The sequence below is a fragment of the Schistocerca serialis genome, chromosome 2 (genome assembly GCF_023864345.2).
Source record: "Schistocerca serialis cubense isolate TAMUIC-IGC-003099 chromosome 2, iqSchSeri2.2, whole genome shotgun sequence".
Taxonomy (NCBI): domain Eukaryota; kingdom Metazoa; phylum Arthropoda; class Insecta; order Orthoptera; family Acrididae; genus Schistocerca; species Schistocerca serialis.
Window position 1 is genome coordinate 551,846,877 of NC_064639.1, and position 288,358 is coordinate 552,135,234.

Here is a 288,358-nt window from a genome sequence, read left to right on the forward strand (position 1 = left end):
AATGTGTTTTTCATTACAAGATATACATTTTTTTGGATAGTAACTGTCATACAAACATTTCAAACATAAATTGTAGCTGCGCTTTGGCCAACACAAATGAAAATTTAATTGGAAAAAGACATTAGATTAGATTAGATTAATACTTGTTCCATAGATCGTGAATACCACACTTCATAATGATGTGGAATGTGTCAGGTTAATAAAAGATGTCTGCACAAGATATTACATTACGCAAAATATTGCATGACACTTATGTTTAAGTTGATTTTTTCCCCCTCCCTTAATTTATATCTAAAAATTCAGCCAATGAGTAGGAGTAGTTGTCATGTAGAAATTCTTTTAATTTATTTTTAAATGTTGGTTGGCTATCTGTCAGGCTTTTGATGCTGTTTGGTAGGTGACCAAAGACTTTTGTGGCAGCACAATTTACCCCTTTCTGTGCCAAAGTCGGATTTAACCCTGCATAGTGAAAATCATCCTTTCTCCTGGTGTTATAGCTATGCACACTGCTATTACTTTTGAACTGGGTTGGATTATTAACAACAAATTTCACATGTGAATATATATACAGTGAGGTTACTGTGAGGATCCCTAGATCCTTAAATAGATGTCTGCAGGATGACCGTGGGTGGGCACCAGCAATTATTCTGATTACATGTTTTTGAGCAATGAATACTTTTCTACTCAATGATGAATTACCCCAGAATATGATGCCATACGAAAGCAGTGAATGAAAGTAGGCATAGTAAGCTAATTTACTGAGATTCTTATCACTAAAATTTGCAATAACCCTAATAGCATACGTAGCTGAACTCAAGACGTTTCAGCAGACCGTCAATGTGTTGCTTCCAGTTTAACCTCTCATCAATGGACACACCTAAAAATTTTGAAAATTCTACCTTAGCTACAGACTTCTGTTCAAAGTCTATATTTATTGCTGGAGTTGTGCAATTTACTGTACGGAACTGTATATACTGTGTTTTATCAAAATTTAAAGAGAGTCCGTTTGCTGAGAACCACTTAATAATTTTGTGAAAAACATCATTTACAATTACATCACTTAGTTCTTGGTTTTTGGATGTTATTACTATACTTGTATCATCAGCAAAAAGAACTAACTTTGCATCTTCATCAATGTGGAATGGTAAGTCATTAATGTATATAAAGAACAGTAAAGGATTGTAAATAAACTAAATTCAAGCGAAATGAGGAATATAAATAATGAATGCAAAAATATGGCCAAATACATAAAATAATAAATTGAAAGAAATTGAATGTAAGTTAATACAGAAAAAGATACTTCAAATCACATAGACAAAGAATACAAATGAAAAAAAAAGAATGACAGGAAGAAAAACTGAGGACAAATAAAATTAATACAATGATTAAAATGACATGACAATGAATTATAAATAAAGAAACTTATATTTAAATGAATTAACTGAATGAGAATAGTGACCAAAGTCATAATATAAAATTTCAATGTACCTGAGAGGATTCAAACCCACAACATTCTCTGCACATCAGGAACATATTGTAACCACTACACTACACTACACTACAAAGCTGCAAAATACTTATTTTTAAGGCACTCCATAATGACACAAAATTCTTTTTTGTATATTACTGACAAACAAGGGCCCATTTTGATGAATTGCTTCAGAGTGTAATATCTGGGACGCTAACCTACACACCATATAAATGGTTTCGAAGGTCAATCCTACTACTGGGGCCCTCTTCTTGTCAATTAGAAAGACTGTCATTGCTAAAAGATGCAACAGTTTTTTCAAACAGCATCTGTCAAGGAAAATCTAATGCTTATGTATTTGCTGTATTATTGGCAGGTGCAGTGTTTGCTGCCACCTAGAAGAAGTAATCATAGAGTGTAGAAGGGACATGTTTTTAAACACTTCTTGGTCAACACTACTTGGTCTGTGATCTTCTCAGTATTTTTCACATAGTTACGTTTCCTATATTGCTCATTTGAGGGAATCCATTTCTGTTTCATGCATATCATTATACTTACACACATTTTTTATTTACATGATAGTGCAATTTCTCATGGCTGGATACAGATGACTGTGTAAGGAATGGATTATCTAGAGTGACTGTGTTTGAAGACGTCCATTAGTTTTGTTCTGTCCCATCAACTGACATTTAGAGCATTTTGTAACTGTACTAGGAAACTTTAACTAATTTTCTATACAATGATTCACAGTGTAGTCAATATAAAAGACTGTCTTTGTTATTTTATGAATGAGGAATCAACGTGACATTCATGAACATACATCAGGGCTTAATAGTACTTATATTCAGTGGTAGGTAATATAAGCAGCTATACGAGGCTAGATTGTTACTCACCAAAAAGAAGAGTCATTATGGAGCAAACAGGCAAATAGGAAATGGCAATTACCAGCAAAGCTATTGGACCAATCCCATTTTCAGTGAGGTAACTCCCCCTCCCCAGTACCATGCCCCACATTTTTGTAAGTTCTATGCTCTGGAGAAGGACTGTATCCAGAAACTACCTCTTTGTCAGCTTTAGTTCAGAGACACAGGGCACAATACAGAACACATTTACCTCTTTATCCACAATGTGATCTCACTGCTATACACAGATGAGAGTAGGGGTGTTTACTGAAGTATTCTGTGGAAATGAATCTTCCACAGGGTGTGAGAAGGTAGAGCAATAAGACACAAGATGTGATATTGTTTTGATAACTTTATTTAATCTCTTGTTACAGAAGTAAAATACATCTCTTGCCAAATGGTTAGGTTTTGCTCTTAATGGAAGCACTGAGTATCTCTTGGGATCCTTTTACTTCACACACGCATAATTATTTCTTTACAACTTGTATAACATCTTCATCATGCATAACATGATGCAAACCAACACGCTGTGGAGAATATTTTGTACTTGTCCCCTGCACAAAAAGAAATTACAGATTTTTCAGATGACCTAAGTTTTATGGCTCAGTCTCCAATAGATAACTTTTATTTTATGGTGAAGGATATACACATGAAATCTCCATACTTCAATGAAGTAAAATCTTCTTACAGATATCATCCTCTATACTTCCCAAAACTCTATGCTACATATCATAACATGGCACCAGAACATTCTTGGTGGAATATAGATAAGGCATTGAGTTGTTGATAGGCACACAAACAAGACTACAAATGTCACTGAGCTTTCAGATAAATCCTTGTACAGGGCTGAAGGAGGGTTCATCCAAAAGCTCAGCACCCTTCTCAGTCCTGTTTACATGCCTGTCGATAATTCAATGCCCCAACTATATGGTGAGCACATACTTTTATTCCTTCCATTATCATACTATTACACCTACAGCCCTTTGCCTGACAGTCTCTGTATGGGTGATTTTACTAAATGAGAATACACTGCAACTACGTCTGAGAGGATAAGGAGCAAAAAAGGCCATAAGTATATATAACCAGAAATGTGTTTCATTGAGGTGCACTTACTTGAAGCCACAGATAAAAGATTTTTGATAGTGTATGTTTACATTATTGAAAGCACATGTGGGAACATGCCAACGAGTGGGAATGTTCTGTCTTATCTCCACACTCAACAAGGCTGGGAGCTCAAACACCACCATGTAGTAAGCCATAATAGTAATGCCTGGCCAAACAAGTGGGCGTTATGAAGGTTGGCGATACAACTCCTCGCAAAGGTAACCTTATCTGTGAATAGGATGGATAACAAACTCCAGTAATGAGGTGCCTCTGCAACGAACCAGTGACAAAATCATCACCGCAGAGGCAAGTCTGTAGGTAATAACGCCTGCACGTGGTGTTAGTGATACGGATAATGGTTGTTGTCACGGGGAATGTTCCACATGGTTGTCTGACTTACCCCTTGCATGTGAGGTGTCTGCCTGGTGCTGATACCTGGATCACTGTCAAAAGTTATTTTATCTCCATCTTCAAGTGTGAGTACCTCCTCTGTAACATATTTCCAGCCGTATGTCCACATGACCGTTTTTGCTCCTTATCCTCTCAGGGTTTGTTTCCTGCTGTCTGTCTCCATTTAGAAAAATCAACCTATATACCGATGTACACTTAATATATGTTAATAACTGCAGTAAAATATTACCAGGTTTCAATCTCAATGTTTTGCAAACTTGCACAATATATGCAACTGTTTGTGACTGAAATTTTTTACTTAAAAGACAACAACTGTCTGACACTTTTCCTTTGAATTAAATTACAACACCCACTATATCAATATAAATCTACGAAAATTACTGAGGGAAAACATGGGCACCTAGTATGAACAACAGAATCTGAAAGTATAACACTCTTTGTGACAGTTAATTAGGCCTTCCATGTCAAACTACACAAAAAAAAAAAAAAAAAAAAAAAAAAAAAAAAAAAAAAAAAATCCAAATGATAATCAAGCTAAACTTTCTCTTTGTTGTTAATGATTACCAGGACGTAAAAAGCACAAATTATTTGTACAGCTACTTCCAGCTTTATACTATATTTGTGAAATAACAGTTACAGTTATCTAAAATATTCACATGACACTTATTTAATGCCATCATGGGCGGTTTTAACTATAAATTTTATAATGGATGGTATAGCGGTTATACACAAATTTAACTGGGCATCAACTGTGTGCATTATTGCCCCATTATTTCAAATAATTTTTTGTTGGAAAAATCAAATAATGGGAACTTCAAGTAGGAGTATCAAGAATGTAGGAAAAGACAGAGTGCTATTTACCACAAAGAACACATGTGAAGTTTCAGATAGGCACTATTAAGAGATACTTACATAAAGCTTTCGGCCACAGCCTCCATCAGCAAAAGAGAAACACACACCATTAATGCAGACACGCAAACACATCTCATGCACACATGACCACCGACTCCAGCACCTGTGGCCAAATTGCTGGAGATGCTAGACTTGGCTAGCCAAAATGCTTGAGATGCTGGACTATGCTCTCATGTATGCAAGAGGTAGTTTTGTTTTGCTTTGCTTTAGGGTGCAAACAACAACTGGGGTCATACATGCCCAAGTCAAAACTATAGAACACAACAGAGAGGAGTTAAAAATGACTATAAGTCAGTCCCAAGTGACATTAAGAGAAGACAGCTAAAAATAGGGGCGTGGAAAAGAGCTAATAAAGACACCATGCAGAAACGGAGCTCCGAAACTAAAAATTAAATGGCCTTTGCCATACTGCTTTAGCAGATAAAAAGTAAAATGCCGTCAACAGCCCTCACATCTTTTGCCAGAATGACCGATAACTAAGATGGCTAACCCAAGCGGGAATGTAAACGGTTAAAAAATGTACATTCCATCAGGAAGTGGTGAGCAGTTAAATCTTGGACGCAATGTGTACAGAGTGGTGGGGTAGCGCCACTTATCAAATGACGATGCCTAAAAAGGCAGTGCCCAATACGCAGCCTAGTTAAATTGACATCATCCTGGTGGGAGGGCCGAGAGGAGGTCATCCAAGCTGCTGGGAGAGGCTTAATAAACCGGATCTTATTCCTGTGAAGGGAGGACCATTGACAATGCCAAAGGGACACCACTTCTTGACAGACAGCAACACAGAGATCATCAGAGGGAATGTAGGAACTAGTGGGCTGAGGTACGAGGACTGCAGCCTTGGCAGCAGTGTCAGCAGCCTCGTTTCCTGGCAGACCGACATGACCAGGAACCCACATAAACATCACAGTGGCTCTACCAAGACTGAGCAAGTGACAGTTTTCCTGAACCCGCTGCACTAAGGGATGGGTGGTATTCAGCGCACATTGACTTTGAAAGGTGTTGGTGAGTCTGAGCAGAGGACACTCTGTGGCCTGATACAGGGCGAAGAGCTTGGCTCTAAATACTGAGCAGGGTGCCAGAAGCCGATACCGAAAAACACAGGTGCCAATGACTAAGGCACACCCGACCCCATGGTCAGTCAGAGAGCCATCAGTGTACACAAAAGTACTAATGCAAAGTTCCATGCGAAGGTTGTGAAACTGAAGGCGATAGAGCGAGGCTCGAGTAGTGACCTTAGGAAGCAAATGAAGGCAAAGGTTAACATGAGTCACTTCATGAACCCACCAGGAAAGTTGCAGGTAGCTTGAAGTTAAGCTGCCGTAGCAAGTGCTGAATGCGGACTCCAGGTGGTAACAGAGAAAAGGGATGTGCCCCATACTGGCAATTGAGGGAATCATCGATGGACGCATAGGATGAGTGGCCATGCATGGCAGACGAACGGCATGCATACCTGCTGTGGAGAAAGTCACAGCGGTAGGACAGTGGTAGTTCAGTAGCTTCAGCATACAGGCTCTCAACCAGGCTAGTGTAAAAGGCACCAGCTGCCAAAAGGATGCCACGATGGTGGATAGTGTTGAGACAGCGTAAGAGGGATGGACGTGCAGATGTACAAACAAAGCACCCATAGGCGAGTTTCGAACGGACAAGGGACCAGCACAAACGGAGTAGCTGGTTCGATCGGCACCCCAGGAAGTACCATTGAGGACATGTAGGACAACCATTGAGGACATGTAGGACACCGAGGAGCCGCATACAGCAAGATGCCAGGTAAGACACATGGCAGGACCAAGAGGGTTTCCTATCGAGCATGAGCCCCAGGAATTTCGTAGTTTCAACAAATGGAAGGGCAACAGGCCCAAGATGTAAAGATGATGGGAGAAACCTGCCAGACATTCATACAGATGGTTTTGTCAGTGGAAAAACAAAAGCCAATGTTGATACTCCACGAGTAACGACAATCAAGACATTGCTGAAGATGCCGCTCAGTGAGACAGGTCAGTGAAGAACTGCAATAGATGGCAAAATCGTCAACAAAAAGGGAGTTGGAAATGTCCAGCGGCAGACAGGCCATTATAGGGTTAAAGGCGATAGCAAAGAGGACGACACTCAGGACGGAACCCTGAGGCACATCATTTTCCTCAATAAAGGTGTCTGACAAGGCAGAACCCACATGCACCTTGAAAACTTGGTCTTTTAAAAATTCCTGAAGGAAACGGCAGATGGCCACGAAAGCCCCTCGTGTAAGACTACAGAGGAAATCAGTTCTCCAGCAGGTGTCGTAGGCCTTCTCCAAATCGAAAAACACAGCCACAATCTGGGATTTCCACAGAAAACCATTCAAGACATGGGTGGACAAAGTAACAAGACAGAAATCCACATTGTGCATTCATTAGTAAATTGTGCAACTCGAGCCACAATACCAGCCAGGCATGAATAATACATTCCATCACCTTGAAAATGCAGCTGGTGAGAGAGATGGGGCAGTAGTGTGGTAGTTAGAAGGAAGGTTTGTGTCCTTACCGGGCTTAGGTATGAGTATGACGGTGGCTTCACACCAAAGTCCAGGAAATGTGCTCTTTGCCCAGATGCGGTTGTACGTGTTAAGCAGAAAGTGCATGCATGCAAGAGAAAGGTGCTGCAACATCCGAATGGAGGAAGGTAGGGTGATAGTGGGAAGAGCTTGAAACTTCCTTAAAATGGTGGCCCCTGATGTTGGAGACAGCAATAGGGTCCACAATAACATTGTCTGCTACTGTCAGGCCAGAAATTGGCGAATGGATCCTGGTCCCAGAGAGCCATTGGAAGTTGGCCCACACGACAGAGGAACGGATGGGACTGTTAAAAGAACTAGTGAATGAAATCCAGCTAGCTTTTTTGCTTTCCCAAAGAAAGCAATGACACTTTCCATGCATCTGTTTATACGGAATGCAGATTGCCATCGTAGGTTGACGGTTTAAAACATGGAGAGCAGGCATGAATTGTGTCACAGCACACCTCAGTCCAAAAAGAGACTGGGACACGGTGTGGTAAACAGAAAGTGCAAGGAATGGAACATTCTGCAGCAGTAAGTATAACATTTGTGAGATATTCCACGTGGTCATCAGAACTGGGGAAATCTTGTGGTTTGAAGGTCACCAGGGAGGAGTAAAGCTGCCAGTCTGCCTTAGTAAGAAGCTGCCAGTCAGCCTTAGTAAGTTGCCATTTGGATGTGCATGCAGGTGGGGTAGGAGTCAGGAAACAGATAGCACAAGGGAAATGGTCGCTCGAGTAGTCACCAGAAAGAACAGACTACTCAAGACGATGGGCAAGGTGGGCAGTGCAGAAGAAGAGGTCCAAATGATAATAGGTGTGCAAGGAGTAGGAAAGGAAAATGGGTGCTCCAGTGTTAAGATGGGGAGGTAGCTGCCCAATAAGCTCAAGGAAGTCTGTCCTGGTAACATTGAATGACGGAGGGACATAAATGGTACAGACAGAAAAAATCAGGTGGGGAAGGAAAAGGCGAACTGCAATAGCTTGAAGATGGGTATTCAGGGAGATGGGTTGACTATGAATGTCATCGCATATGAGCAGCATGATGCCCCCGTGAGATAGGGTGCCGACCTCAGAGGGAAGGTCAAAACAAACTGGGAAGAAATGTGAAAGCTCAAAGCAGTCGTGAGGGTTCAATTTCATTTTCTGAAGGCAGAGTACAATGGGACACCGCAACGCTAAAAGCAGCCGTAAATCCTCTTTGTGGGACTGAAGGCCACAAACATTCCATTGGCGGAGAGGCATGATGAGGAAGAGGTGTAAGGGTGTCACCTCGGCGGCTGCCGCCAAGTGACAGCCTGTGAAGAGTTGCTATTACAGGGCACAGAAGCAGGAGGATCCTGCTCCATGGGTTCCACAGAAGCATCGGATTGCTTGTGCAGTTGGTCTGTGGAGTTCAATGCTGAAAAATGTTGGTGGTGAGCACCGGTGACACGGAGGCTGGCTGGGCTAAGGTATCACATTGCGACACCGTTGAAGAGGATCTTCGAGTTGTCAAAGGAGAAGACAGTTTGCCTATGGTGGACTTCTTCGAGTGTTTCCGGTTAGAGGTAGACTCAGGTGTTGGTTGTCTAGAGGGATATAGGAAGTCTTTATGGAAGTACTCTTTCTGTCCTTTCTGGCCTACTGGTTGTGTAGCTGGTGGCTCGCCCCTTGAGGCGAAAGTTTAATGGCTTGTTGCACAGCTGAATGAGGGGATGGCGATGCTACCTCGACACTGGGCGATTTCAGAACCTCACAGCTGAATTGGAGATCACATGTCTGTGTGGTCATGTCCTTTATGGAGTGAGGGGTAGCAAGAACAGAAATATAGGTGCCAGGGTTTGTGACTAGCCAATAACTTGCGAGTGACTGAGTACAGCACTTTTTCCTTTACCCAGATCTGTTGGACAGCCTGGTCATCAAGATACACGGGACAACCCTGAGAGGAGGTGGCACGGCCGCCATTGCAGTTGATACAGAGGGGAGAAGGAGGCAGACAAACGCCCTCATGCGCGTCCATACCACTGGTTACACATTTGGCTGGGTGTCGACAAGACATTCTAGTGTAGTGGAAACAATGACACTGGTAGCAGCACATTGGGTTCAGAATGTACGGCTGCACTGTGATAATTTCATAGCCTGCTTTGATCTTGAACAGAAGCACCACAGTATCAAAGGTGAGAAAAAGAGTGTGGGTGGGCACTAAGGAGTAATGTGCCTTTTTCATTACCCGGTGGATCGCAATGACACCCTGATCAGAGAGGTAAGATTGGATTTTGGCCTCAGCTAAACCGTTGAGCAGCCTAGTGTAAATAACACCACAGGAAGAATTCAAAATTCTATGGGCTCTGACATGAACAGGGTAGCAATGGAGAAGCGAGGTGGCAAGCAGTTGTTGTGCTTGAGAATCAGAAGTAGTCTCCACCAGCAAAGTGCCATTCCGTACTTGAGATTAGGTTTTCACATGATCAGCAATTGCATTAACACCTTCCTCAATAATAAATGGATTTACCTTGGCAAAGAACTGATCGTCTTCAGCATGTGAGACCACAAGGAACCATGGTGGAGCGGGAACAATCTTTGAATCGTTAGCCTCATTATGTTTATGTTTCGTAGATGTTGATTGTGAAGATGATTGACTCATTGCGAGAAAATCCCCCATGATTGCCAGCATCTCCGATGGCATGCTCCTTCCAACTGGGGGCCCCCCTTCAAAAGGGGGCACACCCACCTTAAGTGATTGTTCACATCTCATGTCATACCTCCCAAACACTTGACAGAGGGAGCAATCGACAATTTGGGAAGGTTTCAGCTCAGGCACTCACCCCTCCTTGGGCCTGGCCCGTACCAGGGGGTACGTACGAACCCTACCTGTCAACCCGGGGCTGGGAATTACGCATTACCCAGTCACCTGTTACACGTCAGACACATGGGCCGGCCTTCAGGAGCAGACAGGAAAGAAGAAGAAAAAGAGGAACCTCAAACGTTGAAGCGGAGGAATGAGAGGAGAAGGGGAACAAAGAAAGGAAAAGGGAACGAAAAACAATGAGACTCTGGTACCGCATGCCGTGGAATTTGAATCCGAGCCAGACGTCATGGACGTCGAAGACCCATAGAGGTCGCTGCACCATAAGTTGTGGCGGCGTGCACCTCCTGGCCCGCTTTTAGTGTGGGGCGCCACCAGTGGAACACGTGGTCCCAGCGGCCAATAGCGGGGTCCCCGAGAGCGTACTTAAGCGCCAGCCACTCGCACATCAAGTCAGTCTTATCTCGCTTACGTCGGTTTGCACCTCGCCTGTGCTAGACTGCTTTCTTCCTGGTTCGCGTACGAGTTTGTTTCCTTGTGACTATGTTGTTCGGTCTTGTCGTATTCGTTCTGTCCTATGTTCGTCGTGTCCATCCTTTTTCTTGCGTTGTTGTTCGTGGGCCTCTCCGCGGGTCCCGCCGCGCCTTTCGTCAGTGCTACCCCGCGACCGTCCTGGTCGCAGTTACAACACAGACTGTTCTTACATCATCGACAGACAATGCATAAAATCTCCAATAACATCCCAGACATGTTTGCCAAGGGAGGGGAAAAAGAATAGCAAGACGATACACATGCAGCACGGAAAGGAAAAAAATATTGCAAAGGCTGGGGCTCCGTGGCAGACAGGCATGAACCCACCAAAGAGTGACAAGCCCCCTGAGGGGCTTGGGGTGGGGTGCATGAGGTTTGCTTGCTGAGTTGTGTGCATTTCTGTTTTGGCGCTGTGGCCAAAAGTTTTATGTAAGGGTCTTTTAAATGTGCCTGTCTGCAACTTAACGTGACTTCCTTACAGTAAGTAGTAATCTGACTTTTCCTACATTGTCAATTACTGTTTGCCATTTCCATCGTACTTATGCATTCTTTGCAGTAATTGGTGGTTTGAGGGACCATGGTGGATTCTGAAAACTCACTGGAGAATTTTGACCAAGTTGTGACACCACTTAAGCTCTATAGTTTTTATGTTTATCCTCTTCAATATCTGATATTCTTAATCGCTGACAATTTGTTTATACCCTCAATTCGTCTGCAGTGACAGCATTTTGCCACAAGTGCTGTGCATAATACTCAAGAATGATAAAACCAGCATAAAACTGATTGCAACAATAGCATATATTATTTTTTAAGTGTTCTCAACAAACTCTCAGAACTCTCTGATAAACTAAATTCTAGTATACTCAATGCTTTGGCCTGAAAGTCACAAGAAGTTTATGTATTTTTCCTCCATCCCTTCCCTAGGTTCTGGTGCGGGACAGTGGCACTATGAATAAAGACATCCAGGTTTCACACTCGAGTAGGTCCTAGGATTTTTCAGTCACTTATAATTTCCTTTGCCTCAGGCAATGATTCATTAACATGAAAAAGTCAATTCGCAAAACAGTTCAGAACCCATATTGAACTGTAGGCAGCCATGTAAAAGGCTAAGCCAGTTCCAAGGTTGGAGAAAGGCAATAACGTACAATCTCCAATATGAACATGTCTAGTAAAGCACTGAGGTGTTTAAACCAATCTTTGGGTTGAGAAGAGATTTTATTTACTTAAATTTCTTTTACAGAAATCTACATATATTAACATCACATGAGCCAATTGCAGTTCCTCTTCATTTCAAATCTCCTACATTTATTTAGCATATTTTAGGTGGTGATGGTCTAGTAAATTACATCCCTAATAGTAACATTTTCTAGTTCTTGATTATAGTGTAGCAAATGTTCTTAATGGTTTGGGGCATTCAGTACTGACTGTTCCTCATCAATGAGGTCATAGACTTTTCTAGAAACTGAGGATAAGTAAAAGTATTAAAGAATCAGTTCAGTCATTAAGAGTTATATGCCCTTTTCAAAAGCAGGAATAAGTCTGTAACACAATTTAACTACTTGCTTTTGAAGTTATAAAGAAATATCGTGTTCTGTTTTATAGTAGCTTGTTTCGGATGATCTGAAGTACTTGTCATGTTGTCAAAAATGTTTTACACTAATAGTCTACTTTGAAGATCATGTAAAAAGCTGAGTTGTGTTTCAGTCCTTGCTCATTTAAGTGTAAAGTGGATTCATGTGAGAGTTTATATACTTACCCAAACAAGTGCATATTTGAATGCAGCAGCCAATGTACGATGAATAGCGTGGCAAACATGCTCAACAGTAACACCTTTTCTTAAAATAAGGCCATCATCAAAGTCTGGAGGTTCACCAGGCTTCTTAGTGTACACACGAATCAAAGACAGATACTCCCACAGTTTCTCCAATAGGTAATCCAGATTTAGCTTCATATTGCAACTGAAAAAATAATGTGTGATTTTTTTTTTTTCTGTCACAGTGCACAGTTTCAGACACTTTGTAATATACTACTGGCCATTAAAATTTCTACACCACGAAGATAACGTGCTACAGACATGAAATTTAACCGATAGGAAGAAGATGCTATGATATGCAAATGATTAGCTTTTCAGAGCACCTGGCACCAGTGGCGACACCTACAACGTGCTGACATGAGGAAAGTTTCCAACCGATTTCTCATACACAAACAGCAATTGACCGGCGTTGCCCGGTGAAACATCGTTGTGATGCACCGTGTAAGGAGGAGAAATGCATAACCGTCACATTGCCGACATTGATAAAGATTGGATTGTAGCCTATCGCGATTGCGGTTTATCGTATCGTGACATTGCTGCTCGCGTTGGTCGAGATCCAATGACTCTTAGCAGAATACGGAATCAGTGGGTTCAGGAGGGTAATACGGGATGCCGTGCTGGATCCCAACGGCCTCGTATCACTAGAAGTCAAGATGACAGACATCTCATCCGCATGGCTGTAATGGATCGTGCAGCCACGTCTCGATCCCTGAGTCAACAGATGGGGATGTTTGCAAGACAACAACCATCTGCACGAACAGTTCGACGACATTTGCAGCAACATGGACTATCAGCTTGGAAACCACGGCTGCATTTACCCTTGACGCTGCATCACAGACAGGAGCGCATGCGATGGTGTGCTCAACGACGAACCTGGGCGCATGAATGGAAAAATGTCATTTTTTCAGATGAATCCAGGTTCTGTTTACAGCATAATGATGCTCGCATGCATGTTTGGCGACATAGGGGAGAACGCACATTGGAAGCATATATTCGACATCGCCATACTGGTGTATCACCCGGCACGATGGTATGGGGTGCCATTGGTTACATGTCTCGGTCACCTCTTGTTCTCATTGACAGCCCTTTGAACAGTGGCCGTTACATTTCAAATGTGTTACGAACTGTGGCTCTACCCTTCATTCGATCCCCTCGAAATCCTACATTTCAGCAGGATAATGCACGACCGCATGTTGCAGGTCCTGTACAGGCCTTTCTGGATACAGAAAATGTTTGACTGCTGCCCTGGCTAGCACATTCTCCAGATCTCTCACCAATTGAAAACGTCTGGTCAATGGTGGCCGAGCAACTGGCTCGTCACAATACGCCAGTCACTACTCTTGATGAACTGTGGTATCGTGTTGAAGCTGCATGGGCAGCTGCACATGTACATGCCATCCAAGCTCTGTTTGACTCAATGTCCAGACAAGGCTGTTATTACGGCCAGAGGTGGTAGTTCTGGGTACTGATTTCTCAGGATCTATGCACCCAAATTGCGCGAAAATGTAATCACATGTCAGTTCTAGTATAATATATTTGTCCAATGAATACCCGTTTATCATCTGCATTTCTTCTTGTTATAGCAATTTTAATGGCCAGTAGTGTATTATTATCACTGTTACCTATAATGCTCTTATCTAACTTCTCTGGCAGGTTTTTACTTAATGTGACTTCTGTATAATCCTGCTCTCTGATGTAACAGCCATGTAAATGTTTTACTGATTACTTATGATAATTTATATCACTGTAATTAATCTATGGATGTAATGTCTAAACTATGTGCTGTAAAAGAATGAAGATGTTAAATTTCACTGGTTCACGCACAGGGAAAGTAGGTGTGTAATCGTGTAAAACTTGGTGGGGGTGGGGGGTGGGGAAAGACCTACCACCCGCTGCTACAGAACTAGATAGGTGGGGATTGAAAAGGTGGATCTGGCAAACAAACTGCAAGGCTCCTTTATGGCATGAGTTAGTTTGCGGCTAGCAAGCAAAGAGCACACATCTTTTGAACTGAAAGAGGTGAGAAAAACTGCAAGACTATATAACGTAGCCTCAGATGCGGTAGTAACATGGCATATTATTCATTGCGTACTTTGGTTAGCTCTGTACTAAGAAAATCTGAAACTAAGAAGAGAATTTTCAGAACTTGTTACACTGGAGGAGTCATGTATACTTTTGCCACCTTTTTTGAATAGCACAGGAGATCAACATTGACACCACCTTCATCTCATTATCAGATGTGTACTGTATAATGGCATGAACCAGTTATATGATTTCGTTTCCAATAATGAGTTTGAGTCTGGTAAATTTTATGCTGAGTCACTGTTTTTTATGCTTAGTCATTCAACTAGACAGTATCCTATCCCAAGTGCTGCGATGAATCAGTGTATCCTATTTTACTAAACTGAAAAACAATTGTCTTCCTTAACAAAAGTTACAAAACTCTGAAGTTGTAAGATAAATAATTATTCAGTGAGCATAAGTTTTGAAATATTCCACACTGTTTTCATAAAGTGACAGTTAAAGTATTCGGTTCAAATATTTTGCTTATTCAAATAATGGTAAGCCTATTTATAACTTCATGTGTTACGTAGTTAACAGCGTTTCCCAAATTGTGGTGTGACTAAAGTGTTCAGTCACAATTTGAATCTATGGATAGATTAGTTTCTGCATCCCCATGATGACAGTTGAACCAGATTTAAATGTCGTATAACAATAACAGCAATCAAGAATACGCAACTCCCATTTATCTTGTTACTGCTTCCTTTGAATTGAAATTTTTAAGGAGAAAAAAATTAGTAAAATATCTTTCCATTTGGCAAATTCACAGTCAAAGAAGTATCCTTTTACAGGAATTACATTATCAGCATATTACTAATTTGATAGTAGCTGTAGTCTCAAAGTAATGTGAATATGATTTCAATCAATGTAGTGGTTGAGTTACTGTGATCCCATGGTACAGTCTACAACAACTCTCATGGCACATTTCTGCATGTATCCCTAGGTTCATATACGTAAATGCTGAAAAGGACCAGGCACTTCCTTTAAGTATTGAAGAGGCAAGAAATTCAGTCACAAGTCTTTAGTGAACTTCAAGTTGTGAACCAGTTGTGACTAATAGTATCAAATTTGAATTTAATTTACTTTATTGGCTGCCTCTTTGCTGTATACATGTTTGCTCTCATGTAACAACAAAAAAGATGCAAGTTGCTCTCCGCTTTAATCACATACAAATAATTGTCCTGGTAGTGAAACAAGAAGAAATACAGTTGAGTAACTTGTAAGGAATGGATCCATTGTGAGTGATGGTGAAATAATTAACATTGTTACTTCAGAACTCGAGTGTCACCCATCCCATGAGAATGGACTTCTGGAACTGCAGCCTTCTACTGGAAAAAAAGGAGCATGATGACAACCTATTGAAAGATAGGTACATGACGACATAAAGTGTGCAAGAACAACATGGATGTGATAATTGAAACTGTAAAGCATGAACAAGTCTGAAAGGGGGGGGGGGGGGGGGGGTGTTCATTCAGCAGTGGATCTTCAAGGTCAATGTGTCTTTGATGGATAAATATGACAATAAAAATATGGCAGGAGGCTTTGCCAGTACTTTGCTTCTAAAGACACAGAAATATGCATTGTTATGTCTTCAGTTCCACACTAGTCACTTTCTCTTTTCTTCATATGAAAAAGACACATTTCCTCACTTTTCTCCTCTGTATATTTCTCTATAGAAGCTAGCCATTCTCTGCCTCTCCAGCAACATTTTTCATTGGTTGGCTTTCTCTTCCTTCCATTCTCACAATTTTTTTTATTCTCTTACTTTTTCCCTTAGTTTCTCTACTCTCTGATTAGTGCTGGTTTCTTCATCCAATACTTTTTTGCTGAGTTACTATACTCTAAGTCAGTGGTTGTTTATTTCAGCTGCCAAGAAAGCACCTGTTCCACTTTGTCTAGAAAGCTGACTGAAAGAAGAATTAGCTACCCAGTAAGTTTGAGAGGGAAGAGACAATAAATGAAATGACTACACTCTTTGCGGGCTTACCAATACAAGGAATCAATATGTCATATCACCAAAGGATAAGGATTACTGCTAAAATAAACAGCAGTTGTGTTGATGAAAGGTAAGCTTGCAGCTATCATGATAAGTATAATTACTTTCAGATATTTAATGATTTACAAAATTTGTGTTCTTTCACATGAATATTTGGAAATCATGCAGTTGTGTAATGAAGGACAATTAAACTGAGGAGACTATGGACAATGCGAAACTGAACTTTGTAGCTCTTATCAGACACTGGCTTGCCCAATATCACAAACATACAGTTAACTGGCAGTCAAGGAATTTATGAACACCAAGACCAATAATGCAATAAAGTAGAACAACTAAAAGCCCTTACCTCACGACAACACTATTCGGTTGTCTAGCAATTCGGTCTACTTCTTCTATTGATATCTGATCTATTTTATTATAAACATAAAGGCATGGCATGTAGACTCTGTTAGCACTTATAACATCAATCAGTTCATCTGGTGTACAGTCTTCCCTAAACAGAACCTGAAAAAAAAATTATACAAGAGAGGTATTACGTTACACTACTAATTCCATTTATTTCGACATTTAAATAAGGAACTAATAAATTTTAATTCAGTGGAGGGAATGGGCTACCATATTTAAATCAAATTTGATAATGTGAAACCTTTTAAAAAAGCTAAAATGCATTCTTGATAATTTTATTCCTTCTGCATGGCAAGATCTTTGAAATTCTTAAATTAGAGGCTGTGTGGTTAAAATGCACAAGTAAATAATACATTTATCATTAATGAATAGTTACAAAAAGTGTCACTTAATACTTAAGTGCTACCAATAGGATTTCACAATTAACTTCAAGAAAGATGGGCAATGCCAAAGTAACCAATTCAGAAATTGCTTAAAAAGGTAAGAGACAACATTCAAAGAGATCGCAAAACTTATGAAGAAGAAAAATATTTTAAATAAGTGGACAATTATAGAATCTAAATCACTATTAACTCACTCCTGTGAGGCTAATATCCCTTAGTCCATTTACTAAAAGAACTGCAAAATTATGCTTGCACTGAATGTTAGCTCTTCAAGGAATGTTTACGATGGATTGCCAAATTTGGTTGCATTGAAAGTTTGAATATTTTGTAAGTAATCATCTTAGAAAATGTACAGTTCCCATAAAAAAGCGCAGTTTAACTATTGTAATCAGCCTCTTCTTGTAAATATTCACTGATTTTGTCAACAAGCCATACTTCGAATGCCAATAAACGAAAAAAAAAATTATGTTCTCAAGACAGAATTACCTTCAAAAAACCTTTCATCCTCTACATTTACTGATCTATGGAGGCCTAGAACATATTAATGAACAAGGAGTAAAATGGTAATTAATACATTACAAATGTTGATGCAAACAACTGACACATACTCCACACAAAGTGATGTATGTGGAATTAATATATCACTAGAGACACCTCTACAGAAACTATGGTTGAGCTTCATCCTGCATAATCAAAGATCAACAAGAAAATAAGTTAAATCTATGATAAAACAGTTCTTTGGATTAATACACAAATGACAAATTAAAATTGGACAAGTCTTCATAATAGCTATGTTCAGGAAGCATAAAGCAAAATTATACTAAAGCAGTCCAGTTAATGTCTAGAATACAGCTAAAACAACAAAGCAAGAGAAATATGACAAAACATGTAAAGCTTGCCTATCTCGCATCAGCATAACTGTTATGCAGCTAATTATGATTTATAAAGCTACTGTCTACTTATCAAGTGATGGGAACAACACTAACAAGTTATGTATTACAAATTAGTCACATAGCATGCAAAACGACAGAAAACTGTATACTCTGCTTTAATTTATCATTAGTTACTGAATAACTGAAGATAAAGAATATCTGACTGGAATGTCTAAAATCATGTTTCACGTGTTTATTAATAACAGACAAAACTAAGATTAAAAAAAAGAGTGCAATTTTTAAATAGAAAATACACTAAATGTTTTGAATAAGTAAAAGTATCCAAAATAAGAAAAAGTTTCATATTGATAAGGATAACGTAATTACCAAATACTGAATATTAGCACAATGGTCCAATAAACAAAAATAGGAAATAGAATTTGTTCTCAAAATATTCATCTAAAGAATACAGCAGTGAAGCCAGCTTCATCCTGACCCACAACTTCTTCACTTTTCAAGACCAGACATACCAACAATTAAAGGGAACAGCCATGGGTACCAGGATGGCCTCTTCGTACGCCAACCTATTCATGGGTCGCTTAGAGGAAGCCTTCTTGGTTACCCGGGCCTGCTAACCCAAAGTTTGGTACAGATTTATTGATGACATCTTCATGATCTGGACTCGCAGTGAAGAATAACTCCAGAATTTCCTCTCCAACCACAACTCCTTTGGTTCCATCAGGTTCACCTGGTCCTACTCCAAATCCCATGCCACTTTCCTTGATGTTGACCTCCACCTGTCCAATGGCCAGCTTCACACGTCCGTCCACATCAAACCCACCAACAAGCAACAGTACCTCCATTATGACAGCTGCCACCCATTCCACATCAAACGGTCCCTTCCCTACACCCTAGGTCTTCGTGGCAAACGAATCTGCTCCAGTCCAGAATCCCTGAACCATTACACCAACAACCTGAAAACAGCTTTCGCATCCCGCAACTACCCTCCCGACCTGGTACAGAAGCAAATAACCAGAGCCACTTCCTCATCCTCTCAAACCCAGAACCTCCCACAGAAGAACCACAAAAGTGCCCCACTTGTGACAGGATACTTTCTGGGACTGGATCAGACTCTGAATGTGGCTCTCCAGCAGGGATACGACTTCCTCAAATCCTGCCCTGAAATGAGATCCATCCTTCATGAAATCCTCCCCACTCCACCAAGAGTGTCTTTCCGCCGTCCACCTAACCTTCGGAACCTCTTAGTTCATCCCTACGAAATCTCCAAACCACCTTCCCTACCGTCTGGCTCCTACCCTTGTAACCGCCCCTGGTGTAAAACCTGTCCCATGCACCCTCCCACCACCACCTACTCCAGTCCTGTAACCCGGAAGGTGTACACGATCAAAGGCAGAGCCACGTGTGAAAGCACCCACGTGATCTATCAACTGACCTGCCTACACTGTGACGCATTCTATGTGGGAATGACCAGCAACAAACTGTCCATTCGCATGAATGGACACAGGCAGACAGTGTTTGTTGGTAATGAGGATCCCCCTGTGGCTAAACATGCCTTGGTGCACGGCCAGCACATCTTGGCACAGTGTTACACCGTCCGGGTTATCTGGATACTTCCCACTAACACCAACCTATCCGAACTCCGGAGATGGGAACTTGCTCTTCAATATATCCTCTCTTCCCGTTATCCACCAGGCCTCGATCTCCGCTAATTTCAAGTTGCCGCCACTCATACCTCAACTGTCATTCAACGACATCTTTGCCTCTGCACTTCCGCCTCGACCGACATCTCTGCCCAAACTCTTTGCCTCTGTATATGTCTGCTTGTGTCTGTATATGTGTGGATGGATATACGTGTGTGTGTGCGAGTGTATACCCGCCCTTTTTTCCCCCTAAGGTAAGTCTTTCCGCTCCCGGGATTGGAATGACTCCTTACCCTCTCCCTTAAAACCCAAATCCTTTCGTCTTTCCCTCTCCTTCCCTCTTTCCTATATATATATATATATATATATATATATATATATATATATATATATATATATATATATATATATATATATATATATATATATATATATATATATATATATATATATATATATATATATATATATATATATATATATATATATATATATATATATATATATATATATATATATATATATATATATATATATATATATATATATATATATATATATATATATATATATATATATATACCCTAAGGTAAGTCTTCCCGCTCCCGGGATTGGAAAATATATATATATATATATATATATAATTTTTTCAAAAAACAAAGATGATGTGACTTACCAAACGAAAGCGCTGGCAGGTCGAAAGACACACAAACAAACACAAACATACACACAAAATTCAAGCTTTCACAACAAACTGTTGCCTGATCATGAAAGAGGGAAGGAGAGGGAAAGACGAAAGGATGTGAGTTTTAAGGGAGAGGGTAAGGAGTCATTCCAATCCCGGGAACGGAAAGACTTACCTTAGGGGGAAAAAGGACGGGTATACGCTTGCACACACACACACATATACAGACACAAGCAGACATATTTAAAGACAAAGAGTGTGGATGGATATGTGTGTGTGTATGAGCGTATACCCGTCCTTTTTCCCCCTAAGGTAAGTCTTCCCGCTCCCGGGATTGGAATGACTCCTTGCCCTCTCCCTTAAAACCCACATCCTTTCGTCTTTCCCTCTCCTTCCCTCTTTCCTGATGTGGCAACAGTTTGTTGCGAAAGCTTGAATTTTGTGTGTATGTGTGTGTGTCTATCGACCTGCCAGCGCTTTCGTTTGGTAAGTCACACACACACACACACACACACACACACACATATATATATATATATATGAATATAATAGAGGGAAACATTCCACGTGGGAAAAATATATCTAAAAAGAAAGATGATGAAACTTACCAAACAAAAGCGCTGGCAGGTCGATAGACACACAAACAAACACAAACATACACACAAAATTCTAGCTTTCGCAACCAATGGTTGCCTCGTCAGGAAAGAGGGAAGGAGAAGGAAAGACAAAAGGATATGGGTTTTAAGGGAGAGGGTAAGGAGTCATTCCAATCCCGGGAGCGGAAAGACTTACCTTAGGGGGAAAAAAGGACAGGTATACACTCGCACACACACACATATCCATCCACACATACACAGACACAAGCAGACACAAAAAAATGTCTGCTTGTGTCTGTGTATGTGTGGATGGATATGTGTGTGTGTGCGAGTGTATACCTGTCCTTTTTTCCCCCTAAGGTAAGTCTTTCCGCTCCCGGGATTGGAATGACTCCTTACCCTCTCCCTTAAAACCCATATCCTTTTGTCTTTCCTTCTCCTTCCCTCTTTCCTGACGAGGCAACCATTGGTTGCGAAAGCTAGAATTTTGTGTGTATGTTTGTGTTTGTTTGTGTGTCTATCGACCTGCCAGCGCTTTTGTTTGGTAAGTTTCATCATCTTTCTTTTTATATATATATATATATATATATATATATATATATATATATATATATATATATATACACACACACTCTAAAGGTACTGGAGACCTACCAGATGTTTTGTGTTATAGTTCCCTCTTAGTGGTTGAAATTTAGACTACAGCCACACATTTATTTTTGGCTTCATTTAATTTACAAATTTAATAAGAAAATACAAAATTTTTCACTCAAAAAAGATTTTTTTTTTATAATTTGGGAAGTCACAGAATGCTGTCTTTCCTGTCATATTTCCAGATACTACTGATGTAATTATAAACAGTATCTTCTCTGCTCCAGCTATCTGTATTATGTAAATATTTATTACTAAAAAGTAAAAAAATTGCATTTTTATGAGTTTTTATGAATTATTTACTCCAAAACCCCCATCCAAAAACCTTTGAGAATTACACAAGATATTGTTTGGTTAAGATGTTAGCAGTCAGTGCAAACACAGAAGGCAATATTTTTCTGTGTAAAATATTAAAAATTTTTCAAGATCCTGCATATTTTGCATCACTGAATTTCTTGTGTAAAATATTCATGTTGGCAGTTCTGTATCCAGCACTCTTCTGTTTATAACAAATAAGTGAGAACTTGCACATAAACCATTCTGTGTTTAGTTTTCTGTTTGGTTTGAACTTTTTGTTAGATACAATGTCAGTGAGGAAATACAGAGTGAAAGAGTGAGTTGTTTGGACTACGGAAAAAGATACAAGAAGGTGGTGTTTAAGAAATTGAAAAACACATCCCAAATGTTGGAAATATGTTAAAGGTATTGCAGAAATATCTTGGTCATAAAGTAATGGTATTACCATCACACCCACTGTGTAGGAATTGATACACCCACTACAAGAAGAAATTTAGCCACAACCCACCTGAACGATCACCATAGCCCAAATATGAAACTGAAGAAGACAATGCAGGTGTTTATATTCCTGGGTATGAAGCTGTTGATGCATTGAATGTATCATTTCTGCCGTAGTTCCTGCTATATATCCCTGTAAATGTCCACGAAAGGTAAGAAGCACAAGAAGAAAACTATGTAAAAAAAAAAAAGTGGAAGAAACTGAAACAAGTTTTACACAAGCTGCGGCCGAACCGCCCCACGAGGGGTCTCCCGGCCAACAATGCCATACGCTCATTATTATTATTAACATCTTCAAAACTTTGTGGAATGTACAATGTAGATGCACTTGGTGCAGAACTTAATATGGCCGTATGTGCACAAACTGTGATGTGTGGTTTCAAAACCTAAATATTACTATCTCCGCAGCCACTTATACTGAGAAGGTACAGTTACTGTCACCGGTACCAGGCAGCTGCTCTCAGCAGCAGATATAGAAATAGATACCCACTTCCTCACATTATTTGATTTCAAAAGCTTGTAAAATAAAGAATGAGTAAGGTATTTGGGCAAGCCCAGATTCTTATTGTAGGCATCCGTTGCAAGATGATATGCTTACTGTTGCTTTGCAATATTACCTAAATGATGACAAAGTTTGCAGCAGGCAAAGTCCTAACCAGGCTCATGTCATATCTGTTAGTGAAAACGGTGAAAAAGTTAAAAAGGTGAAAAAATATATGACAAAATTAATAAGAGAAGTATACCTCCTAATGAAAAATGAGAAATCGAATTTAAAAATTGGTCTCTTAATATTCTACTCTTTACAAAGAAAATGGGTAAAATGCCAGTAAGTGAAGGAAGTATGCACATGTATTTACTGCACGAATTTGAAACTTGTTCGTCTCCCCACAAGCAGTGCCACAGGAGAGAAGTGCACAGAGATGGACCTGATGTTTTTGAGTATGTGTCAAGAGCCGCAAGATAAATGTTGGTTGCTGAAGTGTGCAACGCGTCCTGGTGCTGAAGTGATTACTGTTTCAGCACTACACCTTCAGGACACTGGCAATGACATAACTTATGTGTTGTGGGAGGGAGGAGAGATGGTGAAGAAGACAGTAGAGACTAAGAAGTTTGTTACAGAGGTTAGGCATTGGATCGTGAAAGAAATAGATCACCATCATATCCAGAGGATTCAGAAACAGGCCATAGCAGAAGTAAAACCAGCCACATCCCAGAATGCTGACACATTAGTTCTTCATTTCTACTTTGCTGAAAACTGGTCTGTTGCTTTGCAAAACAAAATTCAAAGTTAACACTGGCACACATCACTGGTATCAATATTCATATGCACTGCTCACTTCATTGAAGCATCACACTGTTTTGCTATTGTCAGTGATGATCTCATTCTTGACAGTACACATGCATGCTATGCTGTCAGCATGATAATTGATGACATAGCATTTAGAGACCATGCATTTCCTAAACATATGTATGTGACTGATGGCACAGAATTTCACTTTAAAAACTGCTTTCAGCTTTATGTGCTTGGTCAATACTGTAGTACATGAAATAAGACAAGAAAATGGATATTTTCAGCAACAGGTCATGGAAAAAGTGCATGTGATGGGGTAGGAAGTCTCTGTAAACATATTGTAACAAGATTTAATTTCCAGCATGAAGCTGTTGATGTTATAAGAGATGCTACTGGATTTGTACATACCAGATCAACTTTAATAACAAACATGAAACTCTTAATCCTAAATGAAAGTATATTAAGGGAATTCTGTTTAAAAAGAGAGGTCATGGGAATTCAATCAAGTCACAACTGGGCTGCATCCTGGTGTGGCACATACATTGCAAGAACTATTCTCCACAAAATGCAGCCTGTTGCTACGTGTGAAAATGCACACATTAGAAGACTTGTAGTGAGCCACTTCATTTCAGTTGTGGGTGGGACAGTTAATACGTGCCTCTCATGAGCTGCAAGATTTAACAGTCGCCTTTATGACACCTCATGGTCCTAATGCTTTCAAATGGCCAGCATGGCCAGTGTCAAAAAATTAGTGTGCAGTTCCCATTTCCCAAGTGCTGCTCTTGTTGGAACATCCTTGTCCATGTGCAAATTCAGTTGGCTGTACAAGTTCAATGAGAAGCAGATGAAAAAACAAATAAACTCTTTTCAATAGTGCAGTGTTGATTGTTACATTATAGGCAATTTTAATTCATGGACAGTCATGAAGAAGTAAAATCATGACACAAAACAATTATAATTTGTGAATAATTCATAAAAAGAAAAATGGGTATAAATATTCTGTCTCATTTTTGTTATGAAATGCTTTCAAACAAAATTATAAACTGCTTTCCCACTCACTTATCTGTTGTAAAGTAATTATTTTGATTTGAAAATACCAGTTTTGCATGACATTTGCTTAAAATCAGTGATCAATTTAAATATTTAAGTGTCCATGATTTTTTTGACCTTGAGAGTAGAGCTAGGTCCACCTAAAAAATTTCTCACATTTTGTACAGACAAGTATTGCCCACTCTGACTGTACATTCCCTAACTGCAATGACTGACTAACATACCATGAAATTTTCAGAACATTTAGGATGGGAGTTTTGGAAAAAATTTCTAAATAACCAAAAACTATTAGATTCTTTCATCATTATGTACAATTTTTGACAGATTAAGAATTTCATGCCTTAATGTCATAGCTGACAGTTAGCAGTCTGTCATAGCTGACAGCAGTCCATCCACTTTATCATTTCCCAAGACAGTTAACATCCAGTGACTCCATATTTTCAAAAAATAATTTTGAAATTCACAAAAAGTTACAAATTTTCATAGTTTATTTTAAAAAACCGAAAGAAAGAAACTGCTCAGACATGTGTATGTATTCATCATGTCTCATAGTATTGGGAACAAAATACCTATTGAAAATAAATTCAGTTGTCTATCACTTTCTTTATTATAATTTTTCAATGTTCCCTTTCATTATGACATTTTCATTTTCACAAATACTCTCATTTAGAGAGGTCTGTAACATTTTAACAAATCATCAGAAAATCAAAATATTGTAGTTTTGGAGAGGCATCATGAGGAACTTCAATATGTATTATTTTCAGCAAACTTTGGAATAGTGATGTGACACATTCACTCTTGACCTGTGTGATTTGAGAAGAAATTGCCCTCGATACAGTCAAAAACTACAGCTTTCGTAGTTCCTTCTGTAACAAATACAGATCTCAAGGAGGTGTATATAACTGCCCTACACTGCATAAAACAATCGCCTCTGGTCTGTGTCTACCCCAGAGTGCAACTACAGACAAGTTGTTCTCACAAGAAAGAAAGTATTCTGTCATGCCAATGATGCAATTTAATATCAAGTGTGATTCATGTGATCAGGAATCTCATTCCCATTGTTTCAAAATGTTCTTGTCCCCTCTGAAATCCCAGTGAACAGTTCTTTTTTTTACGTTCAAAATGGATCCACACATCATCTTTTTGGTGATTTATTTGCAGCAATGTGAAATGAATGGTGGGCTCCAATACCCTTGCTTCTTACATGCTCTCGAATCAGAGCTGGGCATCTGGAACCTTGTCATATGTTTGTGGTTTTACCACCATTCTCTCACCTCTCACTAATGAATTAATAGTTACAACCTGACACAAATTTAATGAAGCTGCAGTTTCCATAAGACTCTTTTGTAGACTTTTGTTAGTGCCACCTGCAGCTTTTTCCATTTTTGTACACCCAGTTGACCAGATGATGTCTTGGCAATCCTGGTATCTGCAAAGCATCTTTTGTATCACATCATATGACCTCTACATTCGAGTACATGATTTTTTCATAGTAATGGGGGTAGTCATAATGCTCTGATAGCCTAGTGACAAGCCAATCAAACAAAAATATTTTCTTTTGTGTTTACTTGTTTCTTTCTTTACTCACTTCAGCATTGAATATCTTATACTCGTGTAAAATCATCTGCACAAGTTTCTCATCCACTCGTGTAAGAGGACAAGTAGAGTTAAACGACAGGCCACCACCTTTCTTCACCTGAAAAAAAGAATATATATATATATATATATATATAATAAATTAAATACATAGTGACATGTTGAGAACAGACATCATTACAATAAGCTTAAGGAGAGGTAGTGATAGAAAGATCTGCAAACTTTTGTTCCACGGGTGATTAAATGTACTTCCAGCTCTACATCTTTGATTACACTGCAATTTACATGTACATGTTTGGCAGATGGTTTATAGAACCACTTTCATACTCTACTCCAGCTTTTTCAATCCCTATGAGTATGTGGCAAAAATGAACCCCTATACATTTCTGTGCAAGTTAAGGCTTCTGTTTTACCACACTGTAGGTGGGAGTCAACAAAACATGTTGGCTTTCGAAGGTGAAAGATGGTGATTTTAATTTCATGAAAAAAAGTTCACCACAACAAAAGTCTATTTTAATGATTGCCACCCCAATTGCTCTCTATTATTTTGTGAAAATACAAAATGAACTGCCATTCTCTGAACTTTTTCAGTGTCATCCATCAATCCTTCCAGCTTAAGTTGTTTGTAATTGTAAATCCTAGGTATTTAGTTGAATTGACAACTTTTAAGCTTGTGTGTTTTTCCATGGAATGGAATTTATTTAGTACTAATGTATAGGACTTCATACTTTTTATTGCTTAGGGTCAACTGGCACTTTTCATACCATGCAGGTAAAGTGTTTAAATCACTTTCGTAATTTGTTAGGATCATCTGCTGACTTTAATAGATGATAAGTGAAAGCATCTACAGAGGTGGCCAAATTATTATGGTAAAGCTGTAGCATCAACATTTACTTTGAAATTTTGTATTTAATGTGCATTTTACACAATCAGGTCAGATAAAATTTGGCGTGAATGTGGAGTGTTTAGACGTAAGTTTGGGCATTTGTAGAGAATTTTGAATTGCATAGGTTGGCTACAATGACTGCAAGACACTGACAGTTGACAATCAGGTGTGTGTATGCAGTCCTGCATTCATTATGTAATGAGAATTTTATGAGTGTTGTGTTGATTGTTGATAATATTAGTGATTATCAGTTGTTTAAACAGTGTATAATGATCTAAGTAAACTACTTGGAATTAATTTCAAGTACAAGATCAGAGGCCAAGTGAGTGTTTATTTCAGTTCTTTTGGAGTCACGCAATTTCAGGTTATGGGTAGGACAGTTGCCGTTGTTAGGATACTTTTGGCAGAAGGGCACTACACACAGCATCAAATTGCTTCCAGACTTAGGATCTCTCAACAGGATTATCACTAAAAAATTTAAAACTCAAAAAATTTGTTGATCGACAACAAAGCAGAGGCAGATGCGGAAGGGAAGCAAAATTGAGCCCTAGAATTCTGCGAAAATTGAAAAATACTGTCACTTCCAATTGCAAAGCTACCAGTATGCAACTCTCTGTGCAGTTGCGAGGATTATGGAGTGACAAGTGTCAGCTACAAATGGAAGGAGAGTTCTGTGTAACACAGGTCTGCCAGCACTTTGACCCCATCCTAAGACCAAGATCACCCCAGGAATTGCCTTCAAATGGTTGAACTGAAGAAAATCACTGCAACAATGGACTGTTAATGACTGGAAAAAGGTATTTACAAATAAATAAATAAAAAATGAAAAAATAAAATAAAAAATAAATGTGTGATTGGTACATATTTCACTAGATGAAATCATTCCTAAATGTTGCTCTTGAAAAATTTGTGGATATGGCCGACTTGGGTAGCAAAATTTGCCTATGAATATCACTAAATTTTTTTAGTAATGCAATGTATGATACCAATGAAAGGCTTAATATTTACTTCTAGGTGTGTTTCAGTGATGAATCAATGTTGTGTTCACAGAAGAAAGTAGCCAGTATGTGAGGAGGAAGGAAATAGGGTTTCATCAAGACTGTGTATGCCATACTGTGAAGCATCCCACCTCAATTATGTTCTGGAGTGCTGGCTCCAAGAGAAGACAGACAAGCATATTGTATGCAGTTTCTTTAGTAGATCTGTTGCATCTTCTAAGTGTTCTGCCAATACAGTGCAGACTTTGATTTGCCTTCCCTGTAACATTTTCTACGCATTCTTTCCAGTTTAAGTTTTTTCATAATTGTAATTCCTAGATATTTAGCTAAATTTACAGCCTTTAGATTTGATTTATCATCTGCAAACAACTGCAGAGGGCTGTTCAAACTGTCTCTCAAATCATTTATATAGATTAAGAACAGCAGAGAGCGTATAATAATTCATTAGGAAACCCCAACGTAACATCCTGTCACTTACTAAGAGCTGTAATCTTTCTGATAGGAAAAAAAGTCGTTTGGAAATCTAGAAATATGGAATTACCCTGAAATCCCCTGTTAACAGAACTCATTACTTCATGTTTATAAAGAACAAGATGTGTTTCACAAGAAAGATACTTTCTGGATCCGTGTTGCTTATCCAAGTCAAATTCCCTGATTTCCATACAAGTATTAGCACTTTTCGCTGACAAATTTTGAGATCTCAAGTGTAAGTAAGTATGTAAGTTGACCAAAAAATGTAAGGAGTTCTGTATTTCTACACATGTTACTAACCCTCTAGTTTAGAATAAACAGCAAGTTGCCTCCTTTACAGGATTTGTGATCTGAGGGGTAAGTAAATAGGTAAGGAGAAGAACTTGAAGCCATTTTGACTATTTTTCGACCGTAACTGTCTCACAAATATGTAGTTTTTTATTTTTTTTTTACAAAAAAATTTTACAAAAGAGTAAGTTCATGTAAATAAAGGCAATTTTTGGATGAAGAATTTCTGTTTTTATTAATGAGTTAACTCTAACTTTGAATTAATATCAATCCTATAATTGCTGACACTGAAACAGGAAAATCTGAGACAAAAACATTTTATTCAAGAACTTAGCTTCTGCTTCTGTTAGCTTACTTTTTTGGTTGGTTTATTTAGTTTTTAAATAAACAGAAGCTGAACATTAAATTGTAAGACACCCAGGTAAAAATGCTGCAAACATATTAGTCCTCTTCAAATGCAGAACAAGTACTGACATAAATCTGTATCCCTAAAAACACAAATTCATCAAAGCAAAATATTGAAGTGTGTACAGAAAATTTTACTTGGCTAAAATTGTTTTTCATCTAATAATTGTGGCAGTGACATATTATGAAATCATAATTTAAAAGAATCTTTTATGACAGAACCTAACATTTAATTATAATTTATCACTCCAAAATCTCATACATCACATTGAATACTTTGATTTTAAGGTGTTTATATTAAGATCATATTATAGCTTTCATCAATGCTTTTAAAGATAAAACATATTTTCCATGGATGCAAACCTTTTTAACATATGTGATGGCATCAAATCATCATACAAATTATTTGAATCACAGTGCAAGAATTCAATATGAACAGAAAACTGTTCACCAGATTAAAATCAGTAACAAATTTGAAGTATGTCACAACAACTTTTATATCTAAAACACTCACAATCTTACTATTACATGAAAACTAAGCAGTTTTGCCTTTTAATGAGATGTTGCAATATGTGAAAATTCAGTAATTTTCAGGAAATTAGGTGACACCTTCAGTCCTTTTGTGTAAAACTCAAATTTTAAGCTGTGAGAAAACACACTACATGTATAAAATGGGCAGTCAATGGATTCAGACATTATATTCAGTCTTGAGTGATAGATGTGTATTTTTACATAGCTGCAGTCCCGATATTATCAGCAGTCCCAATAATTACCATCTGGGGCTGGAGGACTGAGCAACTGGAACAACTATATACAAGTGCTAAAATAATATAACAATAAAATAAAAATAATAACAGTACATTTCTTCATCATTTGTATACATGGGTTATCATATATTTTATTATGTGCAGGGATAGGAAATTTAAAATTTGTACTTGAAGTTAACTTTCATCAAATACAGAATGTTTACCTGCCCAACATCTTACACAATGTACCTGAAAAGTTGTTAAGAAAGAAACTAAGAATTTTTAACAATTCACATCATAACTGTAGTACACATCCTTGCAACACAATACTAGAAATGGAAGTTCACATGTACAATAACAATGTTGATTTACTACTATCTCGTTTTCAAGTTTTGTCTCAAACCCTATAAGAAATTTCTCAAATAATGAGCTGAGGACAAATATCGCAGCACAGATGACATCAAAAAATTATTCCTTAGGATACATCTTTCTTTACACAGATGATTATCAGTTGTCACACACCCTCCTGACTGATCAGCAGTGTCTGTTGTTTTATGACACAAACCTACACTCTTGCACAGAACAACTAAATTTGGAAAGTTGAGATAGGTACTGAAAGATGTGGGTAATGATGTGTGCCTTAAAAGGCTGTGAAGTAAGATGTTCATCCGCAGAATGGTTGTGAGGTTCCTTCACAACTGATGGAAACGAAGTAACAAATGTTTTACAATACATGGCTTGAAATACTTTTTGGCAACAGTTTGTGTCACACATTTTGTAACTAATTACTTTATGAATTTTCTTTTCTTTGTGTGCAGTTTACATCTGGCACATAAGCTCCCTGGCCATTATTTCCCTAAATTAGCATGGATTGTTATGGGCTCTCCCCTACGCTCAAAATTCTGGCATTAAATATTACAAGGGATTATGGAAAAAAAGGACACAAACTGACTGTATAAAACATGTATTCATTTTCTGAGGAGCCTGGTAAACTGAACATCAAAATGTAGGTCTTTTCAGTCATCTTTTTCATTAGGTTTCATACTTTGGTAACACCCTTGTCCTACAATATAGGATTTATGAACTATCCAAGCAAGATAATGCATCACACCAGACAAATGCAAAAGAAATATATTGTATAATACAACATTAAAGTTTAAAAAATAAGAACAACACTGGGGTATGTTCTGTGACTTTTCCCTGCCAAATAATAATATTCTGTATTTTGTCAAACAAACAATTCAAATCAATGAAAACTAGTCAAAACTCGTTTGTGAGAGAAGCGATCTCTCCATCAATTCCATTCAGTACAGTGGCTCTTTGAGCCAGTATCCATGACACTTTGGCCAGCAATTATTTAACATGCTGGACAATGGACCCTTTCTGTCTAGCTCTCTCAGCTTCTTCTTCTTCTTCTTCTTCTTCTTCTTCTTCGTGTTGCTTCTGCTTTAAAGCCTCACCATACCAATCTCAAGCACCAAAATAGTTCACAATCATTCTCTTGTTAATGTCAATATTGAAGATACCACCAGCTGATTTAAGGTCATTGTATACTTTATGTATGGCTTCCAATGACTTGGTTTCTTGGTTGACTATATACAGTCTTTATTAATGGAAAGACCTTGCTCTACAAAGGCTTGACCATGGCTCAAAATGAGAATCTTTTAAAGAAAGTTATACAAACACTGACAGGTGGTATCACCATCCAGTAAGTCTCTTCAAAAGTGATCGATTCTCGTCTCAGTACTCCAGTTGTTTGCACGGAGATCCAAAAATATCTCCTTAGCAACAAGCCGTATGAACTCTTTCTCAACTTTATCACAGTCCTCAGTACTATCTAATTCTATGAAGAGAATTTCTGCAAGGCATTAAAGACTCTAGCCTTGCTAGTTCTTGCACTGCTATTTATCACAACTGGATTACAAAAGCTTATGTATCTACAAATGCTGTACTTCAAAGGTGATGTAAGGAGGTAGTTTGAGCACATTTTAATTAGAAAGTCCCTGCACTCAGTCCTGAAAGTGCATCAGTGCCCCTTTGGCATGCACTTTTATTTTCTGAGCTCAGACCATACAACATGACATACGTTCATGTCTATTGCAGGAATAAGACCAGCTTTATTATCAAGTATTATATCATATACAGGTTTTGTGGCAGATAATACTGCAGCCTTAATAACTAAGGACATCACATCAGCAAGTAGAGACAACAAAGCATTGTACAGGAAAGGTGGCATGGGGGCACTTTAATATAACTTGCTGATACACCATCAATCTTGGCCCAAACATTAATTCTTTCATTAGCATTAACACGTCTTCTGTTTCTTGTATATAATGAAAATGGTTTATCAGTATGTACAACAGCTGTACCATAATTTCTATCACCTTGTACACCAATAGAAAAGGTACGATAGGAAATAATGTCTCTGTCATAGTACGATTCCAGTCCTTGTAACGCTTTATCACTACCTCGTACTATAGCGAGTGTTAACCATGCATTACCAGGAACAACTTCTGTAGTAGTACATGAAAAGTTAATCTTGCAACCAACAAAAGTAATAGATCCAGTCAGCAGTTCTTCTTGAGAAACATTATTGGGTACAAAAGTGAAAGTGTCCACAATAAAAAAAAAGATATTTTAGCTGGCAGTAGAGGCTCTTCAAGGTACTTCAACACTGTTCGCCAGCTGTAAGTATCTATTCTAATCTTGTGCTCCTTTACTTTGTCTGCATAAGTCTTTAGATACAGGATGATTTTTAAACCCCAGTGGCTGCATCCTCATTTTCCAGCCACTACAAGGAACAAAATTTTTTGGTGGATTTTCAGGTTTATTAAATATTTTATAATCACATTTTCTTGAAGGTACATTCTTCAACACATTATAAATCATCTCAGAAAGGTAAAATGCCCCAGTTAGTCTTTAAGGCTGCATTCTTGAAGCTCTGATGAATTGTATTAAGATTCCATATCAATAAAAACTGATGCACTGTTCCCACGAATACTCTTCAGATCAAGATGCAAATTGTTCAAGACTGCCCAACTGATGTTAAGCCCATCCGTTGATACTTGCAGCAGGGTGATAACGTTCAGATCAGAAGTTTCTGTCTTAATACCATACAGCATACTGGCTGAAATGGCTTAAAAATGCAGATGAAAAATAGTGCATTTCAACTTGTTTGTCCAAATCTGAGAGCAATATCTACTTGCAGCAACTCTTTCACCTGATCAAGGCTCTCACCAGATAAGATTACAACAGGAATATCCCCTTCAAGATCTTCAAAAATGTTTTTCCTAAAGTGTGGAGTTAAGCAGTGAACAATCTGTATTATGTCTTGGTCCGCCCAGGCTGCATCTTACTAGCTACATTAGCATTGGGGAACAGGACCGGAAACAAAGCAGTCTGCTTTCCTGTAGCAGAAAAGAGCACGTGATTTTCGACAGCATGCAAAGTTCATAATATATCTGCTCTTGTGTCGTCATTCTGAATCAGGTACTTTGATATGACTGTTAGCCGATGCAGTGTTAGGAGCAATGGTGGAGGTGACAATACAACTGTTAGCACAGCGTTAGTGGCAGTGGTGGATGTGATGCCAGGGTGCAATACCTGGGAGGTCAACAAACCAACTGTCAACTGCAAGCTTCCCGATTCACCAGTCACCGCGATCTTACCAGGAGTCAAGGGAGCGTATTCATGATGCACAGTTACCTTGCCAGATAACAGGGAGTGTGATCTGGAAGTACCAGCACCCCAAAAACAATCAAAATATCCAGATAAGACAATGACATGACCCTTGTGATACTACATACCTGCAACCTTTAAAATCTAAAAATTGGGAGATGTTGTTTTAAGAAATTAGAAGATACGACTCATCAAAAATCAAGACTCTTTTGAGTAAAGTCCCAAGACAACTGATGTGAGTCTTTTCCTGTGACGTCAAAAACCAATATAATGGCTATAAAATTACAAATACAAACACTGGAACTAACCATTATCTGCAGCATTGTTCAACTGTTGGGATGTTTTCTTGACCATTTCTCCCATGATTGTGACCATTTTTGTTCTTGCAGAACTGTATTTTTTCGCTATACTGCTATCCGGTAACATTTTCCTGAACAGGTCACTAGCGTGGTCAGTGAAATTAATTGGCAAATTGTAAATGATGTAAATAATTCTAAGACCAAATTCCATTTTTTTTTTTTTTAATTAGTCGCAAACTTAACATTTTCTCGGTGGTTTGAAACATCGCTTTTTCCACCATGTGGTATACAAATGTCAATATCTGTATGGTGTGCAAAATGGCAATTGACCGTAAATGAAGAAAATTGTGGTCATCCATATGGGTACTAAAAGAAATCCATCAAATTTCTGCTAGAAGATAAATCGTACGAATCTCAAGGTGTCAGTTTAGCTAAACTAGTATTGCCTGTGGTCGAAATTTGACCAATTCAGTAAGTGGACCTGATCTGTGATTAAAAAAAGTCATATGTCTTAAAGTGATACACTCAATGTGACCCACAGCAAACGCTCCATTGTAGCTATGAGTATTCTTGAAGTCACTCTTTGATTTCTCTTTTACTGTTCGATCCTTTTAAAAGAGTCCTTGATACAGAGTGTTGGAAAATAAGTTTTGTGTTAGATTAACTCATGACAACACAATGTGAATGCTGTTATATTGTGTAAAGAAACCTGAGATATGTATTGGTTTGGATTACAAAATGTTGACTGTAAACCACAAATATAACTGAATTAATTGGAATTGCGCTCAGTGCACATTTAAATGTATCTTTCAAAGCTACACTATGATTATTGTTATCAACGTCCACATTATTCCTGTTACTTTGCCTACGTAAAAATACTCTCTCTCTAGCTCTTCGTCTTTCTGTCCAACCCAATAGCGTTGTTCTTTGCGGCATAGCCTAAAATAAATATAGTTCCTATACAATAAGGGAAGCTTTTGCTATTCAAAATGAAAAAATTAAAAATTAGAAACATTTCAGATTTTGCACCGACAGCGGAAACTGAATATGAAGTTAGTTCTGTAAGGGAAAAAATGATGCTAATAAACTTTTTTGCCTCTAAGGACTTCATTACTAAATTTCATTTTCCACTGCTGACATCAATGATGTAGCAGTTGCGGCACTGTAGCTGCCCGCTATGCGTGACGTGAACCACCTGCAACATTAAAACATGAACAGCCCTAGACAACATTAAAACATGAACCTCCCTAGAAAGCGATTTCATGAAATGTTGAAATGTTACTGTCATGTGTCATTGGTACCCGAGCAACTCATCAGTACGTATGTTGGAAGATGGTGTCAACGTGAGAGACAGCAAAACTGTTATCGACTTTCATTATATGCCTATCACCCCATTTACAAGGTGCTCTCAAAACCGGATTTCGCAAACCAATTTCCCAATACCATTTCTGGATGATCATGTAAAACTTCAAAATAAATTCTGGAAATCCGCTTCTAATTGCGGGTTTTCGAATTCCTCAATCGATTTTCACTCCCACATAAATGCAACCAGTTTTGAAACGCACTTGGGCTGTCAGATCTCGTCTTGTTTCTAGAAATTTTTGGCTAATATGGCGGGGTGGCTTTTTGTACAGTAAAGTATAAGTAGAAATATTAGACTGAAGCTGTTTACGGCTCATCTAACTGAAGAGAAATAGTGATCGTGCTAACTAAATCAGAAAATGTTACAGCGGTTTTCCAGGTGCCATATTTAACTGGGCTAGCAAATGCGTTTCAGACCATAATACAACAGCGAAAAACCATTTTCAAAATTCGGTTTTTGTCTTTTGGAAAATGGTTGCATGTAAACGTAGTGGGTGTCTACTTCCTTTTACCTCCCATATACCTATGTACGCAGACGATTTTTTTGGGCAAATCTGTGGGAAAGTACCTTTCGAATTATGTAAGTTTCATTGGCCTCCTTGTATAATTAATATTAATCTGTACTTCTATTTTCATGTTCAGGTATTACGATACCTAGGAATTACAATTACGAACAACTTTAATTGGAAAGACTATATGTGGAAAAGGCGAACCAAAGACTGCACTTTGTGGGCAGAATGCTTAGAAGATGCAGCAAATCATTCAAGAGATGGCCTACTCTACACTTGTCTGCCCTCTGCTACAGTACTGCTGCATGGTATGGGATCATTACCAGGTAAGGCTCAAACAGAACATAAAAAAAATTCAAAGACAGGCAGCTCGTTTTGTACTATCCCGATATAGGGAAGAGAGTGTTATGGAAACGATACAGGAGTTGGGGTGCAAACATTAAAAACAAAGGCATTTCTTGTTGCGATGAAAGCTACTTACAAAATTTCAATCACCAATTTTCTCCTCCAAATATGAAAATATTTTGTTAACCTCCAACTACATAGGGAGAAGGTATCACCGTTATAAAATAAATCAGAGCATGAACACAAAAGAGTTCGGTGGTTGTTTCTCCTGCGCACTGTTCCAAGCAAAAAAGTAAAGGAATAACCTGAAACTAGTACAATGAACCATTTTCCATGCTTTATGTATGAACTGCAGGCTAGCCGTGTACATAAAAGTCATAAAATACAAAAAATGGATCTTTCCTTGACAAATAATGCACGGAAATTGTTGCAATATTTCTCCAAGAAAACAAAATGCTAATGTTTGAGGTCGGCTGATTTTTAAAATGTTGAAATGATTGCTCTGGTTGCAGCACTGTAACATATTATTGTTGTTCCTAAAAATTTGGTGACGCTAATGTCCGCTGATTCATTGATTACAATGTTATACGTACTGTCACTGATATCTTGCCGCAGATTTTCCACAAAATAGGACCTTAGCACTCATTTTATAACTGCACTATGTTTTGTTCTATGCACCTGAAGTTTTCTGGCAAATTCATTATCTAAATTTACTCATGTACAATTCACTTTAGTGACCATATGCTATGATTGCACAATGGCAAAAAATGCAAGGGAACACTCAGCTTGGTTCACTTCTAAAGATTTTTTAATGGTTCTCAGAGGTACTTTTGTCAGGGTGCTGCAGCTGTCTTGTGTTTTTTTGTGCCACAATGGCTTATATGTCGGCATAAGATTCTAACTAAATACTACGACAAAAAATTTACAAGATGCACTTGTGTCATTGCCAAAAATTCTTTCTAACCAGTCCACAAATTTACTATCATGTAGCCACCCAGCAAGACATTTATAGGCATTCTATGTCTTCAGTTTACCCATGTTTACTCCTAAAATAATATCCAATGATGTAAAAAACACCACTTTAACATCAGCGCTATATGTACGCACAATGCATGCAGCTGCAGATTTATTAATACTAGAACGCATAACAACACAGGAACAAAGACAAAATACCCTGTACTATAAATATTTAGGAGCTATAAATTCAAGAGCTAATAAATGTTAATAGATCAAATAGTGCTACTTTCTGCACATTGAATGGATCAAGTGAGTTTTAAAAGCAATTTTACTGTAAAAACACCCTAATATTTTTAAAATCTACCATAGTTCCCACTAGCCACTACACTGATACTCAAAACCCCAGATTTAGTGAGAAAATCATTAGCTTGGCAGTACTGGCACAGTGACAAGCCACAAACTTAGGTCCAAACAGAGCACAAAACTGTACAATATGAGTATACAGTCTACAAAATGCGCAGGAAAGAGGAAAAACTACAATCTATAACAAGTTGCGTGCAAGTTCCTGATTTCTATAAACTCCAACAAGTACATCGATTAAAAAGATTAATAAGCAAAGGACTTTCCATAGTTGGCCAAAAACCTAAATGATGGCTTTTCTAAACAACCATCTTACGTTTAACGATCATTAGCTAAAAATCGGAAGAAGTAATGGAATAATTGGGAGGCAGAAGAAAAAACAAACTCGGGGTCTCCTGCCTTAATCAGGATAGTTGGCAGGAATGTACTATCAAGGGAAGAACAATAGATGTCAATAGATGGGTACGTCTGGTTTCAGAAAGGATGCGCGATGAAGAAGGGGTTGATGAAATCAACCCCCTAGTCTAAAGAAGCAAGAAGATCAGAAACTTCGGAAAGGAGGGCGATGAGGCATACTTTGCCAATCCTCCCTCTTCAATGAAAAAGAAGTGGCAAATTTCCATAATGAATGCCAACACTTGACATTAGAAAGGATGGGTTACATCAAGCTGCACAAGGGTATGACAATAATGCCAAAGTCTGTCGGTCACTTTTGAGTGCCACTCTGCTCTGTTAGCAAGGTTTCCCAGCTTGCTCAATGTTCCTGTTCTCCTCACTTATATTTTAAAGCATTATTGGAATATCCTTTTAATTGCCTAACACATCACCAAAATGGCAGGGTCAAAATGCAATGCAGTCGTTGACCCATTAAGGTCAGCGAGATGTTGTGCAGCCTTTAAGAGGCTATGCATCACTTAAGAGTCATAGCACTTCACTTACTGAGGACTGATGTAAAAGACAAATGTCCGCTGTCTTCTTAACTGCCGCAAATGCGTTTCAAGTGTTAGCTCCTTCCACGTAGGTGATTATGGCCATCTCCCTCACGTTGCTGAGAGCGAAAGACTTGCTGCATACTGTGCAATATGCCTGGAATTCTGATGTCTTGTGGGCCTTGATGCCCTCAGCCCTAGAGTCATACAGCATTCGGTTTCACCTGGCTTCGTTTCACCATAATACTCTACTAGAACACTGCAAAAGTGGCCACAAGACTGAGGAAGGAAAGCTGTTTGTTGACAACACTCCTGCAACAATCAAGTGGTGATATGCCTTTGAAGGTGAGATGCCACAAAAAAAAATTCCAGTGGGTTCTTTGATACCTGCAGCCCCTGTGTGTGTGTGTGTGTGTGTGTGTGTGTGTGTGTGTGTGTGTGTGTGTGGGCCCGACCTTGAGAGTGTACCAGTAAAATGTGAGATTAAAATATTCCCAGCATCCCTCAAGCGAGTTATCGAAACGAGATTTTGACAAATGATAGCACTGAAATATTTGAGCATTTTTTCTACATGATAAGCATGCGGAATTTTCTTACCTACCGCATTATATTAGTAACTGTATACTTATTCTGTCACACCTGCAAGTGCATTAGGAAGCTATCTAGGTGACACTGTGCAAACTCTATTTTGTTTTGCCAAAGGAATTAAATCTTAACAAGGAAACAAGAGAAATGTAGCTGTTACTCAAAATGCACCACTTCTGAGTGAGTAGGTTTCAAGAAACAGCAAGTTTTTGTTGTTACAAATATAATGAAGGGGCTGTCCCAATGACTTGTGTGTGAAAATTGACAGATGAACATTACACAAACAACAATGTAAAATATAGGGTGTACCAAGAGATGGTTGAAAAATTTCTAGACAGTGTTCCAACTGTGAACTACAGTGTTGTTATAAAAACAATAGCTACAAACTTTGGAATGAAGTTTCAGAAAAAAATTCTTTGTTTGTGTGACCATATTGTCCACAGCTGCTTTATAATAACTGAAGGTGCTTTAAATCTTTGCAAGTACAAAAAAAAAAGAAGATATTGCCAGACAAGGAACTACACTACTGGCCATTAAAATTGCTACACCAAGCAGAAATGCAGATGATAAACAGGTATTCATTGGACAAATATATTATACAAGAACTGACATGTGATTACATTTTCATGCAATTTGGGTGCATAGATCCTGAGAATACCCATTGCGGTCAGAGGAAGGCAATGGCAAACCACCATCACTAGGACCTTGCCTAGTAAGGCGGCGCAGGTCTCCCGCGTCGCTCCCCTACGCTCTGTAAAGAAGTATGGGACTCATCATCATCATCATCATCATCATCAGATACTGGGAAATCAGTACCCAGAACTACCACCTCTGGCCGTAATAACAGCCTTGTCTGGACATTGAGTCAAACAGAGCTTTGATGGTGTGTACATGTACAGCTGCCCATGCAGCTTCAACATGATACCACAGTTCATCAAGAGTAGTGACTGGCGTATTGTGACGAGCCAGTTGCTCGGCCACCATTGACCAGATGTTTTCAATTGGCGAGAGATCTGGAGAATGTGCTAGCCAGGGCAGCAGTCGAACATTTTCTGTATCCAGAAAGACCCGTGCAGGACCAGCAACATGCGGTCGTGCATTATCCTGCTGAAATGTACAGTTTCGCAGGGATCTGAAATGTAACGTCCACTGATCAAAGTGCCGTCAATGTGAACAAGAGGTGACAGAGACGTGTAACCAATGGCACCCCATACGATCACGCCGGGTGATACGCCAGTATGGCGATGACGAATACACACTTCCAATGTGCGTTCACCGTGATGACGCCAAACACGGATGCGACCATCATGATGCTGTAAACAGAACCTGGATTCATCCAAAAAAATGACGTTTTGCCATTCGTGCACCCAGGTTCGTCGTTGAGTACACCATCGCAGGCACTCCTGTCTGTGATGCAGCGTCAAGGGTAAACGCAGCCATGGTCTCCAAGCTGATAGTCCATGCTGCTGCAAACGTCGTCGAACTGTTCGTGCAGATGGTTGTTGTCTTGCAAACATCCCCATCTGTTGACTCAGGGATCGAAACGTGGCTGCACGATCCATTACAGCCATGCAGATAAGATGTCTGTCATCTCGACTGCTAGTGATAACGAGGCCGTTGGGATCCAGCACAGCATTCCGTATCACCCTCCTGAACCCACCGATTCCATATTCTGCTAACAGTCATTGGATCTCGACCAACACGAGCAGCAATACCGCGATACGATAAACCGCAATCACGATAGGCTACGATCCGACCTTTATCAATGTCGGAAATGTGATGGTTATGCATTTCGCATCCTTACACGAGGCATCACAACAACGTTTCACCAGGCAACGCCGGTGAACTGCTGTTTGTGTGTGAGAAATCGGCTGGAAGCTTTCCTCATGTCAGCACATTGTAGGTGTCGCCACCAGCGCCAGCCTTGTGTGAATGCTCTGAAAAGCTAATCATTTGCATATCACAGCATCTTCTTCCTGTCGATTAAATTTCGCATCTGTAGCACGTCATCTATGTGGTGTAGCAATTTTAATGGCCAGTAGTATATAAACAAAAAAACTCTCAAGCAGATAGCGTTTCCTGATGTGAGCAAAAATCTTAAGTACTGACATCAACATATTTTGTAACAAACTGTTTCTAGATAGAGAAAGCAGGCCAAATGCTATGTGTGTTTCATAAAGACCACTAATGTGTTTCTTTTCTTATTGCAATAAAATGAAACATTTGGTGACAAAAATATGCATTTCCTTAAAGTCGCTAGACAGATTTAAAATACCTTCACTGATTTCTGAAATAACCTTGGAAAAAAGTAGGGCTCTTGAAAGAAGTGTAAAAGGCGGGGAAGAGTTATGTAAACTAACACTATAGGTGATCACCAAAAAATGTTGGTTCTACTATGTTCATTATGGTCGGTTATTACCCACTGCATTATGCCTATTGTTTTACCAGTAGTGTGCAATTTTTCTTTCACAAAATATACAAGTACATAGCATACAAACTGCAGTGACTACCACAATTTTCTTATCGGCCATACTTTCTAATACATTGAACTACTTTCTAAGTGCCATAATGTACTAGAATACATAAAATGTCTATAAAACATCACACCATACAAGGTACTTGTGATGAGACAGTCGCAATGCCTGGAATATATTGCCCATGGTCTCTGATCTATCGAGGAGTAGCACAGTCCTGGGTCCATGGATATATCGTGAAAATCTGCCACACTGCACCACACATGTACACACCCAGCCTGCGGGTGAATTGGTGAGACTAGGTCCGATGGACGGGGCCTGCACATTAGTGGAAAATGACAGGCTTCAGATCGGCAGGCCCAATCTGTTAGAGATACAGAAATGGCCTGCAGTTTTCGCCCATCGTGGTAATCCACTTGTGTGACCAGCTATTCACAAGTCACAGATGAAAAGAGACTGTGTGATCATTCCATGCAACGGATAACTTGTGTGAATACTCTGAAAATCAATAATATTGAGGATAGGTGCACTCACCCTAAAGATGATCGCTGAGCCACAGCTAGGCACACAGAAAAGATAGTCACACTATCACAACTAAATATTCACCCATAGCCTTTGTCAGAAAACAAAAGCACGCACACACACATTCACAGACACACAACTCATGCACACATGACTGCCATTTCTGTCCACTGCTTCTACAGTTGCTGAGAATCAGATCCAAACAAACCACTGCTCACACCTCCCTGCCCCTCATCAGCAGCTGCTAGGCTAGCAGCAAGAAGTGGTGGCAGCACTGTGTGCAAAAGCTGAGGGGAGTGGTAGGAAAGGGAGAAGTAGCAGGCACGAGGGAGTAGGGAAGCAGCACACGTACCAGCTGCACCTAGCCAGTGACGATGCATGATGTCTCGGTAAACAAACCATTTCATCTACAGAGGCAAAAATGAGATTTTTCCCTTTTTTTCTTTTTTTTTTTATGAATTTCCCTGGAATGTTTGAAATTCCCTGACATCCAGAACTTATGGCAAGCCTGTTTGAAATATTACATGATGATGGAACAAAAATTCTACTACAAATCAATGTTATTTATTTGAGCTTATAGGTCAGAGAATTCCTTTCTTGTGTATTGGTGTGATGTGCACAACTTTCCAGTCAGTACAGATCCTTCATCGAATGTGCAATTGCATGTGAGTGCTAGAAATGAAGCTATTTTGTTATCCCGAAAAGAACCTACTTGGGATAAGATCTGAACTCGAAGCCTTGTGTATACCAGTAACTGAAGTTGTTTCACTACACTAACGACATCTATTTCATAAATTATTCAGGTTGGCGCTGATCTTGATTCGAATTTTGGAGTATTTATTGCTCTTCTTTGGTGAAGGAATTTCAGAAAACCATATTTAGTAATCTGCTTTATTAGCACTGTCATTGGTACCATTCCCATAGTTATCATGCAGTGATGGTACTGATTGTATTTTGTTGCTTCTACAGAATCTCTCTGGATATTCTGCCAGATTAAAAAACAGAGTTTCAGCTTGCACTGAAATTCACACTTAAGTTTCAAGCTTTAGTAAACCATCACCAATGTTAAAGATTTTGTGTTCTTTTAAATCTGATGCGCTTTTTCTTTGTTTCTGCATCAGTGTCTTAACCTGTTTTGTGTGCCAGGGGGAATCTGTTCCATCTTTCAGTAATTTACTTGGAATAAAACTCGCAACTGATGAAACACAGTTGTTCAATGCTTACATAGTTGGAATGGAAGGAACAGCGATTGTCTGTTAGTGAGGTGTCAAGTGAATTTTTATCTGCTGCTTAAATAAATATATTCCATGTTTATTTGTGGAAAGTTACGGCAGTCCATTTCACTAGAATGACCTTGTGGTCACTAATTTCTGTATCCATCACAACACACAATTTCCTCAGGATTGTTTGTCACCACAACCATTTACATTTCCCTTGAGCTCCTGAAATAACTACTCAAAACAAATTTCTGAAAAAGCATTTAATACAATTTTGGATGATGCTTTATACCTACCGCTGACTTTAAAAATGTATTTTTGCCAACATATTGAGCGTAGAGTGAAGTCACCAGCAAGTGTAATTGCACAAACTGGATACTTGTTTGAAATTAGACTTAAATTTGCCTTTAATCAGGGAGTAGGTAAGAGGAATCTACCTATACTAACACACAGCAACTGTCTCTCTAATTTTCAGTACAAGACGACCTACTTTCAACAGCAACAAACACACTGCCACTGACAGAATTCAGTCCATCCCTTGTGTATACAATTGGGTCCTTGGTAAAATCTTCAGTTTAACTTTCTGTGGCTTAAGTCAGCTTTCAGTACCTGTAACTGTATCTGATTCAGTACTTCTGCAGGCATCAGCTGCTTTGTTTCTTTCCCAATACAGCTATGATAATTTACAACTATAATAACAATGTTTTCTAGGTCTATTCTCATCCTTTGCCTGAACTGTTCCCTTTGAGTTGGTGGAAAGAGTCATCCTGGGTGCCAGCAAGAGCACAGGGTACAGCCAACTGCTGTGGTGGCTCATTTTGGTACTAATTATGTGTGTCACTTCGGTTTGGAAAAGATTCCCTCTGGTTTTGGGCAGCTATCCGAAGTGGTAAAGACTGCACAGCTTGCTTGTGAGATGAAGGCAGGGCTTGCCATGTGTAGCATTATCAAGAGGGACTGGGGACCTTTTGGCAAAGAGCTGAGTGGAAGGACTGAATCAGAGGCCCATACAGTCCTGCAACTGGGTTGGCTGCAGATTTTACAACTTGCACCATATGGTGGAGAGGTTTCATGTTCTGCTTAATAGGTCAGCAGTCCATTATACACAGTGTGTGTCTACATGGGTAGCAGGTGCAGCATGGACTGGACTTAGCAGTTTCTTTAGATTAGAGTGTCTTGGAAAGGCACAAAAGGGTTTCAGTCTGAAAGGAAGCAGAGCAAACATAGGACAAGAGTAGAGCTAGAAACAATTGGTATTACATTTGTAAACTGCCATAGCTAAGTTGGGGAAGAAGCTGAGCACCAAGTGCTAACAAAAAGCACTGGAGCTCAAATCACTATAGGGACTTAAAGTTGGCTAAAACTGGAGTTAAGTCCAACAATAGTTTTTTACAAAATGCCTGATGGTGTTTTAAGTATGTGATAGCATTGTTTCTGTTAGAAGTAGTTCATCTTATCGTGAAATCGAAGTAGATTGTTCCTGTGAGTTAGTATGGGTGCAAGTTATACTTGACAACTGAAATACATTAATAACTGGTTCCTTTTAATGAATTCCAATTCACATGATACAGTTACGAAACATTCAAAGAAAACTGGAGTCTTCTCAAATAGGTACCCACTCATACAGTTACAGCTGGTTGTAACTTCAATTTATCCTTGATTTGTTTGAAAAAATACATGTTTAAAGTCATCTGAAATCATCCTAAATCCTTTCTCCAAAAATTTTTAGTAATTAGCTCAGGCGCCCACTCGAAGTGTAAATGGTTGCAAAAACATATTGACCTCTTCACAACAAATAGTCCTGAGAAAGGGAGCATTGTGACTACAAGATCATTGCAATTAGATTGAATACCGCAACAATCACATCCAACAAAAATAAATGCAAAATATTTCTATTAAAGAGCAGATAAGAATGCATTTTTAAGAGAAAGGCTCCATTCCTTCCAAAATAACCATGAAAGCATAGAGCAGACATGGCTTAAATTTAAAGAAATAGTATCAAAGGGAATTGAGAGATTTATACCAATATTAAGAGATGCAACTGATCTTTCATGGAACACAAACAAGTCAGAACACTATTGCAGAAGCGACAAAAAGCATGCCAAATTTAAGAGAAAGCAAAATTCTCAAGATTGGCAACCTTTTACAGAAGTTCAAAATTTGACACAAACTTCAATTGAATGCTTTTAATAGTTTCGACAATGAAAATCTGTCTCAAAATCTGGCAGAAAATCCAATAAGATTCTTGTCATATGCAAAGTACACCTGCAGAAAGACACAGTCAATACCTTCAATCCATATTATGATGACATGCCTCTAAAATGATGTTATTAAACAGAAATGCCTTCACCAAAGAAAACCTAGTAAATATTCTATAACTTGAATCGCAAACACCTGCCGACATGAGTGAACTTAGAAGTAGATCTCCTCAGTGAAGTGAAACAGCTTGACTTACCTAATAATGGCAAGTATTCCACTCCAGACTTTACACCAATTAGGTTCATTTCAGCGTATGCTGATATAATAGCTCCATATTTAGTAAGCATATATAACTGCTCACTCAATAGAAGATCCGTACATAAAGACTGGAAAGTAGCACAGGTCACACCAAAAGTCAAGAAAGGAAATAGGATTCGCCCAATGCACTACAGGCTCACATCACTCATGTCAATTTGCAGTACATTTTCAGAACATAGACTGTGCTCAAACATTATGAATTACATCAAGCACGGATTCAGAAAATACCATTCCTGTTAGACACAACTAGCTCTCTATTCACTCGACGTAATGAATGCTATCAATAGGATCTCAAAATAATTCAGGTTTTTAGATTTCCAGAAGGCTTTCCAAAGCAACTTCTAATCAAACTGCATGCCTATGGTGTACCAGATCAGTAGTACAATTGGATTAATGATTCCTGTCATAAAGGCTACAGTTCATAGTAACCAATGCAAAATCATTGAATTAAACAGAAGTGATATCTGGCATTCTCCAAGGGAGGCTTCTGCTATTCCTAAGCTACATAAACAACTTAGGAGGTAATCTGAACAGTCCTCTTAGATTGTTTGCAGATAATGCAGTTGTTTACCAGCTAGTAAATTCACCAGGAGTTCAAAACCAATTGCAAAATAATGTAGACAAAATATCTATACAGTGCAAGAAATATGACTGACTTTAAATAATAAGAACTGTGAGGTAATCTGCTCAACTACTAAAAGAAACGTGTTAAATTTAGGTTACATGCTAATTCACACAAATATAAAGGCTGTCAGTTCAACTAAAAACCTAGTGATTACAATTACAAACAATTTAAATTGTTATGGGGAAGGCAAATCAGAGTACATTTTATTGGCAGAACATTGCAACAAATCTATTAAAGAGACTGCATGCACGATGCTTGTCTGCCCTCTTCTGCAGTTTTACTGCACATTATGAGATCCTTATCAGCCAGGAATGCTGGAGGACATTGAAAATGTTCAAAGAAGGGCAGCTCCTTTATATTGTCACAAAATACAGGAGTCCGGGTACAATACATGAGTTGTGGTGACAATCATTAAAAAGGAGGCATTTTTTATTGGAGTGTAATCTTTTCGCAAGATTTCAATCACTAACTTTCTCCTCCAAACACAAAAATATTTTGTTGGCGGTCACCCACAAAGGGAGAACTGACCCGCATAATAATGTAAAGAGAAACTCTACTTCTTCATGTGATTAAAGTTTATTAAAATTGTGTGGACACAATAAGCTACATGAATTATACACAACACAATTACTTGCATACTGCGATCTTATCTTAAAATTAACATTGCAAAGCAATTCTCACATCATCTGCAAATTCCTATCCACTAACAATATATTCAGGCTATGTACCTTCTAGTCATCATCATCAGGAAAACTAAGCTCAGGAAAGTTTATATTTCAGACTGTTTGACTAAAGACGTCAGGTGAAAACTGACAATCCTTGGAACCGCTTATGTGGGGTCCATCCTTCAGAGATTACAACCAAATAACTCAGTACATGTGTAATGCATATAATGACTCCTTAACAATACAATGAAAATGATAGTTGCTTCTCACCATATAGCAGAGATGCTGAGTTGCGGATAGGCACAACAAAAAGACTGTCACAAAATAAGCTTTTGGCCAACAAGGCCTTTGTCGAAAATACGAAAATAGACCCCCCCCCCCCCCCCACACACACACACACACGTGTGCTACTTGCACACACAACCACAGTCTCTGGCAGCTGGTGGTGGTGGTGGTGGTGGTGGTGGTGGGGTGTGTGTGTGTGTGTGTGTGTGTGTGTGTGTGTGTGTCCGAAAGCTTATTTTGCAACAGTCTTTTCGTTGTGCCTATCTGCGACTCAACACCACCACTATAAGGTGAGTAGGAACTATCCTTTTCATAATATTGTTACATTCTATCCTTGATGTTCCATTGATTGATTTTAATGATTTCCTAAGTTATTTTCAATCTAAGCCAGATATAAATACAGATGGGGCACTAATGACAGCTGAAGTTTCAGAAACAAATTGTGAGGATGGAATAATAAGAACATTACGAAAAGGATAGATTGCTACGCATCATATAGTGGAGATACTGACACACACAATGCTAAACAAGTAAGCTTTGACCAAAAGGCCGTCTTTTGAATTAGAAAATACACACACAAATTCACTCAAATGCAACTCACACAAATGACCATTGTCTCTGCCAGTGCCAGAGGCACTGGTTGTGTGTGTACATTTGCGTGGATGTATGTTTATGTTTTCTAGTTTGGAAGGAGGCCTTTTGGCCCAAACCTTACTTGTTTAGCGTTCTTTTTGTTGTGCCTGTCTGCGACTCAGCATTTCCACTATATGGCAAGTAGCACTCTATCCTTTTCATAATATTGTCAACAAAATATATTAATATAATACCAGGTACCTAATGGTACTCTTAAGCGAAAATACAAATGAAACTACAACATTACCATAAAATTGTGTATGTGGAGCTGCATTGTGAACTGCAAGAGGAAGCTGTACTGGTTTGATGTGAAATGAATATAAAGAGACGAGGAAAGGTTAACACTTGAAGCTGTGAGTGAAAAGCAATGAGGTGCTTTAATGAATGAAACAGAAAGCAACATCAAAAAAAAGGGCAACGAAAAAGAATGGAACACAGAGTGACAAAGAAAAAGATTGGAATACAGAATGAGACTGTGTAAATTATGGGGAAAAAAGGAAAAATTTATATAAGATGGTGGAATAATAACTAAAACTTTCACCTGGAATGTTTTGTGTTTGTGACATTCATTAATACTAAAGCAAAGATAAGATTAAGGCCAAATTAATCTTCATATGAGACATTAATTTTCTCTGTCATTATTTAATTTTTCAATTACTTTTCTAAAAATATCACACATCAAGTGTCTCACCTTTACTAAAACACCTACTTTTGTCATTACGGATTCCAATACATCCACCATTGAAGAAACAGTCACCCACAAATAAACTCTGAAACTATCATACATCTAATACCCACCAGGTGAATTCTGAAGTACAGAAATTAAAAATGCTAATTACTTACCCCATGGATGCTACCTGCTAAATGAGGCTTCTAACCGTACAGTGCTCGACACTTGCTTTGCAGATTACAGCATTTCTTCAAAATGTACTCAACTAGTCACACATTTTCTTCTTAATTAAGCTCTTCTACCCCCCCCCCCCCCCCCCAAAAAAAAAGAAAAAAATGCTCATTGTAACAAAAACTGTCCTCCATTTTCAGAAGTATTTCATTGCTTTGGATATCTTCAGCTTTATTGTGAATCTTCAGCTTTACTGTGAAGTACGTGCCCTTCTGACACCATAAGCTATAAATGCTCATCCCTTGTAACAATTGCTACCAATGCCCACATTGAGTCAGTGGAATAATTCACATTTTATTTCTATTATTCTCTTCATTTCTTGTCAATTCTTATCAGTTGCAACCAATAGTACATCTCTATTACTTCATTAGCCACTTTTCTTGTCTTTATTGCTTCCAAACTGTATACAGGAAAACTACATTTACACAAATGCCTAAAACTTTATCTTATTTTTCTGTACTTTAAGTGTAAGGTTTCTTCAGCTAAATTCTTCATTTGTGTGGCCATAGTGCCCATAGCTGCTTTATAATTCTTGATGGTATTTTTGGTCTGTTGTTGAAACTACAAAAATTCGGGATTTTGTCACCAGACATTTTCCACTTTATTAGGTTCAAATAGCTCTGAGCACTATGGGACTTAACATCTGAGGTCATCAATCCCCTAGAACTTAGAACTACTTAAACCTAACTAACCTAAGGACATCACACACATCCATGCTCGAGGCAGGATCCGAACCTGCGACCATAGTGGTCGCGAGATTCCAGACTGAAGCGCCTAGAACCGCTCGGTCACACCAGCCGTCCTTTATTGAGGTAAAGCATCATCAGTGGTCTGCAATTAAGTCATTTACATTTTGATTTGCTTTTTAGATAGAAAAACAGTTTGTTAAGAGTGATTTGTACTTACGATGATTTTTCAGCCGATTTCTTGCTTACATCGGGAAATGCGGTCCGCTACCACATTGATGTTTTTCTGTTTTTGACATTGATAATTTTCGTCTAATTCCTTAGCTGCTCTGTAGCACTATGCATTTCGCACACGACACTTTTATGCACACCACTGTATTTTGTCTCTTTTTGTACTTCAAGTATGTGGTGTTGTTTGTGTTTTGTGGTGTTGCCAACGTGACCTTTCCACTACTCTGTCTTTGACCAACAACATTATTTTATTTACATTGTTGTACGTGTGTAATTCCATTTAATGATGTTTCTGTGTATTTATGTACTGTGTAAGAGTAGAGAAGCAATAGCGATGTAGAGGTGTTTTTTTTTTTTTTTTTTAGGGAGGGGGAACTATGATGAGTGGACATAAGCATATAACATTGTTGTGGGAGGGGGTGAAGAATGGAAAAGGCTCTTCTCTTTTTCATGTAATTTCATCAATTGTTCTATATTGAGTCTGGTTTCCCATATTTGTTTGGTCATTGAGCAAAGGTTTATTTTGTCTTAATGTTTTTTCTACGTGGAAATTTTCTTGGAAAGTGAAGAGGTGTCTGTCTTTACTGATTTTTATGATATTCATATCGTTTTCAATATTGCTTGGTCTATGGGGTTCTTTTTTAGATGAGCCACAAATGTTGAATGATTTGTGCCATATTTGAATGCTCTGATATGTTCTTTATATCTTGTGTCAAATGTCCTGCCAGTCATTCATCTTCTCAAAATCTCTGCAACTGACCTGATAGATGGCACATTGCTGGTATCTGTCTGGTTTTGATTTTAGTTTTGGGATGTGCTTTTGTATGGAATTGTTTGTTTTGTAAGCAATGTTTATGCCTTGTTTTTTGAATATGTTTCCTATTTTATAAGTGAATTTGTTGTGGTAGGTCATTGTATGCCATTTTCTTATTGTAGGGCAAGTTGTACGAGTTACTGTGGTTTGATTAGTTTTTTCGTTATTTGTCTTTTTATTTTGTATTTGGTTCTGTGGGTGGTTTGAAGTTGCATTTAAGATAATGTCACTTCTTGTGGGTTTTCTGTACATGTCAAATGTGTGTTAATTATTGTCTTTTCTTATGGTTATGTCTGAAAAGTTGAGTGTATTTTCTTGTTCTTCTTCAATTGTGAACTTCATGTTTTGTGTACAGTATTTGTGTCTCTGTGTAGTTGATGTGTTCTGCTTTAGGTTCATCTACCATGCATATTATGTCATCCATGTATCTGTACCAGTAGATGACACTGTAGCTTTTCTTTGTGATTATGTCTTCAAATATTAATTTTTCTATGTGATTCATGAAAATGTTGACTAATGTTCCTGAGATAGGTGAACCCATGGGTAAACCTTTTTCTTGTGTCTCGTATTCTTGATTGAATTCAAAATAATTTTGTTTTGTTATTAACTGTAATAATTTTATCATTTCATCTGTGTGTTCATGAAGTAGCTATTTGTGGGTTTTCAGATTTTCTTCAATTATTTTTATGGTTTCATTAACAGGGATGCAACTGTACATTACTAAAATCGAAACCAGACAGATACCAACAATGTGGTATCTACCAGCACAGTTGCAGAAGTTGAGAAGATATACTGGCAGGACACTTGACACAAGACATAAACAACATATCAGAGCATTCAAATACGGTACAAATCATTCAGCATTTGCGGATCATCTAAAAGAAGAACACCATAGACCAAGCAATATTGAAAACAATATGAATATCATAAAAATCTTACAGGCAGACACTTCCTCCCTTTCCAAGAAAATTTCCACGTACAAAAAGCATTAACACAAAATAAACGGTTGCTCAATGACCAGATAAATATGGGAAACCAGGCACTATATAGAATAATTAATGAAATAACATGAAAAAGAAAAGAGCCTTTTCCATCCTTCACCCCTTCTCACAACCCCCCCCCTCCCCCACCGCCCTCCCCCCCACAGTTTCAATTCACACTTCTCGCTCCTCACCTTCTCCTCTAACTCACACTCCATCACACTGCTATATGCTTATGTCCACTCATCATAGTTTCCCCCTCCACTTGAAAAAAACTCTGCATCGTTATTGCTTCTATACTCTTACACAGTACATAAATATACAGAATCATCATTAAATAGAATTACACTCGTACAACAATCAAAATTTAAAATAAAAAAAAAAATGTAGATCAAAGACAGTAGTGGAAAGGTCATGTTGGCAACACTACAAAACACAAACAACAACACATACTTGAAGTACAAAAAGAAACAAAATACAGTGGTGTGCATAAAAGTGTGGTGTGCGAAATGCATAGCGCTGCAGAACGTCTAAAAAATTAGACGAAAATTATCAGTGTCAAAAACAGAAAAACATCAATGTGGTAGCAGATCGCATTTCCCGATTTAAGCAAGAAATCAGCTGAAAAATAGTCATAAGTACAAATCAACCTATTCTTAACAAACTTTTTTTCAATCTAAAAAGCAAATCAAAATGTAAGTGACTTAACTGCAGACCACTGATGATGCTTTACCTCAATAAAGGCCGGCTGGTGTGGCCGAGCAGTTCTAGGTGCTTCAGTCTGAAACTGCGCGACTGCTATGGTCACAGGTTCGGATCCTGCCTCGGCCATGGATGTGTGTGATGTCCTTAGGTTAGTTAGGTTTAAGTAGTTCTAAGTTCTAGGAGACTGATGACCTCAGAAGTTAAGTCCCATAGTGCTCAGAGCCATTTGAACCTCGAAAAAGAATACAGTGGTGCGCCTAAGAGTGTGGTGTGCGAAATGCATAGTGCTGCAGAACATCTAAAAAATTAGACGAAGATTATCAGTGTCAAATCAGAAAAACATTGATGTACTAGCAGACCACATTTCCCAAAGTACAAATCAATCTATTCTTAATGAATTATTTTTCAGTCTAAAAAGCAAATCAAAAGGTAAATAACTTAATTACAGACCACTGATGATGCTTTACCTCAATATAGTGAAACGCATCTGGTGAAAAAACCATAGCTGCAACAAAAGACCAAAAATACCCTCAAGAATTTCTACAACTGCTTATTTATTTTATTTTACTTTTTCTTGATGAATATTCACTTAGTGTTACTTAGTGGCTGATTGCAGTGGGTTCATAGCTTTCAATATGGTATTTGTTGCTAACGTTCTCAATATCAACATTTTATACACTTCTAAAGGGCTTTCTACTCATCTTTGTTTCCCCTTTATCAGACACCACGCCAAGTTGGGATATTTATGGTACTTTAACTGTTTTGTTTCAATCCAGATTCATTCTTCTTAAACTGGTCTTTAATCAGTTAATTCATGTTGCTTTATGTGTCCTCCTTGCCCTAAAACTTGGCCTCCATCATTTGTTTTGGTGTTGTTCCACTTACCATCCTCTTTACATGTCCAAACCATTTTAATCTGTTCTTCACAATTCTCTCATTAGGTTCCCTGTCATCCACTGTCAAAAAAGTTCCATTTCCATACACTGGCATATCGTAGGTAAACAAATCAATCAGTTATTTCTTTATTATGTCTGCTAAGTCTATTATTTTATTCATGACTTCACTTACTGGACAAACTCCTGTATAATGAAATTCTTTATCCAATTTTCATACAGCAACTCATAGTCATTCATTTAGTTGAGTTTACTTATGAAAAAAGGTGACTAAGAATTTAAGCAAATTATCATGAACTTTTCATTGTCAAACTGTAATTAATATATCCATCAAACAGTACACAATGGGTGTGGTTTCTTCATACATTTTTGTGATCAGCATACGTATTTCAACAGCATCAGATTTTAATGCAGAGGTTAAACAAGTCCAAGTTCAGAAACCAATCAAATTTAATGCTTATATGTACTACCCATAAGATTTTGCCCAAACATTCTTGGACAATGTAATTATTATGTCTCACCAAGCAATAGTCCACCATTTCAAATATTTGGGAACAGAAAAAATATCACATGGGGCCATGTCTGGCGCACATGCAGGCAGGGACATTATTACAGTCTGTATTCGGCCAAATATCACGAACAAGCAACAAAGTGTGAGTAGCTGCATTGTCACACTACAAGTAAGGGTTTTTTTGTTTTTATTTTTATTTTTTTTAACTGCCTCATACAATGGCACTGAGCTTTTAAGCAGTACTTCTTACTGATTGTTCAACATCATCGTAATGAGCACAAATTCACATTTGACAGAGCTTTATTTAGTCTCGGTGATTCAGAATGCTTGCACCACTGCTTGCACCACAGTCTAACGTAACAGTCACAACACTCACTGCAGTAAAAGTAGTTACTGTTTAACAGCTGGGTCGACTCTAGCGCTCCAAGCGGCGAGAAAGGAAAATGCCAGATGCGTCATAAGCATAATGTTTGTTTTGCATTCCTTTCCTAAGTGATTTATGAAATATTTGAATTACTGTTTTGCCTCCAAGATTTGTGTAGTATCAGAAGACATAGATGTTTCTAAAAATGATTATAAAATAAGCACAAGTAGGGATAAAATCATGAATCCAAAGGCAAGCTACAACACATTCGTGAAGAAACACTTGTGACATTGGATAGAACTGCTGCTTACCACGTTGATATCAAAGGAATACAAACACACAGTTTCACACGTAAGAAGCACAGACATGCAAATGGGATCAATGCCTCATTTGTCGTTCCTAGATTAGATTAGTTTTTCATTACATAGATCCATGCTGAGGAAATCCTCATGGGTGTGGAACATGTCCTTTTTTTTTTCTTTTTTTTTTTTTAGCTGAAATAACAGTACTAATAGTATGAGTATATACAATACATCTTTCTTTTTTTTTTAGCTGAAATAACAATACTAATAATATGAGTATATACAATACATCATTTGCTTCTATTAAAAAATTCGTCAATGGAGTAGAAGGAGTTGGCCACTAATAAGTCTTTCAGGCTCCTTTTAAACTGATCTTTATTTGTAACTAAATTTTTTATGTTGCTGGTAAATTATTGGAGATGAGTGTTCCTGAGTAGTGGACCCCTTCTTGGACTAAAGTAAGTGCTTTTAAGTCCTTGTGCACATCATTTTTGTTCCTGGTATTGTATGTATGAACTGAGTTGTTTGTTGGAAAAAGAGATATATTATTTAGGACAAATTTCATTAAGGAGTAAATATACTGAGAGGCAGTAGTTAGTATATCCAGTTCCTTGAAGAGGTTTCTACAGGACGTCCGTGAATTTACTCCACAGATAATACGTATTACACGCTTTTGGACTCTGAAAACTTTTGTTTGACTTGAAGAGTTACCCCAAAATATTTTTCCATATGACATTATGGAATGAAAGTAGGCAAAGTATGCAAGCTTTTTCATTTTTATGTCGCCTATGTCTGCTAACATGTGAATTGCAAATACAGATTTGTAAAGGTGTTTCTGCAGTTCTGTGGTGTGCTCCACCCAACTGAATTTCTTATCTGCTCTTCTTCATACTTTATGCATATGCTGGGTGGAAACCTCTTACAGGTTCTGGATTGCACGTAGTGAGTCTCTTCAAAGTTTAATGTCAGTGAGTTGGCTTTAAACCATTTATTAATATCCATGAAAATATCATTAGCAGATCTTTCTAGAACTATACTCGACATACCATTTATTGCAATACTTGTGTCATCTGCAAACAAAATGAACTCTGCTTCTGGCAGTGTAGCTGATGAGAGATCATTAATGTACACAAGAAAACGCAATGGCCTTAAGATGGATCCTTGTGGGACACCACATGTAATTTCTTCCCATTCTGATGATGACTGATGACTTAATTCACTAGTCCCTTGCACTGACACCCTTTGTTTCCTGTTAGCGAGGTATGACTTGAACCATTTTGCAGCACTGCCCGTGACACTATAGAATTCTAATTTATTTAAAAGGATGTTGTGGTTCACACAAACAAATGCCTTTGACAAATCACAGAAAATACCTGCTGCTCGTTATTTAATGAAGTAAGTACATTTTCACTGTAGATGTAAATAGCCTTCTCGATATCAGAACCCTTCAGAAATCCAAATTGTGTTCTTCATAATATGTTATTTGTGGTCAGATAGTTGAGAAGCTGCCTGTACATTACTTTTTCTAAAATTTTTTAGAATGCTGGCAAAAGTGAAATCGGTCTGTCGTTTGATGGTATCTCTTTATCCCCTTTCTTGAATAGAGACTTAACATCTGCATATTTTAGCCAGTCAGGAAATGTCCCAGTTATAATTGACTAGTTACACAAGTAACTTAGAATTGTACTAAACTCACAAGAACATGCCTTAATTAACTTTGTTGATATTTCATCATAACCACTAGAATGCTTTGTTTTTAAAGATTTTATTATGGAAGTTATTTCTTTTGGTGAAGTGAGTGACATATTCATGTATCTGAAGCTATTTGTAAAGGCTAGCTTCAGATATTCAAGGGCATTATTTACTGATCCTGACAATCCCATTCTATCAGTAACAGATATAAAGTTCTTGTTAAATAGATTTGCCACACTATGCCCATCAGTTACTAATATGTCATCTACCCTTAATGCTATTTGCTCCTGTTCCTTTCTGGTTCTACCAGTCTCCTCTTTCACTATACCCCATATTGTTTTTATTTTGTTCCCTGACATTGCTATCTTCTTCTCGTAATGCATTTGTTTAGATGTCTGAATTACTTTTTTTAATATTTTACAGTATTCCTTGTATTTAGCTAAATCATCAGCATTGGGGCTATTCTTGGTCGACAGATACATTTTCCTTTTTGTCTTACATTAAATCTTTATTCCTTATGTAATCCATGGTTTTGTTATAGACTTCTGTTTAATTTGAGTAACTTTTAGAGGAAAACAGTTTTCAAACATGGTACTGACATTGTTCATGAATGGGTTATATTTTTCATTCATGTCATGAGCACTATAAACATCTTTCCAATTCATATCTTTGAGTAGTTTTCTAAAACACTCAATTTTAGGTTGATTGACTACTCTCCTGAACTCAGATTTAGCAGTCTTGATAATCTGCTTAGAATTTACATCTAAAACAAGGAGCTGCATGTCATGATCTGATAGTCCATTTATTACAGGTTTTATGATATGATTTTGTTCCTTTGATTTGTCTATAAAAATGTTATCAATGGCTGTCCTTGAGGATTTAGTGATCCTAGCTGGAAAGTTTACAGTGTGAGTTAGATTGAAAGACAACATTACTAACAGCAGTAAATGTTTACTGGAAGATTGCATTAGAAAATCTGTATTAAAGTCACCAGCAATCGAAATTTCTAGAGCTTCTAGATGATTTATGAATAGATTATAATTTCCTGAAGGTGCTCGGTAAATAGTTACTATTATATAGGTTCTGTTATGGAACTCTACTTCTGTTGCACATGCTTCTAGATGCTGCTCTAAACAGAATTTATTAATGTCAATGTTCTTGAATCCCTCCATACCTACTCTGCAGAAGTAGGAAGTTAGCTTAAATCCTGAAATGTCTAACATATCTATATCAGTGGTCACTTGATGTTCAGAGAGGCAGATTATGTCAATTTGGTTAGATGAATTCGTTTCATCAATATAAATGAGTAGTTCATCAACTTTATTTCTGAGTCCCAGAATGTTCTGGTGTAATAAAGATAACTGATGCTGCATACTAATGGGATTATAACTGCTTTGGCGAAGATGAACTGGCAGTTTCTGATTACTTTCTGTTGAATATTGCTTAAATGTAGGTTGTATGCTAAAATCTGACTCCTGTTCATTTGTTTTCTCAAACTGAGTGTGTCTACCAATCTCTCTTAAAACTTGCTTTCTTTCCCCCTTCCCTATCCTAAAAAAGGCATCCCTCTGACACCTGTGACCACTGGTATTTTACCAGTTGTGACAGTGTCCCCCCTTACGTTTTCTGCAATCAATCCACACAGTTTTCCCTTCCCTTTCCTATTGAGGTGAAGGCCATGCCTAGTGTAGTCCCACCTATCTATAGCATCCATAGGAATCAAACCAATATGGGACCCTATATCCATCCTAAGCAGCCACTCCAACTCCAAGTTCACCCTCCCGAAGGAAGAGTTCAAATGAGGCCGATCATGGCGTCTCAACACAGACACAAATCCCACACTCGTATGTTTCGTTGCTGATGCTATCTTCACCAGGCCACTCTCTATGGAATATTCAGTCTCTGTCAATGCTCTTTCCCGGACCGCCCACTATAACCACGGCATCCTCCTTTGTGAAATCCTTGCACAAAGAACCTACATCCTCTGTTACCTGACCCAGATCTGCACTAGGCTTGAAAAAGTTTGTGACCTGGTACTCTGGACCTAGATTTTCCTGCAGTAGTTGGCCAACAACTCTACCATGGGAACTACCTAACAACAGAACTTTCTTTCTCTTTACAAATCTTTACAAATTTCCCTACCTTTTTCAAGTCCTTGAAAGCTTGGTGTGCCCTTTCTACAGCTTCAGCTACACGAGGCTCATCCGATTAGGTCTACTATGTTTTAGTCATTGCCGCCCATTTCCACAAGTACGACCTTCATCTTTATACTATTCTAAGTGGGACAATCAACTGCCAGATAGTAGGAGAAATATGCTGTGCATGTTCTCAAAGCCAATAAGAATGTCAGAAAGGCTGTTGTATGTTCAATGTGCCTTTAGAGTGTTTTTCATCCAATGACATATTCTCTAGTTCATCAGTATCAGAGAAATACTGTACCTTCTGCTTTAAAAGGTGAAATACGTTGTCCCTTATCACACGTTTCATTTGTATGCCTTCCACGTACCTCTGTAATGTATGCACTGATGGAAACACAAAACATTTTGATAAAACCTGTATGCCTGAGTGCTGTAATATAATAAATTAGGAGCAAACAGCTTATTTTCATCTTTCCATCTTGCAGCATGTTTCTCCTTCAATGGCATTCTAATCTGGCTTAAGAACAAGTCAAGGGCATTTTCTTTTTTAAATATTGGGATCCTATAGTCTTCAAAAATTTTTTGTCGTTCTTCACTTGATCCTTCTGATAAAGTTTTTGTTGCTGTCTGTACTTAAAATGATATGCACTTTCCTTGTCCCATAATAGTTTTGCACAAAGTCTAGCAATCTGCACTTGCTGACACTCCACACACTTTTGCAAGACACAAATGACTACACTTAATCTAACTACTTCATCATCAAAGCAGGTCTCTGTTGACGATTCAGATAAACCTGGCACTCATATATGGAGAGTTGAACTGGCTCCTTCTGTACCACAAGAGTGTTTTACACCTTAAGATGGATTGCTGAACCTTTGTGTCAGTTTCCTCTTCATCGTCAGTTGAGGTGGCTTATTAGGGATGTCAAACACTGTGGGTACTGCATTCCACACGAGTCTATTACTGTCTGCATTCATGAACTTTTTTTGTTCAAAGTGTAGCAAACAAAAATTAACATTATTATAAAGGTAAACAGAGTCCTTTTTTAGAAGATGATCTTGTCTGGTATTCACTAGTTATTTTCCGCTCCGAAAACGAAACATTAATCATTAATACAAATGTAGTTTGCAAGCAAATCTCAACGATACACTTTGGTAACATGATGGTGTATACCTTTCATGGTCGTTAGATAACAGATGTGATATCTTCTTGTTGTTGCTGGTGCAATTTATTACATTATAGACACTCCTGTTTGTAAAGAATCATCGTACAAACCAAAATAAATAACTACTATTCACTTTTGCTTTCACGATCGTGCCGAACCCAACAGATTTACTTACTGAGCGCTTGGGGCACTGCTGGTGCAGTAGGCAACAAAATCAAGGTGAAGTGTCGCGACTTATGTTAGACTGTGGCTTCCACTGAGACAACTGAGTCTTAGTTTCAATGTTATATCTGTTAACCTGTATTTCATCAACTATGACGTGTTTCAGTAGTTCTGCATCATTGCAGACATCAAGCAATTCTTGAGCAACTTATGTTTGCCACTACCCCCCCCCCCCCTCCCCTCCCCTCCCCTCCCCAACATAAAATTCAATGATTTTGGAATAAACTTTGCTGTCACATATTTCACACCAAAAAATTCATAGAATGTTCCAATTCATACACCAACATCATCAGTAACTTTTCTGATTGTGATTCGGCGATTGTTAATGATTTCCTGGGGCATCCAGGTAATTCATAATCTTGAATGCCTTCACAGCTTTCTTCGAAATGAATACATTATTGTGAGTTAACATGTACAGCGGTGAGCTATGAGCTGGAACATAATCATTGAAATCTTAAGCATTGTCACAGTTGGGGTTGAGCTGGGCTGGTCACGGTAGCCAGCAGCCACATAGCCACCGGCAGGAGAACGGTAGCAGGTAAGGTGGCAAGTAAGGATGGTTTTCCCAGACCCTTGGGCATGGGAGAGTTGGTTAGCAGTTTGGACAATAAGGGTGAAAATGGCTGAGGCTCTACCCATGTTGGCTTCCACAAATTGACTAAAGAATGCTTTGAAATTATGTACACAGTCAGAGCACTGTGGTGCTTGCATTCATTCTATAACAGAAGTTACATTGTAAAAACTGCAGAAGTTAAGATAGCACTTTAAATGTGTAATATTATACAATCCTTAAAAAATTAATGCTTGAATGTTTCAAACAATCTTCTTAATCAAGGTGCTGGATAACAACTGAGGACACAAGCTATCATCATTGAAAGTCGTGCTCCTGTACCTATTTTATTTATTGAATAATAACTGTGGACACTAGCTATCGTCACTGAAAGTCATGCTCCTGTATCTATTTTATTTATTGAATAATACCATATTGTCTTGATTTTTAATTATACAAATGTGACAGAATATTGTATTCTCCACACTTTCACAGAAAGTACACGGATCAAGAAATTTTCTTGAACCTTTACCTACCTGTGAGCCATATTTATAAAGTGACTCTTAATTAATTACTTAAATGTTAATTTAACCTATAATGAAACTGCAAAACATTCAAAGTAAAACTTTTAAATGAAATATCTGATACCTCCATTAAATGGAGTGCAAAGAGAAGCCTCTATTGAGTAGCCCATCTTTACTGGCATTTCCTTTGTGAATAACCCTTTAACACTCACAATACTCAATGTTATTTTGTGGTTAACAGATGGTGGGTAAACATTTAGACATTTCCGCTATGTTCGAATATCTGCAAGCAACCATTAAATTTGAACCTTATAGTCTACAATAGTGTAGCCAAACATTCTGTGGTAGAATATGTATCCATTTTTATTGATGACAGTCATTTCTACTTACTGCTGCCACCTATTTGAAATGTGGCTAACTACCTGTCCACTGTTCATTCCTGCAAGTTGGGATGCTGCTTATCATCGACGTTACATAGAAAACACTCAAAAATGGAGAGCAGACAGTTCATTTACTCATTATTTGCTGTTGCGTATATACAGATGTTGTTCTCACGTAAGTTATGACATTTCCGGTTTCACATTGATAAAACAGTAAAAACTGATTTATGTTCTGTCAAGGGTTTACCTTTATGAAAATATCTGTGTACTTCTCAGATCAATTTGCAGTAACAATTCAAGTGTCTGAACTAAACTTTCGGCTACTTATAGTATAGATCATGACCATTCATTACTGTGTTACGTGTTTCTTACATTCTGCATTAACGAGTTATGGAAAAAAATAAATCACTCAATGCATTAAGGCATTATGGCTTTAAACCTACTTTTTTATGCTGTGACTTCCAACATATTTTGTATCAAATTATGTGTTGTTATGTACATATTTTGTATTGTGGGTAATGCAATTATATTATTCAAAGGCTAAGTTTTCATTTATTTTTTCACAGATTGTCCAGAAATTATTATATGGCAGCTGAACTGGAGAAGCTCAATAACGAAGTGAGAAATTGCTTTTTTGAAGGTAGCAGTAATGACGACGCTTTCAGCTCTGCTTTGGGGGTGACAGTGATGTGATTGATGTCAACAATATGACTGTCGGCAGTGTCAGCCCAACACTGAGCACTATGGGACTTAACATCTGTGGTCATCAGTCCAGCCCAACACTGTCAGCAGGCAATGACGATCACTATGAGCCAACTCTCCCCACTGTACTGCGTAAACATGAGAGTAGGGGATTCAAATTGTGATTGTGAAGATGAAATAGCACCAACCTTCCTCAAGACAGGGCAATTAGAAGTTAGGATGAAGTATCTGATACTATTAATGATGTTTCTGGTGATGAAAACAATATTACTCCTAGTTTTTCAAAAACTGCAGCAGTGCCTCAAACATTTTTCTCATTTCATTTCACTCAGCCAAATGCGACAAATATCTCAGTTGATTTATCATCACAACTACAGATTTGTCTAGCTTGTATGGAACTCATGATGGAAACAATTGTAAAAAAGGCAAATTTGTATGCTCAACAGAGAGGTGCTGATTTATGTATTTCTGCTAGTGAACTGCAGGTCTTTCTCAGGGTACTACTAACGATATGGTAGCCTGTTTCACCACATTTTAGGCTATAATGGTCAGCTGATAATAATTTTAGAGAGCCAAGGATTTCTAAGGTAATGTCACTGACCAGATTTCTTAAAATTATGAGTAACCTAATCTCAATGACAATGAAAAAATGCCATAAAGAAGTAACAAAGACTGACAAGCTGTACAAAGTTAGGCTGGCAGTAGAACATCTTAAGAAGGTTCACAGAAATGTTTTCAATCCCAGTAGGTAGATGAGTGCATGGTAGATTTCAAACGTGGGTCACCTCTGAGGTCTGTCGTGTGGTTTCAAGGTATGGGCACTGTCTTGCGCAGTTACAGGATTTTGATTAGCATCTGGCATATATGAAGGGAAAAGTGCAGAATTTAATAAATTTACCTTAGGTGAAGGAGTAGTGCTAAGGTTGACATACAAGATCCAGTCAAATGGTTACTGTGTAGTCTTCGACAGATTTCTTTCAGCTATACCACTGTTTCAAAATCTACCCTCTCAGGGCCTGTTTGTATGCACAGACACTGACAAAAAAATTGGGGAGAGGGATTTTGCAGTAGCAGGAGAGCAGCAGTCTGTAAATGGAAGGACAGAGGCAAAAAATGTGTTGTAATCGGATCAAATATGCACAATGCAAGTGCACAGACAGCTGACAGGAGAAGGAAAAAGTCAGTGGAGAAAGAGAACATTCCATGTCCTTTGTGTATATGTGATTACAACTGTCAACAAGCAGGGAAAAACCAATGATTCATTTAAGTTTCCGTAACTTGCTCGCAGATGAGCTGATAGGAAGTTATTGCAGTTTCCTGGCACAGTAATTGATGATATTCATATCAGGTCTCCTGCCGAAACATAACGTCATCTTGACACAATATTTCAGCAGTCTACCTGACCACCATCTTCAGCAGAGTAAGCCATCACACTAACTCACCAGAACAGAAATCAAATCGCGGCAGCAGCAGCTCCTTTATACACCACCTGTAAGTCAACTGCAAGTGCAAACATTTCTGCCCTCTAGTGCGAAGCACGATAGTGTACCATTGGTGAAAACTCGCGGAAACGGTAAATCAATATCAAGCACTGTTGACACATTCTGATAACTGAAACAAAGACCATCGTTTTCTAGTGTCCGACAAAACAAGGTTCCAATTCTTACTTAAAGGATACCCCTTATCTCTGTTTATAATATTGTCAGTCAGCCAGATTTCAATAGCTTCTTTCAGTACATGGTTCCGATACCGCATCACAAGAGCAACTACTTATGTCTCATCTTACAAAATTTTATCTCCTTCAGTAAGATAATGTTCCACAACCACAGATTTTTCTGGCTCAAATAAATGCATGTGGCAATGGTGCTCCACACATCAATCTTGGACTGTACAAATTGTTTGTCCAATATAGGCGTTCCCACAATGGCAGGGAATTTTGTAGGCACTAGGCTTCCTCGAACCCAAATCATCCTTCACTGCGCCAAGCAGCAGTCTAGTCTTAGTTGCCAAGCAGCAGTCTAGTATTAGTTGGTGGATAGAATACACTTTTAATACCAAATCTCTTTAAAATTCTTCCTATTTTTGAAGATAGGGGCAAGACTTAGTATCATGGGGTGGGTATAAAATGATAAGTGGATCCTTTTATCGCCCACCAGACTCATTTCTTGATGTAACCGAAAACTTCAGAGGCAACCTCAGGTTCATGTGTACACAAGTTCCCCAAATGTACTGTAATCATCAGTGGAAACTTTAATCATCCAACAATTAATTGGGAAAATTACAGTTTTGTTAGTGGTGCGCACGATAAAACATCCTGTGACACTTCACAAAATACCTTCTCCAAAAACTACCTAGAACAGATAGCTAGAAACCCGTCTCAAGATGGAAATATACTGGATCTAATGGCAACAAATAGACCTAAAATCTTTGATGATGTCCACACCGAAACTGGTATCAGTGAGCATGACACGGTTGTGGCAACAATGATTACCAAAGCACAAAGGACAACTAAAACAAGCAGAAAGATATATATGATCAGCAAATTAGATAAAACACCAGTAGTGGCATATCTCATTGAGGAACTTGAAACTTTCAGCACAGGGCAGAAGACCACACAAATTTCCTACTTGAGTTGGTGTACAAAATTTCAGGCAAATCCGCTGAACGAGTATCATTGTCTTAAGAAGGAAATCAATATTATATATGATCAGCAAACTAGATAGAACATCAGTAGTGACATATCTCAATGAGGAACTTGAAACTTTCAGCACAGGGCAGAAGCATGTACAGAAACTCTGGATCAAGTTTCAATGAATAACTGATGATGCACTGTATAGATATGTACCCAGCAGAACAGTTCATAATGGGAGGGAACCTCCATGGTATACAGAAACTTCTAAAGAAACCAAAATTACTGCATAATAAATGTAAAACAAAGCATAGGACTATAGATGAAACATGGTTGGCTATCAAGAGAGCAATGCGTGATGCCTTCTATGACTACTGCAGCAGAATATTGTCAAATAACATTTCATAAAATCCAAAGAAATCCTGGTCATATGTAAAGGCTATTAGTGGCACCAAACTTAAAAAGAGTCCAGTCCATAGCGAATGAGACAGGAACTGAAAATGAGGGTAGCGAAGCAAAAACTGAAATGTTTAACTCCATTTTCAAATATTCCTTTCAAAGGAAAACCCAGGAGAAATGCTCCAATTTAACCCTCATACCACTGAATGGATGAATGTAATAAGTATTAGTACCAGTGTTGTTGAGAAACAGTTGAAATCATTAAGATTGAATCCCTGTCAGATTCTATACTGAATTTGTGGCTGAGTTAGCCCCTCTAACTATAATCTATCATAGATCTCTCAAACAAAGAACCATGCCCAGTTCTTGGAAAAAGGCACGGGTCACCCCCATGTACAGGAAGGGTAGTAGAAGTGATTCACAAAACTACTGTCCCATATCCGTGACATCGATTTGTTGCAGAATTTTACAACATACTCTGAGCTCAAACATAGATTGGTTGGTTGGTCGATTTGAGGGACGGGACCAAACAGCAACGTCATCGGTCCCACCAGATTAGGTACAGATGGAGTAGGAAATTGTCCATGCCTTTTCAAAGGAACCATCCCAGTGTCTTCCAGAAGCGATTTAGGGAAATCATGGAAAACCTAAACCAGGATGGCCAGACATCGGTTTGAAACATCGTCATCCTGGATACAAGTCCAGTGTGCTAACCAATGCACCATCTCACTTGGTAGCTCAAACATAACGACATACACTCCTGGAAATGGAAAAAAGAACACATTGACACCGGTGTGTCAGACCCATCATACTTGCTCCGGACACTGCGAGAGGGCTGTACAAGCAATGATCACACGCACGGCACAGCGGACACACCAGGAACCGCGGTGTTGGCCGTCGAATGGCGCTAGCTGCGCAGCATTTGTGCACCGCCGCCGTCAGTGTCAGCCAGTTTGCCGTGGCATACGGAGCTCCATCGCAGTCTTAAACACTGGTAGCATGTCGCGACAGCGTGGACGTGAACCGTATGTGCAGTTGACGGACTTTGAGCGAGGGCGTATAGTGGGCATGCGGGAGGCCGGGTGGACGTACCGCCGAATTGCTCAACACGTGGGGCGTGAGGTCTCCACAGTACATCGATGTTGTCGCCAGTGGTCGGCGGAAGGTGCACGTGCCCGTCGACCTGGGACCGGACCGCAGCGACGCACGGATGCACGCCAAGACTGTAGGATCCTACGCAGTGCCGTAGGGGACCGCACCGCCACTTCCCAGCAAATTAGGGACACTGTTGCTCCTGGGGAATCGGCGAGGACCATTCGCAACCGTCTCCATGAAGCTGGGCTACGGTCCCGCACACCGTTAGGCCGTCTTCCGCTCACGCCCCAACATCGTGCAGCCCGCCTCCAGTGGTGTCGCGACAGGCGTGAATGGAGGGACGAATGGAGACGTGTCGTCTTCAGCGATGAGAGTCGCTTCTGCCTTGGTGCCAATGATGGTCGTATGCGTGTTTGGCGCCGTGCAGGTGAGCGCCACAATCAGGACTGCATACGACCGAGGCACACAGGGCCAACACCCGGCGTCATGGTGTGGGGAGCGATCTCCTACACTGGCCGTACACCACTGGTGATCGTCGAGGGGACACTGAATAGTGCACGGTACATCCAAACCGTCATCGAACCCATCGTTCTACCATTCCTAGACCGGCAAGGGAACTTGCTGTTCCAACAGGACAATGCACGTCCGCATGTATCCCGTGCCACCCAACGTGCTCTAGAAGGTGTAAGTCAACTACCCTGGCCAGCAAGATCTCCGGATCTGTCCCCCACTGAGCATGTTTGGGACTGGATGAAGCGTCGTCTCACGCGGTCTGCACGTCCAGCACGAACGCTGGTCCAACTGAGGCGACAGGTGGAAATGGCATGGCAAGCCGTTCCACAGGACTACATCCAGCATCTCTATGATCGTCTCCATGGGAGAATAGCAGCCTGCATTGCTGCGAAAGGTGGATATACACTGTACTAGTGCCGACATTGTGCATGCTCTGTTGCCTGTGTCTATGTGCCTGTGGTTCTGTCAGTGTGATCATGTGATGTATCTGACCCCAGGAATGTGTCAATAAAGTTTCCCCTTCCTGGGACAATGAATTCACGGTGTTCTTATTTCAATTTCCAGGAGTGTATCTTGAACAAAATGACTTCCCCAATGCCGACTAGTATGTATTATAAAATCATCGATCACGTTAAACCCAAGTCGCACTTTTCTCACACGACTTACTGAAAGCTTTGGATCAAAGGAACCAGGTGAATGCAGTGTTTCTTGATTTCCAAAAAGCATTTAACTCAGTACCGCACTTACACTTATCATCAAGAGAGTATGATCATATGGGGTACCAAATGAAATTTGTGACTGGATTGAGGACTTTTTGGTAGGGAGGACATAGCATGTTATCTTGGATGGAGTCATCGTCAGATGTAGAAGTAACTTCGTGTTCATCAGACGTAGGAAGTAACTTTGGGTATTCCCCAGGGAAACGTGTTGGGACCTTCCTGTTTATGTTGTATATTAAATACCTTGCAGACAATATTAATAGTAAAATCAGGCTTTTTTGTAGATGATGTAGTTATCTATAATGAAATACTAGCTGAGAGAAGCTGCACAAATATTCAGTCAGATCTTGATAAGATTTCAACGTGGTGCTGAGATTGGCAACTTGCTCTAAAAGTTCAGAAATGTAAAATTTTGCACTTCACAAAACAAAAAAATATACTATCCTATGAGTATAATATCAATGAGTCACCATTGGAATCAGCCAACTCATACAAATACTTGGGTGTAGCACTTCATAGGGTATGAAATGGAATGATCACATAGGTTCAGTCATGGGTAAAGCAGGTAGTGGTCTTTGGTTTATTGGTAGAATACTGGGGAAGTGCAATCAGTCTAAAATAGAAACTGCTTACAAATCACTTGTGCAACCAGTTCTAGAATTTTGCTCAAGTGTGTGGGACCTGTACCAGATAGGCATAACAGAGGATATTGAATGTATACAGAGGAGGGCAGCATGAATGGTCACAGGTTTGTTTAATCCATGGGAGAGTGTCACAGAGATACTGAAAGAACTGAACTGGCAGACTCTTGAAGACAGCTGTCAACTATCCCGAGAAAATATATTAATGAAGTTTGAAGAACCGCCTTTAAACGATTACTCTAGGGATGTAATATAACCCCCTATTTATCATTCATATAGGGATCATGAGCATAAGATCGGAAAATTACTGCACACACAGAGGCATTCAAACAATCATTCTTCCCACACTCCATACATTGATGGAACAGGAAGAAACCCCTTAGTAACTGGTGCAATGGGATGTACCCGCTGCCATGCATCTCACAGTGGTCCCACTAAAGGTAGGAATGCCACCAATTTGCTTGTGTCTTCTGTTGGTTCCCATGAAGTTCCAATCTGTAGAGCAAGACAGATCTGACCGTTGCTATAACCATTCTGCTTGAACACTAATTTTAGATGCTCCATTTCTTGTTTCACCCTATCTGCATCTGAGATAATGTAGATAGGATCCCTTTGTGTTGGTACAATGGATGACAACTTGATGCATGAAGGTATTGGTCCATATGTGTGGGCTTTTGATAAACACTGTCCCCTAATGTCCCATCATCCCTCCTGTTGACCAAGACTTCCAAAAATAAAAGTTTTCCATCCTTTTCAATTTCCATCATGAACTTAATATTGGGATGCCCACAGTTAAAATTATCTAGGAAATGATTCAGAGCACCCCTCCAATGTTGCCATACCATAAATGTATCGCCAACATATTTCAAAAAGCAAGCCAGTTTTAAGAACACCATCTTCAGTGCTGTGTCCTCAAAATCTTCCATAAACAAACTGGCAACTATGGGGGATAGTGGACTCCCCATAGCTGCCTTCATAAGTTTGTTCAAAGTACTTGCCATTAAATAAAACATATGACAACGTCAACACATGTCGACAAAGCACAATTGTTTCCTCGTCCAATTTTCCACCAGTTAACTGCAAAGAATCTTCAAGCAGAACTCTCATAAAAAGTGACACAACATCAAAATTAATGAGCAAACCAATGGAATTGAAGCACAAAGACTTCAAATGCAGAATAAAAACTAGAGAATTGCAAATAAGATGTTCGCATTTTCCAACATGGGGTATGGGAATGGAGTCTAAATACTTTGCAAAGTTGTAAGTACGAGTACCCAAACTGTTAACAATAGGCTGAAGAGGAACCTCTTGCTTGTGTAGCTTATGCAAATTGTATAATCTTGGAGGGACTATAGCAGCAGGTTGAAGTTTTTTAAGAACAAAGTCGTATGATGAACTCTCCTTCAAAAATGAGTGTCTCGAGTTTTACAGGTTCAGTTGGATTGTTCTAATGTTTCGTATGTCGAGTCTGCAAGTAACAGATACATTGTACCAAAATAATCGTTCCACAAAAGAAGAATCTATACACTGCCCTTGTCTGCTTGTAGAATTACTAAATACTAGTTTTCTATGATGGACTGGATTGCGCTGCTCTTTCAAGAGAGATGTTACTTTGCGGGGGTGGCACCCTACGCAACGTGTGCGTGACCTTTTGCCTAACTTCATCAGCTAGATACTCAGGAAAATTGGACACTGCTCCTTCAACTGCGCAAATGAATTCAGTAATGGGAACATTCCTGGATGTATGGGCAAAGTTTAATCCCATTTCCAATACAGCCAGCATAGCGTTATCCAGTTGTTTGGTTGTGAGATTAATCACAACATATTGACAGATAGTTTATATAATGGTAAAACAGAGATTTAGGAACCAGGTTTTAAATTGTAAGACATTTCCAGGGGCAGATGTGGACTCTGACCACAATCTATTGGTTATGAACTGTAGATTAAAACTGAAAAAACTGCAAAAAGGTGGGAATTTAAGGAGATGGAACCTGGATAAACCACAGGTTGTACAGAGTTTCAGGGAGAGCATAAGGGAACAGTTGACAAGAATGGGGGAAAGAAATACGGTAGAAGAAGAATGGGTAGCTTTGTGGGATGAAGTAGTGAAGGCAACAGAGGATCAAGTAGGTGAAAAGATGAGGGCTAGTAGAAATCCTTGGGTGACAGAAGAAATATTGAATTTAATTGACGAAAGGAGAAAATATAAAAATGCAATAAATGAAGCCGGCAAAAAGGAATACAAACGTCTCAAAAATGAGATCAAAAGGAAGTGCAAAATGGCTAAGCAGGGATGGCTAGAGGACAAATTTAAGGATGTAGAGGCTTATCTCACTAGGGGTAAGATAGATATTGCCTACAGGAAAATTAAAGAGACCTTTGGAGAAAAGAGAACCACTTGTATGAATATCAAGAGCTCAGATGGAAACCCAGGCCTAAGCAAAGAAGGGAAAGCAGAAAGGTGGAAGGAGTATATAGAGAGTCTATACAAGGGCGATGTACTTAAGGGCAATATTATGGAAATGGAAGAGGATGTAGATGAAATGGGAGATATGATACTGCGTGAAGAGTTTGACAGAGCACTGAAAGACCTGAGTTGAAACAAGGCCCCGGGAGTAGACAACATTCCATTAGAACTACTGATAGCCTTGGGAGAGCCAATCCTGACAAAACTCTACTATCTGGTGAGCAAGATGTGTGAGACAGGCGAAATACCCTCAGACTTCAAGAATAATATAATAATTCCAATACCAAAGAAAGTGGGTGTTGACACATGTGAAAATTACCAAACTATCAGTTTAATAAGTCACAGCTGCAAAATAGTAACGCAAATTCTTTACAGACGAATGGAAAAACTGGTAGAAGCCGACCTCGGGGAAGATCAGTTTGGGTTCCGTAAAAATATTGGAACATGTGAGGCAATACTGACCCTACGACTTACCTTAGAAGAAAGATTAAGGAAAGGCAAACCTACATTTCTACCATTTGTAGACTTAGAGTAAGCTTTTGACAATGTTGACTGGAATACTCTCTTTCAAATTCTGAAGGTGGCAGAGGTAAAATACAGGGAGCGAAAGGCTATTTACAATTTGTACAGAAACCAGATGGCAGTTATAAGAGTTGCGGGACATGAAAGGGAAGCAGCGGCTGGGAAGGGAGTGAGACAGGTTTGTAGCCTCTCCCTGATGTTATTCAATCTTTATATTGAGCAAGCAGTAAAGGAAACAAAAGAAAAATTTGGAGTAGGTATTAAAATCCATGGGGAAGAAATAATAACTTTGAGGTTCACCGATGACATTGTAATTCTGTCAGAGACAGCAAAGGACCTGAAACAGCAGTTGGACGGAATGGACAGTGTCCTGAAAGGAGTATATAAGATGAACATCAAAAAAAGCAAAATGAGTATAATGGGATGTGGTCGAACTAAATCAGGTGATGCTGAGGGAATTACTCATAGATTATAAAATGAGACACTTAATGTAAATGATTTTTACTATTTGGGGAGCAAAATAACTGATGATGGTCGAAGTAGAGAGGATATAAAATGTAGACTGGCAATGGGAAGTTAGGCATTTCTGAAGAAGAGAAATTTGTTAACATCAAGTACAGATTTAGGTGTCAGGAAGTCATTTCTGAAAGTATTTGTATGGAGTGTAGCCATGTATCGAAGTGAAACATGGACGATAAATAGTTTGGACAAGAAGGGAATAGAAGCTTTTGAAATGTGGTGCTACAGAAGAATGCTGAAGATTAAATGGGTAGATCACATAACTAATGAGGAGGTATTGAATAGGATTGGGGAGAAGAGGAGTTTGTGGCACAACTTGACTAGAAGAAGGGATCTGTTGGTAGGACGTGTTCTGAGGCATCAAGGGATCACCAATTTAGTATTGGAGAGCAGCGTGGAGGGTAAAAATTGTAAAGTGAGACCAAGAGATGAATACACTAAGCAGATTCAGAAGGATGTAGGTTGCAGTAGGTACTGGAAGATGAAGAAGCTTGCACAGGATAGAGTAGCATGGAGAGCTGCATCAAACCAGTGTCAGGACTGAAGACAACAACAACATTGACAGGTACCATCTATTATTGTAGACTGAGAAGAAAGCAGTTGATACTTTGAAGATTGCTTACTGATGGTGTATTATAAACAGAGATAACGCATATCATTTAAGTAAGAGTTGGAGCACTGTTCTGTTTTACATTTAAAGTCATGAAAAAGTATCAACAGTGTTTGATATCGATTTATTGTTTCTGCGAGTTTTCATCATCTGTGTGCTCTCGTGCTTTGTGCTAGAGGGCAAATATGCTCACACATGTGGTGGACCTACAGGTGGTGTATAAACGAGCTGCCCCTGCGCTTTGATGTCAGTTCCATTGAGTTAGGCGGCCAGGTGGACTGGCGAAATATTGTGACAAGATGACGTTATGTTCTAGCTGGAGAACCAATATGAATATTATTAGGAATAATATTCATTAGAAAATTACAGCTTATTGTAGCCTGAGTGACTTAGAATTAAGTTTCCCAAAAATGATCCCTCTGAATAACAAGAAAATAATTTGCCCATTCAGAGATAAATGTGGTGGCTAATAATTTAGCCTGTGAGATTTAAAGGGTTAATGTTGAACATGTATGCAGAAATTTTATATTTAAATTAATTCTGAGTAAGGTAGTAGACTTAGGACACCGTGTTTGGTCTAATGGGGTGCAGGCAGGGAGAGAGACTTCTTTGAACATGTATGTAGTATTTATGAACAATAGATACAGTATTTTAAATGGGGGTCCACTTTGTATGTTTTGTGATCACTGTATAATTTGGTGAGCTTAATGAGAGCATATAACAGCACACAAGCGGTCACTGCTGGTCACTCCGTTCCAGGCAGTCACTGAATTAATTTAGCTGGATAGCTGTTTGGCTTTGGGACTTGTAAAGTGACAGGTTTTTGGCAGCAAGTGGCCTCACAAATACACACATCAAAAAAAGTTTTGCATCACCCCATCTCCCAGAACTCCTGAAGATAGATGTTGACTGTGGATATTGTAACACAGACACAGTCCCTTTGACTGTTCAGAGATGTCACTAAACCTGCCCAAAGATGTAAACAACCATGCATGAGCAGCACCTATTAGACAGAGGGGGTCTGACAGCCGATTAGTTCCAGTCGACTCAAACTGTGCGCAATAGGCTGCATGATGAGCAACTTCACTCCCGACGTACACGGTGAGGTCCATCTTTGTAACCACAACACCATGCAGCACGGCACAGAGGGGCCCAACAACATGCCAAATGGACCGCTCAGGATTGGCATCATGTTCTCTTCAGCGATGAGTGTCGCATATGATTTGAACCAGACAATCATTGGTCACATGTTTGGAGGCAACCCGGTCAGGCTGAATGCCTTAGACACACTGTCCAGCAAGTGCAGCAAGGTGGAGGTCCCTGCTGTTGTGGGGTGGCATTATGTGGGGCCGACATACGCCGCTGGTGGTCATGGAAGATGCCGCAATGGCTGTATGGTATGTGAATGCCATCCTCTGACCAATAGTGCAACCATATCGGCAGCATACTGGCGACGCATTCGTCTTCATGGACGGCAATTCGGCCCCCATCGTCACATCTTGTGAATGACTTCCTTCAGGATAATGACATCACTTGACTAGAGTGGTCAGCATGTTCTTCAGACATGAACCATATCAAACACACCTGGGATTGATTGAAAAGGGCTGTTTATGGATGACGTGACCCACCAACCACTCTGAGGGATCTATGCCGAGTCGTCATTGAGGAGTGGGACAATCTGGAAAAACAGTGGCTCAATGAACGTGCAGATAGTATGCCACAATGAATACAGGCATGCATCAATGCAAGAAGACGTGCTACTGGGTATTAGGGAACTGGTGTGTACAACAATCTGGACCACCACCTCTGAAGGTGTGGTTTTCATGAGCAATAAAAAAGGCAGAAATGATGTTTATGTTGACCTCTATTCCAATTTTCTGTACAGGTTCCGGAACTCTCAGAACCAAGGTAATGCAAAACTTTCTTTGATGTGTGTACTTTAACTTTTGTTAAAACACAGGAGAATTCCCGACTAAGTTGAACTTAGAATCTACGAGGGAGCTGGAGCTTTAACATTTCACAAATGTCTGGTGATGTGTACCTTTGGACGCTGAGTTATTTTGGCTACATTTAAGGATAGTTACTGGCTAGACTGTTTAAATACAGATTATTATATGCTTTCAAGTATTTTGATCACTATACTGAAATTTAATTATTTGTAAACTGTTGATTATTTTCTGAACTGTTTAGCAGAATGGGACCTAATATTTCATGAATCAGAGATCTTTACTTAATTTTTCTGGGAATCTGCTACCACTTGGATATGTTTATATGCAGTTTTTCCTGAAATTATTGTGTTATTATTATCACTATTTTTATTTCACGCGTTTGGAATGTCATGTACAAATGGTTTTTTTGTATGTTGTATTCCACTCCATACATGACCTGTCAGCCTGCTGATGTGTGTGCCAATTTTTACCTTACAGGTATTTTGCAGTTGCCAGTTTTGAATTTATTTACTGTAGTGGGTCTACTATGCAGTGCCGCTAAACTGTGATGTGTGATTTCACCTTTTGCAGAGGGCAGTTGCTGAAAGAGAGCTCACATGTACCAACTATTAAAATGACGTAATCAGTTTGTGATACCCCTGCTGTATTATAATTGCAATGTTTCCTCTGCACAGTTTTGTTTACAACTGCGGGTGATACAGATCAAAACTCACAACAGGTCATAGCATGTACTGCTGCTCTCATTTGACATTAGAGAATGACAGTTCTTCCACATTCTTCAATTGTTCTGGCACTGACATTATCACCCACAGCCTTAGCTCCATGGCTTCCACAACACTTCCAATCCGCAACACCATAGCTTAAGTGGCCCCTCCATAGCAGGTGGATATGCTCACGCACTTCATGCCTTGATGTTCTGAGCTTAGGCCTTTTACACCAAATCTGCGCATACAGCAAACGAGAGCATGCACAATGGGGTGTTCCACACTTTACCATCTGATGACCCTCCCTTAGCCACTTGAAAAATTATTTAGTATTCCTGATAAAAGCAAAAAGAACAAATAGACAGGCAGCCTCGAAACCTTCCACTGCAAAATTGATCGTAACTACTGTTCCCTACTCTTACCAGGTCCTCTAGTATTAAATGATTTAAATAAATCTGTCCTTTGGTGTTACTTTTGAATATGAAAATTGAAACTGACTTTTTCATCAAAAATAAAATATTTAGTGCTGTGGACCTTAATTACTGTCTTCTTGGATGAAAAGTGTAAATTATTAATTTTGCAGTAATGCACGGCATCTCCAGAGTGCAATCGAGCACACCCAAGGTTAAAGTTTTTCTTAGCAGCCAGTGTAAGAAACAGCTTTTCAAGATCTGCGTCACAGTGTAGTTCTGAAAAATTCTTGACACTGTTATTGAAGCAAGTCAGACAGATACGATTCTGAACAGCTATGATAGTCTGTGTCAGTAGGGAAAGTTCCACAAATTTTCACTTTTCACAAAAGAGAACCTGTTCATTACAAAAGACCTTGTTATTAAACACGGATCCCACAGTACTAACTAGCATTCAAAATCCTTGCTTGCACTTTGTATTGTAATTACTAGGAAAGGAAAGATGAGCATAATATTCACTTCAGAAATGAGAAAAATTTTTGCTTTTAAGCTAACAATTATTATTTCATAAAAATGTTCTTCTCAGTGCTCAACTATACCCGGGCCACTGGAACATGTCACTCCCGAAGCGCCATAGAGTTGGTAGTATAACTAACAATCAAGTGAGGAATGGGAGACGCCACATCTTCTAAACCAATAATAGCACCGAACAAAAGCCGGTTCTGGTGTCGACGCTACCACGTTGCTGGCTTCCATGTAAACATTGTATGTTAGTGCGCGAATGCCTGCTGTTGTGTTGTGTTACCACCTCGACTAAAGTTTTTGTCTGTTAAACAATGTCACCAAAACAATGTCGTTCACCAAGCGACAATCCACTGCACCTTGGAGTGCCAAAAATAGTCAGGCTTTGGAATTGCTACGGAGGACGAGTGAGTTTTACGAGCAAGACAAAAATTTGTTTCTGTTCACGGGCATGAGTCGATTCCTGCCGATAAAGTCTTAGAGCATACCTCGAAAATTCTAGTACTCAGTGAAAGAACAGAAAAGTTATAAGGAAAGGGGTGCTACTTCAAGACTTACAAGACAGTGAAGTAAACAGTGTGGAAGCCTACACGCTATGATTAGTGTGGAAGGAAGTCCCTGTGGAAGAAACAGTGTGTTTTTAAGTACTCCAGGCAATGTGATACAATTCGTCGGCACACATACAGATACTATAAAAGGAAAGAATACTCCACAATAGCAAAGTTTCTAATTTATTTAAAAGAAAGTGAACTTTTCCCAGGGGGGTTGGTCGGTTGGTTGGTTGGTTGGTTTGTGGGATTGAAGAGACCAGACTGCTACGGTCATTGGTCCCTTATTCCAAAACCTTCAAACACTCACAAAGAATAAAAAACGAACAATGGACATGACAACAGACGACATAGGACAAGAAAGACGCAGACTGAGACCACACAAAAGGACTTAAAATCACACAGAGTGTGACGGTGGTTAGCCGACCATAGAGACAAAAAAGGAAAAGCCAACCACCGAGAAACACACTAAAAACTCAGACTAAAATTGTAGGCCAAATGCCAGAATCAATACAAAAAGGACAAACACTTAAATTAAGTGATAATAAAAGCCCCCTGCCCGAATAAAACACAAAACTAAGCCTGCCATAGTAGTGTCATCTTTTAAAAGGGCAGGGAGCGTATCAGGCAGCGCAAATGTCTGCCTGAGCACAGTTAAAAGGGGACAGTCAACAAAATGTGGACCACTGTCAAAGCCGACCCACAGCGACATAGCGGCGGGTCCTCATGGCGCAGTAAATGGCTGTGTGTCAAGTGGGTGTGGCCAATGCGGAGCCGACAAAGGACTACTGAGTCCCTGCGAGTGGCTCGCATGGATGACTGCCACACATCCGTTGTCTCCTTGATAGGACGGAGTATGTTTGGTGTGGTCAGGTTGCACCATTCAGTGTCCCGAAGTTCGAAAAAGATCGCTCGCAAATCAGTCTCCGGGAGACCAATGTCCAGAGACGGTTTACTGGTGGCCTGTTTGGCCAGGCGGTCAACATGTTCATTGCCCGGTATCCAAACATGGCCTGGGATACACACAAAGACCACAGAGCAGCCGCAACGGGCAAGAGTATGGAGAGATTCCTGGACAGCCATCACCAGTCAAGAGTGAGGGAAACACTGGTCGATAGCTCGTAAACTGCTCAGCGAGTCGCTACAGATAACGAAGGACTCAACTGAGCAGGAGCGGATATACTCTAGGGCACGAAAAATGGCGACCAGCTCAGCAGTGAAAACGCTGCAGCCAGCCGGCAATGAATGTTGTTTGTAATAGTCCCCTAGAGTGAGAGCATAACCGACACTACCAGCGATCATTGAACCGTCAGTGTAAACAACGCCAGAGCCGTGATACATGGCTAGGATGGAAAGAAAGCGGCGGCAGAAGGCCTCCGGAGGGAGTGAGTCCTTCGGGCCCTGTGCCAATTCAATCCGAAGGCAAGGGCGGGGCACACACCACAGGGGTGTACGCAGGGGGGGCCCGGAAAGGAGGTGGAAGAGGGAAAACCCCAAGCCCGGAGAGAAGCGCTCCGACGCGGACCACGATTGTACAACCCGACCGGGTCCAACGTTCTGGGAGATGGACGACCGACTGAGGGAACAGGAGACGATAATTTGGGTGCCCAGGCATGCTACAAACATGTGTAGCATAAGCAGCCAGCAATCATTGGCACCGTAACCGCACTGGAGGGACACCTGCCTCCACAAGTAGGCTGTTCACAGCACTGGTCCAGAAAGCACCAGTGGCAAGTCAGATTCCGCTGTGAAGGATTGGGTCCAGCATCCGCAATGCAGAATGGGACGCTGAACCATAAGCCAGGCTCCCATAATCCAGAAGGGACTGGATTAACGCCTGGTAGAGCCATAAGAGGTTAGACCAGTTGGCACCCCAGCTGGTGTGGCTCAAGCATGGTAGAGCATTAAGATGCCGCCAGCACATCTGTTTAAGCTGCCGAATATAAGGGAATCAAGTCAACCAGGCATCAAAAACCACACCCAGAAACCGATATGTCTCCACCACAGCAAGAGGTTCGCCGTCAACATAAAGCCACGGCTCAGGGTGAACAGGGCATCGCCGGCAGAAATGCATAACGCACGTCTTGGCAGCCGACAACTGGAAGCCATGCGCTACAGCCCAAAACTGTGCCTTGCAGCTGATGTTCAGCAGCAGCAATGCCAATGGAGCTATAGTAGAGGCAGAAGTCATCAGCATACAAGGAAGCCGAGACAGACGTTCCCATCACCACAGCGAGCCCATTAATTGCAATTAAAAACAGGCAGACACTTAAGACGGACCCCTGCAGTACCCCATTCTTCTGAACTCGGGGGGAACTATGGGAGGCCGCGACTTGCACATAGAAGGTACGATGCGACAGAAAATTTTGTAGGAAAATCGGCAGCGGACCCCAAAGACCTCAACCATGAAGCGTAGAGAGGATGTGATGGCGCCATGTCGTATCGTACACCTTCCGCATGTCAAAAAAGGCAGCGACGAGGTGCTGACGGCGGGCAAAGGCCGTACAAATGGCTGACTCCAGGCTCACCAGATTGTCGGTGGCAGAGCGGCCTTTACGGAATCTACCCTGAGATGGAGCTAGGAGGCCCCAAGACTCGAGAACCCAACTCAACCTCCGGCTCACCATGTGTTCGAGCAACTTGCAATGAATGTTGGTGAGGCTAATGGGGCGGTAGCTGTCTACCCCCAATACTTTCTTCCCAGGTTTCAAAATGGGCATAACAATGCTTTCCTGCCAATGCGACGGAAACTCACCCTCGACCCAGATATGGTTGTAAAGGTCGAGGAGGCGTCGTTGGCAGTCCACGGAGAGGTGTTTCAGCATCTGACAGTGGATGCGATCTGGCCCGGGAGCTGTATCAGGGCAAGCGGCTAGGGCACTGTGGAATTCCCACTCACTGAATGGAACATTGTAGGATTCAGCATGGCAGGTGTGAAATGAAAGGCTCCGATGTTCCAACCACTCTTTAATGGAGCAGAAAGCCAGTGAGTAATTCACAGAAGCGGAACTGAGAGCAAAATGGTCTGCTAAGTGGTTTGCAATTATGTCAGAGTCAGTATAAACTGCTCCTTTCAGTGAGAGGGCAGGGACACTGACAGGGGTCCTATAGCCATAGGGGCGCCTAATATTGGCCCAAACCTGCGATGGAGAGATATGGAGGCCAATGGTGGAGACATACCGTTCCCACTATTCCTGCTTGTGATGGCGAATGATGCAGCGGGTCCGTGCACGGAGCCGTTTAAAGGCAATGAGGTTTTCTAATGAGGGATGCCGCTTGTGACGCTGGAGCGCTCGCCTGCGATCTTTAATAGCCTCGGCGATCGTAGGCGACCACCAAGGCACAGTCCTACACCGAGGGGACCCAGAAGAACGGGGAATGGCAGATTCTGTGGTAGTAACGATGCCGGTGGTGACCGAGTGAACCACAGCATCAATGGCTTCATTAGAAAGAGGCACAATGGCGGCAGTGGAGGAGACCAAGTCCCAGTCAGCCTTATTCAGAGCCCATCTGCAAGGGTGCCCAGAAGAGTGACGCTGTGGCAGTGACAGAAAGATCGCAAAGTGGTCACTACCACACAGGTCGTCATGCATACTCCATTGGACAGATGGTAAGAGGCTAGGGCTGCAGATCGAAACGTCGATGGCAGAGTACGTGCCATGCGCCACACTGAAATGCGTGAAGGCACCATCATTTAAAATGGAAAGGTCGAGCTGTGTCAATACATTCTCAACGGTGGCGCCTTGACCTGTTGCCACTGACCCACCCCACAGAGGGTTATGGGCGTTGAAGTCGCGCCCAGTAACAGGAAAGGTGACGGCAATTGGGCTATCAGCGCAGCCAGAACATGCTGCGGGACATCACCATCCAGTGGAAGATACAGACTGCAGACAGTAACAGCCTGTGGTGTCCACACCCGAACAGCGACAGCCTCTAAAGGTGTTTATAGAGGGACAGACTCGCTGTGAAGAGAGTGAAGAACATAAATGCAGACACCACCAGATACCCTTTCATAAGTTGCCCAGTTCCTATAATAACCCCGATAGCCACAGAGGGCTGGGGTTTGCATTGCCGGAAACCAAGTTTCAAGTTTCTTGAAGAGCAATGCAGAGGAAAGGGTGAAGGCTGAGAAGTCGGAGCTCAGCAAGATGGTGGAAGAAACTGCCGCAGTTCCACTGGAGGATGACATTGTCCATGGCTGAGAAAGGTGTGAAGGGACTGGGGAGGCAGATTACGCCTCCTGGGCACCTGCTGCCACCAATTGACTACCTGTGCGACGGCTATTCATTGCATCTGAGGGACCGGCGAGATCCAGGTCCTCAGCGGACACCAGAATCTCCACCTCATCTTCAGACGCAGAGCTGGAAGGTGGCGGTGGGACGGGTGCCACCGCAATGTCGGGATTCTTTGAAGCCTTTTTCTTTGTCTGCTTCGAGCTGTGCCTTTGGTGGTTCTCGCTGGGAGGGCCTCACTGGGTCAGCCTCAGGGATAGACGAGGACCGTGAGGCACTACGACCAGCGACCGGTGGTTGTTTCAGCCACTTGCAGGTGTCTGCTTTGGCACTGGGCAAAGCCTGGGATGGGAGGGCCCCAAGGGACCCCTTCCTGGTGAGAGTAGCTGAAGAAGTCTTACACTTCTCTGGCTGAGAAGGGGGAACTAATGTCCCCGATGGTTGGGGTGTTGTTGTTCCTGAAGTAGATGGAGCAGGAGCAACAGGGAGTGAAGTGCCCCCCACAATCAAGGGAGCCGGTGGATTCTGACATAGCAGAGAGCCAACTGTATGTGACGACACGGGAGATGATAGAACCGTTGTTGCAGCAGTGGCATAGGTTGATAGCATTGGCACAGGATGTAGCCACTCATATTTCCGCCTAGCCTCGGAGTAGGTCAGGAGGTCCAGGGTCTTATATTCCATTATCTTCCGTTCTTTCAGAAGTATCCTACAGTCCAGCGAGCAGGGGGAACGGTGTTCTCCACAGTTAACACAGACGGGAGGTGGGGCACATGGAGTATTGGGATGCGAAGGACGTCCACGTGATGCCAGAAGTACATCGGGATGACAAATGCCCAAACTTCCAGCATTTCAAATACCGCATCGGAGGAGGGATACATGGTTTCACATCACAGCGGTAAACCATAACCTTGACCTTTTTGGGTAAGACGTCACCCTTGAAGGCCAAGACGAAGGCACTGATGGCTACCTGATTATCCCTCGGACCCCGATGGACGCGCCGGCTGAAGTGAACACCTCATCGTTTTAGGTTGGCGCGTAGTTCATCGTCCGACTGCAGAAGAAGATCCCTGTGGAATATAATACCCTGGACCATGTTTAAGTTCTTATGGGGCGTGATGGTAACTGAAACATCCCCCAACTTATCGCAAGCGAGCAACCTCCGTGACTGGGCAGAGGATGCTGTTTTGATTAGAACTGACCCAGAGCGCATTTTGGACAAGCCCTCCACCTCACCAAACTTGTCCTCTAAATGCTCCACAAAAAACTGAGGCTTGGTTGACATAAATGATTCATCATCAACTTGCATACAGACGAGGTACTGGGGTGAATAATCTCCACTGCTTTCTTTAGCCATACGTTCCTCCCATGGAGTGGCCAGGGAGGGAAATGGTCTCCAATCGTATTTCTCGCCATTGAGGGTAGATCTCGATCGCTTAGAGATTGCTGGTGGGGGCCCACCAGCGAGAGATGATGTACCATGCTTCATTGCGGGTTATCTGCCCTGATGCCTCCCACTCCGACCAGGGGCTCTCCCCACGGGTGCCACCCAGCCACAGCAAAGGCCACCTGGCAGGATGGCCTTTGCCGGGAGCCCTGATGCCCCAGGGAGATAGGCATCGACTCCTTGGCATACGTGGGGAGGTAGCAGCTCAGGCATCAGCAGTGCGATCCCTGTGTAGTCAGGGGGGTACCACCAAGAGGGTACATGACGACCCCACCACAACAGACTGGCTACCGTGCGGGATGTCGGGTGTCGAATATCCATGTATATCACGAGGGCAAAGATGGAAGTGCACAATGGAGGGAATGTATGCTACCCGGAACACACTGCAGCTGATGTGGCCGGAAGCTCGATGTAAGTCCAACTCCATGACAATATCGGATGTGCCAGATCTTAGGGCAAGATGGATTTAAGGTGCACCACATAAGGCGTCCTTCCCCAAATGGTACGCATTAATGGAAAATTTGGAAAGGTAGTGGTCAAACCCCTTAGGGGACCATCACATTAAATGCCGAAACAGTTGAGACTCCTTTTAGTCGCCTCTTACGACAGGCAGGAATACCGTGGGTCTATTCTAACCCCCGAACCCGCAAGGGGTTCTCGGGGAGGGAGGGAGGGGGGGCCTCACTTAAGATGATAGATGATATTAAAAAGTATGGGCTTCCATTTTAAAAAGTTAGATGGACGAAAACTGTAACTAGAAAGAGCTCATGTCGTTGCAGCTCGTACCAGTTTCTTTCACGAAATTGTAGGAAAGGACATACACTCAGTCATATGGTTGGACAAAACCTGGGTCAATGGTGGAGAATCACTTGAGAAATGCTGGACAGATGATACTCCGAATAACAGGGGTCATCAGCCAACAGGAAGAGGATCCCGAATAATTGTGGCCCATGTGCAGGATCTTCAAACGGCTTTGTGCCTGAAGGACTTCTAGTTTTTCGATAAAAAAAACTGGTGACTATCATGAGGATATGGACCACCCAAGGTTTCTACAGTGGTTTCAAAATTTGTTGCTCCAGTTTAGTGTTCCGATAGTTTTTGTGATGGACAATGCACCATACCATTCCGTGATTTTAGATAAAACTCCGACCACTAGTGGCCGTAAAGAAACTATGGTGCAGTGGTTGCAGGTGAGTGACATTGCTGTGGACATGAGCATGAAAAAGCTGTTGTTATACTCGCTCATGAAACAAAATAAGCCTGTGACACCTAAATATGTTGTAGGTGAAATTGCAAGTGAACTTGGTAATTAGGCTACCGCCTTATCACTGCCATTTTAATCCAATTGAATTGGTTTGGAGTGAAGTCAGGGCGTACATTAAAAGTAACAACAAGACTTTTTCTATAACAGAAGTGGAAAGACTGCTACATAAAGGTCTTGCTACTGTAGACACTACCTCATGGAGGAAAAAAGTAGACCATGTTGCTAAACTGATAAGAGAAGCACAGACTATAGATGGCATTATAAATGAAAACGAACAATTAATGATTTCTCTTAATGACGATGACGAAGACAATGGTTTTGGTGCCAATTCTGATGATAGTGAAGGAGAACTGGATGGAATTGCGCCATTGACATCGTAAATTGGTAAGTGTAAATGTATACAGAATTAATTCTTTTTCTCTCTGCAATCCGGTAGGCTATGCATGTTTTGCTTTATTTCTTTCTATGAATGTGGAGAGTGTGTTATTTGGTATGCTTAGATTTACATTATTATATAACGTTTTACAAGCAGCTATTACTGTAACAATTTGGAACAACTTTTCATAGATATTGTCATTAACTTCGGGTGTTTTTATTTCCCGGTTTCATATACTATCACACACTTAGTATCCGTCGTCGTCCTCTCCATTGTTAGAAAAATGTACTTTGTTGCACTTACTTATAAATGTTGATTGTAGCTTACATTTACAAATCGTACTTCAGAGTTGTGGGCATGTGCGGTGGCAGCTAATGCAACCTCGCAATCGCAGTGTAGCCAACCACACACGAGCTGTCAAGTGACATGTTTCACCGGCCCAGGTATATTGCAGTATATATTCAGCTTCTTATAAGAGCATATATTGACAAAAATTAATATTTTCTGATATCAAGCAGCAATGGCGGCTGTCATTTCTTTTTTTAACAATAGGAGTAAACCTCCTTTTAAAATATGTCCTTCCATAGTCAAGTTTACTATTAGAAAAAGAAATCATTAGTTAAGTCTTGGAATACACAATTTTGTTAAAATTCATGGAACAATAACAAGCCAACAATGTTATTTACAATGCTGCACCCTTGCAGGCAAAAACGAGAATTCAGGCAGTATTTACATTTATGTCATAGTCTGCATTACCCGTTATGAAGTGATACTATAACCATCACTTGGACAATATTTCCAGTTTCCGTGAACATCTTTCGTTGGCTTAAGTGTTGTTCTGTAAAATTCACATGTTACACCACAGATTGTATGTGGATTACTAGGATCACCATTTCAACTATCTGTGTGTTTTAACTGGATGAATAAATAATTGGTTTTTGTCAAATCTAAACCCATAGATGTTGCTAACAATCAATTATCCAGAAGGATACAACATTTTATTAATTATATTAATATTCTACTTATTTAGCTTGTACTTCAATTAAATTTGTAAATATTACACAATTTACACTCCAGGGCAATGAGTTACATCCATGTGCAGCAAGTTTGGCTTTGTGGACATAAAGTAAATTGTGCACAGCTCAACTGTAAGATGGTAACAAGCAAATATTTCAAGTAGACATGCATTTGCCCAATGGCATATGATATCAATCCTTACAGTCACATCACTCTTAAGTCCTTGTTTTTTCACAGCACACTCACAAAAAGCATTATTTTACATTCCTAAATCTTTGCTGCACTTTATTCCATACTCACAGCAAAATTTAATACAAATTCTTTGATCTATTTCCATCCAAAATAAATGATCGTCAGTACTACCAAAATACATATAATCTTTTTGACAGCTGAAAACAGACTAAATACTGAATGTGGCTAACATTGTACAGATACTTTTCAGACATGTTTACCAACACAAAAATGCAAAAATGTCATGTGAATTGAGTTAATGCAAATTACACAATTATCATTAGTTTTGAAACATTCCTGATATCTTCACTGGATTCAAAACTGAACTTAATGTTCTATAATGGCACATTTATCAATGATTACTTTTTCCACAATCTATCACTTCTCTTAATAATAAAAGTTAAAACTGCTGTTAATCACATTACTTCGAACACCTACTGCTTTATTACACGTGACCTCTGAGCTGACTTTTACAGCCATTTATATGGGGGCCTACAGTTTAAATCAAAACCACAGCAAAATTTAAAGTTTTTCGGATGTAAATAATTGCTAAAAGTGAAAGAAACGGCATTTGATAAAAAAAAATCCCTGGTGTGACTGAAGATTGAGCCACGCACCTATGTATTTATAAATCAGTAATTAATTCTAAGATTCTTTTTTAAGCAATGACTAGAATTTTTCAGAAATACAATTTTTCATTTATGTGTAGTATAACTCTTTCAAAAATTGCATTTATAACAATTTCTGAAGACTAACCTTGAAATATATATTTGGTTTCTTCTTGTTCAATCGGATGCCAACACTTTCCAGTTCCTTTTCCAGCAGGACCCTTTGAACATCCTGCTTGGTTGCATCAAGCATCATCATGACTAAATCTGCAGTTCGAGCTACAGCAATCACCTACAAGTGAAACAACAGTCATTAGTTTCAGTAACAAGGAAAAAAGCACAGAATTTAATACTACACCATTCTTAGAATTATTTATTTGCAAATAGTATACAATTCATTTAGAAATGTGTTCTGAAGTTCTTGTGTAGCACAATATCAATAAACAGAAAATGTACTGCTGTGTCTATGCCAAATGGAATCAGAAGCTTTGAAAGTTATTTTATTTAATCTTTCAGCCTACAACAAATATTCTGTTTTTTCCTCAAAATATTGTACAAAGCTTAAGTTAATTCTTCACCCGGAAATTGTATACAATAACAAAATCTTTCGTAATGAAGCATTTACCTTCGACCAGAAACAAGTTTTCAATCAAATGTTAAAATTTTTCGCTTACATTCACAGTTACATGTGATATCAATAAATAATACCGCAAATTAAAAAATTAAGATTAAGGTTTGGCATCTCACTGATGACAAAGTCCTTAGACGGAGCACTAGCCTTTCAAAAGTACTATACCAGTATCTAACTTATGCAGTTTAGGGAGACCACGGAAAGTAGCCGAATGGGGATTTGAACAGCTGTCCTCCCAAAATGCAAATCCAGTGCCTCAATCACTACATCACCTCCCTCAATAACCCTAACTACAATCAATGGACTAATTTAGGCTAATATACAGTCAATAAGACCTAAATTCAGGAAATAAAATAACAGCAATGGTGCTTATCATTATCTTTGATAATCATTCTGGTAACTCGAAATACATATCACTGTGAGTAAAGTAACTTAGTCTGAAAGCATGTCAGTGAGGGCTGTACCTCCTTTCCGAACTTGCAGAAAGGTATTCTAGGTGACTTACTAATTTCAATTCACGTGATTGTTAATTTTCCATTTTATAGTGGCCTCAAAATCATACAACTATTATAGGATATACACATTACCTGATACATAACTAATGTTATGTGCCCTGGATGATTATGGATGATTAAAGTATTTGCCCTTCCACCATTCTCCTTGCTTGTTCTTATCATCATCCCCTAAACAGCAACCATAAGTTGCAATAATATGCTGGCCATTAAAATTGCAACTGCATGAATCTGACAAACATCAAATTGCCATGATGATGGAAAGATCTGTGTTCCCTTCTGTACTCCTACGGGGCATACATGACTAAGCGGTGTGCCAGTTAAGACAAATGACAATAAATGATGGGGCATGCTGGAAAAGCCGTGCAGGCTATTTCTAACATATTATACCTAAAAAGCTAATAAGTACAGTAAAATTCCATGAGCTAATACCTCTTAATCAAGGAGGGCCCTTGCTCAGGGTGAAGACTCTGCACTAGGCAGACTATGAACGGCTTACAGCCTTTGTTTGGCATCATCTGGTGGCCCGGGAAGACCCACTTCAAAAAAGATATGCTTAACACCAAAAGGGCACCAAAACAGCTGGGGACAGAATAACAATAACCTGTCTGTTACTCCCAGCATGCACTGTACTACACTGCACTATTTGCACTACACTGCACACAGTATTCCAATTGCTGATACCAGGAGGACGAACCAGGCTTTGTACACCCGCAGTCAATAGAAGCACCTCGAGGATATGCACCTCAGGAAGGTGGTGCAGAAAAATGCGGTAACATTCCTCTTGCCAAACGAAGTGTGACAGAACACTGACACCAAATGTGGGATAAGAATTCTACGGTTCGCACATACCCTGGCAAAATGTGGCAGACAACGACACTAGTCACGTGGTGTTGCACGGACGAGCTGCCGAGAGCACAGCCAGGGTTGGTGCCTCATCGGAGTGAAACAAGAGACTGCTCAAGCGACCATTTGGCATGCCTTACATGCGGTAAGGGTGGCTGTCTACATTCTCCCACCAGTGCAAGTGACCAGCGAGTGTGTTGGGGGGCTGGTTTCCAATCTGTGTAGCCCGTCACCTGCTGCTACAGATAGAGGCACTGGAAGGATTCACTACAATGTGTACCACATGCTATGATATGGAAATAATTAGCATTTCAGTGCAACTGCACAAATCAAATTGGACTACAAGCTATCCACATTCTGTATGCAAAGAAAGATTATGAAATGCGTTTCTCATTCAGAAATCACATCTGAATGTCGTTTGTTGTGAGGGGATCATGTTGTACTTCAAGTAAGGGAAACATCTACCAGTACATGCCAGAATTCTAAAGCAGCAGGATCATGTCCTACAGAGAACATAGTTCATCATTCTGCAATATTACTGCTGTCATGCAAATGCGGAAACTCTGAGTTCATGAGTACCACAGTCAATACCATGCACAATCTCGGTGGCTATGAGCCACTTGTGCCCGAGGGGACAGACATATACAGGACAGCGCAGGAAAATGGGAAATTTTGAAGTAATGTAATTTGCATGAATAAACACAGGAAAAACATTTTTACTGACAAAAATGCATGTATACAGTATGCCATTTAAGTTTTCATTACAAACTGTATCTTTCTGTCTTAAAGATGACATCAGAAAGAGGTGAGATGTGGTCCCTTTTGATATTCACATTCTAACAGCCTGTTATGGGAACTCCTGAATGCTGGGTGTAGCATATCTTGGGGAAAAGCAGTGATTTTATCTCCAATCTTCTGCTTCAGTTCATGGATAGATCCCTCCCACAACATCACCTTACAAATTTAATCATGTATTCTTCCCACTGTGTTATATACACTCTATTCAGAGAATTTCATTATTTGCTCTCTTTCATGTGTTGCAATTTTAATGCCCAACAGTGTATGTTTTTTCAATAGATAACAGAACTGTGTGTCAGAAACAGACAGGAAAAATTTTTAGAAAATTATAAAAAGCATCACATAACAACTGCAAATTAACAAAACATGAAAATCATGGGAAGTTGTGAAACAATAACAGTGATAGTATAGGCTGCTACTATGTGAACAGAACAATGCTAGGTTACAGTATTTACCCCCTCTAGAAAACATTTTCCCCAAATTCATCACCTGAAAAATACAGGGTCATCTTAAATTCACAGATTAAACTTCTGTTGTTGAGGTAAGTATTGTCGTGTTGTGAGATAGCTACAAACAGGAAAATTTGGTGGAAACAGTAATGTAAAAATATCGAGCAAAATTATGGTTTTAGCAAAATAATGCAAAACTGGCGGTCTTATTAAGAAACTGCATGATTTTGTTGTATAAAATAGTTATAAATCTGAGAATGGCAGTTTATTAATATTCATAACATAGGGACTTAAACTGAGTTCATTTTCCGTGTAATTTACTTTGAAATGATGATGAAAATAGCGCCAAAATTAGGAAAAAATAACAATGATTTGGCAAAAATAAATAAATAAATAAAATTAAAAAAATTGATTTAGGAGTTATGTGATTGTAAATGTGACTCTCTGCTATTATAGTTGTAGCATACCAATTATTTATTTATTTATTTATTTATTTTTTTCATTTTGTGAAGTGCATAATTTTACATTTCTGATTATTTAAAGCAACTTGCCAATCTTTGCACCATTTTGGAATCTTGTCAACATCTGCCTGAATATTTGTGCAGCTTCTTTCTAACAGTATTTCATTACAGATAATTGCATCAGCTGCAAAAATTCTGAAGTTACTATTAATATTATCCGCAAGGTCATTAATATACAACATGAACAGCAAATGTTCTAACAGACTTCCGTGAAGCACATCCAAACTTACTTCTACGTCTGACAATGACTCTCCATCCAAAATAACATGCTGTGTCGTCCCTACAAAAAATCCTCCACTTAAATATTACACTGGATACCCCTTATGATCATACTTTTGATGACAGGAAACTGCCCCATATGTGGCTATATGCGGGAAAAAAGTACCCAAAGAGAAAACTGCCTGCAGAACTATCTTCCTATGTCAAGAAAAGTGGCTGAAGGTTGCTTGGAACAGAATACTAGACTATTTTCCTAACAGAAAGAGAATATTGAAGCTAAGTTCTTTCATCCAAAACATTACAAAGAACGCCACAGGTTCAATAATAATTCCTGTTGGTATGATCACAGAAATTCCAACTAATGGATGTTGTTGTCAATAAAGCTTTTAAAACTCACCTCCAACAGCTTTGCGATGAGTGCCTTCTTAAAGAAGACTGTACCTTAAAGAAACCCTCAATATCAATGCTGGGGTGGTGGATCCTTACTGCCTAGAGCGGAATCTCAATTGACTATAATGAAAAGTTTCAAACGGTTCTGCGTATAAAATTACATGAATGGCTTATGAAACAACATAATACCAGAACACATGACACAAAGTAAGAAATTGCTGTAGGCTTTCAAATGAAAACAACAAACAAACAAATTCTTCTTTGGTGCAGTCAATGTCATAATTTGACACTCTACTTTAAAAATAAGTTTTAATGTACAGTCAGTTTAATCTTTAGAACAGTAAGCCAACTTTAAATTCAGTCTTTACTACTGTCTGACAACTTCAAACTTCATATTCCAATGTTTCTCTTGTTCATTTGAAGAACGAATCTGGTAAATAAAAAATACATACATTAAAAAAAAGTTTTGCATCACCACGGTTCTGAGGGTTCCAGAACCTGTACAGAAGAATGGAATAGAGATCAACAAAACATCATTTCCACCCTTTTTATTGCTCATTAAAACCACACATTGGATGTTGTACCACCATACAGCGAGACCTTCAGAGGTGGTGGTCCAGATTGCTGTACACACTGGTACCTCTACTACCCAGTAGCACGTCCTCTTGCATTGATGCATGCCTGTATTCGTCGTGGCATACTATCCAAAAGTTCATCATAGCACTGTTTGTCCAGATTGTCCCACTCCTCAATGGCGATTTGGCGTAGATCCCTCAGAGGGGTTGGTGGATCATGTCGACCATAAACGGCCCTTTTCAATCAATCCCAGGCATGTTTGATAGGGTTCATGTCTGAAGAACATGCTGGCCACTCTAGTCGAGTGATGTTGTTATCCTGAAGGAAGTCGCTCGCAAGAAGTGCACGATGGGGGCACGAACTGTCGTTCATGAAGACGAATGATCGTCAATATGCTGCCAATACGATTGCACTATCAGTCGGAAGACGGCATTCATGTATCGTACAGCCATTACGGTGCCTTCCGTGACCACCGGCACCGCACGTCGGCCCCATATAATGCCACCCCAAAACAGCAGGGAACCTCCACCTTGCCGCACTCATTGGACAGTGTGTCTAAGGCATTCAGCCTGAACAGGTTGCCTCCAAACACATCGGTGAAGAGAACGTGATACCAATCCTGAGCAGTCTATTCGGCATGTTGTTGGGCCCATCGGTACTGCACTGCATGGTGTTGTGGTTGCAAAGATGGACCTTGCCATGGACGTCTGAAGTGAAGTTGCGTATCATGCAGCCTATTGTGCACAGTTTGAGTCTTAACACAACATCCTGTGACTATATGAAAAGCATTATTTAACATGGTGGCGTTGCTGTCAGGGTTCCTCCGAGCCATAATCCGTAGGTAGGGGTCATCCATTGCAGTAGTAGCCCTTGGGCGGCCTGAGCGAGGCGTGACACTGGCAGTTCCTGTCTCTCTGTATCTCCTCCATGTCCGAACAACATCACTTTGGTTCACTCTGAGACGCCTGGACACTTCCCTTGTTGAGAGCCCTTCCTGGCACAAAGTAACAATGTGGACACGATCAAACCGCGTTATTGACCGTCTAGGCTTGGTTGAACTACAGACAACATGAGCCATAGGGACTCTGTCTGTGATACAATACCCACAGTCAACGTATATCTTCAGAAGTTCTGGGAACCTTGGTGATGCAAAACTTTTTTTGGCGTGTGTGCAAAGTGTGACTTGTAGCTGTTTTCAGACGCTTAAAATATATTGTGATATCACAGACTCCTGGTTCACATAGTATGTGAAAAACTGTCTGTGGTGACAACAATGTATGTGAACCACATCATTTGTTAATTTCATTTCTTTTTTTCACCAAGTTGTGGACAATTAAACAGGGTGTCAGATAAATGGGAACATTTCCACAATTCAATAAAACTAGAAGTGATGAAGGAAAGAAATTATATTCATAGTAATTGAAACTTGTAATATTAGTAATTTTCGCCTCACAAACATTAATATACCCTCAATAGTAAACGCCTGATGGCCTAAAATTATCGAACAATTGTAAAGTAAAAGAAATGAACCATCGCATAGCAGCGACAGAATCTATTATTCTTTATCTTTGCCGTTCTTGCGTGGTGCCTCTAAATCTCTATGTACATGTATCGATTAATGGTATAAAAAAGAATTCTGTTGTTTCAAGACAAATGAGGCTTTTGGCGCCTCACCTTTTACTGTTGGTATTCTATGAAAGGCGGACGTGGACTTGCTGTGTTCCGCAACTGTATTTTATATTTTATGTGAAAATATTGAGTGAATATGCTAACTGTTATTTTTTTTCAATCAGAAAGCATGTAGTTTCTTGTAACTGACTACGAACAGACAGCATCAAGAGGACATTTTGACTGTTATGTATAAAGCATTTAACCACAATGGTCATCTATTGTAATTTAATATGAAAAGGTACGTAGCATTAAAAAAAAACGTGTGTTAAAGATAAGTGTGCTTATTTTAGTAAATTAACCTTGATGATTCCATCTCGTTATTTACCTGAATGATAATTATTTTGTGTTATTTCATCACCAGAAATTATGATCACGCTGATGGGCTGAACGCAGCATGAGGCAGAAGGAACATTATCATTTTCCTATTATTTCTGAACCAACTTTGATGATGAGACTTCCCAAACAAAAGCGCTGGCAGGTCGATAGACACACAAACAAACACAAACATACACACAAAATTATAGCTTTCGCAACCAACGGTTGCTTCATCAGGAAAGAGGGAAGGAGAGGGAAAGACGAAAGGATGTGTGTTTTAAGGGAGAGGGTAAGGAGTCATTCCAATCCCGGGAGCGGAAAGACTTACCTTAGGTGGAAAAAAGGACGGGTATACACTCGCACACACACACATATCCATCCGCACATACACAGACACAAGCAGACATTTGTAAAGGCAAAGAGTTTGGGCAGAGATGTCAGTCGAGGCGGAAGTAAAGAGGCAAAGATGTTGTTGAAAGACAGGTGAGGTATGAGCGGCGGCAACTTGAAATTAGCGGAGGTTGAGGCCTGGCGGGTAACGAGAAGAGAGGATATACTGAAGGGCAAGTTCCCATCTCCGGAGTTCTGACAGGTTGGTGTTTGTGGGAAGTATCCAGATAACCCGGACGATGTAACACTGTGCCAAGATGTGCTGGCCGTGCACCAAGGCATGTTTAGCCACAGGGTGATCCTCATTACCAACAAACACTGTCTGCCTGTGTCCATTCATGCGAATGGACAGTTTGTTGCTGGTCATTCCCACATAGAAAGCTTCACATTGTAGGCAGGTTAGTTGGTAAATCACATGTGTGCTTTCACACGTGGCTCTGCCTTTGATCGTGTACACCTTCCGGGTTACAGGACTGGAGTAGGTGGTGGTGGGAGGGTGCATGGGACAGGTTTTACACCGGGGGCGGTTACAAGGGTAGGAGCCAGAGGGTAAGGAAGGTGGTTTGGGGATTTCATAGGGATGAACTAAGAGGTTCCGAAGGTTAGGTGGACGGCGGAAAGACACTCTTGGTGGAGTGGGGAGGATTTCATGAAGGATGGATCTCATTTCAGGGCAGGATTTGAGGAAGTCGTATCCCTGCTGGAGAGCCACATTCAGAGTCTGATCCAGTCCCGGAAAGTATCCTATCACAAGTGGGGCACTTTTGTGGTACTTCTGTGGGAGGTTCTGGGTTTGAGGGGATGAGAACCTCCCACAGAAAGTATCCTGTCACAAGTGCGGCACTTTTGTGGTACTTTTGTGGGAGGTTCTGGGTTTGAGGGGATGAGAAAGTCCCACAGAAGTACCACAAAAGTGCCCCACTTGTGACAGGATACTTTCCGGACTGGATCAGACTCTGAATGTGGCTCTCCAGCAGGGATACGACTTCCTCAAATCCTGCCCTGAAATGAGATCCATCCTTCATGAAATCCTCCCCACTCCACCTAGAGTGTCTTTCCGCCGTCCACCTAACCTTCGGAACCTCTTAGTTCATCCCTATGAAATCCCCAAACCACCTTCCCTACCCTCTGGCTCCTACCCTTGTAACCGCCCCCGGTGTAAAACCTGTCCCATGCACCCTCCCACCACCACCTACTCCAGTCCTGTAACCCATGTGTGTGTGTGTGTGTGTGTGTGTGTGTGTGTGTGTGTGTGTGTGTTGCTCTTATTCAGGTATTTAATACTCAACGTATGTTCTTATAATAATGTAATCAATCCCTGATTCTGTTGCCAAGTGGCTCACCAAAATATTCACTTTTTTTCGTCCCCCAAGAGCAACGCTACAAACTTTACAACTTTGCCATTTACGAAATATTGATGGAATTTATCTTTTTTTTTAAGATGGCGTCCTCCTGTACAAATCTGCTGTTGAGATTCCTCATTGACCGCTCTACATCTCAGCTGGGATAGTGTGAATTGCATCCAGAATTCTCTGTTTTAACTCATCCAGGGTTCTTGGTCGAGTTGTGTAGACTTTGCTCTTGAGGTAACCCCACAAGAAAAAATCACAAACGGATAAATCTGGTGATCTAGGGGATCAGGGAATGTTACCAAATTGTGAGATAACATGGTTGCCAAACAATTCTTACACATATGCCATTGCTTGCCATGCAGTGTCTGATGTCACTCTGTCCTGTTGAAACCAGACTTCTTGAACGTTTAGAAAGTTGTTCAATGCAGGTGTAACGAAATTTCGTAACATCTCCACGTAGTGATTGGCATTGACAGTTATTGTGCTTCCCTGTTCATTTGTGAAAATATATGGTCCGATAATCCCATGTGATGAAACACCACATCTACTGACACTTTGCTAGCATGTAAAGGGTGCTCATGAACGTCATTAGGATTTGTGCTTGCCCAGTAACAGCAGTTCTGTTTATTGACTTAACTGGTGAGATGAAAATATGCCTCATCTGACATCCACAACTTGTTTAGAAATTCATCGTCATTGTTTATTTTTGTTATCAATTGTTGGCAGAATCCTAATCGTAACTGGTAGTCATCATCCTTCAATTGTTGCACCATCTGTAGTTTGTACAGATGAAATTTTAAATCAAGATGATGAATTCTGTGAACACTCTCCCAGGACATTCCAACCACTGCTGCTTGGTTATGACTGGATTGCTGTGGCCTCCGTAAGACAGACTTGCACACAACATCGATGTTCGCTGGAGAATGCACACTTCTTGGTTGTCCTGTTGGTTTCTTCTTGAGAGCAGATCCAGTCTCTTCAAAGTTATAAATCCAACATTTTATTGCGTGTCCTAAATTATAGAAATGTCGAAACTCCCTCCGTGCCACCACCAAACTACCATTGCTTTTATAAAACATTTTTATGGCTAACACATGCTGTTGTCCATTGCACTAATCCATGATTAATGAAATGGCGAACTGTTTACTCGCTGTCACGAACCTGCAGCGCTACCACCTGCCCATGGCTGCCACTACTAGTGAGAATGTATTAATTAATAATTAAAAGAAGCCTCTCCAAAGTAGGTAGTTCTCTAATACTCAGCATCATCTTGTAGCCAAGTAAATATGGTGTTTTTCATATCTCTCACTAGTATGAATTAGGGCAATAACTGCACAGATTAAATTTTGTTTGGAGTAGCCTACACTTAAGGGTAATCCGAGATTCTTTTAGATACAATATCCTTATACGGCGATATGGCAGGCAATGAATTTTTAAGTACAGAAGAGAGTGCGGGGGGGGGGGGGGGGGGCAAGGGAGGGGGGAGGGAGGAAAGAGAAAGGAAGAAACAGAGGGAGGGAGGGATGGAGGGAAGAGAGAATGGTGGCTTCAGCTGTATGAGTACTCGAGATTAAGAGGTCAATACCGAACCTCTGTATCTATGCATACATGTACGTAATGTGCTGCTCGTCACTCACCCAAAGGCATCAGTAACAACAATCACCACCATATAACTTAATCATATAATTACTAACTGAGGCTACGGAATATAATGACGATGCACACAGATCATGCATGTCCATACCTGTACCTTGCTGAGATCTGTAACCAAAATCAAAGTCATGTGAGAGGTGGAATAAGGCCAAGTCACTATGCGCTATTTCACGTGGAGCAGACTGTTCCTACTTTTATAATTTAAAGCTGAAATAACGTATGAATTTTAACATTTGTGTTGTCTATGGTACTAGTGTTATGTATGTAGCATTACAATTAACAAACTCTCTGCGAAATAGCCTATATTAGGTGGTTTCTCCTCCTACAAAATCCTGCAGTTATCTGTCTGTCATGTTTCTTTGGATGGTACCATCTGCCAAGACAACTTCAAACTGCAACAACGTGCCAGACTTTGTTTACCATCAATCACCAATTGTCTCCGACAAACTGAGCTTGGCCAAGCTTCTTAACATACCCCAGTCTTCACCACTGCCTCCCAGAGCAACACATAACTCATGACCAGAAAAACCAGTCACAACAGTACAATCTTCTCATCTTAGGCACTCTCCCCTCCAGAATTATCCATATTATTAAGGGTCTCACTTTCAGCCATAAACCTGCAGTTGATCATGCTGCTTTAGTGAAGGACTTACTTTCCTTCACACATAATTTCAACTGAAAATATCACTTCGCAACCCAATCTCAAAACCTTTCCAACAGGAAACCTGACATTGAACCCCGTCTTGAACAGTTCTGACCATAATACCAACTTGATCCACAACCATTACCTCAGAGTCATCCTTTACAAGCCTTCCAAAAATTCCTCGCATCCACCATTGCTTCACAATCCTTCTTCAGGTCCCTGCAACATGACCCTAACATGTCCTCTGCAGAACTCCAAGCTCTTCGTTTCCCAAAAACTGGTGACTTCATCATTATCCTCCCAGGTAACAAAGGACCTGTCTCCGTTGTACTTGACTGATGGAAGTACATAAGCGAATGTCTATGCCAGCTGTCTGACATCTCTAGGTACAGCATCTGCCATCAAGATCCCATCCCTGTGATACAAACTAACATGCATTCTCTCCTTAAGACCTCAGGCCCCTCACAAGGACTGCCACATCAATCCATTTAACTTCTTGCCCCACCTAAACCAAGCACCTCCCCCACCCCCTTGTTTACCTTATGCCTAAGATCCACTAATCCAATTACCCCAGTTGTTCCACAGTTGCTGTCTCCAAAGCACCCACCAAACATGTATGTCCTAATTGATCAACACCTGAAACCTATAGTACTTCCCTCCTGCATTAAAGACACCGAGCATTTCCTGGATCACTGAAATCTGTGCCCGTGCCACCCCACACCTTGCTTGTCACTACTGATGCTATCTACCTCTACACCAACAGCTATACAGGGTGTTACAAAAAGGTACGGCCAAACTTTCAGGAAACATTCCTTACACACAAAGAAATAAAATATGTTATGTGGACATGTGTCCGGAAACGCTTACTTTCCATGTTAGAGCTCATTTTATTACTTCTCTTCAAATCACATTAATCATGGAATGGAAACACACAGCAACAGAACGTACCAGCGTGACTTCAAACACTTTGTTACAGGAAATGTTCAAAATGTCCTCCGTTAGCGAGGATACATGCATCCACCCTCCATCGAATGGAATCCCTGATGCACTGATGCAGCCCTGGAGAATGGCGTATTGTATCACAGCCGTCCACAATACGAGCACGAAGAGTCTCTACATTTGGTACCGGGGTTGCATTGACAAGAGCTTTCAAATACCCCCATAAATGAAAGTCAAGAGGGTTGAGGTCAGGAGAGAGTGGAGGCCATGGAATTGGTCCGCCTCTACCAATCCATCGGTCACCGAATCTGTTGTTGAGAAGCGTATGAACACTTCGACTGAAACGTGCAGGAGCTCCATCGTGCATGAACCACATGTTGTGTCGTACTTGTAAAGGCACATGTTCTAGCAGCACAGGTAGAGTATCCCGTATGAAATCATGATAATGTGCTTCCATAGGTGGAAGAACATGGGGCCCAATCAAGACATCACCAACAATGCCTGCCCAAACATTCACAGAAAATCTGTGTTGATGACATGATTGCACAATTGCGTGCGGATTCTCGTCAGCCCACACATGTTGATTGTGAAAATTTACAATTTGATCACGTTGGAATGAAGCCTCATCCGTAAAGAGAACATTTGCACTGAAATGAGGATTGATACATTGTTGGATGAACCATTCACAGAAGTGTACCTGTGGAGGCTAATCAGCTGCTGATAGTGCCTGCACACGCTGTACATGGTACGGAAACAACTGGTTCTCCCGTAGCACTCTCCATACAGTGACGTGGTCAACGTTACCTTGTACAGCAGCAACTTCTCTGACGCTGACATTAGGGTTATCGTCAACTACACGAAGAATTGCCTCGTCCATTGCAGGTGTCCTCATCGTTCTAGGTCTTTCCCAGTCGCAAGTCATAGGCTGGAATGTTCCGGGCTCCCAAAGACGCCAATCAATTGCTTCAAATGTCTTCCTGTCAGGACACCTTCATTCTGGAAACCTGTCTCGATACAAACGTACCACGTCACGGCTATTGCCCCATGCTAATCCATACATCAAATGGGCATTTGCCAACTCCGCATTTGTAAACATTGCACTGACTGCAAAACCACGTTCGTGATGAACACTAACCTGTTGATGCTACGTACTGGTGTGCTCGATGCTAGTATTGTAGAGCAACGAGTCGCATGTCAACATAAGCACCAAAGTCAACATTACCTTCCTTCAATTGGGCCAACTGGCGGTGAATCGAGGAAGTACAGTACATACTGATGAAACTAAAATGAGCTCTAACATGGAAATTAAGCGTTTCCGGACACATGTCCACATAACATCTTTTCTTTATTTGTGTGTGAGGAATGTTTCCTGTAAGTTTGGCTGTACCTTTTTGTAACACCCTGTATACATGGTCTGTCTACTGTTCAACATTTCCTCAGTCAGCACCCACCTGATTCCAAGCCTATGACATCCTTCCTGTTCGCCTTAATCAACTTTATACTTACAAAAATTATTTTACCTTTGAGGAGCAGACATACAAACAGATCAGGGGCATAGTCATGAGAACCAAGTTGGCTCCTTCCAATGCTAACTTTTTGTGTGTCATCTGGAGGGGGTTTCCCTGGGATCCATAAGCATTCAGCCCCTAGTTTGGTTTTTGACACTGACTTCTCCTGAGTGAAGGTCAACACACCCTTCTGCTCACATTAAACCTACAAACAAACAACAATACTTGCATTTCGACAGCTGTCATACTTTCCACATCAAATGTTCCCTCCCATACAGTCTAGGAATTCACAGCACACTTATCTGTTAAGATGCAGATTCTTTACAGCAATACACCACCATTCTCATCTCAGTCTGCATAGGGTGTAATTACCCCACCAGCCTAGTTCAAAAATAGATTTCCTGGACCATCACATACAATCCTGGTACTGCTGATCCCTCCAAAAAACAACTTTGGAGTACACCTCTTATCACTCAGTATTATCCTGGTCTTGAATAATTAATCAGCTACGTCGACAACTTCCTAAAATCATCTCCCGAAATAAGGACCATTCTGTCAACCATTTTTGCCCACCACACCCAGAATAGCTTTTCGTCACCCTCCCAATCTCTGCAGTGTCCTTGTCAGACCCTACTTTCCTTCTGCACCCATTTCCCTACACTATGGCTGCTACCCTGTGACCGTCCCTGCTGTAAGACTTGCCCTATGCACCATCCTACCACCACCTATACCAGTGACGTAAATGGTAAAACTTACACTATCATAGGGAGAGCCACATGTGAAACAACACATGCCGATGCTAGCTATTATGTAGACATTGTTCGGCCTTTTACATCGATATGACTACCACAAAGTTATCAATTAGGATGAATCAGCGTAAGCAAAGGATAAATACTGGCAACCACAACATCCCATTATAACAGTCGTGGCCTCGGCAACACAGACCATCTGGATTATTTCCCCAGACATCAGTTTCTCAGAACTCCACAGGTGGCAACTGGCATTACAACATGTCCTTGGTTCTTGTCATCCACCTTGTCTCCATTTATGTTAATTTGTTCGGCCTCTGCATTTCTTCGCAACAACAATTTCTTTCTGTACTAGTTTTTAGTTTTTTATATCTTTTATTTTCTAACCTGTCTATTTGTCTCCCCCCTCTCTCCCCCTCTACCACATGCAATGCACTTAGCCCTCTACTCTCATTAACTCGTGCATGATGTTTTGGCAGTAATCTCTATCTTGCATACCTTCTCCCTTAAGGCTCTCAGGATTTTAAATCTCGTCAAGTGCAGTCCCAATCAGCCCTTCCTTCTCATCCCGTCTGGTAAGTCTCCCCTGACATGAGGCTGTGGGTTGCTTTTCCGAATACTCCCCATTTCCTAAACCTCAGCAGTGCTGTTCCTTCACACCTCTTCCTTCCCTTTCAACCATTCTAGCAGAAGAAGCAACCACTGGTTCCGAAGGCTTGCAACTTTAAATACCTGTATATGAGTGTTCTGCAGCCACCACTTGGTGAGTTAATTTTTTATGTATATGAATACCCTTTTTCCCTATATTGTCCATCAGCTGGCTAATCTTTCACATCAGTTCAAGAGGATGCATGATGTTTTCAGATGAATTCTCAAAATGTGTCTAAAATGTTAAATAAATGAAACAAAACTAGCATCAGGTTATATCCATGATATCTGGTTTTCGCCATACAATGTTAGTTAACATTTCATATTTGCTAAATTCAGGAAAGATAATGAAACAACGTTAAGGCAGAATAAATTGGAAAACTGATTGTTAAGAAAATTGCTGTAGTGTTTGAATATATTAACATTTTTCATCTTAAAATCACTGTCAATTTTCTTTGCTGCTGTATCAATGAAAGTACAAATAAAATGAGTCTTACATTTCACTGTCCAATGCAGTTCACTTCTCGCATATTTCTCTGTAATACCCATTTTCTCTCTTACGGTGTTTAGGTGTCGAATGCTATGGAAAATTAAACACTGATGGCAATGTATTTGACTTTTCTTCTGATACCTAAGGCCTTCAGTTGAAAGAGTAAGGTGAATAGTTCTTATAAGTACTGCTTAGTGAGGTTACTTGCCTTAAAATTCTTTCCTTTCATGGCAAGAGTTCAAATATTCCTTTGCACTGCATCAGTATGAAACCTGGTCATCAATACTGAGATTAAGTAAAAAGAAGTTCTGAAGTTTACAACAACATGAACAGAAAAAAGTAACACCTTGAAATTAATATTCCTCAAATTTCGGCGTGAATGTTTACGAGAAATATATCATTGCTTTCGTAATATTTGTACACAAGCAACTCCTCACAAACAGGAGCAGAATGCATCTGTTCAGTAACGACATCAAAGACTGAGACTATATTTCATTGAATCAATCTCAAAAATTGTGTTTGCAGCAATTTTGCACCTTTAAATCAACCCCATTTGTGTGATGAAATGTTACTTTCTTCCAGGCAGTTTTTGGTGCAGCTGAACATTGCACAAAACTTCTCCACCATCATAAAATATTGAAAATACAACAATAAAGAGAAAAATAATGCTTCAATGTGCTGCCTGCACTCAAAGTTCATCTGTAGCTGTTCAAAATGTTGGTTTCAGTATAATGACATCATGTACAGCATATGTAATTCCCCTAAGTATGTCCTGATGCTTCCCTGCTTTATTATTACCTTTTTGAAGCATTACATAAATTATCTCTTTGTATAAGCAGAATACATGTGGTCAACAGTAAATCAGCACCTTCTATCAATTAATGTGAATTTTTATATAGGTCCACTTATACTATTTCTTTTAGAATACAATGACCCAATGCTGGCTGAAAACAATTACTGCCTTTATTTACTTTCTTGTATAAAATTACTTTATAAAAATTTAATATAATGCACACAAAAGATTTTAGCGTGCTATAATGATGGAATACTTTCGGTAGTAATTACAGTAGTCTAGGAGTAAACTCTGACATCATTCACTAATAATGGACTAGGTAATACAGATTTTATCTTGCTCACTTCTTTTTCTTATACATTCATCCTGCATCAGCACAGGGTCGGCACTGTTATGATTTGATTTGGCCTGGTGAATTTAAGGGTGGCCAAATACCCTTTCTGTCACCGCCACATTAAATCACCCTCTCACATGAAATACATGTATCCCAACAGTCTGCATGTAGTGTTATGCATGTGAAACTGAGTGAAAGTCTTCTAAATGTTTGCATATTGTGTAACTGAGGTGACACTTGGGTATCAGCCCAGTATTCACTAGTGGGATGTGGGGAAACTGCCTAAAAACCACATTCAGGCTGGCCGGCACACCAAACCTTGTCACTAATCTGCTGGATGGATTTGATCCAGGGCCAGTGCACCTTCTCATCTTGGAGATGACACTTTAACGTGCATTGCTAAACTCGGGAGGGGGGGGGGGGGGGGGGTTGTCATGCAGCTATGCAGCTTTTATCTTACTATTCCTCAGTAACTAAAATTTTCTTTCAGTCTCACTATGCTAACATTATGCAAGCTAATACTTCTGTAATAAATGTTATTTTTATCTTTGTCGACAACATAGCAACAATCCTAAAATACAGTAACACTCTAGTCAGGTATCATCTTATTTCAAGATTCTTTTAATCTTGTTACTATTTTTGATCAATTATATTTCCTAAATCCCTATACCGACCAATTTTTTTCATATCCAACTGGATTTGCTACTTTTTTCTCTCAGTATCAAAATTAGATAAAAGCCAGTAATTTACCTTGCATAAAAAGTTCTCGGTTTACTTGCCGCGTCAAATTTGGATAAAATCCCGAGCTTTCGATGACTACCTCCGTCATTTTTGTCAGGGGTAAAACTGATGGGACGAAGATGATGGGAGGTAGTCATCGAAAGCTCGGGATTTTATCCAAATTTGATGTGGCAAGTAAAACCGTGAACTTTTTATGCAAGGACTCCGTCACGAAAGACTTCGTAGTCCTAGTAATTTACCTGACCTGGATAAGGAAAGTCTTTTTTTCTCCTTTTGTTTAGGTCTTTGATTGTGTGTGCTCTTTTTGAGAAGTAGTGGCTTTCCCCTATTTCAGTTTGTTAGCTCCAGGCTATAAAATCTGATAACACTGACAAAAAAAGGGAAGTCATTTCTTTTTTTGAAAGAGCAAATATATATTTACAAAGAGGCTATCAAGAAAATTACTTTCTGGATGAAAATGCACTCTGAACATGGCTTGACAATATCATTAACTACAAATCAGTAGGTTTCTACAAGTGTGGACTCTGTAAACTGCATGAGCTTTGTAGACTGTTTATAATAATGTGAGACAAGTGTTGTTTTTATGATTATTTCTCCCTGATGTTTACTGCTGTGATCAGTAAACTAATGGAGAAGGCTATAAAAAGTCTAATTTAATAAAACAAAGTATTTGTAACACCAGGACACCAAAATCATTATAAATTAATAAGACATTATGTACTTTAGATTTCAAAACAGTCGTGTTTATACACTGCAATGTCAAGCTCCACTAGTTTGGAAATATGGCAATTGGAGTGTATACATAAAGAAACTGAGTTAAAAAACATTGCGTTTAAAAGAAGTACCATAATATTTGTAACTTCGAACTATGAGGTACTGTAAGTAACAAGAAGACTTATGATGAGGAAGTTCTATTACATTTTCCCATAACAATTTTTGATCTGGTTGCCTGTAGCTCTGTCACAAAAGAGGTAATATGCTGTTCTCCCTCTAGATTGGAACTGAGACCTAATGCAGTCTTTGCATTACATCATGGACACATTATCTCACAACCAGCAAATAACTGCAGCATTTACCTCTCTCTCATTGCTAATACAGATAATTCACAATGTTAAAAAAAAAAATTAATTGCAGTTTCTACATGGAACCACCTTTCCGGAATCAAAACCTTAAATTTATAACTTGATGTCACTCCTTAACTGAAAATCATTCAGATTATTTTCTATGGAAATAACAGAAAATATTAAGTGAATTTAGCACGGTAATCCTGTGGCATCAAGCAAGTAAACTGACAATCACAGAGTTGCCAGACATATTCTGCATTGAAACTTCCTGGCAGATTAAAACTGTGTGCCAGACCGAAACTCGAACTCAGGACCTTTGCCTTTCACGGGCAAGTGCTCTACCACCTGGTCCCGAGTTCAAGTCTCGACCTGGCACACAGTTTTAATCTGCCAGGAAGTTTCATATCAGCACACACTCTGCTGCAGACTGAAAATCTCATTCTGGATATATTCTGCATTGTTTCCAAGTCTAGGTCATACCAGCAGCTAGAACAACACATTTTCACAGCCAAAGTGTATATTACGTGGGACCAGAAATGAGAAGTGCAACTTACATCTAAATAATGCTACAGCCGAAGGCCAAAATACCAAATGCAAAAAAACAAGGCATTGGGGTGGAGCATAGTTACAAATAATAGTCATATGAGGTGTGATTGGAAAGTTTTAAGAATGGATCCACTATAGCTTACTGGCTGGGCGGGCAGGTACACAGAGGGTGGGGAGTGAGTCATTGCCTTGTCCTTGAACGCCTTCTGACAGGAGACTGTGTTTCCTTTATTGAGTTTCTGTGGCAGCTAGTTGAATGTGGGTCTGTTAGGGCTTGTTGCCGGATTCTGTCTGCATGAAAATGGACGAAACGGAGCAACGAGTTTGTGTGAAATTTTGTTTTAAAACCAGGAAATCAGCTTTTGAGACTTACGGACTATTAAAAACAATTTTTGGAGATAACTGTATGAGCCAGTCAAATGTTTTTGTCTGGTTCAACAGATTTAAAAAGGGCCGCAAATCATTTGAAGATGAACCACGGTCCGGCCGAATGAAAATGCTGTGAAAGTTCGCGACTTAGTGCGCTCTGATCGTAGACTTACAATTAGGGAGATGGCTTATGAACTTAATTTAAGTTTCTATGGAGTTCAATCGATTTTAACTGAAGATCTGAACATGCGTCAAGTGTCCGCAAAATTCATCCCAAAAGTGTTGTCAAGTGACCAGAGACAACACCGACTTGAAGTATGCCAAGAACTGATTAATCGGACTAAAAATACCCCAGATTTGTTAAATAGGGTAATTACTGGTGACGAATCTTGGGTATATGGATATGATCCTGAAACCAAAGTGCAGTCTTCGCAATGGAAGACTCCAGTTTCACCATGAGTGTAAAAAGCATGGCAAAATCAATCGAAGGTGAAGTTAATGTTGGTGATTTTTTTTCGATTCTACTGGTATTGTGATTCATGAATTTACCTCTGGAGGACAGACAATTAACCAGGAATACTACAAATGTATTCTTGAGAGTTTGCGTGAAAAGGTGCGGAAGAAAAGGCCTGCATTGTGGAATGACAGGAGTTGCGTGCTACACCATGGCAATGCTCCGGCTCATTGTGCTTTCTCCATCATTGAATTTTTGACCAAATTCAAAATTCCTGTGCTTCCACAACTGCCATATTCCCCGGATTTGGCCCCTGCAGACTTCTACCTGCTTCCTAAACTGAAATTTTCACTGAAAGGGAAGCGATTTGACTCGATTGAAAGCATCCAGGCAAATGCGGAGAGCATCCTTAACAAACTTCAGGAAAAAATTTTGCAGGAATGTTTCCGAAAGTGGAAACACCGTTGGAGTCTGTGTGTTCAGTCAGAAAGGGACTATTTTGAAGGAGATGCATCACAGTAGCATGTAAGTACAACCATTGTACAATTACAAGCCCATTCTTAAAACTTTCCAATCACACCTCGTATATACAGACTACAAACTAAAAATCATAAATTGATAACTGTCACAATTATTTTTATTTTTCTGTCTTAAGCATACTCTAGACTGGAAAGATTGTTCACCAAATGCAATTCATTGTTCTGGAACATCTTACGTGGTCATACTGTGAACATTATGAGTAAGTGACATATCATTTGATCATTGTACACTTGACAGAGACTTGACCTGGTGTGCAAGATATGAGATAGATAAAATATCCTTCAGATTTAAGAAGAATGTAATAACTCCAGTTCAAAAGAAGGTAGTGTCCTTACGTATGAATATTACCGAACATCAGCTTAATGATTCATGCTTGATAAATTCTGACAAATTATTTTTTGGGAGAATGGAAAAACTGGTAGAAGTCGACCTCAGGGAAGATAAGTTTGCATTTTTGAAAAAAGAGAAATCTGTTAACATCAATATAAATTTAAGTGTTAGGAAATCTTTCCTGTGAGTATTTGTCCAGAATGTAGCCTTGTGCAGAAATGCAACATGGCCAACATGCAGTTCAGACAAGAAAAGAATAAGAACTATTGAAATATGGTGCTACCTTAGAATGCCAAAGATTGGATGGGAAGATCGAGTAACTAATGAAGAGTTACTGAATCGAATTGGGAGGGAGGGAGGGAGGGGGGGGGGATGTAATTTCTGGCACAAACTGACAAGAGGAAAGGATCACTTGATAGGACACATCCTTAGGCATGAAGGAACCATCAATTTGGTACTGGACAGAAGTGCCAAGGGAGAAGGGGGAAGAATTTTAGAGAGAGACCAAGGGGTGAATACAGTAACAAGGTTTAAATGGTTGTAGGTTGCAGCTCACAGATGAAGAGGCTTGCACAGGGTATGGTAGTGTGAAGACCTGCATCAAACCAGATCCAGCCTAAAGAAGAGGGCAACAATGTAAAGAGGTTTTCTTAAAGATGCTATCATTGGCACTAAGCCAAAACAGAAGAATACAAACAAAAAGCCAAAAACACAGCATTGATTCAGAAATGTGAACATCTCTGTATAAATTCCATAAGCTGCAAATAAAAATATTAAGTTTCTAATGAGGAAAGTGAAATGTGCAAAGAAACAATGTACAATGACTGAAAAAATGTCCTGAAAAGACTTTAAGAAATGATGTCAGAGAATGTAAACAGCAACACAATATACTGACAGTGAAGTCTTTATTATGTCTTTCTTAAGCAAAATTGTTGTTCAGTCCATAATAATCACTCACCAGCGACACTTAATTTCTTCCTGTAATGATTACGAAACAGTTGCTGCTGATACTTTCAATTTCCAGCACACTTACAACCAACAGAAACCAAGTAGCAATAAGAGGTGCGCCTAGCTGTGCATACATTGCATTTTCAATTCAATGCCTCTCAGCCGGCACAATTTACTCCTAGTTTATAGCATGATGGTTTCTTGGCTCTAGGCTATCACAACATTTACATGAGAATTATTGAGTAATTGTTAGAATAGACCTCAGGTGCCAGTTAGAAAATAATATAGCACTAACTGTACTGAAAGGCTCAACAAAATCAAGTCAATGTGGCTTGGAGTGGAATTTACACACAGTGCCCCCTCAGTAATATCAGGGGATACAAACAGGATGGTGCAGATGGTCAGTTTGTGCTGAAATGCCTGAAGACTATTCAAATGTTAGTGATCCATTATGCCAGGTGACTAGAATTTTTAATAGTTGTGCTCTAGCAACAATATTGCATAGAAATACTCCATGAGTGAAATGCTGACATTCAAGCAAAAATTCTCTTGCTTCGAATAGGAGTACGCAGTCTCCTGAATCTTGCTTCTTTAATACAAATGTCACATAAGGGTTAAATGATCGCACTTTATTGAATTTGGCAATTATATGGGCCATAACTGATAAAAGTGTCTAACTGGTCTACATTAAAATCCTGATGATTCCTGAATGTGGAAAGTCACTCACGTGAGAATGATCCTTCTTGAAACAAAAAAATCACTTTCTGATGTGATTTCTTCAGTGGGACTTGCTGTTCACATGGAACAAATGTTTTGAATTTCCTCTGTTGCTTTCATCTATCTATTAAATCCCTGGTAAACAATGTCACTAATGTTAGTCCTATACCACTTGAGACTCATTAAATAAGATGATTATATTCTTAAGCGTGTGAGCTGCTCTCTCTCTTGTGTGTGTGTGTGTGTGTGTGTGTGTGTGTGTGTGTGTGTGTGTGTGTGTGTGTGTGTGTGTGTGTGTGTGACCGTCTATTGTTGACGAGGCCTTAATGGCCGAAAGCTTTATTTATTTGACAGTCTTCTTGGTGTACCTATCTGTGACTCAGCATCTCTGCTATATGGTGGGTGGCAACTTTCCTTCTTATAATACTGTTATATTCTTAAGATTCAGACATGCAAAATCTAGTAGGTAAATACTTTTAAGAAAAATACTACAACTTCAAATGAACCTGACATAGCAACAAACATGCCAAAATAACAAACAAACGTTATGAAGTTTTACACCAACCAATTTTCCTATGTCAGTTTTCATTATGATGATATTACTACAAGGCGCTCATTCACTTGGTTACCCTTTTATTGTTATTTTGGTTTCTTTCTGTCACAAATGTATTGCCAATCGAAATGTTCATTAGACCCTTTACTATTTTACTGATGAAGTAGCAGCAGCGACAATATTTAAATCATTTGAATGTTTTATACTTTTCGTTCTTTTGCTTTTAATAAAATAAATGGAAATTTTCCTTAAGGATGGCACATTTAGCCATTACTCTCAGTGTCCCCCCCTCCCCCCTCCCCCATTCTCCTTTCATGTTAACAGCAGCTAGAATCTGACATGCATTGCACACATTCATTGTTTTCATTTCCACACTGATTTTTGAAACCACTTTTCTGGTCACTGCAAATGCCTTGCATACTACCCTTTCTTAATTTCAAAACTATATGTTATTAGTACCTGACAAAATTGCTCTGAGGATGATCACACTTGGTGATCACATTTTGGGGGTACTGTCTGTGGCAACTTTCTTAACTAACCTTTTTTAGGTCTACAATGATAAAAAGACTGTTACCTCCTCATAATGTTTAAAGTGCAATCACTAAAGATGTTCCAAAATAATGAATCATGTCCTGTGAATGAACTTTTCAGCTTACAAAAGTAACTGTGGCACTTACAGATTAATGATGTTTAGTTTGCAGTCGGTCCATTTAAATACTATTGATAACTACGTTCTACCCCTAAGCCTTGTTACAGTAATGGGAATAAAACTCACTGGCTTATACACTTGGTATTCAGGCCCACGGCGGCCGTGTCTTTGAGAAGCAAGTTGTACTCCTCACTTTTGAGCTTGCTCATGAAACACATCAGTTGTGGAAACATGTTCTTCTTGTCGCTACTATAACCCAAATATAGAAACAACACAGAATATGTTTGGCAATTCTGTGATCATCAAGTTATTTCCTGGATGGAACAAGATTAACCTGCTATATTCACATGATATTTTCTTGTCATTTCCACTGAATAATCTGAGTGATTTTTACTTAAGGTGTGGTGTCCAGTTATCAGGTTATGGTTTAAACCCCAGGAAAGTAGTTCCACACAGAAACTACAACTAAGTTTGCCTTTTATGTTGTGAATTGTCTGACAATGAGAGACAGGTAAATGCCACAGTTGTTTGCTAGCTGTGAGGTTACATGTCTGCACTGCAAAGCAAAGGGTGATTTGTTCTTGGTTACAATCCTGACACAAGCAAGCTTTTTACCTATTCTGTGACAGAGCTATACGTAGCCACATCAAAAATCTGTACAAAAAAACCTTAATAAAACCCAAACCTTCTCCTTGTATGGACCTGGAGCTATCTTACTGAACAAAAATTCTGAGAGCAAATGCCAATCACTGAACAAAAATTCTGAGAGCACATGCCAATCAATTACTTTTGCCCTGAAGACATTACAGGTGGGCGAACTTAATTACTTAAAAATTTGGGTGGCAATAGTAATAAGTTATAAGCACAAGAAATTAGTTTAGCAACACTTGCAGAACAAAAATTTGAGAAATGAAACTAGTAAAATATAGGAAATTTACATTTCACAAGACTGTTGCTCTACCAACATTATCATATAATACTCAGCAAGGCAAACTGGTAACCCAAGCATAGGGGGAACTAACTTGGTCACGAGACAATGTACAATCCTGATCCAACTGAAAGTAGGCCATTTTGCTACTCACAGTGGCAGCGCAAAAATATCTTCTTGGAAAATATCTTCGTGGGACACCAAGGCAATCTGCTCTTAATTTCAGTAATTCTACTGATAATGAGAAGCAGACAGGTGGGACAGTGATAGTAAAGAAAGTGACGGAAGATGCAAGCAAATGTTTAGACGCAAAAATTAAGTCATTCATGCTGAGTGGAGCAGGATTTAAGCATCTGCCTCAATGCAGAACAGCTAAAATGTACAGAATAAATGTATAATTGATGATATAAATAAATGTGTCATTAGTCAGCAATTTCTGAGATATTATGAACAATACAAGGAAATACCATATCTGCTAAAACTTCATAGTTTTTGTCACAGAAAACTAGACTTCCAAGCTAGTAAAGGAACCCAGAAAAACATTTCCATCCATGGGATTTGATTTTAGAAGGAGCCAGAATGGTCAAATTGTCATATGCTGACAAAGGAACAAAAAAAGGGATAATATATTAGATTTTTTTAATGAAAAATAAAGCATCATAATTAAAGTAGCCAGTAGTTTATTTAGATGAACCATGGACTCGCACACACTACACTATGGATACATGTTGCAAAGTAACAATCTGTGATGAACACTGCAAACAACAATGCCTGCAACATTTCATCGTTGTGAGCATAGTTTTGCTTCATGTTCACTTCTGCTCTATAACACGAAAACATTGTGCAACCATGTAAACATCAACATACAAAAATCAGAAGTATGCAGGATATGGAAAGCTGAAGTTTGGCATTAATTTGGGTGCACCAACTTACCCCTCTTCATTCTACTGACAAAACTTCGCAATTAAATGGTTCTCTTCTCATTACCATCATACTATCTAGGCCTAAATCCTAGAGAACTGGTCTGATGATGCAGCTTCATGCAAGTCTTTTGACATTTTGCTACTACAGCATCTTGCAAGACTTTTATACCCAAGCATCTTTTATGTTGATAGCCCAAGGTTGAGTGTCCCTCCTTCCAGACCTTTCGAACAGAGAAAAATTGAGGCAGCCTCTGGGAATCGAACCTGGGAGCTCAGCACTACTAGCCAAGAATGTTCATCACTAAACCACATAGCCAGTTTGCTTTTGGTGCTGTGACATAAGCTTTTACTGCTGTGACATTTGAAAACTTCAAAGCCATGTATCATGACAAACAAGTTTGTGAAGACTACCAGGGGAAGACATAGAAACTGAAAGTATAATTTGAACATGGAATCAGCATTACATCCGCAATTGAAACAGTAAATTACAAATCAACAGACAAGAAAATTGTAACAGGCACTGAACAGCCTAAAATGAGCAATGAAGAGGAAAAAGAAGAGGCCCAAAGTAAGAACCAACACATTAGTGCAAACAGACTTTGCAAATGCAGCTGGTGTTCCAGATGGCTATAGCTACTGTGTTGCCAGCTCTAGCCAAAATTTTTGCAGTGATAATAGCCTCTAATTCGTTTCCTCATATTTCGAGAATTTCTATAAATTCGATGATAAGCAACACCTGACCATTGCATTGTTCCAAACAGTGCTGACAAGTTTCCTCATAACATATAAATCCATCCTCTTAGTGATTGCAGCCATGCAGAGTTACTGCTTGGATGCAGGCATCTCATTACCCAGCAAGGGGAACTGGTTAGCTGGAAACGGGTGGCAGCACCGTCATGTTTACCCCAGAGAAGCAGGGAGGAGAGGTAGCAACACTACACTGCTCTTAGAAGTTGAATTTTGTCACATGCTATGCATCTGTACATGCCACACAGTGAACTGCCTATTAATAACAAGGACAGAAAAAGGGTGTAAACCATATTTCACCTTGTCTACTCATAAAGCTACACTGGCAGTATCCTACCTTCCCTTGTGAAGTTACGACTGTCCGCAGCTGTGTCTGTTGTTTGTCATCTGTTCTATTAGTCACAACTGATAACGTTGACAATTTTTATTATATTTTCATTTTCCTTATGTGCTAAAGTATCTCTCTCCTCCAGAATCATCAAACAAATTTTTGGTTTGATACATGGTCTTTCTATTCTTCTAATGCTGGGGTGCTCAACCTCTATAGGCTCAAGATCTAGTACATGCAATTTAGTCCATTTAGAGATCTACCAATTTTAAAAAAAAAAATCATAAAACATTTAAGCCTAAAAAACATAGCCAAAATTAACCATTTTAAATACACAAACTACATAAAAGGTAATTTTCTATCGATCAAAAGTTGCAGGTCTAATAAGATATTACAGTTACGAAAAAAATTAAAATATACACCATCATAAATGTTGAAAAAGTTTAGTGAGCTGCTTGGTTTTGCATATTACTGGCAAGATTATTATAATCTGGTGAGCAATTTGTCAGAGCCAATCTTACACAGTCTAAAACATGAGGATCAGTCAATTTATTTCTACATTTATAATTCACTGTGTGCATCACTGAATACATTGCCTCACACAGACAAGTTGATTCCACTTTTACAATGTTAAGGAAGATTTTTACACTAATTAATTTCCAAAAGTTATCTTCACTGTATTCTCATTGTAAGAAAGTGTCATTTTGAAATCAAATTATTTCCTCTTGATGTTCAGTCTCACTATAAGAAGAGTACTCACTTTATATGAAATATCTCCCAGTTTTTGGAAAGGTTTAGCTATGACTGGTTGTACAGATTCTGTAGTATTGAGATATGAAAATTGGTTTTCAAACTCTGTTTCACTGCTGTCACATTGGCTGTATACTTCTTTGCAGCTACTTAAACCAATAATGTTTGTTGATGCGACAGTTCTGACAGTATTTGAGGAAAGTGTTCCACATTTAATTACAGTTTGTGAGCAACAGTTGTCTCACCATGCAGGAGGAAAGACTGTTGGATGGCACAAACATTATAAGCAATGAAATACAGATGGAGACAAAAGTGGAGACAGTGTTGTCAGGTTTAGCTTCTACAAATACTGTGCAAAACACTCATTGTCAAAAACTTGTCTTTTATAAAGAAAGCTCATTTAAAAAGATTTCAGACAAAGGTTTTGAAAGATCAACTTATAGCACCACAGCAGTCAACTGGTTGATTGCAATTTATGGTTTGAGTAACCCTGTTCTAATGTCACAGCAGCAAATGCAAACTAACAGCACAATTCGTTAGCGTTTTCGGCTACTAATGCTAAGATCCTGAGTAGAGTCCAGGTGACCATCTCAAAATTTTCTTTAGCGAAATGGAGGAGGACTCTTCAGCCATGTGATGCCACTTGAAAAACTGCTTGAATGTAAAAGAAGTGTAATTGACATGCAAGTTGCCAAAGCAACAGTATGTAGAAAGGCTTGCACCAGGCTAGATGACAAGATGTGCATGTTGTTCAGGTTGGGGCATAGCACTGCTGTGGTGGTGGAATTGGCAATTCCTAAATCAAGAGAAGGTGCTGCTTACTCACCTGGATGTGGGTTGTACAGGTTATGGGGACTGGAACTCCTCGGCGAGCCATTAATGAAGCATCCCTACTCACATAGTCCTTCCTTCACTTTAATGTAGAGAGAGGATTGCAGGAGACAGGAAGCTATTACCCCTTTATGATGGCAGTGGTAGCTGGTGAGCTAGGAGCTGAGATGAGATGAGGACTATCGGCTCTGAAAACGGCTCATTTTAGCAGGGGTGGTATTGACATCAGTGAAACTCCTACAGTGTATGCCAGGCGCAGCTCCTGGTGGCCTGACTAAATGGTGGTCGCTGCATATCTCAGTGGGATAGACAGTGATAATCAGTAACATCCAGCATTGCTAAAGTCAAAGGCACATGCCTACACTGAGTGGTGACCAGCAGTAGTAAAGGCCCTCAGGAACCAGTGAACAGCAACAGCGGGACCAGGCAGCCCATAGCCAACACTCAAACATGCAACCCACCAGGGATATATTCGCCAACAGGACATAGTCACCTGGCAGGTGACCTAGCATTGTGAATGCACTAAGTAATCTGCACACAGACCCTTATACTTGAAAGATTTCAAATAAGTTCAACGGGATTTAGGTCTAGACAGTTTGGTCACAGTAGCAAGGGAACCTTTCCTTGCAAGGTTGATGTTCCTTAAAGTCAAAAGTTTGGCTACCCATGCCCCCTGTATTTTTAATTTGCTCTGCATGAAAATCCAAAGCTTTCCTGTTATAGACAAAGAAGAGATGAGAACACAAAATGAAACTCTGCATTCACAACAATTATGCATAAGCCAACATTGTGGATGAATGAGTCTGCAGCATCATTAGGAGAAAGCCTGGTTGTGGCCAATACTGTCGCCTCACACTAGTTAATGGGGTGGCGGGGGGAAGGGGAGGATTTGATATCCTCCAATGGGCAAAGTCTCTAGTCCACATAGCAAAATGTAGTGGATGGCACAGCAGGCCACTATCAGTTCACTGTTTGTAAAGCTTACACATCATATACATCTTATTAAATCAATCCTGCAATGTTTCTTGATTTCCCTTTGTTTACAAATAGTCTACATTATTGGGAAAAGATAGATTGCTACTCACTGTACAGATGAACCGCTGAGTTGCAGAGAGGCGCAACAAGAAGACTGTTATATATTGTACCTTTCGGCCAAAGCCTTCTTCAGCAAAGAAAACACATACACATTCACACAAGCAAGCACACACGACCACTACCACCGGCAGCTATGGTCTGAGCTACTGGTGCTAACAGTGATGTGTGCGTGAGATGTGCTTGCTTGTGTGAATGCTCTCTCATTCTAAAGCTCACTATCAACATAGCTTCAATTTTTAGTTGTATGTTCGTAACATTTGTTCGATCTTAACTGAACTGATTAAGAGATCGACAAGTGCACAGCTTTTATCCTAAGCCACTTGTGTTGTATCCTGCGGGTTACTAAGTTGCCAACCATAAATTTTCAAGTATAATTTGCAGCATCAGAATATTTTTCTACAATTTTGTGGTCCACGATGATGCTGAGTACTTCAGTGTGGTTAGAAACATACACCTGTAGCCTAGACTCATAATTTGTGTGCAAAATTTTAATTTCTACAAGAAGCTATCGTTTTAATTTCTTGCTTTAAAGTTTTCACTTTTGTAATGTACAGCCATTTCGTAAATCTAATTGAAATACATTGTAATGAAGGGTACACTTATTACACTTTATCAAAATTTATCATCAAAACATGGCTTGTTTTACACTGAACACAGAAATGTGTGTATAAATGAAACCAGGACTTTGAAAATTAAAAAAAAAAAAAAATGAAAATAAAAATTTATATAGTTTTATGAAACTGAAATAAACTATCACAGGTGCATCAGCATCCACCAAAAACTGGTAAAAATTATAGCTGCATCAAAATCAATCAATCTGTTTAATATTAAAAGAAAAGAAGTAAAAATATGTAAGATACAGAGAAGAAAAGAAAATTTTTATTCTCACCTGCCGTCCTCTTCCTTTGCCTTGTGAAGCTCCTTCTATGATACCTGGCAAATCCAGGAGTTGGATGTTTGCACCTTTGTATTCAATAACTCCAGGTATACAAGTAAGAGTTGTGAATTCATACGAAGCAGTTTCACTCTGTGTAGTTGTTAGTGTGCTGAGAAGAGTAGACTGAAAGTTTACAAACAAGGCGAGAATGCAATGGATGGCAAAAGACAAATTTAGGAATATTATTGTTAAGTATTAATATGCTCAACCTTACATGCTAATGTCACATAAACAGCTATTTCTTCTGAGTAATAAAAATGTAGCACCCATACATCTTTTTAAAACTGATTTCTTTGAACTGAGGTAAATGGCTTTTACAAATGATTATCATATTTACATGCTGATATAATTTAAAAATGAGGAAGTGATACGCTATGTAGAAATAACATATGAAGGTCATGAGATTAACCACTGAAAATGAAGGTTATCGGTATTCATTTGTAGAATTTGATTTAAACTTTCTTCGTAATACTTGTGAAAACTAAAAAACTGGATGCTGTGTTTCAAGCCAGTTTACAGAGCATTCAACATAGTAACTGATTTTTATATATGAGTATATGCTATTTCTATACGAGTATAGACGTAAAAAAAAAATTACTTAAATGTCAAATCTGAATTTGAAAAACATTCTATGAGGCTAATATGAAATTGTTCTTGAAACTAAGACTGAATTAAATGTGACATCTGTTTTAGGATATTTAATCACCAGTTTGCTGAAACATCAGTATTTATATGTAAAGAATTCCTACCTTTACAGCAATACTGTGTTTTTGAAAACTACATATGGCTGTAGCCAAGAAAATGCGCATTGTATTATTTACTTGGAAGTAAAAATTTACTTACCTTTCCAACTGAAGGGAATCCTATCAAGGCAACACGAGCATCGCCCGATTTTAATACATCGAAACCTTCACCTTTCTCTGATTTTTTTGGTGGTTCAAGAAGTTGTGACCTGTATTTAGCTAGTTTCGCTTTCAGCAAACCAAGATGATATTCAGTTGCTGTGTGGAATGAATGTGTTGATTGATCAAATTCTTTGCAATAAGAATATTAATCTAAAGAAAGCTAACTCAAGACAGTTATAACTCCAAAAAGAATACACGCAGGTTTATTTATTTTAGTGAATGTGTGTACTATAATCTATACAGTGATAAACTTGCTTTAGGTATGGAATATGTCAAGATTACTGTTGCAAATATCTAGTTGTTCATCACATATAAAACACTTAAGTTATCAATGAAGATACTAATGTACTAGAAACACAAAAATAAGTGATTGCCACATTTGCATTGAATAAGGGATGATATGTCCAGTTTTGTCACATTAAGGTAACAAGTATCATTTATACATAGACCCCATATGACAATAACATTATAGACATAACATGTAAATTGAAAATTGAGAAACTGATATCTGTTGAAGAAAAGTACATACATAGTCCCGTAGTCTGTTAAATATGTGACTATAGCCACCACATATACACACATCAATTCCAATCTCTACGACCAACTACAAATGAAATATCCCATGTCAACGTTCATTGTCAATAACTTAAGTTAACGGCCTCCAAGTTTTTTGTGGCTAAATCTATGCATAAAACTTTCTCAGAGCTCAAATTGCGCCATCAACCCCAACAATTAGTAAAAAAAGGAATGATAAAGGCATGAGTACCTTCAAAAGCTAGCAATTCAACTCAAACAATATGTGGTGTAAACATTGAGAAAATTGTATGCATAAAACTGAGCTTTATTTCTGCCACTTCAAATGTGGACAGTGTCTCACAAGCAAATTTTTATTTGAAGAATGTAAACAGTGATCTCTTTCCAACATTTTAATGTAGTAAACTCAATGAAGGTCGATAAGTATGAGAGTTTATATGGAGTTGATAAACATTCCACCAACAGCACAGCTACAGTTAGAGTTTCCAAAAGTGACAAGGCCTGGAGGAAGAACAAGATGAAGTATTCAAAATTGTCTAGCCTATCATGTACTTTTTCTTTTACTAGCTGAGAGACTCCATGACAATTCAACACTGCACCCAACCCAACTTGCACCGATTTCTTTCAGATTTGATGTACCCAATAAACCACACAAGAGATGGAAAACTAGAACAATGCAGAGATATACAAAATTTGTGAAGAAAGTTACTCTGCGAAGTTTGGAAATTGTGTGAACTTTACTTGCACATGTCTCAACGTAAATGACTACAATTCTGCTGGTAATCCAGATACAGCAATGAAATTTGTATAAATGAAATGCTAAAGAGTGGAGCTTTACACTGATTTGCAACACGGAGGGATCCTATGAGTTTTCACATTCGAGGACACTGACCTCAATCTTCAACCTTGAATATCTCAAAAAACCCCAAGGCATTATGACCAAAAATTTATTTTGTCTATATCACTATACTAACAAGTTGTGGTAAGCAGCTATGTATCTGGAGTTTCTCCAGGACAATAGACAATAGTAGTTACCATTATTCTGACACATTGGCGAAAATTTCCTGCTGTGGACAGCCAATCAGAAAGCCTTTTATTTCAACCAATCATCAGTAGCTTGTTTCATGGATGCGGCTTGTTTACTCAGACTGCAGTGGAAATGTGCTATGAAGTAATACTCAGTAACAGTTTGTGACAAATAGCTTTCAAGTCAAAATTGTACTGTTGCAATCTTGGTCTTGGAATAGCACCAAAGAATTTGAAGTATGTTTAGGAGTGTATGGTAAAAGTGTCCTAACATACTGCTAGATAGAAAAATTTGCAGCAAATGTGAAAAGCAAATATCATGAAGCCCGCCAATTCCTGTCAGGTGTTGCCTCAGCTCTGCTAGGTACTTCCAGTGAAGATGTTAAGTGAAGAAGAAACGACATCAGATCTGGCAGTGGATTCTTTAAGTACCAGCCTTCAGTTTTTAGGTGAATCTCCTGTAAAACAAATAATAAAAAATAAAAATAAAATAAAAAAAGGCTTCAGTGCAAGAAAAAATACCCAAAGCAGAAATTTGAAATGGTTGCTTCAGTGTTGGAGTATACTAATGTGGCATAACTAGAAAAAGAAGTGTGTGGAAAAAATGGAGGAGGAGAACTCAGCTAAGCTGAAAGATAAGTTTCACTATACAAAATGTATGTGTGACAAAATATAAATTTTGACAGTACTTCCAAAGAGGTGGAGTAGAAGGAAAACCATGAAAGAATTTTCCACTTCAGGTCACATACTACAAGGAGCAAAGCAGTTAGCATACCATGGTATATTAGTGACACCAAATCCAAAACCAGGCAAGACGTTGTGAAAAAAAAACAGTTCAACGTGTGTTATCCATGTGATGCCAGGGAGAAAAGACTGTGTGTCGGTGAAATAAAATGTAATTAGTGTGCATATGCAGAAGCATCTAGGGTTGTGCAGTCTTAAGGAATTGTATGCATATTTCAAAGACACATACCAAGATGAGCGACTGGATTCTCAAAATTTTGTGAGTTGCTGCCAAAGCACTGTGTTCTTGCGTATGTCAGTGGGATCTATGCTGTTTTTGTGCGTCACACATAACTGTAACTTAATGGTTGAAGGGTGTAAATTTAAAGAACTAACACAATGTGAAGAACACATGTTACCATTGCAAAAGCACTGTGTAGCATTTGTTATAAGTATGTTCCTTAGGTGCACGTCCCTACTGTATAAGTCTGACCCAAGACTAATTGATTACCTGTTGAACTGTTCAGTATGAACTGCACTGATGAAATTATGAGTACATACGAGTGTTGATTAACCACAGGCAGGGTACTTCTAGAGACTATAACAAAATCTACAGAGGAGTTCAGTGATTTTACAATAGCTCCTACAACACTCATATATCACCCAGCAGCAGTCATAGATCTTTAGAGTCACTAATGACGAACTCAAAGTAAATGAGTATCGCATTGCTCATGATTTTGTAGATGATTTTGTAGACAACTGCCCTTTCATCAGTCAGGATGAAGTACTGGAATTTCCCTCGAATAATATACAGGTTACAATTCACCAGTTTGTAGCTTATTATAGACACATGAATGCTACTGAAATACACCAGGTGTCTTGTGAAAATAACTGTCTTCAGCATGATACAGTATGTGTGTATTCTTTCCAGCACAATTTCAGCAACTTCTTAAAAAGTCACTTTCAATTCCAAAGCACATTTACCACTTTATGGATGGATGTGCTGCCCAATAAAAAAACAGAAAGAATTTCATGAATCTGCCCTACTATCAGGAAGATTTTCAAGTGCATTATTTTGCTACAGCACACTGCAAAGGACCTAATACTGTGGTTGCAGAGACTGTAAAGAAATTAGCCACACTTGCCACTTTCAAGCGACCACAAGAAAACCAATCACAACAGGTGTTTCAGTGGTGCAAAAAAAAATTCCTTCATCTGTCTTCAACTATACATTGGTTTCCCATTATGATTAAGATATGCCCAAGATAAAGTAACATTTCAGGAGTACAAGTAAAATTCTAGGTACCCACAGGCTTGCATAATACCAACTAACCAGAGGCTGTAAAAACAAGGAGGTATGCAGCTTCTTTAGTGAGCAGTGATGAGTCAGTGACTGCTATGTGGAAGGAAATGCTGTTCATAGACATATGTAGATATGTGCCTGTGGGTATGACAGTCATTGGTGGGTTGCATATGTCTTACAAACTTATGAAGAGACTGAGTAGAGGTCAGCTTCTTGCACCTACATGAACCATCACCATTGTTTGTGTTTCCTGCCTTTCCATACACTTGTGTAATCAGAAGATGGAACATTTTCACAAGATTGGATCCAGTGACACCTACTGGAAGCACATACGCTCTCCCTGCATCAGATCTGGCGAACATTAACGATTTAATCAGAGACTTGTGAAACAAGATGTAACCACTTTTTATTGACTACACTGTAAATGGTCCAAACACCCCTACAATAATATAAACCATATTCTCTCGAATAATATGCAGGTTTCAATTCACCAGTTTTTAGCTTATTATAGAGACATTACTTACGAATTTTATTTTTTAATAATTTGTGTTTCATATTAATATGCTACCTTTTACTTTTTGATAATGTACTAATGATGACAAAATTAATTTTTGGGTTAGTGGCATACTAGAGCAACACAAAAAAAAATTTATATGTATATTACTAGGCCCTTTGCTGCCTATAAAAATGAATGTGCTGTGTTTTGATATATTCAAGGTCAATGACCTTGAATATGAAAATTCTTGAAAATCTGCTATGTTGCATATTGATGTATAGCTCTACTCATTAGTGTTCAATGGTACAAGGTTCATTACTGCTTCATTACTGCATCTCGATTTGAACCAGAATTACAGCCATTTATGTTGAAGTAGATGCACGTAAATTTAACACAATTTCTAAACTTTGCAGGCCTGTAACTTCCTTCATAATTGTCATATACTTGTGAAAATTGGTAGTTTTCAATCTCTTATCTCAATCATTGCATGCACCAAGTTTGAAAGAAATCTAAGACAGTCAGGTTCAAAATATTACTTTTCCGCATTGAACTGACGTGGAAAGAACCAGCAATAGTTACATGAATTTCTTGTCAAGCCACAAAGCGAGCAAGGACTCTTGACACTTCCCATCACTAATGTTAGCTACAGGGAGCGTAGCAAATCTGGTATTTCCATCACTGTCAGTGCCCATGAAGTTGCAGAGTGGCAAGCTAACACCAAAACATTTCCATAATACAGACCAAGACACAAAGTATTATGATTTTTGAGATCAAATATTTGCTGAGATTATGTACTAGTTATTGCCTCACCACACTCTTCATGTTTCAGAGAATCTCGGAGTATCCATGGTGGTGTGTGTTGGATGCGAAGTCAGTAACTCAAACTGGGAAAATGTATTTTGAAACTAATGAGCTAAGGAAAAATGAACATTATGTTTGAAACATACTAAGCTAAGCTACTTAGTATCTTGCAAAATTAAGTCCAGTTACACAATGTAGGACATTAAGATACAGCTGCTTCAACTCTAGCCCATAGAAAATCCACAATTTACAGTGTGCAGATCCTGGGGTCTAGTGACCTGTCCCTTCTATCCCTCTCTGTTCCCTGATGAAGGAACAAATAGTTTTGATAGCTATGAATAAACCTTTCCTACTTTTTACAGCATAAATAAATATATAACGACAAGGAAAGACAGAAGTTGAGGGAGTCGCGGTACTGCTGTCTGTTGGTGATGCACACATTGTCTGCCATAGTAAATCCATTCATCTACATTTGGTTGTTTATTAGTGACTGCAATGTTTGCAGTCAAAGTAAGGGAGTAATAAATGAATCTATAGTTTGAACTTTATTCTTGGAGAGAGGGTTTTTTTTATCACAATAACAAGCCATAGAATTTTACAATACAGTTGCTGTGTCCCCTGGCTACTGCCTGCACAATACAGCCCCCCTACATACAGTTGCATACTGCAAGTTGCTGAAGCTACAGTCCAGTAACGACATTTCCTCTGGAGATCAAACGAAAACAAGCTCACAAGTACACAAACATCCTGGACAATTTACAACTGAAGCTCCTGCAGCTGTGTGGTTCCAGCCTCACTGCCAGAGTGTAAGCATCACTGGAAACAGCACTGCCATTGTGGCAATAACTCACTTCTGCATCCCACCTGCCCCTGGAGTGCCAAGCCAGTATTCTTCTACCAGGCGGGTAGTTAGGTCACCAACTGACCATTCAGTAACAAGTGCACACTCCGAGATTCCACTGGCCACAACTGGAGGCCTGTGCTTAGCAGCCCATCAAATGAAGCCTACACCCAAGCTCTCACCTCACTGAACCTCGCCTCAATATTCCTCGAGCTAATCTCTCTGCATGCTAGCTTCAATTCGTTCTCGAGCAGCCACTGCCCACCACCAACCACAGCCTGGCCTTGTTTATAGAAGAACATTCCTTGCAACCCAAGTCACTGACTTTCAGCCAGAACAAAGTTGTGTGGACTGATTTCCCAAGGAAACCAGGTAATTATTTTCCATTTACTAGACTTTAAAAACTACAATTATTCCTGGATACCTTGGCAACTAAATCCTAGTGTGTTATTTCCCCTCAGTCATAAACACTGCAATGGTCAGTAATGGAGTTGACCCTGAACATAAATAATCCATGGCTGCCACAAGTTTCCCCAAGTGAAATTCCCTGATATTTCCCCGATTTCCAGACAATTTTTAGCATTTTTCCCTAGCAAATTTTGAAATCTCAAGGGTAAGTAAAGACACAAGTTGACAAAAAAAATGTAAGGACTTCTGTATTCCTCAACATGTGAGCAAAAATCTTAAGTACCAACATCAACATCTTTTGTAATGAATTGCTTTTAGATGAAGAAATCAAACCAAATAGTATATATGTTTCATTAAGACCACTGATGTTATTTTATTTCAATAAAGTGAAACACATTTGCTGACAAGAATAAACATTTTGTTGGAGTCGCAAGACAGATTTAAAATACCTTCACTCCTTTCAGAAATAACCTCAGAAAAACGTAGGCCTCTTGAAAAAAATTGATAAGCTGGGGAGGAGTTATGTAAATCAACACTATAGATGACTGCCAATGAAATGTTGGTTCTACAATGTTCGCTATTGTTGTTTATTACCCACTGTGTTATGTCTATTATTCTATAGGTATTGTGTAATTTTTCTTTCAAGAAATACATGAATGCACAGCATACAAACTGCCAGTGACTGCCACAATTTTCTTCTTCTTATCGTCCATATTTTCTACTATATAAACTACTTTTGAAGTGCCAAAATGTATTAGAATAAATAAAATGTCTATAAAACACTGCACTGTACAATGTACTTGCGGCAAAACAGTTGCAATTCCTGAAATCTATTACCCATGGCCTCTGGCCTGCCAAGGAGCAGCACAGTACTGGGTCCATGGATACAACATGAAAATCTGCCGCATTGCGCCACACACAGACAGACTCAGTCTGTGGGCAGATTGGTGAGACTAGATCCAAAAGGCAGGAGCCACACATTAGTGGGAAACTATGGCTTCAGATCGGAAGTCCCAATATGTTAGAGATACCCACGGAATGACCTGCAGTTTTGGCCCGTCATGGAGGTTCACAGGTGTGGCCAGCTATTCACATGTCACAGACACCATGTTAATGAAATGAGACTGCGGTGATCACCCACACAACAGATAACTTGCACAAACATTCTGAGAATCAATACTAATGAGGATAGGTAGCAACTCACCGTAAAGACGATCGCTGAGCCACAGTGGGGCACACAAAGAAGACAATCACACTCTAACAACTAAATTTTTGGCCATAACCTTTGTCAGAAAATGAGAGCACACACACATTCACACAATAGCTCAGACACAACACAGGCACACATGACCGTTGTCTCTGGCTGCTGCATTGACAAGCTCTGAGAATAAGATCCAACCAAACAAGTCCTCACACCTCCCTGCCTCTCATTGGCATCTGCTAGGCTAGCAGCAAGGAGGGGTGGCAGCACTGACTGCAAGCTGAGGGGAGGGGTGGGAAGACAAGATGCATTAAGAATAAGAGAGTAAGGAGGCGACGTACAAACTCAGCTGCGCCCAGCCAGCAACGAAGCACGACATCTCAGTAAACAATTAATTTCATGCTACTGAGACAGAAACGAGATTTTTCCAGTGCTTTTCAAATTTCCCCAATATTTCCACGACTTCCAGAGCTTGTGGCACCCTGATAAATGTAATATATTGTGCAGAAAGAGGAAAAGAACTGGAAAACAGATTCCAGGCTCAATGGAAAAATCTTAAATAGAAATTCATCTCCAAAACAAGTAGCTTACACACAATTGTTTGACAGGTTCTTGTGGATAGCTCATCAGCCAGAGATTGTTACCAACGAGAGAGGGAGAGGGGGTGAGGGGGAGAGGGAGAGAAAGATGTGGAGAAGATCCTGTGAAGAATGGTGCATAGGCACTGGGTATCACAGAGAAGCTTGCTATTGAAATTTAGAGTACATTCTTGGAAGAATCAAGCAACATAGTACTCCAACAAAGATGTCGAGAAAAGATGACAAGAAAAATCAGAGAAATTAGAGCTAATATGGGAATACATCAACAATCTCCCCAGATGCCACTGATGAACGGAACAGGGATGGGAAGAAAAAGAAAGTGGACCCAGAGTCATCCGCCACACACTGGAATGTGGTTTGCAGAGTATAGATGAAGATGTTTAAACTCTTGATTATAGCCAGTCCACTGAACTACACTACTGTCCATTAAAATTGCTACACCACGAAAATGACGTGCTACAGACATGAAATTTAACCAACAGGAAGGAGATGCTGTGATATGCAAATGATTCGCTTTTCACAGCATTCACACAAGGGTGGCGCCAGCGGCAACACCTACAACGTGCTGACATGAGGAAAGTTTCCAACCAATTTCTCATACACAAACAGCAGTTGACCGGCGTTGGCTGGTGAAATGTTGTTATGATGACTCATGTAATGCAGGAGAAATGTGTACCATCACATTTCGTGCTTTGATAAAAGTCAGATTGTAGGCTATCACGATTATGGTTTATCATATCGCGACATTGCTGCTCGCGTTGGTCGAGATCCAATGGCTGTTGGTAGGTTCGCGTTGGTCGAGATCCAATGACTGTTGGTAGGTTCAGGAGGGTAATACGGAACGCCATGCTGGATCCCAACGGCCTCGTATCACTAGCAGTCAAGATGATAGGCATCTTATCTGCATGGCTGTAACTGATCGTGCAGCAACGTCTCGATCCCTGAGTCAACAGATGGGGACGTTTGCAAGACAACAACCATCTGCACGAACAGTTCGACAACGTTTGCAGCAGCATGGACTATCAGCAGCATGGACTATCAGCTCGGAGACTATGGCTGCATTTACCCTTGACACTGCATCACAGACAGGAGTGCCTGCGATGGTGTACTCAACGACGAACCTGGGTGCACGAATGGCAAAACGTCATTTTATCGGATGAATTCAGGTTCTGTTTACAGCATCATGATGGTCAATCTGTCTTTGGTGACATCATGGTGAACACACATTAGAAACGTGTATTCGTCAACGCTATACTGGCATATCACCTGGTGTGATGGTATGGGGTGCCACTGGTTACACGTCTCGGTACCTCTTGTTCCCATTGACGGCACTTTGAACAGTGGACGTTACATTTCAGATGTGTTACAACCCATGGCTGTACCCTTCATTCGATCCCTGCAATTACATTTCAGCATGATAATGCACGACTGCATGTTGCAGGCCCTGTACAGGCCTTTCTGGTTACAGAAAATGTTCGACTGCTGCCCTGGCCAGAACATTCTCCAGATCTCTCATCAATTGAAAACGACTGGTCAATGGTGGCCGAGCAACTGGCTCGTCACAATATGCCAGTAACTACTCTTGATGAACTGTGGTATTGTGTTGAAGCTGCATGGACAGCTGTACCTGTACATGCCATCCAAGTTCTGTTTGACTCAATGTCCAGGCACATCAAGGTGGTTGTTCTGGGTACTGATTTCTCACGATCTATGCACCCAAACTGCGTGAAAATGTAATCACATGTCAGTTCTAGTATAATATATTTGTCCAATGAATACCCGTTTATCTTCTGCATTTCTTCTTGGTGTAGCAATTTTAATGGTCAGTAGTGTAGATATCACCCTCTCTTCCTAGAATGAAGTATTTCAATACCCAGAGGGATTCATTTCCAGTCTTTGCCTTTGTTTAATTCTACCTACTTTTTTTTTATGAGAAACAAGGACTCAAAGTACAACAGGTATATGTTTAAGAAAGAGTTTACTATTGCATCTACACTGCCCCATATGTCTCTTCCCTGCAGTCTTCCTATAATTCCTCTCTAGACACTGATCAGGATAAAAGCTACGATTCTGTGAGATAATAACTTTAATTATCTGAAACTAACTAGCCATCAATCTTAGTTAACATTTGATCATTGATTCTGCATCTGCATCACAGAGGGTAATTTGGCCCAGAAACAAACTGTCAATGGTTCTTGCACTGTCCTCTTAATTCCAAGTCACACATCACCAGGTCAAGGAGCACTCCATCAGTACTATCCGACAGAAAGTCAACTTCAAAGTCACCACAAACAATGATACTCTGTCTGCACAACATTAATCAAATTGTCTGTAGCTACTTTAAGCAGCATAATGCGTTTCCTGCTGGTGGCCTATGAACTGTCAGTACCAGCACCGGTAATCTGTGTATTTCTTGATTCACTATTGTAGCATTGGATTTATTTGGAGGCGGAGACCAGACAGTGAGGTCATTAGTCCCACTGGATCAGGGAAGGAAGTCGGTTGTGCCCTTTCAAAGGAACCATCCACACATTTGCCTGAAGGAAACCACGGAAAACCTAAATCAGGATGGCCGGATGTGGGATTGAACAGTCATCCTCTCAAACGCGATTCCAGTGTGCTAACCCCTCTGGTGCATTTCCCGGTTTCACTATTGTGCCACAGCATTTAAAGTCTGAAAGACTTTTTTACCCACTAAGGGGTGAAAAAGTAGCACGTAAATTAAGTCACAAACATCATTCACTGTCCAGGTGTATACAGTAACACGAAGTTCAGCGTACGATACGTGATGATAAGATCATACAATATCATATGTTCTAATAGACACCTACGGATGAAAAGTAATTAACAGTACTGAAAATGTAAGCAATCAAACCTTTATTCTGAACAAACGTGGCTTTTAATTTGGTAACACTAGAAAGTAACATAAGAATGATATAAATTTATTTCAGCACAATTTTTCGAATATGACAATTCGGTACCGGTAATGTAAGGTCTTAGTGATCTTCTTCTACCTGTAGAAGCAAAATATAAAATTGAAAACTGACTTCCACCGCGAAATATTTGTAGCTGACGTTGATCGCATTGGAGGAAATCTATTTAATATCCAAATGACAATAACCAAACCATACCATAACCAAAAAATTACCTTTGTTTTTTTGGGTTCTGGCGATCTCTTTCTCAATTTCCGATATCTTTTCCAAAATACCCATGTTGTATACCCGTGTCACTAACCACACTAGTTTATTTACCACCACACCATCTACATCGCAATGTGTACCTTCCAAAGATATGACTTCTGAAGTTTGTTTTTATTCTTCAAATATACATAGATTTTATTTCGCAGGTACGAGGTGTTTCGGCGGATCTGTTTTTTTTTTTTTTTAGTTTCGGCGGATTTGTTTTTTTTAATTAATTTATTTATTTATTTATTTATGGATGATTACCGGCGAGGGGTGGGGGGGGGGGGGGGGATTCTAGTCAAGTGTTTACATTAGTACACAGCTAAGTCGAGGTCTGAAATCCAGTCAGAAGCTTTTGCAGAGACACCGCACAGATCTTCTATTGTCCCTTAGAAAGTTCTGACGTAATATTCAAATGTTACAGTAGTTTGTTGCTCTTCGTCGCAGTTACGCTGAGGAAAGGGCTTCCATTCTCTCAGTCTGCACCAGCGTTGTTGACACAGATGAAAACCTACCGGTAACTTCTAGGGAGTTTAAATTAGTTGGTAAAATGGAAATTTTTTTGTAACGTATATAAACTTTTATTTAAAGATTTTAACAATTACAGATTTTTACTTGAAATGATATGCTTTATTATTAATCGGTGATGGACATTTTCTCGTTTTTCTTTTGTTAGTGTTATTTGAATAGTCCTTTGGTAAGTAACAACACTTTTATTCGTTGAGAGTCCTTCAGATAATTTTTTTACACATTTGCGTTATTTTGATTTCTTGTATTTAAACTACACACATTGTAACATGTTCGCTATATGTTTGACAAAGGCGAAAGGAAGAAACAAGAAAAATATATATGAATAAATAAATGAAGGTTACTAATGTACTGACTTTAGGTGGACGTATCAATTTGCACACATATATTGAGGCAAAGGATGTATAAAGTGAAAAATATTATAAATCACAAAGAAGCAGGCTAAATTTAGGCACATGATGAGCAGAAGTAGAAACAAAAAAAGAAGAAAACCGTAACTTGAATGGAGAGAGAGAGAGAGAGAATGTGGGTGAGCGCATTGGTATATGAAAGACACTATTTTAAATTTCGTTCTTACATTGCTACACTTGTTTGCAACCCTTTGCTTTATGTTTATGGCTGATCATTTCCTTTTTGCTTGTTTTATTTGGATATGAGGAACTGGATACTGTATCGATATAATTCGCGTACGTCACTCTCACTTTGGTATTGCGACACGTACACACTTTCACGTTGTACACATTTTAGCAAACGCTTTCCGCATTACACCGCTCTTGACGTCAGGGCTTTCGAGGGATGGGCGGGTGACGTCCTCAGCGACTGGGGAGTGGGTGTCGTGGGAGGGCAGCGGTCACGGCGTGTTGAAGGCGTCTCGGAAGGCGGCGTCCAGTGGGAACTGCAGGAAGTTTTGGAAGATCTCGTGGTACTTGGAGCGTTGTTTGGCCCTCTTGTGTTCCTCCCACAGGTCCGTGAGGAACTGCGCCTAACGGTCTGCCATTTGCTGACGATGGCGTGTGCTGTCTTGGCGATGATCCGCATCGTGGCTAGACGTTTTGGGTTGGGGAAAGGCTTCGCTTCTGGGACAGTGACAGCTGTGACGTGTATCGCCCTTTCGTCAGTTCTGTTGATGTGGGTGATCATTCTTCTCGCTGTCGCCCATATATCCCTGCTCTCTCTGCAACCAAAGCGATGCTCGATGGTGTTGCTCCAGTTGCAGAGTTCGCAGTTCGGCGATTCCCACATGTTTATATGTGTCAGTTTTTCGTTGGTTGGCACTGTCTGGAGAATGATTTTGTACCAGGTGTCCCTGGTGTGCTTGGGAAGTATCCGTTCAAAGATGTTCTTCCAGACCTGTGACCAGTCGTGGTCTGGAAGTCTCATCTCTATTTTGATCTTGCTTGCCTTCCCCCTCAGAAAGCTGTATATCTTCCTCGCCGTTCTCTGTTGTGGGTTGGCAACAACCGCGATGATGTAGCTCTTGTCGATCTTCATTTGTTTAATGTGCCGCAACTTGAACGGAATGTGGGCGGTGTCTACAGGTGCCTCTTCAGATTCCGGTTTGTAGTCGTTGATCAGGCTGGACGTTTTGCTGTAGTCGTTCTGGTTCTCCATTTTCATCGCTCGCTGCAGGAGCAGTGCCGTGCACTTGGTCTTTACGTCCGTCAGCCCGAGTCCGCCTTCATCCCTGGACAGGAAGCATGTCGCCTGGAAGACTTTGAAAATTTCCCGCCTGCACAGCAGGTAGTACGCCGCACCTGTTATCGCTCGCGCAATTTCTGCCCGTGCACATAGTATTTGGGCCATGGACCACGCTTTTGACAGGATCGTTTCATTTATCAACTGCACTCTTTGGCTCAGCTTCAGGTTCCTGTTCGCGTGTGTCCTCACGAGCCCTCTTGTTGTGTTCAAGACGCTGCGCTAGTTTTGTGCTGCCATTTTCAGTGGGCACTGTTATAGTTCTACTCCGAGTGTCACTCGGTACCACTGTCTCACTGTTCGCGATCTGCCGCTGCCTATCGGCAGTAGGGCTGTCTTCCTCGGATTCGTTTTGGCGCCTGAAGCTCTTTCGAAGGATTCCATAATAGGCTGAATTGTTTCTCATTCTTCTTCGTTTTGAATGAAAATGCCCATGTCATCGGCATAGGCCATACATGCGATGTTTGTCGTACCTAGCCGCTGATGTCGGCTGTTAGTTTTCGTAATAGAGGGTCCAGGGCTATTGCGAATGGTGCCATCAATAAAGGGCACCCTTGCCCGACGGATCTTCCTAATCGTGTAGACTTGGAAATCCATCCGTTTACTATTATTTTAGAAGTGTCATTTGTGAAGATGTTCTTGATGGTTCTTGTGAATTTTCCTCAGAATCCGAGGCATGAGACAGTTTTCACTAGGTACCGGTGACTGATCCTGTCGAAACCTTTGTGGAAATCGACAGAGAATATGGCTGCGGGTCTCCTAGTTGTTGTAGCGTGGTCTATAATGTTCCTATATGTGCAGCCGGCCGAAGTGGCCGTGTGGTTAAAGGCGCTGCAGTCTGGAACCGCAAGACCGCTATGGTCGCAGGTTCGAATCCTGCCTCGGGCATGGATGTTTGTGATGTCCTTAGGTTAGTTAGGTTTAACTAGTTCTAAGTTCTAGGAGACTCATGACCTCAGCAGTTGAGTCCCATAGTGCGCAGAGCCATTTGAGCCTATATGTGCAGACGCGCCGAATATGTTCCTGCCAAGCACTCCACAGGTTTGACATGGGCTAATGGCTTTCTTGAGTGCAACTTTGATGTTCGCAAGCCAGACACTTTGCTGCTATTTTATAATCAGAATTTAGGAGCGTTATGGGCCGAAAATCTTCGATTCCGTTGGCTCCCTCCTTTTTGGGGAGCAGAATCACCGTCCCTTGCAGAAATTTTGATGGCAATTCTGCCCCCTTTAAGACTTCATTTACTATTTCAGTAAGTATGCCGCCGACTGTGCCCCAGAGCGCAGTGTAGAATTCCGTTGGGATTCCGTTTGCGCCTGGTGCACTTACGGATCTGGTGTCTTTAATGGCGGCTCTCACGTCGTCATCTGTCGCATTTTCATTTAATAGTGCCCGGTCTGCGTTGATAAGGATCAGGTGGGTTCCTTGCACGATCCTCGCCATTTCTGCGTCGTCGTTTTCTTCTCCTCGGAACAGGTTGTTGCAATGGTCTTCGACGTGGCTCATGATTTCTTTCTTCGTCGATAGTTTGTTGCCGTCCTTGTCAACGAGTTCCCTTATTTATTTACTGTTAGCCCTCTGTCTCTCCCTGTGCAGGTGGTGCAGCGTGGCAGGTTCATCTTTGATTTCGCCGTTTGTCTGGCTGCGGGGGATGACACTTCTCATTTTGTCCCTTTTTTCGTGCTCAGTATACGTGCCTTGAGCTTGAGTCTTTTGATCCGCGGCAGAAGCAGTTCATCGTCCGCAGGGGCGTCCATTGCGTCTCGTAGGCATCTTGTGTAGAAATTTGCCGTGTTTCGTTTCCAGAAAGCCTTCTCAGCGCTGTACCTTATCAGTTCCCTTCTTATTTGCGTTTTGGCGTGTTCTACCTACCACTCAGCAATAGAATTATACTCGCCTCGCCTCTGTCTGCATGCATGAATCGTGTCAACAATTTCCTGCCTTAACTTTTCGTCCGTGAGGTGGCTTGTATTCAGCTTCCACGTCCCTCTTCCTGCTGGCAGCTTTCTTCTTAGTAGATGGAGTTTGCACTGATAGGCACAGTGGTCTGAGAAGATCACAGGGCAGACTTCTACGTACTTGCGTCACAGAGGTGGCCATCTCTCTGTTTACACACACACTGTCGATTCTGATTCTGCTGCAGATATACAGGTACATGAACTCGGGAACGATTGACAAGAATGGGGGAAAGAAATACAGTAGAAGAAGAATGGGTAGCTTTGAGAGATGAAATAGTGAAGACGGCAGAGGATCACGTAGGTAAAAAGACGAGGACTAATAGAAATCCTTGGGTAACAGAAGAGATATTGAATTTAATTGATGAAAGGAGAAAATACAAAAATGCAGTAAATGAAGCAGGTAAAAAGGAACGCAAACGGTTCAAAAACGAGATCGACACGAAGTGCAAAATGTAAGGATGTAGAGGCGCATGTCACTAGGGGTAAAATAGATACTGCCTACAGGAAAATTAAAGACACCTTTGGAGAAGAGCGAACCACTTGCATGAATATCAAGAGCTCAGATGGAAACCCAGTTCTAAGCAAAGAAGGGAAAACAGAAAGGTGGAAAAAATATATAGAGGGTCTATATAAGGGCGATGCTCTTGAGGACAATATTATGGAAATGAAAGAGAATGTAGATGAAGATGAAATAGGAGATGTGATACTGTGTGAAGAGTTTGACACAGCACTGGAAGACCTAAGCCGAAACAAGGCCCTGGGACAACATTCCATTAGAACTACTGACAGCCTTGGGAGAGCCAGGCCTAACAAAACTCTACCACCTAATGAGCAAGATGTATGAGACAGGCGAAATACCCTCAGACTTCTAGAAGAATATAATAATTCCAATCCCAAAGAAAGCAGGTGTTGACAGATGTGAAAATTACCAAACTATCAGTTTAATAAGCCACGACTGCAAAATACTAACACAAATTCTTCACAGACAAATGGAAAAACTGGTAGAAGCCGATCTTGGGCAAGATCAGTTTGGATTCCGTAGAAATGTTGGAACACATGAGGCAATACTGACCCTACGACTTATCTTAGAAAATAGATTAAGGAAAGGCAAACCTACATTTCTAGCATTTGTAGACTTAAAGAAAGCTTTTGACAATGTTGACTGGAATGCTCTCTTTCAAATTCTGAAGGTGGCAGGGGTAAAATACAGGGAGCGAAAGGCTTTTTACAGTTTGTACAGAAACCAGATGGCAAAAGCAGTGGTTGGGAAGGGAGTGAGACAGGGTTGTAGCCTATACCCGATGTTATTCAATCTGTATGTTGAGCAATCAGTAAAGGAAACAAAAGAAAAATTCGGAGTAGGAATTAAAATTCATGGAGAAGAAATAAAAACTTTGAGGTTCGCCGACGACATTGTAATTCCGTCAGAGACAGCAAAGGACCTGAAAGAGCAGCTGAACGGAATGGACAGTTGATTGGCGACTCCATGGAGTGCTGTGTGCACAACGACCATATATGTGAAATTAGACAGGAGGTCAGCATTGGCCGTAATATTGATGGTTTATTGATAGCAAAATCGATTTTCAATCAATAGTGATCATCTTCAGTGCTGTGGTGTACAAATTAAACTCATAGGCACTGGTTTCTTAGCTTTTGTTACTGATAATAACTTGATACCAGTGCCTATCAGTTTAATTTGTACACCACAGCACTGAAGATGATCACTGTGTGATTGAAAATCGATTTTGGAATGAACAATGTCATGAAAGGAAAACAAGGATAATGGATTAAATCGGGTGATGCTGCGCGAATTAGATTAGGAAACAAGACGCTTAAAGTAGTAAATAAGTTTTCCTATTTGGGGAGCAAAATAACCGATGATGATCGAAGTAGAGAGGATATAAAATGTAGACTGGCAATAGTAAGGAAAGCATTTCTGAAGAAGAGAAATTTGTTAACATCGAGTATAGATTTAAGTGTCAGAAAGTCGTTTCTGAAAGTATTTGTATGGAGTGTAGCCATTTATGGAAGTGATATATGGACGATAAATAGTTTGGACAAGAAGAGAATTGAAGCTTTCGAAATGTGGTGCTTCAGAAGAATGCTGAAGATTAGGTGGGCAGATCACATAACTGGTAAGGAAGTATTGAACATAATTGAAGAGAACACAAATTTGTGGCACAACTTGACTAGAAGAAGGGATCCATTGGTAGGGCATATTCTGAGGCATCAAGGGATCACCAATTTGTTATTGGAGAGCCGTGTGGAGGGTTAAAATCGTAGAGGGAGACCAAGAGATGAATACACTAAACAGATTCAGAAGGATGCAGGTTGCAGTAGGTACTGGGAGATGAAGAAGCTTGCACAGGTTAGAGTAGCATGGAGAGCTGCATCAGACCAGTCTCTGGACTGAAGACCACAACAACAACAAGTGAACAACGGATTCGTAGTACAACACAGATGGCAGCATTACCCCATACTAACCTATGGTAACGGTAATTGTAGTCACAACGGCAATGGAGAAAACAATAAATTCAAGGCTGGATATAAAAGAAAAGGGCAGAAATTTAACAAAAACAACTTCAATGGGCAAGTAGCGTATGGCCAGTCTGTACAATATGAACAGACACCAGCTACAGACAATAATCAGCCGATCGTTTGGCAAACACAAAACAGTACCAGACAGCCATATAATCCTAGACAGTGGGATTCGCCAGCAAAGTAACGCACATATGCCGAATAACACGCGAAGGCAAAGAGAGTTTCAGTCCAGAGCCTCACAGGATACTAATTGACATAATCAGACACCAGCAGTCTGTATAGTAGAAGTTACACCTAACCCAGAGACCAATGCCACCTCAACGCCAGAAAACTTGAACAGGTCACGGTAGGCCCCCATTCTGTGACCCTGGAGGAGAGTGGGGGTATGAGCTTGATCGACAATTGCTTTATCAGATACGATCAAGGTAATGATGTGAAAGATGATCAGTGTCAAAGAAATGAGGGTACACAGAAAAACTTGACACAGAGCAAGGTAAAAGCTACTATCAAAGCCAAAATATTTGTCCTCGATGTATACATTATGCTTGACACAGGTGGTACAACTAATTTGATATCACAGGGATTCTTTGAAGAACTGAAGAAACATGGGCACAAAATTGCAAGGTACAAACTGCCACTGTTCAGAAATCTAAAGGAGTCAAAATAAAGCCTTAAATCCTGTACAATTAGGACAGTTTTCTGTATGATGCAATGTTTTGATAGTAGAGAAATTAGTAGTTGATTGTTAATCAGTATGGATTCATTTAGGACATACGAAGTACTAGTGGTATAGGAAAGGGCTAATGTCAATTCACAGTAAATAACGAATTATTTGTAATAGACCTAATCAGAGGAAGTACTAATACGTTTAAAACTGAAGTTACTCACGATTTTGAAATTCAGTTGGTAAATCCCATAATTATGTTTGCCAACACATACTATAACAAACAGTTGGCAGCAGAAGAAGTAAACATCAACACTATAAGCACAAAGGTAAGTGAATCAACGTGCTTGTCTCAAGAACAGCAAGCGGAACTTAGGGAAGTGATATTTGCTTAAATACATGTATTTGAAAAAAGACCAGATATCACTAAGAATTTTGTGTACAGAATGGAAATATACTGTCATGAAACCTTTTGTTCTACATCATACCCTATACCATGGATAAAGAGGGAAGCACTAATGAAAGAGATAAACATGATGTTTGGATGGCGCATAATAAACCATCACTTTCCCCGTATTGTAGGTCCTATTTTGGCCATGAGTAAGCTAGATGGCAAGATGTGCTTGGTCCTCGATGCATGTAACAATAATAATAATATTATTGTACCAGTCCAAACACGTCCAGACAATTAGAGGAGCAGCTTATAAAATTCCATGATGCTAAATTTCTTACTATGATCGATCTCTTGTATTCATATTGGCAAATAAAGCTACATGAAGAACGTCGGGAGAGTACCGCCTTTGTATGTGGGGGCAGGAGTTTCAAATTCCAAATATTACCCTTCGGACTGAATGTAAGTGCAGGTGTATTTATCTCTGCACTGGGCAAAGTACTATGGCCCTAACTTTTGTGTAAAGTAACAGTATACATGGATGACCTTTTAGTCGCTACAACCACTTGGGTGGAACACTTAAGATCAACTGAAAAAGTATTGAGCCTCTTTTCTGAAAATGGAGTATTAGCAAATCTCAAGAAATCTAATATCGGACAAGAGAAGGTAAAATTTTTAGGACATATAATCTCTTTGGAAGGCATACCGCCAGATCCTAAAAAAACTTGATGTCATTAGGAACAGTCCTGGTCTTCAAAACAAGAGGCAATTGAAGGTATGCTTAGGCCTACTCTCATTTTTCAGGAAATTCATCCCCAACCAACCTATGAGCATTGATGCTTTACTCAATCTTCTCCAGAAAAACAGATCTTGGTTCTGGGACGAGCGATGTCAAACCAATTTCGAGAACATCAAGCAAGCCTTATTAAATGTTAATATTTTATCTCAACCACACATGAAGAAGTATTTTTGTTTATACGCCGACACATCTTCTCAAGGTCTGGGTGCATGCCTTTTCCAGATGGTAAAAGTAGGGGGAAATCTCATCCTTAACGCAATTAGCTTCACCAGCCACATCTTATCTGAAGCAGAATGGCCATATTCAGTTACAGAGTTGGAGGGTTTGGCTGTAATTTGGTCCTTTAAAAGGTTTCAATTTTTCCTTTGGGGTAAACACACAAAAGTGTGCTATGACTATCAGTCCCCATCGTTTTTGTTAACTTGTAAATTGCTACACCGACAGATAGCCAGGTGGTGCATGTATCTTCAAGAATTAGATTTTGAAATGCTGTACATAAAAGGAAACCAAAAAATAATAGCTGATGCTCTTTCTCGATTACCACAAGGCTTAGAGGAATTCAACGATCTTTTAGAGTAGAAAGGTGAAATAAGAGCCATGTTGTTGGAAGACAAAACACTCCAACCATACTATTTCCACATGTGTAAACACATGGAGCAGTTACAGCAGAAAGACAAACGCTGGAGTAAGGTAAAACCGAAACTTATGCAAAATGGTGATGAAAAGTTAAAAAGGTTTTTCACTATTCACAAAGGTGTTTTATTCCATAGGAACCATCTCTAACAAGAACAATGGTGCATCTCTTTGCCAGAGGAATATGTGGATGATTTTATCTTATACACTCACAATACTTGGGGCCATTATGGCATTGATAAATGCACTGACAGAATAGGTAAATATTGTTATTTGCCCACCCTTAGACGAAGAGTACTACAGTTGGCAAGAAAATACATTGTTTGCTAGAAAGCTGAACATTCTAATATCTCCAAACAAATAGAACTACATTTAATTATGGCTAAAAAAAACCTCTAGAAAAGGTATCATTAGATGTGGCTGGACTCTATCCAACAAATAAGGGGGGAGTGAAATATATAGTAGTTCTGTATGATATTTTCATCAAATACATAAAACTGTATGTGATACAGAACGTTACAGTCAGTTCAATTACAAGATGAACGAAAGAGGATTATTTTGCAAGAGTAGGAAAACCAGAAATCATGTTAACAGAAAATGACCCATATTTTGTTGGATGTAAATGGAAAGAGTTTGTAGATTTCAACTAAATCAAACACAGTATAGTATCCATATTTCATCCCAAAGCGTTCCCCATAGAAAGGGTGTTAAAGGAATTCAACAGGTTTGTGAGGACCTGTATACCTCGTAAACATACCAAGTGGATTGAATATGTCACTCCCTTCTTACAAGCTGTTAACAACCTTCCCCATGCATCAACTGGATTTACACCAAATGAGCTGATGTTCAACTGCAAACAAATAGATGAGTGGGAAAAACCTTTGCCCAAGATACTGATACAGGCATTATCACTGGAGAATAAAATACGACAAGCAGTAATCAACCTTGAATCTGCGCTAAATATAGGAAAGGAATTCATAACAGAAAGCTGAAATGTACAATACAAATTTATATAGGGTAAAAGCTGTTACTTAGAACACATCCTAAACCCACAAATATTGAAAAACTGAACTGTAAGTGGCAATTACTATACACTGGATCACATATAATTACTAAAATCCCCTACCTGGGGCCATACAGATTGGCACACATGAACACCGGTAAGGACAAGGATCTTTTCCTACACAAAGACTTGAAAACGTTTATATATTGAAGAAGGGCAGTATACCCTCTAAGTTTTATGTACGTATGTATAATAATGTTAGCTTTAGGACTCTGGAACATCACATTCCAGAATTTATATTGTTATTTGATACGGAAAATTTTTGTTTTTATTTTTTGTTATATATCAGTTGTGTAAACGATGAGTGGTTGTAACTAGGAAGAAATTTACTTTTATGTGTCTAGAGACCCTAAATACAACGCTTCGCCTTACGCTTAGCCTAGTTGTAAAGAAATAAGTGAATTCGTGAAAAGCACAGTAGCGCGCAATGCAGTACACAACTCGACGCATAGTAAGTGATACCAGAGCGACATAGTGCATGCGCATTGGGGAGCATGCTACTCAACAAATTGCAAGCACGTGCAAGCCAAACAGGCACAAGTGGGAGTGTTGGAGCGCCCAAAACGAACAAACGTGATGAGCTACAGCCTATACTAGCATTTGTAAAGCCTATTGCATAAACAGGGACGTAGAAAATTAAGGGAGAGTCTATGCTACAACTGTGACTATCTACACAATACGCACATACAAAGATAAGTTCAGGGATTATATACACAGGAAAGGACCGCTAAACTACGAGATATTTACTTAAGCTATGCTACTATATACATTATGTCTATATATACAATATTTGCAAATTTAAGTATTGAAAGTGCACGCACTAATTATGCTTGCTGCAGGTAAATAAGCGAGTACAATATAAGTGGAAAACTGAATAAGAGGTCGCAACACGCCCCTAATACACTTTATCTTTCATATTCATAAGGTAAGTAGAGATGCACACATATTCAAGCAGCAATTATTAATCACTTTCCATTATTTATCTGCCCACCTATATATGCCAGTGTTCACATTCCCATTTCTTTCACACTCATATAGCGGCAATCCAAACAATAGGACGCAACATATGTAAATGTTTGCATCAAGTAACCTTGCAGTTTCTTACTTTGTACTGTAGGGACCACTGCATTCGCGTAACGTGACCCTACTATGTAGCTTGTTCAACTTACTTTGAGGCGATGCCCTCTAGTACCGTTCACAATACGTCGATAGAACGCGTAAATTTTCGTGACGCTTGCCAATCTATACGAGCTGACAATAAATGGCACTACACTAGCCTTTGCACATGAACTGCTTGACCTTGAGTTGTGGCATTTATTTCATTCCATATTCGTAACTAACAATAAGTACCATATGTGAACATGACCATAGCTGTAACGCGCTTTCACGAAACTTGTTACTTTCTTGTGTCATTTCGATCACATTAAGTGGTCAGATCGTGACTTGAGCAGCAAATGCTGTCAGAAACTGATTGAGATTTCCCCTACATCACTCCTTTGAAAAAGCTATCTGTAATTGACTTGCAGCAATTAAACAGGTCCGTCATACGAGGTTTATATGGATTCGTCATATTCAACAGTTTCATTCACCATGTTATCAATTTCTACTGTTTTCTCGATGAATATAATTTGAAAGTACTCTCAAACCTGTGTGTTTTAAGGCATGATTTGTAATTTTGGCAAGGATCAACAGCCCTTTGAAACTATTACAGAATTAAATGTGATTCGAACCCAAAATTATGTCTTTAGTATTTTATCCATCTTCAGCAGCTGTAGTTGTATTTATCGGAACAACCAGTAACCAGTTGCATGAAAGAAATTTTATTTCGCTAACCGGTTTCAAGACACACAGTGCCGTTCTTCAAAAGGTTAGAAATATCGCATTATTTGTGTCAACCATAAGATGCAAATAGCTTATTGCTGCGCTCATTTAGGTGTACCAAACGATGAGATGGCTTCTTTGTAGCCTCCCCCTTCCCCCACACAACTGATCCCTTGGCCATGGTAATTACATTTCTGTAATTAAGCAAGTAATGAGCATTTTTCTTTTGTTTACGAATATTATTCTATACGTTATAGCACATAAAAAGTCAGATTTTCCCTCTTATCCCCAAGGGGTCCGTCTTCTGGAGCATTCTCTCATTCTTAGTGCATTTAAAAGGCCACTAGTCGGTTTCACAAACGATGACAGTTCGCGCATGTCAAGAAATGGACGGGGATTACACTGTTGCGACAGCTGCGATACACGCATACGCGCGTATCCTGGAAATGACGTCTCGCACTTGCTTGTGTAGAATATGTCGCTCACTGCCACCATCAGCCACGGTAACTAGCAAAAAATAGAGCAAATATTCACTGAATAATTCCCTACGATCAAATTTAATGCTCTCACTGGGTACGACATTCACAGCAGAGCGCTCAGAACACTACTGATGACTCATTGGCTGTCGGTGAAAACGTGACGTAAGTGCGCAGAACGAGCCTAAACTTTACCGCCATCTTTTGTGACTTCAGTTTTAGAAAGAGACTATTTCTGGTTTATACAAGTGGTAACACATAAGTTACATTTATTGTTATGTAACGTTAACATGACTAAATTAACACAATTATTTAACGACACTTCACTCTTCTGAAATATAAATAAAAAAAAACTTACCGTGAAATATCATCTCAGGTGAACCAGATAAAGAAAACAATTTCAGTCACGCTAAATACTGCAACTCCCTTCTTGCTATCAGAGTAACGAAACGTTTTACAAGTTTCGCAGACTCTATTCGTTGTTTTACCCTCAAGTAAACAAACACAAGCTCTGTGATTGGTCAGTGACCCTAAGACACAGCCACGGAGTGTTGCTGCACAATTGGGAATACGTCTATCGTATGTATCAGAAGTACTCACTGGCATTCACAGAATTTTTTTCAGGATTGGGAGAGGAAAAACCATCAGAATTCCGATTTTCTACGTAAATGAGTTGGAAAGTTTCGAGAAATGCTCTAAGAATTAAATTGAGCGTATAACGTAAAAAACACATATCACAAGATTATTCACTCAATGTGTGAATAAAAACTCGGTATTCTACATTACAGAGGCCACGTGCACCCTATTGCCACGCCTTGCCGACGCCTATGGGTATACTGTTGTTACATCACTACAAATTAAACTCTTGAGACACTAAAGCAGGGGTGGGCACTTACCTTACCTTGCCTTATTTTTGCAAGGCGCAAACTTATGGAGCTGTTTAGAAGTGAGCCGCATTTTTAGGGACGAATAATTAACATCAATGAAGAAATACTATTTTAAAAATAACATTATTGAACCATTTTATCACACAACAAGAAACTGAAAGTTATATTTGTGATGTTCTTTCCCAAGTGTTTACCTTTGCTGTGAGCTGTTTGGGTGCTAATTAATGAGCACAATTAGCACAAGTTCACTTCAGTGATCATGAGATACAAGAGATCGATGTTTATTTTTGAAAAAACTTGAGTGCTGTGTATAGTGATTCACATAATATGTGGTCCCAAAAATACAAATCAATCTCTTACACCCTTTCTTATTAATGGAATTTTTTCTTCTGGGACATTCCTCCAAAATTCAACAGTTGAACAACTTCTACGCTTCAGACTCTTTAGTCCTACACCCTCTTAGAGTTCCAGTAGTTTCAACCGTACAGTTGCTGAATCCTTAATAATTGGCGATGAAATGGGAAAGCCGTCTTCTACAACATTCACAAGGAAAGGAATTTCCAAGAATTAATATTGGTTTTTTAAGCACCCTCAGATCAGTAAACCTGACAATCATTTCTTCAGCAAGGGCAAACATTCTACTATAATCTTGTACACTGAAGCGCCAAAGAAACTGGTATAGGCATGCGTATTCGAACACAGAGATACGTAAACAGGCAGAATACGGCGCTGCAGTCGGCAATGCCTATGTAAGACAACAAGTGGATGGTGGAGTTGTTAGATCGGTCACTGCTGTTACAATGGCAGGTTATCAAGATTTAAGTGAGTTTGAACGTGGTGTTCTAGTCGCCGCACGAACGATGAGACACAGCATCTCCGAGGTAGCGATGAAATGGGGATTTTCCCATATGACCATTTCACGAGTGTAACATGAATGTCAGTAAAACATCAAATCTTCGACATCGCTGCGGACGGAAAAAGAACCTGCAAGAACGAGACCAACGACGACTGAAGAGAATCGTTCAGCGTGACAGAAGTGCAACCCTTCCGCAATAGCTGGGTCATCAACAAGTGTCAGCGTACGAACCATTCAACGAAACATCATTGATACGGGCTTTCAGAGCTGAAGGCCGACTCGTATACCCTTGATGACTAAACAACACGAAGTTTTACGTCTCGCCTGGGACCATCAACACCGATATTGGACTGTCGATAACTGGAAACATGTTGCCTGGTCGGACGAGTCTTGTTTTAGATTGTACTGACCGGACGGACGTTTACGGGTATGGAGACAACCTCATGAATCCATGGAGCTGCGTGTTAGCAGGGGACTGTTCAAGCTGGTGGTGGCTCTGCAATGATGTGGGGAACGTGCGGTTGCAGTGATATGGAACGCCTGATACGTCTAGACACGACTATAACAGGTGACACGTATGTAGGCATCCTGTCTGATCTCCTGCGTCCATTCATGTCCACTGTGCATTCCAACGGACTTGGGCAATTCCAGCAGGACAAAGCGACAACTCACACGTCCAGAATTGCTACAGAGTGGGTCCTACAACACTCTTCTGAGTTTAGACACTTCCGCTGGTCATTAAACTCCCCAGAAATGAAAATTATTGAGCATATCTTGAATACCTTGCGACCTGCTGTTCCGAAGAGATCTCCATCTCCCGTATTCATGGATTTACGGACAGCCCTGCAGGATTCATGGTGTCAATTCCCTCCAGCACTACTTCAGACATTAGTCGGATCCACGCTACGTCGTGTTGCGGCACTTCCGCGTGTTCGGGGGCCCTACCCGATATTAGCCAGGTGTACCAGTTTCTTTCGCTCTTCAGTGCATATGTACTTGAACTAAAGGGAGGGTGTCAGTGCTTTTCTTCAAGCATATGTTTCAGTCTCAAAGTCTTTCCGAAAGATCTTAATGTATTATGAAAGCTGAATACAAACTGCACTAAGTCAGAAATAAGTTCACCTCTTCCTTATAATGATGCGGTCAGTGTTTGTAAATGCTAAACATCATCAGCAAACAAGGCCATAATTTTCGGATGATGTGTTCAGTGTTTCTAAATACTGAACAACGTCAGCAAAAAAAGCCATATCTAACAGCCACTGTGGCTCATCAAGCTGAGGGAAAAACTTTTCTTTTTCTTGCAGAAATTGCTTGTCTGTATTTCGTAATAGGATAAATCTGCCTGAACTTTACCTACTGATAGCCATTTCCGTAAACAATACACCAAACAAAACAGCATCAGGAAGGTCGCCAGAGTTGATTTCTTCTACGAGTGATTTAAACTGTCAGTGTGTTTTTGCATCTGAGCGAATGCAGTCACAATTTTTAGCACCGCCTTTATAACATGTGGGTATTGAAAATTGCTAAATTTTCTCTATGGATAGTACAGTGTACAGATAGGAATTTGGGGTATGAACTTTTAGCATTAAAAAGTCCCAGAAAGCCTTGATTTTTACCTCTCACATACGGTGCACCATTGGCAGCCCTCTCAGTAGGCACTTAATATTTCACTGAATCACAATCCAGGGCTCCTTTAACGTCACCACCTCGAGGGGTACCCTTCAATGTAATAAAATCTAACAGCTTTTCCACTACCCAGAAGTCATTTGATACACATCTTACAAATATGTCAAGCTGCGGTTTATCTTCGATATCTGAAGACTCGTCCAGAGCCAGTCTCACCGCTGAGCAGTCACTTACAATATCATCTCAAATAGTAGGAACTTACATCCCCACTGACTGTCTAGAAGCACGCATTTGGTCAACCAGACTTTATAGTTTCATATTTTCTGGGTACAAAAAAGAAAAAACTTGTACAAGCCCCCTCCGTGTATAGTTTCTTTGATTTTGCATTCTTTAGCCAACTCGAAGCCAGCTTCGGTTGTTAAAGGTGAATTCACACTTGTCGGAACGTAACCGTTACGTTTTTGAGTGTTGACGGTACATCATGCTACTTCTCTATGCTGCCAAACTTTGCAATCTAACACTCATTGCAAGTGTTTAACAGGCAAATTTAATATCGTATTCATTACAAAATGTAATTGTCATAGTTTGACATGAGCGACTTAAGAAAGAAAAAAAAAACTGCTTCTCGCAGGGGGGTTTGCCAACCCCCCCACCCAAGTCTATGCTCCCGGATGTTAAGTTCATAGTCTGCTCCTAAATACTATATTAATTTTGTGGCTATAGTTTAGAGTTCTCTGAGAAGACCGGAGAGGCAAAATTAATATAGTACCCCACAAGGTTCTTTTTTGACGTCATTCGTTTTTAATTTGTTCACATGCTACCTTTCAGAAACGAAATCCAGAAAATTTATTTACGGTACTGATATTACTTTGATCACTCAGGAGAAAAGCTTTTGGGAAGTTGAAGCAGCACCTACATCAGATCTAAAAAAGTTGAATGTTTACTTCACACATAACTCTCTCCCACCGATACCTCGAAAGGCCATTTTATAAGTGGAATCAAGGAGCAGACTATGAACTTAACGTCCGGGGGCATAGGCTTGGGTAGCGATGGGGGGGGGGGGGGGGGGGGCAAACCCTCTGCGAGAAGCAGTTTTTTTTTCTTTTTTATGTCGCTCATGTCAAACTATGACAATTACTTTTTGCAATGAATACGATGTTAAATTTTCCTGTTGAACACTTACAATGAGTGTTAGATTGCAAAGTTTGGCAGCATAGAGAAGTAGTATGACGTCTATAAGTTGTTATGCTGAGTTTTATCGGTACAGGTCGGGCACTTCACGCTGACTGTCCTATGTCTACGACTGCTGCTACCTCTAGTGATCTAATAGGTGTAACATTACAGTTGTGCAGCGAACGCATGTTGTGTGTGTCAACTGAAAAATAAATAGCGTAGCGAGTGTATTTGGACATGATAGGCTTTCACATAACCTTGTCACTTCTGTTTGTAATTTATACCATGCCTCATGACTACCTGCGCACACGCATGCCTAAAATGACATCATTTTATAACAGGTAGATAACATTCCCCATCTTATGTCTCTCCTCAACATGGGGACAAATTCTCCTTCCTGCTCTCTCCGCACCTCACTCTCCATTGCGGTCGAAGCCTCAACTTAGCACCGGCAACTTAAATCGACTTCTGTCGATATATGGAGCGGAACTGTGGTGGCTGAGAACACTAAAACTTGAAATAAAAGAAATGTGTAATGATTACCAGAAACTTGAGACCAGCGACGCTCGAATGGTGGATGTGGCTCTTTCTGTAGTGTAGTGCTGCTTTTGAGATGAAGTATATAAATAATTGTATAAAAATAATAAAATTTTAAAAAGCAAAAAAAAAAAAAAAAAAAAATACAGTCGGACCAGAGTGTTTGTAGGAATGCAGCAATGTTCCAGTTCGCGCGTGGAAATGGAACATGGGAAAAGCCGTTCAAACAATGCCGCACACGAACAAACTATTTCCTTTGATGTACCGACACTGCACGGAACTTATTCGTTGTTGTGCATCCGCACTTGATGCTCCGTGCAACTCTTGCTCAAACAAACAATTGTGCAACTTTCTTGTCAATTTGACAATGCTACACCACACTGGCCATGTAGAAGAAAGGATTGAGATGCGACAGTCAGTAGCCAGTCACATTCGCAGGTAATAACATGGTTACTTTTCTATGCGGAGTGACATTATTTAAGTATTGCTGGTATCCTAACAGTTTCAAAGTGCCGTAATCTCAGAAGTGGAAATGCGAAGCAGAGAACAGAGTGTTTAATAAAGAGTGGGAGCACAAATTCCTACTTGTAGAGAGGAACAGTAGGCCAATGTGTTTTTTGTATCAAATGATACAGTCCAGCACAAGAACAGCAATCCCAAACGCTATATGACACTAACCATAGTGGTGTCAGGAAAGACTTTCCTCTTTGTTGTCAGTTAAAGGTACATTGTCGTCATTAAGGGAAACATATCAAGAGCAGAGTAGGGTTATTACCATGTTTACAAGGCAAGCAGACTTAAGGTGAATTCACACTTGATGGAACGTCACCGTCACCGTGACCGTCCTCTGTGGCTCTAATGGCGGCATTCACACACGTCGTCAACGGAACGTCATCGACCCGCCACGTCACGTCAGTGTCACGCAAAGGTTTCTCGGGAAGAATGTCTCGACGAGCCATTGACAGAGTCACATGATATTTCCCTCTTGGTGCCTGCAAGTGCCACTTTAATATTTGTTTTGTTTAGTTCAGTAAAACGGCCCATATAGAAATACCTTAGACAAACCATGACGTGGTGATATTGACTGCCTAAATCTTGAATTTCTCTTCTTAATTTTTATTTCTGTCATGCTCAACAGATAAAAACTAATACTGTTTTTTAGACATTCTGAAATATTTATAGAACTATGATTCCTCCTCTTCCAGCTCCTTATAAAGAGTGTGGAACTCTCCTTTGCAGTCTCGTTTTTTTAAACATATTTTTTCTGTCACAGACTCTTTTTGCTCGCTGTTGCTCTTCCTCGTCAAGTGCAACAGCAATCCTTACAAGCTGCCTTAGACTAAAGTTCTGCATTTTATGACGATCTACCATCAACTACGAAATAGCGTATCTCGTGGGTATTCTATGAACCACTTGTAACGCCACGACGTTCTTTCGGCGTTGACATGCCGCATAGGGCCACTCCACCTGTGCCCGTCTCTCCTCTCCCCTTCCCAACCTGGAAATTGGCGAGAAAAGCTCAGTCTCTACTGAGCCACCAGTGTGGAAGGACATAGGGTAGAGTTTTCTTTATTTTGGAAATTACAGGTGTCAACCTGTTGGATGAATCTATAGTTACATGTACATCTATGTAGATATTCCGCAAGCCACTGTACGATGTGTGGCGTAAGGTACCCTGTACCACTGCTAGTCATTTCCTTTGCTGTTCCACTCGCAAAGAGAGTGAGGGAAAAACGACTGTCTGTTTGCCTCCTAATGAGCCCTATTTCTCGAATCTTATCTTCATGGTCCTTATGCCCAATGTATGTTGACAGCAGTAGAATCATTCGGCAGTCAGCTGCAAATGCGGATTCTCTAAATTTTCTGAAAAGTTATTCTTAAAAATAACGTCATCTCCCCTCCAGGGATTTCCGTTTGTGTTCCCAAAACGTCTCCACAATACTTACATGTTGTTATAGTTTGGACAACAAGACAGTGCTCTACATGTTTCTAAGACCCTGAGCATAGTACCTAATTTACGATCCATCTCTCTGCCTATGGGAGTCACAGAGCATTCTCAACTCTAAATTATTGTTCTAGAGCCTAGGAACTGAACGTGGAAGGTATTGGTAAGAGAGAGAGATCATAAACACACGCACTCCTAAGACTACAACGTTCTGCACTTAAAAATGGGCTAAAATGTTAGATCGATTACCTTTCCGGCCTATCAGACATACATCCTTCTTCACAGTTTCTCTATGCTGTACTATCTTATCGAATCATAAAACGAAAAAACTACTTCCATAAAACATTTCGGATAGGAATTTCTCAGAAATAAAGTATGAATGAAATGCCGCCACTTGCGGGACGCGGGCGGGGGCATGTGCGTGGTATGGCAGTTGATGGCTGCATCGACCGTACGTTCGATCGCTTCATCATCGGTGTCTAGCACATAGGAATTTCTCATGTGTCACATATGAATGGGGGTGCCACCACCTCATGCTTGAGGAAGCCGAGCAGGGTCTGTGCGCAGTTTGACATCTGACGGATGCATCGCTTACCGCTACCTCCTGTGTACTCTACTGGACTGTGCCTGTGCGTGTTGCTTGCATTATTTCGCAAGTGGCTGTGTAGGCCCTGCTGTGCGCTATTTGGACAGTTTACGAGTACTGAGCGTGTCTACACATCAGTGTGAAGAATTATTTAGGAGCAGTTTGCTATTGTGTACTGAAATTACGAGTTGGTTACGTGTCTGTGGGCTGTACAAGATGACCCCAGAATGGATGTTTTGTATCGGTGTGATAGATATACTCTATCATTAAATAAGTTGTTTGAAAATAAATAGAGTGGACTCCATCCTTACTCTCCCCAGCAGCCCAGAGCAGGCTGAGTCGTTTTCCCACCATTTTCCCTCACCATCTTGGCTTACATCACGAAAAGGATGGCAGAATCCTTTGCTGGTGGTACTGAGTATTAGACATCGTGGAGAACACACTGTTTGCCACCATCATGGATAACTGTACTCGCATCATCAGCTGGTGTCACGGAGGCGCCTTCTGGCGGCGATGAAATGTACTAAGACAGTTGGGGTCTGGAACTCGTGGTGAACTCAATAGGTAGCGCCATCTTAGATTACGGTACTTGTGTCATCACCTGACGTCAATACAGCGTCCTCTGGGGACATCGATATGAACTAAGTCAGTTGGGCACTGGGCTCAGTGGTAAATACACTGGGTGGTGGTGCTGCCTCTAATTCTTTAAATAAAGGCTGGTGTATGATTTCTACAGTTGATGATTGGCAAGCCGAGTCTTTTAGATGGATTATTATTTTGACAATTTACGAGTTGTTTGGCTATCTAGACGTAAATGCACTTCATTATTTACGAGTGGTTCGCATGTCTGTAGGCTGTGCAATGCGTTATTTTTGACGGTTTACAATTAGCAAGCATGTGTGTAGAGCCTTATACATGAGTTATGTAGGAGTAGTTTGCAGGTCTGTATGCTGGGGGGCATGTCAGAGTGTGTGTTCTGTGATACATATACTCCACTGCTAAATACGTTGCCCCCAAATAAATAAAGTAGACTCCTTCCTTCCTCCATCAGGCTAGTGCTGGCTGAGTCCTTTCAGCAGCAACCCCTAGGAAGAGGTTGCGCCCTGGAGGCTTAGGTTAGTGGTGATGAGCTTCGTTTGCAACAATTTTCTTAGTTTGGTAGCGACAGCTGAAGTGACCTTTCTTTACTGCCAGAAGTCCAACATGGCGCCGGTTCCTAGGAAGATATGGCGGTCTGGATCTTGACAAGTAGTTGAAACTAGGTAGTTGAAAGTATAGTGAACCCCATTTCTTACCTGCTTCAAATTGGTTAAATAATAAGGACAAGTACTTTTTTCCCGCCATTTTCCTTGTTTAGTAGAGATAACAGGGGTGTGATGCATTATCCTGTTGGAATTTAAACTTGGTGCCATTTTTTTGGGGAGGAGTTAGGTTAGTGAAGGTAAGGTAAGTGTCCTGTCTTCCCGCCAAAATCCACCATCTTGATTGACTTCACGGCTGCTATCTGGGGTGACCTACTTTGGGGAGACATCATCTTGGGGGGGTGGGGGGATGTGTCTGAGACGTCACGGCCGCCATATTGGATGATGTCATGCGCTGTTGCTACGTCTACACGACGACATCTTCGATGACGTCATCGCCGCCATCTTGGATACATCTGGCAACAATGCAGAGTGGGGTGATGTCACCCTTGTCCCCCTGCTTAAGGCATCTTGTATCTTCCTAAAGTCACTCAAATTCGGCACCTACCATACACCAAAACATCATCAGCAAACAACTGCAGATTGCTGTCCATCCTGTCCACCAAATCATTTATGTATTTAGGGAACAATAGCGGTCCTATTACACTTCCTCGGGGCACTCCTGATGATGCCCTTTCCTCTGATGATCATTTGCTGCCGGGGAAAACGCACTGTGTTCTATTACTTAAGTCTTTGAGCCACTCACATATCTGTGACCTTTTTCCATATGCTAGTACCTTCGTTAACAGTCTGCAATAAGGTTCCATGACAAATGCTTTCCAGAAATCTAGAAATATGGAATCTGTCTGTTGCCCTCTAGCCATAGTTCGCAGCATATCATATGTGAAAAGGGTAAGCTGAGTTTTTACGAGCGATACTTTCTAATATTATGCTGATTCGTGGACATAAGCTACTCAGTCTCAAGAAAGTTTATGATATTCGAACTGAGAAAATGTTCAAGGATTCTGCAGCAAACTAAAGTTAGGGATATTGGTTTGTAATTTTGCGGGTAAATTCTTTAACCGTTTTTATATACTGGAGTCAGCTGTACTTTGTTTCACTGGCTTGGGACTTGGTGCTGGGCGAGAGATTGATGAAAATGCCTGCTAGATAAGAGGCCAATGCCATAGAGTAGCCTACTCTTTGTAAAGCCGAACTGGGATTCAGACCGTTTGATTAATTTACTTTCAGATCTTTCGGTTGTTTCTCTACACCATATCGTCCACACAGGAGTCTGCCCGATGGTCAAATGATAGTATGTTTGTACGATTATCCTGTTTGAAAGATTTCTAGAAAGTGAAATTTAAAACTTCGGCTTTCGTTTTTCTGTCTTCAACTGCCACACCAGACTGGTCAACACAGGACTGAATGGAAGCCTTGGAACCGCTTAGCGATCATACATAGGGCCAGAATTTTCTCAGTTTCTCTGCCAGATCTTTCGCTAAGGTGCGATGGTGGCAGCTGTTGCTTGCTTAGCGCATAGATCTTTCACAGACGCATTAATCTTTACTGTCGTTTGCTTGTCGTCATTTGTACGCTCTCTTTCGAATGGAGAGTGTAACAGTCTCTGCTTCCTCAGCATCTTCCGAATTTCGTTATTAAACCATGGTGGGTCTTTTCCATCGTTTATCCACGTACTAGGCACATAACTCTCCAGATCATGATTTACAGTTTGCTTAAACTTTGCCCATAATTCCTCCATGTCCATCTTATTGGAACTAAGTGGTGTCAGTTAACTGTCAAAGTGGGATACTAGCAACTGCTTACCTGCTCTATCTAGTAGAAACGAAACACTCTCCTAGCTCCTTGGCTGTTTTATCAACTTTCGTAACCATAGTTGCTGTAATGACATTATGATCGCTAATCCCCTTTTCTACACTGACACTGTCAGTAGGGTCCGACCTATTTGCAGCTACAAGATCTAAGATATTTCCATTGGGTGTGGGCTGCTGCTCAAAACAGTTATCCGAAAACTAGTTCAAAAGTACTTTGCAGGCCTGTCTGTCTGCACCTCCAGCAATGAATCTACAGACATCGCAATCTATACTCCATAGATTAAAGTCCCCTCCAATTAATATTGCATGATATGGGTATTTCCACACTACTACCATAGACTTCCTTTGAATGACTCTAGAACTGTGGCCGATAAAAAGATCAAACAATTAACTTGGTTTCCCTATAGTTGTTATATGTGACCAGATAAATTTACTGTGATTCATCTTTGACTCTGATAGAGATAATATTTTTTTCAACTATAATGAACATTCCACCTAGAATGGCCTCTAATCTGTCTTTCTGATAAACGTTCCATGTCTTGCCAAATATCTCAGAGCTTTCCACTTCAGGTTTCAGCCAGCTCTCGGTCCCAAGGAAATACTCTGAGCGCGAGAAATTTCCTGGAGGGCAGTAAATTCGGGAACTTCATTATGAATACTTCAACAGTTTACTGATAAAATTTTGACAGTCGAATTGTGTTTATTCTGAACACTGTCTGACTTCCCCTGCTATCTATCAACTGGCAAGTGTTCATTAGAGCACCTCAAACTACTGTGTAGCCTCAAAAACCCTCCACATGTATTCTGCTACCCAAGTAGCTTCTTGCTTTGTGTAGTACACCGTTGACCTATCAAGGGGAGTCCTATACATCTCCATATGATAACGCAGGTCTAGAAATCTGCACCCAAGATCTCACAGAGTCGATGTAGCCTTTTACTGAGATCCTCCACTCAGCTCCAAACCATAGGATTCCATTCAACTCTAGGAACAATGGTGCAAATTGCGAGCTCTGCTTGCACCCCATGGACGAGGCCAGCAGTCAACACCACATCTGCCAGCCGCATGTATGAATTGAGGACGGCCTCAGGGCCCATGCGACAGGCGTAATTTGTGCTGACGTGTGCCAAAACTTGCAGACGCCTGCACCCTGTGCAATCGATAACCGCAGGCCACCATCACACCTTGGACGAGGCAGACATACCGAGAGCACAATGGCTTTCTTTCCAGCCCTGAATGTTATCTGACTAAGGGGCTCCAATACCACCAGAAATTGGCGAGAAAAGTTCAGCCTTAGTGGTGTCCTCAATGTGTTCATTCAGTTATTATGCTACCTGTAATCATGAAGCAAGGACTGCGTGCACAATTTCCTACATGAGGATTGGAAAGAAATGATAATGGAGGAGCGTAAAAAGAATACTTCTTGGCAAATAATGGTGATGCGTTAGAATTGCTTGAAGACTCGTACAGAAGGTGGCTTGTATTGCAACTACCTACCCTTCAAAAAGTCCAACCAGTGTGTATAAGAGACGAATGTGTCCTCTTCTGCAACCTAAGACCAACTGACATAGTTAATGATATCATCAGTAGAGGGCACTCGAAACTGTGATGTAGTGGGTTTTCACCCCTGAAAATTGGTGGGAACCAATGGCAACGTCACGTGATCATGACTTGGAGATATAAGACCAGTGAAGTAGCTCGCAGGTCTCAGTTGCAGTCAGTCAGTGGAAGGAACACCATAAAGCATCAACAGCAGCAGCTGAGTTCATCCAGTGAACTCAGCAGCATAGGAAGAAACGGAAGAGTAACCAGTCTCTGCTTAATAATAATACATGCCTGTCTGTAGTTGCTATTATTATATTCAGCAGCGGTGGCGACCTCCAGATTTTCAATACCTGCAGTGGTAGTGCTCTCCAGCTTGTCGAGACATGCAGCAGCACAACACCCCAGTTCGTCAGGAACTGCAGCAGTGGCAGTGATCTCTGGGATGTGAGATCCTGTAGTGGAACTGGTCAGTATGTTGGAGCAGTACAAGGATCTATTGTTGGTGCCACTCATCGATTTGCATGATGAAGGCACCCAACAGCAGAGCACATACCTGTCAATGACATGCAGAAGTGCACTGGGGGTCTGAAACAGCATGGCGTAGGTCAGTACTGGACTCCAACATATGCACCGTACATCGAATTGCAGGACATTCCAGTGACACTCCATGGACAGAGTGTGGATATAGTGGATGAAAAGATACCAATTGATCCCAGTGCACTACTACTACTGCTCACTTCTACATATAATTTAACTGCTAGCAGGTCAAAGCGTCTGAATGTAGGCATACAAACAGACGGAGACTGGTATGTGGTGATGGTGGTTGAGAATGTGATGGAGAGTGTTACAATGTGGTTTACTCAGCTGGAATGGGATGAGGAATGGCGCGCAATGCCACACATCAACACTTATTTGACTACAGGGTGTAACCATCACGCCGGCCAGAGTGGCCGAGCGGTTCTAGGTGCTGCAGTTTGGAACCACACAACTGCTACGGTCGCAGGTTCGAATCCTGCCTCGGGCATGGATGTGTGTCATGTCCTTAGGTTGTTAGGTTTAAGTAGTTCTAAATTCTAGGGGACTTATTACCTCAGCAGTTGAGTCCAATAGTGCTCAGAGCCATTTGTGTAACCATCATTTTCTCCTCCAAACATTCACTCTGGTGGTCTGATACTATCTATCACATCAGCGTATGATAACTCAGCGCTCAGGGGGAAATCTGGGGGGTCTATCCAATGATTTACAACACTCTACTGTTACGAACTAATTTGGACTAAGGATGGTGCTACCTCTTGTGTCAGAGAGACTGCAGTGCTGGCTATGTGTATCCAACTTGTGTACAATGATGTTGTGACCTATCTTTGTGTGTATAGAATGTATGTAAATGATTTAGAACAGAGCTTCAGTTCATGTTCAATGCAATGCCAAAGTCAACTACTATTGCTACAACAGGCATGGAGTCTATCGACACTAAATTTATGGATTGAATACCTATGTTTGTGATGCTCATATCAGTGAGTGGAATTTAGTGCATACAAGAAACAGTTATTCAGAAAATGCCGTGCTAAGGTGAAAAATGAACCAGTGGATTTTGATGATGTACTGCAACCTATGTACCATTGCTGATGCAAAAATAAAGAAATAATATATTATCGTAAATCTTTTGTTGTTCTCACTTGATAATCCTTTCATTATACTGTACAGATGAGTTAGCCATCGGAGTTCGGTCAGTAAGGGGTTAATTACTGATTTCGCAAAGTGGACACAAATATTTCTATTAATACAAGTGTTTTTTTCTATAAGAGCCCATTCGATATCAATACCTGACGTAGTTGGTATCATGGTAGGGTGAGTCCTGTGATGAAGTAGGGCACCAGCAGCAGGAGAAGAAGAAGAAGAAGAATGGGATATTTCTTCCCGATAATGTATGAGCAATAATAATGGTTCCTTCCAACTATGGCAAGACAAATGTTCTCATGTCGCTGCTAACACACCCAGATGGAGTCCACATTGAACATGAAGTGTATTTTCAGAAGCGCTGTTTCAGCCCAAATACTAAATGTTACAGCAGATATTGCAATCTGTCTATGGTGTGAGATACATGGCATTTAGTGAAACCAGTCGTATCTCTCCACCAGAAAAAGTAAAGCCAAACACCATGTTCATATTTGACAATGTTTTTGTAGGAAACTATGATCAAATTCGAAGATATTTCTTTTTTGGTCGCTGTATGGTGTTTACGTATTTTATTTACATCAGACAGATTCCAGAATCACAAGACAGTTGGTGAGGGATAAAGTAAACATCATTATAGCCTTCAAACAAGACAATTTGAATTTAAAGTGCAAATACCAAACATATGTATGAACTGATACATCATTCAATGAATTTGTAAAGATACGCAGAGATAACTGGAATCACACACAGTACAGGTTTCTCGTTATTAATAAAACAAGAAAACTGAATGGTGGTAGGTATAGACAAAATTTCCAATTGTTTCTATATATATAACTATGAAAAGAGATGAATACATCAGTGTACATCACAACATGGACAAATTCGCACACATGTCAGGCACTCAGTGTGATGGGATGTGTGTAAATAATAGAACATTTGCTTGTACATGGATGCAAAAAAGTAGACTCTCAAACTGAAGTTTGGGGATGTACACAGAGAACTAAAGACATAATATCCGATTCTTCTGAGATCGATCAACATGTTAAATGATATGGTTGATGTATCTGCAAAGAAAGTAAACGACTTAACCTTAAAGACTGATATAATTGAAAAGAATGTGGACAAGAATGTATATATACTGTACCTTGCATAGAATTCTGATTAGTCTATAACAAAATGTCAGCTAACCATAAGGTCATCGAGGCATGGAAGGCTATTTGAGAGAAATTATGACTGCTAAGGTCAGGGCATTTGAAGCGAGAGCAAACACTAAGAGAAACCTTTAAGCCAGTCACTGAATCTCTCAGAAAAATTATGCAATGGCGACGATGCTATTGCCGATTTCATTAACCATCACAATGATGTTAGGATAGACAGCATATATGACATCAGCATGGTAAAACCAAAGGTGCTGGGCATTTAGCCTATAAGTTTAACAGATAACATAATGCAGATTATGATAGGAAATTTCAAAGAACACAAAGTCTAGTTAACCTTATTTTCCTCGGACCATCAAAATCTCTGCAAGATTTGTTGTTGATAAAACAATATGGTCAAGTTTAAATTTGGGTTGGGAGTACATTTCAAACAAGCTATGAACGTCACTCGTCATTCACTAATGAATAAGACAACCCAAAGATGAGGCATGCCATCAGTAGTGGCAACACGAAATAGTTTCCTGAAGCAGAAAGGAGCAAGAAGAAGCAGAAGAAGACTGACAAAAACTCCCAGGGTCTACCAATATCAAAAACCTCAGACAGGATTATTCCATTTCTAATCCCTGGACTGGCAGGTGGATTCTCAATTGGTTCTTTAGCAGAAGATGCAGTAGGCATTGCTTTCACAGTGAAAAATGCTAGAAGTGCCTAGGTGCAGCTTGATGACGTGAAAAGACATAATGGCATGATGGAGTCTGCAATGAACAGAAATGGAGTATATCTAAAACTATACAGGAAAGGGCTTGGGCTCTTCATTTAAAAGGTTTCTAGCTATACTACCCAATGGAAATTTAGAAATGCAGCTCTGCTTAAATTTGTCAAAAAATCAATATACCGAGATTTCGAGAGGTGTTTATGTGGAATACATTACCCAAGGCTACGTGGAAATCCAAAGAATGTGGGATTGTGAATTTAGATGTGGCAGCTGACACTCACTGGGTGGCTTATGAAAAAAAAATCGAGGAATAACATGTTCTGTTTAGATTTGTTTGGTGACATGCGCCCAGCAGACGAATTACGTTGAATCTACGAATTACGGTGATTCTTTACCTGCCAATGTGTCTTCTACCATCTCCAGCATTACCAAAACTTCAGTACGTAGTTGTGGAGTCATCTGTGTCTCATATTTCTCCTAACTTTTAAGATTATGAAAAGATCAGCATTACACATTCTTTCATCAGTTGAGATTTAGATGTGATGTCATAAAATCTGATTTTAAAAGAGCCATTACATCTGAATTACTTTTCATTGATTGATTTAAGCAGAGGGTATTGGAGTACTGCACTGAGTGGATTGGAGACATGCAACAGCATTCCCAGTAACACTGATGCAAACAATAAACTACTTCTAGGAGGTGGTGAAACTGTGGAACAGTACATCGCACATATGTAATTGATGATTTAAAAGAGGTTTTTAGATGGCTAAGAAAAGGCAGTGACTTATGTGCAGATGTGAATACTCTTAAATCAGAAATAAGGACAACTGGAAAAACAACTGACTTTAACCGTGCCGATTCCATAGGACCAGTGCTAGGTTTCGCAAGGAATCAAGTTTGGCATAATTCCGATAAATTTTATGTATCAGACAAGACAGTTGATATACTACTTACAGCACAATCTATGCCAAGTGTAGTATCACAATGAACTCTTATCTCAATGATAGGTTGATTCACACAATCTAGTTTCTTTGCTGCAGTTGGACCAGGATATTAATATTAGACTGTTGAAGCTATTTATCTTCCAGTGGCTGTACAGACATTGGATGATGCAGAGCAGCGGTTATCAATCTGTGGCCTATGGGCCACATGTAGTCCAAATGCAGCCTGCAGTTCTCAGCTGTATTACATAATACCCATTGAGCAACTAGCAGTTAAATACAAAAGTGTCAACTAGCATTAGGAGATTCTCAAGGGTGTAGTTTTCCTGCTCAATAACGAACGAAAATACTTAAAGACACTAATAGTTTAAGATGAACTTAATTTCAATTGATGTTAGTAAATTAGCCTTGAGCTAAGTCAAGATTTATACATATACAAGAAAACAATTTTTCTGTGTTAAATGACAATATACTTTCCTTCAGAGCTGTAAAACTCACCAATCCTTTAAATGGTATAAGTTTTATACTCCAGTGTAGAGATTCCTGGCTCTTTCAAAAACGAAACAGCAAAAAACAATGCGTTTTGGAAGGACCTTTGATGTGTAGCAACATGTACACTGCATATTTTCCTCTACGAAAGTATACATCTACATCTACATCTATACTCCGCGAGCCACCTTACGGTGTGTGGCGGAGGGTACTTATTGTACCACTATCTGATCCCCCCTTCCCTGTTCCATTCACGAATTGTGCGTGGAAAGAACGACTGCTTGTAAGTCTCCGTATTTGCTCTAATTTCTCGGATCTTTTCGTTGTGATCATTACGAGAGATATATGTGGGCGGTAGTAATATGTTGCCCATCTCTTCCCGGAATGTGCTCTCTCGTAATTTCGATAATAAACCTCTCTGTATTGCGGAACGCCTTTCTTGAAGTGTCCGCCACTGGAGCTTGTTCAGCATCTCCGTAACGCTCTCGCGCTGACTAAATGTCCCCATGACGAATCGCGCTGCTTTTCGCTGGATCATGTCTATCTCTTCTATTAATCCAACCTGGTAAGGGTCCCATACTGCTGAGCAATACTCAAGAATCGGACGAACAAGCGTTTTGTAAGCTACTTCTTTCGTCGATGAGTCACATTTTCTTAGAATTCTTCCTATGAATCTCAACCTGGCGCCTGCTTTTCCCACTATTTGTTTTTTGTGATCATTCCACTTCAGATCGCTCCGGATAGTAACTCCTAAGTATTTTACGGTCGTTACCGCTTCCAATGATTTACCACCTATGGCATAATCGTACTGGAATGGATTTCTGCCCCTATGTATGCGCATTATATTACATTTATCTACGTTTAGGGAAAGCTGCCAGCTGTCGCACCATGCATTAATCCTCTGCAGGTCCTCCTGGAGTACGTACGAGTCTTCTGATGTTGCTACTTTCTTGTAGACAACCGTGTCATCTGCAAATAGCCTCACGGAGCTACCGATGTTGTCAACTAAGTCATTTATGTATATTGTAAACAATAAAGGTCCTATCACGCTTCCCTGCGGTACTCCCGAAATTACCTCTACATCTGCAGATTTTGAACCGTTAAGAATGACATGTTGTGTTCTTTCTTCTAGGAAATCCTGAATCCAATCACAAACCTGGTCCGATATTCCGTAAGCTCGTATTTTTTTCACTAAACGTAAGTGCGGAACCGTATCAAATGCCTTCCTGAAGTCCAGGAATACGGCATCAATCTGCTCGCCAGTGTCTACGGCACTGTGAATTTCTTGGGCAAATAGGGCGAGCTGAGTTTCACATGATCTCTGTTTGCGGAATCCATGTTGGTTATGATGAAGGAGATTTGTATTATCTAAGAACGTCATAATACGAGAACACAAAACATGTTCCATTATTCTACAACAGATTGACGTAAGCGAAATAGGCCTATAATTATTCGCATCTGATTTATGACCCTTCTTGAAAATGGGAACGACCTGCGCTTTCTTCCAGTCGCTAGGTACTTTACGTTCTTCCAGCGATCTACGATAAATTGCTGATAGAAAGGGGGCAAGTTCTTTAGCATAATCACTGTAGAATCTTAAGGGTATCTCGTCTGGTCCGGATGCTTTTCCGCTACTAAGTGATAGCAGTTGTTTTTCAATTCCGATATCGTTTATTTCAATATTTTCCATTTTGGCGTCCGTGCGACGGCTGAAGTCAGGGACCGTGTTACAATTTTCCGCAGTGAAACAGTTTCGGAACACTGAATTCAGTATTTCTGCCTTTCTTCGGTCGTCCTCTGTTTCGGTTCCATCGTGGTCAACGAATTCCGTCAAATACGGCACGGTTGCTTTCAAAGCACTGAAATCGAGATTGCAAAGCGCTTTTGTCAGCCAGTCACAGCTCATGTCACGTGATCTAGCCAGCCAAAACAGTACATATTCAGAGCATAAGACACATGATGTCGTCTGACAATAGCAACATCACTGTTAAGTAGAACAAACTCACAAATATGAAAAGTTAATGGTTTAAATTAACATATTTATGGCATAACTGCAAGAAAAGCTAAGCATTAATATTTAATATTGGTCTTTTTTTAGCTTGTGTTACGATTTAATATATATGAAACACAAACGTGCCAATAAAATTTTAAATTTGGTATAAATGGCTAGTTGTTTTGGTCTGAAATAAATTTTTCTATGTGGCAGCCCCATGAAGTGTGAAGTTTTGAATGAGAATCAAACAATTCATGAATTAAGAAATTCATAGCACGTTCTCACATGTGACATAATTCATCATGCGTAACGGAAAATTTTCTTTGAATATAACACTTCTCAAACCATCATTTGCAATATTTTCCCATGACCTGTTAAGGGCCCCCACACAAGTGACAGATTGCAATAAATCATTGAATATGATATTGCCTGTAATCGTTCGTTCGTTTTCACAACTTGCACATGAGCAATTTCAATCAGTGTTATGAACAGCACTGAGTCAAGAAGTTCCAGTATAGAAAATGAACTGCTATATTTAGGAGCAGCTGCAGCTAGTTCTGTATCCTCAGGAATACTTGCAAAACATAATTTTAGAATAAATGAGAATGTTTCTTAAGACTTTCCTTCGAACTGTAAGTTTCTTTACAGAATATATTGCATTTTTCACTGATGTCAATTGAGTTGTGTACATTTTTCCTGTGTGCCAATACAATTCCTTTTACATTTATTAGTCCTTAAGTCGTTTTTATTCATTAGCCTTATAATTTAACTACAAGTATTTACACAATTTACACAAAGTGTGTACAGGGATGTTGTCAACAATAGTACTACTGATTACCATAATTCTTGTTATAAGTTGTACAAAGGTGAGTGACATTATATGAAATGACAGGATTTGAATCCTGAACATTTAAATCCAACTGTCCTGTAAACATTACAGTAGTTATGCATGTCATCCTGTTTAGAAATTAAAAACTTTAATAATCTGTATAATGACTCCACAAAGTAACTCAAAATCATGACTACGACTACGAACTTCCCTCGAGTTCTACTTCTATAGCACAAGCTTCAAAATGCTAATCACTGCAAAATCGGACGGCGCATTTTGCATTATTTTGTAATATAAATGCAACTCCCACTCCCACTTCAATTCTCTGAATAGATCAAGGTACTCGGATAACTTGAAATTCTAACATAAATTTCTTACTCACCATGTGCAATGCAAAGCAAAACAAAACTGTACAACCATGCTTAATAAATAGAGAAATTAGTTACTAGCATATTGCCACACATCACTGCTAACAGCCAGCCAGCCAGCCAGCCAGCATGAACTGCACAGGATCCTTCAGACTGGCTGAGATTTCCACATGTTCAACAATCAATGATTGATCACTTCAATCTGATACCAGAAATGCGATTTGTTAAGTGATCGGTTTCCCATGTGACATCACTGCAGCCCATCACTCGTGTGTGGGTCATTTTCGCAATGTAAATAGTTGACATCATGCTCATTGAATGAAGTTTATTGTTGTAAAATACTGCATTGTCTTTGCCATAAAGCCTTTGTCATATTTTGTTGTCGGTCAGTGTTGCCAACCACACGATCTGGATCATACATGAATGGTAATTTAAGATGATACATGAACATATTATCCACCCTTCAGATCGCACATCTATTGTATGATCTTTTTGAAACTCTTACTATTGTTAAGATTTTATCTTTTTTATTATTTTGGTTCTTTATGGTTTATTTAATTTTTGACAATTTATTTCACAAATACGATTTTGAGCAGCCTGTCCAGTCGCTAGATTCCCCGATTTCAGTACGCTGCATCTGCTTAAGTTAGATTAGAGATTAAATTAGTTTTTCTGTTCCATAGATCCGTGCTGAGGAAATCCTTGTGGATCAGCTATTCAGTTATTCCGCAAGATGAATCCCCTGGGTAATTCATCATATTGACTGTTCTGCATCTTGTGTGGTGCTCATAAATTAGTGAAAACGATTACAGTTAACTTGCTGGCTCAAGTGGCGCCAGTAAGCAATTTATAAAATGTTAAGTAGGGCAAAACTGTGTCAATGGAAACAGAAGACAGTGCTAGTGGTCCTAGTACTCCCAAGAAATCTACGGCAGGCATGTTTAAATGTAAGATGTGAAAACAAAGATATAGAAAAGTCTGAGAAACTAATTCTGATTTTAAAAGTTGGTTGTACACTGATGAGTTGAACTCTGAAAAAGGTAGATGTAGAATTTGTAACGTAGCTTTTGTGTCTGAATTGGGATGGATTAAAAAAAAAAAAGAGTCTAAAAGTGAAAATCATATAAAAAAGTGGTGGTGGTGTCATCTAAAAGCCAGAAAATTTTGAACACATTTGTGAAATCAGCTACAACTAATGTGTGTATAAATAATGAGGATCACAGTACTGAATTTAAATCTGCGGGAATCGTGGCAGAACATAATCTTCCTTTCAGTGTAGTAGATCACCTGGACGGCATAGTTAAGAGTTGCTTTCCTGATTCTAAAATAGCCGAGGCCATACATTTGCGTCGCATTAAATGTTCTCAGATCGTAAAGCATGTGATAGGAGAGAGCCATAAGAAGAAACTTGCAGAAAAACTGAGACACATAAAACTCAGTGTTCTTATTGATGAGTCAGCAGACGTAGGATCTGTTAGAACGTCGTGAATCGTGGTTAGATATTTTCATAAATATACAAACAAAACTGAAAATTAATTTTGGAATTTTTGTGGAATTTTTAAGACGGGTGAATATGATAAGGCAAAAGAAGTGCCACAAGGAAAAACCTTATTCTTATCCAATGCTTTCATTTTCAGACCACAATGGTTCTGAAAACAGAATTATGGGATTTGATTCTGATTACTGTAATCCTATGATGGGGTCAAAAAACTCTGTTGCAACTCTATTAACTGAAAAATGTCCTGGCTAATTATCCTAGAATGTATACATCACTCACTTCACATATGTGCCAGTGAAGCTTGTAAATGTCTTCCCAGGCGTTGTGAAAACATAGCTATGAACATGCACAAGCATTTTAAGGCTATAGGTAAGGGACAGGCACAATTGCACGAATTTCAAAAGTTTTAAGATATCAAAATTCATGAACTGTTGCACCCATTACAGACAAGATGGCTATCTTTGTGAGCTATTGTAGTGAGAATTTTAGAACAGTGGAATGCTTTGCATCTCTTTTTTAATTCTAAATACCTAGAGAGAGCTTAGTTGCACCAGAAGAAATTCACAGATCACTCGATGACAATTTTTTTAAATTATTGATTTTTGGCCTATATTTTACAGAAATTCACAGATTTAAATAAGTATTTCCAGGGCAGTAAAGTTGTTGTTATTGACTTACGTGAAAATATGGTACAACGGTACAAGCAAATATTGCTTTACGACATGGACTGCCAGTATGTCGTAACCAATAAACTGATTGACATTGACCACAACAACAGATCACCCATTCCTCCTGACAGCCAAATGTGTTTGGGAGTTGAAATTCCGAAGGCAGTTCAGAAATCAGAAATATATAATGACCAGGATCCGTCTGAATACTTTTAATGCAGATTTAGAGATTTCATGAAGACAGAATGTTCAGAACTGAAAAACAGATATAACATTGACGATTATTTATTGCCATTGCTTGCAGTTTTGGCGCCTAAAAGGGCTCATTCAAAGTAAAAAAAGATAAAAAACTTTGTCTCTTATACCTCTTATGTCAAAATTACCAAGAATATTCTCTCTAGTTCAGTGGTCATCAAACTTTGTTGCTCAAGGGCCAAAACTAGCAATATGATGTGGCACCTTGGGCCACAGATTTCCAGGTCTTTTTATTAACTGGCAAACCACGTAAATGGTGTGTTAAGAACCTCCAATAGACTATCTATAGTAAAGAAGCGAGAGGTTTACCACTGGCTTTCTAGCACTTATCGTTAAAGTCAATACCATTCGGACCACTGCGTGTAGAATGTTCTCTGTTTCAGATTGTTGTCACCCTCAATGACCCGAAAATTGTAACACTGTAATTGCCCAACGAAATGTTGCTGCATTGATTTGTGAACAGATGGTTAATAACAGCAAATGGATTTATACTTCAATGTATTATGTAACACGACACACGATTATGAGTGTTTTGAAAGTCATTTTTCTTCAACTCACTTGGTTGAACTACAACAGCCTTTATTTTATTTTATACTAGATGAGATACCTGGCATTGGCTAGATATGTATTTATTCCAATCTTATTATGTTCCACTACTCAAGAGGACATCATTATCAGGAGAAAGAAAACTGGCGTTCTATGGATCGGAGCATGGAATGTCAGATCCCTTAATCGAGCAGGTCGGTTAGAAAATTTAAAAAGGGAAATGGATAGGTTAAACTTAGATATAGTGGCAATTAGTGAAGTTCGGTGGCAGGAGGAATTAGACTTTTGGTCAGGTGAATACAAGGTTATAAATACAAAATCAAATAGGGGTAATGCAGGAGTAGGTTTAATAATGAATAAAAAATAGGAGTATGGGTAAGATACTACAAACAGCATAGTGAGCGCATTATTGTGGCCAAGATAGACATGAAGCCCAAGCCTACTACAGTAGTACACATTTATATGCCAACTAGCCCTGCAGATGACGAAGAAATTGATGAAATGTATGATGAGATAAAAGAAATTATTCAGTTAGTGAAGGGGGACGAAAATTTAATAGTCATGGGTGACTGGAATTCGAGAGTAGGAAAAGGGAGAGAAGGAAACATAGTTGGTGAATATGGATTGGGGGTAAGAAATGAAAGAGGAAGCCATCTGGTAGAATTTTGCATAGAGCATAACTTAATCATACCTAACACTTGGTTCAAGAATAATAAATGAAGGTTGTATTCATTGAAGAATCCCAGAGATACTAAAAGGTATCAGATAGATTATTTCCAGGGGCAGATGTGGACTCTGACCACAATCTATTGGTTATGAACTGTACATTAAAACTGAAGAAACTGCAAAAAGGTGGGAAGTTAAGGAGATGGGACCTGGATAAACTGACTAAACCAGAGGTTGTACAGAGTTTCAGGGAGAGCATTAGGGAACAATTGACAGCAATGGGGGAAAGAAGTACAGTAGAAGAAGAGTGGGTAGCTTTGAGGGATGAAGTAGTGAAGGCAACAGAGGATCAAGTAAGTAAAAAGACGAGGGCTAGTAGAACTCCTTGAGTAACAGAAGAAATATTGAATTTAATTGGTGAAAGGAGAAAATATAAAAATGCAATAAATGAAGCAGGAAAAAAGGAATACAAACGTCTCAAAAATGAGATTGACAGGAAGTGCAAAATGGCAAAGCAGGGATGGCTAGAGGACAAATGTAAGGATGTGGAGGTGTATATCACTAGGGGTCAGATAGATACTGCCTACAGGAAAATTAAAGACACCTTTGGAGAAAAGAGAACCACTTGTATGAATATCAAGAGCTCAGATGGAAACCCAATTCTAAGCAAAGAAGGGAAAGCAGAAAGGTGGAAGAGTATATAGAGGGACTATACAAGGGTGATGTTCTCAAGGACAATATTAAAGAAATGGAAGAGAATGTAGATGAAGATGAAATAGGAGATGATACTGCGTAAAGAGTTTGATAGAGCACTGAAAGACCTGAGTCGAAACAAGGCCCCGGGAGCAGACAACATTCCATTAGAACTACTGACGGCCTTGGGAGAGCCAGTACTGACAAAACTCTACTATCTGGTGAGCAAGATGTATGAGACAGGCGAAATACCCTCAGACGTCAAGAAGAATATAATAATTCCAATCCCAAAGAAAGCAGGTGTTGACAGTTGTGAAAATTACCGAACTATCAGTTTAATAAGTCACAGCTGCAAAATACTAACACGAATTCTTTACAGACGAACTGAAAAACTGGTAAAAGCCGACCTCGGGGAAGATCAGTTTGGATTCTATAGAAATATTGGAACACATGAGGCAATACTGACCTTCGATTTATCTTAGAAGAAAGATTAAGGAAAGGTAAACCTACGTTTCTAGCATTTGTAGACTTAGAAAAAGCTTTTGACAACGTTGACTGGCATACTCTCTTTCAAATTCTAAAGGTGGCAAGGGTAAAATACAGGGAGGCTATTTACAGTTGGTACAGAAACCAGATGGCAGTTATTAGAGTCGAGGGACATGAAAGGGAAGCAGTGGTTGGGAAGGGAGTGAGACAGGGTTGTAGCCTATCCCCGATGTTATTCAATCTGTATATTGTGCAAGCAGTAAATGAAACAAAAGAAAAATTCGGAGTAGGTATTAAGATCCATGGAGAAGAAATAAAAACTTTGAGGTTCGCCGATGACATTGTAATTCTGTCAGAGACAGCAAAGGACTTGGAAGAGCAGTTGAATGGAATGGACAGTGTCTTGAAGGGAGGATATAAGATGAACATCAACAAAAGCAAAACGAGGATAATGAAATGTAGTCGAATTAAGTTGGGTGATGCTGAGGGAATTAGATTAGGAAATGAGACACTTAAAGTAGTAAAGGACTTTTGCTATTTTGGGTGCAAAATAACTGATGATGGTCGAAGTAGAGAAGATATAAAATGTAGACTGGCAATGGCTAGGAAAGCTTTTCTGAAGAAGAGAAATTTGTTAACATCGAGTATATATTTAAGTGTCAGGAAGTCGTTTCTGAAAGTATTTGAATGGAGTGTAGCCATGTATTGAAGTGAAACATGGACGATAAATAGTTTGGACAGGAAGAGAATAGAAGCTTTCGAAATGTGATGCTACAGAAGAATGCTGAAGATTAGATGGGTAGATCACATAACTAATGAGGAGGTATTGAATAGAATTGGGGAGGAGTTTGTGGCACAACTTGACGAGAAGAAGGGACCGTTCGGTAGGACATGTTCTGAGGCATCAAGGGATCACAAATTTAGCATTGGAGGGCAGCGTGGAGGGTAAAAATCGTAGAGGGAGACCAAGAGATGAATACACAAAGCAGATTCAGAAGGATCTAGTTTGCAGTAGATACTGGGAGATGAAGAAACTTGCACAGGATAGAGTAGCATGAAGTGCTGCATCAAACCAGTCTCAGGACTGAAGACCACAACAACAACATGTTATTCTGTCCCTTCCTTCTCTCACTCTCTGTCGTCCATCTCGACTTTCGCCTCACTCACCATCTTTATCTGTCCTTTTCGCACTCCCCCTGTATGTGTCCATGTCCTCCTCCCCTTTCTCCCTCCACAATACCATCCCCCGCCCCCAATAAGACGTTGCCTTTGCTTACCCACAATTAGAGATTGAAAATAATGTGTGCATCAGTGTGGCTGAAATCGATCCGAGGGTTTAGGAGGAGAAATGGAGCATAAACACAAGACACAGTTTTAAGAGCTAATGACTAATTATTTCTTTTAACAAATATGTGTCACATATGACCATCTCTATACGCACCCATTTGTTGTCAGCACTGAGAAACCAACAGGAAAACATTTCCATTATTACGTCCCCTCCCACCGCAACGAAAAATCTATCTGCCCCTGTACCAAGTGGCACCTGTAAAGGTGATAGAACAACTTTACGCACTCCTTACAATTCTTCAAGTATATTTTTCATTTGACGAAGGAGGCAGGTACAGCCGACAGATGAAAACCGTTAATTCTTTACCGGATTTGGATATATATCGTTTATCGTTCTTCATAAACTGTAAACATTAGCACCTGTTAGAACGAAATAGTACTTTCAGGAACAAACCACTCGCAACTGTTGGATGTATGCGACTCCTTCGCCAAATAACATTGCTGTGCAGCTGCTGACAACAATATGTTTATGACACTGAAATTCTGCAAATACAGGGAAAAAGATTTTTTAAATTCTCGTCCGCCGGTTTGACAACTATTAGATTACGAGGGATATATTCGTAGGAGACATACGAGTAGGTGTGTCACGTTGTCAACAATTACATTTTTAGTCAGTCTTCACAGGAGTCGAGTGTTGAGACCGACTGGAATAATCGTTGTGGTAGCATGAGAGCCATTCACAGACTGACTGTCACCATGTTTATGAGTTTTGAAAACTGCATAAAATGCTGCTGATCAAATTTCAATAAACTGGATAAAAGTGTACGATGCATCTGACTAATTCATTCCAGTTTAAATATCTCTCTGAAAATAAAATTCACATGACTTGCACAATCATACAATATTCATGTAGCTAGGCAGGAGCATATTAAGGGTGAAGGGAAGGAAGGGAATCATTAGAAATTTTGAGCCACTACCAAATACAAATCTGGGATCAGTGTAACTTGTCCCTGAAATTTATTTTAAAGTACTTTCATGCAGGATGAGACAGATGTATTATTAAAATATATCACATTATTCAAATGGCAACAAAAACTTTATTATAATTGCGTTAATCTCAAACTTTCCAAAAAATGTAGAAATAAATAAGAAATTAAAAAATAAGAAAATGACAGATGCACTGCACATGCAACAGGCTATATAAGAAAGCTACAGGTCTGTTATTGAATCTGGTTTTTATTAATTATAATTACAAAACAAACGTAAATACAAACATATAACTTTTCATTAATGTTACTTGAGATGTTGAACTGTTTTGGCTATGTCGTCTATATCTGCCTCGTTTGTGTAGCATGCAATGCTCATTGCGTCTTCTAAATGACTAGACAACCGATTACGATATTTATTTCTCAGGTATGAAGCTTCACAAAGGTAAGTTGCGGGAAATAGTGTTAAAATGAACTGTGCACAGCCTCGTAATTGTTTTTTGCTAGGCACACATTTCCAAAATTCATTGTACTTTTGTGTTTCACGATGTTCTATAAACAGAGCTTTAAGTTGTGTGTCATGCTGAAGTTCAATTATTTCATTTAGCAATTTAGTTTTGGGAAGTCCAAACTGGCAGAATAATTTGAGATCATGTCTAACATGCCAAGGGTTCTCTACGAGAATGAAACAGCTTCAGATACTTCTAACATCTGCAAATCTGTTTTTTATTTCTTCCAAATATTTAAATAGTTTCGGCGATAGTTAGGCCTGATCGGAGCATAGCAACGGTTGGAAAATTAGATCTTTTGCTTCGAGTTCTTTTATATGTAATTGCAGGTTGTCTTCAAATGAAAATATTTTTTTAGTCATTTGCCCAATTATCTTGTTTGGTCCTTGTAATTTCAAGTTAAGTGTGTTGAATTTTTGTGTAATATCGATCAAAAAAGCTCTAAGTATCCACCATTCATCATCATAAAGTACAGAATAATTTTTGCCACTTTGTAGAAAGAATAAAATAATTTCAGATTTCAAATTGACAAACTATTCCAGCATTTTTCCTTTGCTTTGCCATCTGACAGCAGTATGTAGGAGAACATCACTGTAACAAGCTTGCAATTGCTGTTGAAGTTCTTTAAATTTTCGGTGATTATAATTTCATTGGCACGAACGAAATTTATGATGCTTATAACCGTTTGCATAACATTCTTCAATTTGAAATGCCAAACTTTCTTGATGCAGTAAGCAGTCAATGGAGAGTAAATTTGGCAAATTCCATTCCTTCTTCATCAGTGCTGTCAAACCATTGTTGACGCCCATAATTGACAGACAACCATCTGTACATACTGATATTAATTTGCTGATAGATAAGCCTTTTTATTACAAATTCTATAATTGCATCCACACACAAAATCACAAACTTTTGTGCGACCTTTCATGGTTATAATTGCTAAAAAATCATCGTCTATCACACCTTCATTTGTGCAGTAACGCACAAATAATTAAAACGGAGCTGTCGAAGCTAAATCTGTACTGGAATCACATGCAAGACTATAGTATTTGCATAGTTTGACTTAATTAATTACTGCCTCAAACATATATTTTGAAATATCTTCTATAAGACGTCGACGGGTAGATTCTGAAAGTGGGAGCTTATTTATTTCAGCTGATATTTGTTTACTGCTGGAGACATTTTGAAACAAAGTTTCAGAAACAATCATCATACATTGCTTCACTAATTCAGCATCAGTGAAAGCTTTCATGTTTTTTTGGCAGAATGTTACATACTTGGTATGATGCTCTTATGACAGCCTCACTTTGCCCAACTGCTGCTAACATAACGTTTTGTTGACGACGAATAGTAGATTTTAGATGAGCAACTTTTTCCTTTCTTTCATTTGAATTCAAAGGAAAAGCTACTGTAAATGAATTGTGCTTACTTGTGTAGTGGCGAAATAAATTGTATCTCTTCAGTCCCACAGTCGTATCCTGGCATATTAAGCAAGTAGCAGTACCTTCTTTGTGTCCTTGTATAAAGCAAAACTCTTCTTCCCATACTTCTTGGAAACTTCTTTTCTCTTCACATATTTTCCTCTTAGTCACTGTTCTTGAGGGTACATGAGACATTATTAATTCCACTAATAATTACATCACCAAATATGAGCACAAATACACTCAATACGCGACGAACGCTCAGGGGCATCGAAACTTAGTTCACGACTGACACGACAAAGCTAACAAGAGGCGGCCGCGGGACAAGCCCGCCGCCGACAAACGAGCGGCCGTGGGCACACAGCGGCTGTGATGCACAGCTCACATTGTCGGCTAGCAGGCCGCTCACGCCTTTAGCGCTGCGGAATACCGGCAAGTGACGCGTTAAGGGGGGTAGGACGTCAAGCGGGCCGACTTGGAGCAGGAGAGCCACCACAGGACATTTTAATTTACTCTGTCTAAAATTTTACAAATAAATTCATAAAACTTTGTCAGCATGACCAGGAAGGATTCAGAATTCACACCCATAGGAGTGGAAGTTCGAAAACATAACGAATTTTTTTTTTTTTTTTTTTTTTTTATATACATGTGAAATTTCATCATTTTTTTCACTTACTAATGGCAGTATTTGTTGCTATAGGTACACTTTTCTTCATAAGTAAGAGAGATTCGTCGATGAATTTTGCAAAGCATACAAACCATACTTAAAGGTGTATGAAACTCTAAAATTTTCCAAATCTATCAAAAACTGTGGTAAAAATTGAGGTAATTAACTATAAAATTTGTGTTTTTTCTAAACATGAAGTTTAAAATATAACAGTTTATTCGTTTTTTCATACTTTAAATAAATTCTGGAGTTTCATGCACCTGTGAGTATGGTATGTATGCTGTGCAAAATTCATCGAAGAATCTCTCTAACTTATGAAGAAAAGTGTACCTACAGCAACAAATGCAGCCATTAGTAAGTGAAAAAAATGATGAAATTTCGCACGTAAAAAAAATTATTTTGTTGTGTTTTCAAACATTCACTGCAATGAGTGTGAATTCTGAATCCTTCCTGGTGTTGCTGACAAAGTTTAAGAATTTATTTGTAAAATTATAGGCACTGGAAATTAAAATCTCCTGTGATGCCTCTCCTGCTCCAAGTCGGCCTGTTTCACGTCCTACCCCCCCTTAAATGAAAGAGCTGAATGGTTTTTAGTTACCTGATTACTTCCCCGAATCATAATTCTATGCAGTTTCCGTAAACAAAACACCGCTACACCAGACAAGTGTATGGAACTGTTGAGAAGTGGCCATACTTTGGGGTAACATAATATAAAAACTTTATATGGCAAGAGAGAATTCCCAGCCCTACCAGAATTTACACTCTCATGTTTATCCCTTCCACATTCAAATGCTGACTGCGAAAGAGTTTTTAGCATGATGACTCTTGTTGCTGTTGTGGTCTTCGGTCCAGAGACTGGTTTGATGCAGCTCTCCATGCTACTCTATCCCGTGCAAGCTTCTTCATCTCCCAGTACCTACTGCAGCCTACATCCTTCTGAATCTGCTTAGTGTATTCATCTCCTGATCTCCCTCTACAATTTTTACCGTCCGCGCTGCCCTCAAATACTAAATTGGTGATCCCTTGAAGCCTCAGAATATGCCCTACCAACCGATCCCTTCTTCTAGTCCAGTTGTGCCACAAATTCCTCTTCTCCCCAATTCTATTCAACACCTCCTCATTAGTTTTGTGATCTACCCACCTAATCTCCTGCATTCTTATGTAGCACCACATTTCAAAAGCTTCTATTCTCTTCTTGTCTAAGCTATTTATCGTCCACGTTTCACTTCAATACATGGCTACACTCCATACAAATACTTTCAGAAACGACTTCCTGAGATTTAAATCTATACTCGACATTAACAAATTTTTCTTTTTCAGAAACACTTTCCTTGCCGTTGCCAGTCTACATTTTATATCTTCTCTACTTCGACCATCATATTTTGCTTCCCAAATAACAAAACTCCTTTACTACTTTAAGTGTCTCATTTCCTAATCTAATTCCCTCAGCATCACCCGAATTAATTCGACTACATTTCATTATCCTCATTTTGCTTTTGTTGATGTTCATCTTATATCCTCCCTTCAAGACACTGTCCATTCCATTCAACTGCTCTTCCAAGTCCTTTGCTGTCTCTGACAGAATTACAATGTCATCGGCGAACCTCAAAGTTTTTATTTCTTCTCCATGGATTTTAATACCTACTCTGAATTTTTCTTTTGTTTCCTTTAATGCTTGCTCAATATACAGATTGAATAACATTGGGGAGAGGCTACATCCATGTCTCACACCCTTCCCAACCACTGCTTCCCTTTCATGTCCCTCGACTCTTATAACTGCCATCTACTTTCTGTACAAACTGTAAATAGCTTTTCGCTCACTGTATTTTACCCTTGCCACCTTTAGAATTTGAAAGAGAGTATGCCAGTCAACATTGTCAAAAGCTTTCTCTAAGTCTACAAATGCTAGAAACGTAGGTTTGCCTTTCCGTAATCTTCTTTCTAAGATAAATCGTAAGGTCAGTATTGCCTCATGTGTTCCAATATTTCTACAGAATCCAAACTGATCTTCCCCGAGGTCGGCTTCTACCAGTTTTTCCATTCGTCTGTAAAGAATTCGTGTTAGTATTTTGCGGCTGTGACTTATTAAACTGATAGTTCGGTAATTTTCACATCTGTCAACACCTGCTTTCTTTGAGATTGGAATTATTATGTTCTTCTTCAAGTCTGAGGGTATTTCGCCTGTCTCATACATCTTGCTCACCAGATAGTAGAGTTTTGTCAGGACTGGCTCTCCCAAGGCAGTCAGTAGTTCCAATGGAATGTTGTCTACTCCCAGGGCCTTGTTTCGACTCAGGTCTTTCAGTGCTCTGTCAAACTCTTCACGCAGTATCATCTCCTATTTCATCTTCATCTACATTCTCTTCCATCTCTGTAATATTGTCCTTGAGAACATCACCACTGTATAGTCCCTCTATATACTCCTTCCACCTTTCTGCTTTCCCTTCTTTGCTTAGAACTGGGTTTCCATCTGAGCTCTTGATATTCATACAAGTGGTTCTCTTTTCTCCAAAGGTCTATTTAATTTTCCTGTAGGCAGTATCTATCTTACCCCTAGTGACATATGCCTCTACATCCTTACATTTGTCCTCTAGCCATCCCTGCTTAGCCATTTTGCACTTCCTGTCGATCTCATTTTTGAGACGTTTGTATCCCTTTTTGCCTGCTTCATTTACTGCATTTTTATATTTACTCCTTTCATTAATTAAATTCAATCTCTCTTCTGTTACCTAAGGATTTCTATTAGCCCTCGCCTTTTTACCTATTTGATCCTCTGCTACCTTCACTATTTTATCCCTCAAAGCTACCCATTCTTCTTCTACCGTATTTCTTTCCCCCATTCCTATCAATTGTTCCCTTATGCTCTCCCTGAAACTCTGTACAACCTCTGGTTTAGTCAGTTTATCCAGGTCCCATCTCCTTAACTTCCCACCTTTTTGCAGCTTCTTCAGTTTTAATCTACAGTTCATAACCAATAGATTGTGGTCAGAGTCGACAGCTGTCCCTGGAAATGTCTTACAATTTAAAACCTGGTTCCTGAATCTCTGTCTTACCATTATAATACCTGAGACCTTCCAGTATCTCCAGGTTTCTTCCATGTACACAACCTTTTTTTATGATTCTTGAACCAAGTGTTAGCTATGATTAAGTTACGCTCTGTGCAAAATATGCAATGATGACTCTTATAAAAGTGAAAAAATAGGGATATGCTTGTTACTTACACAGCGAATGGCTGTCTGCTTACCAGTTAGTGTGTGAGGAGCAGGAGCTCAAGCAAAAAATTGGTTCCTGCTGAAAATATGCGCAGTAGAATGAAGGAAATGCAGTAATATTCACAGCCATTCACTTCCTGTTCTTCTGTTCCTGGCCATCCAGAGGAGAGTGGAGCAGGACGAAGATGAGGAAGAGGAGGAGGAAGAAGAAGAAGAAGAAGAAGAAGAAGGTACATTCTATTTTTAAGCCTTCTGCCAAGATAAGCAAATAACAAGGTAGGATATATATAATTTTATGAATCATATTTAATTTTTATTAATTATTCCCTAATAAAATTAAAAATCAGTAGCATTAAAATCTGGAGAAATTAATGTGAAATAATTGAACACACCTATTTTTACACTATGTGATCAAAAGTGTCCGGACACCACCAAAAACACACTTTTTAATATTAGGTGCATTGTGCTGCCACCTACTACCAGGTGCTCCGTATCAGGAAGGACCTCAGTAGTCATTAGACATCGTGAGCCCACGATGCCTTACAGGAGAATTCGTCGCTGTTCTAAACAGACAGTGTATAAAACGATCGAGAACATCGAGTTCGCCACAACAGCAGGCAACAAGAAGAACCGCATACCAGTTAAGAGTGTTGCTGCTACTGCACCTGTCGACGGACCTTGTGTTTTCTGTGTTTGCAGACTTAATTTTAGTATTGACATTAATGATACTTTCTCAAACGGTAATGGTTGGCTCACTGTAGCCATAGTACGTGGAGGTACAGGAGTACCTAGTGTTCCAGGACTTGGAAGTTTTGTTGATAGAGACATTATCGCCTATCATACCTACCATAAGGCAGAACTTGCAAATAAAGACTTTGATAAATCAGCTTATATGTCGCCTTCTGCATTGTGTTTGTATACTCGTAATAAGAGAAAAATATCTGTAAATGAGTCTGTATTTGCTTGGGTTAAAGGTAAAGGAGTATGTGAATATGTAAAGTTTATTGTTGGGCACTCTGTGGAACTCACGGATTTCGAACATGGTTAGGAGATTAGGTGTTACTTGTGTCATACGTCTGTTTGCGAGATTTCGACACTCATACACATCCCTAGGTCCACTGTTTCCAATGTGATAGTGATGTGGAAACATGAAGGGACATATACAGCACAAAAGTGCACAGGCCGACCTCGTCTGTTGACTGACAAGAGACCGCCGACAGTTGAAGAGGGTCGCAGTGTAAAATAGGCAGCCACCATCACACATGAATTCCAAACTGCATCAGGATCCACTGCAAGTACTACAACAGTTAGGCAGGTTGTGATAAAACTTGGATTTCATGGTCGAGCGGCTGCTCATAAGCCACCCATCATGCCAGTAAGTGCCAAACGACGCCTCGCTTGGTGTAAGAAGCATAAACATTGGACGATTGAACAGTGCAATGTGGCGATTCGATGGCAGAGTGTGGGTATGACGAATGCCTGGTAAACGTCATCTGCCACCGTATATAGTGCCAACAGTAAAATTCGGAGGCGACGGTGTTATGGTGTGGTCATGATTTTCATGGAGGGGGCATGTGCCCCTTGTTGTTTTGTGTGGCACTATCATAGCACACACCTACATTGATATTTTAAGCACCTTCTTGCTTCCCACTGCCGAAGAGCAATTCAGGAATGGTGATTGCATCTTTCAACGCAATCGAGCACCTGTTCATAATGCACGGCCTGTGGCGGAGTGGTTACATGACAATAACATCCCGTAATGGACTGACCTGCACGGAGTCCTGACCTGAATCCTACAAGAACACCTTTGGGATGTTTTGGAATGCCAACTTCATGCCAGGCCTCACCGATCGACATTGATACCTCTCCTCAGTGCAGCACTCCGTGAAGGATCGGCTGCCATTCCCCAATTATCTGATTGAACGTATGCTTGCGAGAGTGGAAGCTATCACCAAGGCTAAGGGTGGGCCAACACCATATTGAATTCCAGCATTACAGATGGAGGGTGCCACGAACTTGCCTGGTGTCCAGATACTTTTGATCACATAGCCTGTACTTGGTGCCAGCACAGTCTAACGTAACGGTCATCACACACTACGGTATGACAATTGTAAACATTTGACAGGTGGAGCGACATTAGCATTCCAAGTGGTGAAAAAGCAATGACCTGTGTGGCAACGATGTTTGTTTTCAATATTTTCTGCTTAATCAAAGAAATAGTTATGTTTCGCATTCCATGTATTAATAAATTACCAAGAGACATAAATTAACGTAAAGTAAATGTAAAAACAGCCGAATTTCACTGATTCAATGACAAATGACAATTTACTCCTGAAGAAATACTTCCGAATATCTGTGTAACTGCAACTTCCTCCACTAAAAGCAAGTGTATAAAAACACATTTCATGCACGAGTAGCGTGTATTCCTGTTTTTGCCTGCTCTTATTATGATGATGACTTTTATTGACATGTTAAAAATGTTTATGGAGTCTAATGATTCACACATTCCTACTGTTCACTCGACTTTTTAAAACAAATATTTTTATAAGTGTAATTACTTTTGCTTCAAAAGGGAACATGTTCAAGATTCTTGCCATTTTTGTTCAGATGTAACAATTATTGTGGAATTTGTTTCTGTGTTGGGAGACAGTTTTATTTCCTTTGACATTTTATTATCACATGTGTGTGATTTTGCGTTCGGCTACAGGTGTGGTGACTTACTTTGTCCATTAAATAATGTAGGAATTACATTCCGCACACGTTTCCTACATTCTACATTCACTGATTTTGATATAAATGTAGCAAATAAAACTTCACCTTGTTGGATAGATATAAGCTGTGTTTCTGCAAAAGATCAAGTCTTCTGATGTTCACTTGCAATTTTTTGTTATTAAAAGAGAATGATGTTCTTCATTAAATATCTGTACGTTACAAGAGAATAAGAAATAAGCCATCCTGTAAGGTGCTGTTTCATATCTCCAAGGGTTCTTGGGAAAATAAAGAATGAGAAATGTGCTATAATTTTTTAATTATTGTTGATTTTTTTGCTCTTAATACACTGTCTATTGTATAAACTATGCTGCAATTCAATATAAATGATAGCATTTGCACTCATGCGATTTTGCAGTCAGAAGTTTCTCTTGATGGCCACTTGGCTCACTGCTATCGCAGTGGGTAACAACATATATACAGAGTGTTGTGACTAATGTTAGACTGTACACATGTCACACACCAACAGACTATGCACGGACGCACATTTCAGACATTGCAGAGTACACAATGTATTAAAGCGAAGGGTGCAGCTGATCACTGTCCGGCGGAACTTGCTCAAGCAACTGAGCCGGCCCCGTCAGCAGCCCCCAGATCTACGACAACTAGGCAGACGACACAGGAACACACACTGGCTTAACCTCAGGACTTTTGTGAGCTCTGAGCTCTACATTATTATAAACCGGATGCCTCAAAATGTATGAATATCCGAGCCGAGAAGAGGATGAAAGTTGCTATCAGGTCTACCGGAAATATCAGTTGCCGCATGACCTACCGAGCATGGCTACACATGAGGCGATCCAACCATCAGGATCCCTGGTGGGCGCTATGACTCAAGATGTTGCTGTCCCGCCGGAGGTGGCCCTGAAGAGTGTTGTGCCACTGTACCTGGCTACCCAAGAAGCCAGAGCTATGCTGGTTGCCTCATCGGTTGATCCCATTCAAGAAGAGACAGCTGCACCAGCTTCTGCCCCACTAGGACAAACTGACTCTGATGTCCCTGTCTGACTGGGAGAAAACTCCACTCAAGACACACTGGTCATTCTGGAAGTGAATCTGGAGTACCTCCTATCAGAGGAGGCGCCGATGGAAGTTCAACAGGCCTAGTGGAAACGCCCAGATACCACTGACATGGACGACTATTGTCCAGTGTGCTAACCACTGCACCACCTTGTTTGGTAAGATCTCTGGGGTACAGTTAAGAGATTAGATGTAAAAATAAGGGTAAAGCATAAGGGAATGCCAGTTTGAGATATTTACACAATCAAATAAAATTATTGTACAATAAATTTGTAACTAATGACATGGTCATCACATCAGGGTGCCTGTAGGAACAGATTAGGTCCACAAAGCAGCACAGTAGATAGAAACTTCACCCTGCTGTTAACATTTTCTTATGACACATTCAAATGTCCCCAAAAATAGATAAGGCTGAAATGAAACAAAGTACAGTGAAAGAATGGGTAACACCAAATATTGTAGTGTCTAGTGCCAAGAAGAAAGTGTTATGATTACAGTGATTTCCAGTGCTATCACAGTAACACAGACTACAGACCACTTTGATGGGGTAGCTTACATGTCTCAGTTGTACAGATAGCTGTACTGTAGGTGCAACTACAACAGAGTATTGTGTGTTGAGGGGTCAGACTAACATATTTCTTGAAGAGGGACAGCAACCTTCTCAGAAGCTGCAGGCACAACACCCTGTGTGGCTGACTGATCTGACTTTATATCATTAGACAACATTACCTTCCTTTACTAGTGCTGCAAATGGGTAAAAAAAACTACAGCCATCATACTTCTTGAGACATCACAGTTCCACTCTATGGTTATGTGATGATGGCATCATCCTCCTTAAAGCTTTCTGGAAGTAGAATAGTTCTCCATTCACATCTCCAGGCACAGACTACTCAGGATGTTGGTCCTTTAATCTGGAGGAAATCTCAGAGTGTTTCAAAAGAGAAATTGATACATTGAAGTGATGTAAGTACAGGTTTACCAACTAAAAATCAAATGGGCATAGGAGTAGGGTTAATAATGAATAAGAGAAGGGAAATGCATGTGTTAACATGGACAGTATAATTAATGCATTATCAAAGCCAAGACTTTCCACAGTGGTAAAAGGATATTTGTCTACTAGCTCTACAGAGGAGAGTTTGACAAAAATGTATGACAAAACTGAACAGTAAGTACTGGGAGATGAAGAAGCTTGCACAGGATAGAGTAGCATGGAGAGCTGCATCAAACCAGTCTCAGGACTGAAGACCACAACAAAAACAACAAGACTGAACTAATTGCGATGAGCATTGGAATTCAATTGTTCAAAAAGGGAGAGTACAAAAAATAATAGGAGAAAAAGGATGGGGAGGAGGAATGGAAGGGTAAGCCACATGTTAACATTTTGCACAGGCTACAACTTAATCATTGTAATTACTTGGTTTAATAATTACTCACAAAGATTGTCTACATTAAAATATGGAGTTGCAACTTGGATCAACTCAAAGAACCGGAGGTGGTTGCAAGTTTCATAGGTAGCATTAAGCAACTATTTACTGAAGTGGGGTAAGAATGAAGGTGAGATGTGATACTAGGAGAAGACATTTGGCAGAGCACTGAAACATGTGAACTGAAATCAGACCTCTGGAGTAGACAATGTTCCCTCAGAATTAATTATGTGCCTTGGGAGAACCAACCACAATAAAACTGTTCTACCTGATAAACAGAATATATGAGGTGGGAAGTACTGTAACACTTCTAGAAGAACGTAATAACGCCAATTCTAAAGAAGACAGATACTGACTGATGAGAACATTGCTTCAGCATCAGCTTAATAAGTCACAGTTGAAAATATTAATACAAATTATTTACAAAACATGTAAAGGATGGTATATGCCAAGGTTGGAGAAGATTAGTTTGGGTTTCAGAGAAACATAAGATCATGCAAGGCAATACTGACACTATGATTTATCTTAGAAGATAGATTAGGGAAAGGCAATACTATATTTATAGCACTTGATTACTTAGAGAATGATGACTGGAAGACATTATTTGAAATTTTGAGTATAGCTGGGATAAAATACTGGAGGCAAAAGGTTGCTTACAACATGTATATTGGGAGAAATAAGAAATTTGAATTTGACAATACCATTATAACTGAAGGGGTTGGCAGAAAAAAGCACAAAGCTAGAGCATATTTTGAGATGTTGCATGTTATATTTTTGATTAAATTGGAAGACAATGACATAAATACAATAACATGGAATAATTTACATTGAAATCCATATGCTCTAGTATGGCATATTGTAGTGCTTCAAGAATTTCAGGGTAAATTCTAGAAACACTTGGCTCTCCACCGTCTCGAACACCCAATGACAAGGGTTAGAGAGCCTTTTTACTGTGCCACACATGTCTGTGTGTGCAGGAGGGACAGCTGTCACGAGTAGCCAGGAGCTGTGTCAGACGAGTGGCCCCGACAAGTGGTTACAAGCAGCACCCTAGAAGTTATATCAAAAAGTCAAAGAGTATTTGGATAATGTTCCATGGTGTGTGGTGTCATGAGGACTGTTACAGAGACAAATGAAGCATGTGTTATATAGAGACTTTTACTTTATGTCTTGGCTCTGCATTAGGCAGAACATATATAACTGTATGAATGTTTAGTAGATTCTGGCATTTATCATGGAACCAGTTGGCTTACTGGAGTTTGTACAGAATAATTGTTACTTTGGGACAAGAGTTGAAAATACATTGTTGTTGAACTGACAAGAGTCTATGAGTACATAATTAATTTCAAGAATATAGAGCTGGTTAATAATATTCCCCTTAAACTGATACAGTCTTCGGAGATGAATTAAACAGTGAGAGCAACATAGCTGATAACCCAAACAAGAGGATCAGCTGCATGCACATTGTGTAAGTCAACTGGAAGAGATGTGCGAGTCGTGCAACTCAAACACCGCACTGCCTCTTGTCGTCCAAGAAAGCGTTTGAATAAAATACTACTTACTATCAGTGTGTGTTGCGTTAAAAAATACAACAGACAATGTGAACATCCTACTTTTTACTAAATTGAGGGTCGTAACTTTCTTTTGCACACTTGTACGCCAACCTATTTATGGGTCAAAATGATGACTTACTGAAACCCTCAGCTGCCGACAGGTGTTGTTGATATACCTCGATGTGGACAGCTGAAAATGTGTGCCCCGACCAAGGCTCGAACCCGGGATCTCCTGCTTACATGGCAGACGCTCTATCCATCTGAGCCACCGAGGACACAGATGAATAGTGCGACTGCAGGGACTTATCCCTTGCACGCTTCCCACGAGACTCACATTCCCAACTGCCCACAATTCTACAAATGTAATGTACCTTATAGACATTTGCCCATTCACTCATTACTGTTGTTGACCATGCAAGGGATAAGTCCCTGCAGTCGCACTATTCATCTGTGTCCTCGGTGGCTCAGATGGATAGAGTGTCTGCCATGTAAGCAGGAAATCCCGGATTCGACTCCCGGTCGGGGCACACATTTTCAGCTGTCCACATCGAGGTATATCAACAACACCTGTCGGCAGCTGAGGGTTTCAGTCAGTCATCATTTATTCCAGGGGAAAGCTGCATGGTCAACAACAGTAATCCGTTCTTTCGAGAACAGTTACTGTCTTTCATATATATTTATGGGTCGCATAGAGGAAGCCTTCTTGGTTACCCAGGCTTGCTAACCCAAAGTTTGGTACAGATTTATTGATGACATCTTCATGATCTGGACTCATGGTGAAGAAGTACTCCAGAATATCCTCTCCAACCTCAACTCCTTTGGTTCCATCAGATTCACCTCGTCCTACTCCAAATCCCATGCCACTTTCCTCGACGTTGACCTCCATCTGTCCAATGGCCAGCTTCACACATCCGTCCACATGAAACCCACCAACAAGCAACAGTTCCTCCATTATGACAGTTGCCACCCATTCCATATCAAACGGTCCCTTCCCTACAGCCTAGGTCTTTGTGGCAAACGAATCTGCTCCAGTCCTGAATCCCTGAACCATTACACCAACAACCTGAAAACAGCTTTCGCATTCCGCAAGTACCCTCCCGATGTGGTACAGAAGCAAATTACCAGAGCCACTTCCTCATCCCCCCAAACCCAGAACCTCCCACAGAGGAATCCCAAAAGTGCCCCACTTGTGACAGGATACTTTCCGGGACTGGATCAGACTCTGAATGTGGCTCTCCAGCAGGGATACGACTTCCTCAAATCTTGCCCTGAAATGAGATCCATCCTTCACGAAATCCTCCCCACTCCACCAAGAGTGTCTTTCCGCCGTCCACCTAACCTTCATAACCTCTTGGTTCATCCCTATGAAATCCCCAAACCACCTTCCCTACCCTCTGGCTCCTACCCTTGTAACCACCCCCGGTGTAAAACCTGTCCCATGCACCCTCCCACCACCACCTACTCCAGTCCTATAACCCGGAAGGTGTACACGATCAAAGGCAGAGCCACGTGTGACAGCACCCACGTGATTTACCAACTGACCTGTCTACACTGTGAAGCTTTCTATGTGGGAATGACCAGCAACAAACTGTCCATTCGCATGAACGGACACAGGCAGACAGTGTTTGTTGGTAATGAGGATCACCCTGTGGCTAAACATGCCTTGGTGCACGGCCAGCACATCTTGGCACAGTGTTACACCGTCCGGGTTATCTGGATACTTCCCACTGACACCAACCTATCAGAACTCCGGAGATGGGAACTCGCCCTTCAATATATCCTCTCTTCCCGTTACCCACCAGGCCTCAACCTCCGCTAATTTCAAGTTGCCGCCGCTCATACATCACCTGTCATTCAATAACATCTTTGCCTCTGTACTTCCGCCTCGACTGACGTCTCTACCCAAACTCCTTGCCTTTACATATGTCTGCTATGTCTGCTTGTGTCTGTTATGTGCGGATGGACGTGTGTGTGTGTGTGTGTGTGTGTGTGTGTGTGTGTGTGTGTGTGTGTGTGTGTGTGTGTGTGTGCGCGCGCGCGCGCGCGCGCGCGCGCGCGCGCACATGTGTATACCTGTCCCTTTTTCCCCCCAAGGTAAGTCTTTCCACTCCCGAGATTGGAATGACTCCTTACCCTCTCCCTTAAAACCCACATCCTTTCGTCTTTCCCTCTCCTTCCCTCTTTCCTGATGCAGCAACCGTGGATTGAGAAAGCTTGAAATTTGTGTGTTTGTTTGTTATTGTTTCTATCAACGTACCAACGCTTTTGTTTCGTAAGTTACAGAATCTTTTGGAGCGTAGTAAAATAAAGTCAGGTGATGTCAACAGTATTAGATTTGGAAATGAAATAGTGAAAGTAACAGATGAGTTCTGATGAGTTTTACTATTCAAGCAGCAAAATAGTTGACAATTGTCAGAGCAGAGAGGGTATTATATGCAGACTAGCAAACAGCAATGCTCTAGTGTCTATTATAAATTTTAAGGGTTAGGATTTAAAAAAAAAAAAAAAAAAAAAAAAAAAAAAAATAAGGAGAAAAATGGACACTAAATAGTACAGATAAGAAGAGAAAATAAGTTTCTGAAATGTAGTGTTACAGAAGATTGCTAAAGATTAGATGGTTCCACTGAGTGATTAATGAAGAGAGACTATCAGAGTTTGGAGAAAAGAATGTTGTGGTACAACTTGACCAAAAGAAGAGGTAGTTTTAATTCAGCAGGAAAGTTCTGGTAGAACACAAAATAATTTGAGAGTAAAGGAGATCACCCAATGAACAGAGGAAGTGTTGTGTCATTGACACGTACAAACCTGTCAATTACTCTACATACTTCTGATATTCGAGAGTTGTCTCCTACATTTTTAAATTATTTATATTTTACCAGAAGTAATAGTTTGACAGGATAGATTCTGAGGTGTCAAGAAAGTAGTCAATTTGGTAACGGAGAGGAGAGGTGTGTGTGTGTGTGTGTGTGTGTGTGTGTGTGTGTGTGTGTGTGTGTGAGAGAGAGAGAGAGAGAGAGAGAGAGAGAGAGAGAGAGAGAGAGAGAGAGAGAGCGCATACGTGCATGGTGGGAGGCTAAAAATTGTAGAGACAGACCAAGGCTTTTGGACTACATTAAGCAGATTCAAGTGGATATAGGTTGCAATAGACATGGAGAGGTGAAGAAACATGAGCAGAGATGAAGAGACATCAGGAGTAACATAACATCGAAAACAACAAGAAGAGCTGAAACTACATTATTTCCACTGTTTCAATCCATTCAGTTTTGCAAAAGTACCACACAACAGAATACTGACCATTTTTCAGAGCAAAACTCATTGAATGTTTCCCAGTTTGTCTTTATCAATGGTATTTTCTGGGACCTAGTCAAAACCTGTAATTGCATGGTACATAGAACTGCTAAAATGTTATGATATTAATTATGTATCTTGTGTACTGATGGGTCTTACTTCCATAATATAAAGATGAGGTCACCTCTATAAACAGTATTATGTGAGTGAAACTAAACTCAGAATAGGGGAAAGTAAAAAAAAACTGAGTCACATAATGTTCAATGCAGGGTCCACTACTACTTTTAATACTGTACACATTCTTTCCAATAATTTAAAGGACTTTTCAGTAACTGCAATGTTTATTGATGTTACAAGCACACAAACACTAGACTGAAATTCAACCAAACTAGATGAAGCCCAGATGATAACTGAACAGGTCTGCAAGTAATTCAGAGTGAACAGTTTAAGCCCTAGTTTCAAAACGACCTGATTATACTTAGGAAATTAATTAAAATTTATTTGTGGTACTTTAAATTGAGAGTAATGAGCATGCAAGAAATGAAACACTATGTGCAAAATTTCTTGGTGTCTAGCTGGAGAGCGAGCTAAAATTGTGTCAACACACAGCTAAATTAATCAAACGGTTCACTCTGGCACGATTTGCACTTAAAATATTGTTCAGGATTTTAAGACAAGGAAGACAGCGTCCACTCCTGATGCCTTATGGCATTACCTTTTGCAGGAATGCAGCCAACTAAAAGTACTCATACAGCGTAAACAAGTAGTAGCAACACTGCAAAATGAGGTTAATCTTACGCCTAACATGCCTCACTGTTTACCTCCCAATTTATACATATAGTTTCCAGCAAATTTACTCCTTAATGTCCTCTATTGGTAATATTAAAACCAATTTCAGAATAGCTGTGGTTTACACACCAATAATACATTACATGAATTATTTGTTTGTAGACTGTCATTTCTTGTTGGGAGTTCGAAGAAAATTTCTTTAGTCTAATGCACAGTTTCTTAACAATCTGTCAACAGAACAGGATAAAGTAAGAAAAAAGGTGATTCACCAAAAATTACCAGAACATCTTACTAGATACCTACCCAAAACCTACATGAGTATCTAGATCATAGGATTAAAAACTTCTTTCAGCAGTGTGACAAGTGGCAAAATCATCTGCAAACAAGTTAGTCTTTCAGCATCTAGATAACTGTTGATCTGTAAGAATTATCAGTGTACTTGTGTAAATACGCAGACTGTAGAACTTAACAGCAACAACTTTGTAGAACAAAAGTAGTGGCACCTTTTTCAGAGTAGTATTTCATTCATTTTAGTGTGTGCATGAAACATGGGCTGCAAAAGTTTAATGATACTTATTTGTTAATGCAATAAACATAATACAATTTCTGGTGGCTACTTCCCCCTCTTAATTGTGTACCTCACTATATACCAGTCCTGAATATAATCTTCATTATGGAACCTTCAGAATAGAATGGATGGATGAGTCTGAATAACTTGCAGAAATGAGGTTGGGTAAATTATTTTAAAACCACCGACATTTCAACAGTTAACACATTCTATCATTTTCAAAGTAAAAAAATTACAGAGAGATTTCTTGTTGAAATGTTGGGAACTTTTAGACTAATTTACTGAGGCACTTTACTGTGAATTATTTGAACATGATATATATTGGAAAAATACTGAAGCTAGATGAATGAACACACATGCTCTCTGAGCATTTTTGTACAGCTTGTGTCACATTATACAACCTCTTATATTTCACTTTTGTACAATGAAGACATAATAGTAATTTATTTGCCACTATTATTTTGTATCCTTTTTCTCTAAATACACCTGATCTATCAGTAACCTTTAAGCACTCACACCAATTAAACATATCCAATAATCAGCCTTGTTTAATGTTTAGGACTTCCCATTTTGAATCAATTACACATTGCCAGATATCAAGACAACAAATTAAACACAACACAGCACACAGTATAACTTGTTTGTCACTGCAATATTAAACAACAATCATGACATAGATAGCGATGTTGTGCATTAGAATACACAGGTCATCATAAATTAACAACTATCCAAAACATCTATTTATTTGCTGTGAAAGATTCAAAGTCATCTAAATATGACAACACATGAGAGTACAAAATATCTACATGCTAAACTACCGAAATTGGGAGTCCTGTTTCTAAATAACATCATAACAAATACATATTTTGGAGTAAAGACTTCCCAGCAACCATAGCTCAGTAAGTTAGACGAGATATCACTGTAACTGAAAATTTTGCCTTATATACACCAAGGGAGAGTTGGTGGGCTGTCATCATTGCCTATACAATTACAAATAACATTGCCTATAAAGATTGTACCACAGATTATCGCAAAGATCTGTCAGAAAATAGTTTGGAAATGCCTGAAGAGTTGAAGACAACCAGTACATGTAGTAAACAGACACAATTACATTTGATTACACAATCAGAATCAGTCATAATCATCAAACATCTTGCAGCATCATTCCACAGACATTTAGGGAGGAGAGACTACATAAATATAACTTTGGGGTAAGATAGGTGTTGGACAGATCTATTGAAGGAATTCTAAAGAAATGTAATTCACAATCAACAGTCACTTATAAAACTGTTATTAACTATTCTTGAATATTGTTTTTCAATCTGCTGAGTTGATGGAGAAGAGAGAAAATGTTTAAAGAGCTGTGTGACTCCTCAAAAGTTTGTTCACTTAGTGCAAGTGTGTGTCAAAAATGCTCAATGAACACCAGTGCGTGTCTACACATGAAAGCCTTTGTATCACAGAGGCCATTCTTCTAGGGATCAGAAGTGCCTATGTTGTAATATGTATGAAGCAACATTACTTCCTACAACATACCTTTTTTTTTTTTGGATAATGACCATGTTAGTAAAATAAAACAATTCTCCTTTCTGCTAAAGTGTATCGAAACACTTTCTTCCTGGGTACAATGCAAAAACAGAATAGGAAGGGTGGAAAGGTTGGGTACACAATGGGTCTGTAACACTATATGAGACTACTGCACCCTATCTGGTAGCTTGCAGAGCATACTTTTAGACTACAGCTCTTGTATTTTGTTGAATATTTACTCGTTTTCAAACAGCTTAATCTTGTAGGCTGCACCAGACAAACACTCAATCAAATGTGGTGCATAAACTTTATAAATGCAAAAGAAAAATATGTTAATATACAATTATACCACTAATTATCACACTCAACTTTGTTACATAAATGAAGTGTCAAGGCATTTTTGTCAAGATGCGAAATGAAACAGAATGAACACATTTTATTTGAGTGGTAGCATATTTTATAAGCGGAGTCAGTGTGCAAATGAAGCTACTGAGCAACATTCTTTAACAAAACTGAACCTTTAACGATCCTCGACATATCAACACAATGACATAATGAAGGAATAAGCTATGTACCATAAATGTTACTTGTGAAGAATATCAAGGAATTGAATGGCAAATTGTTGGAAGAAAGACACTATTCTTTTTGTCATCTTCTTCTTTTGCCTTTATCCCATATCTATATAGGGTTGGCATGTTAATTGCCAGAACTGACACTGCTGACGATGGAAGGTGGCTGTATACCTTTCCTTTTGCCATTCCCTTACATCCTTGGGCTGGAATTTGTATACCAATATTGCTTGCACTTAATGTTGTCCATGTGAATGTTTTCCAAATGTTTGTGAATCATGTAACTAAGGTGGATGTGGGTACCACCACACTATTCACCTAGTAGGATGAGGAAAACTGCCTAAAAACCTCACCTGCCAGGCAAATTCAATTCGGGACCACATCTTTCCGAATTTCAAAAGCAGCATGGCTATCCAGGCTGGTTTCACAGTTCTGTTTGTATGTTGGGTGAATATAAAAAGCATCATTTAGCACACCGTAATATTTTGGTGCATTCATTATATTTAGTAGAAAGACTAAATTACAAGAAAATGGTATATATATATGAACAGACTTTAGCACACCGTAATATTTTGGTGCATTCATTATATTTAGTAGAAAGACTAAATTACAAGAAAATGGTATATATATATGAACAGACTTTTCCTCTCAGTACAAAGGGTGTAATAAATATTGATAGAAAATATCCCAACAAAGCCTACCATGAACCGAGGATGCTAAGCGGAAATACTGCTAGCACCATTCTCTTACCTTCCACTCTTCACTTCCTTAAAATAGCTCCCCAATTCCAAATGTTAACAGATTACTTCCGTCTTTGTCTTACTGTTATTACCGGTCAAAGTATGCTATCAGTAAGGTAGACAATTCAGTTAAACACAGCTTAGTAGTTTCATTTTCAGTTCATATGTTTGATTTCATTGTCTATTTTGTTAACGGTATAGTATCTTTGTATCAACTAAAACCTTTGATAGAGCTGACTTGACTTTTAACCTAACCTTGACCTCGAGCAACACTACAGATCCATAGGCTATATCAACACAATTAAAATTTCATATTCTCATCCACTGGCTTCACCAACTCACAACCAAATTGTCACCTTTCATCCTTACCTATGCTTTGGACAATGGTACAAATCAGTCTGCTACCACAACTTAGCGCTGCTGTGATCTTCAGTCCAAAGACTGGTTTCATGCTACTCTATCCTGTGCGGGCCTCATCTTCTCCGAATATATACTGCAACCTACATCCATTTGCACCTGCTTACTGTATTTGAGCATTGGTTTCCCCCACTACAACGTTTACCACTCCAACACTAAATTTTTGATACCTTGATATCTCAAAATAATTCTATTAATCAATCCCCACTTTTATTCAAATTATGCCACAAAATTATTTTCTTCTGAATTCTATTCAGTATTTTCACATCAGTTATGTGATCTACCAATTTAATCTTAAACATTCTTCATTTCAAAAGCTTCTGTTCACTTCTTGTCTGAATTGCTTATTGTCCATGTTACGCTTCCATACAAGGCTACATTCCTTCAGAAAAGACTTGCTAACACTTCAGTTTATATCAGATGTTACATTCCTTTTCTTCAGAAATGCTTTTCTTGCCCTTGCCAGTCTACATTTCATATCCTCTCTACTTCAGCCATGATGAATTATTTTATTGCCCCAACAGAAAAACTTAATTCCCATGGTATTGACTAATTTAATTCAACTAAATTTTATTACCCTCATTTTGGTCTTATTGATGTACATCTCATATCCTCCTTTCAAGTCACTGCCAATCCCATTCAACTGCTCTTCCAAGTTGTTTGCTGTCTCTGACAAAATTACAAACTTTTTTTTATTATTATTTCTTCTCCATGAACTTTAATCCTTCTTCAAACTCCATATCTCACTCTCTTCTCAACCACTGTTTCTCTTTCACACGATTCAACTCCTAGAACTGTCATCTGGCTGCTCTACATGTTGGAAACAACCGTTTGCTAATTTTACCCAGCTACCTTTAGAATTCTAGAGAGTGTATACTAGACAACATTTCAAAAGCTTTCTTTAAGTGTGCAAATGCTACATCTTTAGGTTTGCTGTGCCTTAACCTATCTTCGAAGATAAGTCATAGAGTCAGTTTTGTCTCTCATATTCCCATATTTTCCAGAACTCACACTGACCTGCTCCTAAGTCGGATTTTACAAGTTTTCCATTCTTTTGTGAATAATTTACATCAGTATTCTGCAACAATGACCCATTAAACTCAGGGTTTGGGAATATTCACAGCTGCTTTCTTCAGAAGTGACACCACAATTTACATTAAAAAAATAATTTAGATGCAAAAAATATTGTCAGTGTTTCAGTCTCGAAAAAGCACACATTCTGTTGTCTTAGAAAGTTTCCACCTGTATACAGACATTAATCCAGCAATGCGTTCTGCATCTTACATCCTATCACTGATAAATATCAAGCTAAACATAAACATGTTTCACACCTTTACCTGTTGCAGTCCTACATCTACACCCCAACTCTGCAAACCACTTATGTGTATGGCAGAGTATACTGCCGCAGTACTAAGTATTATGGTTTCTCCCCATTCCATTCATATGTGGAGCATGCGAAGAAAAAATGCTTAAATTCCTTTGTGTGTGTGTGTGTGTGTGTGTGTGTGTGTGTGTGTGTGTGTGTGTGTGTGCGCGCGATGAATAGTTTTGCTGCACTTGGTCATTAAATATTATCTACTGGAAATACAAACAAGAAATATTTAATTCTACATACCTCTTTTCAAAAAAAATCCTCAAAAGTAAAAAGTAATAATTATTGTGCGCACTAAGCTACTCAACGCTCATGATTTAACATTATTGACAAGGAGATAAATAAATGTAAATGTCTTGAGACTAGGGCCTCCCATCGCGTAGACCGTTCGCCGGCTGCAAGCCAAGAAGATTGAATATCTCTAAGTTAACACTAAAAGCATACCTTTAATTCGGCTTCTAAAGATACTGCATGCACTACTTCACTTTATTACAGAATATTCTTCAAGGTTTCTCTGTTACATGACAAAGAAACAATGCTTTATAGAAACAATTGGAATGGCCTGGCAACATACCGCAAAAACTGGGGATGTTCGTCCTGCCTGTGTATGACACTGACATTGTGAAAATACTAGATAAATGGTATTCGGCTATTTTCTACTGATGAGAGTCAAAATCATGAATCCATATGTTTAGTAATATTAATAAGTGTTTTACAGTCACCATATTTTTAGACTAGAAGCCAATATCACTTGAAGGAAGGACCATAATCCACAAACGTGTACTATGTTTGGAGAGCAATAAGATTGCTTCATTTACTTAAACAAAGATCAACTCTTTGTAGTACTACTGAATGCAGAGCTGCTTCTGCTTCATATAAACTACTCAGTAAGTCAGATACCTAATCTGGAGACCTAGCAGTAGTTCCATGCTCAACCATTCTCTGATGAACCCTCTTAGGTCATCCCTAAATACTAATAACTGTCTTGAATGATGAGCAACAAGAAATAAAATTTTATTAGATTCAGCAAACTCTGAACTTAAGCCTTGTTAACCAGAGCTAGTGCTTTGCTGCGACATTTAAGGCACTACCGAACACCTGTAACATGTATGTTTTGCTTAATACATTAGCCTTGTGAGATATGAAATTTGACAAAATCTTAATTTATGCACTTATTTCTTTATTCCTGGTGTACTCAAATGACTGGCTCGGATATGCAGCTCTACCCTATCCAATTTCTCCGTAAACAACATGTAATTTTGACTGCAAAAATGTAGCCTACATAGAGAGGAATTAATATGCAAATGACTACCAGAGTGGACACCACAAAAATTGCAAAGTGTGACAAATTATCACTTAGCCTACAATGTTGTATGGACACAGCATTAAATGTAAGTACACCATTCCTTTCCTATCTTACAGGCAGTATCATGGTGTATATGAGGTTTATGGAACAAAAACCATAAGCACTTTTAAACACATTTTAATTACACACAATACAACAATTGCTCATCACAGAGCTATAACAACAAATAAATAAGTAGACAATATACCTGTTTATCTTTGGTTTGCACTACAGTACTACATTACAGTACAAGCCAAGTGCAGCATTTGTGACAACCTCGGATTGCTTTCTCAACTTAGTTATTGAGCCTTGGCTTCCAACTTCCTCTTCAGTGATTCTGGCATCTCTGGAGGTGGCGGCCGTGGTAGTCTTAACCAGACCTTCACAGCATCATAAATAAACCATTGCGCAGCTGTAAGTGTACCAATCATCACTATCCTGGGCATCAGACCCTTCCACATTCCTGCAAAGCCCAATTTTTTGGCTGCCTCAAGGGCAGTCGAACCTTTATCTTGATTCAGTTTTGAGACAACTGTGTCAGCTGGATGAGACACTATGGCACAGAAGATACCCGCTATGTAACCCGCTGCAAAAGTAACAACCAGCTGCTCCCCCTTGGTGCACTCCGATCTTGGCTTTGGAACAACATATTTGTATAATATTTCAATCGTCCGCTCGAAACAAGCGAACTTCATCATTGTATACGGGATCTGCCGCATCCACAAAGGAACAAGGCTCTTATAAAAGCTATTTAAACCTTCTTCTCTGTACATAATCGGCATTGCTGCCCTTAACGTTGTAACGAATCCTGGCTGAGTCTGAATTCTAACTTTCGCTGATTCCATTGGACTAAGCGCAATGTCCGCAAAAAATTCAGCTGTGGCAGAAGCTGCCAAATACAATGATGTACGCCAAACGTATGAATTTTCTTCGCCAAGAATATTAGAGTAAAATACTTTAAAAACTTCGTATAGTCCGAACTTACACAATCCTTGCATGGAATATCCGAAAAATGTTGGGGCCCAGCCTTTCGCCAAACCTCGCACTCCGTCTTCTTTCAAAGTGACCTTGAAGCCGTTAAAAACGTTCTTGTACTTCGCTGGATCCACTTGCAATCTACACTTCACTAAATCAAGCGGCACAACCATAGTATGAGTAATTCCACAGGACAATATTCCTCCCAATCCACACAAGGCGAAGTACTTTCCGGAGGCGAACTCACACGAATCTTCTGGGCTACTATATACTGCGGCAGCTGCTATGTTTCGACCAGGAACGGCATGTATTCTTCCTTCACATGATGCTGTATTAAATGGGCTGCAGAATGGATTTGCTGCCGCAGAATCTAACAAGGATTTCCACATCTTGCCCACCCCACCTCGTTCACCGTTGGTCCGCCCGCTACTGCGAAAATTGTAACTCCGCGGTTAGCAAAGAGTAATAACGAAGAAGACAGAGCGTTCGTCACTTTGAGAGCTATGAGATTTGAAGAGAATTTCTCGTTAAAAAGTGTTGACAGATACTCATTTATAGCTGAAGTTTCAATTTTTGTGTGTTGAATTTGCTTAATATGACAGAGTTTTAAGCGTAAGAAATCAACGCGTGAGACTAGGGCAGATACGTTATTTTCCATGTAAGTTTGGTTATCATCTTTGAAACTGCGATATCTTTCATGTATATCGCTGAACGGCGCGAAGATACGATTTATTTTAGGGTGAGTACCTCCCAACAAAGTGAAAGAGGTGGCAGCCCTACTTTGTTCCTCATGTAATAGTGACAATTGTATTGTGGATCGAAAATGTGTGTTAGTACATCATTAGACATGGAGTACAAAATAGAGTGGCGTCTTAAAACAATATTAGAAGTATATTTTCAGTTTTTCACTATAATCCGCATCTTAAGGCTGGATTTATGAGTGTATAAATGTATCCAAATGTCTGATCAGTGTAGAACAGTGGACATTCAACTGTATTTGCAAAATAATGTCTTATAAGTTTCTAACGTAAATTACTGACGAAGAATGAAAAGGAACTGAGTAGACTTTTTCTTAGTTATTAAAAAGAAGTAGTCTGTATCGTCACTTCTCTCACTTGAACGTTCAAAATGTGAAATATGCATTCGAATGTTATCCATTTGCTAACTTAAGTACGCGCGTTTGCTGCGCCATGATCATTTTTCCTTCCTTTGGTTACTACCATTCCCCCATCTGCAACAGTAGTAACTTAAGATTCCATTCCATTAGACGAAATGTTATGGAATTCCCCTTTCGTACTATTTATGACCTCTATGCAACATTTGATGTACTGGATGCGAAAAAGGCGAGGTTTCGTAAGCTCCGAACTGAAGTGGAAAAGGATACCAGCTGTGAAATCTATTTTTAGACGACGGCGGCTGTGCCGAATAGGAGGCCGTATATGGCTCCTTCTGCGGGGGACGACGTAAACCAATTTGTAGATTAATAGTAAGCAATTTAATACTTCATCAGTTATCTTTGTGGGGTTTTCCACACACTGTTTTTTATTAGGCAGGTTTACATTGGGGCGAAACCAGATCGTCGCATAGCGCTAAAAAAAAAAGTTGCAACTAATATTCCTAGAGGAAGTACGTAAATGAGCACATGAACCATTCGACGATGACTAAATTCATCTTAGTCTTATCGTAAGTAGTTCTGCAGTAGTCAATCGTCAGTTACGACGTTACGAGGCCACTTTACTGCGTATTGAGTGGACTAGGCCTACAGCAAGCTATCCTTTCGTTTAGTGGTTTTATTACTTCCCGTTAACGCTAATGTGCCTTCACAATCGGAATTATGTTCGATCGTAAATTATCACGTTTATTCTGTACATTCCGGCCTTTGAGGACATTCGTGTAGTTAACTTTGTTTTTAAAATCGAACTGCATTGATTTGGGCTTTCTGCATGCTGGAAATAGCTCTTCGTTCTTGTCGTGTTTCTGATTGCACAACATAAACCTAAAATTCAATGTATGTTGCAGGATGGAATTATATAATGTTACTCAGTTTAATAATTTATTCGAACTAAGATCTACAGCCATTACAAAATTATTAAGCGAGTAATTTTTTCCCCTTATTAGATCCGACAAAGTCAGCTGATTTCGGCCGAAACAAAAACAAATTAAGGAATGGAATTGGTGCGTATTTCTTCTGTGGGAATATGTACACTTGTTTTTTCTTTCATTCATTGTTTCGTCTATAGGGTCCCTTGAAACAGGCTGTAGGGACTGAATCAGCTGACTTTTCTCTCATAGTTAGAAACCCATAAATGAAAAAATGACGTCACTTAATGTTCAAGTCTGACATGAATTCTAATCCAGAACAGTTTAAGTGACCCCTAAATAAAATGTCGTTATTCACTGTGTGAATTTCTACTCTTCGTGTAGGCCGTAGAGGCTATTTCGCCTCTTAGTTGCAGATTTTCACGGCTTAAAAGTTCCCCCAACAGGAAAATAAATTTCATGCGCATACATGTTAATCCAAGGAAATAGGAATATTATCTTCATTTTGTTTTAACATACTTTCTGTTTTTTAACTGCTTCATTAGTATGTACTTGGTGAAACAATGTATTTGCGTTTGGCATTAACTAAACGAAACACTTTTGTGTCTTGTCTCACGAAATTAAACAAGGCAAAAATGTTTTTCGTTTGGTAAATACAATAGTTTCTACGGTACTTCTTATCCACATGCTCCACACACAAAATACTGCAAGGTATTAAAAAATTACATAAAACTACTTAGTCATCTTAGTAAGTGAGACTAATAACTCAGAATTCTATGTTTACTTATCAGGGGGAGTATTAGGCAACAGATGACTAGAACAGAGGAAAGGAATGCAGTAGAAGATGAATGGGCAGATTTAAGAGATGAAATAATAAAGGCAGCAGAGGATCAAGTACATAAAGAGACAAGGCATTGTAGAAATCCTTGGATATTACAAGAGATATTGAACGTAATTGATGATGCATTAAATTATGCAGCAAATGAAGTTGGTGAAAGGGAATACAAACGTTTGAAAATGAGATTGACAGGAAGTGCAAAATGGCTAAGCAGGAATGCCAAGAGGACAAATGTAACTATTTAGGAGCATATTTCACTAGGGGAAAGATAGACACTCCCTACAGAAAAATTAAAGAGGCCTTTGGAGTAAGGAGAAGCAGCTGTATGAATATCAAGATCTCAGATGGAAAACCAGTTTAAGCAAAGAAGGGAAAGGTGGAAGGAGTATGTAGAGGGTTTATACAAGGGAGATGAACTTGAGGGTAGTATTATAGAAACGGATGTGGATATAGACAAAGATGAGATACTGCCAGAAGAATTTGACAGAGCTCTGAAAGATCTAAGTTGAAAGAAAGCCCGTGGGTCAGACGATATTCCATCACAATTACTGATAGCCTTAGTAGAGACAGATATCTATTCCAAAGAAAGCAGTTGCTGACATAGTTGCAAAATATGAACACGAATTTTTTAAGGAAGGATGGAAAAAATTATTTTTGATGTTGCTGAGCAACAGTCATACAATAATTTTAAATGAACACATCATCATTGACTGTATTGTTGCTTATTTAATTACAACCCAGATTTCAGCCTTTTATGCCATTTTCAAGTGATTGAGTTTATGTCATTAACATATACTGCAGAACATCAAGCTAAAAATAAATAAATAATAAATAAATAAATGGTTTATTTGTCCATAATAACTTTTACGGTTGTGGACATAGTCTGTTTATAAACATATGAACATAAATGAGAGTTTAGAAATAAAGATAAATTATACATAACATACATTAAATATCCTTGATGAAATGGAAATATTTAGCAATTAACAGTTGCTTTACTTTTGTCTTAAATATGTTTCCGTTTAACAGTTTTATATTATTTGGCAGTCTGTTATAAAAATGTCTTCCAGCAGAAAATGGATTATGATTTGGTGCCCTTTTATTACTAAATTTTATGTGGCAATCCTTTCTTTTTCTTGTATATAATTATGGATTTCACTATTTATTCTAATATGTTCCATATTTTCTTTTACATACAGTATAGTCCTGAGAACATACAATAAGTACACAGTTAGTATGTTATACATAATGAAGTATTCTCTACAGGACTAATATTAGCTATTATCGCAACTGCTCTTTGCTGGGTGCTGAAAACCTGATACATGTGTCCCACCCAAATCTCAATACCATATTGTAGATGGGAGTGGCGCTATTATACCAGAGAAGCATTTTTGCAGGTATATATTACAGGAAATTTTTTTACACGTATAGTTGATGTGCTCCTTCTGTGTAAGATCTTCATTTACTTTAATACCCAGGAATTTATGTTTATCAGTTGTTTCAACTGAATACTCTGGCTTAGTATCCACTTGTCTTGCTTTATAATTTAGCAGAAAGTCCATCAGAATTGTCTTGTCCTTATTTAGTCTCAGATTGTTTTTGGTAAGATGTTCTGTGATGAGGTTAATGTTCTCTGTATTATTTTGCACTGCTAACTCGTTTTGTAGAGCCCCAGCTTATGAAGGAGGTATCATCGGCATAATTTTGTGGAATTATTATGTCATTGATATACACAATACACAATGCTTCCTTGAGAGACTCCACAGTTAAGAATTTTATAAGATGATTTTACTGTTTGTGTATGTACCCCATTTGTATTATACAGCTTAACACATTGTCTCCTGTCAGCAAGGTAAATGCTACTCCTCTGACTCCATAAGTTTCTAATTTATATAGGAGAATGGAATGCTTTGAATAGGCCTAAAAAGGTGCCAAAACTTTGTTTTCAGCATCAAGTTTGTCCAGTGCCGCTTGAAAAAAATGTAGCTACAGCTTTATTGTAGACCTGCCCTTCCTGAAACGGTGCTGAGAGCTTTTGAGTAGATTGTACTTGCAAAAAAATGACTCAAATTGATCAAGAAAAAACCTTCCCAACAACTTACTGAGTATTGATGTCAATGAAACAGGCCTATAATTTTGCATGTCTGTAGTCATTCCCTTTCTGTGTACCGGTCTTATTTCAGTGACTTTTAACAAGTGAGGAAATGATCCCTGACTGAAAGAGTTGTTTATTAAATATTGTAGTGGCTTTATTAATTCGTTACTGCAGTCTCTCAGAAATTTGGCCGAGTTGTCATTCCAGCCACTGGATGTATTTGTTTTTAAGTTGGAAATGGTTTTTCAGGATTTCCAATTCTGTAACACACCTCAGGAAGAATAAATTACTGACATAACTGGGATTTAGCACTTGTGGTGGGTCAATCACATCCTCCCCACTCATCTTACAAAATTGGTCTACGAATCTCTCTCATTCTTCCTTTGGTCACTCAGCAATTTTTCATTGCCTCTTATTATTATCTTATTGCATACTACATTGCCACTTCCCCTGCTTTCCTTGTTTACTATGCTCATGCTGTTTTGCTAATATTGCTGGATTGCCTCATCTGTTTTGCATATGTCTGTCCTTTTAATGTCCGGTCATAAACTGGGGAGCAAATATTTTTCTTAATTTATGGCTAATTTTGAGTTTGATGTCCTGCAATATATGTTAATGACATAAACACAATCACTTGAAAATGATATAAAAGGCCGAAACTTGGGTTGTAAATCTAATAAACAACAATATATTCAAATGGCGGTGTGTCAATTAAAAAAAATAGAAAAACCGACAGAAGTTGATCTCAGAGAAGATCAGTTTGGAATTCTGGAACAATGTAGGAACATGTGAGGCAGCACTGACCCTAAGACCTTACTTAAAACATAGGTTAAGGAAAGGCAAGCATACATTTACAGCATTTGTAGATTTAAAGAAAGCCTTTAACAATGTTGACTGGACTACGCTCTTTGAAATTCAGAGGGAGCGGGAGTAAAATACTGAGAGCAAAAGACAATTTACAACTTGTATAGAAACCAAACAGCAGTTATAAGAGTTGAGAGGCATGAAAGGGAAGCAGTGCTTGAGAAGGGAGTGAGACAGGGTTGTAGCCTATCCCCGATTTTATTCAAACTGTATACTGAACAAGCAATAAAGGAAACCAAACAAAAATTTGGAGTCGGAATTAAAGTTCAGGGTGAAGAAATAAAAACTTTGAGTTTTGCTGATGAAATTGTAATTCTGTCAGAGATAGCAAAGGACTTGAAAGAGCATTTGAATGGAGTGAACAGTGTCTTGAAAGGAGGATATAAGATGAATATCAACAAAAGCAAAACAAGGGTAATGGAATGCAGTTAAATTAAATCATGTGATGCTAATGGAATTAGATTAGGAAACAAGACACTTAAAATAGTAGATGAGTTTTGCTACTTGGGCAGCAAAATAACTGATGATGGCTGAAGTAGAGAGGATATAGAATGTAGACTGGCAATGGCAAGAAAAGCACTTCTTAGAAGAGAAATCTGTTAACATCGAATTTAGATCTAAGTGTTAGGAAGTCTTCCCTGAAGGTAATTGTCTGGAGTGTAGCCATGTGTGGAAGTGAAACATGGATGATAAACGATTTAGAAAAAAAGAGAATAGAAGCTTTCGAAATGTGGTATTACAGAAGAATGTTGAAAATTAGATGGGTCGATCACGTAACTAATGAGGGGGTACTGGACAGAACAGGGGCGCAACTTGATCAAAAGAAGGGATCAGTTGATAGGATGCATTCCAAGACACAAAAGGTCCATCATTTAGTATTGGAGGGAAGTGTGGGGGGTAAAAATCATAGAGAGAGACCAAGACACTTATACAGTAAGCACATTCTAAAGGATGTAAGTAGCAGTAGTTATTTGGAGATGATGAGGCTCACACAGGATAGAGTACCGTGGAGAGCTACATCAAATCCGTCTTCAGACTGAAGACCACAACAACAACACGGAACCTGCATTAATACTGCTGTAAAATTATTACTCAGTGTATTGTGAGTTCAAGGATCTTACAGTTCATTAAGTTTCTGTGCTTGTTGATTCTAGTTTTAGAATGCCATTGTGAAATATTACATAAGAATGAAGAAGAATCGTTTTATTTTTCTGTGCCATTAATAACCTGTTTCAACTTCTGTAAATGTCTCCATGCCATTATCAACACACAGATTTCAGTTTCTCTAGCTAAGTACAGAATTCTTGAGTCACAGCATCAAAGTACCCCTCCAAGATTTATCTAGTATGTAGTAAGAGGTTTGTGAATTTATCTTCTGATTGATAAAGACAGGTATGTTAAATATGGTATGAATGTTGTTGTGCCAAGCCAGGGATCAATCTGTTACCACAACCATTATTTCATATCCTCATTCCAGTTCTCGCCTAGTCTCAGCCACCTTATTACCTACCAAACTAAACTCGGCCTGAGGCTGAACAGTACACTATAGAGTACTCTTTCACCACAACCAAGTGGTCCGTTCGTCAATAATGTTACCGCCAAGAAAACAGAAGTGCATAGAGCCGATAATATGAACTACTGAAAATATTATAATTGACCTATAACTGTGTATGTGTTGTCAAACTGGCACTATCAGGTGGCTTCCATATTGCAGATAATTATAACATGATACAATAATGTGCTGCTGTCCCATAAATGGTGATGTAAAATGCCTAGGAGTTTATGCATTTTAAAGATTAATTTCTAAGTGGCAGTTATAAAAAAAATTTTAACTGATATTTTGTATTGAAAAAAGTGTTTTGCAACGGTGCTTCTGTAGTGGTTGGGTAACTAAGTTGAAGAACTGCTTGAGAGTTAGGAAATAGTTATTCGGGGAAATAAATTGGACTGTAAACATAACTATACATTTTTAATGAGGTCAGTTCTTGGGGTAGTACACAATAAAAAGAGAAAATGAAACTCAACTGTAAAAGTAATTCTTGGAGTGAGGTATAGTTTATATTAAGCTGGTAGCCAGTAGGTAGTATTTTTACTTATACTATACTACTGTAAAAATACTAGAGTAAAAAAAGTTCATCCATAATGATTTTAATTAGGAATGAGTCATGTGCCGATTCCGATTCCACGAGTCCAAGAATCGCTGATTATCTAGGAATCGAGTAGTATCAGAATCAAATGATTCCAGCATCTTTGGCATTGATTCTTTGTTATTAAATCTTGTTTATGTTAGTGTTCTCATTTTACCTTCACAGCAGTGCAGTCATATGAAAGTAGATAAAGAAAGGAGCAAAACAGGAAACTATAGTTTGGCTCAAGTGTCACTTCATCTGATAACAAAGCATTTTTATTTTATTTTATTTTTTTGTTGTTGTTGTTTATCTGTGAAAACTGTTTAACATTTAAGAATACATTTATTGTCAAGAAACACATGCCAGCTGTTTAATACCTTAGTAATAATTCTGTTATCAATAATCATTCTTCAGTAATATTTAGAGATTTGACACAGCTTATAAACTGCTTTAAATTACGAAGCGATGGCCAAAGGACAATGTGTGTGTGTGTGTGTGTGTGTGTGTGTGTGTGTGTGTGTGTGTGTGTGTGTGTTTGAAGAGTAGAACTGGTAAAAACATCAAGTACATTGTAAATGATAAGTATGTGTCAGTAACAAGCATCCTTCCTTGGTACAGCATGTTGAAACATTCTTCTCTCTTCTTTCCTTTCGTTTTTAGTAATAAATTCAAAGAATGACATACATACAGGGTTATTACAAATGATTGAAGCGATTTCACAGCTCTACAATAACTTTACTTTTGAGATATTTTCACAATGCTTTGCACACACATGCAAAAACTCAAAAAGTTTTTTTAGGCATTCACAAATGTTCGATATGTGCCCCTTTAGTGATTCGGCAGACATCAAGCCGATAATCAAGTTCCTCCCACACTCGGCGCAGCGTGTCCCCATCAATGAGTTCGAAAGCATCACTGATGTGAGCTCGCAGTTCTGGCACGTTTCTTGGTAGAGGAGGTTCAAACACTTCACCATTAAGAAAAAATGTTGCTTCGTCACTGAAAACAAGTTTCGCACTGAACGCATCCTCTTCCATGAGCTGTTGCAACCGCGCCGAAAATTCAAAGCGTTTGACTTTGCCATCGGGTGTCAGGGCTTGTAGCAATTGTAAACGCTAAGGCTTCTGCTTTAGCCTTTTCCGTATGATTTTCCAAACCGTCGGCTGTGGTATGTTTAGCTCCCTGCTTGCTTTATTCGTCGACTTCCGCGGGCTACGCGTGAAACTTGCCTGCACGCGTTCAACCGTTTCTTCGCTCACTGCAGGACAACCCATTGATTTCCCCTTACAGAGGCATCCAGAAGCTTTAAACTGCGCATACCATCACCGAATGGAGTTAGCAGTTGGTGGATCTTTGTTGAACTTCGTCCTGAAGTGTCGTTGCACTGTTATGACTGACTGATGTGAGTGCATTTAAAGCACGACATAAGCTTTCTCGGCTCCTGTCGCCATTTTGTCTCACTGCACTCTCGAGCGCTCTGGCAGCAGAAACCTGAAGTGCGGCTTCAGCCAAACAAAACTTTATGAGTTTTTCTACGTATCTGTAGTGTGTCGTGACCATATGTCAATGAATGGAGCTACAGTGAATTTATGAAATCGCTTCAATCATTTGTAATAGCCCTGTATGTTTAAATGTAAACATTTACTAACTTATGATATTGGGAATATTGTCCCATCCCCTATTTTAATTGGTAAATTACACATTGTAGCTGTAAAAATTTTAAAAAGTACTTTTTTTTATTAATGCCCCCAGATTTTGAGCATTTAAAACTGCTTTGGGCAAATTCCCAGGCAAATGCCCATTTATAAATGTCCTGCCCACTGGACATTTGCTGGGCCCACATCACTATTCTAAATGATCTTAGCAGAAATTATGTCACCACTGAGCAATATGTTATGCAATTACCAATGCGTTCCTGTTTAAAAGACAATTAATTAAAGAAGGAAGAGTATAGTTATTTCAGAAAAGACTACAGTCATTTAGAACCTTAACTTCATCCAAACAAAGACTTCAGCAGATAGCGTACAAGTGAACATGCGCCTCACGAATAAGTTCTTACCATAAGGAGATGAACTTTGAGTACTGCCAACAGTAGAACTAAAAACTAAAAGTTTCTTCCTCAAGGAGGAGAGAGAGAGATAAGATTAAGAATGAACAGTCCACTTGGACTTGTAGGTGAGATGAAGCACCTTTCCTGAGCACATAGAGAGACAAATGAGGAGGGGGGGGGGGGGGGATGTCAGGGAGAGAGAAAGAGAGTATGTTGTTAAAGATTGTATACTAGTAACCACTGAGCCAGCATCAGGACAGAGAAACAGGTTGAATAAGAAGTAAAAATGGATTAGAAGGAAGAGGAATGAAAAGTGTAATTCAGAGTGAGAGAGAGAGAGAGAGAGAGAGAGAGAGAAAGGTAAGGGCTATTTTATGTATTTATTTCATGTACCGGTCAACCTATTTGTGAATACATCACAGGATATGAGACATGTCACAAGTCTGTTGTCATTATATTGTATGTTTTTATGTAAACTACTGACGTATCTGCAACATAAGATTTTATTACAGATAAAATAGAAGTATATTTAAGTATTGTTACAGTATTGAATAAAACCATGCACACAGATAAGGATCTGGGAATTTATCTGAGTGTTAAGGTGCATGTCTACTATACACTGACTACAGGACAAATGTTTTTAAGAGAAGACCTGGGATGAAATATATAAGGAACCAAATGCTAACATAAAATTTATTCTGTTCCATGATAAATTCACAATAATTATTCAAAAATCACTTTCCACAAAAGCTTAATCAGAAAACACATTAAACAGTCATGTACAAAACCATGGATCACAAAAGGAGTTAAAGTATCTTGTGAAAAGAAAAGGGAAATGAATCTGTTGGCAAGAAGTATAGACCCTGTAGTACAGTGGAACATTGCTTAGCAAGCAAAAGTCCTTCCAGAATCTTACTTGTAGTGCAAAACACTTGTTAAGCAAAACATTTTATCCTGTATAAATTGATGTAAAATATGATAATGCGTTCCATGCAGAAAAAGTACTAAAAGTTTTATCCTATTCATGCCATTTATTCAAAGAAAATTATACATATAGTGTTATTTACTTTATTATTCACAATGCATAACTAATTCTTTCTTTCAGGAGTGCTAGTTCTGCAAGGTTCGCAGGAGAGCTTCTGTAAAGTTTGGAAGGTAGGAGACGAGGTACTGGCAGGAGTAAGGCTGTGAGGACGGGGCGTGAGTCGTGCTTGGGTAGCTCAGTCGGTAGAGCACTTGCCCGCGAAAGGCAAAGGTCCCGAGTTCGAGTCTCGGTCCGGCACACAGTTTTAATCTGCCAGGAAGTTTCGTATCAGCGCACACTCCGCTGTAGAGTGAAAATTTCATTCTAATTCTTTTTTGTTAGGAAGCTATCTATAGTCATTTGTTTCTGCCATCACAGCAATATCGTCAAATAAATCTATAGCACATATAGCCTCTGCTTTATTGGATTGATGGTTTTCAGTGTACAATACAAATGATTCCCATGCTTTCAGCATTTTTCTCCTTGATCCAGAAGATTGCTGGTTTGTTACTGTCTCCTCCTCCTCCTCCTCCTCCTCCTCCTCCTCCTCCTCTGAAGAACTACTCTCCATAGCTCCCTGCTGTGAAACACACTGCAACTCCATAACCTCTTCGGTGATCATTTCTTGGCTGTGATCATCCACAACCTTTGCTCTTGGCAAAAGACACACACTCGTTGACTACAGGCTCCACAGGTACTGACTCGAATGCCTCAGAGACAATGCACTCTGGCCGAAGCTTCTTCCAAGCAGAAGTGAGAATTCACCTTTGCCTGTGCCTTTTTGATCATCTCTACACAGGCAACGGTGTTGAAGTGATATTTCCAAAACTCTCTGAGAGAGAGATTGGTAGCTTCAGTCATCTCAAAGCAATGCTCAATGAGTGCTTTCATGTAACACTTCTTAAAGTTAGAAATAATCTGCTGGTCCATTGGAGGGAGTAATGGAGTAGTGTTGGGAGGCAGAAAAAGGATCTTGATGAATTGAAATTCTTCAAGAAGGTGGTCTTGCAGGCCTGGAGAATGGGCAGGAGTGGTGTCCATAACAAGCAAGACATGGAATGGCAGATTCATCTCAAGTAAATATTTTTTCACCAAAGGACCAAACACTTCAGTGATTCAATCACAAAAAAGATCACGTCACCCTAGCCTCATCACATGTGACCTGCTCTTTTGAACTTTACACTTCTTGAAGGCTCGCGGAGTTTCTGAATGATGAACAATCAGTGGTTTAATTTTCATTGACACAGAATAGCAGTGTGAGAAAGTCTTTCATTGGCTTGTGACAAGGCAGTGCATTCTCCCCTTCTATTACAAAGGTATGCTTCCACTTCTTTTTCCAGAACAGACTTGTCTCGTCACAATTACAAACCCGTTGGGGCAGATAACCCTCAGAATCTACGAGCATCTTGAAGTTTCTGATTAAGTTCTCTGCTGCCTTTGTATTGGAGTTTGCTGCTTTGCTGTGCCTCACAATGCTGTGGGCGCGGTTCTTTTCTTAAACTTCTTGAGCCACCCTTATACACTTCTTCAGCCGCTGATGATCCTGGCGTCTTCTTTATAAGGCCAGTGAAAATCATTCTTGCCTTCTCACAAATGATGTTCTCGTTAATAGCGTTGGCTTGCAATTGCTTCTCATTTATCCATGTAAGGAGCAACCTTTCAACATCGTCCAGAATTATGAAACCATTGTTTAGATACTCATGTGACTCACTTTGAAGCATCTGTCTCCGTAATCTTGTCCTTTTTCTTGAGGATAGTGCAAAAGTTGATGTAGACTGATTGTATGTGTGTGCAAAATCAGCAACACTCACACTATGTTCGCATTTTTCAGTGATTTTACATTTCATTTATAAGGCCATTTTCTTTCTCTTTTGGTCATCTTCTTGTGGCTTTATCTTCAGGGACATTCTGGATACAAAAAACACTGTGTGAACACCGGTTTAGAAACAGGTGTGATCACAAACTGCGCTGAGATGGTAGCAGAAAGAATGCAAGTCATTTCTTTACAATTTGTTTTGCTCATTATGCAAATTGTGCTTTATGGGAGGTGCTTATTAAGTGAGGTTTCACTGTAGTTGCACACTACAAAAACTACTCAAAGTTACTCAGAAAAGTTATAAAAAATTAAGGAACTTGCACATTATGTCAACCAGTAATTCTGACAACAGACAACAGCTATATGGAATGTAGTGAACCAAGAGACTGGACAACCAACCACAGAACAGGATACCATCACTCATGAACTGACTGGAAGGGCTATAAATGATGAATCACAGGAAGAAAATATATTTAATAATTGCTTCTTAAATATAGTAGAAAGTATAGGGGTAAATAGTTCAAGAGAAAATTTGCAGCAGTATGTGGAAGAAGCAGCTCTCAAAGAATTCAGTCAAATTAATGTATCACCAGCTTCTTATGAAATTAGAAAATTATACGCCCTCTCAAAAATAAAAACTCACCTGGCTGATTGTGTTTCTAATAGAATACTGAAGTTTTTTCCCATACAATGAACACTGTCATCTGAAATACGTAATGCATCACTAATGCAAGGCATTTTTCAGAGAGAGTGAAAGGTACCATTGTCAAACCCCTCCATAAGAAAGGTGACAGAAGAAATGTCAATAAGTACCAACCTGTTTCATTGCTGACATTTTCCAAATTTTTAGAGAAGATGGTGTATCCTAGAATAGTATCTCACATGAGCAACAGTAATATCCTCAGCAAATCACAGTTTGGATTTCAGAAGAGTTGGTCTACTGAGAATGCCACTTATATGTTCACCCACTAAATTTTTACAAGCATTAAATAATAAAATAGTGCAGGTTGGTATGTACTGCAACCTATCTCATGCACTTGACTGTGTGAATCACAGTATTCTCTGACATAGATTGAAGTTTTGTGGGATTGATGCTATAACTAACCAATGGACAATGTCATATATAACTAAAATAATGCGGAAAGTTGTACTTATTGTTAGTAGTTTAGCCAATGTAATCGGGTGACTTTATTCTGACTGGAGAGAAATGAAGTATGGGGTTCCCCACAGGTCAGTCTTAGGTTCACTATTGTTCCTGATATATGTAAATGAGTTTTTGTCTAATATACAAGAAGAATTAGTAATTTTTGCGGGTGACACTAGTATTGTAATCAATCCAACATACACACAGAAACAAAAGAAGTAGTAAACACTGTTCTTAAAAGTATCATTGACTGGTTTTCTGGGAATGGTCTCACCCTCAGTTTTAAAACGACACAATATATTCAGTTCTGAACATCTAAGGGTACTAAACCTATGGAAAGTGTAACACATGGTGAGGAAATAATAAATAAGATGGACCCTCAAAACCCTTAGTTGTTGATATTGATGATAATTCAAACTGGAAAAAGCACATTTTGAAACTCTTAAAACAAATTAGTTCAGCCACATTTGCATGTAGAATCATTGTAAATATTGGGGAGATAAATCAGTAAGGTGACATAATTTACATATTTTCATTCAATAATGTGATATGGAATAATGTTCTGGTCTCTTTAAAGAGTTGAGCATTCTGACCACTGCTACACAGTATATTTATTCCTTCATGAAGTTTATTGTAAATAATCCATGGTACTTCAAAAGGAACAATGCCGTACATAATTAAATACCAGAATGAAAAATGACTTTCGTTACAACACACTGAAGTTGTCTTTAGCACAAAAAGGGTGCACAAAGCTGCAACAAAATTGTTTGATAACTTACCCAGGGATATAAACTGTCTGACAGACAGCAAACTAAAATTTGAAAACATCTTAAAAAAGTTTCTTGTTGATAACACCTTCTATTCTGTAGAAGAATTTCTATTACTGTAATGTGTAAAAATTTGCTATTTATCATGCAAGTGATCCATGAAACATGAAACTAGCTAACCCAAGAACTCTTCTATAACATAAAATGACCCAAGCAGTAGTGGGAAACTGCCATAAGGAGTTTTCTTCTTTTTTTAATCATCCACTAAACACTTAACTTTTGAAAGGAGGACCTAAAAATCTTGCAGCCACTGGAATCTAACCTTTTCTCCACAAAATACAGGTCTGTATGATCATAGGCTTGCGTGCCTCAACGATACAGATAGCCGTACCGTAGGTGCAACCACAATGGAGGGGTATCTGTTGAGAGGCCAGACAAACGTGTGGTTCCTGAAGAGGGGCAGCAGCCTTTTCAGTAGTTGCAGGGGCAACAGTCTGGATGATTGACTGATCTGGCCCTGTAACACTAACCAAAACAGCCTTGCTGTTGTGGTACTGCGAACGGCTGAAAGCAAGGGGAAACTACAGCCGTAATTTTTCCCGAGGGCATGCAGTTTACTGTATGATTAAATGATAATGGCGTCCTCTTGAGTAAAATATTCTGGAGGTAAAATAGTCCCCTATTCAGATCTCCGGGCGGGGACTACTCAAGAGGACGTTGTTATCAGGAGAAAGAAAACTGGCATTCTACGGATCAGAGTGTGGAATGTCAGATCCTTTAATCGGGCAGGTAGGTTAGAAAATTTAAAAAGGGAAATGGATAGGTTAAAGTTAGATATAGTGGGAATTAGTGAAGTCAGGTGGCAGGAGGAACAAGACTTTTGGTCAGGTGAATACAGAGTTATAAATACAAAATCAAATAGGGGTAATGCAGGAGTAGGTTTAATAATGAATAAAAAAATAGGAGTACGGGTAAGCTACTACAAACAGCATAGTGAACGCATTATTGTGGCCAAGATAGACACGAAGCCCACGCCTACTACAGTAGTACAAGTTTATAGGCCAACTACCTCTGCAGATGAAGAAGAAATTGATGAAATGTATGATGAGAAAAAAGAAATTATTCAGGTAGTGAAGGGAGACGAAAATTTGATAGTCATGGGCAACTGGAATTCGACAGTAGGAAAAGGAAGAGAAGGAAACGTAGTAGGTGAATATGGATTGGGGCTAAGAAATGAAAGAGGAAGCCGCCTGGTAGAATTTTGCACAGAGCATAACTTAATCATAGCTAACACTTGGTTCAAGAATCATGAAAGAAGGTTGTGTACATGGAAGAACCATGGAGATACTAAAAGGTTTCAGATAGATTATATAATGGCAAGACAGAGATTTAGGAACCAGATTTTAAATTGTAAGGCATTTCCAGGGGCAGATGTGGACTCCGACCACAATCTATTGGTTATGAACTGTAGATTAAAACTGAAGAAGCTGCAAAAAAGTGGGAATTTAAGGAGATGGGACCTGGATAAACTGAAAGAACCAGAGGTTGTACAGAGTTTCAGGGAGAGCATAAGGGAACAATTGACAGGAATGGGGGAAAGAAATACAGTAGGGTAGGGAATGAGACAGGGTTGTGGCCTATCCCCTATGCTATTCAATCTGTATATTGAGCAAGCAGTAAAGGAAACAAAAGTAAAGTTCAGAGTAGGTATTAAAATCCATGGAGAAGAAATAAAAACTTTGAGGCTCGCCGATGACATTGTAATTCTGTCGGAGACAGCAAAGCACTTGGAAGAGCAGTTGAACGGAATGGTCAGTGTCTTGAAAGGAGGGTATAAGATGAACATCAACAAAAGCAAAACGAGGATAATGGAATGTAGTCGAATTAATTCGGGTGATGCTGATGGAATTAGATTAGGAAATGAGACGCTTAAAATAGTAAAGGAGTTTTGATATTTGGGGAGCAAAATAACTGATGATGGTCGAAGTAGAGAGGGTATAAAATGTACACTGGCAATACCAAGGAAAGCGTTTCTGAAGAAGAGAAATTTGTTAACATCAAGTATTGATTTAAGTGTCAGGAAGTCATTTCTGAAAGTATTTGTATGGAGTGTACCCATGTACAGAAGTGAAACATGGACAATAAATAGTTTAGACAAGAAGAGAATAGAAGCTTTCAAAATGTGGTGCTACAGAAGAATGCTGAAGATTAGATGGGTAGGTCACATAACTAATGAGCAGGTATTGAACAGAATTGGGGAGAAGAGGAGTTTGTGGCACAACTTGACTACAAGAAGGGATCGATTGGTAGGACAAGTTCTGAGGCTTCAAGGGATCACCAATTTAGTACTGGAGGGCAGCGTGGAGGGTAAAAATTGTAGAGGGAGACCAAGAGATGAATACACTAAGCAGATTCAGAAGGATGTAGGCTGCAGTAGGTACTGGGAGATGAAGAAGCTTGCACAGGATAGAGTAGCATGGAGAGCTGCATCAAACCAGTCTCAGGACTGAAGACCACAACAGCAACAACGATCATAGCAGAAATATTTTTTGTAATCCTTTCTCCACCATATACAGGTTTGTATTTCTTATAGTATTATGATTATGATACACATTGTTACGCTTAAAAGGGGGCCTTTCTTTTCTTATGAAACACATCGAGGGAAATATATATCATGTGACAGATTTACAGTTTGTTATGCCGGAGCCAAGGTAGCCCTGAGGGCTGGTAAGCCATATTACACCACAGAGGATGGGGTTGTCTATGTCCAAGGTGTACCAAAAGCACCATGGTAAACACTGGCTATTTACATACAAGCTAATGGAAACAGACATTCCAAGCATTACTTCCTGCAGGGGAAGCTCGAGCCACGGTGTGCAGGAAGTATCACTAAGCCAAAACCTGATTGGCTGGAGACAGCTATTTAGGGGCTAGAACCAGCCCCAAAGTTCAGTTCACTCCAGATGCTGACCTTGTGGACTTTGACCCCTGAAGATTATGTCTTCATCTCTGAATTGGACTTTTACTAGTGTGTGTGTGTTATCATGAACCTTGGTGGAGAATCAGAACTGAACTTTTGTTTGCCTCACTTAGGAGACTTTTACGGGCATCATTATTGTTACCTTTCTTTTGTTGTTCAGTCATCAACCTTGTAAACGTATATAAACAAAAGTTGTGTTTGTGACAAATTGTGAATTATCAGTCACTACACAAGTGGCAATGAGTTGGTGCCTTCATGTGTCTTCCTCATGGCAGAAGTTATACTTCATCAGCTGTTCCAAAGTGTGCATGACTTACTACAAGATTTTCAACAGTTTTGCAAGAAATCTCAGGATACACAGGAACGTTTATTTATGGAACTCTTGCAAAACCGCCCGGTTCTGTCGCCTCTGATGTTTCCTGCTTTCAACGAGAATGCTGAAGACCGGGAAACATATGAGAAGTGGCTCCAGCAGCATTTTCATATCCACCAGATTGTCCAAGAGGGTGCTTGTCATTCGTACTTTATGTCCTGGAACCACTGCAAAGTGTATGTTCTCTTTATGAAACTCCAACCTCGATCTCCGGATTCTTTGACTTTCTCGCGGCTTACTACCGATGACGGTTCCACGTGTTGGCTGCCCGTGTCAAATTTTACCAGTGTCGCAAGAAGGCCGGCTAATCCTATCAACAGTGAGCAGCGGAACTGCAAGGTCTCAGCCGGAAATGTCACTTCAACACACGAGTCTCCAAAGAATCCTACGCAGATGCGATGGTTCATGACCATCCCATCCAGGCTGCCCCTGACACAGCTTTCCGGCGCAACACCTCCAGACTCAACGATCCTACTCTGGATCAGATCATTGATCTAGTATTCAAGTACAAAGTCTCTACGGCAGCCCACAAGCATTTGGAATCCTGTGGCAGTCCTCTGCGACCGTGACACCTCGGAGCCTGTCGCATTGCTGGTGGAGGTCGAAGACATTGTTACCGTCCATTCTGATGACTGGTGCCGACTGTCCTGTTCTGCACAGCGTCGACAGGGCAGCTGCCCTGTCCATGAATTCGCACCCTCGGACGGCTCCGCAGGTCTGGTGCAGACCGTCGCTGCATGGAGGACCTCACGCCCTTGCCAACACTGTCAGCCCCTCCGGCTGCTGTCCTGCCTGGATGCTTTAAGAATCATGCACGGGAAGATTGCCCTCACAGGTGGGCATATTGTGCAGTGTGTACCCATAACAGACATGTCAGTTCAGTCTGCCGATCTCTGCAGCCCCCTCCTCATCCAGCCAACGACTGTCGGGGGCCTATACCTATGTATATCAACCAGGTGCAGTCTTCGAGATCTTCCAAACTGATGATCAACGTTCAGGACAACGGTCATCTGCTGCAGATGCAGGTGGATACTGGAGCAGCAGTCTCACTGATCAATTATTCCTCTTATTCGAAGATTGGGGCGCCTCGCACCCCCCCCCCCCCCCCCCTGGTGCCCACACCTCAGCGCCTCCTTACTCATAATAAGCAAGTGATCGCCTCGCCATCTTTTAAATTGGTTTGCCGGGACAACAATGTGGCCACGGTGGATCTCTTCGAGTTGGATGCCTTACGGGCCTTTGGCTTTGCCATTGACAACAATGTTCATCTGGTGTCTTCCCAGGTTCCATTTCTGGCAGTTGATACCTTGTGCACGGAATTCCAGGACCTCTTCTCACCGGGCATTGGCTGTGCTCAAGATTTTCATGCATCACTCCAGCTGAAACTGTCTGCCCACCCGAAGTACTTCCAGGCCCGGCAGGTTCCCCACACCCTCCAGCAGCCTCTTCAACAAGAAATGGACTGTCTCACCATGGAGGGAGTCATCACTCTGATCCATTACAGTTCGTGGGCGACACCCTTGGTTGTCCTCAAGAGACCAGATGCGCATGTTCGAGTTTGTGGTGACTTCAAGGCTACACTTGACCCTCAGCTACAGGTTGCAGACTATCCCCTCCCGCATCCCAAGGACCTGTTCTCCAAGCTTGCAGGGGGACAATTTTTTTCGAAGATTGATCTTGCCGAGGCCTACCTCCAAATACCTTTCGCTGAGCCTTCTACTCATTTGGCCATCATCAACACACCGTTTTGGCTGCTCCAGTTGAACCGCTTCATGTATGGCATTGCTAGTGCTCTGGCCATCTTTCAGCATTACTTCAAGCAGTTCTTGCGGGATGTGCCAGGTTGTATAAACTACCTCATCTGCGGCATCTCTCTTGCCATATAATCCCTCTCTTCCTCTCCTCTTGTCTGCAGACGCCTCAGATGACTGTGTTGGGGCTGTCCTTTCGCACCGTCTACCAGATGGATTGGAACGCCCAGTGGCGTATGTATCTAAAACCCTTACAGATGCCCAAAGCAAATATTCCCAAATTGAGAAGGAGGCCATCGTGTTTTCCTGTACCAAATTCTTCCCTTACCTTGACGGTACGTCTTTTCACTTAATCACTGACCATAAGCCCCTCGTGGCCTTATTTTCCCCATCAGCCCAGTTACCCATGAAGACTTCCCACCGTCTGCAGTGATGGGCCCTATTCCTTTCACGTTTTAGGTGCACCATCCATTTCTGGCCCACATCCTAGCATGCCAATGCTGATGCCTTGTCTCAGCTCCTCTCTGGCCAGAATTCAGCATTCAATTTGTCGGACCTCCAAATTTTTCAGGTCGATGATGACATACAGGATGCGCTAGCTGCATTCCCAGTCACAGCTGAGAGGGTGGCCACAGCGACGACCACAGATCCGCTCCTGCAACTGGTGCGCCACTATGTTCTCTGCGGCTGGCCGACGCTTCCTCCGCCTCACGCCCAGGCTGACCTCCGATTGTTCTTCTCCATCCGCCATCAACTGGTGGCTGTCAACGGGGTGCTCCTCCGTGTGGGAAATGACACTAATCCCTCATCGTACCAACTTCCCTGCTGTCCCGGATTCTCCACGTCTTACAACAAATGTCACTGGCGTATTGCCCGGACGAAAACCCTCATACGTTGCCATGTCTTCTGGGTAGGCGTGACAATGGATATGGAGCGAATGGTCTGGGATTGTCAGCAGTGTACCCAGGCCCTTCCCACACCATGACAGTCCTTACAATCCTGGCTAGCTGCTTCCCTCCCATGGGAATGCATCCATGTGGATTTTGCGGGACTTACTGGTTACTCGTCACGTTTGCCTACTCCCACTTATCCAATGCTCCTCTATCACCACAGAGAATACCATCATGGCCCTGTCAAAAAATTTTCCATTGAAGGCCTTCCCGTACCTAACAATGGCATGCAATTTTGTGGTCAAGAGTTCACCAAATTCTGCCATGATATTGGTATCCACCACGTCTTTACCCTTCCTTTCCATTCCCAATCCAGTGGAGAGGCGGAGCACCTTGTTCGCACTTTTAAAACTAAGATGAAGAAGTACGTGGAGGACTGTTCTCCAGAAGAAACTTTTACGTTATTTCTCAGTACCTACAGGGCCACGCTGGTGGGTGACAAGAGTCCAGCTGAACTGCTCCATGGTTGCCAACCTCGGACCCTACTCCATCTCCTCCTGCTGCAGGTTGGACCTCGCGCCCTGCTCGGCGCTTCTCGATATTCATCTGGCTCCAAGGTGTGAGCTCGCGGTTTCTGGCCCCGCCCCAGCTGGCTTCCAGGAGTCGTTATCTGGCTCCATGGTTGACAGCTGTTCGACATACGCCTGGACGACTGGGTGGTTTCGTGTCACCGCAACCAACTGCGTCCTTGTTTCCTCGAGCAGCTGCAGCCCCAAACACCAGCTCCTCTCTCTCTCCCATCGCCGGCCCCTTCCTTGGGGCCTAGGTTGATGCCCTCTCCTTAGTTGATGGATGATCTTCCTGGAGATAGCCAGCAGATGCCGGCTGCTAGCCCCATGATGCCACATACTCCAGACCCGGGGCAGCTCTGGGACCTCCCCATGAGCCCACTTCCCAGCCCTTCTTCGGCACCGCCTCGGTTGGATGGCACAGACGTCCCCGCACTGCTTGCCCAGTCTGACGTCGCCTCGCAACCGCCACTGCTTTGGTATTCCACCTGCCTTGTGCAGAAGGCGGCACCCTACTCACTCGCGGCCGGGTTCCTCTGACTCCTTCAGGAGGACTTAGCTGCAGATCAGCCTACAGCACCGGACTATATTGGTACTTTCTCCCCCGCAGTCTCCTGTGCCGCACCAGCTTTTCCGAGGGGGGAGGGGTGTTATGCTGGAGCCAAGGTGGCACCTGAGGGCCGGCAACCCATATTACACCACAGAGGACAGGGTTGTCTATGTCCAAGATGAGGTAAACACTGGCTATTTACATACAAGCTAATGGAAACAGAGATTCTGAGCACTACTTCTTGCAGGGGGAGCTCGAGCCACGGCCTGCAGGAAGTATCACAATGCCAAAACCTGATTGGCTGGATACAGCTATTTAGGGGATAGAACCAGCCCCAAAGTTCAGTTCACTCCGGATGCCGACCGTGTGGAATTCGACCCCTGAAGATTACGTCTTCATCTCTGAATTGGACTTTTACTAGTGTGTGTGTGTGTGTGTGTGTGTGTGTGTGTGTGTGTGTGTGTGTTACCACGAACCTTGGTGGAAAATTAGAAGTGAACTTTTGTTTGCCTCACTTAGGAGACTTTTACGGGCATCGTTATTGTTACCTTTCTTTTGTTGTTCAGTCATCAACCTTGTAAATGTACCTAAATAAAAGTTGTGTTTGTGACAAATCACAAATCATCAGTCACTACACAGTTCCTTATAAATGTTGCTGCATGTAGTTCTAAAGTGGACTGCACTTGTGATTCATATGGCTCTTTTTTGGGGATATAGCATTTTTCTAGTCAGCAGCTGATTTACCCAAAATATGATTCCATATGCCATAATGGCTTCAAAATAACCATAATAAGCTAATTTGACAGTTTCCATATTTCTAAAAGAGCAAACAATGTGTAAAGCATAATCTGCAGAACAGTCTTTTGCACATATCCAGGTTTTGGTTGGCTAGTTTAGTTTGATCTCAATATGTAAGCACAGGTATTTTGAGGGTCCACCTGCAAGTTTTCTGTCATCTACCTACCTTCCGTTAGATCATCATCTTGGTCTTCTGTTGCATATTGGAATCTAGCGAAGAACTTCTACATTTACAACCATTCTGTTCAAACAATTGTAAAGTGTGTGGCAAGGGTACATCCCATTGTTCCAGTTATTTGATCTTTTTCGTTTTCCATTCACATATGGAGCTTGGGAGAAACAATTGATTCAGTGCCTCTGTGCATGCTGCAATTACTTTAGTATTGTCTTGGTGATCTGTAGGGGAGCGATACATAGGGAGTTGTAAGATATCCCCAGATTCATCACTTAAAAGTGGTTCTACAAATTTTCGAAGTAGATTTTCATGGGATAGTTTGCATCTGTCTTCAAGCATCAGCCACTTCAGTTCTTTCAGCATCTGTGTAACACTCTCTCGTAGGTTGAACAAACTTGTGACCATTCATGCCACCATCCTTTGTATTTGTTTAGTATCTCCCATAAACCCTATTTGGTATGGGGCCCACACATGGTCACACAAGTGGTTTGTATGCTGTTTCCCTTGTAGACTGATTATATTTCCGTACTAATGTACCAGTGAATCACAGCCTGCCACCAGCTTTACCTATGACAGACTATGGTCATTCCATTTCATATCCATACAAATTATTACACCAAGATAAGTGAATGAGTTGACTGATTCTAACTGTGACTCAGTGATGTCATAGACATAGGATACTACTTTTTTTTTCATTTTGTGAAGAACACAGTTCTACATTCATGAACATTAAAGCAAGTTGTCAGCCCCTACACTATTTTGAAATCTTATCAAGAACTAACTGAAGATTTATCAGTTTCTTTTAGACAGTACTGTGTTATATGTAACTGCATCAGCTGTGAAAACTCTGAGATTAATACTAATATTATCTGCAAGGTCATTTGTATACAAAGGAAACAGTAAAGCTAATAACACACTTCCCTGGGGAACACCTGAAGTTACTTCTACATCCACTGATGACTCTCCAGCCAAAATACTTTCAGAATCTTTCATAAATAAAAAAAAATGTCAGTCCAGTCACTAATTTTGCTTCATACACCATATCTCCTACTCTTGATAATATGAGGGGTGTCTGTAAAATAAGGTTCCCAATTTTTTTTTACAGTGTAGAACATGTTTATTTCATGAATTCGTACATTTTTGGAAATTTCAGACTTCAACCTATTTTTCTATGTAGTCGCCACTGAGGTCAATAATTTTTGCATACGGTGTATGAGCTTTTGAATGCCCAAGTTAAAAAAATCTGCCGCCAAGTGGCGCAGATATCTGAGAACCGCTTCTCCCAGCTCTTCTCTGTCGCCGAAATGCGTTCCACCCAGGTGTTTCTTCGTGTCAGGGAAGAGATGGTAGTCACTTGGGGCTAAGTCCGTGCTGTAGGGTCGGTGTTTGACAATACCCCATCCAAATTTTGCAATGAGCTTGTTGGTGGATTTAGCAGTGTGTGGTCGAGCGTTATGCTGATGCAAACGCACCCCCTTGGACAGCATACCCCTCATCTTATTTTGAATTGCACGGTGCAATTTTTGCAGTGTCTCGCAGTACCCAGCAGCATTGATTGTTGTACCGGTGGGCAAGAACTCACATAACAATACCCCCTTCCTGTCCCAAAACACTGTTGCCATCATTTTGCCGACAGTTTACGGTTGTTTGAATTTTCATGATCTTGGTGACTCTGGGAGCTTCCATCGTTTGGACTGTTCTTTGATTTCGGTTGTGTGGTAGTGCACCCAAGCCTCATCTCCAGTGATGATGGAGTGGAGGTATTCCTCGCCATGAGTTCCATGATCTTGAAGTAGTTCTTGGGCCCCTTCAACACATTGACGTTTGTGGTCTTCAGTCAACATTCTTGGCACCCACCTCATGCAAACCTTAGCATACCCTAGATGCTCCATCAAAATCTTGTCAATAGAGGTTTTGCTGACATTAGGGGTCATTTAGGAGAGCTCATGCACCGTCACTCTTCTATCTGAGAGCACCGCTGCCTCCAGTTTTGCAATTGTTTCATCAGAAACAGGTGGCCGTCTGGAACACTCCTCACTGTGGACATTATTACGCCCATTCTTGAACTCTCTGCACCATTTGCGCACATGTTGTACACTCATACTCTTGTCTCCATAGATTTAGCATAGCTGGGAATGGATTTCTGCTGGCGCAATGTTTTTTGCAGACAGGAAACCGATCACCGAGCACAGCTCACACCTGGCGGGTGAAGCGAGGGGGAGATCCATCACGTACGGCAGCCAAGCCAAGACTGAGCTCTGCAGGCAGCTCGCTAGGGAGGGAATTCAAGATACACTACAGAATTGTGGGATCCACCGTAACAGTGTTTTTCAGGACTGTAGCGCCATGGACAACCCTCGTAAGTGTTGTTGGGGTCCTGAGTCAAATGCTTTTCAGAAATCAAAAAATACTGCATCTACCTGAATGTCTTGATCTGTGGCTTTCAGACTGTCTTGTAAGAAAGGTGGGAGTTGTATTTCAGATGACTGATATGTTTGGAATTGATGCCAATCTGCATAGAGGAGGTCGCTCCGTCGAAGACACCTCATTACATTTGAGCTTAGAATATATTCTAAGTTTTTACAACAAATGGATGTCAAGAATATTGGATAGTACTTTGGTGGATTATTTCTGTTACCCTTCCTCCAGGCTGGGGTGACTTGTGCTTTCTTCCAACGTGACTTGTGCTTTCTTCCAACTACTCGGCACATTTTTGTTGTTGGAGGGATGTGACTCTGGTGGTTGATAGAATGATCCAATTACAGTATTATGCCTGCCCCTTTTACAGTGTCTTGCCCAAACAATCTTGTTTGTGGCTTCAGTTTTTATGTTGGTGGATTTGAGTGTAGTGTCTACTCCTACAGATACACCACCTCCATTCCTCATTAGCCTATCCTTTTGATATACACTTAAATTTTTCCACCAAATTTCACTGCTGCCAGCATTGGTTTTTAACCAGCTTTATGTAGTTAGTATTATGTGACCTTCACTGCTTCTCAGGAGCACTTTAAACTCTGGCACTTTGTTGTGAATACTTTCAATAGGATGTCAAATAATGGGCAATGCAGCTGTTATAAATCCTTTATTAAAGGCATGACCAGTTTCTTAATTTAAATTATGTCATGAGGTGTATGATCTTCCAGCTGTGGGTCAACAACTTTTGTTAATCATGCAACAAAAAACCAGTCCAGACCAGAAAATTTTATTCATTTGATGACTAGTTTTGGGCTGAGACCCATTTTCAAATCATTGTAACATAGTCAAAAATGGTATTTCCAAAAATGTGGAAACCATGTCAAAAACGCGCAATGAACACTTACAGCACATACAGACAATGTATTTGAAAATGGGTCTCAGCCCAAAACTAGCATCACCTGACTACAAAAAGTAAAATTTGCAACTCTGGACTGGTTTTTTGTTGTATATCATCAGGTACAAATCTGAATAAAAAGATGAAAAAGCCCATAAACAATATTATGCAGAAAACATATCACCATGATAAAAAGTGCCTGTAAGAGTAAATACTTACATTATAGGGGTCAAGCCTTTTTTACAGTGTGATCTAAACCAGGTCTTTAAAATTTTGAAAATTTAAAAAGAAAGCGATGGTAATGGATTAAAAAGTGGCAATGGAACTGGAACCTATGAACAAACGAGAGAAATGATTATAAAAAGGACCAGAAAAAGTGGGGGAGGGGGGAAATGGAATGTAGAGACAACAGTATCTCAGCTGAAGTCACAATGGGATAGAACGCAGCATACATGGACTGAAAGGATATAAAAAACATAGGCCCAAGGGAAACGGCACATGTGTGGAAGTTTAAATAACATTTGTTAAAATTTAAGTAAATGAATTATAGAGAACTGGAACATTCTACCACAAGCACTCCCAAAGAATTCTGCACAGCCGTCAAGCAACAGCTAAGTATGTACTGAATGGGAGCTAACCGCTATGCATGGTGTGACACCAGTTCTGAATGTTGGTGGCTTTACTTGGTCCACCATCATTATTGGCTTATATTTTGACTCAGACCTTATGAGGAAATTTAGTAAAGATACTCACAGTGAGCTTGCTAAACAATTAATAAAATTCTCATTTAGAGTGAATGAACTCATTCATAACCAATGTGGCCGTGAAGTCATGCTCTAATCTTAATAAACTTAAACATCTCCCACATATAATATGGATCCATAACTGTATGTGTAAATATGTATGCACTTCCTATTTTATGTAAAACATTATCTGTATAATTAAACTAACCCGTCCTTACTATGTGCTGCATGGGTCGTGCTCTAAGTGATAATAATTCTATGGTATGGCTGTTTTGTGTGTGCCAAAACTGATGAGCTGAATGAGATGATCTTGAAATATAGGGTGAATCAAATTGGTGTTCCCTGTATGTTGTTCTGACTGATGACTTTCAATCCAGAGGCTGGCTATGAAGAAGGGCCTTAACACAGCCGAGTGACATCACCTATGCCATTTCTTTAGTACCAACTATTGTGACCATTGTTCTCTGCGACATGAGTCTGAGCCTGACATCCTCTACCTCAATGGGTGGACAGTTGGGTGAAAAAGGACGAAAGTGGAAATGCAGAACATTTCAACAGGAGAAAGGTAGGAACCCACATATGGTGAACCAGCAAGCCATAAGCCAAGCACCTTGAATGCCATCTCTGGAAAACATGACGATTTTTCCCCACTAAGTACACTAGCTCAAATAGTGAGGTAGGTGTTTACTCCCTGTACCTAATTTTAAATAACTCCATCGAAGTGTTCATCACTCTCGAATAAACTAAATGAAATAGAAATAATGTTAAATGAACTAAATGATATTTCTGTATTATGTTTTACAGAACACTAGCTCAAACAAGATATGTTAGCACAAACACGCATTCCTCAGTTCAGATCGCAAGCATGTTTCGTAGGAAAATATTGAGTCATGGGGGTACCTGTGCATATGTTAGAGGGAATATTGAATTCAATAGTATAACCATAGCTGTCCTATGAAAAAGATACAGAACTCTTTATAGCTGAACTACCAAGGCAATATACAGTTATTATTTGTGTATACAGTGCACCAAATGGATACATAAAAGTGTTTTACATTCACATGGAGGAATTCTTGGAAGAAATTCATTCTCCCAAGAAAAATATAAATATATGTGGTGACTCTAATATTGATTTCTCGAAATCCAATAAATTCAGAGATTACATTATAAATCTTCTACAATCATTCAACATCAGTGCAACAGTAACTGAACCAGCTCAAGAAACACCAACCTCTGCATCTGTTATTGATCAGATCGTGATAAATGCGTGGAAATATGTCTATAACATATAAGTTGTAAACACAGGTTTTAGTACTCACAGTGCTCAAATTCTTGCTATGAATATTTCAGGACACTCAATTCCCAGTAGGATATGACACTCTGTAAGGAATTTCAGTATACAAAGTGTGGAATATTTTTGTTGTATGACTGTAATGATACTAAAAGAATACTAACACTAGTTATTTCAAAAGAAAAAAAGACTAGAAAATGACAAAATATTGTGTAATTCCAAGAATAAAACTAAAGCAACCTGACAAATTGTAAGGAAAGAAATGGGCACCAGGCCAGCTAATCACAGTAATTTAGAGCTGATTATGAATAAAAATAATCTAACTGACCCCAAACATGTGGCTAGTGCCTTCAACAATCATTTCTCTCATATAGCACATCAGTTAATAAATACACACCTTGATGACAGCCAACCTGTCACTCAGATCAAAAAATTCATACAAAAACATTATTCATGCATCCAACACCTAAGGAACTAACAAAAATCCTAAAAGAATAACCTAATAAATATTCAGTGGCTGTTGATGAGATATCAGATGCTATTATCAAAGTTAGCACAAAATTTATTGCGGAACCACTAAGAGACATAGTAAATTAATTTTTTGAGAGTGGTGTGTTTCCAAATAATCTAAAAACGGCAAAAGTAACATATTTGCATAAGAAAGGCAGAAAAGTGATATTGCTAATTACATACCAGTTTCAGTATTGTCAGGCTTCAGCAAAATTATGGAAAAAATGTTCCTTAGAAGATTAACAGTTTTCGTAAACAAAGAGAGGCTAATAAGTGACTACCAACAAGGGTTCAGAGCGAGAAAGCCAACTCAGACATCCAATTTTGCCTTATTAAAGGAAGTATTAAAAGCAGTGGATGATAAGCAACATGTATCTGGGATATTTCTGGATCTAAGTAAAGCCTTTGATGTTATTGGTCATGGTATCCTCGTGCGTAAATTAGGTAATTATGGAATTAGAGGCCAGTTTGAAAGGTGGCTCCAGTAATCATCAGCAGATTACAGAAATAAAACACAAAGATAGTGAAACACAAAAAAATCCTAGTTTTTACAGTGATGAGGAGAAAATCAAGTATGGAGCCCCACAAGGGTCGGTTCTGGGACCTGTCCGATTTCTGCTGTATATAAATGACTTGGCTAGTAAAATACATGATGGAACCACAGTACTCTTTGCAGATGTCACTAATATTCTAATTAAATCACAGAATGAGTAACATCTGCAGGAGGCTGCAATATCAGTTATGCATACCTTAATGCACTGGTTCAGGACCAATAGGCTCATCATAAATTCTGAAAAAACTGTGGCAGTTAACCTCCACACCACACAAAACCTCCATCCTGCAAACCCTGTTTTCACTATCGAAGGAAAAAATGTGTCAAAGGTCAGTCATATAAAGTTTCTAGGCACTCATGTTCAGGCAGATCTGTAGTGGGAGATGCCACTAAACAATTTAAATAAGAGACTGAATTCACTATCATATGCTGTTAGGATCCTCTCTCAGAATACAAGCTGCTCATCAGTGCTGACAATGTACCATTGTAGTATACAGTTGCTACTTATGTACAGAATAATTTTGGGGGGGAATTCCACAAATTCTACAAAAACATTTACAATACATGAAAATATTATCAGAGTGACAAAAAAAAGATAAATGCAAGGATTCCTGCAGACCTCTTTTGAAAATTCTCAAAATATTACCACTGCCTTGCTTGTACAGGGTTATTACAAATGATTGAAGCGATTCCACAGCTCTACAATAACTTTATTATTTGAGACATTTTCACAATGCTTTGCACACACATACAAAAACTCAAAAAGTTTTTTTAGGCATTCACAAATGTTCAATATGTGCCCCTTTAGTGATTCGGCAGACATCAAGCCGATAATCAAGTTCCTCCCACACTCGGCGCAGCATGTCCCCATCAATGAGTTCGAAAGCATCATTGATGCGAGCTCGCAGTTCTGGCACGTTTCTTGGTAGAGGAGGTTTAAACACTGAATCTTTCACATAACCCCACAGAAAGAAATCGCATGGGGTTAAGTCGGGAGAGCGTGGAGGCCATGACATGAATTGCTGATCATGATCTCCACCACAACCGATCCATCGGTTTTCCAATCTCCTGTTTAAGAAATGCCGAACATCATGATGGAAGTGCGGTGGAGCACCATCCTGTTGAAAGATGAAGTCGGCGCTGTCGGTCTCCAGTTGTGGCATGAGCCAATTTTCCAGCATGTCCAGATACACGTGTCCTGTAACGTTTTTTTCGCAGAAGAAAAAGGGGCCGTAAACTTTAAACCGTGAGATTGCACTAAACACGTTAACTTTTGGTGAATTGCGAATTTGCTGCACGAATGCGTGAGGATTCTCTACTGCCCAGATTCGCACATTGTGTCTGTTCACTTCACCACTAAGAAAAAATGTTGCTTCATCACTGAAAACAAGTTTCGCACTGAACGCATCCTCTTCCATGAGCTGTTGCAACCGCGCCGAAAATTCAAAGCGTTTGACTTTGTCATCGGGTGTCAGGGCTTGTAGCAATTGTAAACGGTAAGGCTTCTGCTTTAGCCTTTTCCGTAAGATTTTCCAAACCGTCGAATGTGGTACGTTTAGCTCCCTGCTTGCTTTATTCGTCGACTTCCGCGGGCTACGCGTGAAACTTGCCCGCACGCGTTCAACCGTTTCTTCGCTCACTGCAGGCCGACCCGTTGATATCCCCTTACAGAGGCATCCAGAAGCTTTAAACTGCGCATACCATCGCCGAATGGAGTTAGCAGTTCGTGGATCTTTGTTGAACTTCGTCCTGAAGTGTCGTTGCACTGTTATGACTGACTGATGTGAGTGCATTTCAAGCACTACATACGCTTTCTCGGCTCCTGTCGCCATTTTGTCTCACTGCGCTCTCGAGCGCTCTGGCGGCAGAAACCTGAAGTGTGGCTTCAGCCGAACAAAACTTTGAGTTTTTCTACGTATCTGTAGTGTGTCGTGGCCATATGTCAATGAATGGAGCTACAGTGAATTTATGAAATCGCTTCGATCATTTGTAATAGCCCTGTATATATATGAAATACTAATTTCCACAAAAGGGAGATCTTCAAAAAAGAAAATCTCTTCAGACACAACTATTATATACACACTTATGAAACTAGGCTTAAGATGAACCTACACACAAACACAGGAAATACAAACTTATGCAAAAGAAGAATGTATGATACTGGAGCTATGTTATGTAACCATTTGCCTTTTTACCTAAAATGCATACCAACATTAAATGCATTCAAAAAAAGTTAAAACAGTTCTTGCTTGACCACTGCTTCTATCCTTTGTCTGAATTTATGGAACACCATTTACCAAATTTTACTAACTATCAATTCATAATACAGTTTACGTTGTGCTTATTATGTCATCTCGCTTAATAACTGCTATTATCACATGTAGAAGCAATGTTGCACACCAACCTATATAATTATGCATCTTGAGTACGTCCACAATGTGGTGAAAATGACTACTGTATTGTAAATTAACTAGGTTTACCACTGTATCACATGTACAAACAATGTACTAGAATGACTCTTGGACAAATAAACAAACAAACAATAGAACACTACTCACTCAGAGAATGCGGTCAGTTTGTGACTAACTTGCCGTGACCCCTAAATACAAAAGACACTAACAACAATAAATGAATGTGCACAGCACATATAATCAACAAAAATGTATGTTGAGCACCTGGGACTGCAAAGTGCAATGAATGATACCCTGATGTGATTACAAAGTGTTCTGAATGTCAGCTACAAACAGTGATTCATGTGTTCTTTATCTCTTACAACTGCAAAACTACATTTAAAAACCATTACACCAATATTAAGTGACAACTTCATGTAATTAACTGGCTAGGTGAGAGAATAACATTGTATTGTGAATCTACACAAAAGGTTGGATTTTGATTACAAATGATGATCAGATGTTTGCTGAATAACATACTTGCCATACTTCATTGTACTTGCCATAATGTAAATACTGTGTGTGGTTTTCTATGTCATGCGAAATAACGCACTAATGGCACTTTGAATGGCTACTCCAAGACAAACCTTGTCATACCTGACGTAACATATTAATTTCCATTGATTCAATTACGAAACATCTCTGATATAGAAGTAGTAATATCACCGTGCTATTTTCATTCATCTTTTTTTCCCATAAAACAAATGACACACCTTTGGGTCCTTCAGACGCATCTTTCGCTCTTCTGCTGTCTTAAAAGTAAGACCTCCATTTTGTTACTCTTGATTTAATAGCCAATAAACACCATAATTTTCATATACGAGGGTCACTCAAAAAGAAATGCACACTATTTTTTTAAAATCCATCTTGTATTCTACATGTTTGAAAGTTTTACAGCGTGTAGATACATCCTTTAGGAACAATATTTTCATTTCTCCACATAATTTCCATCCCTCTCAACAGCCTTACGCCATCTTGGGACTAGCGCCTGTATACCCGCACAGTAAAATTCTGGACTAACCTGTTGGAGGCACTGTTTGGCAGCGTGCACAAGGGAGTCATCATCTTCAAACCTTGTTCCACGAAGAGAGTCTTTCAGTTTCCCAAAGAGATGATAGTCACATGGAGCCAAGTCAGGGCTGTAAGGCGGGTGTTTCAGTGTTGTCCATTCGAGTTTTGTGATTGCTTCCATAGTGTTTTGACTGACATGTGGTCATGCATTGTCGTGCAACAGCAAAACATCCTGCTTTTGCCGATGAGGGTGAACACGACTCAGTCGAGCTTGAAGTTTCTTCAGTGTCATCACATATGCATCAGAATTTATGGTGATTCCACTTGGCATGATGTCCACAAGCAAGAGTCCTTCATAATTGAAAAACCCCATCCATAACTTTTCCAGCAAAAGGTGTGGTTTTGAATTTGTTTTTCTTGGGTGAATTTGCATGATGCCACTCCATTGATTGCCTCTTTGTCTCTGGTGAAAAATGATGGAGGCATGTTTCATCAACTGTCACAATTCTTCCTAGAAATTCATCTCCACCATTCTCGTACATTCTCCAAACGTTTGCTGCATACTGTTTTTCTTGTTTCTTTGTGAGCCACTGTCAACATCCTGGGAACCCACCTGGCACAAACCCTTTTTAATGCCAACGTTTTCAGTATTCTGCAAACACTTCCATCCCCTATCCTAACAAGGAGTGACAATTCGTTCACTGTGATGCATCTGTCAGCAGTCACCAATTCGTTAACTCTCTGCACATTGTCTGGAGTGTGTGCAGTACAAGGCCCGCTGCTGTGAGGACAATCCTCAATATTGCCGTGCCCACTTTCATCATGTAACCTGCTTGCCCTACGACTAACTGTACTGCGATCGACAGCAGCATCTCCATACACCTTTTTCAATCTCTTGTGAATGTTTCCCACTGTCTTGTTTTCACAGCATAGGAATTCTATGACAGCACGTTGCTTCTGATGAATGTCAAGTGTAGCAGCCATCTTGACGAAATGCTGTGACGGTGCCACTCATGGGAACAGGTTGAACTAAGTTTGAAAACAAGCAGGAAGGATGTATCTACACACTGTAAAACTTTCACACTTGCAGAATGAAAACTGCATTTTTACAAAAATAGTGTGCATTTCTTTTGGAGTGACCCTCATAGTATGAGTTAATGTTCCTTATACAATCTTCCATGTTTCATCTGTTCATTTCTGCTGTGAATCACAAGTTCAGTGATGCCATGATTATGCACAATCCACATACTACTACATTATTAGTGAATTTGTTTCTTTTAGTATCTCCAGTCTGATTTGTTTTAAATATGAAGTCCAATTTTTGTTGCTATGCACTGTGACAAATCTCATCGCATTGTATCACAATTTCAGAAAGACACATAGCCCAGCGTATTGCTATTCAGCAGCCAATTCTGTGCCTTTATTCATCTCTTTAGAAAACAAAAGGGTACAGAAATGTGTGCAGAATCAACTACAGTGCAAGTCTTGTTCAAAACATATATAATTTTAAAATTGCTCAGAATCATTTCTTTTCCAGTTGGAGCTCTTTTAATATAGCCCATCAACTACTATTCTATCTCTACACTACAGTTTATCTGATGACAAGTTATGTTACATCACTTTTACCAAACTGGTGATTCCTTGAGGCCTCATGGTATCTCCTATAAACACAGCCCTTCTTTTAGCAATAGTTGTGACATACATTTCTTTTGTCCTCAGTTGCATTGAGTACCTCCTTGTTAGTTATTTGGTCTCTCCATCTACTTTCAAACATTCTTCTGTAACACTAAATTTTAAAAGCACTGTCCACTTTTCACTTCCATGCAAGGCTATATTCCAGGCAAATACCTCCGAAAAAGACTTCCTAACACTTAAATTTGTATTCGATGTTATGAAATTTTTCTTTTCCAGAACTTACTGTCCTTCTATTTTCAGTTTGCATTTTATATCCTCTCTACTTTAGCCGTCATTATTTTGTGGTCCAAATATCAAAACCAACCAACAATTTTTAGTGTCTTTATTTCCCAATCTAATTCTGTCATCATCACCTGATTTAATTTGACTACATTCCTTTACCATTGTTTTATTTTTGTTGATGTTCTTCTTAGGACCTCTTCACGATTTTCTTTTTACTGCCTTTCTTATCTTTGGCTGCTTTCTGTTTTTCCTTCTGTTTACTTTATTTTTCTTGTCTTTCTTTATTTGCCATTTGTCAGTCACTGCTATAAGGACTTCTTGTAAGTATTCCAGCGGAGCCCTTCATCAGGCCACTGCTTTCAAGTTTTCCCCCTACACAAAGTGGCCAGAAGACACCACAAAGGTGGCCACATTGCCCACATTAACGCCATTACACAAAAGCTGTACATACTCTAATAGCAAGACTGAAATTTCACTAACTAAAGTAGGATTATGGAGTCAAGCTATGACACATTCAATACAGCTTCATTAAGAGGACGTAGGTCACATTCCCTCCCCACAATATATACAAGAACTAATTGCTTACCTTACATGAGGATAACTAAAATAAACAAAATTATTATAACTCTGAGAAGGAGCACTGCAAATAGATTAGATTTCATGGGGCGACTGAGCCATCCAGGGAGAACAACTTAAAGCATTTCCCTCACTAAGTCTAAACTTGTAGCTCCCAGGACACCAATGGTCACTTTACCTGCCAAGATCACTTTTTGTCTCTCTGCTATCTGCACTACCCCAAGTTATCGATGGTCTTTGCAATAGTTTGTTACTGCTTTACTATTAAGATGTCGATAAAATGTATATTTCTTTGGAGCATATAACGATATTTTGGGAATGACCACAATGCCAGATCATCATGGATTAGTGCTCTTGTATATTATTCCATTGGCTAGCAGCTGGCCAACAAAATCCTCCATAATTGGCTGCTCACTCTGTATCCGCCACATCCTCTACCTTCTTAGATAATGCAATCTTAGTGTCGACCATGGCTTACACTCGACATGTCCAAATCATCCTCCTCCAGGATGTCCAAATTCGCTACTACCAGTCACCCTGTCAGCTTCATTACATCAACGTTAAAATTATCCTAACTCACACTCCTTACATTTCTCCCTTGTATATGTTTCTTACAAAGCATCGTGATGTTCCAATACACTGTTCTTCTATGCTGATCCAAAGCAACTGTCCATTGCCCTTTGTTGGAATACCTTTAGGCTAAGGACTTTTGTACACAGTTTAATCAATTTGTCCCTTGAGTTAGACAAACCGTGGGACAGTACTTCACTGGCGTCAGTTTCCCCTAGCTGGAATATTATCCCACTAAGTTCCACAATATGTCCCCAAAGGTCAATTTTAGTATTACGTTCTGATGGAAAGTCTAACCCCCAGGATCATACAGTAATCTTCACTGACATGAGGCACTACTTCCACACATCGTTCAAACTGAACCACCCCAATCTGAAAATTTAATAATGGTGACCCTAATGACCTCATTTCATTGTCTCCCACCTCATGCAACCTTTAGCACGTGGGTTTAATCGTTTCCAACCAAAGAGGTCCCAAATTGCCACTGACACATGCGTCCCTGTGTCTAACAAAAACTTATGTTTTGTTCACTTCACAAAATATACCACAGTCCATCTCTGTGTATGTATATTAATTGGAAGATCGCTTTTGGCAGGCTTGGGGTTCACTTTTGCATTTTTTGTCCACTTCCTTTTGTCTGTCCCCACAATTACTCCTACAATCCCACTGATGGTGTCAACCTACACAAGTCTTACCCCACTGAAGATACCTACATTTCTTCTGGACATGTCCCAATTGTTCCCACCTACAACATATCATATTGTTGAAAACACTCCTTGCTTGTCCCACACCCTGTTACTGTACTAATTTCTTCAAACTCGATAGCCAACTTGACAGCAGTGTATGAGCCTTTTGGGCTATCTGTCTGAATCCTTCTCAACATGCTGGATGACAAATCCCTGAGGAACACGTAAATGTTCAGTTTCATGGAGTATCTTATGTGCCTCATCATTCTCCCCCAGCTCATATGTTTGCACATTAATCTCACATATTCTATCTGCAAAAACCTCAAATGTTTCATTATGCCTGTTTGTCACGCTACTTAACTACTCACGGAAAAATCAGGCTCTATTTCATGTTTTACCCCGTTCTAGAAGACCTTCCTTAAATACATCTGCATTCCACAACCTTTCCTCTCTGTACATGTGACGAATGCTTTTGTCTCCCCAATGAACTGTATTTTCGTTACTTGCAACAACTGACAATCCAACCAATCTCCCATCTTTGCCGATGACACCATGTCATCCAAGATATACATTATGTCTTCAGTTGACATGCTAGGAAAAGGAGTAATTAAGCTGGTGGTGGCTGAAGGTCAGCCTGTCTGACTACTGCTAATTTCTTAACTTTAATCGTAAGTTGCCCCAAATTACCAGCTCGCAGTTGTGCTATGTCATATCCTGCAGGACAAATTCTACATCCTGGACTCTGAAACTGTGGAACCTCTATCCTCAGTCCACAAGTAGCTACTACACAGTATCACTCAGCATTAGCTCACACGCTCACAATTCCAACAGTTTGAACTTTATACTTAATCATACCATATGCCCTTACTGGTGACAACTAAAACACACTACTGCCATTGACTCAGTATATGGTGCAGTGTGCCCAAGCAAATTATACTGAGAACACTTAGGATTGCAAATACAATTCCCATATACTGCCCCTAAAATGAAACATGTCAGCCAATTCTCAAGGCTGTATTTATGTGACCTTTAAGCTTCGCTGAATCTTGAGGTTAGACCCCATCTTCTCCACACACAAAAGTAGAAATAATCGGTTTGTTCACTCACCCCACAGTAATGACAATACGAGTTGCAGATGTGACTTTTTGCTGTGTGGAGGTCGACTCCTCAGACACCAACTGGAGTGCCTGAAGACTTCTGGTACCAATTGATGTGGACCCAGCTTGCGAGGCCACTTTTGTGCAGAATTGTGTAGCAGTGGTGGCTCATGGTGAGGATGCAGGCCAATGGCAGCTCAGAGGAACAACACCAAAAATAAAATATTTTATTAGAACTTGTGCTACTGTACAAGTAGCAGTTCTGCAACATTGCCATTAGCCCTCTCATCAGATGAAGGGGATGGCGCATAGTAAGCTGATGGGGCCAGCTGCATGCAAGGGTGCTAACTTTCCAAAATGTCTGTGGTTGCATATCAATGGCGAAATTTGGTATATGTTTTCTGTGGAGCCTCGGTATTTTTTAAAATGATTACCTTTCATTTGTAATTTTTGTGAGCACAGCCTGAGTCATAAAGATCTGTGATATGATACAGTATAATATACCGATACTAAAGTGCACGTCATTTATGACGGCGGCCGAGTTTAGGTATGTTCTGCGCATCTGACGTCACAAAACACAGTCAGCCAATGAACAGAGATCGACGTTGCCAGAGCGCAGTGCAGAGCACAGACAAGTGTCTTCAGTTTTAGAAACGTTCAGTCATAAATAAAGTAATTGAACAAAAGCAATGTCTTGATAGTAGACTTTCTTTTATAGAAAGTTTAGAAAACGCATTCTTTATACCAATTGCTTCATATTCTATTAATTAATTAAACCAAACAAGCAATAAGTCTCCTAATAGCGATAGCAAGGAAAGGTGTTTGTATCACTCTCACTAACTGCTTTTTCGCAATAAAGAACAGCGGTAATTGTTTATTTCCTATTGTACTTCGACGAAACGTGCAACATAGAAGCATAGTCATACCAACAGTGTTTGTCAGTATTTTGCGTGATATTTTAAAGTCCACCAGGAAATGTATTGAATGACGAGCTGTGTTAGTGTAATGGTTAAAGTGTATGGCTGCTAAGCGAAAGGTTCTCAGGTCAAATCTTGTTCGGTGCTTAATATTTTCTTTATTTAAAAACAATATCGAGGTGTCTTACTTCATGAATTTTATTCATTTGAATGTGATTTTTTGAAATTTCTAGTGGTAACTAAAATCGACCATACGGAAAGTATACGCTAACTCTTCAAAATTTCGTGCAATGGTTTACTACATCTAATGCTGCACAATAACTGCTTTGAACATCGAAACAAAATTAAGTCATTTATGGGGGAAATGTATCAGTCAAGAAGATGCGTAAAAATCAAATTTTTGGGCCAAATAGTTTTAGTGAAATCGAATGATTAAGTGTCAAAGCAGTCGAAACACCATGTGTCCGCACAGGCGAGCAGTTCAATGATGACAAAATCGCGGATTGCGCGGAGCACGTCTCTGTAGCAGCGAAAGGGTTAATGCGGCCATAGTGGCTTTACTTCATAAACTGCGCGCTTTCCCCGAAATGAAAGTCTGCGAACTATACTATGGTGCTGCTTCTTTTGGAACGTACAACTGGCAACGCAGAAATCTCCCGCGTCTGGGCGGGCATGCGCGAACTGCCAAGATAAAAGAATTGAATTATAGAAGACTACATTGAGATTGCCCCGGCTCAGTTGGAAACACAGCTGACATAGAAGCAACAAAAATGAGATCAAATTGGGCTTCAAATGTACTTGGACGATCCCACAGGCCCAGAAGCGTAATGTACCCAATACACACCCTCCTACAAAAATTAAAAATCCTGATCTCTAATACATAATGTGTAACCCATCAGTAACTAACATAACTTTCCTTACAACAGGTAGTGTGTTGTAAAATCCCATGTAATATAAACAATGAGATTATCACTTACTATATTCAAAGTATTAAACAAAAATTAGTGACACTGATAGATGTTATTAAAAATCAAACACATGATAGTGAGCGACAGGTAATATTAATAATCCTAGGCCTATAGTTCTATCTGTTATTTTATTGATTTGTTCTTATAAAACCTCGCTGTACTCACCTTGATCTCTAGTGAAACTGGAACATGCAAAATACTTTCCGTGATGGGAGGTACTGATTATATCACTGGCATCGGTAGATCACTTTTGATACTGTGGAGACTGAGTTCACTAACTTTGTTTTGGGACATAGAATTCCACAGATCGTTCTTTATAAGTATGAGCTTCAGATATAAGCGTTCAGATGAAGAAACAGCAACAGAAACGGTTAGAAACAGGTAAAATGTAGTGCATTAATCTGGAATGCTACAGAACACTTTGTTCAATTCTTTGTCGTAATAAATCCAAGGAAATACATTTTTCGATCCTTTGTGGCATGACCTGTGTGACTGTTCTTGACGCTTCTTCCTAATGTATTACAGGAACTGGCAGAAGACACATTCTCAGGTTCCTTATTTTTTGGCTGAACCTGCTCTTCACTACTGTTGGTCTTACTTATATCCACCTCTGATGATGATGACAAACGTAAGACAAATTTATCCATAGCGACTAAAAAAGTACATATAAAAGCTATATCCAAGATTGTGCTTCAGATTGCCATATGCATCCAGCAATTGCGCAACGTTTGAAGACTGCGAACATTATTTCTCGGCGAAGAGCTTTTGCTCCATGCATCCTATCAATAGATCCTCATCTTTGTACTATCTAATAATGCGGCAACACTCCTTCAGTCCACAATATTAACTCCCCCGGTCCTTCAAAGGCATTATCTCAACAAACAAAATGATAACAATCCAGATTATTCGAAAGCAATGTCACTGAAATATTAAACCACACCGCTGTTATGTTAAAAAAAAATTGTTGAGGAAATCTGTAACAGTCAGCTTCCTCATGTCTCAGATTATTCTTTGTTATTGCTCAATATTGGCAAGCAGACCTTTTAAAACAATTTTTGATGAATGGAGTGATGTAGCGTGACACTTGTAACGAAACCTGAAAGCGAGCTGAAAGGATGGGATTCCATTCACTGTATAGTGTGCCTCTTATTCTGGGGAATGCCTTTAACTTGGCCAAAGAAAGGCAAGAAACAACGGAGTGTGTTCCTTATTGCATTCCACAAAGACATCTGAAAAACACAGATATGTTTTACAAGTCAGAAATTTTAACTTCCATCTCAGTCTTTTAATAGTTCATTACTTTTTGATAAAGGCAAGTGAGAAATATTTATTTTATTTTGTTTTTATCAAACTAAAAATTTTGTGAGTGTGGCAGACTCACAAATTATGTATGTGAGTGTAGTGTTCGAGCCCCGTCGCACCCATGTAGTCGGCACACATTACTACGTGGTACCTGAGTGGGCCAGCTGGTAGCCTGCTGGCCGACAGTGGCACTGATGCCCAAGAATACTGACCAAAGAAGCCCACTCAGGAATGCATGCCCCAGTAAGTGTGATGTCGCTGCTCACAGTAGGTGCCAGTGGCACAGAAGACCAACAGGATACGTGCATCAGATGACAGCCTCCAGTTGTGGATTTAACCCCTGCTCATGGTACCAGAGTGCTCCTCTCCCCCGCCCCAAAGTAGGAGGACGAGGGCCAGTACTGCGCAAATTGTGATCTGCTGCCCCTCTAAGCAAGAGACAGACTGCTGCTGGAGTGTGCCTGCAGAGGCCCACCAGTTTAGAGGCATCATGTCAGGGAACACAGACTTGGTGCTAGAGGAGGGCGCAGTGGATGTAGAGGTGCACCCCTGAGGTGGCTGTTGCTGTTTCAATTTCCTCCTTTGCCTAGACTAACCCTCTGGTCATGGTAGGTCCTGCTGGATTGCTGACATTTCTGCTAAAATTGACAGTTATTTATAAAGGTTAGCAGTTCGTTTGTTGTACCGATACTCATCTTCCAGTCACATTCACAGTAACATACCCTAGGGTGGTGATCTGGTAACTGCCTAGTGTGCCCTGCAATTGCCCCTTCTTTCTGCTACATCGCCAAGATTGAAGTTTTCAGCCTGGTTTACCTCACAAAATATAAGCTGCCCTACTGCTGCACCTGGCATGCTGAAACCTCAATGCCCACCGACAGTATATGGCTTTTGCAGCTGTTGGAGCTGAGCTGCTAGTTTCTACAGTAATAAGTGTAATGTACCCAATACACACCCTCCTACAAAAATTAAAAATTCCTGATCTCTAATACATAATGTGTAACCCATCAGTAACTAACATAACTTTCCTTACAACAGGTAGTGTGTTGTAAAATCCATTGTAATATAAACAATGAGATTATCACTTACTATATTCAAAGTATTAAACAAAAATTAGTGACACTGATAGATGTTATTAAAAATCAAACACATGATAGTGAGCGACAGGTAATATTAATAATCCTAGGCCTATAGTTCTATCTGTTATTTTATTGATTTGTTCTTATAAAACTTTGCTGTACTCACCGTGATCTCTCGTGAAACTGGAACATGCAAAATACTTTCCGTGATGGGAGGTACTGATTATATCACTGGCATCGGTAGATCACTTTTGATACTGTGGAGACTGAGTTCACTAACTTTGTTTTGGGACATAGAATTCCACAGATCGTTCTTTATAAGTATGAGCTTCAGAAATAAGCGTTCAGATGAAGAAACAGCAACAGAAACGGTTAGAAACAGGTAAAATGTAGTGCATTAATCTGGAATGCTACAGAACACTTTGTTCAATTCTTTGTCGTAATAAATCCAAGGAAATACATTTTTCGATCCTTCGTGGTATGACCTGTGTGACTGTTCTTGACACTTCTTCCTAATGTATTACAGGAACTGGCAGAAGACACATTCTCAGGTTCCTTATTTTTTGGCTGAACCTGCTCTTCACTACTGTTAGTCTTACTTATATCCACCTCTGATGATGATGACAAACGTAAGACGAATTTATCCATAGCGACTAAAAAAGTACATATAAAAGCTATATTCAAGATTGTGCTTCAGATTGCCATATGCATCCAGTAATTGCGCAACGTTTGAAGACTGCGAACATTATTTCTCGGCGAAGAGCTTTTGCTCCACGCATCCTATCAATAGATCCTCATCTTTGTACTATCTAATAATGCGGTAGCACTCCTTCAGTCCACAATATTAACTCCCCCGGTCCTTCAAAGGCATTATCTCAACAAACAAAATGATAACAATCCAGATTATTCGAAAGCAATTTCACTGAAATATTAAACCACACCGCTGTTATGTTAAAAAAAAATTGTTGAGGAAATCTGTAACAGTCAGCTTCCTCATGTCTCAGATTATTCTTTGTTATTGCTCAATATTGGCAAGCAGACCTTTTAAAACAATTTCTGATGAATGGAGTGATGTAGCGTGACACTTGTAACGAAACTTGAAAGCGAGCTGAAAGGATGGGATTCCATTCACTGTATAGTGTGCCTCTTATTCTGGGGAATGCCTTTGACTTGGCCAAAGAAAGGCAAGAAACAACGGAGTGTGTTCCTTATTGCATTCCACAAAGACATCTGAAAAACACAGATATGTTTTACAAGTCAGAAATTTTAACTTCCATCTCAGTCTTTTAATAGTTCATTACTTTTTGATAAAGGCAAGTGAGAAATATTTATTTTATTTTGTTTTTACCAAACTAAAAATTTTGTGAGTGTGGCAGACTCACAAAATTATGTATGTGAGTGTAGTGTTCGAGCCCCGTCGCGCCCATGTAGTCGGCACACATTACTACATGGTACCTGAGTGGGCCAGCTGGTAGCCTGCTGGCCGACAGTGGCACTGATGCCCAAGAATACTGACCAAAGAAGCCCACTCAGGAATGCATGCCCCAGTAAGTGTGATGTCGCTGCTCACAGTAGGTGCCAGTGGCACAGAAGACCAACAGGATACGTGCATCAGATGACAGCCTCCAGTTGTGGATTTAACCCCTGCTCATGGTACCAGAGTGCTCCTCTCCCCCACCCCAAAGTAGGAGGACGAGGGCCAGTACTGCGCAAATTGTGATCTGCTGCCCCTCTAAGCAAGAGACAGACTGCTGCTGGAGTGTGCCTGCAGAGGCCCACCAGTTGAGAGGCACCATGTCAGGGAACACAGACTTGGTGCTAGAGGAGGGCGCAGTGGATGTAGAGGTGCACCCCTGAGGTGACTGTTGCTGTTTCAATTTCCTCCATTGCCTAGACTAGCCCTCTGGACATGGTAGCTCCTGCTGGACTGCTGACATTTCTGCTAAAATTGACAGTTATTTATAAAGGTTAGCAGTTCTTTTGTTGTACCGATACTCATCTTCCAGTCACATTCACAGTAACATACCCTAGGGTGGTGATCTGGTAACTGCCTAGTGTGCCCTGCAATTGCCCCTTCTTTCTGCTACATCGCCAAGATTGAAGTTTTCGGCCTGGTTTACCTCACAAAATATAAGCTGCCCTACTGCTGCACCTGGCATGCTGAAACCTCAATGCCCACCGACAGTATATGACTTTTGCAGCTGTTGGAGCTGAGCTGCTAGTTTCTACAGTAATATGCAAAAAGATTTGGCAGCCCTACATAATTGTCGGTGGAGTAGGAGAGTACTAATAGTGAACATGGCCATAGTATCAAGAATGACTTGATAAAGATAGCTCCAGCAGCAAGGTGTACAGATGCTGAGTTTGTTTCTGTATTGAGATACTACAATTGGCGCCAGTTGCACAGCACAGTTCAGCATGGAATTAGATCAACTGCTTCTGTCAGTTACTGGGTCAAACGTAGGTTCAGTTTGTGTTGATGCTGTGGGCAGGTGGAGTTTTATAAGACATGGCCTACATCTCAGTAGGAATGGGAAAAGGACAGGAAAATTGGCTGGATTGGTAACAGAATCTTTAAGGGAGAACACTAACACTCATGGGCATATCCGCATCGTCACTTGGTTGAGGGGATCGCCTTTTTAAGGTAAACTCATATTCCAGGCTAGAAGTATCAAAAGAAGTAAATATAACTGAAAATTTAGAACCTAAAATATGTGAAGATAAAAAGATGGATAAAACTAACTTAGTTTATCAAACTATTTGTGGGTTGAAAAATAAAATCATCGATTTCTTATTTGTTTAGATGAACTGCAATCTGCAGATCATAGATGTAGAGAGTACAAATGTATACTGCAAACAGCTGTGTGTAGGTGTGTTCCGTGACTACACATCATGATATCACACGCTTTTTCACATCATGATATCACACGCTTTTTCAACCATGCTATGCACAACTGTGCATGGGATACAATTTTTGTTTGATGAGGATGACGCATTAATGTCTGTTGTAAATGTAGCTGAGCCATGCTCGAAATTAGTAGTGCATAATGAAGTACAATTTTATAATACAACCTGGTGAAATGGCGGTCTTCAAAAGTTAAGATATTACTGAATAGTTGACACAGCAGGTCCAGAGATTTTTTTTTCCGTCTTGTCTGAAGGATGACTCAAAATACTATACTGCTGTACTGTACCTGCATTTTCATAAAATGCGTAGCAACATAAAAGGCAGCTAATGAGACTTTAGAAAATATCAACGAATGATTAAAAGAAAACAGATTATCATTGAACCACTACAGTACATACAGTGTGGTACTTCTCACAGAACTCCAAATCTATAAAAATAAGTATCTCTAACAATAATAACAAGAAGTAGAAAGTGTTGTGTTTTAGGAAATGCAGACAGATAAAACTGTCCATTGGTAAACCCAATAGCTAGAGTTAATAACCCACCTTGGTTCATCTAACACATGATTACTGATATAGAAGATTTAAATATGAAGATCCTAGTTTATTTTACATGTTTGTATTCACTAGTGACTTATGTGATCATTTTCTGGAGAAATTCAACTTGCAAGGATAGTATTTTCAGAATACAGAAGTGCATTATAAGAATCATATCTGGTGTTAATTCAAGAACACACTGCAGAAATGTCTTCAAAGAAATGGGTATTTTGACAACTGCATCGTGATATGTATGTTCACTAGCTTATCACCTGCTACTTTGCTTGCATAGACTGTATGGCCTGCAGAGATTTTGTTTTTGTTTTTATTTAATCGTTTTTATTCTTAGCAGTTTGTGCTGGATGATGACGAGTCAGTCTGGTGTGACCCTATCTCACCCCCTCAGGAGCTGAATTTCCAAAAACAATGACGTGCATATGCTTTATTTCTAACAGAGAAACCAAATACAAATTTTCATAGAAATAGCTTCAAAAATGTTTGCACACTGAACTATTTCCATAAAAGCTTTCATCCCGTATTTCACCTTCATAGGGTTTGAATTTCAAAAAAAAAAAAAAAAAAAAAAAAAAAAAAAAAAAAAAAAAAAAAAAAGTGAAAGATATATTTTTTTACTTTTAACTGAGAAGCTAAATTTAAATTTTCATAGTTTTAGCTTTAAAAATGCTTTCATAATAAAATATTTTAATAAAAAGTCTCCTCCCCTATTTCACCCTCTTAGGCATTCAGTTTCCAAAAACGGTAAAACATATTTTTTTTTGAATGAGATTTTCTCTCTGTAGCAGAGTGTGCACTGATATGAAACTTCCTGGTAGATTAAAACTGTGTGCCAGACCCAGTTTTAATCTGCTAAGAAGTTTCACTTTTTTAAATTTGTATCTGAGATGTCATATACCAATACTCAGAGACGTAGCTTTAAAAGTACTTCGGTAGTTCTTTAATAATGGTATACTTCCAATAAAGGATTTCACCCGGTTTCACCCCCATAGCGTTAAATTTCCAAAAATGCTGGGACATGTATTTTATTATTTCTAACTGACAAACCAAATACCAATTTTCGTAGGTCTAGCTTCAAAATTGCCTTAATAGCAACATTTCTCAAAAACCCTATCCCCTGTTTCACCCCTTAAGATTGAAATTTCGAAAAATTCCTTCCTAAACGACACCTACAATGTAAGATCTGCACCTTCTCCAAATTTCAAGTTTTTATCCTCAGCGGTTTGTGCTGGGCGATGATGAGTCAGTCAGTCACGACGTTCCCTTTTATATATAAGGATTACCTGTCATTATCAACACAGTTATCTTTTCACAAAAAATCGTGAAAACCATTAATATAACTCCAGGACCAAAAACAATTTCTAGAAAGACATCAAGAAGCTAAAATTAGTACAGACAGCAGTCAGATATTAGGGTACACATATATTTAGCAACCTAGCTGAGCACAATAAATCTCATGTAGCTAAGAATGTTTGTACTGAATTAATTAACTTTGTATTGGGCAACTGCTTGCACTACATTGAAGAGTATCTTCCAAAAACTCTAAACTTATTATTTTAGGTTAATGTTTATTTAGAATTTGCACTATAATACAGTACTTTTATGTCATTTCATAGTTTTGTGCTCAAATTAAGTGTATATCCTTGACTTCCTTCTATGTCCCAGAGACCACTCTTCATGGGATCCATGGAGTATGATTCAAGAAATGTAATGTAATTAACTAACATAGTTATTACTTGGCGATACAACCAGTGAATTAAAAATCGACTGTTTAAACACTCACGCGCGCGCGCGCGCGCCCATACACACATGTACACGCACACAAACACGCAATGACGTTTTCGCTCAGAATGGTACTACACATAAGCTTCAGACGTAGACTGCCCTCCGTCACACACCGTTAGGTTGGCGGAGTATAAATGTAGATGTAGATAAATTCCTGTCTATTGAAGTAGAAGAACTACAAATATTGTCATGTTTCCTACGTTTTCTCAGAGTTGTCAATGAATGATACTTTTCCTGATGTTAATGCGTGTTGACTATTTGTGTGTGTGTGTGTAAATTATCATAAATTTCAAGCCTTTTTCCACCAGTTCTCTTCAGGTGTCATGACCATGGTTCACAGTGATTTCGCAGCAAAAATATGAAACATTCTTTATCGATATCAGAATACTTACTAAACACACAAAAAGTACTCGCTCTGAACATTATTTTTATTACATTTGTGTTGAAGCAGATTAGGAGCTTTCACGTTTTTCCACAATTTTTCGAGTTTTCTTTGCTATCATAGCAATCCTGCTTAGCCCTATTCCACACACAAATGAAATAATAAGCTTCAGGAGACTATAATTATTTATTTTACTAATCATACAGAACTGCCACTTCAGAAGTTCCAAGGAATAAACTGCTGAAGTGCACTGTGTGCACTTGACTTGAGTGATGGCAATTCCCACACAGCTCTGGGGACACATGGGAAATTGTAGGTTATTCATTGGTCCGTCCTGGAATATCTCGCAGGAATCAATGTCTTCCACCTCTGACACGGCTTTAATGCTGGAGGAGCTGGGCTGTTATCTCATGTCGTCACCTCTTCTTGCCTTTGTGACTGCAAGGGCGGCATCTCCTTTTGTTGTTTGTGCTCTATGTCGTCATCTGGCAACAGCATGAGTTCTGGTTTCACATTGTCCATTGAGGCAATTTGCTGTTTTCCATTGCTCTCTATCTGAATTGTACGTTTGCCTCTTGTTAATACTTCACATGGACTGGAGTAAAATTGCTCCAACAATGGTCCCACTGCATCCATCTGCAACCATACATGTGAGCAAGAACCTTGTTCTTCGTGTATGGACTGTTTGCCTATGTCATGTCGAGAACCGTGTGTTGGGCAGAGCTTGACCATACACTTGCCTACGTTTTGCGTGTTGCTTATCATTCCTTCCTGTGATGCAGCAAAAACTCCACCAGCAGTTGTAGTACTTTCCCGCAAACTAACTCTGCCGTGGAAGCTTCCAACTCTGTTTTACAAGCTGTCCAGAGGCCCAACAACACTAACAGCAATGCCAAAGTCCAGTTGTCGATGTGGCAAATCGTGGTCTATGCCACCTATCGACCATGCCATTACTCACCAGGTGGTAGAGATCCATATGGTGATGTGAGAATCTGCACTGTTTGGCTAGTTCCAAAAATAATGTCGATTCATACTGGTGGTCTTGGTCTGTGGTCACATGCAAAGGACATCTGAACTGCATGATCCACGTAGATAAGATTGCTTGTGCCAATGTTTCTGCTACTGTATCTGCAAGTGGCAGCGTTTTGACCATCACATGTACTGATCCATGGTCATCAATAAATAACAGTACCCCTCTGAAAGCCTTAGTGGTCCCACAATGTCCAGGTGGACATGGGTGAAACTTTCTGTACTCTACATGAACTCTCCTACTCGTTTTTGAATGTGCTAACTGACCTCATATCCCTGGCATGCCAAGCACAAACTAGCTCACCTACAGCAAACCCTCTTAATGCATTGCCACACAAAGGGATCCATTGTAACTTTCACATTGTGTTTTGCACTTGGGTGGGCCAGTCCATGAAAATTATGAAAGGCAGGCTTCCATATTTCCTGAGGAATGAAATGTCTAGGTTTGCCTCATGTTATGTCACACCAAATGCTGACCTTTTGCCCATGCTAGCCATAGTTGCCGAAGCTGCTGTTTGGTAGTGTCATACTGCCAGAACTGTCAATAGTTGTTGGTCTGTGGCCTGTGCTGCTGCCAATTCTTCATAAGTGGTGGTCTGGGAAATCGTTTTTGCTCAGCCCCCTTTTATATAACACAAGTCTGTTGTGAATTGGCTAAAGAATTCCAACTGTGGGAATTGTCATGGAGAACAGCTGTCCTACAATTTACTGAATGCGAACGTTATCTATTTGTGGTCGGTATAAATTGTGAAAGTCGTAGCTTCTATGCAAGTACGAAATTATTTCACACCTTGATGAATTGCTGGGGGTTCCCTGTCATACACACTCCACTTCATCTGTGCTTCCATGAGTTTGTGTGATAAAAAAACCCAAAGGTTAGTAATGTTTATTCGGTTATTGATGGAGTGCTGCCCCTAATGTTTATTGGCTAGCATCGTCCACTATAGACAATGGTGTGTCTGGTATTGGGTGTGCCAGCAGAAACAACTTTTGTAAATCTGTCTTCACTTGTTCAAACGATTTCTGTGGACCACTATAAGAGCCATTGGCCACTTGTACTCTTTTTTCCTTGTGTTACTGTCAACAGTCCTTGGATCTCAGTTGCTCTTGGCAAGTGGTGCCGGTAAACATTTACCACCCCTAAACATCTTCTATGCTGTCGATAATCAGCTGGTCGCCGGCCGCGGTGGTCTAGCGGTTCTAGGCGCGCAGTCGGGAACCGCGCGACTGCTACGGTCGCAGGTTCGAATCCTGCCTCGGGCATGAACGTGTGTGATGTCCTTAGGTTAGTTCGGTTTAAGTAGTTCTAAGTTCTAGGGGACTGATGACCACAGATGTTGAGTCCCATAGTGCTCAGAGCCATTTGAACCAATCAGCTGGTCAGCTTATTGCAGTACTTCTTCAATTACAGCTGTCTTACCACTAAGAGGGCGTATTCCATTTACCGCCATAACCTAAATGGTTCTATGACACCTGTCTTCAATATGTCAGTCAGATCGACGTAACAAACCTACTTAAAGCAAACCCTCAAATTCAGTCTTGGCTGCTACAAAACTATCTTGAGCTAATCTCTGAGGTTGTTGCAATACCAGCTGACCAGGTATAATACAAATGTGCTGCACTGTGTTGTGCAACACGTTTGGTATAGATGCCACTGAACTGCCTTTTTGCCCTGTGCGATTCCACTATGCGTGCAGTCCATGGTGAGTCACGTGCTTCATCTAACCTTACCCATGACTACTTCGCAGTCTTTCTTAATCTGTGCCTTCCTGATATTTACTTCCATCTTCATGTAGCACAAGTAATCTGTACCTGATATGGACTCTGAAAGCTCTACCAGCAATAAATTCCACTTGTAGTTATGTCGAAACCCCAACTCTAAATCCAAATTACAACCTCATTAAGTATTTGTTGGTGATTTATTTGCTGCTGTTAGCTGCATTCACAGAGATGTGCTTGAGGTCTGACAGTCCCTGAGTGGCAGTGAACTAAAGTGTCGTCCTGAGTCCATTACATAACAGTGGCCCAATCTCACGTCCTTGACATACAATCTCTATTATGGAGTATGTAAGCCGGTCAAATTACTCATATTTCTGTGTCTCTCGGTGTACCCACGTTTCACTGAATGCGCTCTTGTCGTATACCGTGGCACGCAGTACGCTGGTGCCATTTGGGTGCCTACATGGTGCTGTACATTTTGTCGCTCAATCACGGAACGGCGGGTGATACCAACACATACGCCCTTGTTGGCTAACTTACATAATATCGTTGTTTCTTGCCTTTTGCCAAGATGAGTTCCTCTCCAATAACCGCGACACTTGCCTTTGCGGTGTAGTAACTTGCCCTGTAAACTCTTGCCTGCTGGCCCTTCTGTACTGATGCTGTCTCTTGTTGTTCACAATCATCCGCTGCCACTGTTACACATGCTGCTCACATATTGCCTGATGTTGTGTTAACTTTGTCAACAGCTGTTATTAACTCCTGGAATCCTGTTCTTCGCAAATTACCACTGCTGCCTTGTTCATACCAGGCAACTATAAGAACCATATGTGTCTCAGCACCGTGTTTGGTAAGTCAGTTTTTCTGACCATACCCCGCAGGTGCCGCCAGTACTCGGAAGGCGTCCTGTCTCCCATTTGTTCACTCTTCACATTTGCTGCATACGTTTACACATTCTGTTGATTCATATATTTTTAAACATGTCTATTGGTGATCCGTCAGGGGGCTGAGTATGATATCCATGCCAACTGCAGCCGTTCTGGCATCTAACGAATTCACAGCCATGGCAAACTTTGAGCGTTCATTCGCTACCTCGTTTTGGTCGAATGTATAGCAAACCATAGTGGTGGTTTGTCTGGCAGAAACTGTAATGTGCACATTCTCATGTGCAGCTTGCCTGTCGATGCACATCTGCCGTCAACTATCGAACGCGGAGTCATTGCTGAAGTATTTTGCTCGTCCATTGCCAATTATAGTTCCTCGATTTGTCTCTGGATATTGTCGTGAAGGGCTGTTAACTGTTTCTCCGTGCACTTCCGTGTGGTCACATGCCTGATGATATCCACTGCATAAGCGTATCTGTTTATACGTTTCTGTTTCTTTGTGGAGTCACCACTTTATAGCGAATAGCGATCCTGCTTTGTTTTTTCCACATAAAGATAAAATAATAACCTTCCGGAGACTATAAATTATTTATTTGTCTAATCGCAAAGCATGAGATTCAATAAACAAAATAAATAACCCAACTCTCAAATGATAATGTAAATGTCACTTCAGACGTTCCAAGAATAAACTGTCTACGTGCACTGTATGCATTTTATCTGTACTTGCGTAGCGACGACGCCAGCACACAGATATCATGTATGTCTGTGCTCTGGCACTGTATCTATGATGTCATGAGGGATCTCTTTGCTTTGAAGTGTTGATGATCGCTTGTTTGTGTTAACAAGAGTTGTAAATGAAATTTAGTGGAGTGTGCAAATAGGCAAATAAGCATCAATACACAATGTCGAAAAGAAACTCAAGAGGAGAAGTAACGAAAGGTTGTTACACTGTCGCATATTTTTGCGATATTTGTGCAATTATATGAGAAATTTTCTTGTGGGGTTAGGTTAAGTGACTATGGAAGTAGTAGTACAAAATACCCGCATTGCTGGCAGTCGTATCCGTTCTGCAGGTTGTTCGGAATGGAAGGTTCTGACTGATATCTAGCTGTTACCAGTGTTTATCAGTTGAAACATCACGTTAACTTTATTGCATTGTAAGCCAAAAAATTTGCACCATTGTCCTGTAAGTACGACACCCGCATAGTATTTACCTCTTGTAGTTATTCCTTAGAAAAATAAATAACTGAAATAAAAAAGAAAAAAACTTAAAGAGGCGAAGCATTGATTCCTTATTTTAGATTGCGGTTAAAGCTGTGTTAGTTGAATCGATGGTAGAGACAACATGATTCTGACATATCCAGACCTTACATTCAGTAATCAGATGCCTGACGTTCGGTTTAAATTCAGACATAAATACATTTCAAATGATTCTTGTTTTGTGCACAAAGAAAAAAGTTATTTCTAGAGAATAATTTTTGTGTTACAAAAATTGTTGCTATCTGCAGAATAGAAACTTTATTATTGAGGATTAGTCATGTACCAAAGTTAGTTGTGTGAGTGATCCTGGGTGAAGCGGCCGTAACATACTGTGTTTCAGTGAGAATTAAGTCAGTTACCTCCCTATCCGTACCATCTGCTTTGCCATAAGCTTAAGTTTTATGCCCTAAAGTGTTTGTTGACTACATGACAACATAAATGAATTTTTGCCTTCAGTGTCAGTAACCATTTTAAGCCTAGCAAGTTACTGAGTTGTATGTGTGTATTTCTCTTTGTTCGAGATGTGTATAAAGATGCTTAATGTGATCACCAGAGTTTACCATTAATTTATTTTTAACACATTTCTATAAGTTAGTATACTTTTAACCTTTGCGTCTTGGCAACTTGAAACTTCCTAGCAGATTAAAACAGTGTGCTGGGTTGGACCCCTTCCCCAGAACCTTGCCTTGTACAGGCATTGCTTTAGTGTGAACTGAACTGATCAAAAGTATGCACACACTGCTGCGGAGTGAAAGAGTCATTCTGCTGACGTGACTCCTCTTGTACAATATAATTTTTTTTGTGCGATACTGCTGTGTCTTTAGACAGCGTAAATAAAGTTTCAAATATATTATGAGTTGTGTATTCAGTTTGTTTAAAATTATATCCTTGTGTGTAATTAATTACATCAAATTGTTCTAAAATAGTTCTCTTAGGAATGTATAATGCTTGTGTTACATTAGGCCTAATGGCTTGAATGTGGATGCAGGGAGTTAGTCATAGGTTGAAAGTAGATTTGTACACACATTCCAAATTTGTCCCAAAAATTGGTGGATGATTTTGTTGTTCACAGTGAGTTAAGATAAAATGCAGTAAATATCCTGGCCAAGGAAAATGCATTTCTGAAAGAAAAATTGTATCACTCTATTTTGAAGCCACAGTTCGTGTTTGCCCTTCTGTATTTCGTCTCAGGAGAAGAAAGTAATGAGAACTGTAAATATTGATACAGTAAAAGCTCAGTTTTGTATTTGGTTGGAATATATCATGATTGCCTGCTCCAAAGAATGGCACGATATTACTACCATTGTTATCTATATGATTGACTTGGTAGTGCTGTAATAGTTGCTGGAGTGTTGTTAGTTTGTGTGGTGATGGAAGCAGGAAACTAAGATGTTAAGTTTGGTATCTATTCCAGTTTTAAAAAAATTCAAACATAGATTTTTATGGTAACCTTCACTTACAAGATGTATCAATCATCTGTTGTGCCATGTACACATACTACAAAAATTGTGGAATTTTATATGTGCTCAGCAATGATCTGAAACAATTACCTGTCTTGGCCTGGTGGTCAGACACCTATAAATTTTCTTTCCTTAATATGGGGTTAAGGTCAATACCACTCTAATGTGATTCAGTAACCGTGATTAGAGATGCATAATTTGTTTTTCCCTGCAGCATGAGAAATGGTTAGTTGTTTGAGAAAAGAGGTAACATATATATTGAAAAGTTTTTGATAAATTGTTATAGATTTTCCTGTTACCTTTTGTTATTTCTGATGAATGTAGTCATTGTTGCGGAAGTAGTAGTATTGCCACACATACATTTTGTAAGTAGTATAAGAGATGTGTTGAATACTACTAAATGTCACCTTCTGCTAAGGTTTTAAGTCATAGGTTATTGTGGGTTGTGTATAAGGCTAATTGCTTCATCATCTCAACTTTGCCAGTGTTTCACCTTGCTCAGGGTCGCCCCAGAACGGACCAGAGTCATTGCCAGACCAGAAAGAAGATGAGAAGGATAAGTCAGATGATGACAGCTCAAAGAAGAAAAAGTTTTCTATGGGTTTTGGAAAGCCAAGTGAAAAGGGCAATGATGAGACAGCAAAGAAAGGAATTCAAATCAAACTTGGGATGAATCAGGTATGTAGTGTCTTGACACTGTGAAGGTGTTTATGACTGGGTCTTAGCTGCTTGTAAATCATTGGGGTTGTATAGCCATGGTCCAAGAAACTTTTCTGTTCCTCATGTTTCACACAGATAGATAACAATGGTAGTAATATCGTGCCTTTCTTTGGAGCAGGGAATCATGATATATTTCAGTGCAGCTCTGGTTGAAATGTTATGAACAGAAAAGTTTCAAGGATAACAACCATACAATTTGGGAAATTTACCAACAGTTAGGTACTGAGTGCAAGTGTTCATTAAGAAAATTGATGTAGTTATCAGTGTTCTTGTTTCATAGTTCCATGTTTGCATAGGTCATCTCATCGAGAGTAATAGTGTTTATCACATGTTACGATTTAACTTTTTGTGTGTCACATTCCCCATTAGTAGTGTTCCGTACCTTAATCAGTAAAAGCAGAAAAATTATATGACCACTCTGTTGGCCATCTTTAAAAGCCCCTTTTCCTCAGGAGTGGACTTTGTTATCAAGTTGAAATTTGTGAAATCCTAATGTCTGATATTCCTTGGTGATGTAAAAAAAAATTAAGCTTGTAATTCAATGCAATCAAGATACAGCCCTCGGTGTCACATATTTTAATACTTGCAATCACTCGTCAAAGTCTGTAGATGAATTTGTCAATGAACATAATTAAGTTTGCACGGAACCCTCAGAGCACGAGTCCTGCTGGCACTTGTCTACTTTTTAATTTCATGATGTTCACTCTTTGTATGCTACAATTATAGTTTTATGATTTTTATAATTTTATAACTGTACTTTTACAGTGTACAGTGGTTAACCCTCTGCACTCTGTAATGCATTCTTATTTAAATTACTGCCATGTGGGCAGTGATTTCACCAGAGAGAATTGCAAAAGTCTTTGTGGAAACAGTAAAGTCACTAACCAACAGTTAGGATAGGCATTAAAAAAAGTGCACTGTCATTCAGATATATTGGCAGAACCATTACAGTACAAAACTTGTCATGCGTGATATTTTTTAAACTCTTCTGGGTGGACTGTCTCCATTGTCATTTCACTCCAGTTGTTTGCAAATGAATCATTGTCATTGTCAAAATCATTAGTTGCTCTCATTTTCATATAGACATTTCTCTAAAAGCTCTCCAACCCCTTCCTCAGAAAGGACTGTGCTTGAATAGTAAATGTCCATGCAACAGAAAAGCTTTTGCACACATGTAGAAAGCATCACTTGTGCGAATTCAGCTTGCCCTTTTCTCACATGACATCGTGAGAACTGTGGATGAAGGACAACAGACAGATTCCATATTTCTATGTTTACAAAAAGCTTTTGACTTGATGATGACCGAGCGAGGTGGCGCAGTGGTTAGCACACTGGACTCGCATTCGGGAGGACGACAGTTCAATCCCGTCTCCAGCCATCCTGATTTAGGTTTTCCGTGATTTCCATAAATAGTTTCAGGCAAATGCCGGGATGGTTCCTTTGAAAGGGCACGGCCGGTTTCCTTCCCAATCCTTCCCTAACCCGAGCTTGCGCTCCGTCTCTAATGACCTCGTTGTCGACGGGACGTTAAACACTAACCACCACCACCACCACTTGATGATGGCTCACAGCAGACTGTTAACGAAGGTATGAACATATGGAATATGTTCCCAGATGTGAGTGTGGTCAAGACTTCTTAAGTAATAGAGCTCAGTACGTGGTCCTCAATGGCGAGTGTTCATCAGGGACAAGGGTATCATCAGGAGTGCCCCAGGGAAGAGTGATAGGATCACTTTTATTCTTTGTGCACTTAAATGAACTGAGGGACAGGGTGAGCAGCAATTGAGGGCTTTTTGCTGATAATGCTGCAGTTACTAGAAGATTTCATCATTGATTGACTTTAGAAATACACAATATGACTTAGATAAAATGTCTGCATGGTAGGATGATTAGTAGCTTGATCTAAAAGTAAAAAAATGCAAATTAATGCAGATGAGAGGAAAAACAAAACTGCAATGTTCGTATAAAGCGTTAGAAGGGGGCAGCTTGACACTGCCACTTTGATTAAATATCTAGACGTAACATTGTGAAGTGTGTGAAACAAAATGACCACGTCAGGTTTGCAGTAGTGAAGGTGAATGTTGAACACCATGTTCTGGGGAGAATTTTGGTAAAGGAGATGGTGTATAGAATGCTAGTGCAATGCATTCTTGAGTACTGCTCGAATGTTGGGGGCCCCACCAGGTCAGATTTAATGAAGACATAGGCGAATTTCAGAGGTGGGGTGATAGATTTGTTACTGGTAGGTTCAACGAATATGCAAGTATTATGGAGATGCTCTTTGGAATCGTATGGGAATCCGTGGGGGGAAGACGATGCCCTTTCCACGCAGTAGTATTGCACAAATTTAGTGAACTGGAATGTGAGGCCGACTGCAGAATGATTCTACTACCGTCAACATACATTTTGCATGAGTAGCGTGAAGATATGATGTGAGAAATTAGGGGATGTACGAAGACTTTTAAACAGTCGTATTTCACTTACTCTATTTGTGATTGGAGAAAGAGAGAAAATGACTAGTGATATGAGGTACACTCCATCACGCACTGTAAGGTGCTTAACAAAGTATGGATGTAGATCTAACAGAACTAGCCCTTTTGGCACCTATTGAATGTAACAAGAACAACCTTTCTCTTTATGGAACTGCTGCAGTGCGACATTGAGTTAACAGAGGCTTTCCTAGATGACAGTACTATGCAGCATTGCGGCCTAGTACAGGCAGATTTGAGAGTGAAGCATGAAGCATGTGAGTGCCAGAAAAGTATTGTTAGGCTCAACATCAGAGTACAAAAAAAAAATTTGTGATGTTTAGCATCACGCATGGTGGAGTGGAGAGGGTTACTGATGTTCCTATTAAGGATAATTTTTGGCCTTCTGCTGATAACTGAAGAATAATATAAAATAAATAATCATGTTGCATGTCAAGGGCTCTTTAAATCACTGGCAAATAGAAATTCCAGATTTGGGTGGACTCCATCTAATTACAGCAAACATCTTTCCATAATAGATTCACATTTCTGTAATTGAAGTTACTGATATTATGAGTGTTATTTGTTTATTTGCAAGATCTGTTGTGTACCGTATTTACTCGAATCTAAGCCGCACTTGAAAATTGAGACTCAAAATCAAGGGGAAAAAAATTTCCCGAATCTAAGCAGCACCTGAAATTTGAGACTCGAAATTCAAGGGGAGAGAGAAGTTTTAGGCTGCATCTCCAAATCGAAACAAAGTTGGTCCATTGTAATATGAGACACAATTTAGGTTGAATGAATGACGATACAGCTACAGTAGTTTGGTTCAAGTCGTAATCTTAGCAGTTACGCTTTACCAGGTAGCCATTGCTATGTGTCAGGCGCTCCATCTGTATTTGTATGGGTACCCTTCCTTTTTCACTTGCTTCATCTGGTTTGAATTGATTGCTTACTTTTCTTTGATCTGATAAGCGCCGTTTTCTTTGTTATAGGTGTTTACGTCACTCTAAGCTGAAAATGCATTACTGTACTGTGTCATGCATTGTTTGCCGCATTCTGATAGTGCGTGTTTACGGCCTGTCGCGGCTCGCAGCATGGCTTGCTTTTGTGCGCACTACCGCCGCTTACAATAAAAAAAAAAAGAGAAATCGTCTCATTAGCGAAACAATGGCAAGAGACTGCAATTTGTTGTTACTTGCACTGCTGCTTTCTTTGATAATGATCAACAAGAACCAAATAATACACTGCGTATGATAGATGATGTTCTGAACAAGAGTTTAGCGAAAATTTTTCTCCATTTGAAAATCTTTGCAGACGCCTCTTTAGTACATTACATTCTTCACAGAAATTATTCATCTTAGATTTAAAAATCTAGTCAGTTGCTGTGCTTCATTTCTGACTGTATCACTATTAGGCATAAGAATAATACGAATATAAACATGACATGATATGTTTATTCTTCCGCGTTTGCTGTTGTCTCACTCTAGTTTCGTAGTTTATTAGGCAGACAGGATTTAAATGAGATAGCAGCAAACACATAATAATACATGGCAAAATGTTTATATTTGTATTATTCTTATGGTGAAGAGAATACTGCATGTGATTCACAATTCATAAAGTTCCTATTAGCAACCATCTCTTCTCACAGGTAGGAAAAAATTCAGAATGTAGAGTTGGCCATATTGACAAACATCCCAAACAGTCTTGCCAGTTGGATTTTCGTAGTACATTGAAATGCTGCTACATTCGAAGATGAACCATACGGAATTTGTATTTACTTCGTTGGATAATGTATGAAAATGCAGTGGTTGAAACTCGGAGACTCGATTCTAAGCCGCAGGCGGTTTTTTGGATTACAAAAAGCGGAAAAAAAAGTGCGGCTTAGATTCGAGTAAATACGGTAGTTGTGCAAGTGTTAACAGTTCATTCTACCATTGTAGATTAAGTGAATGTCAATACCAGTGTTTCTTTAACCTGTATATATCACACTTTCATAATGGGTGATACTGTGGGATTAATTTTAGCTTTATAGGTTAAAAGAAGATATCAGTACCAGTATTAAGCCATTATTGGCTTGTTATTTTGCAGATATTGTAAATGATGCATATTGTGTTCAGGTTAGGTGCTTAGTTTGAGTGAGTACATTGGTACCAGTTTTTTTGTTCCCCAATAAATATCACTGTTTCATGGTTAATTGGTATTGTGGAATTCTGAGTATGTGCATGAGTTATTTGGGGTCGTGCTTTTTTGGAAAGTTAATGCAGTATGTTGTTTAATGGTGTGCTGTGCTTCGAGTATGCAGTTGAATTGTTGATAATGCCTAGTATTTTGACAACTGATCCAGTCATTTTCTTCAGGAGCTGTGCTCTCTCTCTCTCTCTCTCTCTCTCTCTCTCTCTCTCTATCTCTCTCTCGCTCTCTGGATTGTTATTCTAGAATAATTTACTATTTTGCTGTTTCTAGTGATTTATTACCAGTTTGTAATTGAAAAATAATAGGTCTTTCCACCTGTTTATTCAGTCTATTACATTTTACTTGTTGAAATTTCAATCATCTACAGATTTACCCACTTTTTGCTCAAATTTTCTGGTGCCAAGACTTCCTAAAAATCACAGCATCATCAGTGAACGAACACCTTCATGGATCATTCAACGTCCACCTAATCATTTATGCATACCATGAACAGTGACAGCCCTGACACTGCTGTGGGACACTGCCAGAATTAGTTCTAAACCCAGAGGTTTTGTACTAAAGAACAAGGCTTTGAGTTCTATGTGCTAGGAAGTCCTGAATCTAGTCACGGAACTGGTCTAACATGCTATAGATTCACATTTTGCGCAGTAGGTGACAGTGCAAAACCTTGAGCACCTTCCATACCCAAGCACTTGTTATCTACTGCCACAAACATATCAGTTTGAGTTTATCAATGTTAAAGACCATATGTTGAATCAGAACCACATTGGTGCCATATTCCTATCCCATGCAAGTGCCACCTCTCCCTCTCAGCTGTCAACCATCCTTCCCTGTATTCCTACCTTCCTCTCCCCACTTGCTTTTTTGCCTGACCCCACTGCTGCAGTGCCAGTGCACTGTAGTCAGCTACGGCTGTATAGCTGTGTAGTATTTTTATTATGTAGCAATCTCTGGAAGGACAACACTGTCCAAAAGCTTGGCAACATTAAGTTTTGTTTCTGTGTCTATTGACTCATCTGTCCAGTGAGTTAACTTTGACTCATCTGTCCAGTGAGTTAACTTCACATCTTCCATTATTTATGTTCCACCAGAGACCTTAGTAGCTTAGTTTTTATGACAGTTTCACTATATTTTCAGAAATCTTTTATTTGTAACTATTGTGGAAACTATATCTCATTTTGTTCATGCTTACAGAAAAACTTGATTACAACAAATACTATGAAAGCAAAGTCACAAGCAGTAGCAGCTGTATTTAATGATGATGAGGATGATGAGCCAGAGGAAATGCCCCCAGAAGCACGTATGAGGATGAGGAATATTGGAAGGTGAGAGTAGTGTTACTAACAATATCCATAATACTCAAATTTTATATATATTGCACACATTCAAAAGGTTTTGTTCTTGAATTAAATCAGATTGTCAAAACAGTGTTTTCAAGGTGTGGATAACCTATGTTGTCGTTTACTTACTTTACGCAATCAGGGTCAGAGGACCATGCACAGCTACAATGCTCCTATTGCGCTGGATTCTGTTCCTGTCTTTTGTCTCCAGTCACCGTGTGTGCTAATATGCAGCAAGTCCTTGTGGATTCCATTTCTCCACTTCTTCTTTGGTCTGCCTAGTGGTCTTCTTCTGTAGGGAGTAAACTCTATGGATTTTAAAGGCCATCGGTGTTTGCCCATCTGAGTGACACGCCTTGATCATACAAGCCGTTTGGTTCTCATCAAACCTACAATGTTTGGTCCATTGCAGATCTCTCCCAGCTCACAATAGGGTATTTGACTGTTTACTTAAATGATTAATTATTCCATTTTATGCCCTAACATGCTTTTTTTCCTCTTGAATTTCAGTATTCTTTTATGAAAACAGAAATGAAATTCAAATAATTTGAAAGCCTGCTAAAATGCTCCATTCAAGTCATGTGATGCCTGTGACATCAGTGGATAGCTCACTGCTGTTACTGTCATAATGATAATTCACAGCGATGTCCTATTTGGAATTTACGTGTCAGAAATGGGTAACAATGAGTGTGTTGTACCATTCTGTACAACACATGTACAAAAACTCCTGAAAAGTTGTTCTTGAGCATACCAGAGAATGAGAAGATGTGTAAAATATGGTTGCACTGTACTGGCAGATTGCCATCATGTCGACGCAAAAGTTCACTTATGCAATTAAAAATTTATTAAGAAGTTAATCTACTTTCAAGATACGCTTTTCCACTGTTACAAGGAAGGATAACATCATTCACCGAAATTAAACTCTTCGTGAAAATTGTCATTTTATCCAATTTCACATAAATTATTTGGTATCTCTGTTGTTAGAGCGGAAGAGTGTCGAGTTTTGTAAGATGATGTCCATAGATCGCTGGTTCGAATCCAATCCAAAAGATTATTTTAACCTACTTGTAAAATTCCTCAACAGTCCTCTCATATGAAAACCAAATCACAGCTACAAAATTTCACCTCACCGATCAGAAACAAGAGTATTATTGTGTTTTCCTTGTTGTCTACATGCTTTTACATTTCCAATCGTTGTTCACACACACTACATTCAAAAAGATATTGCCTAGTTCATGTAACCACAAATTTTTTACTTTATTGGGAACAATGTTTTTTATCTTCTTACTGTCCAGCTTTGAAGTTTCATCATCTTATGTAAAGATGAAGTAAGTCTGCTTCAGACACTGACTTTAGTTTGCACTCAAAAACATTACAGCCCTTACGTTTGTGTTAACTGCATGCCATACATGCTTTATATCTCTCCATATAGAAAACTTCATCATCGTATACCTTTTGTACTGTGGGTGTATGGTAATATCTTGACTGCTAGCAATGCTTTCGAAACAAGTGAATTGTTTGTCCACAAAGCAAATGCATTTATCCTCTGTTGTCCATTTCTCAGGCTTAAATTAATGTGAAGCTAAATATAATACATTGCACCATCAAAATAACTGCTACAATCAGTTCTTGCTAATGCTATTTTCATATTTCATGTAAAACTTTAAAAATATAAGACCCAACCAGTATTTGAACATGTGACCTTTCAATCCACAGTCAGATACGCTATCCGTTGTGCCACAAAGCACATGCTGAGAGGAATACCTCTGCTGGAGTGACTTTTAGACATGAAATCAGCACTAAGATTTGCCGAGAATAAGTTTATTGTGCTTTGGATCGTAGCTCATGACTGATAAATGACAATCTAATATAGTATATGGACCCATTTGCAAAAATTGTACAAGTTCTTCATATTGAGTGAGATTAATGATATTGCAGAGAGCAGGGAGGAGACTGTCTGTCCCTTCACGTTTCGCCACTCTAAATGGGTGGAGCATAAACGCAGCATTCACAAAATTCGTTTCTGTTGTTGTTTAAAAGTTGTAATTGCGTTTTCCTTCACTAAACAGGTAAACTGTTTCTAGAGAAAGTATATAAAAACCTCATAACTTTAGCTAACACTTACAACACACATATAGTTCATCTTACTCCTAGTCTGTGACACTACTAGGGCTTCAGCCAATAACAGGGTGTTTTCAATCGCATTACAAAATCTTGATATTTTATGATTTTTAAGCTTTAATTACATAAAAAATAACATATTTTGTGAGAAGATTGCTATTAAATGTTATCAAAATAACAACAATCTGAACCATATTTTTAACACCTATTACGCTGGATCTTTCAGTCTCCAGTGATCTCATCTTGTACTGGACCATAGATCTTCTTTAAGACTTTTTGCTCAAAAATGATGATAAAAGTTTGAATCTTTTTTTCTGAACAATCCATATTTCGCAACCGTATAGCCTAACAGGTTGGATTGGTACTTTGTACAGCTGGAGTCTGAAATTCCTTGAGAGGCTGTTGATTTAAAAAGCTGGCTGAGACTTAAGTATGATCTGTTTGCTGCATGGATCTTCATGTTGATTTACACCTCACATGATGCTGGTTCTGTACAATATTTAAAATTATGAACGCCTTTGTAGAATCAGGTTGAGATTACTGGAGGCTGGAGCTCGTCTCTTCAACAAGCAAGAATGTTGCTCATATCCAAATACTTGCCCTTTGATTCTCTCACAGGGAGACGGAGCTTAATCACTGCTACCTCAACGCTCTGTGCACAACATTAAAATTACAGGAGGAGCATACTTGTATTAGCTTAGTAATGAAGTCACAGAACATTTCAGAAACGGGAGGGGTCAGATATGGCAGGATATGGACAACCTTCATAGCTGACATATAGCTCATAAATCTGTCCTTATAACCACTACCATCATGATCAACTAGTGGAATTCTGCTGTGTGTATTGTAGCTTAGACCTCACGAAAGCTTTCTTATAACCACTACCATTATGATCAACTAGCAGAATTCTGCTGTGTGTATTGCAGCTTAGACCTCACGAAGGCTTTAACAGCCCATACGTCATTATGTGATGTTTAGGTATAACAAATCATACCAAGAATGACATGTGGTTATAAATCTTCAGTGCCACTACTTTGAAATGGCTACGAAATTACAGAATCTGATATGGCGTTTCCCAAGCACCCAGCATCGAATGTTAACAAAAGTTGATAGCAGTTCACGAGGTCTTTGATAAGTGCATTTGACATCAAAATGATGTCATCTTTGCACAGTCTTGTAAACTGTATGTTGCCCTTCCAAAGCTACTGTGCAGTATGTGGTGGAATTCATATTTATAATTCGTAATAGGAAAATATGCCTTGTATACATTACCATGCATCGAATATCTTTCCAAAATGTGTTGTTTTTGCTGGGTTTCATTTCCTACAGTTCTGAGAAGCTCTGCGCCAATGTATAAAACCCTTACCCTTCAAAGGCTTGATACGTTTTACAGCCCTGAGGAAAAGTATATTGTCAATTGTCACTTAACATGCCAAAAAAAAAAAAAAAAAAAAAAAATGTTCTTTCACCTGGGGTATAGTGTATTTTCATGCGGGAAAAAGTGTATTTTTAACCGGGAAATCTGTTAATTTTAGTTCTTCCTTAGATATGGGCAATAGGGCCACTTCATCAGCGATATGTGCGATTTTTCTCACCTTCTACCTTGATCCCCTCAAAATTCTTATTGAGAACATTCCTCATTATCTTTTCGAGCACCAGGTTGAACGATATCGCTAACACACGATCTCCTTTGTCAAGCCTGCGTTTATGTAAGAGCACCCCGTAACTCTGTTCTCAAGTGCCACTCTGCCTTTCGAATCAGTGAGACAAACTCTAACTAGGCTGAAGAATTCATTGGGTAATCCAAACTAGCTTAGATGATTCATCATGCTTTCCCAGTGGTTGCAGTCATTTGCCTTCTTAAAATCTGTGAAAAGCATATGAAGGTCTTTGTAGCATTTCCACATATTTTTGGTGAACTGTTGAATTATGTGGATGTTGTCCACAGTTGAGCAGTCCTTTCTGAAACCACCCCGATATTCATCAATCACTTCTGCATAAGGCTGAATTCTGTCAACTATACAGTTACACAACATCTTGTAGCAGACGTTCAGGAGAGCGAAACCTCAGTAGTTGGTGCAGTCCATTTTGTCATCTTTCTTGCGTATAAGGTAGGTGACCGTTGACTTCAAATCTTCTGGGATCTCCTGCACAGTCTAGATCCTGTTGATTAATTGGTGAATTATCTTATGGTGTTTTTTGCCTCCAGATTAAATGACTGCCTGGATTGCATCTTCTGGACTTTTGTTCTTTATCATCTCCATCACATGATTCTTTATTTGCTACGCCGTAGGTGACGGATAATCTAAACCTACAATCTCAGGAGTTGAAGTTGATCTTTTGGTTCATCACAGTTGTGTAGCTCTGTGAAGGATTGTTTCCATCTCCCAGCAATATTGCACTCGTTGGTGAGAACAATCCCCTATCATAGTCAGGTAACTGTTTTCATTTGTGCAGTGGAGAAGTGTGTCTATAAGGCATCTGAATAGCATTGGTTCTTCAGGCATTCTATGGATCAATCTCACTGTTAGTGAAACATTTATCTATTAATTGTTCTTCTCCTGGATGTGCAGTGGTTAAAAAACAGGACATAAGGGATTGCATTTCAAATTTACTTCTAGTGATACTGATACAATTTGCACTCAGTTTCCTGTATAATTGAAAATAAATATCACAGAATAGATTGTTAAATAAGGCCACAGGTGAGTTACTCTCCATTCTTGTCATTTGTGAGCATTTGCTCTGTCTCTATCACTGCCAGCAAAACATCTTACGAGTTTCATGTTTTCTCTTGTTGCTACCAGTATGTAAAAAAAGGTAAATACATTATGGCACATTGAGAATTGAAGACTATTACAGTTAGTTTAGGTCTAGGACAGACTGAAATTTTTTGTGAGAAATGAAAGTGTTACAGAGTATGGAATGTGACCATCAGAAAGAGTGCATTCCTTCTTCTTGTTGGAAAGGTAAAAGTTCCTTCAGTTGCCTCCCCCATCAACCAAGTGCTTGTCTGTTGTTTGTTATCCTATTTTTAAATCAGTTATTTGCTGTCTTCCACAATTTTGACTTAAGACCATATTTGTAGTACTCACTCATCTGTGGAGGAAGTGTAGTAGTCCTGCACCAGCTCATGGCCAATTTATGTAGTTATAGGGATGCATGTTCATATAATGCTTTCTAAATCAGCCTTAGACTGGAACAATACTGCAGTCCTTCTTCTACAAATGAAGAAGTGTGTGTATATTACAAATATGGTCTTGAGTAAAAATTGGACTTGGGCACCTTTATCTTTCGAGTACAGGTATGGCCTCCCATTCAATTCACATGTTTTTTTATTAGCAGCAGATCGTACCTTCATACTTGATTATCAGATATGCACAGGGAAGTTCACACATGAACAAGTAGCTAAACAAACCTATGTTGATACAAGGGAAAGAGTGAACCAAATGAGTGGAACTTCAAGGTTTATGGGGGCCATGGTACATGAAAGTAGGATACATAATGTGAACCTATCTCTCGGCCTCCTACTTCGAGTAATAAAGTGAGGAGATTTAGTTAGATAGTGAATGTAGATAAGACAAAAAAAATTATTATAACACTGAAAGGAGTAATCACTTTAGTTAAAACAAATGCTGTTGCCTGGAAACATTTTTGTCAAGTAAGGGTATTACAGTGCTGGATATGATGTAAGGTAGAACAGTATTTGCAGTGGATCATATAGATGGTTTATGTACATAATTCACAAGTTATTTACCCTTTTATAGTATTTACAGAGGAGGTTGGTAGATAGTGACAATTAGGGGAACAGTGCAAATCATACACACAAACTATTTGTAGTGATAGAAAATATAAGGATGGAACTGTATGCCATATAATTTGGTTAGCATAATTTGGTGGTTTTGTAAAGCTTGTGTGACGTCTTGATAAAACTAAACAGATTGCTTAGCGGAGGAATATGAAGATAACTCTGAGGCTTTGATTGTATTAGAACAAAAATGACTCGTGTCAAAGTGAAGATTGCGTATTTGTGAATATCTTTAACATGTGAAGTACTGGGTGTTTGTAATTAGTAAAAGATAATAAAATGCTGACTGTTCCACCATAGCTGCTGGATTATTGAACTGTAAGTGATGGAAAATGAACAATTGAGGGAGGCAGTAGTGTTAGTATGTGTGCTCATCAAGCCAGTCATTAGTAACTGTGAAGAATATGATATGTGAAGACTCGGTAAAGTCTGTAAATTGGTGTTAACCGTATGAAGGATCATTCTCGTAGTAATAGTGCTACTCATTTGGTTTAATTTCATCATAAAAAATGATGGTAACTGCATTGATTACTAAATAATTTAAAGAATAACATCGCAGGGTTTACTATTACAGATGATTTCTTTAATATTATCTTTTATTTAATACAACTATCACTGCATGAAAGTTTATTTGTTGCAGTTTATTTACAAACTGGCGTAGGATAACATTATGGTAAATGATTTAGTAAGTAAACTTCACTGTTTCAGAGAAACACCGACATCGGCCGGACCAAATTCCTTTGGTAAAACAAAACAAGGTTTCTGTGATTCAAAAAAAATATTTGAAAAGACTATGAAAAAAGCGATGGACTCAAGTACTGATGCAGCAAAAAATGCAGAGTGAAAGTATGTCAACCTTATAATTGACATACATTGAAGAAGAATCCATCTTCTGTTTATTGCAGAAATGCAAGATATTGTGTTAAAGCTCTTGGCAGCTGTTCCCAAACTTTACAGTGATGAAGCGCAATTTTAGAACATATTGCATGTTGCATAGAGTATGAAATTTTCTGTTACCTTGTGCATCTCGCAGCAAATTTTATCAGGTTTATGTGATGAACTGATACAAATTTGTTGTTCATCATTTGAATTTGGCTGCAGATGACGTGTCATATCATGTATTGGTATGAATGACATACTACAGTAGAATAATTTATAGTGTTATGTACCAGAACATACATGCCTTATATTGAAACATTAAATAATCTCCATTTACAGCATTATTGTGTGATACAAGTAGATAAGTTGTAGTTATTCGTGTTGCACATGATAGTGAATTTTCACACTATCCTTGTGTTTAGTCTGTCATGTCTGTCACTAAGTCATTGCTCCTTATGTGCATCATTGTGTGTTGTTAATCTTGTTTCCATGTATTTAGAATTGGTATTAGTTTCGTAATAGTGGCAGAGTGACAGACATCAGTCAAGAGCAAAACATGTGTAGTGATTTTAGTAATGCACAGCAAGCTGTCATTTTTGACTCTGTAATTGTTTTTTCCAGAATTGTTAAAATGCTGCTTAGAGAGGGAATTTCTTTTTAATTATGTACATTGCAGACCAAGTACCAAGTAATAAATATTGTTTTATACAACATTATCAGCATTTCACTTTTACAGAAATGGGCTGTTAAAGAAAGGTAAATTTTTCATCGGAAGTCAAAGTTTATTTCCAAATGTTGTGTTTGTGGAAGTATCTACTTTACAGAAGAAATATACATGTAGCTGCTCTTCAGTAGCAAGAAGTAATTTGGAAGTTATGCTACCACTTCAAAAATACAGTTTGCTTCTATACACCAAAAACAAGTGGAAATATATGTAAAGTATCATTAGTGTAGTAACAGGCAATAAACTTTCCATATGTAAAACAGTGGAGCCTTTACAGAAGTATTCCTTAAAAACAGTGGTCTTCCTGACTGGGTGGAGATAACTTCATAAATTTAAGCTTATTGTTTCTCATGTATGCCATATGTGATCATATATAACTATTTGTCTCCACTTCAAAATAACTGCATGGACAAGTGATACATTATGTCAAGAGTTATCTCCTCAAATTCCCCCTCAACCATTTAACCAGCTGTTTGTTCAGCTGTATTCTGTAAGACCAATTATGAACACCCCATGTTATTTTTATTCAGTTTTTTATCTAGTGACAGAGCTAATAGTTTCGGTACAGGGCTTCAAACTGTAATGTGATGTCACCTCATACTGACAAAGCAGCATTTCAAAAATGAAATCGACAGGATTTGTGGAGGAAAGAACCTCTCTGGTATTTCAAAGTACACATGTTCATTGTAACAGCCTCATTTCCACATTCAGCAACTCATAGTGCACTGATTACAGTTCCACATGGGAAAAAAAAAAATTCTACACCTAAGATTGCATAAATTAGTCTTTCTTGTTGACAGCTGTGAAATTGGTTGTCAACAATAAACTCTTGGTTATTGAAAGTCTTTTCCCAAGTAAAACATAGATTGCTCCTTTTAAGTGCTTAATTTGAGGAAGTTCAGATTACTGTTTCATGTAAATGTGCACATTGCCTTGATAATCGGTTACAATTTTTGTGGTAGTTTGAATTGAACAGAGTAATATTTTTCCATGAAATGCTTCTTGACAGATTTACTGAAAATGCTAAAGATTCACACAGTTGCACAAAATGACCAGAAAGGATAACTCAGAGTAACCCTGATATTCAACTATTGCAGGAGAATATACCAAGCAATATGGTGTTGTGGTTAACACGATGGACTCACATTCAGGATGACAATAGTTGTAATCCCTGTCCCGCCATCCAGATTTAGGTTTTCCTGATTCCCCTAAATCACCTAAGACGAATTCCAGGATGATTCCATCAAAAAGGTTATGGCTTGTTTCCTTTCCTAAACTTCCGTAATCAGAGCTTGCGCTCTGTCGCTAATTATGTTGTTTGTGGGGGCATTAAATCTAATCTTTCATCCTTCCCTTTAAAGAGAATATTACACTTCAGTACAAGTGGATGAAATCATATTAACCAAGAACATTGCTCTATCATAGTCGCCCATGATGGAGACTCTTGGGAAGCTGAACAGTAAAATGACAGAAGCTTTTTAAGTGTGTGTGTGCCGCCAAAATGGTCAAAGAAAATGTATAAAATTAGTACTTTTGTTTGTCTAAATCATTGTTTTATATTCTGTTTCATAGCATTGTTTGTTTATTTTGAAAAAGTGTAGTGAATAATTAACCTGTGTTCTATCATATGCCTCCAGCCACTGTGCTCCAGAAGTTGGTGTAATATTGTTGATGTCAAATTATAAGTTTGAGTAAGTGCGTATATCACATATTCAAGAATTGCACAATGATTACTTTCCCATTTGTTTCCACAATTTTAACATTTATTTTTAAAATTACAGTTTGCTGCTGAACTGTGTAATTTCACAAGCATCACATTCATTCCTCCTGCCATTTTGTTTGTTTGCACTGTCCATGCGGTATTTATACTCTGAACATATTGTGGTTCAGGATCTTGTAAGTGTCAGTGTATATTCAATGCTGGAACAAAGGGTAATATGATAGCTGATAGAATGATCAAAGGAGTATTTGGGTTCATTAATTCAGGTTTACACTCTGCATTGGCAAGCAGTAGTGTGGAGATGTGGATGAGAAGAGAGTACTGCAGAAAGTTCAATAAGAAGATGGGTGTGGCAGATCACTGCTAAGCTGAGCCTGCTCGGACAACAGCCTCATGTGGCCTCCTCAAGTAAGATGACTCTTGTGAAGATGAGGGGCCTCACTGAGGACATGGAATGGAGATGTGTGGTGTTACTGCACCCACTTGTCTTGTTACTGCGAGTAGCTACACGCCAAAGGGCACAACAAAACTCTTGACTTTCGGTGGAATCAACTGCTCCCACCATGTCATATCTAGCAGATGCTCGTGTGAGAAAGAAGAATCACAAAATCACAAACAGTTAACCACTTGGCTGTACTGCTAAGCAAAATGCAAGAGGGAGTGACTGCAGCAGGGAGCAGCAGCTCATTGAGTTAAATAGACTTGATAAAGAGCACCAAGGACAACACCACAAACACTGTGCCACAGTGGCAAGTGATTACGGCAAGTACAGCTTCCCATGCAACAACAAGGGGTGCAAGCAGGAGGTTGTGATTGACAAGTACAGCTTGTCTAGACTTGTGGCTAGTCAAGCGAGTTTGTCATGGTCATGGGACCCAGGCATGGAGTCACAGCTCAGCAGCTCTGAAGGCACCTTTATAGTCCTGGATTAAAAATTTGACAGTTATCCCACGGCTGCAAACACCACACAAAATGATACTTCAGCCCAACAATCTGTGGCGAGTAAGGAGTTGAAGCCACCGTCAATCATCTTTCAAATGAAAGATGATAACAGAAGATTCTTGCAGCAAGTACCACAGTAGCTCAAGTCAAATTTCACTGCGAAATCTGTGGGGAAAGAGCTCTTACAGATTAGCCCCTATGACTCCAAAGATTACCACAGTGTGCTGATTGGAGTCGCCACATTCCAGTGGTTGTTCTACACATATGCTACAGTCAAACCAGGTGATCAAGGCTGTAATTTGCAACTTACTGTGGCAAAGCAGCCTGATCACCTGCATCAAGAGCACAAGTACCTGGGGTTCAGGGTACACAGCAGACACTGACATGGAGGGACCTCTTCTTTTGGCCACTGGCATGGACAACACTATCAGTTGGGGGTTGTTCACCATCACAGTGGTGCTGAAGACATCAGTAATGGTAGAAAACATGAAATTGCAACATGAAATGCCACAGTGCTTCAGATGTCACGTTGTTGGGCATGTGGCACACCACTGTTTGATGCCTGACATCAGCATGAAGTGTGCCGGCAATCACCCCAAGAGACCAATGTGGAATACCACACAGGTCACTTGTGAAGACAGCGGCACACTCTGACTGTTGTCCACACCCATACACACCTCCGATTGCGTGAAGGACAGGCCATGTCATAGACACGGAGCTGCCACAGCTGCTACTGACTGATGCAGCAGATGTGGCCACACCCCACCAAAGACAGTCTATGTACATGCTAGAAAGTGCATGTTGCAGGCCGTGATCTGGACATGTGGGGTGGCCCACACACAGCATTGGTGTTATCATCCACCCCCACTGTACAGAAGAAGACCAGGTGGGATGTCAACATTGAGAAGGCAGCAATGGTAGCAATGCTGAATCCACCAAGTCGACCATCCTGGCGCCAAACAGCAGGCAGCCGATGCTGTGACAAGTGGCGATATCAGCAGCCTGGTCGTCATGCTCTCCAGCGTGCTCGATCATATGGCGGGCATGATGGAGTGGCTGTCACAGCAGTTGACTGTTACCGTGAAGATAGCTATAGAAGCAGCCACACCCTCAGCTGCTCAGCAGTGGGCAGCTCTTCACCAGCAGCTCTGCACACGCAAGCAGCTTGATTGATCTGCCCAACGACCTCCTCCACGCCACTGTGCCAGTGGCAGATGACAACGTGTGGAAAGGACAATGAGATTACAACCATCAAGGGAGGCTACACCACTTTCACCATGCATAGGAGAATCTCTGTGTTCTAGTACCCTGTAGGAAGTAGCCACCACTGTGAAGAAATGAACTGCAAGGACTATTTGGATACATGCAGGAATCCTTGTTAATGGATGTAATGTATGTTGATTTCAAGTACCTCAACAACAGTGTTTTGCAGTGTTCCAGTAAGTAATGCAGTTAGTCATCAGCTCTTTTTTTAAAATATTTTAGGGAAAGCATGGAACATTACTATTTCTAAAAGTCATAATAAAATTTTGTATTATTGTTTAAAAATTTTTCAAAAGTAAAAATTTCGAACCAATCAAAAACTGAATAATATTTTTATTCAGCCCACTGAAAACATTGTTGACCATAGTAATTGTGTTGCGAGTTGATGTCAGTTCTAGAAAAAAGCCCAAGTTTGTTAGCTATTTACTTTTCTTGAGCTAGCTTCATGCATCAATATGCTTCTTCCTCATCAGTTGCAAAGTACATTACATTCATTGTCTTCAAAGTAAAAGCATTACAAAAAATTTGGTCTGAAGTACTGAGAGAAATTGCATTAGGAAAAACTTCTATACACCACCATTTATAAACGACATATTTTATCATTTATGGAACCTATCCAAAATGCTTTATTGTAATTATCAATAAGTACTGAAATGCATCTCAGGATGAAATACCTTGTGCGTATGTTGGCATCACATACAAATTACCCTGTCTTAATTATAACAAAAAACAGCTAAAAGGTGTCCTATACTCTTTCTTTTAATGTATTATTAAAAAGTGCATCTGGACCCTGTCGTTTCATGCTGTACATTTATGATTCACTTTTGTAATATCCCATATAGCTTTTATTCTTTCGCTTTGTGCTTTTTTCCTTTCCTCTGACCACTTGGTCCCTGATCTTTTAGGGTCTTCATTCTCTGGCTTTACTACCCGTCTATCTTCTCACGGTAAAGTTTCCTGTCTAGTATGTCCAATGTTCCTATCTGTGACTTTTCCAAGTCATATTTGACTTCTTCTATCCATCGAACGTTCTTCAGTTTTGCAGTGTGTGTCAAAATATTGTGAGGTAGCATTGAAAATGGGAGTCCAAGAATGTGTCCATAGAATTCAGCCTTCATTTACTGATATCTGCGGCAAGGTTGGACAGTCCTTCTGTTGCAAAATTCCCATTTTTGAGAGAACTAACTGTATCAGATTGTCACACAGAGTGAATATGTGTTCCACAGAATGGGTATTATGGTAATTCCCAGTATGGATTAAGCATCATCAGAATAAACAGTGGACTACACAGCTACTAACTGTCATCAGGAACCGAAGACTTTTCTTTGTTTTGCTAACGAATCCTGCAGCAATCTACTATCTAGTCAAATTACTCATAATACATATTTCGTAATCGTGGTTTCTTATTTTGTACCACTTCATTTTGTCACGTATGTTACCATCCTTTCCCTATCTACTACCTACTTAAATTTTCCTGCGGGCTTGTTTAGTTATCAATTTGGAAGGAAACCTACAACACAAATTTTAACTACTTACAAAATACAGGGTGTCCCAAAAAGAATGACCCGATTTTAACTGGTAATAATATTGAGACAAATGTCTCTAGGTAACAGAAACAGTGCTAGTTGTAATCGACCTGGTGTAGAGTTTCAGAAAAAATCTGCTAGATGTTGCTACGAACGCTGACCTGGACGTGTGCAGTTTCCTCAATGCCAACATGCCTCAACGTTGTATAGGGCATACAGGACCGTGAGACCAGGCTTTACGCTCTTGGCCTCCTAGGTCCCCTGACTTAACACCATGTGATTTCTTCCTGTGGGGATATGTTAAACAATGTGTTTACATTCCTCTCTCACCTCGTACATTGATGAACTAAAAACAAGAATATCAGCTGCTGTAGCTTCAGTGACAGAAGACACCTTGCGCTCAGTTTGGGATGAATTCGGGTATCGGCTAGATGTTGTCCGTGCAGCCAATGGAGGACATATTGAACATTTGTGATGGATTTTTATAAACTCCTGTCGTTTCTGAGTAATTTAGTGCGGAATTTGTTGGTGTTAAGCCCTTCTTCCTAATAAATAATTCTATTTAAAATTGGGTCATTCTTTTTGCACACCCTGCATAAACATTTTAAATCTTAAACAACTGTGAATCAGAACTTTGTAACCTTAAGTGCAATAATAATAATTTTTGTCAAGTCGTCCTGCACAAGACTGGCCAGAGGCAATACTGCAAGATATGCACTGAGGTTTGCTCAGCCCCACAGCTACAAACCACAGATTTAAAACTTAGACTACCATCTCTGGAGATTACTTGCGTTTCCTATGACATGAGACTTTTTTTAATGCATTTAGATAGTCCCTGTGTGTGTGATCACGAGGGAGTCCTCTGTCAGATATTACCCATAATTCATGACATTTTTGTCTCATTTGCAGTGAGTGCCTCATTTGTCTGAATAAAACTCTTTGTCAACTTCAGAAATGAACATGCTTGCTGCTAACTAGACAAACTTCAGATGTTATTGCTTTGGTCTTGTCTTTTCCTGGGTACTTTCTTTCATAGAATCTCAGGATGAGCAATTCCACCTTCTCTTTAGGAGTGGGCTGTAGACATTCTGTAATGATATGACATGTTGTGTTGATAGTTACATCTATTGCTTTGTTATGGTATGATATACACCGTACAGTGCATACACATTTGATCGTAGCGTATCACAAGCCAAGTGCTGAAGTCATAACTGCTTCTAGTTGTGCTCCGCAAATTGCCCCTGTTAATTTGTGCACAATATTTTTGGCAACCATTTTAAACTTTGTTCATACAGCAAAACAATGGAAAATCCAGGATAAATTGCTATTCACCACATAGTGAGGATGTTTAGTTGCAGACAGGCACAACAAAGAGCCTGCAAAACAAGTGAACTTTCAGCCAAAAGGCTTTATTCGGTATTAGACAACATACATACACACACATTCATACACAACATCTCATACACACATGACCACTGTCTCTGACTGGCCTCAGTAGCCAGAGACAGTGGTCATGTATATCAGTTGAGTTTGCCTGAATGAATCTGTGTGTGTGTGTGGGGGGGGGGGGTCTATTTCAGAAGGCCTTTTTGTTGAAAATTGTGTGACTAAACATCTTCACTGTATGATGAGTAGCAGTCTATTCTTTTCTCACTATTGTGTTCATATAGTGCTGCTTGAGACAATGTACTGTCTGTCCAACATAACTCCCAAAGTATTGTGGAAATGCATAGTGTTTGTGTGTGTGTTGCCTTGCAATATGTAGAATTAACTTTGCATATGACTCTCAGTTCCTCAAGTCCCCCTGCAGGTCCTGGGGTTAGAATTGGCCCGAGGTATTCCTGCCTGTCGTACAAGACAACTACAAGCATTTTCACACATTTCAGCCTTTATGTGATGGTCCCCTGTAGGATTTGACCCCCATTCTTCAAAATTTTCCTGAAGAGCGAGCCAATTGGGGAAGGGTGCCTTAGAAGGTGCATCATGTCCATTGTGCATTGACATCTTTAGCCCACTTTCTCATCGTTGCATTGCAGTCCTGCACATTCTCCATCTCTTGGGCGAGGAGACCTACCTGTGTGCGTTTTCCACTATGCAGTGTCGATTTCTGTGTCAATGATGACCATGGACTCTTTTGCACCTGATATCCAGCACGGTAGCTAGTCCGTTGTCTTGGGGCCACCATGTACCCTGTTGATTGTAGCCCCATGACCACACAGGGATCGCTCTGCTGATGCCTGCGCCGTTAACTCCTCATGTATGCCAAGGGGTAGATGCCCATCCCCCTGGGGCATCGGGACTCTCGGCAATGGCCATCCTGCCAGGTGGCCTATGTGCGGCTAGGTGGCGGCCGTTGGGTGGGCCCCTGGTCGGAGTGGGTGGCATCAGGGTGAATAACACGTGATGAAGCGTAATCCATCATCTCTTGCTGGTGGTGAAACACCAGCAGTCTCTAAGCGATCACGAGCTCAATTCTACACACAGAAGTACAACCTCAAATCGTTCCCCTCCCTGGCCACACCATGGGAGGAACGTCAGGCTAAGGATGGCAGCGGATCTTATTCGCCCCGGTACCTTCTTTGTTAGAGAGCTGATAGGGAATCTTTCATGACAATGAAGCCTCAGTTTTTTGTTGAGCATTTAGAGGACAAGTTTGGGGAGGTGGAGGGCTGGTCCAAAATGAGATCTGGGTTAGTCTAAATCAAAACAGCATCCTCTGCCCAGTCACGGGAATTACTCGCTTGTGACAAGCTGAAGGATGGTTCTGTAACCATCATGCCCCATAAGAGCTTAAATATGGTCCAGGGTATCGTATTTCACAGAGACCTTCTTTTGCAGTCCGACGATGAGCTGCGCGCCAATTTAGAGCGGCGAGGTGTACATTTCATCCGGCGTGTCCACTGGGGTCCGAAGGATAATCTAGTTGACACCGGTGCCTTCATCTTGGCCTTTCAGGGTGATACATTGCTCAATAAGTCAAGGTGGTGGTCTACCAGTGTGATGTAAAGCCCTATATCCCTCCCCTGGTGCAGTGCTTTAAGTGCTGGAAGTTCGCCCATATGTCTTCCCGCTGTATTTCCAGCGTCACATTCCGAGATTGCGGATGCCGGTCACATACCAATACTCCATGTGCCCCGCCTCCCATCTGTGTCAGCTGCGGAGAGCACCATTCGCCTTGCTCGCCTGACTGCAGGATTCTCCAGAAAGAAAGGAAAATCATGGAGTACAAGACTCTGGACAGACTGACTTACACTAAGGCTAAGAGAAAATTTGAACGCCAGTGCTACAACAGTTCTGGTGCAAGCAGCTCTGCCAACCCAGGTTACTTCTCAGAGCCGGAAGACTACACGTGCCCCCTTGATGGTGAGGGGCATTTCCCTCCCTGTTGCTCCAGCACCACCTGCTTCGGGAGCAACAACCACCCCCCCCTCCCCCCAAACCATTGGGGACGTCCGTCCCAACTTCTAAGCTGGAGAAGTGTAAGTCTTCTTCAGCTTTTCTCGCTGGGAAGGAGTCCCTTGGATCACTCCCTTCCCAGGTTTCTTCTAGTGGGAAAGACAACAGCCGCCAGTGGCTGAAGAGCCCAAAAGTAGCTGGTCGTAGGGCTTCACACTCATCCTCAGTCCCAGAGACTGAGCCAGTGAAGTCCTCCCAACCAGGGAAACCCAAGGAGCAGCAAGAGAAATCCAAAAAGAAAACCCCCAAGAGCAAGGAAATTGCAGTGGCAGCTCTACGGCTGAAGGTGAGGTGGAGATTTTGGCGTCCGCTGAGGACCTAGATCTTGCCAGACCCTCAGACACAACGGATATAGACTGCTCAGGCAATAAATCTGTGGCAGCAGGTGACTCTTAGGCGTTAACTGCCTCATTGAATGTGCCGTGCCTTCCCAGTCTCATGATGCCACCCTCCAGTGGAATTGCGGCAGTTTTTTCCGCCGCCTGGCTGAGCTACGACAACTGTTACGCTTTACACCTGCTATCTGCATTGCCCTCCAGGAAACCTGGTTCCCAGCAACGCGGACCCCTGCTGTCCACGGCTATAAGGGATATTGCAGGAACCGTACATGACGACCTGTGTGGTAGTGACCACTTCCCCATCTTCCTGTCACTGCTCCAGTGGACGCCTGCCCAGATGGGCTTTGAACAAGGGGGACTGGGGAACTTTCACCTCTGCTGTCACTGCTGAATCTCCACCACATGGTAACTTCGATGTGATGGGTGAGAAGGTGACTAGCACAATTGTTTCTGCGGCAGAAAATGTGATCCCTCGCTCTTTAGGGTACCCGTGTCATAAGGCAGTCCCTTGGTGGTCACCGGAAGTCGCTGAAGCAATTAAGGGAGCGTCGGCGAGCTCTACAGTGGCATAAGCGGCACCCTTCTCTTGAGCACCTCACAGCCTTTAAACGGCTCCGTGCCCATGTTCGCTACCTTATCAAACAAAGGAAGAAAAAGTGTTGGGAGAGATATGTCTCCACCATTGTGTGCCACACATCACCTTCCCAAGTCTGGGCAAAGATCAAACGTCTTTTCGGGTACTAGACCCCAGCAGCTGTCCCTGGTGGTACCATAAATGCCAAGTTATGTACAGACGCATACGCGATTGCTGAGCACTTTGCTCGAGCCTCTGCATCGGAGAATTACCCCCCAGCCTTTCACACACTCAAACGGCGGCTGGAAGGGAATGCCCTCTCATTTACTACACGTTGCAGTGAAATGCCCCATTTACAGAGTGGGAGCTTCTCAGTGTCCTTGCACATTGCCACAACACAGCTCTTGGGCTTGATGATTAAACATCTCTCATCTGACTACAAATGATATCTTCTTGTCATCTTCAACCGGATCTGGTGCGATGGCATCTTTCCATTGCAATGGCGGGAGAGCACCATCATTCTGGTGCTCAAATCTGGTAAAAACCAGCTTGATGTGGATTGCTATTGGCCCATCAGCCTCACTAACATTCTTAATAAGCTGCTGGAACGTATGGTATGTCGGCCGTCGGGTTGGGTCCTGGAGTCACGTGGCTTGCTGGCTCCATGTCAGGGCGGCTTCCGCTAGGCTTGTTCTACCACTGATAATCTTGTGTCCATCTAGTCTGCCATCCGAACAGCCTTTTCCAGACGGCAACACCTGATTGCCGTCTTTTTTGACTTACGTGAAGCATACGACACGGCTTGGTGATATCATATCCTTGCCACATTGTAAGAGTGGCCACTCCCGATTTTTATCCAACTTCCTCTCGCACCATACTTTCCGTGTCCAAGTTGCTGACTCCCATAGTTCCATCCATATCCAGGAGAATGGAGTCCCTCAGGGCTCTGTATTGTCTCTCTATTTTCAGTGGCCATTAATGGTGTAGCAGCAGCTGTCGGGCCCTCCGTCTCACCTTCTCTGTATGCAGACGATTTCTGCATTTCATACTGCTGCTCCAGTACTGTTGTTGCTGATCAGCACCTTCAGGGAGCCATCCACAAGGCGCAGTCATGGGCTCCAGCCCCACAGCTCCCAGTTTTCAGCCGCAAAGTCATGTGTCATGCACTTCTGTCAGCGTTTTACCATTAATCGGGAACCCGCACTTAAAGTTAATCACGATCCACTCACTGTAGTGGAGACTTATCAATTCCTAGGACTGTTTTTCGATGCTCGATTGACTTGGCTCCCTCATCTTCTTCAGCTTAAGTAGAAGTGCTGGCAGCACCTCAATGCCCTCCATTGCCTGAACAACACCAGTTTGGGTGCAGATCGCTGTATGCTGCTGCAGCTCTACAGAGCCCTTGTCCAATCCCAAATTGACTATGGGAGTGTGGTTTATGGTTCGTCAGCGCCTTCAGCATTGCATTTGCTCGACCCTTTGCACCACTGTTGGGTTTGATTAGCGACAGGAGCTTTTAGGACGAGTCTGGTGACCAGCGTACTGATGGAGGCTGGTGTCCCTCCACTGCAGATCAAACGTGCACAACTGTTCACCAGTTACGCAGCACACATTCATAGTTCCCCTGAGCATCCGAATTACCAACTCCTTTTCCCGCCCGCAGCAGTCCATCTCCCACATTGGTGGCCCAGATTGGGGCTAATGACGCCTTGGCCGCAGCTTCGTCTGGACCTTTTGCATGGCCGTAAGGACTTCGTTAACCCCGCCGCACTCCGCTGTCACTTCCTCTCGATTCTTGACGTGTTCCGGGGCCCTGAAGTGGTTTACACCAATGGCTCAATGGCTGATGGTCATGTAGGCTTCGCACATGTTCATGGAGGACATATTGAGCAGCACTCCTTGCCAGTTGGCTGCAGTGTTTTCACTGCGGAGCTGGTGGCCATATCTCGTGCTCTTGAGTACATCCGCTCATGCCCTGGCGAGTCATTTCTCCTATGTACTGACTCATTGAGCAGCTTACAAGCTAACGACCTACAAGCTATTGCCACTCTCTGATAGGTTCCATTCAGGAGGCCATCTATGCCTTGGAACAGTCCCGCCGTTCTGTGGTGTTTGTGTGGACTCCAGGACACGCCGGGATCCCCGGCAATGAACTTGCTGACATGTTGGCCAAACAGGTGACGCAGAAACCGCTTCTGGAGATAGGCATCTCCGAAGCTACCCTGCGTTCTGTCTTACACTGCAGGGTTTTCTGGATTTGGGAGACGGAATGGCATAACAGCATGCACAACAAACTGCATGTCATTAAGGAGACTATGAATGGCATAAAAGTACGCACAACAAACTGCGTGTCATTAAGGACTCTATGAATGTGTGGAAGTCTTCCATGCAGGTCTCTCGCAGGGAATCGGTTTTCCTCTGCCGGCTGCGCATTGGCTATACCTGGCTAATGCATGGTTATCTAGTCTGTCGCGAGGACCCACGTTAGTGTCGCTGTGTCTCCCAAATGACAGTCGTCCACCTCTTGCTGGACTGCCCACTTTTAGCCGCTCTGTGGCAGACTTTAAAGTTTCCCAGCACCCTGCCTTCGGATTAGGCGACAATGCCCCCACAGCAGCTTTAGTTTTACATTTTATCCGTGAGAGTGGGTTTTATACTTCTATGTAGGTTTTAGCGCATGTCCTTTGTCTTTTAGAGTGGAGGTTTTAATGTCTTGCAGAATGGCTGGCTTTCTTAAAATTTCCAAGGCTGTGATGTTAACCAGTTACGCACGTACAGCTGGACATCGTTGTATGGAGTGAATAGTTTGCCCCTCAGAGCCTTTTTAAGGGGACCAAAAATGGCGTAATCTTCTGATTCACTTCCTGCAGCACGGGACAATGATGAATGCCCAGCATTACTTGCGAACATTGACCACCCTTTGCCAAGCGATTAAATGAAAATGACCAGGCAATCTCACCGCTGGGGTCATTCTGCTCCACGACAATGTAAACCCTCATATGGCCAACACAATCACGGCACTCCTGCAGAAATTCAAAGGGGAGGTTCTTGGCCACCCTCCATGCAGACCAGACCTCTCTCCCTGTGATTACCCCATTTTTGGTCCCCTTAAAAAGGCTCTGAGGGAATTTTATGATATGGCCATTCACCACCTTGTGTCACAGTGGGATAACTGTCTCAACAGCCAGGGTCAATAATTCTAACATGCAGGTATCGGTTTCCATAATGCCTCCAGCTCGTTTCTTTTCAAATGCTCCTTATACAATGAAATCCAGACCATTAGCTGCTTACAGGCATTGAGAAATATTAACAGGGACAGTTGAAAATGTGTGCCCCTACCATGAATCAAACCCGGGATCTTCTGCTTACATGGGAGACGCCCTATCCGACTCAGCCATCGAGCACACAGAGGACAATGTGACTGCAGGGACTTATCTCTGGCACATTCCCCAAGACACACACATTTCCAACTTACTGTCGACACACTACATTTCCAGTGCCGCTGCCCACTGTACTCATTTCTTACGGCAGTCAATCTACCGATTCCCATAAGAGTTTGAGCAATGTGAGTGCATCCGCACCGAAGAAAAACATTGTCCGGTAAGCCTTAGCTATATGAAGATGGTATCTGTTCTTTCGGACATATCTGTTCTTTCGGACATATCTGTTCTTTCGGACATATCTGTTCTTTCGGACATATCTGTTCTTTCGGACATATCTGTTCTTTCGAACATATCTGTTCTTTCGAACATGTCTGAAAGAACAGATACCATCTTCCAGTGTTGCTCTTTCCTGATTTTCAGGAGTTCATATTGTGATATGATGCAGAAAATCATGCGGTTTGGTTAAGTGAATGGATGGTCAGGAACATCCTGTTGTTCTTGCATCAAGGCAGTTAAACGGAGCAGAGGGTAATTAATCCACAATGGATAGAGAGATGGTTAGCTTGCTGTATGGATTAAAATATTTTCGGTGTTACCTATACAGCAGAAAATTCAAAGTAGTGATGGACCTTGCTGCTTTGTAGTGGTTGTTACTAGGTCTGAAGTACCCATCCAGTGGATTGACAAGATGGACATTGAAACTTAGTGAACTCGGGTATGAAGTACACCACAAACCTGGAAAGAAACACAGAAATATTGACAGATTGAGGAGAAAGACAGTGGTGATACAAGCACTTGGTCAGGACTTTTGAAGAATGGCTGGCTGCAAAGAACAACAATGAGGAAAGTAAGCAACACAGCTAGCAGCAGCAGTTCAAAGTGCTTGGTGGTTTGTTGTATGGAGAGCCAAAATTAGGTTAGTAAGTTGTTGTACTAGGAGTGTTGAAAGAAAGGTGTTACACGAGATGCATGATCATGTCTTGCATGGTCAGGGGGATTGCAAAGCAATGAACTGGAGAGAGGCAGAGAAATACTGGTTGAGGGTAGAAAAATTGATGTGGATCAATACATTAGAATTTGTGTAGTGTGTACCTAGCAGGCAGATATGTACGGGAAACAGGTGCTTCTGCAAAGGTCGAAAGATGCTGCAAAACCGTATAGCTTTATTGACTTGGATATAATAGGATCATTCAACTGGATACCAGTAGTTAATCATTTTCTGCCAACTACAACAGATTATTTTCCTCATTACGCAGAGATGGTGCAATGCCAGACCAACAGGCAGTCACAATTATACGACCATTGCTGAACATGAGCATACAGACGTTTGGGCTGCTGGGGACAACAGTTATGGACCATGGGTCAAACTTCATGTCAGACCTGATGAAAGAGTTCTGTCAGTAGGTAAGAGCAAAAAAATTAATAACAAGTCCATTTCATCCTCAAGCTAACGGAACAGAGCAAGTTCATCTGGTGATTGGGAAGATGCTACGTTATTACATGAATGCACATAATTCAGATTGGGATACATATTTCAGCTTTGCAGGGAGTGAACTCCAATGTACATACTAGCTCAATGTTGTCAGCATTTGAGGTGTTCTATGGGAAAAAGATGGCATCATCATTCACCACAATTAGATGAAAGGGCGACCGGGACAGTGATTCAGTCCAGAAATTTGTGAGAAAGGGAAGGAAGTGTGGAGAAGGATCCAGCGAGCAAATACAATGGCATTGCAAAAAAAAAAAAAAAAAACAAAAAGGCCACAGTGAAGCGAGTGGGAACATTGTCACAATAGAGTCGGACATGGGGAAATGTTATCCAGTCCTTATACTCGGAAAGGAGCAATTCCATAGGAAGTAGGAATAAAAATAAGAAAGAACCCAGGGAAGGGATGGGCAAAGAGAGGAGGTGGCTAGGTACCTAATGTTTGATACGCCTAGGAAGTAATCAGTATTTATTATGTTTTGTGTATAATATAGGTGGCTAATGTTGTTTCAGTTACGATTTATCTATGGTATTTGAAGACTAGTTTTGGGGGACAGTGGGCTTCTGAAGTGAGGGGAAGTGACAATGCAGGGTGTATACGATCCGGGAAAAACCCTGGAATTTTTTCATCCGGGAGAAAACCGGGAAAAACTCGGGATATTTTTAGAATTCCGGGAATTTTTCCTTGTTTGAGTTTTCAGTTAAATTTTTGTAATTTTGACTGGTAAGAACCGATACTCTAACAAAGGATATTACTGTATCCCGCTACTGCAGAATAATACTTCAACAATAAAACATAAACAAGAGAAAAACTAAAATAAATTGCAAAGGAAATGCGTCATATACAACAACGACACACAATGTTCATGCAAGCGTCTGCCAATTGAAAATGTGTCAAAGGCTTTAGGAAGACTCTGCAGTGCTTCATAACAACAAATTGCTTCCAGTGAGCGTGAAGTCGCAACTGTTCACATTCGATATGTTTTAGCAGCTACGCGCGGGCTCATGCGCTTGCGCAGTTGAGTCACATTTGAGTAGTAGATTCTCCCGCTTCTGGCTACAGGAATGTGGCTGTTGGCTGTGCAAGCAGTCGCAGCAAGCAGCTAGATGCTACCGGAAAAAGGGGGCGCCAAATTCATATTCTTGAGGAAAAAAAACTTGTTTCACAAAGCGCCTAGCATTCAGCGCGCGTTTGTATATCGATTATTCATATGATCTTGAAACGCTTCCCTGTTGGTTTTTGAACACATTTTAAGTTGATTTCTGAATGAATCATAAGTTGACTTTTGAATGCAGGCATAGTGTACGTGATGTCTCTGTCAGGAGAATCCTCGTCGCATCTAGAAATAAACTTTCCGCAGACAAAAGGGGGCAGGGCAAAACGAGCTAAGGGAGTAAAGCCGAACGGATGAATGTCAATCGCTGTCTGATTATGTGGTTGATTGGGTTTGCGAATGATCAGCATTGCTATAATTACTAGCGATATCCATAGATTCAAACTACCAGAACTCAAATAAACGACTAACAGGAATAACAGGTGAGAAAGTTTACGTACTATCTTCTCGGTGTAGCCAAGAAAATGAAATTTTGACAGAAAATTTTTGGCCAGATCGCTACACTAGTAAGGACCAGTTGCACAGTCCCCGGCTAGCAGACGCGTAAGTTCTATTCTGGAAGTAACTCGGAACACGTGTTGTTCGAACACGTAATAACGGCTAACCGGAAAATAATCGCGGGATGACTAAACCTGTGATTCTGACAGGGTTAGTGAAGTTAATCGGCGAACAAATTTTGACAATGGCAGCAATAGCTACAGAATTGGTGATGACAAGTTTGTTAGAACGAGGAAGGAGAAGAAACGGGGACATCACACAAATTATGGAAGAATAAGACGATTCCAAATATAAAACATTTCGTAATACTACTTTTCGATCTCATGCTTGAGAAGCTGGTGCGTATGAATGAAATGTGAAACTATTTCCTAACGTAAAGCCTTTTGCTTGTAGTAGGACTAGTAGGCATTTGATATTGGTACTTCGTGGATTATATTCTGTAGTGTTATAAAAGTGGCCAAAGTAGTATCGTTTATTTGGTTTGTTACAAAATTCCTGCCATATTAGAAAGACCATTTTGTTTTATCTAGCAGACAGTGACAAAATAGACGTAATCAGATCGAGAAACCACACCAGTCTTGGGTATTATTTGTATTAACAGCTATTTCAGTATTAGGTAATGACATTTCGATTTTTCATGCAGCAAAACGTTTGACGAACTTTGATGAGGTAATAGATTCTTTCGCAGAAAGCACGCCATGTAAAGCTGTAGCAAGATTAGAGAGAAAAAAAAAAGATGCTAGGAGCTAAGGTTTGAAGAAATTTGTAATTTCTTGCTTATCTCTTGTCAGTATTGGTTTTATATATCCTATATTTAGTTTTATGTCACACAAAACTATAGGTAATAAAGAGTTCAGACTTTCTGAAGAGTTCTTGTTCTCTCGATTACAAATAATCACATCCGCTATTAATTGCGAATTTTAAAAAAGAGGGGCAGGCTGTCAAACCGGTCGACTGGGAGCAGGAGAGGCACCACAGGACATTTCAATTTCCACTCGCCTGAACATAGTTTGGACGTACGGTAGAAAAATGCTTTATGCAGAGGCGTGGCAGTGCACTTAGGGGTACTTAAGACCAAATAATGTCTTACATTTCCTCGAATACATATGTTTTATACTTTTCAGAAAGATGTGCGCTACAAGATGAACATATTTTGAAAATTCGATTTTTTTTAGTAATGACTCTGTTCGCAAATGTCGTAGATCCGGGGCTGATGCGCAGAGCAGTCTGAGTTATAGTGGGCATAGTCGCCACATGACCCGTCTTTACATTTAGTGAGTTTGCTGTTTCCCCTTCGTTTACTCTCACGTCAAATGAAAACAAAACGGATATATGTGGCCGGGAGCTACCAAGTGAATTAAAGTACATTCACATAATTACAGAAGACTAAAATATGTTATTAGTTTCAGATTTTATTTTATTTACAACTTCCTTACATTCAAACATTAATCGCCTTGCAGAACAATGAAGTTATTTTTGTCTGTTTGCTAAAGAAATTTGACTTTTGTTAACGTTTTCCGCAGAGGCAGTCAATGTATTTGAAACGAAATGTTTAATTCCACAGTACTGGCTAGTTTCAACTGTTCGCTGCATTTCAAGTGCACATTTTCATTTTCTAGCATGTACCGGTATGGCATTATGTCATAATAAAGAACCAAACATGATATAATACAGTACTGGTGCTCCAAGAAAATTTACATCCCTAAAACCACACTGAAAAGCTTAATATCAGGTCGAGGTCCACTTCATTGGGAATCCGGACATACGAATGTGTACTTTAAGTATGCACTTTAAATATGCACATTTTAATATTGTTCACGAAATTCCGATGCTCTTGCAGTATCCTCTGATGTCTTGTTTCTTTTACGACATAATGTATGGTCTTTCAGTGTTTTGCACGTACGTACATAAGGGATTCCCACGTCATGATAGTTACCCAAGAGCGGTGTCGCCTGTTATCTGCGCTTTCTGGCAACTGCTGAAACGAACCTATTTCTAACACGTCTTGGGAAAATAATGCGAATAGTGCTTTGAAAAGCGTTACTTTCAAAGTAAATATCCTTTTACGTAAGTTGAACTATGTGCAAGAATGTACCATGATTTTCTTAAATCACAGAGCGTTTGACTCTCATTTAAAAATCAACTCTTTGATGACGCGCCCTTTAGAAGAATTTCGAACCCTGAAGATCAGACATTTATGTCATTATTAAAAATTTTACTGGCACATTTGTGTAATATATCTTAAAGTGTAACACGCGCAAAAAAAAAAAAAAAAAAAAATCAACAGTATATGCGAAAGCTTAGCTTCTCTTGCACCTTATTAACCTTTTCTTGTAGCAACTATTAACTATTCTATTAACTAACTATTAACTTTCTTTGTTTGTGTGTTCGTGTTTCTTAACAGTGATGTTGCTGTTAGCTGACTACATCACGTGTACTATGCTCTGAATATCCGCTATCATCGGCTGGCGAGATCACGTGACATGGGCTACGAACGACCTACAAAAGCGCATCGAAATCTCGATTTCAATGATTCGGAAAGTAACATCCATTGTTTGGTGGAATTCCAGTGTATACTTTCGTAATACGAAAATACGCAGCGTACATGTTGCTGCACATCAAAGATGTTTCCAAAACGTGTCTGTTTCCCTGAGTTTCGTTTTCTAAAGTGCCGGGAAATTGTACGCTCGTGTATAACACCATTCAAAGGATTGATAAGAGAAAATAAACTGTCACCCGCAAGAAAGTGTATTATTAACTGGAAAAATCCGGGAATTTTTTTTTTTCCTTGCCCACGTGTACACCCTGCAATGGTCCGTGCCCTCAGGTTGCCGTCTGGAGGAGAGCTAGAGGAGAATGATGACAATGTTGGCAGTGCTGAACATCTTTTCCAGTGGCAAAATGAGGGTCATCACACTATTATCACCTAAATTGAGGAGTCGTATTTTCCAGGAAACAAAACATAGTATTGTCCAACCGCAGTTGGTCACTGAGCTTACTGTTTAATGCCTGGTAATTACAGAATGAGCTAAGGAGGCTTGAAGAGTTGTTCTCATCAGTGAAACAGTTAGAAAGTAGTAATAGGATGCTTAGGAGAGTTGCCAAGGAGCACAGAAAGCTACGCAGAACATATGGGCATTTCAAAGAGCAGGTGCAGGAGGTAAAAGGAGCAGCGCCAGCAGTTGGCGCACCATTCAAGACCAGAAGGGTGAAAAGGGGATGGATAGATGTAGGAGTTAAAATACTGAAAACTATGTTCAGGACAGCAGATGCACACGACATGAGCAGATTGAATAAAACTGCGGAAAATGTGTCGGTAGAGTGGCATTCCATACGGATCATGAATGTGGAGGGTGGGGTGCTAAACAACATAAACATGCTTTGCCTGCTTATCAAGGATGTTATGTATTATGCCAGGACCTCTGCTAGTACTTTGAATCAAGATTTTGAAACTGTATAAACACAAATGCAGGTACTGGATGTGAGGATAACAGTGACATGACTGTTGCAACCTTCAGAATATGCATTTGGGATGCAAGAGCAGAGCTGACAATCTTCAGGAAGTCGAGCATCAGGCACTTCACAGGCAGCTGAATCTGGTTTTCCTGTCCCCCAAACAGTATTTGAAAGGACTGAGGAAGGTTCAGGAAGAGTTATCACCAGAACTGCAGATAGTAATGGAGCCTTGGCAACCAGAACCTGGTGTTGTACCATAGTGTAGCAGCGGAGGTGACAACAGATAATGCACTATCCTACTTGTCAGTGAGGATATTGGATGCGAGCAAGCATACACTATTTAAATGTTATGCAGTGCACACCTTTCTGGTGAAGACAGCAGCAGTAGGGAAGTTATTGCTAGTGAAAGGAGGGGGGGTGGGTGGTTGCTGCTACTACCAGAAGACGGGGATCAACATGTGGTGATGACTGAGTGTGAGCTTCAGCAGTGACAGAGCTGGTTGGTTACCATGTGCCCGGAATGTGAGGACGCCACAGGTTGAAGTGCATATGTCATTTAGTTATTCAGAGGTACAGCAAAGGGATGTTAGCATTGGAGAGGTGATCGATCCGAAACCGTATTTTCAGAAATCAAGTTGTAAGGTGTCAAAAGGATGGACTGTTAGTATGAGTAGTTGAAGACATTGCCTCAACTTGTAAAAGGATGGATCTCTCTATGGTACTAGATCTTTGAATGTCCTGCTTTTTTTTAATACTATGTGTGTCTTTATATTTTGTCGTTAAATGTTGTAGACATAAGGAGAGGATGTAGGTGCTATCATGTGGCATAGTGACCACTGCCAACTAACCTGTGTTCATAGCAGCAGAGAGATCATGTCACGCCACTAACCAACCAGTGTCGGAAGTGCCAACGAGTACCCATGACGCAGCAACTGGCCGCTGGAGATGTCAGCAAACGCTGGATCCAATAATAACCAAAGTGTTAAATGTGACATTATCACCATTTCTTTATCTGTTTTAATGGTTCCAAAAGGGATCTACATACATCTAAGAGGGAGTTCCCATCAGGTTGGGGTTGAGTTCTCAGCCTGAAGTTGTGATCATTGGACAGTATTTTACATTAGTGTTTAATTGTTCAAATAAGTTCCATGGAGGACAGATGTGAATGAAAAGTTATTCACAATAAACCGTGAAACGTCATTGAGATTTTGGTCAGTGTAAGCAATATTTTACGGTGAAATTCACTTTGGACTGTTCAGTAGTAGTAGTAGTAGTAGTAGTAGATATTCTGATCAATACTGTGGGGAAAGTAAGTAACTTGTGGTTCTGTGTGGGTAATGGTCTCGTACAGAAGAGGTTATCCCATTAATTGATGGTTTGTGGAGAATAGCTTTGAGCAATGTGCTGTATCAGTAGCTGGTTATTGGTGTGGTTTTGCAGTGAACATTGAATGCGTCACTGGTTTCATTGCACGGAGGCCCAAGTGTGGTTAATTTTGTGGTCTGCTAAGATCCGTAATTTTGAGTTTCAGTAACGTTATGCCCACTGGAACCATTAAGTAGAAAGAGTGGCAGTATCATACACTTGGAAATATGAGTGACCCTCATGTACTTGGTTAATTAAAAGGAAAGGTTCTGAGTAGGCCAATGCCTGAAGACACACAGCTTTGCATGATTTGTTAAGGTGGCAAAGCAGGCTTCCCTCCCCCAATCATAGATTTGTGTGTAAGTTTCTTTAAGGGGTTAACAGGCACTCCTTCACAACCAAATTTTCATGCACTGTGTTTGAAGAAACAAATAAAGAAAGGAAATGAACTTCACACACACACGTGTAAACTGAAAAGAAGTATATGTCTGTTCCTTTCTGTGGTATCTTGAAAGTTAAGAAACTTATTAAGAATAATTTTGATATGAAAATCAGTAATAAAAGTAAACTCTCTGTTAAATGGAGAAAAGAAAAGTTATATTTCCTGAATATTAAAAGATAAAAAGCAATTAACTGGAAAATAATTTAACAGGAATATAAGTAGCCGAAAAAGATTAGTGTGCTCATCATTAATAAAAAAATTAAAGAAATGTTTTGTTGAAAAATAACAACTGTTACGAAATAGACATCATCTCTGACTTGATTGTTGGAACCATCTTTGCTTGTGTCAATTGATGAATTATAAGCAAAATGAGTGTCGCTGTTTTTCCGATTTTAATTTATATAAGTTATTCAAAATATTATACAATTTTTTGGATTTAATTAGATTTTGAACCATAAAGAATAGAAATTTTGCAGCTTATTGAAAGGATAAATAATGTGCTTATGACAACAATCAAAGTCAGTGACGTATTTTAAAATATTGAACACTTAATCATATTCTGATCATATGCAGTATTGTCCGCTGAGTGGTGAGCGCAACAGAATGTCAATTCTGAGGGCCCGGGTTCGATTCCCGGCTGGATCGGAGATTTTCTCTGCTCAGGGACTGGGTGTTGTGTTGTCATCATCATCATTTCATCCCATCGATGCGCAAGTCACCGAAGTGGTATCCAATCGAAAGACTTGCACCCGACGAACGGTCTACCCGCTGGGAGGCTCTAGTCACACAACATTTACATAGGCAGTATTACGATGTCTGATCAAAATATTCCGAAACTTTGTGAACATAATTTTTCTACGCTTACATTTTACTCATTGCGTGTGATCTCCTTTGAAATACTCTCCTCCACAATTGATACTCCATTCCTAACGCCTTTCACACTTCCGGAAGCTGTCTTGGTATGCCTCTTGCAGGATTGTACAAAGAGCCATCTGCGAATTTCCTTTTATCTCATCTGTTGTTGCAAATCATCCTTTTAGTGGAGTTTTCAACTTTGGAAACCAAATAGTCCAAAGGGGGGCCATGTCTGGAAAGTACGGAGGATGAGGCAGCACAGTGATTTCGTTTTTTGTACATTAGTCATGCACCAAAAGGGATGAATGTACGGGTGCATTATTGTGATGCAAGAGCTATGAATTGTCTCACCACACCTCAGGCCATTTTCTTACAGGCATCTCAACGTGTCCCAATAGTACCACTGATTAACACTTTGTTCCTGTGCCATGAATTCGTGATGAACTAATCCTTCAAAGTCAAAGAAAACTGCCAGTGTGACTTTGACCTGACGAGCTTTTTTTGGTCTAGGAAGCTTTCCCGACCCATTGTGAAGATTGAATGTTGCTCGCAACATCATAACTGTAGGTGTCTCATCACCAGCAATGATCTCTTAAGGAATATCTCATTCTCATTTGCGCAATCCAGATGCTCTTCACAGATTGTGAGGCGAAGGTCTTTCTGATTTTGACTCGTGAGCCATGGAACAAACTTGGCTGCAACACAATGCATTCCAAGGTGCTGTGCCAGGATTTCATGACATGATCCAACTGAAATGTTTCATTCTTCTGAAATCTATTGGATAGTGTGTCTTCAATTGGCACACACAATTTCATTGACATTCCTGACATGAGTGTCGCATGTAGATGTTGACGGGCATCCTTAATGAGTGTCATCTTTAACTTCCGTCCAGCCATTTTTAAACCGTATGAACCATTCCTAACACTGAGTATGTATAAGCACTCATCACCGTAGGCTTTTTGCATCATTTGGTGTCTCCCTGTAAAGATTTTCTAAAGTTTCAGAAAAAATTTAATGCAGACGCATTGCTCCTCTAACTCTGCCATCTTGATATTCGCAAACTGTGTGACACAATGTTCTACTCAATACAGCACTGAACAATGCCACAAAAATGTCCGGCAGTTACATATTAAACACAGTGACGTGCAGGGACGCCAGTGTCTTTCCCTGGAACACACCACTGGTGTGTACGAATGTCCTGGGATTTTTTTGAACAGACCTTGAAATAGAAAGAGATTTTTACACTTGGGTTAGAGAGTTATTACTCACAAAATCAGAACTCAGTTATTGATGACAATATAAATAAACAGTTCTACTAATGAGCATCCCAGATATCTAAATATTAATGAAATCTCCAACTTTTATGAAATGAAGAGCTCTTTCTATGTATGCCTTTAGGGTAATGTTATCACACTATTAAAAGTATAGTCCTGAAGTCTTACAACAACTGATTATACAGTTTTTTTTGTTTAAATACAGGCAAGTGTAACCCAGAGCTGTGCAATTATCCCAGTGCAGTGCTGTTGTATCCAGGTTGCTGTGATTTGTAAATGTGCGAGTGATTCCAAAGAAACCCAGAAACTATGAATCTTATGTAAATATATTAAAACTCAAGTCAGATAGATTAACAGGTCTTTCACACATGTCGTTAGAGACTCTGCCAATAAGTGGGGATAGTAAGAACTCAGCTTACAGGGTCATGCCATATAGCTTACTGGTTCTTTTAAGTAAAGCCTCTCAACTATCACCCACAAGCTGTAATACAAAATATATAAAACGGTGTGGTACACGGTTTACACTGGATATACTCAGTATTTGACAATGTGGTAGTGGTAACCACTTGCTATGAATAAGGGGTGCTCATAGAATCAAAACGTTTAGAGCTGCAGAGTAGCATACTGTGATCACTGGGACTAAGTAAGATGTTATGGGACCGACATTCCATTTGCCAGCCACTATGATGGGAGTGAATCTGCTAAATACAACACAGCTGCAACTGTGTTGGCCAGATGAAACTGTAGAGATGTTGTCAAAGCAGAACCTTCCCTTCCTTAACATCATAATGGAATTCTTACAAAGTTGTCATCTTATATCATTAAGTAGTGTTTCACAACGAATAAAGAGTACATTAATAGACAAGAGTGTGTGTGTGTGTGTGTGTGTCACAACGAATAAAGAGTACATTAATAGACAAGAGAGTGTGTGTGTGTGTGTGTGTGTGTGTGTGTGTGTGTGTGTGTAGAAATAACTCGCTCTCACCAGAAAAAAATGACTTGACTACTGACACACACAGTTCAAAGAAACGTGTGAAGGAAAGCATTTAAATATTTAGTGTTCATCCTGAGAAAATGCAAGGTGTTACAAATATTGCACCTGCAACATGCTTATAATTTTAATTACAACAATGATTGATGTGAACTATTGGGCTAGAAGTAACAGATGAATAATCATCACTGCAGTTGCCCTTCAAAACCTGTTATTCCAATGGTATTGGTCTCATGTGGAAATTCTAGAGAAAATGACAGCAATACACTCCTTAAATATTTCTGCAAGAAATACATGAATCATTGTACCAGAAGGCAAATTATAAATACTTAGTTTCAAATGCAGAACTTTCAAACAACCATATTTTACTTGAGACTGAACAGCATTTTCATAAATATGCATTGGAAGCTGAATTTATGGTGTTGCAGATACTTAATGTCATTTCACGCAATATATAGAAAATGTGTATATTTTGAGCTATTAATTACTATAAACACTACATTTTTCCATCCTGGGTAATGATACATGCTTCCTTTTGAGTAGCAATATATTCTTCTTGGAATATGTCCCTTATTGTAAAATTACTTCCATGGTTTGCCCTAATTGCATTGTTAGAGCGCATATTACCTCTGTTTAAAGTTGCACATAATCCATTATTCAACACACCTTATTCTTTAACACACTGCTTGGCATGAGGCTGTCAGTTGTTAAGCAGAGCCTTGCGTCTGGCGTGTGCCTCTTGGTGGCCACAGGAGATCTGGATGCAGTGGTCTGTTATGGTGGTGAAACACCTGTCACTATGCATGCAGTCAACTAGTTAAAGAGTCAAACCCCATGTATAAAATGACTTCAGACATCTGATTACAAATGAGGTAGTGTGCTAAATACTTCATTAAGTATGTAAAACCTTTATGGATGAAAAAAAACTTAGCATCAAGCACATCACACAAAACCCAAATTATGTCTGTGTTGTTAGTTTTGGATTACTCACTGGATGAGCAGTCTGTAATTTGCACACAGTTTTAAGGATAGTTGATTTTTTTTATCATTTCATATTTCCTCAAATGTGTCATCCAATGATTAATTCTACAGCTACATTTGGTAGTATATGTGGATATTTGAGCTCTGGTGGGGTTGCTGTAATTGTCTTTCGAATTCCTGGTGCCACTAGCTCAATCTGTCGTGTGATGTCTGAGGCCACTAAGATCTTTGCCCGAGGTTGTTGATGGGGACAGGATGTGTTGTGGCATTTTCTCATGTAATACTGCTGGGTGCTGGTTTCGACATATGTTCGGGCATTGCAGACACCATTGCTCTGTTAATTATATTGGCTTCGGAGGTGCATAGGTCTCAAAAAATTGCTGAGGCTATGTAATTTGGTTTGGCAGCCTAGTTTCCTTTCAGGCATTTTGAAATCACAGGGGCGGTATCTGGCAGTAAAGCAGGTACACTGTTTGGCTAGTTATTGCAGCCTAGTTTCCTTTCAGGCATTTTGAAATCACAGGGGCGGTATCTGGCAGTAAAGCAGGTACACTGTTTGGCTAGTTATTGTTGCTGTCACGTAATTAACCTTGCTGCGTTAATATTTCTTTTGCCAGTCTGTACCCAACAAAAAGGGCCTTGGGAGCCCATTTCTCTCATTGTAACCTTTCTTGAGCCTCCTATTAGGTGTAATCTTGTGCTCCTTGCATGTAAAGCCTTCTGGTGCACCCCCTGAGAGGTGACCATTCAAACTCTTGGTGACTTAACTGAAGTAGTTATTCATGAAGGCCTACCTGTTTTCTCTTTGGTAATCTTTCTTAAATGAAGCCATTATTATTGAAGTGCTGCCTGTTCCCTTGTAATTCAATTAAGAGCTACTTCATAATTTTGGTTAGCTGAAATTCTTATTAATCAAGGTCAACCTGTTTTTATTGGCCTATTATTGAGATCTTTTATCTTCCTCAATCTGTGTGTTACTCGACTGATATTGTGATAGCCAAAGGCCTCCCTGTTTCAGAGGTATTTGCCAATAAGGTAGTAACAGGAACTGACACTATTAGTACATGGGTTCTAACCTTCACCTTCCATCCCTTTTACCCACAATTTTAATTTTCAATATTGTCTGCAAAATGTTAGTAATAATGACATGCTTGATGCTAAGTTTTACTGCACGAACAGTGAAAATGTAAGCAATAAATAAGTTTTTCTCGTTGAATCCCTCTGTAGAAGTGCCAGTGAGAAAAATTTTCAATAAGAGTGTTATAACAGCTTTTTTGTCTATAATACAACTGGAAACTGTAGAAGGGTACAAGTTCCCTTTCATGAAGAAAGATTGGAAAGTAATGCATAATTTTTTTTCTTGCCTGGCATTGAAACATTTTACAATAGAATATTTTGAAGTTCATGCTACAGAAGGTATTTTGGTTTCTTTTGTAGCTCTTGCAAGAGAAGCCTTAACTACGAAACAAACATGGTTTTTGTGTTACTGTCATCGATTTGAGAAGGGGAGGTATAGTTCAACATTTGTATGCCAATGGGCATAAAATCAAGTGAAATTCACAGGGACGTGTATGGCATGTAAGGGGATGACTGTATCTCCAGGTGATGTGTATTCTTCCAACAGCGTCAGATGAACCTTAGTGATACACATGCTTTAGAAGGCCAATTTACACCATGTGAGATGGGCTTACCTGCAGTTCCGCAGAATGTCAGCCATTGAGGTAGCAATTTTGAGCGACTGGTTTCTGCAACTACGAACTTTATTGCAGCAGTTCAACATTTCACATCATTTGCTGTATGATACTGTTCATGACACACTGAAATTCCGTGAAGTTTGTGCTCACCGGGTGCATGAGAACCTCACGGATAAACAAGACTACCAGAGGGGAAATCATCACTGGTGATGATTCTTGAGTGTATCACTACATGCCTGAAACAAAGGTCTCTTAGGGGGTGGAAACGGGCTGGTTCCCCAGTACGAAGAAACATTCTGAGGACTCAGTCTGCTAGGAAAGTGCTTGTTACAGTGTTCTGGGATATGCTTGGTGTTATTGGTGGACTTTGCTGAACATGGGACCACAACGAATGCTGCAACCTACATTAAAATTCTTGTCAAGTTTTGTTGTGCCCTACCTTAAAAGTGCCAGAACATTGATGCTGATTGTGTCTAACTACTTCATGACAATGCTCACCCTCATGTTGCTGCTCTTGGTTGTGATAAAACCGCCAAATTTGGGTGGGAGGTGCTTCAGCATCCATCATAATACAGTCCGGACCATGCACCATTACACTTTCGTGTTTCACCCCATGAAGAAATTCATACCTGGCCCACATTTTGCAATAGATGTGGAAGTGAAATAACTAGTTCTTAGACTGCTATACTCCCACCAAATGGACTACTGCACATAGTGCATATTGAAACTCATACCATGATGGGAGAAATATGCTATGTAGAAAAGTAGGTGAATGATGCAAGTTCTCTTGAGGCGATTATTTTTTTTTCAACTGTACATGTAGCCTTTGTGGAATACAAGTTTATTTTTCTCAGACTGAACACATTTTAATCATCTCTACATTAAAATAAGTTTATATTAAAAACAAAGATTCCATGACTTACCAAACGGGAAAGTGCTGGTAGATAGACAAAAAAACACACAAACAAAATTTCAAGCTTTCGCAACCAACGGTTGCTTTGTCAGGGAAGGAAAGGTGAAAGGATGTGGGTTTTAAGGGAGAGGGTAAGGAGTCATTCCAATCCCGGGAGCAGAAAGACTTACCTTACGGGGAAAAAGGTAAGTCTTTCCACTCCCGGGATTGGAATGACTCCTTACCCTCTCCCTTAAAACCCACATCCTTTCATCTTTCCCTCTTTCCTGACGAAGCAACAGTTGGCTGCAAAAGCTTTAAATTTTGTGTGTGTTTTATTGTGTCTATCTACCAGCGCTTTCCTGTTTGGTAAGTCATGGAATCTTTGTTTTTAATATATTTTTCCCATGTGGAATGTTTCTTTCTATTTTATTCATATCATTAAAATAAGTTTATATACTTTTGTCATCTCTTTTTCACATATCAAATAATTTCAAAATTGCATATTTTTTTCCACAATATAATCTTTCATATCCATTTTTAAGGTAT

The 288,358-nt window shown here is 39.8% G+C and overlaps 3 protein-coding genes across 5 annotated transcripts; 1 reads left to right on the forward strand and 2 right to left on the reverse strand.

Moving 5' to 3' along the window:
* Window positions 1-2,709: 2,709 nt before the first annotated feature.
* Window positions 2,710-127,461, reverse strand: LOC126457553 (developmentally-regulated GTP-binding protein 2). Of its 2 annotated transcripts, none has more exons than XM_050093963.1 (8): window positions 127,304-127,461; window positions 116,162-116,319; window positions 115,271-115,441; window positions 85,590-85,733; window positions 26,496-26,603; window positions 16,865-17,022; window positions 12,405-12,606; window positions 2,710-2,924 (listed from the first exon to the last, which is right to left on the reverse strand). In XM_050093963.1, the coding sequence occupies exons 1-8, from the start codon at window positions 127,365-127,367 to the stop codon at window positions 2,838-2,840; spliced, it is 1,092 nt and encodes a 363-aa protein (XP_049949920.1). In that variant the 5' UTR covers window positions 127,368-127,461; the 3' UTR covers window positions 2,710-2,837. The 2 variants fall into 2 exon arrangements, with proteins under 2 accessions (XP_049949920.1, XP_049949921.1); XM_050093964.1 differs by lacking the exon at window positions 127,304-127,461 and adding an exon at window positions 117,793-117,947.
* A 63,180-nt stretch (window positions 127,462-190,641) lies between these two features.
* Window positions 190,642-191,943, reverse strand: LOC126457555 (phosphate carrier protein, mitochondrial-like). Its single transcript, XM_050093965.1, has one exon. It carries the CDS (start codon window positions 191,881-191,883, stop codon window positions 190,819-190,821), a length of 1,065 nt encoding a protein of 354 aa, XP_049949922.1. The 5' UTR covers window positions 191,884-191,943; the 3' UTR covers window positions 190,642-190,818.
* A 1,185-nt stretch (window positions 191,944-193,128) lies between these two features.
* LOC126457556 (PEST proteolytic signal-containing nuclear protein-like) lies at window positions 193,129-259,550 on the forward strand. Of its 2 annotated transcripts, none has more exons than XM_050093966.1 (4): window positions 193,129-193,177; window positions 245,791-245,983; window positions 251,884-252,014; window positions 258,664-259,550. In XM_050093966.1, the coding sequence occupies exons 1-4, from the start codon at window positions 193,137-193,139 to the stop codon at window positions 258,797-258,799; spliced, it is 501 nt and encodes a 166-aa protein (XP_049949923.1). In that variant the 5' UTR covers window positions 193,129-193,136; the 3' UTR covers window positions 258,800-259,550. The 2 variants fall into 2 exon arrangements, with proteins under 2 accessions (XP_049949923.1, XP_049949925.1); XM_050093968.1 differs by lacking the exon at window positions 193,129-193,177 and adding an exon at window positions 243,367-243,524 and having other exon boundaries at window positions 245,808-245,983.
* Window positions 259,551-288,358: the final 28,808 nt, after the last annotated feature.

Excerpts from the sequence above, each read along its gene's own strand:
- LOC126457553 (XM_050093963.1), bottom strand. The coding sequence starts at position 127,367 with ATGGGTATTTTGGAAAAGATATCGGAAATTGAGAAAGAGATCGCCAGA. Across the intron at positions 85,734-115,270 it reads GCAAAGGAAGAGGACGGCAG|GTGATTGCTGTAGCTCGAAC; the intron begins GTGAGAATAAAA and ends TTTCACTTGTAG. Across the intron at positions 26,604-85,589 it reads AACCAAATATATATTTCAAG|GTGAAGAAAGGTGGTGGCCT; the intron begins GTTAGTCTTCAG and ends TCTTTTTTTCAG.
- LOC126457556 (XM_050093966.1), top strand. The coding sequence starts at position 193,137 with ATGAACCATTCGACGATGACTAAATTCATCTTAGTCTTATC. Across the intron at positions 193,178-245,790 it reads AAATTCATCTTAGTCTTATC|TGTTTCACCTTGCTCAGGGT; the intron begins GTAAGTAGTTCT and ends CAACTTTGCCAG. Across the intron at positions 245,984-251,883 it reads TCAAACTTGGGATGAATCAG|AAAAACTTGATTACAACAAA; the intron begins GTATGTAGTGTC and ends TCATGCTTACAG.
- LOC126457555 (XM_050093965.1), bottom strand. The coding sequence starts at position 191,883 with ATGTGGAAATCCTTGTTAGATTCTGCGGCAGCAAATCCATTCTGCAGC.